Consider the following 271,625-nt stretch of genomic DNA (forward strand, 5'->3'; position numbering starts at 1 on the left):
CTCCAGCTCCAGCTCAGCTAGCTTCATTCCAAGACACACCCGGTGATACCGCCCAGCCAAGGGCCCAAGACAACAGCCAAAGCCAAAAGCCGCAAAGCAACACGGACTGTGGAGTTGGACATCCTCCCCAAGGCTCAAGGCTCAAGGCTCAAGCATCTCCAATACTCCACCCGCGCAGACTCAACCCTGCTTGCGCGCCCATCCATCGCATCGCAGTCTGCAAAGCCGAACCTGGGCCACCACCATAACCACCACTACCACATCCACCACCCGTCCTGCTGGTCTGGCCTCCTCTTCTCGTTTCTCTCTCTCGCTCTCTTGTCGTGTCAGAGGGACAGGTCATCCTCCGCCCCATCCTCATCTACGTTCCCCCGACCTTAGCTCCGACATTCGCACTCCATACCGCCAAAACTCTCGATCCGACACACAATTCCATCATCGCCACCCACTTCTCCCACCGTTCTTCAGGTTTCTCGGTCGACCGCTCATTTCAACCTTGCCGCGAGCACCGCGAATAGCATCACCGACGCCCGCCATCACCATTTCCCATCGAACCCCATACCACGGTACCACCAATTCTTGAACCACACACCCCTGCACCTCCCCACGACGCCAACTTCCGACTCCACGTCCTTTTTTCGCGATCCGCCTCACTTGCTTCACTCCTGTCCAAAACCCCCAACGCGTAACCCAATCACCTCCCCTCGATTGTCCACCACCCATTCTGCTTTGCACATGGGTCCGCGATCCTCGCTGTAGTCATCAATCCCCTCTCCCCCTTCCCTTTCCCCTTCTCTTCCCTCTCCTTTCTTTCCTCATCCAAACCCCCCTCCCCCACCCACTACTGCATCGTCCAGTTACGAGCGCCATCCGCGTACAAGTCGAGTAGGGTTCTGCGACAACGACGCCATCGCCGCATCCCGTCACGATGGACCACCCTAAAGACTTCCGCTCGACGGTCCTGCAGGCGCCCTCCCGTCACGATGATCGCGACGACGACCGTGATCGCGACCGCCGCCGCCATCGCGACATCATGAATCCCGCGCCCGGCAGCACGCGCCATTCGGGCTTCAACTTGCGATCGCCTACCCAGTCCGAGTACCATCACCCCCCGCACTCTTCCTACTCGTCGCCCAAAGCAGCCTCGTCGACGTCCCATACGCTCCCGCATCACTCACCGCGATCCCATCAGTCCGGCCTGTCGCATCCGAATCCTTACTCCTCCTCGACGGCTGCCGGCGGTCCGCTTGCGCCCTCGTTGCCCGCGCTCGGCGGTGCCAGCAGCAGCTCGGGAGCTGGACATCATCAAGCTCCGCCGTTGTCGCCGTTGCACCCCCCGAGCGGATACTACCCGCCACCCGAGTCGCATCAGACGCGCGAGAAGCCTGCTACGAGCAGCTACTACGATCCGTTGACTGACACTACAAGAGAAAGGAGGGTGTCTGACGCAGGTTGGAACAATAATGCGGCCAATGGCTCGCCCAAGGTAAGAGATAATTCCGTAATCTTGTCATTCATGATTCAACTACCACGGTGGCATCGCATTGGTGTATATACGATGCGATGCTGCCTGGTGTATTCCCGTGTTTGCTACTGCTTCTTGTCCTGGCTCTGTACCATCCTTACCCATCGTCATCTCCCAAGAAGCTCCTCCATGCCATCATTCCAACCTTGGCTTCCCCTGCTGCTCTTCCTCGTGTACCGTAGCATCCAGCACCAGCAGAGACAGCAATAGGAGCAATCCAGGTGGTTTGTTTCTGTTTGGCCCTGCTCGATTGCTGTCTGTGCTCTAGATCTTTTTAGTGGCCACACTGGTTGGTGCTGGTGTTGGTGTTGGAGGTTGTGCTTACGCCGTCTTTGTACCCTTTGCTCCCTTTCCCCCATCCGGATTTTCGGAGACGATGGTGTGGAGAGGATGCAGCGGAGCACCTCAGGCGTAAGGATACCTCACACACAGAGGTCAGACGAGAGGAGCGAGATATGGGGGGGGAAACAGGAGGGTGAGAGATTGCGAGAAGAGCAGCAACAGCAGCAGTGCCGCTGGATAAGAAACACCGCGGAATGCTTGGATCCCCTATTGTTCACGGCTTCAATGACACCGGCGTCCCCCAGTTTTTTCCCTGTAACTTTGGCAACTTTTTTTTTTTACACCCTTCCTCTCCTTCTCGTCATTTTCGTCCCTTGCCTTTCCTTCCCCGTCTCTCTTGTCGTCCGTCGCCTCGCTTCGTGCCCGTGTCGTGGCGCTACCTCATTCACGTTCCGTATCCATACACAGTACACCCGTCTGTCTATCTCGATCCATCAATTTCCCATCCCTTTCCCTCTTTTTTCCCTTTTTACTCTTCTGTATCCCCTTGCACATTCACACGATTTTTGTTCCCTTTCCAACCCCGACACGCGTTAGAGGAAGCACCACCAAGCACAAGCATCGGCACCTGCACACACAGCACCAGCAGCCACTTTCTCGTCCATCTCCAACTTTACCCGAGGGACAGAAAAATCCCAACCAACCCAAATTTTAATTCCATCACGGCCACCTCCATTCCTTCGCCCTGGCTAATTTTTTCCTTTCTTCATCATCAAACAGACCACACGCGGCGATCCCTACGGCAACTACTCCCAACCTGAGCCGGCATCTCTAGACTCGCACGCGTATTATAAGAACGGCAGCGCAGGATACACGTCGCCATCAGCAGCCAACTTCCCCCCGAGGAGTCCGCGATCCCACTCACATTCGCACTCCAACTCCCATTCCCACTCTCATCAACCACCTACCGGTTCCATCAGCCCATCGATCAGGGCAACGCCGCATATGACGTCCCCCAGTCTGCGGCATGCTGCGTCGCCCAGCGTGCATGCATCTTCCAATGGTGGCGCCGTCGCGTCTCTGCCTCCTCTAGGCAAGGCCGAGCCGTCTCCCTTGAAAGCTCCTGCTAGTGTCAGTAATACTGCAATTGACTACCTTGATAGACCGAGAACTGACTTTTCCGCCACAGACCCCCAGCCGCGCTGACCCTATGTCTTTCTCCAACATTCTCTCGAGTGCCGAACCCGTTTCAAAACCAAAGTCGAAATCACCGCCACCCGTCGAAGAGAAAGAAAAGGAAAGGGAAAATGAAAAGGAAAAGGAAAAAGAGAAGGCTGTTGAGCCCAAGACCGACCGTGAGAAGCCCCGCTCTGTCGACCCTCCAGTCAAGACCGAGCGCACCGAGCGCAGCGAGCGCGAAGCCGAGATTGAACTCCGACCGGAGCCCGTCAAGGAGAGATCCAGCACTCCCCTGGCCCGTAAGGAGAGAAAAGAGCGAGTACCTAGAAAGTCAAAGTCGAGAGCTTCCGATATCAGAGATGCCGAATCGACTCCCAAGAGCAGCCGCCGTGCTTCGTCCAAACTCGAGACACCAACGCCTCGCATCCCCTCCAAGCGCCAGGCCAATGGCCAGCCGAAGCAAAAAACCCTACCTGCCGATAAAGAAAAGAAGGTTACGGATCTGATTGCTCAGCTCGATGCCGATGCCGACGAACTTACCGACTCCGAACTCACAGCTGATCGTGCCGAGTACCAAGAAAGCGGCAACAAGCGACGTCGCCTCTTGCAAGATAAGGATAGCAAGCGCAATGTCGAGCGACGCGACGAGTTCTCGAGAGAGATGGGCCGCAGATTGGGCACTCACGCCGATCTCGGCAAACGCCGCTACGACGACATCTACTACGAGGAGGCCATGAACGAGGTCCGAGAACGTGAGCTCTTTGCCGAAAAGGAGCGCAAGAAGGACATGCAGCGCAAGCGTCGTCGTGAAAAGTCCATGGCTGTCACCATGGAACAACAGAAGCTTGCGCTGGAGCGCGCACGATTGGCCGAAGATGAGACCGAAAAGGCGAAGCACCTGCGGGATGCCGAGCGTGCTAACAAAAAGGCTCTGCAAACGAAGTTGATTCTCCAGAAGGGCATCAAGGGCCCCGCTCGCAACCTCGCCGAGCTCAACCTGGACGGAGGCACCATGGCCACCTACCAAGCGTCTGACATGGAACCCGGCACGAAGCCCAAGGGCAAGGGTCGCAGCGGTCCTCGGCCCAAGAAGTCGAAGGAGCAGAAGCAGGCCGAGAAGGACGCTGCAGAGGCTGCGCAAGCCGCCATCGACGCTGGCGAGGAGCTCCCGATCAAGGAAGAGGGCAAGATCCGCATCAAGTTCAACAAGAAGTCCAAAGACAAGGACAAAGAGAAGAACAAGGACAAGGATGTGGATCAGGACGAGCCCGACGTCGAGGTCGAAGGCGACGGCGACGTCGACATTGACGAGGATACCATCGTCGAGCCCGTCAAGGAGAAGAAGGAGCGCAAGAGCAAGAAAGAAAAGAAGGAGAAGAAGGAGGAGAAGCCCGAGGAGCCTCCCAACAAGGACGCCAAGTTCGAGACCAAGGGTTTCCTCCAAATTTACGACCAGATTTGGCGCGATCTCGCCCGCAAGGATGTCTCAAAGACCTACAAGATGGCGGCCGAGTCCTACCAGACCAAGGCGTCCAACCTTAAGAAGACAGCCATCCTCGCATCTAAAGAGGCCAAGAGGTGGCAGCTGCGGACGAACAAGGGCACCAAGGATCAGCAGGCCCGTGCCAAGCGTGTTATGCGTGACATGATGGGCTTCTGGAAGCGCAACGAGCGTGAGGAGCGTGATCTCAGAAAGGCTGCCGAGAAGCAGGAGATTGAGAACGCCCGCAAGGAAGAAGCCGAGCGCGAAGCTGCCCGCCAGAAGAGAAAGCTCAACTTCCTCATCTCGCAGACTGAGCTGTACTCCCATTTCATCGGCAAGAAGATCAAGACGGATGAGGTCGAACGCAGTACCGATAACCCCGAGATTGCAGCCGAGAACAAGGACGAGACTGCCCACAACAAGCATCTCGATATCGCTGAACCGACAGGACCTTTGGGCGCCAAGGTCACTGACTTTGAGAATCTCACCTTTGAGGAGGAAGACGAGGAGAACCTGCGCCAAGCCGCCATGGCCAATGCTCAGAATGCCATCGCCGAGGCACAGAGAAAGGCCAGAGCTTTCAACGAGCCCGAGGGCCCCGATATGGACGAGGAGGGCGAGATGAACTTCCAGAACCCTGCCGGCATGGGCGACGTTGCCATCGAGCAGCCCAAGCTCATCAACGCGCAGCTCAAGGAGTACCAGCTCAAGGGTCTCAATTGGCTCGCTAACCTGTACGAGCAAGGTATCAACGGCATTCTCGCCGACGAGATGGGTCTTGGAAAGACTGTTCAGTCGATTTCCGTCATGGCCTACCTCGCTGAGAAGTACGATATCTGGGGTCCGTTCCTCGTCGTCGCGCCCGCGTCTACGCTTCACAACTGGGAACAGGAAATCCGAAAGTTCGTCCCCGAGTTCAAGATCCTTCCCTACTGGGGTTCTGCCGGTGACCGAAAGGTCTTGCGAAAGTTCTGGGACCGCAAGCACACCACCTACAAGAAGGATGCATCGTTCCACGTCTGTGTCACGTCGTACCAGCTCGTCGTCTCTGATGTCGCCTACTTCCAGAAGATGAAGTGGCAGTACATGATTCTCGACGAGGCGCAGGCCATCAAGAGCTCGCAAAGTTCCAGATGGAAGAGCTTGCTCAACTTCCACTGCCGTAACCGTCTCTTGCTCACGGGTACCCCCATCCAGAACAACATGCAGGAACTGTGGGCCTTGCTCCATTTCATCATGCCGTCGCTCTTCGATTCTCACGACGAGTTCAGCGAGTGGTTCTCCAAGGATATTGAGTCACACGCACAAAGTAACACGAAGCTCAACGAAGATCAGCTCAAACGTCTGCACATGATTCTGAAGCCGTTCATGTTGCGTCGTGTCAAGAAGCATGTCCAGAAGGAGCTTGGAGACAAGATCGAGGAGGATGTCTACTGCGATCTCACCTACAGACAGCGCGCCATTTACAGCAACCTGCGGAACCAGATCAGTATCATGGATCTCATTGAGAAGGCTACGACGGGTGATAATGACGACTCTGGAACTCTCATGAACCTCGTCATGCAATTCCGAAAGGTTTGCAACCATCCCGACCTGTTCGAGAGAGCCGACACGACCTCTCCCTTCTCGTTCGGCTACTTCGCGGAGACGGCTTCCTTTGTCAGAGAGGGCAACAACGTCGCCGTCGGCTACTCTACTCGAAACTTGATTGAGTACGAGCTGCCTCGTCTCCTTTGGAGACAAGATGGCAGGCTCTACAAGGCCGACCGCGGCAACCTGAAGGCTGGGTGGCGCAACAAGAATCTGCAGCACATGATGAACATCTTCACTCCGGAGCACATCCGCGACAGTCTCGAGGGATCCGACGCGTTTTCCTTCCTGCGTTTCGCTGACACCAGCCCGACCGAGGTCTATAAGGCTAGCCACGAGGACGTCTTCTCTCGTGCCGTCGAATTGTCTCAGAAGAAGGATCGCTTGCCCCTCATGAAGATTGCCTACGACGACGCCGAAGACGCCAACTTCACCCCTGCTCATGCCTTGTTCAAGATCGCCGCCCGCAACAACAGACAACCCCTTGCAGACATCACTCAAGAGGGCATCATGGCTAACCTCATGAACGTGGCCCGAGAGGAGTATGTCGACAGCGGCTTGGGACGCTTGGAGCAGGCCGGTCGCCCGCGCGCCTCTGCTCCACCCATTGAGGTGAGCTGCTGTAGCAGTGGAACCGGTCTGGAGACGGAAAGTATCCTGTTCAACAGATCCATGCGCAAGAGTTTGTTTGGCCCCACGATCCAGGAAGAACGGGCCATGGTCACTGAGAAGCTTCCCTTTGACCGATTCCCGCCCCGCAAGTTGCTCCCTGCGCCGGATAACGACAAGAAGAAATTCAACAACATTGCGACTCCGTCAATGCGCCGTTTTGTTACTGACAGCGGCAAACTGGCCACTCTCGACAAGCTGTTGACCAAGCTCAAGGCCGAGGGTCATCGTGTGCTGCTCTACTTCCAGATGACACGCATGATCGATCTCATGGAGGAGTACCTTACGTACCGCAATTACAAGTATTGCCGTCTCGATGGTTCGACCAAGCTCGAAGACAGAAGAGATACTGTCGCCGACTTCCAGACTCGTCCCGAGATCTTCATCTTCCTTCTGTCGACCCGTGCTGGTGGACTTGGTATCAATCTTACCTCTGCTGACACCGTCATCTTCTACGACTCCGACTGGAACCCTACGATCGATTCGCAGGCCATGGACAGAGCTCACAGACTGGGTCAGACCCGACAGGTTACCGTGTACCGTCTCATCACTAAGGGAACGATTGAGGAGCGTATCCGGAAGCGTGCCATGCAAAAGGAAGAGGTGCAGCGCGTCGTCATCCAGGGAGGTGGTGCCAGTGTTGACTTCTCTGGTCGCCGCGCTCCCGAGAACCGCAACCGCGATATTGCTATGTGGCTTGCCGACGATGAGCAGGCGGAGATGATTGAGCAGCGTGAGAAGGAGATGCTTCAGGCCGGCGAATTCGACAAGCCCGAGAAGAAGAAGAAGACGACGAAGCGCAAGCGGGTGGTCAATGAGGACGTCAGCCTGGACGAGATGTACCACGAGGGTAAGTTGTTTGCTGTCCATGCTACCCACGGACATACTAACATGTTCACAGGCGAGGGCAACTTTGATGACAACCGCAATGGAGCCAACGGAACCTCGGGTACCGCCACGCCTGTAGCCGAGCCCGAAGTGAAGGGAACCAAGAAGCAACGCAGAGGCGGTGGCAAGAAGGCCAAGACACTGAAACAGAGACTTGCCCTTGCCGACGGACAAGTCTAGTTGTCGTCGACAGGCCGTCTGATTCGAATAGAAGACGACGATAGATAACGAGAGGTCACTCGTTGCGCACAGATGAGCGGAAAACGGAGGTTTCGATTGTAGCAATATGGTTTATGGGTAGGACACGCTGGGCGCGCGTGAGATATGCCTGGCGTCGGAGTGGACAACGCGATTTGCATCAAGATGACGGTCGTGGCTATTATTATGGACGAATGCCGCGATTCGTTTGTTAGACTTTACAAAAAAGCTTCAGTACGTTTGTATTCTTTCCATTTTCCGCGAGGTTAGGATGGGTTTTGGGGTCTGGTGGTCGACTCTAGACGATCTTGGTCTCACATGGGGGGTTCCTGATCACGGCAGTCAATCCCTGGAGACACAAGGTGGATGGCGGCATTCAGATTGAGTTGTACGAGGCCTAGGGGTCGTTGGAGCTCGATGGTGCGTGTATTAGTACTACCTTTAGACGAATGAAGTCGATTCCGAGATGAATCTCGTATAATGATGCTTGTGATGGTGATGTTTAGGCCTTGGTGATGGCCCACGGCTCTGCGGTTAGCATGTGTCACTCGACACACCTGATAGATGCGTCCATTTTATTTGAACGAATGTCACATTTCCTAACACAAGAACATTGAATGATGTAAAGTTCTCGTCCTCTAATTCAAATCACCGTCCCCGTCCCCGTCATAATCGGAATCCCCCTTGTAATGAAGCTCATCCTCCTCCTCCTCCTCCCCCTCACTATACTCAAAATCCTCGCCGTCGGGATTGGACGTCTCAAGAAGTTTGATCAACTTATAATCCCCCTCCGTCGCCTGAGCAGTGAGAGCAGCCAATGCTGCATCATCTGCTTCCGTGTCTCCTTTGCCAGCCATACTATCATGTAAGGACTCAACGGAATGGCCGATGGTCTTTGCGAAAGAGCTCAAGATGCCCTCAGTAACGTAAGGTCCCGGGCTACCCCAAAAGCGCGTTGCTTTGAGAATCTCCTTCTGCATAAGATCTCGATCTTCCTGGCCGAGCGCCTTCATCTTCCACGAAGCCTTGGTGATTGAAGAGTAAAACTGCCACCAAATATAGCGCGCGCGGGGGCGGAAACCGTTCAAAAACTCCAACTTGCGACCATGCAAGTCGTTCAGCGTGATGAAATCGCCGCCGAGATTCTGTAGCTCTTTCGCTCTCTCATGATCTTTGTCGACTACAATCACTTTGTAATCCTTAACGTTGCCGTTCTCCCAGTTCCTGAGGCGTTCTTCTCTCTCCTCTTGATCTTCAAGCGGGAAATCAGGATTTTTTGGGTCTAGATCGACGTCAGGAACTATGGCTATAACGCCATGATCCAGGGCCCATTCGATTTTAGTATGGAGTATGAGCCCGTTTTTAGGGGAGAAGATGTCCCTAGGTCCTTCAGAGCCAAAAATCAAGTCCATTGAGTGCAATTGGGACCATGGGTAAAGGTGCGCCGCCTTGCAAAGTGGAGTCTCAACCCATTTATGCAGAACTGGCTCCCAAACAGAGTCTCTAGAGGGTCGCAGCGATTTGGGGCAGTACGCGTTGAGCATTTTCTTCTTGAACTTCTGCTGATCTGTGCTTCTCCGGCTTCCTATGCCGGCTGAAGTTGCATCGAGTCCAAGCTTGGAAGAAACGAACAGCTCGACAAGTTTGTCTCTTATGCGAGTGTTCAATGAGTCTGCTCGCATACTCTCAGCTTGCTTGCTTAGGAGTCCTATCCGTTGCTGATGCGCAAGATGTCGGACTTCAAATGTCTGGCCGTTTTGGCTATCAATCCACTCCCCCCAGTCCTTCGTGCGACCTTTGGCTTTGGAGTCCAGAAATTCTAGGTGAGCCTCGACTCCAACACGATATGCTTTGAGGCCTTCGTGATTGGCACAATCTTTCCAGAACTGAGAGTCATGGGATGTCGATGGTTTCAATCTCTTTCGTTGTGCTTCTTCCTTGCTGATATTACTCTTGAGCTCCTTGAGGAGATCAACTTTGGACATTGAAGAAAGCGTTTCGACGTCCCAAGAAGCTTTTCTCTTGCTGCTGCTTCTTTCGGGAACGAGATTGGATCCGACCATGACGCCGAACACAGGCTTGCTGCTGGAATCTGTTCCCTTTACTGAGCCCGTTCTCTTTGGGATGTTGATGGCTGACTCGGCAGAAGATGTTGTCCGCGGGGGAATGCTGGGTCCACTCTGGGAAGAAGAATCCCTAGATGAGGCCTTGGCCTTGGATTTTCCCTTTCTATTCTTCGTCATGGTGAAGTTGTCTCAAGAAGAATCAGAGTAACAAAGAAATTAGAGTAGCAAGAGAAAGCAGAGTAACCTGGGGTAATTGGTGCGGGCGAGAAGTCTTAGATCCTGGGGTTTGCGAGTGAGAGGAAGACTTAGCTTATACGTCTCTCAAGGAGAGGCTTTCAAGAGGGAGTCATAATTAAACTTTTCGAGTATCGCGGTTGAAGCCATCAAAGTTCCAGCCACAGCGATGCGGACCTTAGTATAAACATGAGCAATCTGAGTACCTTGTTGTCGAAGAAACTTAATTCTGAGTCACAAACTTACAAAGCATCGCAAGTAACGATTGGGCTAGGAACATCTTTGCAGGAACATAGCAAGACATAAAGTATTGAATTTAGTTGACCGCTTGCACGGAAGCCTACATTTGGTCGATGACGACGACGCTAATCAGGCTGACGAAGTCAAGTTATCCGGATTGTACCGAAATTTTACACAGATTGAAAATTAATTGAACTGTATTCCGCGAAGGGTATCTAAGAATTGAACGATGACCAGCCGAACGGGGTCCCAAATGGGAGTTCCGTAGCACTACCTCCACCCAAGTCGCAAGGCCATCACTTACGACCATGATCCTGATCTGTGTAGTCATAACAACTTCAACTCAGGAGCACCGCTCCTAAGCTTCCCACCATCAAGCATTTAGCACTTGGCACCGGAGCCGGAAGGGATGCCAGAGCACTCAGAAGAGGACTTGCCACCGGTAACGGAGACGCCAGACCACTTCCAGTTGGAGCAGGCACCCTTGGCGCAAAGGATGTACACGTTGGTGCCCTTCGCGGCGACGGTACCCTTAACGTTCTTGACGGTGACGTCGGTGATGGGAATACCAGCGGTGGGCTTGCCGGTAGGGCTGCCGTTCTCGTAATCCTGCTGGATGACAATGCCCTTCTTGTTGATGTTCTTGAGGGTGATGTTCTCGAAGGTGATGCCGTTGACCTTGCCAGTCTTGTTGGCAATGGTCTTGATGCGGATACCGTTGTCGGCCTTCTCGATGGTGGAGTCACGGATGATGACGTTCTGGACGGTGTTGTCGCTACGTCCACCAACGGAACCGATGGACAGGCCGTGGGAGCCGTAGCAGTATCCGTTCTCGAAAGTGATACCGGTGCCAGAGTTGATAGCCAGGCAGTCGTCCTGGTTGTAGACCTTGGCGCCGGAGATGGTCACGTCAGAAGACGTACCGACATCGAAGGCATCGGTGTTGTGGCCACCCTTGGAGTCACCATCCTTGTTGTCGAAAAGGATGTTGGAGCTAGAGAATAGTCGGGTCAGTATCACTGTCCAAAAACCCAACATTGAGTTGTGACTTACACCTTGAGGCCAGAAACGCCGCTGATGGAGAATCCGTGGGCCGGGGTGTTCTTGACGTTCAGGCCAGAGATGGAACCGTCGTTGATCTTGACCTTGAAGAACTTGGGCTTCTTCTTGCCGCCGTTACCTCCCTTGCCGTCCCACCAGCGCTCACCCTGGCAGGAGATGGAGTTGCCGGAAGCACCGACAACGCTGACCTTCTTACCGCCGATGGCGATGAGAGGGCCCTCCCACTCCTTGTAGCCGAAGGTGGTGGTGCCTTTGAAGGTGACCTTGGTTCCGTCCTTGAGGCCAGTGAGGTCGAGGGTCTCACCGGCGGGGACCTTGATGCCGTTGAGGACGATGTCGGTGCAGGAAGTTTTCTTGGACATGGCCGTCTTGGCGTCGGTGAAGGTGCACGAGGCACGGGTATCGAGCTCGGCGGGGGCGGCGGCAGCCAGGGCGCTGAGGCCCGCGACAACGGAGAGGAACTTCATCGTTTCTTGATTGTTTTTGGTATGTGATCAACACGTAGAATACTTCGAGTATGTACAAAAATTGTCGAATGAGAGACTAGAGTTGGAAAAAAAGAATGTGGTTGAAAAGAGTGTGAGTGAAGAAGCACGATGGGGTATCAAGAACGGAAGCAAAAGAGATGGGCAGAAAAGATGATACTTATATCAAATTGTCGAACATGCAAGACTCTAGGCCTCCTCCTCCCCTTTCATTCGATGCTACTTGTTGGAAGCTCGTTGGATTTCCGCAACTGGGTATGGTGCGGCTCCCACGCCGGATAGTCGGCATCACCGTTGTCTATCTCCCCGGTCTCTGGAAGGAGCTAAGAGGAGCCCATGATTTCAAAACCACCTTTAATCTGACCCTGCAGCGCCGGAGTGTTGCCCCGAAGGACCGAAAAGAGGAGGCGACTCTCCACACTGGCTTAAATTATCTAAGCTTCAAATGCTGCAAGCCCGCGGCACGAAGCTAGCACGTGGGGAGCAGAATATTAGAAGAGGTGCTCGCCCACTATCCGATGACCCAGGTCTGACGATGGGATCATACCCGGTCGTTGTGGACTTGGGACGAACAGGGCTGACGGGAACCTACGCCCCAAGCCGGTGTCAGCCGCCCTACCAGCGGAATACCGAGACATAATCATAGATCACCTTCCAAGACTTCCAGACCATCTGGCTGAGTCGATTTCACCACTTCTGACGCGTGGCGGCAATGAAGAAGCTGCCTCTTTAGGTAGGATTTCCAATCTGAGTGGCATCTTGGCTTCATCTTGGCATAGGCTTGATTTGCCGATCGATCCGATCATGGAACTCTTGGGATCCAAGAAGACCCAGAAAATCACGGTATTTTACCCACCAGTCGCTGCGGCTGACCCAGTGTTTCCTTGTGTGCCTGTGTAAAAGTTGTTTGAAAGGGGAAGTTCCCACAGAAAAGAAATGCCAAGAACGGAGGTGAGGTAAGGATTCTGCAGGAATGTGACAAGGCGTTGTGCATCTTCCAACTTGCTCCAGAATGGCATGTTTATGCTCCGCCAACGACACTGGTCGTTGCAGGAACAATTCCTGTTGAAAGTGAACTCCTGCCTCTCATAACATGAGGCTGATCCCGCGGTCGTCTCGTTAAGAATTTGATGACGAACGAGCATCGGAGAGCCCGGGCTTTACCTAAAGGGGTGCGATTAACCTTAAAGCCCTGATTGCAATCCAAGCATCCGACGACCGACAAGCCGCTTGCCTTGTGGGGACAGAGCCTCTCCTTTCGGCGGATACGGACTTGCGCGTATACTTTCCCTGTCAGCCGGCGGGAAGCTGTAAGGGGCGAGCAGGCCTCCTATTCTCGGCTCCGAATTAAGCTCACTTGAAGACGGGCAAGTTATCAGTGACAGGTTTAGACGAATGAACTTGGGTGAACTTCGGGCTTGATCCGACGGTGGACATTTCCGTCATCTACTTGGACCAGGGGGCCCCTTGGGCCCTTTTCAATCGGGTTCCGAACTTTGCGACTCACCTGCTTTTAGCGTCGGATTCTGCTGATTCATAGTGGGCTAATGGATTGGATCTAACCGACTCGAGTAGTTTTTGCCAACTCACGGTGCAATTTCGAACGGCAGCAAAAACCGACTTGGTAGTGGTTCATGCAGCATCATTCAAACTTAGACACTTTAGCCACCGGATTCTGGCCATGGAGATTCAACATACATGAAACTGCCGGTCCTTGGAACACTTTATTTCTGTCTCCGCATTACGCTAGAAGGAAAAAGAAAATACGAAGTCTTGTTTGGTGAATGGTGGTGGATTTGGTCTTTTGTGAGCTGTCTCTTTTCTGCTCGGCCAGTTGCGGATATCCCCCTACAAATGACTCCGGAGTTCGTCTTCGGTCCATTTCCATAACTCCTCCCTTTTGTCTTTGTCCTTGCTCAATCTCGTACCTTTACCGGTGACACCAACTGGGAAGTAAAAGGTGCCGCTCTTGACGTCTGGACTGAAGGATGCCCAGAGCTGGTTCAGCGCGCCCTTCTGTGGACTGACGGCTACGATCTTAGTGCCGAGATACACAATCGTGCCTAAGACGAAGTTGGATTTGCTGATGATGGATTGTGCCAGATTTGTGTCGACGATACCCGGGTGCACGCTGACAATTTTGAGCTCCGGATGCCGCTCGGCGAGGGCAGCGGCGTAGTGAATGTTCGCCACCTTTGAAATGCCGTAACGAAAGCGGCTGGGGGTTTCGGGCATCTGGGTCTTGAGCTTGTCGAACTGGTAAATATCTTTGGGCGCCCAGCCTTCCGCGCCCGAGGAGAGGAACACGACCCTCACGTCGGGGTTCTCGGTCGCCGTCTTCTTCAAGGTAGGCATCAGGAGTTGAGTAAAGAGCGCATGACCCATGTGGTTTGTTCCGAATTGGATCTCGTAACCCTCCTTTGTGAGGCCCTCCGGCGTCGCCATGATTCCAGCATTATTGACGAGAAGGTCCAGCCGAGAAGAAGACTCATTGAACTGTTTAGCGGCAGCTTTGATGCTTTCAAATGAGGACAATTCAAGCGGCAGGTGAGAAATTGGCGCGACGCTGGAGCCTTCTTTCCTCAGTGCTTCGATTGCGGCCTCGCCCTTTTCCTTTGAGCGTCCTGCGAGATAGATATGCCTAGGGTTGTGCTTTGCAATCTGTCGGATCGTCTCCAGTCCGAGGCCGGCATTTCCACCGGTGACGAGAACGACCTTTCCTGTCAAGTCTGGGATATCAGAGTCCGGCTTGAAGTTGTAGCCGCCCATCAAAAACGCTGTCGCCATCTTTTACTCTGATTACTTTAATGCCTACGTCGTTTGATGTTTGAGTCTGTCTATTGTTGATCGTGATTGCACAAGCGACGAAAAGCCTCGCGGCGCGCAAGAGCGTAGCTTCTTATATACTATGGTTTAGAGTTTCACGTTTCAAACTTGGCGTCCGACCGTCCCGAGCTCGACACTGGCACCGACGATATTGGTCGCAAGGTGGTATTGGTGATTTCAGGGTTCAGGGTCCCCCGCTTTGACCGATAGTTCCAGAAGTCTTCAATGCTTGGGCGATCATAGTCCGATAGGTCTTATAGACGCCATCCGTGGACCTACCGAGGTGTGGCGGCATTTGAATGTGTTCTTCAGAGTCCTTGTCTTAAGCAGGATTATCCAACTGCCAGGCAATTTACGAGCGCAGCAAGCTGGGCTCAGGGCCGTCGGTGGAATCTTGACTCCGAAGCCTGGCAGCTGACACGATGTTACCTCAAGCTAGCAGACGATTGGAGCCTACAACCGATGATGGAATTGCTCCAATTCACATGTTGCGACTTGATGATGGGTTGCTTCGGAGAAATGGGTCTTAGGGGGGCTCCGGCTCCCACACAGACAGCTTGCGGGGCAGCTCTTGGCAAGACCCATGGTCAAGGAGAATTTTGAACATCGTCTCATAAAGTAGGATGACAGTGGTATTGCAAATGGTGGAAAGGCCTCGGCCATACCACCCTAAGCATTAGAGTTGTCAGCATCGTCGACATCCTTCTGGCTTTTGAGCTGTCGGATTCCCCTGTACCGCCAGTTGGAGATGTATGTCTCAAACGCCTGCTCTCCATGCTTCCCATTAGATGTTGCGTACACGCCAACCACGGAACCTAGAATCATAATTGTCAATATGGGTTCCAATTGTCCTCATGGTGGGTGAGCCTACCAGAGTAGTAAGGAACCAACTCGGTCCCCTTGCAATATCCGAAGACTCTCAGATCGAAGTCTTCCCTGAGACCCGCAAGGCCGGAAGAAAATGCGAAATGAGTGCTGTTAACAGCCTCAATCTGGAGCGAAATCTTCTGCCCAGCCCAACCACCAGGAAGTGGGTAAATCCCATTAGGCGGATGTTCGACTGCCCTATACGGTGTTTCCGAGATACCACGATACCGAAGATGCGGTCGAAGATCCTCACTTCCCTCTGGCTTCAACATGACAATACCAAGATCAAAGTGTTGTGCTTGATCTTGGACAATTGAGACGCCGACCTCCATCTCTTCCTTCGTCAATGACGTTGCCCAGTCGACATCAACACGGAATTTGAAGAGCGAATGAGCCATACGCCGTCCGACAAAAGTCTGACCACGACCCAAGGCAAAGTCAGCGTCGAAAGCCGTGAGATTGAGTACCGAAGACTTCAGCGCCAGTGTATTCCAGTGACCTGGTGGCGAGACCGCGTAGTTTCTAGCCTTTGGCAGGCGCCAATGGATAAAATGAATAGGCAGACTGCTTCCCGGCGGAAAGGTGATAACATCGTCTGCGTCGCTGAGTTGACCTTCTCCCTCATCTGGGATAGCTTTTGCGGGTAGCGACCAGCCAGAGACATTGCCAGTGACCGGCGTAAACACTGGGAACTCATCCCTCTCCCAGGTGACGGGCGTAAGTACCGTCTCTCTGCCCATCGGCAGGTTGCCAAAGTATGCTCCGGGGTCCTGGCCATAGGTGCCGCCAGCGCGAACTGCTAGGGCGACGGACCACCAATTTCCATCAGCATCTTGGAACAAATCTGCGTGCCCGACAGCTTGGAAGTAGGAGGTAGTATCGTTTGCAGAAGTCAACAGTGGGTTTGCCGGTGCTGGATCGTAAGGTCCCTCTAGGCTCTTTGATCGAGCCATTGTGACCATGTGATTTTCACGGGTGCCACCCTCAGCAAGGAGTAGATAGTACCACCCATCACGCTTCCAGATGTGAGGTGCCTCGGGAGACCGCCCGCCGGTACCATTCCAGGGCATGATGATGTCTCCGATCTCTCCAGTCTCCAGATCGAGCGGCGCGTGCATTATACCTGGGTAGTACGCGGCTGTGTGAGCACCCGAGACGTACGTCTTGCCGTCATCGTCCCAAAATGGTGAAGGGTCGAACCCGGGGAAGCTGAAATGAACGGGATCCGACCAAGAATCTGAGCTGTATGGGTCTGTTGATGTAAGGATAAAGTTGTCCCAACGACTGTCATTTGTTCTCGGGAGTTGCTGATTTACAAGAGTACATAAAAGGTAGAAGATGCCCTCATGGAATCGCAATGTGGGTGCGTAGATGCCACTGGTTGCCTTTGGCAGAAAAGCTAGACCTGGCAGCTGGTCTGCTCGACTGAATGCGTTGGAAACATGCTTCCAGTGCACCAGGTCTCGACTTGCGTGGATGGGTAGGCCAGGGAAAACCAGGAAACTGGACGTGACACAGAAGAAGGTATTGTTCAAATCTGGAACAAAGATGCAGCTGGGGTCAGGGTTGAAGCCGCTAATGATGGGGTTTTGAAAGGTTGAGTTCTCAGCTCGGACAACTCCGAAGAGGGCTATTGCTAAAGCTAGGAGTCCGGACTTCATGATGAAAAAGCTAGCAAACTACCAGGCTCTTTGGCAAGTAATTATGAGCTGGTCATCATGTTATTATGACTTTCAGGGGCCCGTAACTCAGGTAACCCCGCAGCGCTCATGGAAAACCTGCATCGTTCTGGAGTCGATTTCCACACCACGGAAGAAATCCTAGCAGCGGTGGAAAGTCGTTCACAAGATCGCGGGCAACGGTGCGGCGCTTTTCCGAGAGACCGGCGCCGTGGAAACCCCTACACGGAGAATTGTGGCTTTAGCCTAAAATCCCGAAGCACCGATCTTGTCATGTTGAGCTCCAAGTCAACTGCGGGGGAGATGCAGGATCACCAAGGCCAAGACCGGCGGAGTTGGAGCCATGACGCATTTCCGTCATCACCTTCGCTCTCAGTGGAAGCGAGCTATTTACTTGGTTCGAAATAGCACTTGCATATCCGATGCAGTTTTCAATCAGCATGGGTTGCGCCGGAAGCATTACTAACGTTATCATTTGTCTGCGTCTAATAACCTGGTCACCCTTTCTATGCTACCTTGCGCTTGACGGCTCCTCTCTTACCTCCTAACTAGAACTTCCGAAAACCAAGCTGCAAAGCTCCTCTTTATATCTTCACTGCTTCTCGGCACTGCTTCAGACCTTTGCGCTGTTTACCATTCTCGTCAAAGTTTTCTTCGCTCAACCACGTTTCCAGGCCGGTTTTGACCACTGGCCACTCATCATCTGTGATGCTGAACCAAGCTGTATCTCTACGTCTTCCCTTGGCGACCATGTGCTTTCTGCCGGTTGTCAGTCCTTGACCGAGAATAGTTTTCATAGAACTCTTACCTGAAAATGCCTTCATAAGTATATCCTAACCGCGCAGCAGCTGCGAGACTCGGCTTGTTCAAATGATTGGCCTTCCATTCGAGTCTGTAGTTGCCCAGGCCCTCGAAAGCATTCTTCATGAGAAGGTACTGGGCCTCAGTGGCGGCACGCGTTTGCTTCAGATGCTCACTGAAAATTATGCATCCAATCTCGATACGTCTATGAGCCGGAACGATGGAGAGATATGCCATTACACCCACTGGCTCGGATGATGGATCCGATGCTGGGCCGGATAATACAGTGAAGTACAACGGGTCTTGGGAGACGCTCCACTCCTCGAAAGCTGCCTCACATTCTTCGATCTCGAGGAAAGGCTCATTGAAGAGGTATGTCCAGCGCCAAGCGTTTTCTTCTCGGCCGAGGTGCTTGAAGATAGCCTGCGCATGCGATGGTTGCAACGGGACCACGGAGGTGTATCGGCCGTGAAGCGGGGTATGGGACGGAGCCGTTGCCGGGTCGGCGGAGGCTACGAGAGGTCCAACGGGAGGGTCCATGGTTCTGGTAGGTCTTGGTAATGAAGGCCTAATTTGCCAAGTTTTGGTCAATGTTTGCAACGTTTCCGATGTTCAGATCAAGATTCAAATATACATATGTGCTCTGAACGATGACTCAGGGAGTCACGGATGGAGATCCTTCACAGCACGACAACTTCGGCGCGAAGTGGGGCGACCGGCCCGGTCACAGGGAAGACACGCCAAATACGCCGGATACGCGCAACTTCAATGCAGGACTACTGATCTCGGTGATACTAGGACCAGTGCACTGACGAAAGTCGACTGTCAAACGGTACTTTGCCCTCAATTTGGCAACTACAGAGTTGTGAGGCGCCACAAGATTGTTGCGGGCTTTGAATAGGTAGTTGAGAAAGTGCAATTCGGCGACTTGACTGGCATGAGTTCATCAAGTTGACAGTTCAATAGGAGCAGACACGGCTCGACGATTGATCAATGGAACTACGGCAATACCTCGAAGTGTCTTTATGGATGTTGTCTGCTTGACTGCGTGTTTTGGAGTGCCCAATTGTTAGAAACCCCAGGTGTCATGTCAGCTTCCGCCGTGGTCTTCGCTCGATTTGTGGACTTTCATTCCTCCACCCTCCTCGTTCATATGGAGAGTGACTGCTAAGCATACAAGAGGTCGAAACCAGTTCAGATTAAAAGTTGATGGAACACCCAGAAACATCACATACGCCAGTAACGCTCTAGGACCCAAGGGACTAAGTCATTCGTCGCAGCAACAGGCGATATTGCCAAGTACTGCCACTCTTCATGCGCCAATTACATCTATGCAACGCCACTAAGCTCCCGCACATGCTGACTAGAGTTCTTGATATGCTTATTTGATATCACAAGTGGGTTCCAATTGATGGCGAGAAGCAAGGTTGAAGAGTCTTGGCCGGGTGGCTTTCACTTTCTGTTCTTCCTTGCTTAGGGGCAAGGGGGCCCTGTTTCCTCCACCTAAACCGATCAGACGAATTGAAACTCAGATAATATGACGAGTGCAAGACTAGAAAGACCTGATCCAACGTAATTGGTTCCATTGAAGGAACCAAGGCTCGATCAGGCTACTGAATTGCGTTGTTATGGCGGGTGCCAGAGTTCGGAACGGAAAGAATCACGGGCAAATTGTTTGAAGCTCAATTCTCGTATTCGGTCAGCGTCACAGCGGATGCTACCATTCTTGAAGCTCGCAGGATACTATCAAAACGTCGGTCGGCCGCCTGCTAGCTCAGACTAAGAGGTAAGCGAAGGGACTTTGGTTCAATGGTTCTTGGCGTCAACTTCTAAACTACTTCATGGATCGCTTTTTGTGGCCGATCGGCCACCTAAGTAGTGAAAATTTGACGCATAGTAAAGACGGCCGATCAAAAAGTCAGGTCAGTCTGACGACCTCGTTTACGCAAGGTCATGGCACAGTGAATCATGCAGAGACGTAAGCTTCCCATACTGAGCTCCAGTACCAGAGGAGGCACGGCCTATCCAGCGATGATACATTGAGTTATCGTGCCAATGCCAATGCCAACTCCATGTAGCAATCGAGAAGACCATGGCGAGAGACACGAGTATTCAGTATGGCAGGTTTTTCGTGTTGCCACATGTTTTGATTCCATACTGGAGCTAACGACTATATAAACCCTAGGCACCTACTGCCTGAAGTTGATCATAAACTACCCTTTTCACACAGATCTCTAAACACAGCTTCCAGACAATCCTTTCACAATGGTCCAAATCGCCCTTTCTTCAGTCACTTTGCTCTTCCTGGTGGCTCTCGCAGCTGCTTCTCCTGCTCCTCTTGTAGACTCTCGGGATGCAGTTGCTGTGGGTGACTGGTCCTGGGAACATTGGGTTGAGACAATCATTGCCGACCCTGAAAGCGCTTTATCCGTCGACGAAGCCCTTGAAGCTGCGGCCAAATCCGCAGCGGCTCACAAAGGTAGATCTTTTATCCCCATTAATTGTCTCTACCTGAATGTCAATGTTGGGTGTATGCATGCTAACATTATGTTTGTAGATGGCTCACTTGATAAGAGACAGGAGCAGTTTCTCGTATGCAACGATGGCAAGCCTTCCGCTTGGGTATGCGAAGCTCGGTGACCTTCATTGAATATGAAGTCAAGACTAACACTCCATAGGCACCTGATGCTGTGACGTGTATTAACTACCTTGCCGGTCTCAACGCAAATTGCGGGACTAGAACAGCGACGGCGATGTGTACCGCTGGTAATGCGCAAATTGTTGGAAGTGGCAGTGGAGCTGGAGAAGTGAGCACCAACTGGTATGTTGAATTCAGTCTCTTAGTTCAAAAGATTCGTATAGATGGGACTAACTCTGTTCGCCATCCAGTAACAACGTTGCCCGCACTGCTGGACGCATCATGGATCGCTGCTGGAGATCCGACAACACCGTTCAGGGAGGCATGCCGGCTTACGAACAAGGCGCCATGTGGGTTTACGTCTCAGCTCCTCTGATTTGATTCAGACATCGATGCGATGGCCACGGGAGTGCTTTCAATGGCATATGAATGTGGCAAAACCTTGGAATTCGGCTGCCCCCAATGGCTTTTCCCTCCCGGGTTTGATAGACATAATCTCACAACCTACTACGCCAGCACCTACTGTGCTCGTACAAGATATTCAATACAAATCTAGTGTGAAGCATGTTCCCTTTTATGTCGTCTGAGTGAACTTACTTCACAGGTCCTTTGGGTCATGAGATGATGGACGTAACTCGTTGCTTAATACGCGGCCCTCCACTCCATCTTCTGTTCCACCACGCCAGTTTTGCCAGAGACGTAATCCAGATACCCTTTGTAGTAAGCCAAGGGAGCGAAATCCTCCTTGAAACTTGCCCCATAGATCTCGCCAACAACATCAGTCATGGATCCATCAGACTTGCACTTCAGTAAACATCTTCATCGCGAGTCAAGTCAGCCAACTAAATCAAGATGGCCTACTATGGGAATGACTGAGTAAAAAGGTCCGAAACTCAAAAGATTTCACTCACGCTTGCCACCTTCCATTTCCCTTTAGGATATCTCTCATGTGATATGTGTTCCTTTCGCAGATCGCCATGCATAGAATTGATTTGGTCCAAGGGTATGTTCCTTGGGGGTTGAGACCCGCCCAGGGGAATGCTCCAGGCTTTGATCTGGCGCGGATGCTACTTGAAAAGGTTTGGCGTGTCCTGTCATCCATCAGTACCTCTTCTGTGTTATCTCGTATATTCAGAAAGGTGACTCACCTGAAGGCAATCCTTGGCTTGTTCCCATCCACTTTGTTGCCGACATGCGGCCTTACGGTGGAGTTTTTAGCAACAAAAGTTTCGACTCGTTCCTTGCGCAGTTCTTGTGTCTCAGGAGAAAACGACTTTCGAGCGTCAGTAACGAGAACAGGGTTTCCAAACTTCCCAGTAACTAGAGTCCGGTTGATTGGCATCGCGAATCTGTAGAAACTCAATTTGGAGCCCGGGTAGGACGTAAGGGTTCGTGATCCGGCTATGGCAGGTGCTGCCTCTACAAGGCCAATCGCTACGACGAGTAAAAGGAGTCCTGCTAGTTGAGAGAATATGGAATTCATCTTGAGATGTCTGGCGGTGGTGGTGCTAGGAGAGCTAGAGATGCATCACACAAGTACGCAAGCTTTCATATGAGTTTCGAGATGGGCTGACTCTGTTTCTCAGACTAATCAAAGATGCCTACGCAGGGTCCTTATGCAGACTTATATCGTCGAGGAACAAGCTAATGCAACTGGAGTGCACACTCCGCATCTGGAGTTTCCACTTCAGCCTCCAAACTTGAAAGAGCATACGTAGGTAGGAGGCAAGGGCCCGATCGTGCGAGTGGGAGAGTCAAGGGAGAAACACCTGAAAGAACACATGTGCCCTCATCTCCCATGTACGGCGCTCGGTGCCAAAGCCGTGTCATGCGGAGCAAAATCGCAGGGAAGCCTTTGTAGCACATAGGCGTGCCTGGGTACTCGGCGTCATCCGAGGATCTCGTCGCCGAGGTCCTAGGAAATGTACAAAAAGTCCCGACTCAGGAGGCGGAGAAGTGCCCCTGGGGTGGCCCCGACATCGTCGACTCGCCCAATCGAGGCAATGCTGAAGGAAGCCATATGAGGACTAAGCCGTTGTCAGGTGCTGTACTGTGTAAGTATGTCACACAACCTATTCCCTTGCTACCTATGGGTAAAGAGACTCATCCGCCCAGCGTTGATTGCTGTTGAACCATTCTGAGTTTGGGGCTCACCCAAGTTCCCTTGTAACTTGACACTAAAGCATCTGTGGCACCACGAAATGCTGACGTCTTTAAGCGGCAACTGCCTCTAACCCTTTGTACCTCACCTTGGGGGAGTCAAGTTCAATTCATCACTGATATAAAGAAGTTGCATGGCCTGCATTGCACGCAAATACTAAAGGGCGAACATCTTGCTCTCTCTTAGTAATTGATTCTCTTCCCCTTTCCCAAATTCCTAATTATTCACTCATCCAGTCGTTCCCTCGTTGCCCGTCATGAAAACCATCCAGTCTCTGCTTATCGCGACCATCTTCGCTTTTGATCCAACAGTACTTGCCGAATGTAACAAGAACGGCATGACAGGCGAATACGACGTTAACAACAACACCCCAGTCGACTTGAGAATCGTGTGCGCTCAGCTATCGGGCAGCTATGTAAAGAATGAATTCCGCCGAATCTGCATCATGGATACGAAGGGTAGAAAGTGGGATTTTGAGCTTTCGGTAAGACAGAGATCAAGTCGTGTTTCGTTCCTTCTGCATCTTCATCTCGTATGAATGATGGAGGGAATTCTTCCTGACTCTATTTTATCGCTGACGTAGCGCTAGTATATCGGGAATGGTGACCAACGCGACATCGATATAGAAGAATGCTATAGCGGCATGAAGGCAGAGGCCGGCTGCGAGCGCGGCGGCCGGAGGAAGTATTGGAATTGGGAATACTCGTGAGTTTTCCCAAACGGGCTCGCATCTTTGCTAGAAAGATTCAATAGATTTCTGACCATGGAGACTTTCCAGGGCGGATCCAAACGTCGGGCAATGTGTGAATATGCACCCGTACGACTTTGCAAGACCATTCGACGACCAGTAGGGAAGGGACGATGGCCGGGTGTAAGGCTATCTAGGGACCCCCAAGTCCAATCCCGTCACCAGCCAGGAGGCGCCCGTCTAGGTCGACGGGTCAGGTCAAACTGGCTGGGTGGTGGAGTGGTCTACGGTCAATAATCAAATTACGCCCAAAGCCTACTCGACGACAGGCTACGAGTTCGAGTTCGATTCCCAGTGTGAGCACCAAGAGATGTAGCCCCCAATTCGGCACCGGGGGGGTGAACTCTTTTTGTTATTATATAGTCAACGATCCCAGGCCTCACCGCTCGACACGTGACCTTATATATATGGGTGTCCCATAATACTCATCACGAATACCAACCGGTTCACGGGAAGCTGGCTTCGACTTTATTCCCATTCTTGATAGACAATCAACTTTCATTATGTATTTTGATGCCCTATATGTGACTGCACGACACGTACACGTCACTGACGAGACGTGTTACATGCCTAATCTCTTTCAAAAACATGAACACAGCACATTCTTGAGTTTGGAACAAGATGTGAATAGCACAATCGAAATGTGAGCTAGCTGTCTCTGCTGAGTCGGATAACCTCATCTCTAATCATCATGTACGACCCTTTTATCAATTGCACGCGTGCAACGGTCCAGCAAACTGAAATACACAATTCATAGACCACGCAACGTCGTCCACAGTCATCAACCCCGGCCCGGCCCCTGTCCGACTTCCCCGCCGCCGTCCAACGGAGCACCGGAACAACGACTCCGCAGTAGCAGTCTGCCTCTCCCGGTCCCCACTCATTAAGCGCGGGGAGAGAGATTGGAACATTTAATCAGGGGGGATGAACTGCAAAAAAGGGAGAGATAATTGATTGCAACGTTGCCATCACACCAACAGATCACAGTTGTTGTGAGCTTGAGCACACTACCAGAGTCGTTCCAATTGTTGGATTGACGGAACTGCAAGCAGTATCTGGCTAGCCTCGTAACTTCCGAGCGTGTGGCCCCAGGAACCGAGTTCCACCCACGTTGCGATGTTGGTTTCTATCACTATGGCTTTCATATCCCCAAATTGTTTGCAATGTTTCCATCACCTGAGGGGTAAGATCCCAACGACGCAGATCCGGCTACTACCTTCTACAATCGCACAGCTCTCATCACAAAGTTATGTCACCATGGTTCGCGCCGGGGGTGTCGCGCAAGCTGGGTTCCCCTCACCAAACATCCCATCCGGCTCCGAGCCCCCGCGCGCCGAGGTCACGTCCCGTCGCGTCATACCCACGATGCTCTGATGATAAGATTGAAATGTCCATTGAAGCCAAGATTCTGTCCTGCCGTACTTATAGAACGTCTTATCCTGCAATTGGGGAAGGGGAATAGCAACCCAACCCAAACATCGTGACCGAAAGCCATTGATCGACCCTCACGATGCGGTTCCTCGCCACCGTCCTCGTCTCTCTCGCGGCCACAGCGGGAGCAGACTTTCTCCCAGGCCTTCCAACAGCACCCTACACTACAACAGGCGGCACCATCTCCGCCTCTTCTCTCTCCAAGATCATAGTCTCGTCAGCCTACGCAGACTCCGTCGACGACAAAGGCCAAACACTCATCCCGCCAACTCTGCATGCCTTTGCTGCAACCTTCGGGGAAGACCTCGCCTCGTCGCTAAAACTCGATATTCCAATCGAGCTAGGCGATGCCCCGGAGCAAGGAGCCATTTTCCTGACGCTAGCCGACGATGCAAGCCTCTACAAAGATGCTGCTGGGCGCGAGACGTCCGAGGGATACTCTCTCAATGTCACGATCGACGGTGTGCTCATCACAGGTGCAAGCCCGCTGGGCGTGTGGTGGGGTACTCGGACGGTCCTACAGCAGCTCGTCCTCGGAAACGGGGAGCTGAAGCTGGGGTACGGGACAGATAGCCCCGGATGGGGAACCCGGGGAATGATGGTGAGAGAATCCTTCCGCCCGAGCCGGAGCGCGTATTGCGGGAAACGTGACCGACCCTCGGCCGGATGCCGAAGCGAAGAGAACCGCAAGCTGACTGCCTATGCACTATGTTAGCTCGATATCGCCAGACACTATTACCCAGCCGAATTCCTCATCGAAATGTGCGCTTACATGTCCTTCTTCAAACAAAACACTTTCCAGCTGCACCTCTCAGACAATCTGTACAACAATGTCGCCATCTACTCACGCGAGCGTATGCTTTCACTTTATGCTGCCTTCCGGTTGAATTCCGACGATCCAGCCCTCGAGGGCCTCAATAGGCGCGCAAATGAGAGCTACACGCGGGACGTCTTCGACGACATTCAAGCGAAGTGCGCAGCGCGCGGTGTGACGATTCTGCCGGAGATCGAGGCTCCCGGGCACGCGCTCGTGATTTCGCAGTGGAAGCCCGAGCTGGGATTGTTGAGCGACTTGAGCTTGCTGAATATCTCAAACCCGGAGACGATACCGATGGTGAAGAAGATCTGGGAGATTTTCCTGCCATGGTTCCATACCAAGACGGTCTCGATCGGTGCCGATGAGTATGTCGATCCGACGCTGAGTGAAGAGTAAGTCACGTCGCCCCCGGAAAGTGGCAGTTTCCAAGCATGTGCTCATCATTCAGCGCCCTGGTTGCCGAGTACACGCGATTTGTGGACGAGATGAACGACTACATCACAAGCACATCCGGTAAGAAGGTCAGAATCTGGGGAACTTTTGCGCCGTCAGTCGGCGGAACCGTCAACAAGTCCGTTTCGATTCAGCACTGGGCCAACTTTGAGGCGAACCCGCTCTACGACTTTGTCAACAACGGGTACGAGGTACTCAACTCGGGCGACTACATCTACACGGTTGGAAAGTGGAGCGAGTGGTATGGTGTAAGTAATCGAACGGAGCGGGTTTGTGTTGATGTGGTGACCGGACTGACCTGGCGAACAGCATGAACTCAGCTTAGAATTCATCTTTAATGGCTCGCCCGATGGATCACCATTTTCGCCAAATATATTTGATCGCACGAATGCATCTAACAATGCCGCAAGGGACAGTGCATCGCTCCTGGGCCATATTGCGCCGCAATGGAACGATTTTGGCCCGAATGCAACGACGGTGACGGAGGGATACTACCAATGGAGGGATGGCCTGCCTGCTCTCGCGGATAAGCAGTGGGGAGGCGAAGTTGCTGAGGCTGATTACCAAGGCCTTTTCTCTGCGTTGCAGCCTCTCGCGCCGGGGCAGAACCTTGATCGAAGAATCGCATCCACAGGATCGACGATCGTTGAATACGACTTCAAGCAGGGACGAGGTAGCAACGGCACAGCTGTTGAAGATTTGTCGGGCAACAACTACCATGCAACCTCGACGTGCGCGATGGGCGATGAAGGTGCCATTCTGGCGTCTGCGTGTAGCATCACGACTCCGCTGACGCAAAAGGGGAGGAATTACACTCTTTCTTTCTCGATCAAGCCCACGTCCGCCGCCAAGGGAGCCATCCTCAGCGGTGGAGACAGCGGATTATGGTTTGGCAATGGGACTGTGGACGCCGTCATGCTCTTTTCAGGGGAGAGCACTTACGCGCTCAATTACACGTTCCCCGTGGGGTCGTGGACAAACGCGAGCCTCATTGGCAGGGGGAGGCAGACGTTCTTGGACGTTGGGGACGGCGAGCCCAAGGAGTTTTTGACAATAATGGGCTGGAACGGAGCCCGGTTTGTCTGGCAGCCCATTGCGGTAGAGGCGCCGTTGGCAGCAGTCGGAGGCAGTGGATTTGAGGGAGTCATCAGCGGGATGAAGCTGGTTGATCATGCCTAGAATAGCCTTATTGTCGGGGAGGCTTATGCTGACATTTTCTTTAAGCCTCACCAGCTTCGGACTCTTGACCTGCTTTGGATGCTATGGTCCTTGGAGATGGAAATTCGATGTCATGCGGAACGGGGACGACTGAGTCGTACGTCGTGACGTGAATATTGCCCACACTTGCTGTCCACCATCTGTATCCGAACAAAGCTGAGACTCTGCACTCCGTGGTCGCAGGGCCCAGGGCGTGCTAGCAAATGTGGATGTGAAACTTGGCACCGTCGTCCGTACCATGTGCCAAAACATATTTAGCTAGTTTTAGCGTACGTTATGTCGGTCCGGATGGCGTGTAAACGGCGTCAAGGCAGCGATCCTGCGGGCATTTGACAGATTGTGCCAGAAGGTTCTTTTTTTGCAACGGTTTTTTGATTGTTTTGGCGTGCAGATCTCTGTCGTTGTTTGACCCCCGGCCAAAACACCATAGCGTCAGCGATCTAATATGGTCGATGTCACATTCGAGGCTCGATGTAAGACACCACCCCATACGACGGATTACCCCCCACGACGGATTACCTAATTTAGACGATTTTCTAGACTTCGACTTTTCGACCTTATAACTACGAATTCGATTATTAGTAACATAACGCTACTAAATCTAAAATTCTAAATATATATTAGTAAATTAAGCTTTTTTTATACCGTTTATAAGTATTAGGACCGTAATTAAGTACTATGGGCGAGCCTTAGCCTCCCTCTTTACCCTTATAATAGCCTTAATTCGTACGAATCGCTTATTTAGATCCTAACGTACTTGAACCCTTATAATTAGCTTATATAATTATACTTAAGCCTCTAGTAACTTAATAACTAATTAGGTATTAGCTAGGGCTACGTTCTAGGCGTTTAATTACTTATTTATTTTATTAAATATTAACTTATAAATAATAAAATCGAAGTTAACCTCGCCCTTACCTCGTACTTAGAGCTTCTAGTACTTCCTAAAGTCTCTTAACTTTTTAAGGATAATAATACTATAATCTTAGGGTATCTTAAGTATTTTTAAAAATAAGGGCTCTTATAGCAGTACTCGTAGAACGTCTATAGGCTATATTATAATAATAAATTTATTAAATAGGGGCTACTATATATTAATAAAATATAGCCCTATTACTTTTTAATTAGTATATATATTTTATTTTATAAGCGCTTATACTCGGGCTTAGAAATAATAATAGAAGAAGTTCTATTTTTTAATTAGCACTAAGTTAAGCTAAAGGCCATAATTTATAAGTTTATTATAATAGTATATTTTAAATAGTAAGAATATTAAAATATCTAGGGGCTACGTAATATAATTAGAATATAGTAATAAATAATATAAGTAAATACCCTTAAAATAATATTATTATATAAAATCGTTAAAAACGTAACTACTATGCCTATCGATAATAAGTAGACGCTTAAATAAAAGTCTCTTAGCCTCTACCTCTATTTACGAAATAAATATCTTAACTAACTATTCTAACCTAATTATATTCAAAGTCTACTTATTTATAAAAGACGTAAAGCTTTATAAAGTATAATTTAATATTTCTATAAAGAACTACTATTACTATACGGTCTACCCCTTAAAGATTATTAATAGCGGGAGGTATTAGCTATTCGTAGAGATATACTCGAGTATAAAGGTCTAAGTACGGTCTCTTAGTATCTAGATATAAATAGATTTCTTTCTAAACTTACTTAGTACTAAATAGTCTTTATTATTCCCTTTTATTAATCCTATTTTATTTATATTCTAATAGAGGGATATTAAGATTTTATAAATATTTAGAAGTATTAAGATTTTTTAAAAAACTTATATAACGTTAATAATAATAAACTTAATACGCTTAGAATCTATATAACGGGCCCGTAGTATTAAAAGCATAGGATTCTTATATAAGAACTTATTTAGTTACTTTTTTCTAAATAGGTATTAGTCGCTATTTTACTAAGAAATATACGTTATAAACTCTTTAACTTAAATATAAGTCGGAGCGAACTTTAACTAGCCCTATAGAATTACTTAGTAAGTAAGGGATTACTCTTAGTATTTATTAAGCCTCTAATAATCCTCTTTTAATTTCTTAATTATTATAATACCTCGTAACTAGTTCGAGAGGGTAGTATAAGGGATTCCTTAGTTTATAATAGCCTTCTAGATCGACTTATTAAAGCTAACGTCGTATTATACGTTTTTAACGTATTCTTCTATATATTTAGGTATAGTAAATCTATTAGTAATTTTAGTATAATTTTTGCGATTTTTTTCGATCATTTATTACTTATATATTATAGTAGTAGTGGTATTAAAGGAGGGAAAAAATCGTCCAAATTAGGTGATCTGTCGTAGGGGGTGATCCGTCGTGTGGGGTGGTGTCTTAGTGGCATGGCCGACCCGGGTGACCGATCGGGGTCCTTCGGGGTCTTGCGTCGTGCGTGACTGCCAGGGGCCAGAGGGTAGGACTGAGAGGTTTTGGGCGTTGAAAGCCCCGGCAACGGCAACGGGATGCTCGCCGCAGGGATGACCGACGGGCCAGGGGCTGAATCAGGGTCCAGGACGGGGTTTCCAGTTGCTGGTCGATGGAAAGCTGCCCAACCGTTCAACAGAGCTGCAGATGCAGGGCGTACGGTTTCGATCGATTCTTTCTCAATAACGAGGGCTTTTCGAAATCTCCAAGGACTGGACAATGCCCACTTCCCCCTGGTGCCTTGCACACTTGGCTCGCTGGCGATGCTGACATTGCTCTTTGTGGGACAGCCTGAAGCGGGCGATGGTTTAGTGGCTAGGACACAGGATGACGATGGTTTCGGCCGATGTACGATGGGATTTCATCGTCTCATTGTCTGCTGAAATGCGGAATGTGCATGATTTGGGGCGACGGAAAGGGAACGGATGAGTGCGGAGGTAGTCTGGAGCAACTGGTTCAGGTTGACTCAGATCATATGGTCTCGTATTGATGGGAGGATGTTGCTGCTGTGGGATAGGAGACGAAGCCAAGATCGATTACGTGTTGGGCCGTTGGTCTCGACTCTGACATCAAGGACTGATGGGCCATGGGAGATGGTCGTCGAACATGTGAGGCCATGATTTGTCGGTGATAAAATGAAGGGCGTGTCAGAGCTGCGATTGGAACTTGGAAGATGCATAGGAGGTCCGGAGACACTGGAGTGCTGGAGTACGTACCGAGTGTCCTTCAAGGTGCTTGCCTGACTGTGTGTGCGCCGTTCACGTGCACGGTACGGGATTACAGCATATAAGCGGGGCTAAGCGGGGCAGCTGCCGGTTGGAAACTTGGAATGGGAAAGCAGCAAGTTGAGAAGGAGCAGGGCGATTGACTCGGAGCCCCGCTCTTTCCCTTGTTTGGGTTCGAGTCCCTTGCAAACCATCTTTATGCCCCACTCTTCCGCCTCTTACTTTCCCCGGTCTCCGAGTACGTACCTAGCCACGGGCTTCGGGGCGGATCCGCATTTCGCACTGTACGTACTTGTCTGTCGTCCGCATCCAGGCGCACAATTTTGCTGTATCTTCACAGTGTCTTCTCCTTTCTGCCCATTGTTCAGAGAGTCCACCATCATTTTTGCCATGCAGATCTCGTCGCATGCTGTGCAGCAAAACGCCTATTGTTGGCTCTTCACCGCTCACCTGGTGGCCCTCTCGAAATCTTCCACGGCTATGGTTCATCGGTCTGCCCTCTCCGATTTTTGTCGATGATCGAGCTGCCCATTCCATTTGCTCCCCCCCATGGACCTTGGACAGGGGCAAGAGGTGGAATTGGCTTGAGTCTCGACTCTGAAAGTGGCCTGTACTTGTGGGGACCAGGATCAGCCCAAGTTCTCAAGGATCCCGGAGCCAGTCCCGTCATCGACTCTCCTCGCTGTGGTTGGCCTTCCCCCGCCTCGGTTTGCTGCTCACATGGAAGCAAGTGGGCGACGTTCAAGGTCCACGAGACTGCGAGAGTGATAGCGATATGGATGACAAGAGGCAGGAAGTCGAGTCGATCAAGAGAAGAAAGAGGGCAGTATTGAGCAATGACCGAGGGGCGCGTCCTGGCAGCAACAGCCAAGGCAACGTCCATCCATTCTCCGTTGGTCAATGACAGTCAAGACTCAGACATCAGTTCATCGGCCCGTCGTCAGTGTTGCATGGCACACGACACTGGAAATCCCGAATCCAACCAGTCAGCCAGTAGTCTACGCATACTCCAATCTTGCCCTGGCAGACCAGACGATTACACTTTGCCCATCATCGTTCCAGGCGCCCTCTGATCCCTCTGATCCCTCTGCTCAACTCTGTCTCTTCCGACTAGATTTTCCATACGGAGGTAGTCTTTCAGAAAAGGACAAAGGATCAAGGGTCGGTCTGGCCGCCGCCACCATCCCAAAACCATCTGCGCCGTCCCACCATCTCGCCTCGTTAGCCTCCGATCTCTCTTCAGGCGTCAACGTGCAAAACACTTTTCTCAACCTAACCACCACCACCATTAGAGTCCTGTACGGATGGTCTTAGAGCTTAGGGTAACGGACGGATGGGACACACACACACAAATACTGTCCAGAACACACGCGGAAATACACCACCGCCCTTGGATTTCCCTTCCACGTGCGGCGTGCCATCGCGCTAAGGCCGTCCAGACCCCTAAAACATGCAACCGAACAGCAGTCTAGATGGATTGCGACACGCACACCGGTTGGGCATGCATCTGAACTTGCCCTCTAACTACCTTAGCACCTTAGCTGATGCTGCGGAATCCGGCTCAAATGTCGCCAAATTATTGCCCCTCTGCTGCAGAGAGACAAACTACAAGTACACACTTTCCTCGCCGGCCGCTAAAGTCTAGCGCATCTCAGAATCTCCGAGGGTCCCCCATCAACGCAAAACGGAGCCAAACGAGGGACGCCCCTCCATTCCACATTCCACCGCCAAAACTGCCCACCAACACTCACACACACACGCACCGTGGCAGGCTCTAGGTCTCCAGTTGCCCTGTGGGAGCCAGTGGGAGGACCTCTGGGAGAACGCCTCGAGGAGGACGCAGAAGCCTGGAACCCCGGTTCCCGTGGGTTGCAATGGCCAATCTCCAAACCGCCCAAAGAACCGGTTTCCCATCCAGGGCAAGGATATGCGCCGCCTTGGCCTGGCCCTGGGGCCCTGCCTGCACTACCGTCACCCTCAAGTCTTCTCGCTACTGCGCCGCGGTCCCCCCAACCCTCTCGAACAATGCTCATCCCGGCTTCCGGGATCCCTGCTCCACCTCAGCGGGGAGGGGCGGCATTTCAGTCATGCCCGCCGCCTCACCTTTGAAAGCAAGCATGCTTCTTCTCCTTGCTTTGAGGACTTGGATCTGAACTTGATCTGACCTTGCCAACCTTGCCTTACCTCGACCTGAGTTGTTGACGACGACGGACTACGGCTGCGTTGTTGACAACGGCAAACAACATTTCCCATCGTTTGTCGTTGCCGTACACTGCATCAAAACTCCTTGTATCATGGGCAGGGCCAGCTTCATCATCCCACTCTCCAACAACTTGCATGAAGTATGAACAAGATATCAGAAGGTGCCCGTGAATGGGAGACATTCAAGTGCGCATACCTTTCATCTTCTCGAGCTTTAGCTAAAGGCTCGGGGCACGATGCTTTTCGCTATTCAACAACTGACAGACTCGACTCTCTAGATATGATTCTTTCCACATTCCCAACGCTGTGTTCAACAGTCCCGACCGACCGATCCCCTTCTCATCCATCTCGTCGTCTCCGGATACAGGCCTCACTTCCTTTGCGCAGCTAGGTGCCTTGCGACTAAACGCATCGCGTGCCTTGATCTCGCTATTCGATCGTCAGCATCAATACATCGTCGCCGAGGCTACTCAGTCAATGCCCCTGGCGTCGAATACTAAGTACACGAGGCAAAACCATCTTTGGCTCTGCGGGACAGCTATCCCTCGCGACTTTGGAATTTGCGAGCATGTTTTGATAGGAGCGACTCACGCGGCTTCCAGCAGCCTACACCCGACAGCGCACACCACTGACGAGGACGAACTTCCCGTGTCTGTAGTCCCGGATCTTGCTACTGACCGACGATTCTGTAATCGACCTTACATCGACGCAGCGCCGTACAACCGCTTTTATGCGGGCGTTCCCATCCGGTCTCCCAAAGGTATCAACATTGGCGTGTACTGCATCTTTTCCGACAAGCCCAGGAGTGGTCTCGACACCGAGGAGTTACAGTTCATGCGCGAGATTTCTCAGACAGTAATGGAATATCTCGACGCTAGAAGAGTAAATGAAAGCTACCGCCGAAGCGAGCGCATGGTGCAAGGATTGGGAAACTTCATCGAAGGTAGAGACGACCCAGTGCCGACTACAAGAACTACGCCTCGAGCATCTTTGAACGGATTTGAGCTTCCTAGGCTGGCGGTATCACTGCCCGATGCGGATCCGCCGTCACCTAGATCTTCCGAATCCCCTGAGCCCGTCCGCCCGGGCATCAACCCTATCAGAGCAGACTCAAGTGATTCATCTGCCAAAGTCGAATCGAGCGACTCCGTCGAGACGACGGCCACGACTGCGACGGTCGCCACCACTACCTCAAGCACGGCGCCGCCCGACCCGCATTTGACAGAGACCATCAAGATCTTTTCCAGGGCCGCAAATGTGATCAGGAAATCCCTCGAAGTGGACGGCGCCTTATTCCTGGATGCGAGCATCGGCTCTTTTGGAGGCCTTGTGACCGGTCCACGGAGGGCTAGTGAAGTAGCAGACCACACATTTTCTAGCAGCGAGGATAGTCTGTCCGAGAAGTCCGAAGACGTCAACGATAAATGGTGTAAGAGCTTTGGAAGGTCGTCGACGATGGACGACATTGTCAATGGCGTCAGTGCACCACAGCTCAGCCGTTTGACTTTGCGCGAAAAGTTCCTCAGGAAATTGCTCCGTCGATACCCCAACGGCAAGGTTTTCAGCTTCGATGAGATGGGCCAATGGTTGTCCGCCGACTACGAAAGCGATGATGCCGATATCACCCCTACGGAAGAACACGATCTCCCGGTTACGCGCCCTGAGCAAAAAGCAGCACATTCGTACTTTACGAGGCGGAACGAGGCCAAGACCATCATCGACATCTTCCCGGGTGCGAGGAGTGTAGCTGTAGTACCGCTATGGGATCCTTCAAAAGAACGATGCTTTGCCGGAGGTTTTGTGTGGAGCAAGAGCGCGGCTCGGATATTGACACCTGCGGCGGACCTGCCTTTCTTGCGAGCATTCGGTATGGTCACCATGTCTGAGGTCATTAGGCTGGATGCAGTTCTGGCAGAGAAGGCAAAGACAGACATTTTGGGCTCCCTCAGCCACGAGCTTCGGTCGCCGCTCCATGGTGTAGTCGCCGCTGCAGAACTTCTTCACGATACCCAGTTGGATGCTTTCCAGGTCGACGTAATCCACACCATTGAGATTTCGGGTAAAACTCTCCTCGACACAATTGACCATGTAGGTTTACAATGACGCTTCCTAAGCCTCACTTGACGTGCTAACTCGACACAGTTGCTTGACTATAGCAAAGTCAACACGTACCTCCGAGCTTCAAAGTCCCAGCGGAAGAATAATGGCCCAGGTCGTGGGCTGCGACAAGAAGCATCGGCATCGATCGAATCTGGTATGATGAGCTTGGTTTCTGACGTTCACCTCGACTTGCTCGTAGAGGAGGTCATTGAGAGTGTATTCATCGGCTACAGCTTTCATCACATGGTTGCCAACTCTCTGGCACGTCACGGTGCGTCTTCAGGCCCTCCAACACCGGCCCAAGAGAAGCTGGATGCCATTGCGACATCCGATGGGCTGGGCCACAGGCGGAAACCCTCAGACGCGCCGGCTGCCGCTATGAAGGATGTCAAGATTCTTGTCGACATCGACCCGAACTGCGCGTGGGTAGTCCACACGAATCCGGGCGCCATTCGTCGGATAGTCATGAATCTGTTCGGAAACGCCCTCAAGTACACATCCAAGGGATTCATCAAAGTCCACCTTAGGCAAGAGGAGGTCGTACATAAGACATCTCGGTCGGCATCGATGGTTGTGCTCACCGTCACCGACTCAGGCAAAGGGATTACCGAAGAGTTCTTGCACAACAAGCTCTTTACTCCGTTCTCCCAGGAAGACGCACTCGCACCGGGCACTGGTTTGGGTCTCAGCCTTGTCAGGCAGATTGTGGCAGGCCTCGGTGGCACAATCAGTGTGGAGAGTCAGGTCGGCCATGGAACGAGCATCACGGTATCGATGCCACTAGTGCTGTCTCGCAAAGCGAGCAGTAGGGGGCGCAAGTTTTCGGCCGACCTGAATGCCCTGGCCGGAACGCGACTCTCGGTGTGTGGGTTCAGCAGAGGACTTGAAGATTCGGAAGAGCTTCGCGCCGGGGGGCTAGATCTTCCTGTGGAAAGCTTGCCATTCAAGTGGATGGATCTTAAGCTCAACGAGGACAGCCGAACTGCATCCAAGACGGATTTGATGGTTTGCAGTGAGGAGGCTTTCAGACGTCTCGGCCTGTCTGAGTCTGGGGGTGTTGATACCCCGCTTGTCGTAGTCTGTGGCAATGCCGAATCTGCCCAGAAGCTGGCGACTTCCTACAGGCGCTCCCTTCGACACGACGCTGTCATGGAGTTCATCGCCCAGCCGTAAGTCATCTGGTCCTTTCCAAGAACCGCAAGCTGACCGTGATTCAGAACTGGCCCCAGAAAGGTTGCAAAGGCTTTGGCTTGTGCACTTGATCGCTGGAAGCAAAGACAGCCCACGAAGACGCTACCCGTCAGCCCACTGTCGGATGCCTTCCCAGGGCCTGCTCCATCACCACGGGCACTCAAGTCGGATGCTCTGTCGACGAGACCGCGAGCGCAATCCGAATCAGTCAAAATGGTACGGGTGGCCTCGCCAGCTACCGAGATCGTATCTCAGTCACCGGGAGACAGCTGGATTGCCAACACCAGTGATTCCAACTTTACTCTGACGCTCCCCTTCCGCCCAGCTGCGTCAGCAGCGGCGCCGGCTACCTCGACAGCTTCAGCTAGGGGCAACATGAACTCGAGCGTCAGCCCGTCTCCTGGAACCGTTAAGTCACCGCTAGAGTTTCTTTTGGTGGACGATAATCCGATCAATCTCAAGGTTTGTCTACCTATTGGGGACGATGCTAGTACGTTCAAAGGCTTATGGTAGCAGATTCTATCGGCATATATGAAGAGGCTGCAAAAACGACACGCCACTGCTTCAAACGGCCTTGAGGCCCTGCAGACTTACACGTCTAACCCGCAGAGGTTTTGCTGTATTCTCATAGGTATGAGTCAATACGGGGGACGATAGGAAGTAATGGTCACTAATAATGCACAGACATAACGATGCCTGTAATGGACGGGCTTGAAGCTACAAGGCGCATCAGGAAGTTTGAACGGGCACACAACCTCCCACCCGTGACGGTTATTGCCATCACGAGTCTGGGATCGGCGGGCGCCCGACAGGAGGGCTTCGCAAGCGGAATGGATTTATTCTTGACACGACCAGTGACCATGACAGAACTGGTCAAAATATTGAAACAGAGGAAATTAGTGGACGAGGCGGCGGAAAAAGAGGTCCTATCTTAAAATGGGGAAAGGGACCTCAGGCGTTGTAGACGGGCGTGACTGGTGCATTGGGGCGGTCGTATCGCTGTTGCATGGGATTTCTTTTTCTTGTTGTTTGGTCAAGATTTGCAAGGCGTTTAGGAGGTACACGATTTGATGGATTGGTCCTGCATAGGACCTAGAAGCGCTCAAAAAGGGGGGATATCTCTTTCACGGCCACTGGTACGAACAAGTTTGACGAGGTTTACGGCGCCGTTTGGAGGTATTACAGTTGACGATTGGTACCAAGATGGGACAGGAATGCTTGGTACGCAGGTAGTCGAAATCAACCGCCGGCTCAGCGCGCCGGCATGAATATTCTGAACGTTGTGTGACCTTGGGAGTCATGAGCACTTCAGTGTGTCTGGCGGCTCTGGGTGAACAATATTGCAGGATCGCATTCGTGCGCAATGGCGTCCTATCGACATTGTTGGTATTTGACAACCACTAATAAAGTATCATTCTGAATGGAGAGATGATCAGATAGCGCCAAATTGCCCTTGGTCTGAGAAGCGAAGGATTGCGTAGGATTGCGTCAAGATGTAAATTGTATTCTTCCAAGATTCCTTTTAGCCTGGTGTTTTTTTGGCATTTGCTAGGACCGTGTCAGTCATCGGGAGGTGCCGGTGGCTGTCTTTTTTCTGACAGCTTGCTGTCTAATTATGAAAATAATTACTCGAGCGAGCAGGAGAGATAAGAATAGGAACAGGGGGCTGAGCGTTGGTGATGTGAACGTGTGGGACATCGGCTTTTGCCCGGCATGTTTGGAACTTTGGGATTAACCAGCTTGGATGTGATTTATTTCATTGCGATGTGTTTGAAAAGGGGGGTTAAATGGTCCAAGGCACTTCATTGTAGGGAGTGGTTAGGGATGGAATGAAGATATCAATTATTGAATAGAGAGACACTCGAGAAAGGGCCTTCAATGCACGACAGAGCAATAGGTACTCTCTTCAAAGGGGATGAACAGTTTCAATCGGCGTTAAAGAATCGATTAACTCGAATCCGACACCAGAATCGGGCCGAACGAATTCAAGAGTGTTTTTTCCCAATCTTCCCATTTGCCATGCTCGTCGCAGTTCGCACTCCATCAAATTCAATGGCAAGGGGAAGAGCGAGTCCACTGATAAGGCTTCACTCGCCCGGGACACGGGTTGACCCCTACGCGTCCACGTTGGGTCTCTTTCGTTATCTTTGGTGGGTGTGGTCAGGGGCGCATAATGAACGGTCGTTCCGGGATGCAGAGATAGCTACCCGCGGGCTCTTCTGTGCAAGTCTGCATTCTGCAGTAGTCCGTTATTGCACGTATAGAGGCTGGCTGGTCAGCTCACCTCTGACGATTTGTTTCCTGCTCACCTCTTGCGATGTCAATTACCACCAAGTTTTCGTGATGTTTGCTGTATTCATTCGAGGCCACGCTCCCTTCCGAAACCCAGATTCTGCTTCCGAGAAGCTCACTTCCGAGAAGAGCCGTCTCTTATCATTGAGACGTGTGGATTCGGGACCCGTTTCTCCACTGCAATTGTATGTGTCAGCGGGGAGGGGGAAGGGGCCCTTGTGGGCTGTGGACGAGCCCAATCTTGCGGGGTTGGACTTCCACGTTGAGGAGCATTGCCGGTGTACTCCGTAGACATCGCGAGGAAGTCGAGGTGAGCTCCTTTGGATCAAATGGACAGCAGCTTGCGTTTCGGGACTGGTCTGGGAGTCTAGGAGTCTGGTAGGACGGCATTGGAACACTGGAGCCACGGCAATCTAAACCATGTGCCCGGGTTGCCCGACCTGCGTTGTCCAGAAGGGGCATCGTTCTATTGCCGGGGGAGGCGTCGATTCGAAGGCATGGTTCGACAAGCTGATAAGATTTTGGGGGTATTGAAGAGACGACGAGACGAAAGCCAACGCGGTAAGGGTCGTGATAGGACGAGATAGTCAGTGGCACGACACCATCTCCTCCATCTCCTCACTGCTGGCGTTCTTCTGCGGACGCGAAATGCATGAGCAACGCTGCACCACGTGAGCACGTCTATCTCCAGCGCGCTCCCTCAGCCCAAGCATCCATTGAGTGCCGCCAAGCTCGTTTCCCCAAAGTGATCGACCCTTTTGTTCTGTTGCAGCGAGTGTTCCATTGCAGCCAACGCTTTCAATGGGCTTACCCAGGAGAAGCCTAGAAGGAGGAGGGGGGGAAAGGTGCATGATAGGGTGGGCAATGACATCACGGGCTACACGAGCTGGAGAAACAAGCCTTTTTGGCGAGGTGACCATTCTCTCGCCTTGTGGTTTACCGCGCTGTAGGCTGTGGTTTCCCTGTAACCGATCAAATCCTGGGGAAAAGACGGACTGCTTGGAACGTGGACGATGGGGTTTCGACACTTTTGGAGGACGCCAACACCGCGGTCCCGATAGGAGGAGTGTTTAACCCCCCTCTATGCTTCTCCGAGTTACCCGAGATCTGGTCACGATGGTCCTTCGTGAGCAAACAGCATTCGGTTATCTTCATCCTCAAAATGAAGTCAACGAGAGAGAGAGTCTCGCTAGGAAAATAGAGATGACCAGGTCACTGATACACAGAGTCTACACACCGCGGTTAAACATGATTCAGCATCCCAGCCATCAGGCAAGGCGAGACTACCAGAAATGGGTGTGTCCTGGTGCTGTCTGGGTTAACGTCATGATACGCACGAACCAACGAACCAAGCGGCGCCCCGAAGTGGTGGTGCCCTTCTGGGTGGTTTGTGGTTGTGGTGGTGGTGGCTTGACACGCACACGCTTACCACGCCCCAGGGGCGCCTGAACTGGCCTGTCATCGTAATCAATCATCAAAGGCCGCCCCCGAAGCTGCCAGCCTGCCAAAGATAATCGCGGTCCCGGAGGTGGGTGGTCCTCTGATCCAGGTTCTCCCTCCTCGAGACTCGTTACCGGCTGGCTGCACCTAAAACCGCCCCCGTCTGTCAAGGCGCCACAATCGGGTTTCCCACTTTAGATGGTGGGTACGTAGATAAAGACGATCATTTGGAGTGAAGCATCATTTCATGCCATTGACGGATTGGGAACCAGCTGTTCAGGTGTTGTCGAAGACTCCAAGTGTTGCTTAACCATTGACCTGACGTATTCACGGATTTGAACATCACAAATAGCCCAGACAACTCGGCTTCAGCCCAAGAGGCTTGGGCAAGCTGAGAGATCCACTGATCGTGAGCTGTGCATCTCGGCCAGTTTCCACTTTCTCTCCTCACTTCCGTCAGGTCGTTGCGGGGCGTGGGGGAAGAAAAGAGGAGACCCGAGGAGGACAATTCGTTCGTCTCTCTTTCAGACTCTCTTTCTCTCGGCCTTCCTACTGACAGCCTGGCAATTGTCAAATAGAAGAGGAGCAAAAGATTAGCGCATCGTCTTGAACGAGAGAGCTCCATGCCCAAGGCCGGGGTCTCCCTCCCCCCTTCTATCCTACCAGTGCCACCCCCCGGCCGCAGCCAGGCCCTCCCGTCCGTTTCTTGTCGCATTGGACGTAGCCGCGCTTCTGTGTCATTTGAATGTGTGTGTGACTCGCCCCGTCCCCGTAGATGGTACTGGGCCGGGCCTGGCTTGCTTCAAGCTTGACTGCCGGATAGACTAGTCTAGTCTGTACCCTGGACCGAGACCACTCTTCTTGCGTGTGTTGAACGTGGTTTAGTTCTAGTCCCGTACGAACAAGCTGATGGAGACAATTGGGAGAGAGAAAGTCTGGGCTACTAAAGAATGGCTTAGTCCCCTTTTTCTTACCACACACCTCGGTTCCCATGTAACGCACGCGGTCTTTTTTCTTCACTGCCAAAAAGACGCGGTCCCCTACCATTTCTTCGTGGAGTGCGTGTGTGTCTGTGCCAGCATTTTCAACATTTCCATTACGTTCATTTAATACTCCTGCTCCTCAATTGCCGCATCTCCAGACTCCTCCCCCGCAAACTCGTCCGTCTACCCCGTTCCCCCCGGCGAGAAACGTCACCGAGCGAGGCTGTCCGAATCCGGGGTTCTACAACGACCAACAAAGCCATTAAGTCATCTACATACGCCAATCGACGTCCTACCGATTCGATTGAGTCGTCTACCACCCGTGGACTGACACCACACGATACCCTCAACCACCAACACTCAGAACCTCACAATCACCAACGACTAGAGACCGCAAACATGGAAGCACCTCCCCGCGTCTCCGCCGACCAGGCCCTCGCCAGGCTGGGCTACAAGGCCGAGCTCCCGCGCAACCTGTCCATGATGTCCATCCTCGGCCTCTCCTTCGCCATCATGGCCGTCCCCTTCGGCCTCAGCACCACAATGTACATCACCCTGACCAACGGCCAGGCCGTCACCGTCCTCTGGGGCTGGGTCCTCGTCTCCATCATCTCCCTCTGCATCGCCGCCTCCCTCGCCGAGATCTGCGCCGTCTACCCGACTGCCGGCGGCGTGTACTACTGGTCCGCCATGCTCGCCCCCGCCGGCTGGGCGCCGCTCGTCAGCTTCGTGGACGGATGGCTTACCCTCGTCGGCAACTGGACTGTTACCCTGAGTATCAACTTTAGCGGTGCGCAGTTGATTCTCAGTGCGATTAGTGTTTTCAACGAGGACTTTGTTGCCAATACGTGGCAAACTGTGCTCTGCTTCTGGGCTGTCATGTTGATTTGCGCTGGAGTGAATGCGTTTGGATCGCGGTACCTGGATCTGATCAACAAGGTGGGTTTGACATGCTATGAGAAATCAGCATCGGAACAAGAATGCTGACGAATGTTTTTACAGGTCTGCATCTACTGGACTGGTGCTTCCGTTCTCATCATCATGATCACTATCCTGGTCATGGCCCCCAGCAAGAGATCTGCCGAGTTTGTCTTCACCCACTACGACGCTTCCGCCAGTGGATGGGCTCCTGGCTGGTCATTCTTCGTCGGTTTGCTCCAAGGTATGTTCGCCATGACCCTATGCTCACGAATACACCCCAATTGACACTTCTACTAGCCGCCTACACCCTCACCGGCTACGGCATGGTCGCCTCCATGTGCGAGGAAGTCCAGAACCCCGAACGCGAAGTCCCCCGCGCCATCGTCCTCTCCGTCGCCGCCGCCGGCGTCACCGGTGTCATCTACCTCATCCCCATTCTCTTCGTCCTCCCCGACGTCACCATGCTCCTCGAGGTCGCAAACTCCCAGCCCATCGGTCTCCTCTTCAAGACCGTCACCGGCTCCGCCGCCGGTGGCTTCGGCCTCCTCTTCCTCATCCTCGGCATCCTCATGTTTGCCGGCATCGGCGCTCTGACCGCCGCCTCCCGCTGCACCTACGCCTTCGCCCGCGACGGCGCCATCCCCGGCTACAAGCTCTGGAGCCGCGTCAACCACAAGCTCGACATGCCCCTCTGGGCCCTCGGTCTGTCTACGGGTGTCGACATGATTCTTGGCTGCATCTACTTTGGCTCCAGCGCCGCCTTCAACTCCTTCACCGGTGTTGCTACCATCTGCCTGTCCACCAGCTACGGCGTGCCCGTCCTCGTCAACCTCATCCAGCGCCGCCGCGCCGTCGCTAACTCGCCCTACCCGCTCGGCAAGTTCGGCACCGCCATCAACTGCATCTGCATCGTCTGGATCTGCTTCGCCGTCATCATCTTCTGCATGCCCGTCAGCTTGCCCGTCGACGCCTCGACCATGAACTACGCCTCCGTCGTGTTTGCCGGTTTCGCCTTCATTGCCGTCACCTGGTACTTTGCCTACGCGAGAAAGAACTTCCACGGACCCCCGGTTGCCAAGGAGGAGTTCCAGCCTGGGCCGGAGGGCACGCTGGAGGGAAAGATCCCGGGAAACGTTGACTCGGAGACGACGGCGAGTACGGAAAAGAAATGATCCTTTTTGGCTTTCTTTGTTTTTGAGATTTGAGTAGAAGCTGATTGGTTTGTGGGATCAGTTGCGTGTACGTAGAAGTTGATTTGCTTTTTGTTATGATACCAATTTGGGGTGGCTCTCACACATCCTGACAATCATTCATCCATTGAAAATTCTTCATCCTGTGTTGTCCCCATTAAGTCGTCTCTCAAATTGTGAGCGTAGCACTTGGTTGAACTATGATTTATGAGTCTACGCGATTATGATCCTGATGTGACCACGGTGAACCCCTTCGAGCATGTAAACCGGACAGGGCTCTTCGTATCAGGAGACCTTTGACAGATTTTCGATCCAAATGGTTCGGCACATCGTGAATACCGCCCTCATGATCCAATATCATCACTAACTCATCCGTTGGGTAGCCTTCGTATTGCCGAGAGACTTGTTCGGGCTTTCCCTAAGAAAACCTGTTCTCACCCCGTGACTAAGGATTCGCGTGATTATGTCAGAGGGACCATTTCCATCAAGACGACTTTAGAACCCTGGTCATCTTTGTTATTTGACAGAGAGCCCTGAAAGCCACATGGTCCAATCATTCGGTGTTAGGTCCGCCACACCTGGGACATTTGAAAGCCCTCTATCAAAGACCCGAGCTTTCCATCGATAGCATAACCTTCGGCCTCTAGCCTCCTACATTCGACGTAAAGGCTGGTCAAGGCCAGTGAGAAACACTCGATGAACTCTCCTTCTTCCAAGCTCGGCTTGGGGTTGCGATTTTCCTCTGCTTGCATGTCTATATCAACATGGACCATAACAGAGCACGAACTAGGGAGAGTCAACTTTCGAAGGCCAGCCAAGACAGGGACTGAGCGTGACACACTTGGAGAAACCAGGGGCTTGAGAAGTATTAGCGTCGGAAGTCTCCAAAACATAGATTAATTTGCGAACTGGTCACTTACCGCCGAAAAGCTTTGGGCTGTTCACATACGAATCCGGCTTGATGGTACCGACGTAGCCTGTCTCTTCTGCGAGTTCGCGGATCGCGCACTGTTCGATGGTTTCGCCTATGTCCAGCAGTCCAGCGGGAAGTTCGACACAGATTTTGCCCACAGCCGGGCGGAACTGTCGCTGAAGCAGAAGCTCTGGGCCAGTTTCTTTCTTTAACACGGCAACGATATGCACCGCGTCGACTGAGCTGCCTGCTGCGCGTGTCTTTCTCTCAACTCCTTCCCAGAGGCGGTCTTTACCATCCACGTCTCTGTACTTGATCCTAAACGTCCGGTTAGGTCTATTAAACATTACAGTGTAGTTTCGTATGAGATCATTATCTGAGGGGGAACCGACTTGACCAACGTCATCCATTTAGCATCTCCAATCTCCTGCGTGTTCAATCACCAGACGCATTAGCCGTGCTTGTTGAATCAACGCGTCATTTTAACTTATTGCAACTCACCAGTGGCTCCGATGAAACTACATGAGGCTTCGTTGTGTCCTCCATACTGAGTACTTGATCGAATCTGACGTATACAAACCCAGATTGGTTGAAGGTTCCAATGTTGTCTCTTTTCCTATTCACGCTGTTCAAGTACTATGGAGGGGTAAAAACTGGCGGGGTAGAGGGGCAATCGAAAAGTGCGGGGTTGCATTTTCAGTCACAGCAATGAGACGCGTTTAGTTGATTCTGACTTAGGGATGCGATTTGCTATGGTTCGAGAGACTGGAGTCCAATAATTATGTCTCTATTTGGATTCATAAAAAGCTTCAATTGCTTGCAGCACTGTCCTCCCCAGATCTACCTCTAATCATGGCGGAACATCAGTCCTCTGGACGCCATCGGAAAGGATTATTCTCTTGAAGATGCCACACGTAGCTCTGAGCCGCAAGACTCAAGACGCGGTACTCATCTTCGCCCATCTCCTTGCACTCGGCCCCAGACAGACTTGTCAAAGCCATAATTCTAAGCGGCGCGAGACCCTGCTCTCCCCGCTGCTTCGCGTCGGCTTTGCGCCGCAACATATCCAATGTCTCCTCCCACGTACCTTGAACCATCTCAACAGAGCTCAGACTGAGTTCTATCTCTCTATCGCCAAGAAGCACGCCAAAGTCGTGAGAGTTGAGACGCACATTCGAAAGTGTGAGTCGTTGGAGATTGGGCCATGGTTGCGTTTGGACAAACCAGTTGAAATGCCACGGTTTTTGTGGTCCGATTTCGATTGTGTCTGCATCGTGGCTGAACTCCTCCAAGTCGATCGAGATGCGCTCTAGACTGTCCGTCGCGGTAAGAACACTGAGAAGCTTCCCACAACCTTCAAAGCCAGCCGCATCGTGAAACTTCGACCAGGTGACCTGGGGTCTTCTGGAAGGGCCTTCGCTGAGCAAGTATTTGCTCGTGAATTCGAAGCAACGGAGCTGTTCAGTAACCCAATTGTATTCATCTATTGTCGGCTCATCCCCGACCGTCTCAAATGCAGCCCAGAAGTGCATCGGGGTGACTCGCACAGCAAACCGTGTCAGGAAAACCCCGGTAGCTCCGAGAACGCCTGGGATGAATCCGAACGGCCGTCGAGCGCTCATGAGGTCATCTTCGAGTTGAGTAACCGCTGTGGCTGCGTGCTCCCATCGGTGAGGAGTTATCAGGTACTGGTAAAGTTCGTCTTCGTTGACGAGGGCGTCTCCTTCAGGCGGAGTCCACTGCGGTTCAAACGAATCGCTCATCTCCAGTCTCGTCGCACTCGGCATCCGCTTCATTGCAAATGACACAAGATCGGAGAAGCTGTGCCACCTATCGTCGTGAAGGTGCTTTTGCTCGGCCTCAAGGCGCGCGTATTTATCGTATGCTTTACCAATGAATCCTTCGTGAAATGCATTTGAAAGCTCCTCATCCCAAGGCTCGTCGTCGGTGAGCCGATCCAAAAGATCGAATATCGCCTGAAGATTCTCTTTTGCGCCGTCAGACAGCATGTCCTGACGCGTCATCCCATGCGAGAGTTCCCGACGGAACAAGTTCCGGAGCTCGTGCTTCGCCAAGAGAATGAAATTTTCTTGTGCGTATGCCGCGAGTCCATCGTAGAAGCCTAGGGGAATGCGGATGCAGCGCACGCCTCGTCCGATGGTCGCATGCCGGGAAATTGCATTCAGACGATCGAGGGATTTCCGTGTGACGTGGACCGTAATGGTAGGAACCAAGTAAGGGGATGCTGCTTCGCAGAGACGGCGGCAAGACAGACGAAGGGACTGGAGAGTTTCAATGTCTACTTTTCGCCTCTTGTGTGGCTGCGCCCAGGTGAAATCGTTTTCCGTTGCCGAGACGGCGTCGACGTGAGAACAGATCAGATCTAGGAGCTCGAAAGGCAAGTTGAGAAGCCTGCTGTCCGTCGGGTTGAGAATGCCGTGAACGTGTGCTCGAAGGGCAAATCCTTGCTCGATTAGGTCCGAGTAAGGGCCGAGCTCGTTTGGATTTGCCTTCTTGCGTGCTTTCCAGTCCTCCAGGCTAAGTTCTGGGTTGTGGTTGATGATTTTTTTGAAGGTCGGATCGACCTCTATCAACCGCCGGTAAATTGCAGTGAGCTCTTGGCTTGGGTTATCGCTCGTCTCTTCCATCTCGGTCCTATTGATGGCCCCGGAAACATTCCGCATATCAATCGTGAATGGCGCCATTCCCAGGCATTCTACGTTACCTACGTTGCCTGCGTTGCCTGCGGATGTATATTCTTTGCCTTTGAAAGAGCGTAACGCGGGATAGACTCACTCAGTACCCCGTGTCAAGGTCTCCGTATTTGGGGTATGGTCTCGACAACTTGAATGTCTATGGAGTTGTGAACAAGGAACGGCAATCTGAGGCTGGGCAAGGCGGGACCACATCGCGTCTTTGACGCGTGACGTCACGTGCAATTACTATTACTGTGCCATTTTATGAGCAAGGTTCTCGCCAAGAAGCGATGTAATGACCTCCAGAAGTCGGAAATCAAAACCGAGACTACCGAAGATGGTCAATTCACAGATGAATACTTGGTTAAAAGAAATCTACTCAAGCGACCTTAGCGAAGAGCAGGCTGCAAGGCGGACATTGAAATCTGCAAGATAAATGGGCGATGAGAGTCGCTTTCCTGTTCACGTTGAGCATAATCGGGAACAAGCTGCAAACTTGCAGGTTCAAATTCAAGCCCATCAAGATATACAATTGATATTACACGTAGACAGCCCATCCAATACTTTGTCGCACCCAGTGTTCCTTACCTAAACCGGCGCGGGTTGTATCGAATTTCCCACTCTTGTTCCTCTTTATTATAGAACGCGCCATCGAAGTCTGAATCAGAGTCGCACTCCATCCATATAAGCCTTTATGTCTCTCCAGGTTGGCCGTCCATAGACAACACGGTTCCGCCAAAATTTCATGACTCTGAGCTCTTCGCCAGGGACATACCCGCTGGGGTTCTCTTCAAACTCCCATTCCTTAAACCCTTCGATATCGGAATACTCCATGTCACTCCCTGAGTAGTCCTCTTCATCGTCTTCTTCGTCATCCTCTTCATCGTCTTCTTCGTCATCCTCTTCGTCGTCCCCTTCGTCATCCCCTTCGTCAAATTCCCCGCTGGTCCCGTTAGGCCAGTCCCTGCTCACAGGGTCGCTGCTTGTCGGTGCCTTGATAACAGAAGCTGCTGACGTCAAAGGCATAGGATTTTCTCCCAAAGTGCGCCTGACGTATTGCAGGGCTAAACTCGGGTCTAGAATTTCGGGGCTAGATGGCTGGCCAGGACCCGGTTGAAAGACGCGTAACAGCTCATCTACGCTCATCTTAGTCCCGATCAGGCCATCCGTCGGCTCGTCCAGTGTGTTGACAAAGACAGCACCTCCAGGGTTGGCGCCGTTTCCCCGGACAGACCGAACTGAGTTCTCGCGGAGAAATTCGAAGACAAGACTCAGCAGTCTTTGATTTTTATACACTGATTTGGTAAAAGTATTTACAGAGAAGGTAGTAGAAGAAGGCAAGCTCTTCTCGATATCCCGATCCTCAACCTCTCCATCCCTGAATCTCGTCAAGAGTGAGGACATACTCGCTCTCGTAGATCTTTGAGTTCAAATGTTAGTACCAGAGGCCCAGCACGGCGCAGACAGGGGTTGGCAATGCTACTCACTTTCTTCAAGTCATCGACACTGTTCCATTCGGTGTTGTTGATGAAGCCATCGCTCCAGACGCAGAAGTACAGCCAGTGGGCCTCGTACGCCTGGAGAAGATCGGGGAAGGGAGCGCTGCCGACCTCGGTAGCCGCGATGAGCTTCTTGTCCTGTCCGAGCGTGATGAGGTCGTTATACTGAGTCGTCATGGGCTGTGGTCATGTTAACAACGGATTCTGGGAAAGGAAAGAAAATGAAAATAAGCTTACGCCGTGGCCTTGAGCGTAGACATCCGCGCTGAGGACGTCGACGGTATCATCGCCGGGATACCAGTCGGCAGCAACCGAGTTCCAGATCCAGACGAGGTTGTTCAGCTCATGATGGTTGGTGAGACGGTCGTAGACCAGAGCCCAGAGCTTCTTGCATGCCTCGGGGCCCTTAGCTCCCCACCAGAACCACGCCCCCTCGGCCTCGTGAAGTGGGCGCCAAAGAACCGGGACTCCGGCATCCTGAAGCTTCTTGAGTTGGACGGCGATGGCGTCGATGTCGCGGATAATGAGAGTGTAGTTGGCGTTGGTGGTGTCAGCAAGGGCAGTTGAGACATCAAAGTCGGTGGCGCGAGTGTAGAAACCGCTCCACCACTTGTTCTCCTCCGTGTCATACAGACCAGTAGGCGCGTTCCAGTGCCAGAGCACGGAGACGATACCACCGCGCTCGTGGTGGGTGATGGCCTCCTCGACGGCAGTACCGACAGTTCCGCGCTCGACGCGGCTGGGAGAGTAGTCCATCAGGTCGACGCTGACGAGGGCGGGTGACTTGCCGATGGTCTCGTTGACCCAGTTCGCGTAGTTGAGTTCCTGCTGACCGGAGAGGATGTTCTTGCCATAGATAGAGCGGAGGTAGGTGTACAGGGCGTTGGCATCAGCGTTGGCCTTCGCGTTGACGAGAGCCGTGTTGACATTGTGAGGTCCGCGGGCTTCGGTGGGCGTGAGCGTGATGGAGTCGATGAGGTACCATCCCCAGTGCGTTACAATGTCAAGCGTGTTGTTGCCCTCGTTGAGCAGCACCTGACCGGCGGAGACGTTGGCCCAGGTCTCGGTCGCGGCCAAGAGCACCTCGCTAGCGGCACCGCCATTGAGAATGACATTCGTGCGCTTCTCGCCGTAGATACCAGCGTATCTGATATTGAGGTCGAAAAGCTTCTGTCCTTCGCCCTGGCAGTCCAGGTTGATGGTGACCTTGTCGGTGGCATCCTCGAAGCCAGTTACGTAGCCGGTGCCTGTGGACCACCAAAAGTCAACGAACGATGCGATCAGTATTAAATGATAACCGTGCCATACCTGTGAAGCCAGCTTGCTCCGTCGCGACGGTGGTTCCGTTGAGAACCCCATTTTCGGCCTCGTAGACCTTAGCTCCGGTGCTGCCGATGCAGTTCTGCGAATACACGCCAGCGGCAAACGCGAGGACAGCACGGAGAGAAAGCGCCGTGGATCTCGCCATGATTTCACCGAAGATCAACGCGGGGATGTTACAAGAAAAGGAAGAGAATCGAAAAGATTGGCTGAAACGGCATCGTCCCGAGAACCTAGAGGACTGGCTTCGCCGGTGGGATATCAATGCTTGTTATAAACGAAAGTCGGGCGACTCTCCCTTCGTCCCGAACTGTCCCCCTCGTTGTGTCAATCTCGCCGTGTGCCGTAGGGGGCTCACCGGGGAAGGGTATGGCGATCATTAAGATTCCAGGGGTGACGGAGGTTAATTTTGCGTCTCCACCATCCATCCCGTCTCTCTTGATTGAGCATGTTTGCCGGGGCCTCAAAGCATCGAACCGGGATGACGGAAGGGGGCTTGGCCTTCATGTATTTGAAGACGGAGTGTGACGCTCCGTGTGCTGCAAAAAGGGAGACCCCCCCGCGACTCGGCACTTGCTTGGCTCAGATGCCAGATGGCGTCAATCCACGCAGAGTGATCTCTATTTCCATCCTCTCGCATTCTCGCCGTCCGAAGAGTCTCTTGGGCACAATTGTTGGGCGGTTCATCCGAACTTGACGGTTCCTTATTCATGATGGGGCCTGTCGATCACGCAGCCGATGGTCCGCCGCCAAGGGTTTTACATTAACATGGTTTGGCCTGGTTCAACGATCCACTTCGGCCTCACTTAGATTCGAAAATTTTGGTGCCCTGAGTCTAGGGTCTCGATAGTATCGTGCCCCATCTACATGATCCCACCGACGAAGCCGCCGCTTCAACAACCAGCAGTTGTTCACAACTGCCCGGCTAGCTCAATCGGTAGAGCGTGAGACTCTTAATCTCAAGGTTGTGGGTTCGACCCGTAAGCTTCAATCTACGATCATCAGTATCAGCACAATAACTGACCATTACCAGCCACGTCGGGCTCAATTCCCGTCAGCGATTGACATTATCTTTTTGCACTTCGATCAGTGATCCAAGCAGTCAAAGACTCGTGCCCCGGGTACCCTTTTGGTTGCAAACTTTAGAATCTTGAATATCGCTCTGCTGCTAGTGAAATTGACTGCTCGTCTCGCCTAGATTATGAGTCTTATTTAAAACATCTCGGCCCCCTTTATGTTCAAAGCCAGTCCCCGAGTTCAAACCTTAGTACGCTTTCGCACCTCAACCTCGGCCCCGAAATTCGGTTGCACGATCATTTTGTTGATTTGGTTCGGTGGTCTCTCCGTCGTCTTACCGGCACTTCCCTTCAGATGGATGTCATAGTTCATTAACAACTCAATGAATATGCACTTGATCACATAGACAGCGAAGAAGCGTCCCGGACATGCGTGCGGGCCATGCCCAAAGTTGAACGCATCTGGTCCAGTTGTCGCAGCTTGGTGCTTCATCTCACGACCTGGTTGATCTCGTAGGCGTGCGAAACGGAAACCGTCGAACTCGCTTGGTGGTGCATTGCCAGTCTTGGCATTATACTCTGGGCTGAAGGTCTTTGTTGTGGTAGAATTACTAGGAGTTTGTGAGCCTCGCTCTGATTTTGAGTTTCACCTGGGCTCTGGCATCGAAGCCTCAAGGCGTGTACGACTTACTATACAGCCCATAATGGAAAGGAGATGGCGGTTCCAGCTGGCAACTTCATGCCATTGGAAAAGGTTTGATCTTTGCGAAGCCTTCTGGATGTGCCGGCTTTTCCCTTAAGTGAGTTTTGGACTCAAGTTGATACTAGAATAGGAGTAACTTACCAAAGCTCAATGGACTTGTGCGCTGACTTTCCTTGATGAAGCTATCGAGCTTCTTCAACTTGCCCATAGAAGACTTTGAAAGAAACACTTGCCCATTTTCGTCTTTCTCTACACCATCTTCTTTGATGACTTCTTCGATCTCCTCACGCAGAGGCTCGATGTACTCGGGGCGGCCAAGCAAGTCGTGAAGAGCCTGAGAAACGTTAACTCGAACTTTGGACCATTCAGCATGTAATCTAGATTCATACCAGTGTGGTTGTGCCGGAAGTTGTGTGAATGGCAGCAAACGAAAGCAACATCTGGTTGGTCCCCATTGTCTCTGGAGTCTTCTCCTCGGCAGTCAGATACTTCATCATCCACGATACGAAAGCCCCAGGAGCACCTGGTTTCGCCGGCTTTTCGTCAGGCAAGCTCTCACTTCGGAGAACTTCCTTGACCAAAGGTCGCATCTGCTCGTTTGCTTTTTGAAGCGCTCGGCGCGTATGGCGCACCTCAGGAAGAAACGGGAGGACAAAAGGCCTGATCCACGGGTTCCATCGGAGGGCAGCCATACGACTTTTGCCCACATCTGTAGCGAAGGTAATCGAAGCCCTAATCCAGTCCTCCTCGCGACTCAAGGGCATGCCAACGAAGACCCGGCCAGTCATCAACCCGATCATGCGGAGAACTAGATGGTAGCTATTGAGAGTCTTCCACTCTGCCGAATTTCCAATTAGCTGACTCAAGCCGAATTTAGCTTCCTCCTGAATTGGCCGGAGAACACCAGACATATTCCTTGTCAAGTCGATTCGTACGGCCTCGATTACTTCCCATCGACTCTCGCCGACGTGAGTGTAGCGGCCGAGGAAGATGTCGTAAATCTCAGCAGCGAAGGACATCTCAGAGTCTGGTGCTTGGATAACCTCTTGGTATAGGTTCATTGGAAGCATGACCCTTGGGGGGTCGCTTGGAACCACGAACGCCGTGTCTGGATACTGTCATTCGAGTCTCGGTTAGTTGACGATTCAGTAGGAAGTACAGGAAGCCCGGCAAAATCACCTTTTGATAGCCATCGATAATAGCGGAAGACAGGCTCCGTTCATTAGGAGATCCAACGAGTGGAAGCCCGTAATTCGGCTTTATCTTCTTACGCAGTCGATCCACTGCGATGATTACAGCCGCGAGAGCGACTGGCGCCCACAGTAGCCACAACATATTATCGATGCTTCAAAGAGAACACACTGATGATGGACTTCGACGAGATCGATAAACGTCTCAAGTTTGTCTTGCGGGGCAGTCGGATCTTTGTACGCTGTACGACCCCAGCTGAACCCTGAACGTCGCAATCTGTCACACAGTTCGAACGGACTACGGATTCCACGAACGCCTTCTCCGCGTTCCCCACGTGTCTCTGGGGCCCTTCAGTCCTATCGTTTTCGCAAACCTTAGCGGTGACGTGCAATCAGGGAGTAAAAATTCGCCGACGGAGGCGGAGGAAAGCTTACTGAGGGACCCTGCTACGCAGCCGCCTAGGATCCTTCGCGTACGAAATGCTGACCGTATTCGGTAGATCGTATCAGCGCTAGAACCACTAGGGTGTCGCGAGGGCGTTAGCAACCTCTTTCTCGCGTATAAGGAAAAAGGAACCATAGTGGCAGTGGAACCACTTCACTGTCAAATCATTTCTTAGATGAAGATAAGCTGCTGAAATACGCGTCTTATGTTTCATGGGATTTCCGCGTTAAGCTAGCGGTCAGATGGTTGGCTGCTGGGCTGCATATAACTCGTCGATTTGGCTGGTAGGATGCCCGCTAATATGCTGACACCTGCAAGGATCGTCTTCTACCTTAGCTCGTGTGACAATCAACCTGGAGAGAACGAATTGGTCGGCGCCGTTGGGAGGATTGAACGGATCATGGGACGCTTGCTGGCAAAACCTTGACATCAATTATCCCTCCGGAGCCATTGACATAAAACGACAATGGAGGCATTGAAACCATCGTGAGATACAGCTGGGATGACGACCCCCTGGTGACTGACATTCCTTCTACTCCTGATGTTTGATTAAGTGGGATGTCGTACACGTCGTTTCAAGTAGGTACTAGGACTCTATGGATTGTCAGACACTCTCCTGTAGGTAAGTACTCTTAGAAGTAAGATACTTATTGTCCCAACATAGGTAAGCGATTTGCAGTGATCCTGGTATACTAATCATCTTTTCATAGAACAAGAAGGGTGTGTATGATCAAGACTGTCGCTTACAGAGAGAAATCTCACCAGTAATGGGTCGTCTCACGGGTGATGACTACTTGTAGGCGAAGAAGGCATAACATGTCAAAAGCATAACATGTTGAGCTCTTATGCCTTCGCTCGTATAATTTCATGCCGCAACTGAAGCACCCGAATGAAACACAGAATGACGATTATGATAAGCAAAAAAGGGCGTATAAGGCCCGGTGTTGTTATGCTCTAGTTTCAAAGATTCTTGTTCGGTCTAAAGATCCTGGTTTTGCAAGATGGAGAGAGCCATTAGCAATAGAAACATCTGACAGAGTCCAAGATTCTATACATATAATCGACTCAATTCTGTTCAAATAGTCCCACGAATATGAGTGTTAGCCACTGGCAGAATATTTGCTAGATGGTGTGAGTGAGCCCTTCCATCAACGTTGGAGACCCTGGCGCACTGAGGTAGGTAAGATGCCATCTGATAAGCTGATTAAGACAATTACAAACGAACAGCAGTAACACAATCAGAAGAGCTTCGTGTATCTCAATAGGTAGACTACGGTATGTAACTGTCCTTGGGCCTTGTGGGTTGACGGTTCACCAGCCCGATATCCCGAATCAAGGAGTGTCAAAAATCACGTGCATAACTCTCCATAGCCAGTGAGTATGCTTCTGAAACAATCAATTTTAGTGCTGTTGAGTTACAGGCTCACAATAGAAAGTCCAAAAGGCCAGTTGTCCAGAGGTGAGTGACCAGGTAGGTGGCTCCGAATTGGGAGTTCGGAAGAGAAGCCGTCGGTTCCAATCAAGGATCTTGGCCTAGCTCGGCAATTCGAGCATCTTGTTATTTTCCGACAAATCAGATCTTAGCCACCTGCCAGGGACGGCAGCCGGAACCCAACGATTTTTCGGCCTGCAATCTATTTCTCACATTTCACCATCGCATAATGCATCGAGTCTGGCGCTTTGCCCTGGATTGTGCGTCGATCCTCTCTCAATTAGGCTTCTCGGATGGAGAACTGTGTTGACGGCCCTTTGGTAAATCATAACCGTCGCATTGTAGCGAGGCGCCTTTGGTTCCGTTCTTGACCTGGAGACATTCACTCCGGTATGGGAGAGACACTGCCGTAGCAAACGTGATCACTGGACCAGCTCTCGAGGTATAAGAAGCAGCGAGTTTGCTACACGGAGAAGATATTGCGAATGAGTTGACATCCACGCAAGCAAACCCGCCGGTCGAGTAGCTGCTCATTCAGACAATCGTCAAAATGCATTTCGCTTCACTTCTAACTCTTCTTTCTACCCTAGGAGCAGTATCGGCATCACCTCGCTTTGGTACGAGAGGACATCACTTCCGCCGTGCAGGCACCGGCAACGACACAACAAACCCCTTCGACGGGAAGAAGCTTTACGCCAACCCAGACTGGGCCGATAAGCTTGAACAGACTCATGATGCCTTCGTCGCCAAGGGTGACACTGTAAACGCAGGCAAGGTCCGAACCATCCAAGATATCGGTACATTTGTCTGGATTGCGGACGTTTCTGGTCTAGCAAATATCGACACGGCTATCGAACGAGCCCGTGCCGTTCAGTCTAAGACGGGCGAGCAGCAAATTGTCGGTCTGGTACTCTACGACCTCCCTGACAGAGATTGCAGTGCAGGAGAGAGTGCTGGCGAATTTAGCAGCGAGAACAACGGGCTTGAGTTGTACAAGGAGACCTTTGTCAAGCCATACGCAGAGAAGCTGGCTGCTGCCAGTGACTTGACCTTTGCCGTTGTTCTCGAGCCGGATTCCTTGGCGAACCTTGTAACGAACTTAGGAATCGAGTTCTGTGCCAAGGCGCAACCGGTGTACGAGGATGGTATTGCGTATGCTATTTCAAGCTTGCAGTATGATCACGTCAACCTCTACATTGATGCTGCTCATGGTGGATGGCTAGGCTGGAACGACAACCTAGAGCCTTGTAAGTCTCGTGATTGACAAAAACTCACTTTCCGACGACATGAGTTACTGACAATGATCATAGCCGCGAAGCTCTTCGCCAAGGTCGTCCAGAAGGCCGGCAATAACACCAAGATCCGCGGTTTCTCGACCAACGTCTCAAACTACAACCCCTTCCACGCCAACCCCCGCGCCAACTACACAGAATGGAGCAACTCGTATGACGAGAACAACTACGCGCTATCCCTTTCTCCCTACCTGGAGGCTGAAGGTCTGCCATCCCGGTTTATCATCGACCAAGGCCGTGTCTCCAACAGCAGAGCCGAGTGGGGTGAATGGTGCAATGTCCATCCGGCCGGGTTCGGTATGCAGCCCGGCACGCCGGTGAACAACACCCATATTGACTCCATCGTGTGGGTGAAGCCAGGTGGCGAGAGCGACGGACGCTGTGGTCTTGAGGGTGCACCTAGGGCTGGTGCTTGGTTCGATGAGTATGTACAGATGCTGGTCGAGAACGCTGACCCTTCTATCCTTCCGAGTGACGCTTAAGGAACAATGTCCGTCTCATTTCCGATGACAACTTCGCAGTTGTGAACCGTCACCGTGGGATTCCCTTCATGTTCATAGTTCGTCATTAGAAGTATATAAGGCACATATTAAACCAGAAATCATGGCTCACTAAAGAGCAAAGTTGCGAACATACACCCACAGTCGAAGTTAAGATTGGATTTTGGGGACTATTGAGGTCACTTATCACACATGACTTCACCTACCAACTCGTAAGAAGGCTTGGAATTGGAGAAGTCACCAGAGTTTCTTCCACCGTACCTTGACATCGCGATCCGGAGGTACAGCAGCTGTACCAAAGTACCGCTCATCATCCACAGGGGGTCGATCAGACTTGGACCCGTCCAAATTTGTCCACTCAACAAACTCCATGTCGAACTTTGTGACAAGGATGGCGATTGTGAGAAGAATCTCTTGTTTGGCAAAGAACCGCCCCGGACACATGGATGGTCCACCACCTATGCATGATGTTAGTTTACTCTGTCATTGTGGTGACATGCCCCTCGTCATTGAAACTCAGGAAAGTCCACTTACCAAACGGGATGAACTCATTGGTCTTTCCCTCCAATACAAACTGCTTTTCGGTGGTAAGTCGATCAGTACCTTCTTCTACTTTCTTCACATGCTTTAGATGTCTCTCTGCCCAAAACTCAGAAGCAGAATGTCCTTCTTGGCTCCATATCTGCTCGTCCAAGTGCACAAAATGTGTCGGGGCCTGAATTATTGAGCCTTTCTCCAAGCGGAAGCCGTGGAGCGTGGTTGCCTCGACGACTTCTCTGGAGAGCGCAATGGAGACATGAAGACGCATGCACTCCGTATAAATAGACTGCATCAGCGGCATTGAGATGAGCTTGGATACATTGAAGGACCGCTTCCCGGTAACGGGATCCACATTAAGGGTCTCAAGGGCCTCGCTGCGAACTGCTTGGAACAGCTTCTGATCTCGCAAGAGCTCAATCATCGCCCAGGTGGTGATTGGTATTGTGTTCGCGTTTATTCTGACAGATTAGCATCAGTGCACCTTGTCAACACGAAGCTTTCGGACGTACCCAAAGATCGCAATCATGTAGAAACCGGCTTGAGTCTCCGGAGCCATATCTGTGTCGTGAAGCCATTTGGTCATCTTGCGAACGTAGCTTGATCCGAACGTGGGCTCCCAGATGGAATCCACCGCAGAACCGTCCCAATCAAATTTTGCAAAGGCCTTTCTCAGATACTTCTGCGTCATGCCGTTCAACTTATCGCGTTCATTTACCGGACCGCTGTTGATCCACTTTGGTAGCCCATACACAACCTGAAAAGCGATGCTATCGAAACGCCAGAACTGCTCGACGTAGTCCGGAAACATCTCCAATAACTCGGTGCCGCAGAATGACCTGATGGCGCTCGCACACATTTCCCTCTTCAAGAATTCCAAAAGACGAACAGTCGCCCACTGGCCCACAGGCTGCTTTTCCAAAGCCTCGTTAAAGAAGTTTGTGTAAGTCTCTGCCAAATGAGCGGTGGGCTCTGCGCGTGATAGATGTTCAACGGTAATGTGATGCAAAGTGTACCAATATCGCTCCTCTTGCGGTGTGTTTTCGTAGCCGGGTGCAGGTACTCTTTGCCGCCCCGAGAGGTCGTTTGCGAACTTGTCGACATCTTTTTGGGCGGACCCTTGCAGGTTTCTCATGACCAGTAGGATGAACTTGTTCGAGCTGATGCTGGTAGACGATCGAAACATGGCTTGCACGCTTTCTCCTCCCTGAACAAAGTATACGCGCATTGGTCCTAGGTAGAATTTGACGATGTTGCTGTGATTCATGGAACGGCTTACAAGCAACAAGTCAGCGACGCCTCAACATACGGCACGACCTGCCATTTCATCTTGACGAACCTTGCACGCTCCATCAGTCTTCTGATATTCGTCATGTATTGATAGGTATTGCTGATGAAAGGCACGACCTCGGGAAGTGAGGGTGGCTCATCTTGACTTGGCCGGCGGAGGCAAACCAGCAGTATTACGGGTATCAACAGTGCGATGGCAGCCGTTATAGGATGATGAGATGTCCACTCAAATATACTCAATACTTTTGAAGGCATTACGAGCATGAAGAGCGTTGGTTTGACTAACGGGCAGGTGTTGAGGTCGTACGTTGTGGAACGCAAACATCACGCCTCTTCTTCACGCCACCGACAGGTGCGGGGTCTATGACCATGAGATGAACCTGAGGGATTCAGCCACCAACAAAGCACCCCGGCGCTTACGTGTAGTGTACCGCATCACATGATTGAGCTCGATTTTGTAATTGCGCTAATTAAACAGTAGGGAGATAACAATGCGAATCCCACTATAGGCATGCAGTTCGCCGGTGGGATCTCGTCTTCAGGCGTCAAGTATTGGTGAAAATCGTTCTGACATGAAAACTAAAATTCGCGACGGTGTCTTTCCAATTTGGTCAGGTCCCTCAAATTTGACTCCGCTCACTGAGTATCTCCATCGTTGTTCAATTGCAGACCCCCTATTGAGGCCATGACATCAGATATGTCGGAAGCATCGCTCCATTTCCCATGCAAAGTCATGCTGACGGATGACGTGATGGAATCGTGGTTTCTGAATGTCGGCCTCACCTTTTTCTCCACGAGATTGAAGGCATCTTTGCGAATCCTCAAAAGTAACCTATCGACCATAACTTGTCGCTTCTCTTCGCCTGCGTGACCTTCGGATTGGAGTACATCAGGAACGCGCCAGCTGATATAAAGGTTCTTGTGACTGCTTCGATGCCCGACGCCAGACCGGTGCTCCTCGAAGTAGTACTGGCAGAGCCGGCAGGTTGGCTTGCTGCTGCCAATGTACATCCAATTATTGAAGAACCTGTCAGGGGAAACGCCTCCCGCTGTTTTCTCGAGGTGATTGAGCAGCAAAATCTCCGAGTGGACAATTGGATGAAAGTTGTCTTTTTGATATTCTGTTTGAATTCTTTGGTCCAAGTGCATGATTTGCAGGTCTTGAACGAATTCCCTAAACTTTTCGATGATATCTTCTTTGCGGGTCATGCGACCGACAATGCCTTCGGCGGTCATACTTTTGTTCCGTCCTGGTCGCGAGAGCGGGTGACTGGATGGGTGAATCAAGATCTCGAAGTTTCGAAATATCTCAGGCCAGTTGTCTTTCGCAAGAAGGAAGAACTCGATGTCCTTACAATATGCCAGAAGACGATTAACCATATGCCGTATCTCAGGCCAGTAAGAAGAGGAGCTGCTTGTGACTCCATTCAAACGAACTCCTGTCGCTTGTTGGTCGATGTATACCCAGACCTCGGAGGCTTTCAAGTTTATCAGGTTGTGTAGAAGAACGTTGCATTTGTGAAGGTCTGTGGCATCATCTGATTAGGTCAATCACTCCTGGATAAGTGTAGTTTCGTTGATAATCAACGGCATCCAACTCACAATGAGATTGAGTGGCCATCCTGTCATCGTGAAATTCAAGCAGTCCGAGAGTGCTTGTTAGGGATTCAATGACTGATTCAACTATCAACGTGCTATAAGTCATTCATACTTTCAACTTAGTCGTCGAACGTTCAACAGCTTGGCCTACCATTTCGAGCATCATCGATGCAGCGTTGTATCTCTTTCTTAAGTCTGACGATGTAGGAGTTGATTCTGGGTCTGTTGAACCAGAGTACTGCGTTTAGCAAGTCCTTACGCAGCTCTGAGGTCCTTTCTGACGTTGATGCTCTGTTCAATCGCTCAAGTAGATATTGGATGTATGCCCTGACGTTCTTGAGATCATCTGCAATTCGCTGATTCGATGCAAGATGATACTCAACATTTGTTGCCTCGGAACCGTGAAGCAACATGATTGAGGTAACGGTACCGCCCCCGTTGCCCGGGGTACTGTCGCAAACATGAGCTAGCTTGTATATGAAGGCCTGGAAGATTCTCTTCACATCTCCGCGATAGTTGAGATCATCCGGGTCGACGAATTCGGCCAGGTTTGTCATCTCATCGTTCATTGCCTTCAGAAGAACCAGGGGCTCATAAAACTTGTTGATGACTCGAGACTTCATCGAGATAAGTCCAGCTGTAGCAGTAGTCAGCGGCGATGAGATAGACAGCTGTATGTAGCTTCAGGAAGCACATGATACGAACGTGGTGAGGTCGCAACTGGAACCATGTTGATGTGGTGATTTGAAAATTGCACCTTGAATGGCGACTGCTACATAGGGAAATCAAAGGCGCCGACGTCCTTCAGCATTGTGCTGTTGCTCCCACTAGATTCGCAAGATATACAGCTTCAAAAACGTCTGCGCAACATCACGGGACAAGTAAATGACCGTGACGACATGTAATTACGTTATCCCATCGACTGCTACAAGGCGACAGTACAATGGTCTCCAGCTTTTCTCTAAATTTTCTGAGATATGAATTTTTTAATTTGCGGATATCCCATCGACTGCTGCAAGGCGACAGTACATCCGAGTGCGGGGGAAGAACTAATTAGGCGTTATTCCGATTTATTTCCACTATATCCGCAAATTAAAAAATTCATATCTCGGAGAATTTGGAGAAAAGCTGGAGACCATTGTACTGTCGCCTTGCAGCAGTCGATGGGATAATTTGACCAAATTTATGGAAGTAGTCATCCTTAGTCGCTTTACTTCGTGCATCAGCTGCAGGAGGCCAGCCCACCATCCCGTGAAGGATTAGCTCGTCCCAACGGATTTAAGCTCAGACTTTGTACCAGGACTTACACCCTGGACCAGGAACAGGCTTATACACTTCTTCGTCTCATTGGAGAGTTTCTCCGCGAAGCCCGAAGTTGGGCTGACATCGATAAGGTCTGAAGCAGCGATAGGCCTGAACAGCTCGAGAGCAGTGAACGTCAATTTGGTTGGGGATTCGAAATCCAGCCTACCGAAACGACTACACCCGCCCGCCGCTTCCATCTTTTTGTGAACACATGATGTGAAGGTACATATAAGTTGTCGGTTCGGACTGTCGTCAGCTAGCTTTTGATTTGTTAATCGCATTTTCCCCGTCCGGATCGCAATCGGAACTGGCGATTCCTTCGCTCGCTCAGAAAGTAACCCTTGAAAGCCTCAGACCATGAGCTCTCCGACACCTTCCGAGCCGTTTGAGGAGTCGGAGAGCCCTTCTACTGTACTCACCGAGCTTTTAGGCAATGAGGACTTGTCCACGTGGGATCCGCTAGGCTGGCCTCCGGTCGATCTGCTGATTGAGACAGATCAGATTTCAGCCCTTGTTGATACAGCCCTTCAAGACATCAACCCCAATTTGCTCGATTGTTTTGAGATCAATCACTTGTTTCAACCTACGCACTACCCAAATTACGATGAGAATGAAGCCCATATCAACCATGCCGGGGATAGGGTCCAGATATCGGCTATGGAGACCGAGTCATCCTATAGCACTCAGCAACATTTCATGGTAGAGATTTCTGCTTCTACTGAAGACCCATCCGACATCTCCAATACCGACGCGAGTATCTGGGATGCTCTCCATGGACCTACTCCGATGGCTTAGTTGTCGGAATTTACACATGTTTCTGGCCTTCGCTCGTCAAGTCATGAGCCGGCTGAATTCTGTCAAGGTACCTTCGGGGAGCAATCAAGCCTGTTGTTTGTTGTTGATGGTACTGAACCCCTCCTGCTGTATTTGGGCGGGACTGAATTGACGGCTTCGTAGTATCCCACCCAGGACGTGTCTTCTGTCTCAAGCACCAAAAGTGGTATGAGGCGGGTGAAAAGTTTCGGTAGGTTTGACCCTCTGCATGCCTTGCCAAGCCCACAAGACATCTGAACTTCCGTCAGGCGACATGAAAAACGACACCGACGACGGGTCAAATGCGGTTACGAAAAGTGCTCCATGACATTTGCAACATCCAAGGAGCGGAACGAGCACTCTTATCGCTATCACAAGAAGTGGTCTAAAGAGAATAACATACCTGATCCGAGGCGACGTTGCCAAGTATGCCGAACAAAATTGTCAAAGGCGTCCTACATCAAGAGACATTTAAAACGATCTCCCGGCTGCAATGCAATCCTCGGAGGATTGCCCACCAAGGATCAAACTCTCATGCTGTCTGACTCCGAGAACGATTGATGGGTATTGATATGGAGTTTCCCTTATGGAGCTTGGACCTTCGACAAGCTGAAAAACGTATATCCATGTAGGGGTTTGTGTCATTCGCTTTGAAGACCACCTTGGGCCCTGGATAGGTCTGAAATTACTCAGTTCGGTTGGTCTGAGTTCCGTGCCGGATCCGAAGGCTCGGTCTCGCTAAGGTACGGACTTGAAGATTTGCATAAGTAGGTAACGCTGAAGGACCAGCAGCTCATCGTTCGCTGGGAACCAGGCAAAACAGGACAAGACTGAATAGAGGAATGATAAACACGATTGTTTCAAATAGCATGGGAGAATTCCGAGTCTTAAATCTCCAATCTGCGCGGTTGTCTTTTTGTCGAGTCAACTAAAGTAGGAAATGGCTCATTCCACAACGCCGTGACCTCGGTACCGTAGAGAGGAAAGACCACAAATGGGGACCCTCGGATCCCACGGCATGCAAGATTACTTAACAATCCTAGGGACAGTATCCGCACACCGGTATTTCGAGCCCACTATTCACCATTGCTCCTTGCCGGCGACGACTCAGATGCAGCGGCAACACGAAACCGAATGTAGTCAGGCTGGGACCTTGTTCTCTCATACACATTTGACCGCTACTACGTCCGGACACAAGACATAACTGATCACGAAAGTTCCAATGGTCAAGAAGAATGAGCGAAAGCTTTCGGACCCGTCCGCATCGTCACCCTATCAACCTAAATGAGTGGTAAGTTGGAAACTCTGTATCATCTGAGTTCTGGTATTGAGTGCATGTATTATCTGTAGCATCAACTATCAAACCATGACTCAATCTAGGCTTGAAGTTCATAGTCACGACCAGCTATCTCATCGCGGGAGGCATACGTCGACTGCTGAGCCTCAACGGATCTTCAACAACGAGCGGGATGCAGCATACTAGTACGCGTATTGAAGGTACTGTGCTTGAATTGGCAATTAAAGTGAAAAGACTCATTGCAGAAAATATCCACATGCAGAGCTATGAATGGCAACTTTTCAGAATAAGGTTTGTCGATCGTGGAACAGCTTCTAGAGGAAAACATGAGGACTGACTCGATCCATCACCTGATGCTATTTCAGGAATGGCGATCGCTTACTGCTCTTTCCTCAATTGAAGAAGCAATCATAGTTGGACTATAAATCTCCAAGCTGGCAAGACTTTCAATTTATAGTCACACGGCACGACATCACAACCTTCACGTCCTTTACTCCTTGATTGTCATTTCCGACGTCTGCTCTAAGGTAGGTTTCCAACTTGAAGCAAAGCTGACGGAGAACTTGACCCACTTATCCTTGTCATAGAAAAGGAAGACCCTGTCTATACACTTGTCGAAATATTGCCTCCGAACCGCAGCCATGAAGTTCGCCACCATCGTCGCCGCAATCACCTTGGTTACCTCGGGCGTCCTTGCCACCCCTTCTGAGAAGAACAACCTCATGCGTCGCGACTGCTACGACTGCCACTACAAGTCTTTCGACGCCGGCCGCTGTGATGGAAGTTGCAGCAGCTCGGAACCCGAGGGTAGCGGACAGGTCTGCCGGAAGTGCATCAGTGGATGCCCTGCTACGACCGACGCCGATCGCGGAGACACGCCCGCCGTGAGCTGCTAGAAATGGTCAAGATGATTATTTCATGGTCTTGAGCACGAAGCGACAGGAACATAAGGCTGAGGAGATCCGAAGAATCGTCTAAGAGTAAGACCAGCGGCAGGAAGTGTCGAAATTGTAGTATTCAATCAATCCACTGAGTACCAGTAATTAGTTGGATTCACAATGAACGAGGGATTATTTGATTACAACCCTATCTGGGACAAATCTGCGATGTTAATGCCGTGGGGCAAATCGTCTACCTACTTTAAGTGCAACGCTGGGCTGACATCTTCGTACGCCTTGACGATCAAAGCGACATCTGTTCCTGATACAGTTCCCAAATCCGATAGCAGACTGATTTTAAGCGATGCTCAGCTGTAACAAAACTTATTAGTACGAGACCTACGATACATTGAGACATGATAGATCAGCATGGTCGGCGGTCGTGAAGACATGACCCATTACTGAATCGAGGTTACAGTTCCTCATATTTACGGCTTGCTAGATGACAAAATTTCGATACTGGACAAATGCGTTTGCTTATGAGAGTACTTCAAAAGATTGAGGGAACGTAAAGCGACATGTTAGCGTCAAGACCCCCTCCTCGGCTCAGGATTCAAGCAGATGAAAATGAGCCTTGCGCAAACGATGTCATCCTGTGCTCGTTAAGTTCCAGCCCATCAGACAAGAAGCTTCCCGACAAGGAAATCTCCATGGCATCTGGAAACCACACGCGGAAATACTCGCTCCCGACTGGACTCGTCGCCATCACCTTGAATACAAGCCCGCTGTTGCGCGCATGTATGTCCTTCACTAGCATTCCTAGCCATTGCATGACCAGATACATTCCCCGGATGTGCAACTCACTCTGCAGAAAGTTCACACCATCAATCATACAAAAAATAACTCCGGATCCCAATTGGTTTACGACATTCTCGAATACGCCCCATAGGATTTCCAGATCATGACTTCGAATGGTTTGCAAGTCTGCCTCTGCTAGAAACCCCAACTCAATTTGATCCGATGAAGAAAGAACAATTTGTGAGATCAATGACCTTAACAAACCAGTGGGACCAGGAAGAGCACCGTCTGGGTCGCAGTGTAGACGGCAGAAGAATGCCAGAGGGCGAGCACAATTGATGCGGGAAAGTGTCCGAGCCAGTATGGAACACATGTAGCTCAAGGGCGAGACAACATCGGTATGTAATGCGTCAAAATCCATGCCACAAACGGTCAAGACTTGAGAGTTCATAGATTTGAACCAATCTTGAAATCTGAAGTCCTGCGTGATGGAGGTAATACGGCCTTGCTTTTGTGCGTTCAGCGATTTGCCCATGAAGGACACGAACTCCGAGTCTCGCTGTATAGCAAAGACAGCATGTGCCTCAGCAGTCGCCAATAACCCGAATCCAAGCGCCGAAAGTAATTGTGATATCGTGACTTTGGGGATCGATAGGTGGTAGTGGTGTGTGACCTGGTGAACCTGCTGCTGACGTTGGAAATTGAGTTCTGCCCGCAAGGATTCGATCTCTTTCATCCACCCTGTTGACGTACGTCAGTTCCTAGCAATCCGACGCTGTGAAATGCGGGCCATACACTTAGACTCCTGCGCCCTGTCATGAAGGAAATTCTCGATTGATTTCAATGCCTCAAAGGACTTTTGCGCCTCTGCTTCTTGTCGTTTAGCTTCTTCGGCCCTCCTCTTCGACTCATCTCCCTGCAATTGATGAAATTTGTCAAAGGAATTGCCAAGTGTAGTTATGTCCTCGGCAACACCGTCAAACTTAAGATGAAAGGATTCTCTGACTGCATCGTCAAATTGTGTCGAAGCTTCCTCAATGCTGGTGGTAATCTTTTCTCGGAGTTCAGAACCGTAGTCGTCACCGGCGAAGATCGACTTGAGCCCTGCCCTGAACCCGCCAAAGTCTAAGACAGTCCGTCAGAAGATGATCAGGATAGTAGTACAATAGAATATTATGGTCACTTCGTCAACGTACCCTTCATGAGATCTTCAAGCCATCTGATCATCTCTTCGATCGCCACTAGGACTGCAACATACAGTGTCTCAACTGCACTTTGAAGAAGGGGGGACTTTGCGTAAAGCCGAACGTAGATCTTCGTCGCATCAATTTCTTGTGACAAGGTACCCAAGGCATTCAAAACAATGTCGACAAGCTCGTGATGACGCTTCGCAGCCTTTGTTACATTAGAGGGCTGCGCGGAGATTCATAAGGCATATGACTTGCACTGCATATCAACTTGAGACCACCGCATAGTGTCCCTGAATAGTCTCCGCTTGGCAACAACTCTATCAAAAACTCAATGCGACGTGCAGAGGTCGTAAACAGTCGATTTCTGTAGCCGAATATGTTTCTCTGCTTCTTGTACTTATCGCAAACAGCCTTAGCTTCCACGAGGACATCCTCCCAAGAGGCTGTGTTTCGAAGTATACTTTTTGCAGCCGAGTCAGAGGATCTCAGGAGGTATCCTTCTATATATTGATCAAACTTTGCTTTCCTACCTTCAAGCCTACCCCAGATATACGTCAATTACGATAAGGTAATTCAGATTATAGCATTACTGAACCGTTGGTACTTAGAAACTGATTGACTTACTTTTTTGAAGCTGGAGTAACTTCTCGATCCTTCACAACATCCTCCCACGCCCATGCAGCGTCTACCGAAGATGCATGGTGTCTGATCCATAGTCCATACTCCTTAGCGTCCGTCGATGCCATATTAGTGGCGGCCATATGATGTACTCTGCTCCAGCGAGCTGGTTGACAAGCGGCGATATTCAAAAATCAATGAAGTCGATAGAATGTCACTGATCAATTCAGGAAGCGCCTGGCGCGTTGAGGTAATGTTATCTTTATTAACCTCTGGGCCTGCCAGCGTTCGTATAGGTTGTAGCCTGATTCTTCGTTTGTCGGGATGTCCTCATCCACGCATTAGGACCTAGGTGCTTACGCTTTTTCATCAAAGACTGGGCCGTACTGGTAGCAAGGCGGTCGGGTAAGTGCCTGGTTGGCTACATGATGGGGATTGCATTCGAGGAGGGTGCCAGTGGCGTCTCGGTACCACTTCTGATAGGGTTGTCCTATCAGGGTCATTATGCAGGCTTGCTTATCTACATGAAGAATGAGCTGACGCGAACGTATGCACCCAAGGCCAAGTTGGTTCTTCTGTGTAACCTCAAGCAGGCTGAGCTATGTCTATTTGTGGTTCTCACAATACGTACTTCTGTAGCTGCACCTACATTTGAGCTGGTTGAAAATCGAGGATACTTTGCTATCCCCACTTGTTTGTCGTTCATCCAGAGAACCAAGTGTCTCACAAGTTGAGCAAGAGGTCCGACACAAAGGCTGCGCAACAATGTCTGCTGTCGGAGAAGACCACGATGGGACTGGTGACACCATGGAGGTTTGTGCTTGCGAAATGTACGAATATTCACGCACTGACTCTTTCTTATGATTATTAGGGCATACGAGAAACAAGGCATATCGAGAGAGAGTCAAGAAGAAGCTCGATCCAAACAAACCAACAGTCGACAGTCGAAAATGTGACAGGCATCAATGTTAATGGCCCCGAACAAGTGGATGCGGAGCTGTTGAGGCCTCGAGTCAAGGAACGCATTGAATCGAGCTTAGGTTCTCTGAAGGCAATGGAAAACCGTCTTCGAAATCTCTCTCGAAAAGTTGAATCAATCGAATCAGGAGATGAGATAGCCTCGATCGAAATGACAATGCAGCAGCATCAAGAAGACTACAGTCGTCTCCAGGTGTCACTTGAAACCCTTCGCCCCGACATTCAGGACGAGAATGCCGACGGCAGAAGATTACAATCACCAGCAACGCGGGGCCGTTCAAGGAGAAGATCAGGGCATCCAGGCTCAGGTTCAATCCGGAGCAGCTCTTCTCAGAGTAGCCGGGGCTCAGTTTCTACGACAGACTCCTATTACCGGAGTGGAATTTGTACCCCAAAGCTCAATTATGGTCCCTGGCTGGAGATTGCAAGCGACTCCCGAGGACATGAGTATTTTGCAATCGACATTCCCTCTAATGAGCCAACAAGGGTTGAACTCCAAGCCACCAAAGATTTTCAGCGTCAACAGCATGATCTGCATCGACAAGCTATTTCTATCGTACCTGATCAGGCTCAGCTCCCTGAGAGGATTCGAGTGAACTCTAATCGTCTGATGAGATTCATTCTATCTGCAGCTGAAGAAGGCATCTCGCGGCCTATCAACTCAAAGCAATCGCTACATATTCTGCGGCCTTTCAAAGTCCTGCTTACACTCGGGGGCAGGCTTCAAAACCTTATCAATATTCTTGAGAGTGCACGCAAACTACAGCAAGACGCATCTGAAGAAGAATATCTTGCACAGCTCAATGATGATAGCCTCGAGACAGTCTTGGACGAACTTGTGGCAGCGGATCCGAGTCATGATCCTCCTACAGACATCCGGGAGTTGACAGCCTATATTCTAGATCTCCGATGTTTGCAAGATTTTATGCAAAAGACACTACAACCCCAGGTCGAACGCATTACCAACATGACTGAGCCTATCAGGTTCTCTGAACTTTGGTACATCTTCCCCGAAGGCTCTTTGATTATCTCAAGAGATCACAGAGTTCTACAGAAGGTCTGGAAGGTCATGGGACGCGGTGGCGGCCGCTGGTCGCGTTCGCGTCCCGGCTTTGAGATTCCCCTGACCAACGACTTTAATCATTTCTTCATCGAATGCTTCTGCCTTGATTTCAACGGAGACCGGTTTGTTCCAGTTTGGCAGTCTTTCACGATTCCTGACTTCGAGGGTGTCCAGGATATCATGAACTTGCTAGTTGTCCCAATCAAAGTGGCCGAGAGAGATCAGTCGCTTTTTGACCGGGGGGCAGTCCAGGCACGTGGCAAAAAGTTCATGGAACTTGCCTCTACTGGAGCCCGGCATCGTCACTTCTCCGGAAGAAGTCTCCATCTCACGCTCAGAGGCCAAAAGCTCGCTGCAATGGGAAGAGAAGCACCTAAAAGTGCGTTTGAACATGCAGAAAGGATCGACAGTGAAGTCATCGTCGACATGGCAAAAGCCCTCGAGGAAGTTCCGACATGGCTTACTGTCCCAGAACATCGAATGAAGGCGCCAAATACAGCTGGCGAGCTGGCGCCGGTTTTCAATAAACGGGGATCGGCTGCTCTCAGGGATACTGATACAGGCAGTCAGACATTCATCTTCTCGGAACGACGCAAATGGAGACAGTGGGAAACTGTTATATATACACCATCTGGTGATGATCAATTGCTCTTACCCAATAGAGTATTCGCTTTCATCTTACGAAACAGAAAGTGGGGTGAGTGTAAACATGCTCCCAGAGATCATAGGTACGCAATGCTAAACCTCAACATCAAGCATGTCTCCCAATTGTCCATGATATCCGTGGAAACGACCTCCTTCTACCGATTTCAAACCCTCCGGAACCATGGGACGATCTTGAGCTACCTACCGGTCACAAAGAGCTCGTACAATCTCTAATCAGTTCACACTTTTCCCAAGACACTTCACGCAGAATGCACTTGGACCTTGTGAAGGACAAAGGCTAGCTAAACCATGTTTGAGGGGCGAATCTTTCGCTAACATATTTCTTTTCTGTATCTAGGCCGGGGGGTTATCATATTGCTACATGGCGTGCCTGGTGTGGGAAAGACTTCGACAGCCGGTGAGTTGACAGCATGATAAATTGACTGGGCATTTGACCGGTACTGAGGTTGATATTTACATCTGGTTTACAGAATGCGTTGCTCAGGCCTACAACCGGCCCTTGCTACCTATTACATGCGGTAATCGCAAACTGTCCCTGAGTATTGAGGCCTTGAAAACTCACAAAACGTAATAGGTGATCTGGGCCTCGAGCCATATGAAGTTGAGTCAAAACTACAAGAGATATTTCGTCTGGCTCACGCTTGGGATTGCGTACTACTTCTCGATGAAGCAGATATATTCCTTGCCCAGAGAACTACCACCGACATGCAACGGAATGCTCTGGTATCCGGTAAGATTTTTGAGCCATTCAAAACATGAACGCAAGACGCGCAATTTCCAGGGAGTTTTACTCGGCTGACTAGGTCGAAGTGTTTCTTCGCGTTCTAGAGTACTATGAGGGTATTCTGTTTTTGACCACCAATCGGGTTGGGACATTTGACGAAGCCTTTAAATCTCGTATCCACATGTCGCTCTATTATCCGCCACTCTCAGAGCATCAAACGGCAAGAATTTGGATTAGCCACATCAGGAAGGTGAAGGCGAACGGTGTACAGATTGATGAACAAGAGGTCCGGAAATTTGCGAGGCAAATATGGATCATCCAAGGACTTCCAGAGCGAGGGCCTGTTTGGAACGGGCGTCAGATTCGCAACGCTTTCCAGAGTGCTATTGCACTTGCAGGCTACCACACCCAGACGGGGCAGCAAATTCATCTGACAGTGGAGAACTTCCGTCGCGTCGGAGAGGTTTCGGATCAGTTCAGTCGGTATATCTACAAGACGAAGCTTAGTCAGACGGATGCAGACCTCAACCGCTCTTTTGGAATTCGTCGTGACGAGTTTGGGCGTGACCCGGGCACACGGCCAGCGGCTCCCTGGGTAGACAGTCAAGTTGTTGATCCGTTCTTACCAGCCAACTCTGCTCCCCAGCCGCAGAGACCGAATGTGCAGTTTGGAGGATCGACGCAAGCGGCAGGAATTCAGGCCGTCGCGCAAGACCCTTTTCATCAATCGGCGTACTCGGCCTCTCCTTGGCAAACAACAACGCAGCCCCATCAGCAACAGCATCAGCAACAGTCGCATCAAGGATTCCTACAACAGCAGCCTTCGTCTGCGCAGATACAGGTCCCAAGCCAGCAGATGTTCCCTCCGCAGCAAGGGGTTCAGCCTCAAATACATCAACAGTCACAGCCGACGTATCCTCAAACTGGCCTTGTGGCGGGTTCCGTCCCCAACAACTATGAACAGCAAACGCCTCGGTCATTGCCTCACCTGGCGGAGTATGGCACCACCCATCAACCAGCCTCTCATACACAGATGCCCGGCAACCCCAATTTCGAGGGCCCCACAGGTTCATCGCCATGGGAAATGTCTTAATCGCGCCCGATAGACTGGAAGGTGGTGGGCTGAACGTTAGACTCCGTTTGAGGGGGGACGTGTCAGAAATGCATAGTCAGAGGATCCCGAGTGATTTCATTCGTTCGCGGAAAATTCAATGCCTCAACAGCAAAAGTTTCTTTAGCATTCACAAGTATCTTTCACCTATGCTATACGTATTGAATCATTACACCTTGGCGTCATCCTAGCGCGTGTACCGAGTATTTTGCGGGTAACTTTGCACCATACATACCTCACATACAAGATGATGAAAACACATTCCCGCATCAAATCAAACACATAGGGGCAATCGAAACATATGATTAATCCCAGCCCGCGATCATTATCTGTTGACTAAGGCTAAATAAGATAAGTAATATATACCCAAGGTCAGCAAGTAGTCCGTGGGCGGCAGCGCGAGACTTGCGTACGAAGGTTTTTCCCAGCTGGGAACGCGGTCATCTGCTCAATATTGTTAATGTAGCCAGGCCTTCCATAATATTATTTATCTAATGGAATTCTACATGAAAGCATACTTGATCAATGGCCTGAAAAGGGCGACTGTGCGAACACTCTTGAAATATGTTCGCGTATGACTGCGCGGCCTGTCGACATAGTATTTCACTAAAGAAACTTGAACCCTTTGGGAATGTCAAATTCCTCTGGATGATTTGTCACCTAATCTTGCCTTTCACCTCATGCCAAAGCGTTACGGGATATCTCATCTTGGTCCTTGACCTTACCCTGCATGAGTAGCGAGATGGAGGCTGAAGTAAGATACGCGTAAAAAAAGAAAACAGGAAGCAGACTTAAATCAATAGCTCGCAAAGCGCACTTCACTGCGCCTTGTCAACCTAGAAGAGGCGAGTCGACATGCAGGGGGATAGGGCTCGGGCAAAGTATGCGCTTCAGCCGTATAGATGTGCGAATTATAGCACTAGGTATTGTCGTATTACGTTTGGTTGCTACTACTTGGAATCCATAACCTCAGATGGTTTTCCTTTGCTTCCTATCACTGTCTCTTTAGTATCTCCCCATCCTAGGCCCCTGCGGGTCAGGTGTTGCTCTCGAGATGGTATATTCCGTTGTGACGACAATCTTGTTGGGGTCAACATCAGGTTGATGGCGCCTAGCTCTCATGGATTGCCGATTGCTGTTGACGGGCTCTGCTGCAACTTCCGCAATGTTCGATCCTTGAGGCAAGTAAGGGCTCTGAGGCTTATCGGTAGAGCCGATTGAGGCTTCCTCGCCACCAGCAGTGTTCTTCTCCACACTGCTAGAGACTATGTGCTCGTCTGAGCCCCATGTAGTCTCATTTGGGATGGAGAGAGGGTGGCTTCGGGGTCCCTGCTTGCCTGGGTAGCTGCCCAAGCGGTACCCCTGGCTATCGCCCATAGCGCCGCTCTTGTTGGTACTAGCATTACGGCTCTTGTCGATAACGCTTTTGAAGAGGGGATAGACCATGGGCATGTTGGTAAGGACCACGGAAACGAAAGATTCTCGGACAGACCAGTAGCCTGATTGAGCGGGATCGGTGTCGCCAACCTGGGAAAGCAATTTGGTTAGTGACTCTCGGAACCAGCGTGGACCGGGTTCATTTACTGTAAGGATCGAGACGCAACGAAGGATACCGAACGTCATCTCAAGGAAGCCACCACTGAACATGATCATGAGAGTGACCTTCTTCCTCCAGGGAAGATGGGACTTCCACACCATCTGTGAAATGTCGAGTCAGCTCATACTTCGATAATCCAATCAACTACGTCTCAGTTGGGAACATACCGGAAGAGGAATAGCCATGAGGTAGAAGTCTGTTACCGTGTTCTGCTGCAGTATTAGCGACCTCATGTAGAGAAAATATGGCGTGATGGCACCTTAAGTGTAGTGAACTTACCATGGCCATGACAAAGGTAGTTTGCAATATAGAAACGGCAGGCATACACGAGTCTTTCTTTGGTTAGTTCAGTTAATCTACGATATGATGCTTGATACTTACTCCCAGGTGAAGGGTTGATCTGCCATTGATTCTGAAACGGAATGCATTTCATGAATGCGACCAACAGACATGCAACGTAGGTTATGGGCATGATAATCATAGCCCAGAATATGACTCGCTTCATCTTGTGAACCCCATCACTGGCAGATGTCAGCACCAAAGCGAACGATCTAGAAAAGGGTTTGCAGGTTCGCTCACGTAAGACGAGAGTAGTAAACTACCCAACAAGCCTTCAGTAACCATAGCAGAGTTGTGTATAGTAGAAGGCCAATGACATGTGTCTTGGAGCCGTTGACACGCAAGAGCCACTCTGGCGATGTTGGATCTAGAGCAGCTCGTTGGTCGTCGGTCATGCCATTGTTGGCAAACCCTTTCCAGTACGCAACGACAAAATATGCCGCCACTGATTCCGCAGTATATACCAGCTAGCAGATGCCTTAGTCAAATGTTAGTTAACTTGGAGACGATTATGCTTACGATTGCCAGAAGCATCAGAGCATCATCCCAAGCAAACTTCCGCCACCCCAATGTAGAGGCTCGGCTGTAATATCGTAATCCGACCACGAGATAGGCAGCACCCTGCAAGCCCCAGACCTCCTGAATGAACGCATTTGCTTCGGCGGCGGACATTTTGTCAACGAACAATAACCTTAATGAAAAGAACCGCCTGAGGTAGAAACAGAAGAAGCATAGCCGGACCCAGCAGCTAAGTCGATGAAAGGAGATCAAGCGGGAAACACAAAGTGTAAATAACTACCCGAAGAAGACTTTGAACAGAAACCGAATCGATGGAACTGGACCTGTAGCCCCGTGCGTCTGGCAGCTTGAATCGCTCATGTGCCCTTGCTCTTCTTTCTCCCTGAGGACCTTGTGCTTGTTCCCTGCCCGGTGCTCCTGGTTCAGTGCTCCCAATATCCAGCAAGGACCATGCCGATCGTGAGGCCATGGCAGGGGAAGGTCTGAATTAGGTGCTTATGATGGACATTTCACCTCTCCTATAGGACTGAAGGTGGTCAAGGCACGAACGGTGTCAATGTACGGACTGCTCCGTCAACCGTTTACTCTCACCCCCAAAGGATCAGGGGGTTTTCGTCACGGAGCCAGCTCCGCTTTCGATAACGACAGTGGCATAAGAGAAGTACCCCAGTTGATTCCCACTCTGAGTACCACACGATGAGAATCAAACCGTCCGATCGAAGGTTTGCTCGGGGAACCGGAGAGCTAGCCGGGAACATTGGTTCTCCTTAGGGCAACAAGTTCAAACGTTAATCGCTCCATGCTGTTGGTCGAAAATATGACCTGTGGCGCTACGCCACCACGATTTCTGAACCAATCCATACTGGAGCTAAGTTTTAGAGAGTTCACTAATCGAGTCCCGTCAATGGAAATTCTCCATCAAAACTGGCGGACTGTGACGGAAGAATGTCATTCATCATTAGTGATGTCTTGAACCCTGGTGGCTGGACTAGCATAGTCTTCAACATCCAATGTGGCTCCCCTGCAGTTGTCCTTGGTATATTGCATGAAACGATATACTACAAGTTCCCATGAACCTGGAGCCGTCTTCCCGCGTTGCGCGCTTCCAGTGTCTGCAGCCGACTTCGCTTGCGGTGTAAGAAGGATATACCGCACTTCTGTTCTGTCATATTCTGAATTCCTTCGCGGGCCAATGGAACTGTAGGAATGTCAACCTCAACTTCTTGGCCGCATCGAAACCCTGTCAGGAACCCAGTCGCTCGGATGCCTGAGGTGCAGCATATCAATCCATCTTCTTTCGGAGCCCCGGTCGTAGGAGCACTGATCAACGCCTCGTAATGTCGGGAGCTATTCACCCCTTTTGTAACGCTGGGTTACCATTTGGAGTGTTTTCGCCAGAGTGTCTCCATTGTGATAATACAATGCGACGAGTCATTTTTAGTTCCAACGACGGCAATGAGTGGTAATCAAGCTGTAAAAAGGTGGTAGTTGTGTGGATACAGACGTGGCATAGCACGAATCAAGATACTGTTTATGCGAGAATCTGCAGATAATTCTGCTCAGGGTTTGTCCTCCATTGTGGAAACGACTGCCCAAGGGTTCCGGGGTTCGATGATCCATTTAATGGAGAGACAACATCGTCTGCCCCCGAATAAGCGTTACAATGGACTCTTAACTCGCGCAACAGTACGCCCGTCAATCTGGGCCTTGTAGCGGCAATAGTCCGACCGTTATCGAATCGCTAGAAGAGTAATCACTGACATCCTTCGATGTGCCTGTCCCATAATCTCGTTTCTGCGATGCAGAGATATCGCCTCAAAGGCTCAACCAGCCATTCAACGTAACTGCCGGTGGGATCGCCGATACGCCGCGGGCCCAGGATGCATCACCGTCCACAATTTATGGTTACCATTTGCTTTTCTTGGCCCAACAAAGGACTCACCACTAACGGGCGGGCTAGTGGGGGAGCCGTTCCGTGGTCTCCACGGGTTGCGAATCCGTCTCGCCAACCTCGGCGAGAAGCGCACATTCCTCCAGTCGCATCTAGGCTGGCCGTTGGGGACGATATCACCTGAAGCACATCGCTTAGCCATTTCCTCGACCATGGTGTTGGCAAAAAGAAATACTGCCTGGCGCAGACATGTTACCAGCCAGCTGGTGGCGAGATGAAATGTCAGATATCAATTATCCGGGGAATCCGGCATGAGCCGGGCCCCAAGACCTTTGCAGCAATGTTAGTGCAGTCAAGTTTGTCTCCCATCCAACGGTTCGGTTTGCCGTTGGAACTCGAATGAACTCATTTATCATGTTTGCTTGCTGAGCGCTGCGTAATTTCCCCACCTAGGTAATTTGCAAAGAGACAATCTCCTTGCTCTGTTGGATTCAGGCCATGTATCATCCAGCCGGTCCTCGTCGTCGTAGTCTTGATGGATCATCAACGAGCCCCCACGTTTAACGGCGCGCCATTCCAACCGTTGGAAGAGGGCCGGCCCCATTGTCCATATGAATGGCGCACGGACAAGCATCATGCTTTTCCATTTCGGTCCTGACTCGAGCCAGAAAGGGGAACAGATCGTCCCCTCCCATGACCCCAGGGCCCTTTCAACACCGAGCCCTTGTCGGCGGGACGTTCCCGGGCGCTGGAGTGACGAGCCCGCTGCCCAAGGTCCCACCAGCGCGCCGTTGAAGACCCCCGCAGTCTTTTTGGAGGTGGTGGTGGTAGCATCCTACTCCTCTGTCGCATCAAATCCATCGTTCGACCAACCATTGCACCCATTGGGCTGATCTGGCAGAGAGGAAGAGCTCATTAGATGGGAGTGTGGAGGTCCAGCCAAGACTGCTCATCAAGGGGTCTCTCGAAGACGAGTCAAGATGCTGACGGACCCCGCGACTTGAGCATATGCGAACCATCCCGCTTCGTCTTGTCTTCAACGCACAGCTCACACTCTCTTGTCTTGATTCCCTCGCATTCCTACACTCCCTAAACGCCAAACTTTAATACTCAAGTTTGTAAACGCCGTGCCGGATCAAGCCAAGCAAACATGGCCACTCCAGAATCGAACATAGATGTGTAAGCGTCCTCACCAAAAGTATCATCCATAGGCATGAACAACATTTCACTAACGTTACTTCTCATAGGCTCATCATCGGTGCCGGCCCTGCGGGGTAAGTTCAAACAGCGTGACATGACGCTTTCTTTTCTCTAAACCCTTGATGCCTAGCGGACTGACGAGGGTGAATGCCGGCACAGGTTGATGGCAGCCGCCTGGATGGCGCATTGCGGCGTCAACGCTCGCATTGTTGACAAGAGAAACACAAAGATCTTTTGCGGCCAGGCCGATGGACTCCAATGTCGCAGTCTGGAGATCTTTGACTCGCTTGGCTTCGCGGATCGGGCCTGGAAGGAAGCCAATCACATGATTGAGGTATGGATGCTAAGTACCACTCTGTTACTGAATGTCTCACGCTGACTTGGTCTATCAGATTTGCATGTGGGTATGTGACCATCATCATCACCATCATCCCAAGGCAGTTGGCAAAAACAAATACTCACAATTCCAAGAACCCGGGCAATGATGGTGTAATTCGCCGCAGCGACAGAATCCCAGACACCATTGTTGGCCTCTCGCGCTTCCAGCAGATTGTCCTCCAGCAAGGCCGCATCGAGCGATTTTTCCTGGAGAACATCAAGAAGCACTCCAAGGATGCGATCAAGGTCGAGCGGGGGGTCCTCCCCGAGTCTCTGGAGATTGACCTGTCCAAAGTGGACGATGACGCCGCTTACCCGGTGACTGTCAAGCTTCGGACCCTTAACGAGGAAGAGTCTACCCCTCCTCAAGCTGCCAACGCGAGCAAGATCCCTGACGGCCTGTTCCGGAGCAACTTGATCCGGGACGATGACGAGGCGGACTTGATCAAGAAGGCCCAGGATAGAGCCGGCGCGAGTGAGATTGTCCACGCCAAGTATGTCATTGGGTGTGATGGGGCCCGCAGTTGGACTCGGAGAGCTCTTGGGTTTGAGCTGGATGGAGAGGCTACTGATTTCATCTGGGGTGTCATGGACATCATTCCCATCACTGACTTCCGTGTGTTATTCCCCTAGACATTTTGACGTGGATATGAGGCTGATACCTGAAGCTACGCAGCTGATATCCGCATGCGCTGTGCCATTCACTCCGCCGAGAACGGCAGTTTGATGGTCATTCCCAGAGAGAATAAGCTTGTCCGCCTCTACATCCAGTTGAAGGAGGTCGCCCCCGACGCGTCTGGAAGAGCAGACCGCTCCAAAATCACACCCGAGCTCATCTTCGGCGCAGCGCAGAAGATTCTGAGCCCGTACAAGATTGAGTATGAGTACTGCGACTGGTGGACCGCATACCAGGTGAGTTGCCTACCGGGCGCATTTTACTATCATCATGGCCTTTGCTGATAAGTTGCAATAGATCGGCCAGAGAGTCGGTACCGAGTACGATGCCCACGGCCGTGTCTTCCTCGCCGGAGACGCTGTACACACCCACTCCCCCAAGGCCGGCCAGGGCATGAACGTCTCTATGCAAGACACATACAACCTCGGCTGGAAAGTTGCGCTGGCCGCCAAGGGTATCGCGAAGCGCGACATTCTGAATACCTACCAGAGCGAGCGACGCCGCGTTGCTCAAGACCTCATCGAGTTCGACCACCGCTTTAGCCGTCTCTTCTCCGGCCGCCCCGCCAAGGACGTTTTGGACGAGGAGGGCGTCAGCATGGAGGTCTTCAAGGATGCATTCCTCAAGGGCAACTTATTTGCGTCTGGTCTCTCTGTTGATTACGGTGCCAGTAACCTGGTCGTCAAGGCAGGCGATTCGCTGAAGCAGGGTGATGGCAGCAAGGTGCTCAAGTCTGTGGCCTCCATTTCTGAGGAGGACTTCAAGAAGAAGCAGGCGCTGGCCACTGGTCTGCCCGTCGGTATGCGCTTCAACAGCTTCAAGGTCTTGAACCAAGCCTGCGCTCGCCCTTGGCACTTCCAGGAGATTCTCAAGGCCGACGGTCGTTTCCGCGTCGTGCTCTTTGCGGGCAACATTCTTGATGCGTCGCAAAAAGCCCGCGTAGACAACTTCTGCGTGGCTCTCGACGCCCCCGACAACTTCCTCCGCAAGGTTACGCCTGCAAAGGCTCCTATCGATAGCGTCATTGAGGTTCTGACCATTCACTCTGCGAAGCGCACCGATACGGAACTGCTGAGAGACTTCCCCGATATCTTGCATCCTTTTGATTCGCATACTGGCTGGGACTACAATAAAGTGTACGTCGATGACGAGAGCTACCATGAGGGCTTTGGAGATGCCTACAAGAACTATGGCGTCGACAAGCAGAGGGGTTGCGTTGTGGTTGTACGACCTGACCAGTATGTTGCGTGGATTGGTGAGCTCGAAGACTTTGATGATTTGCAAAAGTACTTTGAGGGCTGTCTGGTTCTGGGCCAGCCCGCTCCCAATGGGGTGAATGGCACGAACGGAACTTCATTGCCAGTGCGTTAAGTTGGCTCAGAGTCGTCGACAGTTGTATTCAAGTGGCTGTTAGTAGGTCGTTTAGATAATGTATCACCAATACCTACAAATGCCTACATCGGAGACAATAATAAGTCGTTGGTGAACAGACTACATAAACCTTTTGCTCCTGAAATTTGACCGAGAAGACCGCATTGCTCCCGTGCCCAAACAATATCATCAAATGTCAGGTTGGCTTCTGGACAGAATTTCAAACTTAGTTCGCCGTCGAAAGAATACAGGCCTCATGCTACGTCTGGGTACAAGCCATCGCATAGTGGTACCTTGCAAATTGACATGCAACTTTTAATCGGCAACAAAGCCTTTCTATGCCTACTTACAGATACCTCATGATTACCAAATTCAATCTTATTCTTTCCATAACTGGGAACCATCTTGAACAAATGCTACAAGAGTGACAAAAGTAAGCAGTGCCAAATTCAACAATGCCCAACATTCGGAATGTTCCGGGCCTGCTACCCGTGCGTTGGCTGATCAGCTTCAGGGGCTCTAGCTCTGTTAGCTTTGTCTCACTACAAGGCGCCGCTCCCCTCACTCTAACATTGAACCTTATAAGCTCCCCGCTGTGGGGATTATTGGGCTAATAGTGAAGAATGAAGATGTCAAACGGTACTCCAGAAAGCGTTGAACTGGGATCAATCCTTCGTGTGTGGGCAGTGGTTTAGTTGAGCTGTTGTACAAGTCACCTGAGTTGAAAACCATGTCAGTCTACCTACCATAGGTACTCCGTAGCGAGTATCGCTCAATAACGCGCTTCGGTGATGGTCACCCAAGGAATGCTAACAGCATAGCAAGTCTCCCTGGAAAGCGGTTCTTTCACAATGTTCGTCGCAACTATGCTCCGGATTAGTACTCAAATGCTAATCCATATTGAGACTCAGACCTCTTCATGTCCCTGGTGTCATTCAAGCGCGACGCCTGCCATCCGATGGCCAAGACGGCACTCCCCCTGTTGCAGAACGCCGCTAAAGTATCACAGACCCTTAGCCTTAATCAAAAGGACTATGCTTCGCGGGAGATGTGCGCTGCTTCCCACTCGCCCTAGAGTATCATATTGAAACAGCCTCGGTCAATTGCCTCATTTCTCATTTAAAAGAAACGCCTCGATATTGTTCGGAGAATTAGACGCCGCTTTCGACTCGAAACAGTGGGCGATTTTCTATTTAGTCGACCTTCATCACAAAGCTTACTCTTAAGATCGGGGGAAACTTGGAACTGGCCACAGCGCATGGATGATTCAAGCCACCCGCACTGACCGAAATCATCACACCCTCAACTCCCAGGGGAATTCCCGTGCCTGGCCCTGGTGTAGAACTCATCCAGAGCACTTGAGGGAGCTAGGATCTAGAGCAGTCTTGCCTCTCCCGCCGCCAGCATCACCACACGAGGCGCTTCCCGTTCAACATCCCAGCCTGGTGCCGCTTCCCGCTCCACCCCCAGGATTATTAGCTGAGTTTACTAGAATTGATCAACATCCATCAAACAACCATGCCCCCCACTAATAGCGCAAGTATGTGCAAATGAGGAAAACGCTGCGACCTCGGTTTGTCTGAGCGCTCATTCCATGTCGACTTGGACGTTGAGTCTCTCTGAACTGCCCAAGGTCAACTTCCACATGACGCTATTTTCAGTGTTCAACCATGTCGCGTTACTCTTAGCTCAGTAAGCTTACCTTTCCATCGGTGATTTGCAGCCTTCCTTGAGTGTTGACAAATGTTTATCCCACCTGGGAGTGGCAAGACAGTGGCCAGCCAGATCTGTTGATACATGTATATAAGTCGAGAACTTCTTCCGCAAAGTTATTGCCATTCTTCTTCTCATCATCGCATCACAGCCTCAAACATTCCTTCATTCTTCTAAATTCCGAAGCAAGTCTTCCATTCTATTCTTGGCACGAAGCTAAACATTCATTTACACTCTCATTCCTTTCAACTATCTCCATCATTTAGATCAGCATTTCAGCGACACCAAGTCATATCCACAATCTTTCAAAATGAAGGGCACAGTTCTCGCAACCTTTCTCGCCGCCTTCTCGGCTGGCGCCTTAGCCCACAAAGGCGGCTATGATAGCCCTACTGAAACCACTGGTGGCCAATCCGGAGGAAAGACCGGCGGCAAATCTGGTGGCGGCGGTGGATTCGGACTCCCTGGCTCCGGCAGCGGCAGCGGCAGCGGCGGTCTCAGCGGCATTCTTCCCACTGGGCTACCCATCGGAGGCGGCAGTGGAGGTGGAATTGGCGGCCTCCCAGGCGGCATTGGTGGTGGTAGCGGTGGTAGCGGTGGTCTCACTGGCCTTCTCCCCACTGGACTGCCCATCGGAGGAAGTAGCGGAGGAGGTAGCGCAGGTGGCATTGGTGACATCCTTGGCGGTGGCAAAGGAAATGTCCTCCCTACCGGGCTTCCGATCGGCGGTGGTAGCGATGGAGAATACGGAGGTGGTGGCAGCGGCAGTGGCAGTGGCGCCGGCGGTATTGGTGGTATCCTGCCTACTGGCCTTCTCGGTGGCGGTGGAGGAGGCCTCGGTGGTCTTCCTGGCGGCGGCGGCAGCGGCAGCGGCGGCATTGGAGGTATTCTTCCTACCGGTCTTCCCCTTGGCGGCGGAAGCGGCCTTGGAGGTCTCCCAGGTGGAACCGGCAGTGGCAGTGGTAGCGGCGGCATTGGAGACATTCTCCCCACCGGCCTCCCTAGTGGTGGTGAGGGCGGTATTGGCGGTCTCCTGGGAGGTGGCGGTGACAAGGGCCTCGTTCTTCCTACTGGCGGAGGCGAGGGAGGCATCGGCGGCCTTCTTGGTGGTGGTGGAAATGGCGGCATTGGCGGTGCCCTTCCTACCGGCCTTCCTATCCCGGGTATTGGCGGCAGTGGTAGCGAAAGCGGAAGCGGAAGCGGCGGCCTCCCCATTCCCGGCATCGGAGGCAGCGGTAACGGAGGAAGTGGGGGCATCGGCGGCATCATCCCCACTGGCCTCCCCATTCCCGGAATCGGCGGCAGCGGAAGCGGCAGCTCTCCCTCCGGCTTCGAAACCCGGATCCGCACCACCACTGACAGCGGTGATGGTTATAACGCTCCTGCTGCTACCCCGGCCCCTGAGGATTGGTAATTGTTTGAGCACTTACACTAGTGGATCTAGGTAGTTATAGATGCTTCTCAATTTGGGTTACAGCCTTTTCTGAAATACACAAGAACAGATCAACAATCTCCATGAGCTTCCGCTCCAGCCGAGGCAGTTCTCTCAAGCCGAAATCTGAGTACGCATGACCTCCAATGGTGCACCTCCACTTGTGTTACCGACGACATCTTCATCCGCTTCTCCAGCCAGGCTGGATCCATCATCGCCATAGTCAGCCACCTGATCCTTCTCGCTTTCGGCACGAGCGTTCAGTTGCATGCCGTCTATCTGAGCGGCAGCTTCGCTCACGCTCGTGGTGTCACTGTATGGGTAACCTGCTAAGCCCTCCGGCAGTGTGGTGAGAGTGTTCGAATCATGGTTTCTTCCCTTGGGCCGCTTCTCTTCCAGTGTCCTCTTCACATCATCATGCACGCTCTCCATAATCTTTTCAAGCAATCGCTGAGTCTTGGCGTCGAGGACGCCAGAGTCGGCACCCTCAAAGACTCCCGGGATACGCCAGTTGGGATACAGGTTGTAGTGGGTCTTCCTCACTTGCATTCGATCGGGGTGCGCGTCAAAATAGTAGTCGCAGAGCCTGCAAGTAGGTTTGCTGCTGCCAATGTACTTCCAACTGTTGAAGTAGTCCCTAGGATGCTGTAGATCTCGGCTCAACAGATAGCTGTGAACGAGTACTTCAGCATGAACACGCGGCTTGAAGCTGCGCTTGCCGATCTGCCTCTGGATGATGCTGTCAAGACCGAACTTTTGCATCTCGACGGCGTGCTGAAGGAACTCGTGTTGCTCCTCATCATCATCTGGAATCATGTTCTTGATTATGGATGCCGCGGTGATGGACATGGATTTCGTCAATGGTCTTGGGGCATCTTCGCTTGACGGAACAGCTGTGAACTTGAAGTCTTGAAAAAGCTTCGGTAGGCGCTCATGAGTGCCAATGATGGCATCTGTCGCATGGCGGAAGGAGAGCAGTCGTCCGAGATAGTGGCGCAACTCGGACCAGTATTTCGACTCAGAAATTTCTCCATCCTTGGCGTTTCTCATGATGGCCTGATCGATCTGAGTGTTCTTGATAGCCACAACTCCTTTGATCAGCTTTTCACAATCACTCAGAACTGTACTCGGCTTAGCTATGCTATTCATTCCACTGAATCATTTTACCGCACTCTCTTGGTTGACCTACACTTGTCTTGAACGTTCCCAGATGTAAGATCCCGTGGAAAGTCTGTTTTGTTCTTCAGGACCAGGAGTTCCGACTTGAGGACTATAACGCACTAAACGTCAGTTTCATATAACAAGATCGATTAGAGACAGGTCTTTTACCTTCCGGGGCCCCCCGTCTTTCGCAGTCGTCAATGCAAGCGTCCAGATGTTTGCCAACATTGTTCAGGTAGATGTCTAGACGTGGCAGATTGAACAATAGTATCTTCCAAAGGACCTGCTTGGCGAGAGGCTTGGGCTTGAGACCAGTAGGGTTCTTTCCCACCAAAGTAAGTAGGTCTTCGGCGAATTGCTGAGTCTCAGACAGCTCATCGGCGTCTCTGTGGTTAGAACCGAAGACGTACTCTGGGCCGTCTTCTCCCTCGAGGACGGTGAATGAAGTGACTGTCTGACCGCCACGTTCATTGTCGCATACCTGGGCCAGCTTTTCCACAAACGAGCGGAAGACCTGGAACTGACTGGCAAGGGAATCGTTCTCTACCTTCGGAGTACCATTGAAGACGTCTTGGCCGGCACGACAAGCTACTTGTAAACCCTGCTCAAGAACGATGGGTTCGTAGAAGAGTTGGCACCGGGCTACGCCAGCGGGTTGTACCTCGGGAGTGGCTTGTTGGTTCATTGTTGCGGCGGTCTTCAAGTAAGACGAGTAGCTTGGGGAGCTAGGACTGGAAAGATGTAATCGATTTGTCCAGAAGAGATCAGTGTGCTGATGGATGAAAGATAGTTTCGAGATATACAACTGAAGTGGTCGAGGATCCGGGCCTTTTATATCTGGAAGACGCTTCTCCTCCACAATTTCATCATCACGGGCATGTCCAATCATTGACTAATTAGTACACACCAACGACAAAGGGATATACTCCCGACATGTCAACGTTTTTCCATTTTCACTGACGCAGCACCAACATCGATTCCATGAACATCTACATGCTTCGTGATATCGCATGATGCTGTTGGAAGGACACTCAGGTTATCCAATCGCGTGTAAGCCCCAAAATCAGGTCAGTGGCTACTAGTCCTGAGAGCCTGCCTGAGCCCCCTGCTACAGCGGAGCCACGCCCATTTCACGACCCGAGGTAATGAGGCGGTCGAACTTGGGTCGCCAAGCAGGAGTATCCGCAGTGACAGGCTCAACATCATTACCACTGACCAGAGAAACCATTCGCTCATTCCTGCATTAGCGTGAAGTTCAAATGTGAGGTTTGGCTATCCACACCTGGCTTAGGGACAGATATGGGCATATACGACATGCAGAGAGATTCAGATGTCTATCTCCAACATCTGGCAAGGCTTTGAAACACCGGCATTGTACTGTGTACATGGTATTGGCATGGCCCTACAAATAAAATAAAAAGAAAAGTTCACTACCGGTGTGGCTACATCTCTCGGTGCTCATGCTGGAAGTCGAACTCGGAGCCTGTCGTCGAGCAGGCTGTGCTGATTGAGTGTTGATCTTCTCTCCCCTCTCCAGCCAGAGTTTGATCGGAGGAACCAACCTAGGAATGCGCCTGATGACAGGAACTCAGTTGATATGGCCTATATGGGGTCATTTTCACGGTAAATCCAGTTAACCTTGAACCAAATACACATACATGGCGTCACGGGATGATTCACCGAATCTGGCGCGACTCAAATGCAGATTGGCAGGCAGCCGGCAGGCAGCCGATGTCAACTGTCGTCATTGACAGTTCGCCGCATATGTCGGCAGATCTTGGGCCATCCAACATGAGATATGACACCGAGAAATGCTAGCAAGTCTCCCCTGCTTCCTAACCTGCATCTGCACGAATTACAGTATGTCCCACTCACATAAGCTGAGAAACGATGAAACCCTCGTCGGTCGGCCTCCCGCATCGTGGAGGGGTCGAGTTCCGACCTATTCTGTTTTACTCGTTCTTTTTCAAGTCACTGAAGCTGGGTAAAAGGAAGTAATTACTTCTCTGCAAGGAAAGGTGCATCATCAAATGAGATGGAAAACTTGTTTATCGAGCTGATGTCATGTGATTGTTCCTCTCTTTTGGGCATTGAATCCACTGATCTGAAATAGTATACAGAAGTACAGTTTGTGCTTGAAGAGGAAGCATGTTACTAGCTGTAAATGCACTTTTCCATGTATCACCCATAGGCAATTACATGTACGTAGCTAACTATGAGATTGTCCCACAAAATGGCTTTAGCTCGTGTGCAATAAGTACTAATGAGTTCAAGGTAGTGGAGGTATTGAACCAATGGCCGTGATCAATGACAGCTACGCTGTGGTTTGGGATTGGACTCAGCTACGAGTGTCCTGAGATATTCCGCCATTTCCAGACCATCAGCCAGCCACGAGATTGCCCCTCAAATTGACCGTGGACTCTACTAACGTTAGGAGATCACATTTGCCATTCCGCGCGTCGCGCTCATGACCTGATCCAGACATGCAAACACTATCACATACATATGTGGACTGAATACTTCTGTTCATTTCAGCTTCATCAGGCCAGAACTTGGACATTGGCTCATTGTTTGCAGTGACAAGATTCTATGCTCATAGTGTCATCTTACTGCGGCCGAAAATATTGGCGCTAGCTTTTGGTGTTTAAATCAGCTTGCCTGGAACATTTCCCTCAATCAAGCAGGGCCTGTAATAGTTATAAACGCTTGCGGTCTAGCAGTAAGATTTGGCAAGGGGTCTAGTCGTGGGTCAAAAGTAAAAGCTTGCGACTCAGCTGAAGATCAAGTAAAGTATCGTTTGATAGACTGATAAGCGAGAAGCTATAGAAACCGTTAAGATCTACATCTTAATCTTAGTCTTGTTCATTGATACCATACCTTTTAGTTTGTGAACGTACAAAGCCAAGCTAAGTCCCATACAAACTATCAAGTCGAATCCATCGTTACGGTCATAAATGTCGATTCAGGCATCACATCAAAATGGAACAAGAAAATGAAGTCAAGCCTTTCACAGATATTCGAGACGTCCTCTACCATTGAATTCAAAATGATGGCGCAACAAAGAATAATGGGCTAGTAAGAGGCGACCCTGTACTGAACACAATCCAAATTGCTTCTCGAGAGAAGGGTGGCTGGGAGGGTTGGCGCAAGTCGGAATCGCCGACTTCATCAAGTCAAGCTACACAAATCTGAGGGTTACTCGTGAGGACGGCGTCTATGATGGCAATACCCAGCGATCAGATCTCGTCCTGGAGGGCTCCGGTATCCGCACCATCATCGAGCTCAAGTGCGAGCGCGGCGACGTGCCCAGTCCAAAGTGGATTGTGGACGAGATTATCAAAGACGCTGGAAAGCTTCAGCAGACGTTGAAGGACAAGTTTCGGCCAGTCATATGTTACGCAGTCGGCATCGCAGCCACGAAGGATGCAGACAAAGAGATCCAGAATGCTTTCAATGCTAGCAGGATTCCGCGCACAGGCTTTTATTGTAAGGAATCCAAAATCTATGTGTTCTAAGTAGAAGAGGCATGTCGCCTGACGGGAAACGTCGTTGCCAGAGAATTAGCGCTAAGTTGCCCCGGAGTTGCATCAACCTCGAGTTTGTCCCCTGATGCAATAACACACAAATAATGACACACGTCAATGACGCGACCATTTTCTGGAAAGACCTTAAATGATAGGCCGGGTAATGAATTTTCGAATGACTACATGTTTGGTTAGGGCAGTGAGTAATATTAACGCACCCCGATCTTACAAGCCGCGAAGTAGGTATGTGGAAAGCCCGAATCATGGCGTCAGAGTTGCGAAGAGCCCAGGACGTGTCAACATATCCTAAGACTATGTCTCGTGTTTGTGGCGAAGGACGCGAATCCGTAGTGTGAGAGCAGGCGCTGCGAACGTACTGCCAGTCAGAGACGCCTCCAAAGCCACCTCCGCCAGTCACCATGAATCGTGACAATATTGTACCTTGCATCATGTTCCGAAAGCAAGTCTCGAACGCTCAAGATAAACGATAGAACGTCTGTGTAATAATATCTGAGTGAAGTTTTGTGTTGAGGATTCCATTCAGATTGGGGCATAGGAAGATTTTCGAAATATTCTACAATAATATAGCTTACTATTCAATTAGGATCAATGAAGATTTCGAGAGAGGTACTGCTGAATGTGCCAAGCCGTATGTTACAATGAGTAGGATGGGACGGATTGGAATAATGTCTTAAATGGTATGGACATGACCAGTACAGTAGGTCGCTAACATTTTAATTAGTACTTATGAGGGTGATCATGTGTATTCCAAGATTATATAAACCACAGGGTATTCCAATGTAAGTCACACTTGCAGTTGTCGAAGGTGCGTAACAAGTACATAGGGTAACGTTCATAAGTCATTTTCCTAAGTCTCCCAACTGTAAGTATTGGAAGCACATTCATCTAGCTAATTACAATGATTCAACCACAACACCCAATGCCGCACTGGCTTCCTTGATCTTCTCCTCCTGCCAAGCAGCACTCTCCTCCGGTAAGACAAAACTTGAGAAGGCCTCGCCAGCATTTTGAATGAGAGTCTCGATACCCGGGCCGTTCGTGAAGACGGTGGATCTCACAAACCGAGAGCCGTACTCCAATGTGAACGCTTGTCCTGCAGAGACCAGGAGGGTCTGGCCCTCCCGGACCTCTGTCCATGAGCCAGACTCCTTGAGCTTGACTCTCAGGAGACCCTCCTGGACACAGAAGCAGTGGTCCACCTCCGGGAACGTCAACCACCGAGCAAGCGGGGACTTCTCATATAGCTTGGAAGACTCGAGGCTGGTGATGGCGAACTTGCCGCTGCACTGGGAGGCGTTGATGAAGGGTCTGGAAAGCACACCACCCAGGATGTATCTGGGGCCGGTGTTGGCGCGGAGGAAGTACGGCTCCAAGGGGCCGGGGAGAACATTTTCTGACTCTTGCCAGTCTGCGACTTCAGGAGGGGTGTAGTTGCGCTCAAAGTTTACGTCGAACCGATCCTTTGCGGCCATGACCTTGGGAATCAACAGGCTCTTCAGGTCACGGTTGTCATTTTCTGGCACAATGATACCCTCATACTGCTCCGCGACGTAGCGGAAGAAGTCAACCCAGTCACCCGGTGCAACCAGCCCGAGGGTTTCTGTGTGAGGCCCGAGAAGCTCAGGGTTGTGTACAACTTTCTGTCATCGAATTAGCTGCGAACGCCACAAGTACGCAGTGTTGGAGAGACTTACAGGGGGAACATAGGCGAAGTCGCCAGGACCCATGATTCTGCACTTGTCGCCGTTCCATAGCTTCAGGTATCCCTTGGTCACTAGGAAGACGTCGTGCGCCTCGGCGTGCCAGTGGAAGCCAGGCGCATCAGAGAGAACGGCACCGCTTGAGAAGACGGCGATGCCACCGTTGGTCTGTTTTGACGAGGCCAAAATTCTGAAGACACCCTTGCTACCGGGGATCGTGACGCGCTCACCCTCGAGCTGGTCGATAATGTAGCTCGTCCTGGCATCAGGAGGGGTGGAGAGAACGGGAATGCTCATGTTGGGCAAAGTGATTGTGGAATTGTCCAATCAACGAAGAGAGAATGAAAGATGCTGGGTAAGAAAATGTGAGTGGGGGCGTTTGTCAAGGGTCTAGATCTCTGGATCGTGGACACACAAGTTGGAGACTTTGGAGTTGTTGAGGGGGTTTGCTGAAGATGGGCTCTCTTCACGTTCCGGGGATGCAAGCGGCGCCAGTCCAGCCTTTTACAGAGCTTCGCTTCCCCGCATTCTAACTCTACTTCGAGTTCGACGGGAAACTATTTGACGCCGCCCACCGGGACCACATGTTTTGCTGCCCCTCGTAAAGGCCCCCCAGTTCGGCTCGTCAGTGCGGGAGTTCGGATATCCCGGGGACAGATCCGGAACAGCCCCGATACAGTAGCGGAAATTCCGCTGTTTCGAACAATCGTCAATGGGCGTAGCCAACGTTCACGTCGCCACGCGGTCTCCGCCGCCCGGAAGCCCGGCTCGGTGGGAGATTCTAGCGAGCCTCGTGGGCCGCGTCTCCAGTTTGCTTCCCATTGTTAAGCTATCTAGGTTGTCCCCCGCCACATCATTACCCCGGACTTTCTTTGATTGCACTTTCTGCGTCTCTCAAATTATCACTGCCGCTGTCACTGCTGCTGTCATTCCTGAGGTCACGGCCACTGAGACAAAGCCACCTTACCAGCCAAGAACACGACAAACCAACAACTTTTTCGTCATGGCAAGCCCAGCCTCTTTCCGTGCAGTCTACAAGACCATAGGGTCACAAGAGATCGATGTGGATGTCTATGCCCCGCCGCTTGGGGAAACCAACAAGGCAAAATGTCCGGTTGGTATGTATACTCACAACCCTTGCATGGCGGGCCACACCAAAAGTCCAATGGAGTCACTTCGGATTAACAGTCGTGTGTCTAGTCATCAATATCCACGGAGGCGCATTCCATCTCGGCTCCTCCAAGATGGTCAACAAGGACCAAGTAGCTGACTGCCTTAGCAGAGGCTGGATTGTCATAGCCCCTAATCACCGTCTGTGCCCTCAAGTCACGCTTCTGGATGGGCCGATGAGAGACTGTCGTGACCTCCTGGGATGGGTGTATGATGGTGGCCTTCAGAAGGCCCTTGACGCTAATGCTGATGGATCATATGCCGTTGACACTGACCATGTCTTTGCATTTGGCACGTCGTCTGGCGGCACTCTATCCCTTGCCTTGGTAAGTTCATGCATCTTAGTGTCTGCAAGTCATTACAGTTACCAGATTCGTCCATGCTAACCCATGGTCACTTTACAGGGCTTTGGAGTTGAACGCCCCGTTGCTGGTATTTATGACATGTACGGGCCTAGCAACTTCACCCACGCGTTCTGGGAGAAGCCATTGCCGCACGTAGCAGCAAAATTGCCCAAAGGTCTCACAAAGGAATTCTTGAACAAAGTCTTTGACGAAGACCCAGTGCCAATTCTTGGAGGAGTGTCACTGGAAGGTCAGGCGCCAGGGCCGCCCAACTTTGATGACCCGAGACAGGCGTTTGCGATGACACAAATAGCCACCGGCAATGTCATGAACACCATTGTTCCTGACAAGAACTGGGATGCGGTCGACCCCATCAGAAACATCACTCCGTCTTTCCCGCCGACTTTCATCGTGCATGGACAGGCGGATACTATGGTGCCCCTTGAGCTTAGCCAAGATTTGATCAAGGTGCTGAAGGAAAAGGGGGTCAAATCTGAATTGAGGGAAATTCCGGGCGAGGAACATACGTTTGCCGCCAAGATGAAGGTGGGATCCCAGACTTGGAATCTTCAGAGAGAAGGCTTTGACTTCTTGGAGAGCTTGGTCAAAAAGTGAGCCAGGGGCAAAAAGGAGTTAGTTGAGCGGAAGCTAAGGTGGTCAATTTGAAATGGACTCATCTGGCTCAAAAACCAACTACATGAAAATTGCAAATTCGATTGAGAAATGTGGTTGGCTGCGCCAAGTGAGACTTTCAGCTTCCTTTGAGCCGTAAATCATCCAAACTGTCAGTCATCGAGTTGATGCATGAAGTTCAGACTACACGAAACTCAATCGTGAATTCGGATGATCCGTACGTGTGTCTGTAGTTGTAGTGTGTCTCGGTCGAATTGACAGCGGGTAGTAAACAACGCAAAACCTGACACGCAAATCCAATACTCGACCAAGAAGAGAAATACTATGGATAACATAGTGCATCAGCTGCACACTTACGTGTCAAGCGTGACAGAAACCTAAGCCACCCACTCTTTCATGTGCCGGTCAAAACGAGTTAGCACCATCCGGGGTCCCCGCCACCCTAAAGTGTTGAAGAAAGTCTGGGGTGCAGCCGGGAACTCCGACCCTTGCCCGGATCGATCCCGGTTCCAGCGTTCGCCAGGAGTCCTCAGTGCAACTGTAAAGTCGGTCAAAGTTTGATATAACCCTCCGAGCCTACTTTATCCATCAGCCCATCTGAGTTCTAGCATCGACCAACAGACATCCCATCCCATCAACATCCTCAAATCGGCAATCCGAGTCACCGACATCCCGTCTTTGACAACTTCAGACCTCTTTGCCACCCCTGCCGCTGTGCATTACGCTGGAACGTAGGCACATCTCCGAACCAGACTCCGGGTCGGCGTAACTCCATCGCCGACAGAAGCAACCCAGCAACGATCAACCGGTCGTAGAGTTCTAATTCACAATGGACTCATCACCTACTTCGCCTCGCGATGACATTCGCAAAAGCGATGTTATAATCGACAAGGTCGACGTTCAGCACAATGAGGAGGCTTTGCGTGAGGCTGATCGCCACATGAGCCCCATGAAATGTCTTTGGGACAACCCAAGGGTGTTGCTGTGGACTATCTACGCCAACTGTAAGTAATTGTTCTTGATGGAAAACTTGTCAACTTAACTAACTCTGGGAATTCAGTTGGCTCAACTTTGATTGGTTTCGAAAACTTGGCACTCTCAGTATGCTTGGCCATGCCGGCATTCCAGTAAGCCTCTCAAACCCCTGAAGACTACAACGAGTAATCACAAACTAACTACTGTGTTTTTTTAGGATGACCTTTGCATCTGAAGTCAATGGAACACTCATCATTCCCGCCTACTGGCAGTCTGCTTGGAGTGCGATGTACAATGTCATGATGTTGTTTGGTTCTCTCTTCGCCGGTTACATGCAAGATTGGTTCGGTCGTCGCTCCGTCTTCGCTTTGGCATCAGTCATCGCCTCTGCCGGCATTGCCATCAGCTACGTCTCCGTGACACCACCGGAATTCCTGGGCGGCAAGATTGTTACTGGATTTGCTGTCGGTCTATTGACTTCTACCACGCAAACCTATGTTTCCGAGATTGCACCCCTGCCCGTTAGAGGCATTTGCTTGTCTATCAACACCATCATGCTCGTAAGTCTTATCAACATCCTGCAATAAGTATAACCTGAGGAACATAACTCTAACCAAAACGCAAACAGAACCTTGGCATGCTCAGTGCCATCGCTGCCAGCTTCTCCCGCGTTGCTATTATGGACAAGGCCGCCTTCCGTGTCGTCTTCGCTGCCGCATGGACATTCCCCGGCCTTATCCTCCTCGGTCTCCCCTTCGTTCCCGAATCGCCCACCTGGTTGGTCTTCAAGAACAAGCACGACGCTGCCCGCAAGGCCCTCGAGAGGCTTTCCGGCCCGAACGAAGATATCGATGCGCGCCTTGGCCAGATCATCGACAACGTCGAGACCGAACGTCGCCTGCAGATGGAGGCCGCTTCCTACCTAGACTGCTTCAAGGGCACCAACTGGAGACGCACGCGCATCATCCTCATCTGCTTCTACATCCCCCAGGTTGCCGGTGCCGTGCTGTCCTCCAACGCCCCTTACTTCCTTAACCAGACTGGCCTCTCTAGCAAGACTGTCCTCCTGCTCGTCCAGGTCGGTATCGCGGCTGGTGTCGTCTCTGCCATCGTCAACTCCATCATGATGGGCAGACTCCGCCACCGCCCACTTCTGTTCTTTGGCGTCTCTATCTGCGTGGCCATGTATTTTACCATGGGTGTCGCTGCCGCATTCCCCAAGACAAACGCCTCGCTCTTGACGATTGGAGTCTCGCTTGTATTCACCTCCATCTCCTACGGACCCGCAGTGGGTGCCTCCATGGCCGTGGCCGGTGAGGTCTCCGCTTCAAAGCTCCGTGCCAAGTCGCTTGGTATCGGCTTCGCCTTCTCCTCCATCGTGTCCACCATTTGGACCATCATCCTGCCGTACCTCTTCAACCAGGACGAACTCAACATGGGCGGTCACATTGGGTGGATCTTCTTTGTCATGGGCATTCTCATGTTGGTGGTTCTCTACTTTGATGTTCCGGGCACCAAGGGACGCACGTTTGAGGAGTTGGATATCATGTTTGAGCAGGGCATCTCGGCGCGCAAGTTTGAAAGCCACAAGCTCAACCTGGGTCCTGTGGACACCAAGTGAGTTGTATGTGTGGCCGCGGCCCGCGGGATGTTACCAACAGACGCGTGTGTGTGCGTTTAGTTATGGGCCCTATCTCCTGTTTTGGGACGACTTTTGTTTTGAGTTTCGAAAACTGTTTTGGTAGAGAACTGGAAATGAGGAAAAAAAAAAAAAACTCTTTAAGCGGGTCTCGCCGCAGTTGCTTCAAAAAAGTGTCCTGCAATCGCTGAACATGAATCCACAATCGCTTGTTGATCAACCTTCTTTTGTGACAGTAAGTTCTGGACATCTGCACGTTTTCGGCCCTTCTCGATCGATGCAACACTGGCGGCAAAGCCGACGTAAACAAACCGGAATTCCCGGCTACAAGTGGAGATTCTGTAACCCCGCACAGAGGGGAACTCGACGTTAGTAAGCAGTAAAGAGTTAGAATGGCAGAAAGAGTTGACTCGAATTGACCGGATAGAAGGCATGGATGGGTCAGTCTAGGGAGCAGAGAAGCAGTGAATACTGATACTCAATGTTCGTCTGATACAACCCAGGAGAAGGAGAGAGATCAAATCGAATGGAAATGGTTCATTGATAGTACGCCGATTATGACTTTGTCTCCCTGGACCATCGGTTCCCCTTTTTTTTGGTGCGCGACTCAGTCGCATTGCCGTCATCACAGCCCAATCCCACGTGAGGTTGCTCCTGAGTCAACTCCATACTATCACAAAGTGACAAAGCTCTTGGTTTAATCTGTTCCAAGCTGAGAATGCTTGATTCAACAGGACATCCCCGAAGATCGGGAGACTAGGGTGTCGGCTGACCAAGCTTACCAATAGAGACACATGTAATTTGCTTGAAGAACCTCTCCCCCAGTCTCCCTCGATCCGTCTCCCTCACCCCCAAGCCCCCTCCTCCTAGTCTCTATCCGTAGTCTCTTTGCTGCCCTCTCTCTCTGAACCTTCTCCCCGGCGTTACTACTCTACCCCACAGAACATTCCCCGCATCTGCTTGCCGTCCGTCGTAGCACTTTGTGCGGGGGTGGAGGTCGATCGTTTGGAGCGCGCGTTCCCACGTTCCTGCGGCACCGGCAGCGTTTCGGATGCGCGCGGCGAGCACAGCAGGCGGGCTGTTTTCACACCTTTTTCCTGCATAACGCATACCCAGCTTTCCCATCCACCAAAAAGATCTCCATCGACAAACGAAAGACGGCGGGTGTTCCGGTTCTGAAGTCATCGATCATCTGATTCTGGCCTGATACCTTTTTTTCTACCTCAGTCTTGTTTTCTTATTTGTTCTTGGTTCAATGGACGCTGCTGCTGCTGCAGAGACCCAGCGGACGACGCAGAACTCGGGGATCAAGGTCCGTCGCCCCCGGGCCGCCCGCGCATGCGATCTCTGCAGGGCGAAGAAGAACAAGTGCGATGAGTTGTATCCTTGCACCTACTGCAAGAGTAGGTTTGTCCACGACGATGATGAAATCTCTGCCGGCAAAAATGCCTCAATAGGAAGGGTTCCTAGGGCTAACCGCGGGAAACTAGATCGGAATGCGACATGTGTCTACAAAGGCCAGGATATGTCAAGGAGGCTCTACACTCCAGAGTAAGCGCTCCCTTGGCAACTTAACTTTGATCTCTTTAGCTTACCTCATCGGCACCTCTCAGATATGTGAGACAACTAGAAGAGCAGGTCAAGAGCCTTTCCGCAGTCGCCGAGTCCGTCAAGGCTCAGTCGGTCGATGACAATGCCTCAGTCATCGCCAACGTCCCCGAGATATCAGAGGGATTCTCCCCGGACTGCAGCCTCCAGAGACGGCCATCGCGGAGCACCGCCGCCGGCTCACCATCGAACGCCCGGTCACGGAACGCGGCCGGCCAAGAGATCTCCGGCGTCAACCGGCACACGCGGAACGTTGAGTTCTACGGCAGCTCATCCTCCGTCGCTCTCCTATCACACGTCCAACGGACAGGAGATGAACCAGTCATCTCCCCGGATCTTGACTCCGACGCCGGGACTCTTCTCTCAAGCCTGCACAACCCGGCCTTCTCTTCGCCTTCGGCAGACCAAACACAGACGCCCGCAGCCGCCACCGAGCCGAGGTCGGCCGCGAGACCGGTGACGCATTACCCGCAGTGCCGGCACTTTCTCCAGAGCTTCTTCTCCAGCATACACTTTGTCCATCCGATTCTCGACAAGAAGATCTTCTTCGACCGGTGCGAGGAGCTGTGGTCGAAGCCGGACGTTGCGCGGGAGCCTTCCAGCTTTATTGCACTCTATTACAGCATATTGTCGCTGGGCGCACTCATTGGCGTCCGGGAAGATGAACCGATTGATGGGATTGAGAACCTGCAGTGGAGCCGGAAGTTCTTTGACGAGGCGAAGAGGCGGTGCGATCAGCTAGGGATGGTTACGGACCTGGAAATGGTTCAATGCTATGTCTTCTTGGTGAGTCTAGGGCTCCACGACTGAGGATGCTCGACGCTGACGTTGTTGAAAGGCCAAAGTGTGCCAGAACGAGCTGAATGCTCACTGTGAGTGCTTGAAGCTGTTGGAGACTTGTTCTGCTGTACTAACTTCTGAACAGGGGCATACATGTACGTCGGTCTTGCCGTGAGAACGGCGCTTGCGATGGGCATAAATCGAGAACCCGGACCCGACGTCAAGAAGGAACCCGCTGAGCTCAGAGCCGAGTCAAGAACGTGGTGGTAAGGATGCCGAGCAATGAGAGTCTAGAGAATTGCAGATGACTGACAAATCTGAACAGGGGTCTCTATTCATTAGAAACGTAAGAATACTAGCCGGAGTAAAAGTTCGGCTCGTGCCGAGAAGGCAGAAAGACATGCTAACTTCCCTCTCAGAGAAATGTCCTTCTCGATGGGTAGACCAGATACACTCGGCGCAGATTTATACCACAACCGACTATTCCCTGTCATTGGCGAAGCAGACACAGAATATTCCGGCAGTCTAGAGCTGGTAGACCCACCCTCATGCGCCATCATCAAAAGTATGGTAGACTACTCCAAAATCATCCGAAGCATCTGTTTGGGGATCTATCTCCCGGAGACGACGGTACCACGAACCGTCCACCTGGCGCACCAAATCGACCAGGATCTGCAGCGATGGGCGGAAAGTCTGCCTGAGCCTATCCGCCCTACCACATCCGTCGAGCCGCGCTCGCTAAAGAGCGTCAAGGAGGCTCAGTGGATGAAGAGGCAGAGGCTTGTCTTGACTATGCGTGAGTTTTACCCTCCGGTTTCGCTTGCGGTTGAGGTTTGGGCCGTATCTGACAATGCCATGCAGGGTTTCTCAACATAAGGATACTCCTCTTTGGGTCGATTATTCTCACATCAACCTCGGCGGAGCGGGCCTCCATTCCGGGCTCGCAGGAAGGCATTCACCTCTGCCTTGAGTCTGCGAAGCAGACCATTGAAATCATTTATCAGACGTATCAGCATCATGACTTTTTCCGCACATGGTCAGTACTTTCCATACTGTTTGTGATCGGTAAATGAGCCACCCTGCTAATTCCACGGTCTCACAGGTTTTACAACACAACATACACTGTCTTCGCAGCATCCATGATCCTAGTTTACGTGACACAAGAAGCGACAGAGCCCGAGGTGCAGCCTCTCTTGAAGTTAGTTGGCATGGCCATTGAAATACTCGAGACCATGGACGAGTGCGTTGTCGCGCTGAGGTCAGCCAAGTTATTACACAAGGCCATCCAGAAGGCGGAGAAAAAGTTTTCCGCGTCGACCCCCGCAGATCTACAGATTCCCGCGATGCCACCGGCTGATGCCATGCTCCAACTCAATCACTACTGGGGCCCGTTGAACATTCTCGACAACGAGATGGACTTTGGGTTCGCGATGCAGTTTGCGGACTTTGAGGGGACGAATTCGCTATTTATGGCGCTCGATGATCCGAGATCAATGCAGTAGATGCCGATGAAATGAAATAATAGAACAATGATGACACATCTTCACAGCCAGAAACTCCGAACATCTTGAAGGCTCGCATGAGCGTACTCATAATTACTTGAGCCAATATGGTGCCTTTGTTGACATTTGACCCTGTTCGGCCGATTGACCGGTCGTGTTTACTGGATGATCATACTCTTAATGACCAAGCCATAACTATTATCAGCGAGACTGGGCCAACGTGACAACCCGGCGATGTTGTTTTGGAGAACTGCCGGTCTTTATTGCCACAAACGCGTCTTTTGGACTTTAAATAGCGTGCATATGACCCCGGAGATTCCCACAACGCTGAAAAGCCGACAATAATTGGGGGGTCCCTTTGACTCTCCGGAAAAGCCGAAGGTGACACGGAGCCTCATCGAGGGGCAAGCCGCCGCACACCACACTAATGCTGACAACTGAGGGGCGGTATGTGGGGGGTTTTGGAGAAACCGATCTGATCTCGCGGGGAGCCTTGCACTCTTGGAGGAGGGGAGATTCCGGGGTCGGCGAGATCGGTCGCCTTTGGCCGACATTTTTACATCATCACATGGGGAAGTGTGGTAAGCTAGACGTCGGAATCCGGGGTTCACGATCTTTTGTAGCATGGGACAATAACAATTGCGATCCTTGAGAGTTCTGATCTAAAAAGCCAGAGCTGCCATTGAGTTTTGGCTCGATATTCTTCAGCAACTGCAACACATTCTCTAGCGACCTCAAGATCGAACGAGTAATCTTCTCTAACCTGTCACCTTCAGGGTCCCGAAACCACCTTGTCAGATCTTCAAATTACCATTCACATTCACATTCGCCACCATGGGTTCTCAGGTTGACGACAGAGATTTCACGACTTTGCTGTCTGAGCTCACGCTTGAGGAGAAGATCACTCTCCTCTCTGGCCGTGACTTTTCCACGGCAGCAGGCGTCGCTCGCTTGAACATTCCTCCCATCAGAGTGAGTTTGTCCCAAGACCCTATGGCGCAAACCGGGCGCAGAAACGAAGAAGCGAGCTGACATTTCCACCCATAGGTAGCAGATTCAATCGCCGGCGTGCGCCCCTCAGGGATCACAGCCGACCTCACGACAGCGTGCTTCCCCAACACAGCCTGCCTTGGATCGACATGGGACGCCGAGCTCCTCGGCCGCCTGGGCGAGCGCCTCGCTCACCAGGGCCGTGAGAAGAGCGCTCAAGTCGTCCTAGGCCCGACGATCAACATCCACCGAGACCCCCGCGCGGGACGCAACTTTGAGTGCTTCAGCGAGGACCCGTTGCTGTCTGGACAGCTGGCGGGTGCCATCGTCAACGGTATTCAGAGCCAGGGTCTCGGGGCCTGCCCCAAGCACTTTGTTTGCAATGATTCGGAGACGCTGAGACACTTTTACGATGTTGACGCGTCGCCCGATAGCCGACCGCTGAGGGAGATTTACATTGCTGCTTGGCAGCACTTGTTGCGGACTTCAAACCCTACTGGTGTCATGACTGCGTAAGGCTCTTTCTGCTCTTTCTCCGGATGCATATCTGCGCCATCTATGGAGCTTGAAAGTCTGTACTAACAACGATTTGACACAGGTACAACAAAGTCGACGGCACATTCTGCAGCGAACACGGTCCCCTCATCGAAGGCGTCTTGAGAAAGGAGTGGGGTTTCGAGGGCATTGTCATGTCCGACTGGTTCGCCGTCCACAACGTGGTCGAGCCTGTCAAGGCCGGTCTCGATCTTGAGATGCCCTTCCCCGTATTCCGAGGCAAGAGACTCGCCGAGGCCGTACGATCGGGCCAAATAACCGAGGCGGAGATCGATGCCAGGGCGCTCAAGATGCTGGAGCTGCGAAACCGCACGCGGACCAGCTTCAGCGACGAGCCTGAAAGATCCGAGATTAACGAGGAGACGAACAAGATCTCCAGGGAGCTCGCGGCGAGTGGCATCATCCTGCTCAAAAACGATAACCAGGCCCTGCCCATCAACCCCGCAGACAAGCCCAAGGTTGCCCTCATTGGCGAGTTTGCTGGATCTCCCGTCGTGACTGGCGGTGGAAGCGCGTCTTGCACGCCCCAGTACCGCCACTCGCCGTTCAAGGTCTTGAAGGAGGCCTTCTCTGGGGAAGAGAGCGTTCGCTACCACGCCGGTGTTCGCACACGCAGAGTCATTCCCGTTGCTCCCACTGCGCAGCTCACAGCACAAGATGGACGCAACGGCGTCGACGTGAAGTACTACAACGACGACACCCCGGAGCCGATCCTCACCGAGTTCCAGGAGAAGGCCAACGTCTGGATGCTGGGCGAGTTCAAGGCCGGACTCAAGGTCCCTGGCTCTCGCTTCGAGCTTCTTACCAGGCTGACGCCCCAGACGACTGGCGAACACACCCTCGCGGTGCAGGCCACCGGGGATTTCTCCCTTGTCGTTGACGGCAAGGAGATTCTGTCTGGTCCTCAAAAGAAAATTGCCACGGAGCAGTTCATTTTCAACCACGTCAAGCTCGAGACGCGCGTGCAGCTGCAGATGAACGCTGGTCAGGCTTACGACGTCAAGCTCGTCAACAAGTCCTGGGATCACCTGGTCAAGGGCGAGCCCACTCCCTACGCGGCATCAATCGGTTTCGAGGAGCACCGCTCCGACGAGGCCGCCATTGCCGAGGCTGTGGAACTCGCCAAGGCCTCAGATGTGAGCATCATCTACGCCGGCCGCAACGAGCAATACGAGTCGGAAGGTTACGATCTGGAAGACATCCGCATTCCGGAAAACCAAGCGGCGTTGATCAAGGCCGTCGCTGCCGTAGCAAAGAAGACCGTCCTGGTGCTGCACTGCGGCAACCCCATCGACATCAGCGCTGTCGTGGACGACGTCGACGCGGTGCTCAACGCCCACTTCCCCGGCCAGGAGGGCGCGCAGGCGACAGCGGATATCCTCACCGGCGCAACAAACCCCAGCGGACGCCTCGCGACGACGTGGTTCAAGTCGCTCGAGGATGCCCCCACCTATGGTGATTTCCCCGCTACCAAGCAGGAGGACGGCACCCACAAGTTCCGCTACGCTGAGGGTATGGGCATGGGATATCGTCACGCCGAGGCGGCGAAGCGCTCCCGCTTCCCCTTTGGATACGGCCTTTCATACACCACCTTCAAGTACTCTGATCTCACGACTAGTGTGACTGGGGCAGACAACAACGCGAAGCTCAAGGTTTCTGTCAAGGTGACCAACTCGGGAGACCGCGCCGGAAAGGAGGTCGTACAGCTCTACGTTAACCCGGCAAAGGAGACGCCGACCGCCGTCTGGCGACCGGAGCGCGAGCTCAAGGCCTTCAAGAAGGTTCTGGTACAACCTGGCGAGTCGGTCGCGGTAGAGCTTGAGGTCGACGCCAAGATCGCGTGCAGCTACTGGGATGAGGCGGAGAAGGCTTGGAGGCTGGAACGGGGGACATATGGCGTCCGGGTCGGAGATCTCCAGGGTGAGTTCTCGATCAGCGAGGGAACGACTTGGGGTGGGCTGTAAAGAGTGAAGAAGAGTTCGGTTGGTGTGTGGCGTGTGACACGTAGGAGACGGACTTTGTTCTGGACCCTGTCCAAAGAGCCATTGATATTTGTAGTTTGCGTGCTGCGACATTGTATGTTAACCGGATACCAGTAATCTGTCATCACGTCTTCAAAGTATCTAGCGCTCAATGGTCCGTCTTTCATCGTCGCTCCCGGTAGGATATCGTCCCGACGCGGACCAACGTGAACCACCAAAGCTCAAGTGAGACATTGGGTGGTGCTGCGTACGCGCCGTGCCGGCTCCCCTCGATAGCTAATGACCGCCCCCTAGACCTTGTGTCCCCGATCGAAGTGATGATTCTCAACATTCTCACTCAGCCATCCCAACCTGATTAGGTGGGATTGGAGCTTGAATACATGACCAGAGATACTGGTGATCAAGATACCAGTCAGCAGATCATCCAATTTGATCAACGTTTACGGAGTACTCATCGAGAGATTTTGTCCACTCGCACTCACACACAAAAGAAAGCTCGGCCGACGTCTTGGGACCGGTACCCGAACAACTCGGTATCGGTCCCCCCATTACCGAGTAATGAACGACATCATCAATCACCGCAGAGTAAGGTATTTGATCCCATCTTCAGAGCTATGCGGCCATGGGAAACCCTACACCACACCACTTCATCGCCAGAGTCCACGCGCGCCAAGGGGTCAGTGCTTGCTTTGATATGTGCACTCAGTGAACGGGACAGAGCAAGAGATGATCCTCAAGACCATCCGGCCCGGATTTGGGACCTGTATGCTCGGAGCGGGCGCCAGATCTACCTGCTCTATGATAGCACAGCCCGCTCGCGATCATGGAGGCTCTGGTCCGGTCTCATTCACACATCATCACAGCGAAGAAACACGTTTTTGGCAAAGACGAACCTAACGAACCGCGGGCGACTCAGGCGAAATCCGCACCTAAACATGACCTAATCTTAAAGCATCGACGCCGACCTCGAGAATAGACACCAGCAATGATCCTAGTTCCACAAGCTCCCACTAAATATCCGAGACCTCTTCGTCCCATTTCGGCTGATTATTCCAACTAATCATTAAACAGCTTAGCCTGTTTCCCTCCATCGTAGCCTGTGCGTTGACGCCCCATCCCACCGCTTTGGGGCCAGTGCCCTGTTTGATTCTTGAATCTTAGGCATGACGGGAGTTTAAATCTCCTTCAATCTGCGATCCAATTGCTATCAATTCTACCGCGCCAGACAACCTCTTGCGGTAACACGGTAGATAAAGTAGGTACAATACTGGGAGGGGCAAGACGGAGGGGGATGGTTGGGGGGAGACAGACTTCAGATGATTCGCACGTCCTCGACCACAGAGAAGCTTGAATGTTGGCGGAGAGTTCGCGCCTGGTATATGCCCGTTAATCTTGTCCTGCAGTTGGTGGCATCACCTTGGAAGAGGCACGGATGTTTCCTGGCTTTGGCTGCAGGTGAGTGACTCTTGTCTCCCACTCTGCCCCTCCACCATAGACTTCCTATCCTAGAGACTCGCGTTCTTAAGCAAATCAAGCAATCCACGATTGGCAAATCTTATTCCATCCCATCAACTTGGATTTTCGGCTTTACACTATCGAACCGGAGTTTAGTTGCCTCTCACTTCATACCAACAGGAAAGCCCACCACCCTCATCGTCACTTTGGTTTCGTCTCGTCCCGCTCAAGCCTGTCTTAGTCCACCTTTTCTTGGAGTAGCCGGTAAATTCGTACTAACTTGGAAGACGGATGGGGACGCCTTCTTTCTGTGGCGTATTACACTGCCCTTGCAGTTCTCTCAGGGCTGGACGGGACGCCTTCTCCGGGACCTGTTCGCTTTGACTTGAACTAACCCAAAGAGACTCCCAACATCGGATTAGCCTGACCATCTTGCGACTTTGATTGATATGCCGTGCCATCTGCCCCCTTTTCCCCTACTGTTCCTGGGTTTCATTCATTCACCCAAACACAAGAGACAGAAACGAGTCCCACAATAGTTCACGGCCAGGACCCACGATCATAACGCAGCCCTACGGGACTACGGGACTACAGGAACTGGATCGCAACGCGAACATCAGTCCGGCTCGCGAGCGGCCACCCCTGTCGGACGAGCGTGGCGGACCCGCGCGGCGATGATCGCACGGCCCCACGGCGACGGCCACGGCTCGGTCGCATCACGAAGTAGACATGGATATGGAAGTGGAATCGGACATCATTGAGGACGGAGGCGCGCCGGGGTTCGCTCCCCATGGGAAGGCCGTCATAGCTTGCGCGACCATTTCGGTCGGACTCGCTGGTCTCATCGTCGGCCTGCGGTTTTTCGCACGATTATATCCCGCGCGACTGCTAGGAAAGGAGGACTGGTGCATATTCATCGCATGGGTATGTCAAGTCTCGAGATCACGGCCCGACGCCGAGGTGAAGGGCAGGTGCCAAGGCAACCAAGATACCAGGCATCTGGGGTCCCTGGGCATCGATATCTTGAACTGGGCTAATACTCTGGTTAACCAGCTTTTCTCAGCGGCGACTTCTATTGGCATGTGCCTTCGTAAGTCAATACCCACTCTCCAACAGCATGGTAATGGTATGACTGACATAACGCAGAGGTCAAGACGGGCATGGCCGAGGAGTTCTCGACTCTCAGCGTTTATCAGCAACAAACCTTTTTCAAGGTATGATAACTCTAAAATCAGTTTGCACGCAAGAACCCAGCTAATCACCCCGAAACATAGTGGGCATACCTCACTATAATATTCTACAACACTGGCCTCGCCTGCGTCAAAGTCTCGATCCTCCTTCTCTACCTGAGAATCCTTAGAGACCTCAATTACCGTAAGGCATGCTACGTGGTCCTATTTCTCGTGGTCTGCGTGTCGCTATGGACGGTCTTATCCTCGATATTCTTCTGCGTGCCCATTACCAAGAACTGGGACCGTGCCGTCACTGGCGTCTGCTTCAGCCAGGGCATTGCCTGGTTCGTCAATGCCGCTCTGAATATCCTTACCGACTTTGCGATTCTTATCCTGCCATTACCGATTCTGCCCAAGATCAAGCAGTCTCGCCGGCAGAAGATTGGGCTATATTTCATCTTTGCGCTCGGCTTTTTGTAAGTGGTTCCGAGTACTCGTGCGGTCAACGTATCCATCTGACCAACATCCATCTCAGCATCTGCGTTGTCTCCATCCTCCGTATACCATCCCTCATCGTCGCGAAATACTCTCGCGACCCAACATTAGACAGCCCAGGCATAGCAAAATGGTCCGTCGTAGAATTGAACACAGCCATCGTCTGCGCTAGCCTCATCACTCTCAAACCACTCGCCATGCGCTTCTTCCCCCGCATGCTGGGCTCCAACCGCGGCGACGTCGGCCGACAGCGTGGCCCCGGATCCGAAGAGATACCCGCGACCGTAGGTTCTAAGGAAGCGCGAAACGGGGGCGTGAAGCATGGCCATGCGCGGGCGGTGTCTGACGGTAGTACCATCCAGCTAAACCACGATACCTTTGGAGGGGATTCGGCGATGCATACGCAGCATACGGAAATCTCACGACATAGTTCTGCGGGGACGTCGGATCTGGAGCAGGGGATGAAGGCGTCGGCTGTCGAACTCGAAGGAGATTTGGCGATACGAACGGATAAAGCATGATTGAACATACCATTGTAACCAGATACCACTTTATTTTACGCTTTTGTATTTTAAGAAACGGTAATAACCATATTTGTCCGACGCTAGCTGGCCGTGGAGAAGTTCGCGATGATCTTTTCGTACCTGTGCATGTTGGCCGTTGGAGATTGCAATTGAGAGCTGTGATGTTTCTTGGCTTGCAGGGATCCGCGTCCGTTGATCGCGAAATCAGCAAGTCTGCCATCCCTCCTCGGACAAGCCCCTCAACTGCCCGCACCTTATTCGTACCACATCGAGACGGATTGGTCCGCTTAACATCGTGAGAGAATGCCATTCTGGACAAGATGGTGTTTAATCAACACCAGAGCGATGACATAGGCTAAGACTTTCACCATCCGGCATTCCGCGTTAAGGTCAGAAGCTGCCCCTGGTCACGACCATGATTTAACGTTAAAAGCTCGTATTCACTCATCTCGCTATCCCGCTAGACCCGAAATTCCAGCAATATCCCCTGCTTCTCGATATTGCTTGCCTTAAAAAAACACCGAATCGCCCTATGGGTGCGTCGTTCAATGTCACCTCAGTGGATCACTCCCGCTGCAATGTGACAAGAATCACCACGGGATTAAAGATGCGCGACGGACCTTATTGGGCAGGTGGGATGAACGACATGCCGTGCTCCTTGGCAAATAAGGTCTATGGATACTTCAAAGAGATGCGGAAAGACTTAATCATTCCACGATGGCCGTCCCAAGGTAGTCGTGCACTCTCTGTTGTAGCATCTGCACGACTTTTACACTCGTTTCTGGATCGTGTTTCCCATCGCAGCCATGCGCGCAGCAGGGACAGCCATCGCAGCTTTGCTCTTCGGAGCCGCAGATGCTCTTCATCAATTCACACCCAGGTCTCTAAATGACACCACCAGTCCCAGCGATCCTGCGCCGAAGCGGTACATCGTCGAGTACAAGTCGCGCGCCCACGGTTCTCGCGTCGCCGCGAAAGTTGCTGCTGGGTTTCCGGGTCTCCGTGTCGTGAAGCAGTTCGACTCGGACATTTTCCCTGCCGTCACAGTCGAGTGCGATGGAGGATGCAGCCCCGAGTCCGTGAGAAGTGCGCTTGACGACGGCGACGAGCCTGTTGTTGCAACGGTCTACAAGTCTCAGGTCATGCAAATTCTTCCGACCGTCGAGGGCGAATCGTACAGCGATGATGCGGCGGCGCTGAATTACTCCGTCCACGGACTCACTGGAGTTGAGAAGCTTCACGAGGATGGAGTCTTGGGCGAAGGGGCAATTGTTGCTATTGTCGACAGTGGTGTTCAGTACACTCATCCTGCAGTAAGTACTTCGACTCTGACCAGACTTGGTTGCAGATGATTAATCGAATGTAGTTGGGAGGAGGCATTGGTCCCAACTTTACCGTTGCTGGAGGCTACGACCTTGTTGGCGATGCTTGGCCTGATGCGCCAGCTCAGCCGGATGACGACCCCATGGATAGATATGGCCACGGAACACATGTTGCTGGTATCATTGCTGGGAAAAGCGATCAGTAAGCAGCTTCAAGTTCCTCCTTGCTCAAGAAGCACAACTAATTCTGATCAGGTTCGTTGGCGTAGCTCCCAGAGCCAAGTTGTTGTCATTCAAGGTATTTGGTAGCAGTGGCTACTCAAACGAGGAGACAGTTATCGAAGGTTTCCTCAAGGCGTACGACTCTGGTGTAAGATGATGGGACATACTTTTTACAATGGGAGATCGACTAACACTGCGCCTAGGCCGATATCATCAGTGCCAGTGTCGGAGAAACCAGCGGTTTCACAACCAATGCTCTCGCTGTGGTCGCGTCCAGAATTGTCGACAACGGCGTCGTTGTCGTCTTTGCTGCTGGTAACTCTGGACAGGATGGCCCCTTCGACATGGCAAACGGTGCATCTGGCGAGCACGTCTTGACCGTGGCATCTTCTGACCCGGGAGTGTTCCCTGCCCAAGCCTTCTCCGCAAAGTTCAACTTGAAGGGCAACTCCAACAAGACCGAGATCGCCTACATACCCGGATCCGGTTTCTTCCCAGACACCATCGTCGACTGGCCCATCAAACCCATAAGTCTCAACTCTTCAATCACTAATGACGCATGCCTGCCTCTCCCAGCGAACACAACCTCACTCAACAATACTGTAGTTCTCGTCAGAACCGGCGGCTGCACCAACACCGTCAAGCACACTAACGTCGCGGCCTTCGGTGCTCGCTACGTTCTCTTCTACAATGACGCCGGCCCATACAAGAATGCCGTAAGCTCTAACCTTACAGGTCTCACCGGAGCCATCGAAGCAAACGCTGGTGAGGCCATCATTGCTGCTATCCTTGACGGCGGCAACGTGACCGCCTCCTTCGACATCTCCACTGCCCACTACGTTGGTCTCCGCAACGCAGGAGGCGGGCGGCCATCCTTATTCTCCTCGTGGGGTAGCACCTACGACCTCGCCCTCAAGCCCGACGTCGCTGGCCCGGGCACAAAGATCCTCAGCACCTATCCTACGAACGAATACCGCGTGTTGAGCGGCACGAGCATGGCGACTCCCTATATCAGCGGTGTTGCCGCGCTGTGGGTAGGCAAGTTCGGCGGTCGGGCCGCGCACAAGGATGATCCGGAATGGGCGCGCCGCCTTATCGCGCGCATTACGTCGACTGCGCACGCCGTACCGTGGGCTGACTGGGCGACTACCTCGACTGACTATGGTTTCTGGGCGCCAACGACACAAGTGGGTGGAGGATTTGTTGATGCGCAAAAGGTTCTTGGGTACACTACCGAGCTCAGCTTTGACGGCCGCAAGTTCGAGCTCAATGATACTGCCCACTTCAAGGGCACGCACACGGTGGAGATCACGAATCGTGGCACAGAGACTGTTACGTACAAGTTCTCGGTGCAGGATGCTGGTGGATACACGGCATACACCCCCTCTGTACCAGGGCAAACTCAGTTTGCGGTTCCTGGGATTCCTCTTTACGCGGACCTTGATCCGTTCAAGCTTACACCCGAGGTTTCTCTGCCCCAGGAGGTTGTTATCGCAGCTGGAGAGACTAAGTCAACAGAGTATGATCTCATCCTCACAATATGCCACCATGAGACGACAGCTGACGAGGAATAACAGGTTCACATTTAGCGTCCCTGAGGGAGCAGATGCCAAGAAGTTGCCAGTGTACAGTGGCAAGATTCTTGTCAGCGGTAGTAACGGAGAGGAACTTGGTATTCCTTACTTCGGTCAGTTTATTTCTCCACAGGTGCCTGATCTTCTTAAACTAATGAAACTGTAGGCGTTGCCTCCGACTTGAAGGAGACGATTGAAAACGTCTGGGACTACGGATGGAACAATCCTTATCTCACCTCTGGCGTGAATGCAATCAAGCTCGAACAAAAGTCAAAGTAAGTTGCCAAACAGCAACGGACGTCTACATCTGGTACGGGAGCTGACATACATCTGCTAGCTTCACCTTCAACCTCACCCGAGAAGCACAAGACTTCCCTAAATTATTCACTCAATTTGTTTGGGGAACCAAGGAGTTCCGCTGGGACGTAAGTCAAGATCATGTCCGGAGCTGGTATGGGAATGTCGAGCTAATGATTTGCACAGATTTTCTCAGGTAATTACAGCGAAGCCCAATGGTCATACCCTCCTGTTGTTGGTCAGAAGGGTTTCGTCGGCTCAGCAACCGCTTGGAACGGAACTGCCAACTCAGCTTGGTTTATTCCAGGTGAAGATAACGAGGACGACATTTTCTCCCTTCCTCTCTACTCGCAACCTCGTGCAAGGGGAGGTATTTACTACTGGCTCGGCCGATTCGCCGACGGTTCACACATCCAGCCTGGATCATACAAGTAAGAGCCTATTCTTAGTCGATGGCATACCTATTCCTTTGTTATCACATAATCCTAATTCTTGTCACACAGGTTCCGTATTGCTGCCTTGAGGCCCTTTGGAGAGCCCGAGGTTGCAGAAGACTGGGACGTTTGGCAGACGCCAGCCATTACTGTGCTGCCTCTTTAGGCCATATGTGCCTCTGTCGAACATCTAGAGCTTCATGCTCTAACAGTGATTGCGATTGTACGGGTTCTGGGACCTTTAACATCAAAGAAATCAATTCTATAAACTTCAAACCTAATGTCATCAAACGAAATTCCTTCAACTCTGCTGCCGAGGAAGGATCTGCTCCCCGACCATCAGCATCGATTCCATTAATCTTGAGTCTCCATCCTGATTTTCCGCTTCTTTTAGACGTGACGTGCGATGATGAAGTTGTGCTTCAAAAGTCTTCGAGTTTGTGCACCTCATATGGCGGCACCTCGTATGGGTGCGTTCTGCAGCCTTTGTCAGCATCTAGTGCGCCCTTGAATCGCCCGTGGCTGGGCTCAAGTACCTTTTCAAGGCAGAAACTGCCTCTCTCGTAACATCGCGCCCGACGCACAGGATCTCGACCTTGTATTCGGGTACCTGCGCGAGTTGATCGATGTTACCGGTGTGAGGGGTAGCTCCCGCAGCAGAGACAGGTATGAACTGGCATGTGCCTGGGCTCTCAAAAGCGACATGAATGTATTTGCCGTTATCGTAGGTACCGCCACCAGCTTCAAAGATGGCTGCCTTAGTGGCATCTAAATGAGAACCTGAGCATACGTGGCGATGTCAGCAACAGTCATATTCTTGAAGTATTTTAGGCCTTAAGGCTCTACTCACGTGGCACGGAGTATGCAAGCTTGTAGCGATCCGCCATTATTGAGAAAATTTCGTATATCGGTATACTGGCGGGTGGAAAGCGTGGTAACTTTTCAAGCTGGAGATGGAATTGGAACGATGATGGAGCTGGGTATCAGGATGATATTCGTGACAACCCCTCCCTTTTCTGTTGAGAACTGACTAATTTTCGGTCGTAACCACCTTGTGTGAAATTTTCATTATCCGGGAGCCACCGGAACATCCTTATCTCAACAAATTTGTTGAAAATTCTGAAGCATGTCCCCGAACCCCTATGGGAAAGTGAAGCCATATTCTGACCCCTATGGGAAAGTTCAGGCGATGTAGTCGACGGATAGCGGGGCAAAGCTGTGTGGGGTAGTTTTCAACCTGCGTGCTATGCCGAATTAGTTGACGACGCCCCAGTAAGAGGATGCTTGACTCGGCTGTGCCGACCTCGGCGACGCTGAAGACTACATAAAGCGCTCCTTCCATTGGATCAAATGCTGCTCTAAGTGGGACAATTGCCGGAAACACAGTTACCCTTATCTACTGGCTCCTTGCGAGTGGAAGCTGGGTGCTCAAGACAAGAACCTTCTGAGCGTGTACTTCTGCGCGTGTGGCGGGCTTATCTGTAGCGGTGGGCCTCCATTCATTGGAGAATGCTACTGAAATGGCTGTGCACTCGCGGACCATCGAAGGTACTTAAGTACGAGGTAGTATGCTCACCTCAGTCTTGAAACGGATCTCGTAAATCGCCTATAATTGATTTTCTCTCCTCGGCTCGTTTCTCTTATACGCAACACACACTCCTTGACAATAGATCATTAACTTTTGCTTCTAGCCTCTTGCAGCAACTCAGAAGAGAAGGCCATCAGGAGACTTAATAGCAAGAGGCAGAATGGAAACTTTGCCGCATAACCTCCCATGCCCGTCCGGCGCCGCAGTTAAGGTGTCCGTCCTCAACAACTGTTTCCTTCGTGGAGTGCCTACAGCGCCTTATGTTGAGCCTATCATACCTGGGCATGAAACATTCAACGACCTTCCATGTCTCGTCTTCCTGATCGAGAGTTCTACCGGCAGGAAAGTCCTCTTCGATCTCGGTCTACGAAAGGACTGGCACAAACTTAGCCCGGTTTCGCTATCAGAGATTCAGAATGACGAGATTGAAATCAAACTGGAAGAGGACATCGTTGACATTCTGGAACGCGAGAGAATCGCTCCAGGCGACATAGAGGCTGTGGTATTGAGGTGTGTACCCCTAATAACTTCCCATGTGCCTGATTAGGTACTTTTCTGTTCCCGCCAAGGACACCCTAATATGAGCTGAATATAGTCACCATCACTGGGATCATATCGGAGATCTCAGTTTGTTTCCCGATACTACACGAGTTGTCGTTGGCCCGGGGTTCGCAGATGCTTTCCGTTTAGGTTATCCCGACGATGGTCTGGCGCCACTGCTAGCTAGCGATCTGAGGTGAGTTAATGTATAACATGTCCAAAAGCTACTTGAAACGTATCGAGAGCTGAGAATGGTCAATATAGTGGGAAATTAGTGGATGAGGTCAACTTTGAAAAGGCCAGCTGTGTCCCTCTTGGTCCGTTCACAGCTTTCGATTACTTCGGTGACGGCTCGTTCTACATCGTTGATGCTCCTGGACACAGTATCGGCCATGTTGGAGCGCTAGCCCGGACAACAAGCAACCCGGACACATTCGTCTTCATGGGTGCCGACTCGTGCCATCACTGTGGAGAGTTCCGACCTTCTGCACGCCGCACAACCCCGAGCGACTTTCGTCTTGGCTCGCTGACTTCAGGACCATCTTCTCCTTGTCGCGGGCTGACGTCTGATGATCACAAAGGTCCTCAGGGCGGGCTTTGTGGAGCTCCATTCTATACAATTACGCGAGACCCTCGATATGCCGAGTACACTCATGATCACGGAGCTGCGGATGCAACGATTGCCAAGGTGCAAGAGATGGACGGGTACGACAATGTGTTTGTTACCATGGCACACGATGATTCTATCCCCGAGATAGTCGACATGTTTCCAAAGACAATCAACGAATGGAAGTCAAAGAAGTGGCATGAGAAGGGTCGATGGGCGTTCTTGAAGGACTTCAAAGGCTTGGCTGACGCGACGCTAGGAAGTTAGGCTAGCACAGATCGTCTGGATTTTCCTCCAGGGAAGGGCACAAGTCAACCTAAGCAGAGTCTTATGTATCGTCAGTCGGCGAGAATGGCTTGATTATGATACAGAAACCGCGTTTAATGCGCAATGTAGTCGATGAAGGTAGCCGTATTACCATCCCTTTTGAAATCATCCACTACAACTCTTTCCAATCACTGTGCCTCACACATCTTGTGGTACATACCCTTAGCTGCGATTATCTCCTAGTGTGTTCCCATCTCCTAAAGAGCGCCCCTGTGGAACACGTAGCTCAAATCGGCGACCTTAAAAGTACTAAGACGATTAGCCATAGAAGTCGTGGTCCTATCAATCTGCTTTACAGCATGAGCCAGCCGAGCGTGGGCCTCTCTATATCAAGAGCACCAGTCGCTTAGTCGAGAAGCAGAAATCTGGTGTCGCTAATCAGAGGCGCGTGCGGTTGCAATTTATTGATTGGCCGCCAGAGAGCTGTGCACCTTGGATCCATCAGGCGTTTCGAGTCCCCACGGGAGGGAGCAGACAAAGTCCCTTCCCTGACCCATTCAGACTGATAAGTGTTGAGCCTATGATGAGTGGTTGGAAAGCAAAATCGATGAAGTAAGTTGTCACGTAACAGGGATAGTAACCGCATCTCACGAAGTGCCCGTCACGTGCTGAATCACGTGTCTATCTCAGACATCGTGTATATAGACCTTTTCCTTTTGTCTATTTCCACTTTGATAGTTAAGCCACTTTTACCACACTCCGTATGCCCATTGCTGCGTGCCATAACTCGTGACATAAGTTTACCGGCGGGAAAGTCGGCAATCAGTTGAAGAGAAGTCGACTAAAACGAGCGTGTTGATACTTGCATCATATCGAAATATGACGGGGAGAAGGAAATGACAATTTTGATGACACCAACAGTGCAACATGACAACAAGATTCGGTTTCTTAACAGCAAACAGTCGTGCTCCTGAAAGGTGGCCCCCGGGCTGCGAAATGCCTAGATTCCCGGGGAAGAGTCATCGCCGACAGAGTTTTCACCGATAACGGATACCAAACGACCAGATGTCCACGCGGCTTCAAAATTGGTACGAACATGGATTGCTAGTGGCAGCTTACCTTAACTACGGAGTACTTGTGGATTAAGTTTAATCTCCCCGGAGTAAGATGTTTCTCTTCGGAATGCAGCATCTCGGACGCCGGAATCTGCGGAGCCCCGAGGCATCGCGGCCGGCATGTGGCCGGGTGTTCGTCCCGAAATTTGAAGGCAGTCCGTGCCCCTGAGTCCAGAAGCTTTAACTCTTTAATACTCGCCATATCGGGTCCGGCCAAGAACCCCCTTTCCACACGGCCCCATTCAATAAGCTTACACCACATGGAGTGAATAGATCGGTGGCAGAAAACGCGTCGTAGGCCCCAAAGATCTGGCGACCAGAATTGCCAAGACCCAATTTCGAAATTGGCCGGATGAGTCATTAGTTGGTTTTAGGGAACATGGTGACGATGTTGCGGTAAGGATTCCACAAAGCCCATCATCAGTTGACAGGCCCGATTGTTTGAGCGGAGCTCCAGGCCATGATCCGGGGCCCGGGCATCGTGGGATCCCGGAACAGGCACTTCTTGAGCTCAACAATTGTTGGATCTAATAAGTTGAGCGATGCCTGAGTATGAAATGTTCACAAGTCGGGATCCTTTCCCAAGATTCAGATGAATAGAACACAAGCGATTCGACACCTTCGTTCAGCACCCGCCAATACCTCTTTCTCCAGTCAAGATGATGGTCACCCAAGAACAAATCACGAGCTTCATTCTAGCGCTAGGCCTAACCCAAGACAAGGCCTCGCAGATACATCAGCGCAGTGTGACCGGTTGTAACTACACTGAAGAGGTCTTGAGCAGCCTGTATCCTCAGAATGTCTTTTTACCCGAGAGTCCTGAATACTCTACTTGGATCAACAAATACTTGTAAGCCCTCTCGACGCACCCAGCTTCCCTTTACAATTCTAAGTTCCAAAGCGGCTCGCGGCCTCGCCTGAACGCCTCTGCAGTTTTCACCCCAGAGAACACGGAACAAGTTGCCTCTGGTGTCAAGATCTTCGAGTTCTTCCAGAGACAGTTCGCCATCCGAGGCTTGGGCTTTACATCCAACCCTGGAGCGGCCGGTATTGAAGATGGTGTGCTTCTTGCCCTGGAGAAGATGAACAACATCTCACTTACTCCGTCCAAGGATGTCGCTAGTCTTGGCCCAGGTAATAACTGGGGCCGAGTGTATAGCACGCTCGAAAGCCAGGGGGTCACAGTCACTGGAGGCGAGCTTGCAGTTGTTGGCATCTCTGGCCTCTTGACTGGTAGTAAGTCAAGTTCCAAACCTCGAAAACGAGCACGATCTCCTACTGGTGAAAAATGATGCATCCTGACAGCGCTATCTAGATGGCTTTGGTAGTTTCCTCGGAAGCCGCGGATTTTCCAGCGCTGATATTGCCAACTTTGAAGTCGTTCTCAGCGGCGGGAAGGTCGTCACTGCTAACGCGAGTGAAAACTCCGATCTCTGGTGGGCTCTCAAAGGCGGCTCCAACAACTTCGGCATTGTTACTCGTTTTGATATGAACACCTTCCCCATTCCGAACGGAATCTTCTCTGGCACCATCTCGTACGACCTGAGCCAAGCCAACGCTGCCCTCGATGCGTTCTATGAGATCCAAAATGGAGCGCTGCTCGACGACCCACAGCTCGTGGTCACCTGCATGGAGATGATCATCCCCGCAATCAACCTCACTACCATTGACCTCACCTCTTTCACTGGCAAGGTCAACTTCACAGGTTCTTATCCCACGGCGCTTCAGCCTCTGATTGATGTCGGTGCCATTGCAACAAACTTTTCTCGCAACACCCTCACCGTCGAGGCATCCAAGGCTGTGACACCCGAGTTCTCGGCTGTTTATACCCAACGGTTAGTAGTAGATCTGATCTCTGTGTTAGAAAGATGTTGACGTGTACACCTTTTTGCAGTATTGGTCGCGGGAATATCAACATCAAAGCGGACCAGGAGCTCTACAAGGAGATCTCTGAACTGTTCTTCTCCCACTACGCATCTTCGACTCTTGCTGACCACACCATCGGCCTTTCCTGGAACCCCGTCACTCCCTACGCCGTACAAGAGTCCAACAGAAAGGGCGGCAACGCAGGTGGCTGGTTGGAGGTCAACCAGAACTGTAAGTGCAACCACACTTTTGACATTGGCGGACCTTGTCCATTACACAAACAGTGAACTGATCAACCATTTGCAGCGCTCAACTTGAGAACGAGCTGGGGCAATGCCGACAACGACGCGGCAGCCCTTCAGATGGACGCTGACTTCTTGGCCAAGGCCACAGAGCTGGCTCGTAAGCGCGATGCTCGGATGCCGAATCAGTGGATGAACAACGCTGCGGAGACCGCCGATGTCATCAGCACTTACGGAGAGGGGAACGTCAAGAGGATGAAGTCTATCTCACAGAAGTACGACAAGGAGGGAACCTTTCAACATCTTGTCCCTGGCGGTTACAAGCTGGGCGCCTAGATCATACCTGAATCCTGCCTTGTAGTCGATATGTAACAGAACAGTGCATTCAGTCTACTTCACTGATGAGAAGTCGCCAGCAGTGGACCTGCTTCTCTGGCTTAGCTTAAAATCGGCCGGAAGTTAAATAACGGGGGCTTGGTATCTCATGCCTTATGCTTAGCTAACTACAGTAATCAACATTATAGACCTCTTAATCTATTTTGAAATCGTAACAAAAAACGGTTGATACGCCTAGCTCTGCCATCGACTCTTGTTATCGTGCAGATTCTTTCTTGCATCATCATCACCTTGATATTTGGGACAGCCGCGGGATCCACGATCGACAGTATCAGGAAGAGAGACTTTTAGATCGTACAAGGCTCCTTCGTCTCCATCTCGACGACCGCCTCCAACCTGGACGTAGCAGTCAGCTTGGGTCCCACTTCGAAAAACTCTAGAGACATCGCATAGGCTCGAGTACTGACTGCATGAAAGGTCTTTACTTCGAATCCCAAAAGCACAGCGGTCCCTGCCACCTAGAGTGTCGAGAACGCGCTGGCGTAGGCCCGTGTTGCCGTCGACCCAACACAGCCAATATCCATATCCGACGACATCAAGCTCCGGTACTCTGCCGAAATCGTCGTCAAAAGGGTCAAGATTTTGGTCGTGTCCATGATGCTGCAAGGGTAGTCTCTCGACCAGCTCGGCGTGACACTCAGGCTTGTGCACAACCTCAACAACCAGAAGAACATAGGCCTCGCCGGATCCATCATCATGGAAATCGCCTGGCTTAGTGGCCCAGCTATGACGCCCAAGGGCCCCTTCCTAGGTATTTAAAGAGACCGAATCGCACGGTACCCGGTCTACAATGCCATTTCTTCCAAACGTTACTCTTTCCCTTTCACATATGGAGTCGTTTTGCTTGGTGACGGATATTATCACGCCCTCTTTACTAAAGCTAATGTTGTGTATTGGTTGAAAAAACTATGGAAAACCCTTGATAACGATCCTGATGCCTCTGTCTAAAGCTATTCTATGTGGAAAGACCTTAGGACGTCAGGAGGGAGGATTTCTGTCACAATCCTGCGCAAAGCGTTCCTCTTGTCGTCTCGAGAATCCTTGAAATCCTGCCCAAAGACAATATACGGTTGCACAAAAGCACCTCGGTCCGACCGGTATTCAGAGTTCTTCTGACTAAGACGGTTGAAAATAATTTTCATCCCTTTCACCCTCTTGGCCATATCCCAAGCCTTATGCATCTCGTCGTCTTCTGTGACCTCCTCCAACTCTTGGTGTGCTTTCACGCAGTAGAGCACAATAGCAGCAAGACCAGAAGCATAGGCTGTGGCGTATGAGCTACCCCGGACAATCTCCCCAGTAGGGCTGAATAGGCTCTCACCAGGGAGAAGGAAATCGGGGTTGGAATGTATATTTTCAGCCGAACTTTGCCCGTGGAGGGTGGCGGCGCCGATCTTGAGGACGCCGTCCATCCCTATGGGAAGGAATTCTGATGTCTGTGCCCCTGGGCCCTTGTCTGGAAGGGAGCCGAAGAGAATCACCTTTCCGCTGGCAATGGCTTGCTTGGCAAGCTTAACAAACGCCTCTTCAGCTTCATCGTTGGTTATACCTTTTCTCTCGAACGTCCAGCTCATAGAGACGATGTCCACCTCCATGTCCAAAGCCCATTGTAAAGCCTACTTGGTCTTAGCAATTCCTCAGCCCTCACATAGCTTTGATGCAGGTGGGCTCTTACTTGGTGGCAGGAGGTGATCGTGAACTTCTGGTTCTCCACATGTCTTGAATCGTCCAGGCGGGCGATGTACAGCTCAGCCATTGGACAGACCTCCCGTATGCAGCGTGCCATGGCCGTACCATGCTCACATGGCCCAACAAAGAATTCCTCCTTGTCTGCGCGGAACGATCGACCATTTTGTTGGCCATGAAGGTCAGTCAACTTGGCACCGTCGTCTAGGAGTGCAACTTTGATAGAGGGCTTGTTACTGAGTTCAAGATTATGCATGAACTGCTTGAAGTTTAAGAGATACCCTATCCATGCATTTGTGTCGGGCCTGTGCTGATACTTAATATCCAAGAGGTACTGAAGACCATCAATCGAGAGACTTACGTGCTTTGTTCGTGCCGTGACTGGCCTTTGTTCCTGACACTCATCCCTTCGTTGCCAGCTTCATTTGCTCCAAGGTCCCTCCGGTAACCGTGATTCTTCACCGAAATGTTCTCAATCTTGAGTTGTGCACAGTTTTGTGCGAGGGTTTCCTTAAAGTTTGGCTCGTATACCCTACAATCTTCTTCATCGTTCACGTTCTTGGTACATGTCAGCAGCAATTCGCTTGCGGGGACAGCATCTTGGTGTCATGGGAATGACTGACCTCTGGAAATATCTCAATGTTCAACTTTTCAAGCTGTCTAACTGTTAGTGTAAAGCTTCCCAGATCCACGCAGCACTACTTGCCTGTTGTAACTTGGCTAACCCTGGGCTACTGGCCCAGCCCCGTAGAACAGCTGTATTCCCGCGGGAATAGAAATAGATATGTCGGGCCTTCGGAGCCGCCGTGGCCACAGTCTCAGCGCAGATGTCGAACTTCTTCCATTTCCAAACTTCGACCTCGAAATCTCGCGTCGGGTTGGTACTGTCATTCTCGCCTCTGAAGGCTTTACGAATAGACGCATTGGTGTGTGGCTCCGGACCGTCGTCATCGACGTCGATCGTGAAAATTTTGCGTACGTTGCAACCCCATAGCCAATCAAACATGGCCCCGTAGGGATCGAGGGTTGGCAATTCAGGCTCGCCAACATCTTTCCCTTCGCTAGGACTGTGATTCTGATGTTGCCCATATCGCGCATTCGCGGAGCTCAGTCGTGAATTCCGGTCTTGTGGCTTCCAGTAAGGCAACTTGACAAAATCTAACACAGTTTCGAGACGCAGGCCGGACTGATTTTTTATTGTATTAATGTAGGCCTTGTCGAGCATGACGGACTCCCCTGTTAGGTTGAGGTAGAATCGCTGCTCTACCCGCGAGTTAGGGTCGCCCTCCAGAATCTTTTGTAAGGCCAAGAGCAGCTCTCTCAGAGTTGTGGCTGACGTACCTAATTTTGCATCCCAGTAGAGGAAGTCCATCTTCTTCGCCCAGGAATCATTTCTCTCACCCCCTAAGACCGATCTTGCATCTCCCAAACCTTCTGGAAAGCCAATGCAGCTTCTCTTCAGCAACTCTTCGGCCAGCGCTCGCGAACTGGCATTCTTCGTAGACTTCGCCTCATCCAAGGACTTTAACAATTTATACGCATTCTTTTCGCCCTTATGCTTCAAAAAGATGGAAGCCGGGCATCGGTCGATCAAAGCCTGAATGACAAAGAAGAGAAGATCATAGTCGATGTCTTCGGTGCCGTAGAGCTTGACAGCCATTTGCAGAGGAGTGTACCCGTTGCTCGGTTGGTTGCTGAACAAATCATCAGGGCAGAGTTGAAGAAGGGTCTTGAATCCGGGCAACGGGACGACTTGGTCGCTTTTCTTCTGACCCTTGTCGAATTTGGTGTCCACTAGGAGCGACTGGAGACATAACTGAGCCTGCTCGTGAGGCTTCAGAGCAGCTACAAGCTTCTTTCTCAGTTGATGGTCTTTTTCCAAGAGCCTTTTCACGTCGACCTGGCCGTGAAGACATTCGGTTCTCTCTGCAATGCCACTGATTTCCGTTCTTGTAGAATCAAGACCTTGCTCAGGATCAGCAGTCTGTATGGTGTCAGTCTTACTGGCCTTACTGGCCTTTCCTGGATTGATGCTGCACTGTTTTCGGCGTGCCAGGACCACCTTTTGTAAGGGGCAGTTGGATTTCTCGTCCTGGCACTCGGTCTTGATAGCATCGCGAATCTCGCTCGGTATTAGGAGGTTGATTATCCGAAACAGGATGGCTACCTGGGAATTGGCGGCTTCAAGCATTGGGACCTTTTGGTCTGAGTCTTTAGCGACGAATAGGTCGGGAGAATCGACTACCAAGGACTCGATGAAAGTTAGGGCGTGCGGTGGAAGGTCTTTCTGTTTCCTAGACAGTTCTCTGATTGTTCGATGGATAAGGTTCCGCTCTTCGTTATCCTTCTGGGAATGAAATTCGCCATATTTTGGGTGGTCGGCATCTGCCGGATATTGAATCCATTTCTTGACAATCCTGCCATGGTATTGGCCGACACGCGCACCTTCTTCGTCACTCGATTCTTGATCCGAGTCACGGATGCGTCGTGTCTTCACTTTGTCGCCTGCGAGCCTGCCACGCCTTTCCGAAGATTTGATGTCATTCGGTCCTCTGGTCGCATCGCCCGTTGCAACATCCGTCGTTGTCATAGTGTAGGTGGCCAAAGGGAATATGGAGAACCTCGGGTTTAGGGTCAGCTTTGTCTTGGTGAACGAGAAGGGATCGTGGAGTCTGCGAACGGCGCGGAGAAAGGTTTCGGCTCACTCAGCGAGGTGCCGGCTGTGAAAGAAATACTGCAAACAGCCGCCGGTCTTTGACAATACATGAGCCAGTTGCCTGTGTAATAGATTGCTCAGCGGTTCATGCTCGGCCGGAATGGGGTGGCAGGCGGCCATATTTCATGGGTATGGTGACGAGACAGGCCTCATGGTGGGTGACATGTTACTGCAATTGGCTCTGCAATGTCTGCAGGCTGCAACATCCTGCGGAGTGACCGCCTCCAAGTCAAGGACTGATTATGGTCTTATCATAACGAATTGGTCACCGTAAGCAGAGGGCGGGCCGATCAAGAAGATATTGGTCGGGGGGCGGATATCAAGGCTCGTTTACGGATGGCTCCCCCACGTTCAGCCGCTCCTCGTGCTATTCTATGTAGGACAGATGACCCTGGTACAAATGTCAGGGGAAGCATACTTGACGGCGATATAACTCCAAGCTTGTTTGGAAGTTTTCTGTATTGTTCGAGTCAACAGGTGATCTGCGGTCCCCAGCAAAATGGCAACTCAGGACGAAAAGGACCCGTTCGCATTCGATATACAGCTCAACACAGAGGAAGAAGGCCGCGATTTCCACAGGAAAAATGACGGGCACCAGATCCAGCGCCCTGATGTGGTCGATGATTGTTGCCGTGGCTTGCTTCTCCAGACTCGCGTGGATCGTATAGTCCATGGGCACGAGATCAATGGTTCAAGCCCGGCTACCTTGATCGTTTTCGGATTCCGCTTCCACGGCATTGACGAATACCGGCGCTTCAAACAGGCCACGGTCACCATCAACTTTCAAGATGAGAAGAAGCGGTCCGGGAACGACCCAGAGGTTGTCGCGCTCTGGCCCAACGGCGATTTCACTCTTGGCGAGCCAACAGAGGTCGAGGTTGAGGAGACTAGCGGAGGCGAGGCTGGCGCCAGCGTGACGGCGGGGAGCGGTATTCAAGGGGGCGGCCACCTCACACGGAAATGGGAGCGAAAGCTCAACCACAAGAGGACGGACCGATCGACCTTGACGGGATCTATTATCCTTGACATGAGCGTTCGCGATTATGGGCCAAACAACGCAGTTCGCCTGACTATCCGCGAGAACAAAACTGCGGCGTCGGGCATTGTCACCGATTTCCGGGCCGCATTACTGCTGCGACGCCAAAATAACGACAGTTTCCTGGGTACGGTCAAGCTGGAGGCCAAGGCACACTTTTCCTACAATGCCTTGAAGGGATTGCGGGACATCCTTGGTCTTTCGCCTACCAACGACCCCGTAATCTTCAAACCAGGTGTGCAGTATTTGCGGCCACCAACGCAGGCCGCTTTCATGGAGACCAAGCTAGCCAAGGAAATTGACGACGCAAATCTAAATGCTGACGCCCTCGAGGGCTTGGCTGGGGTATTGGGAACGACGGTTCTCGCGATTTCCAACTAGGACTATAGATTAGCCAGGTTATTGTTTCCCGTAGTCTAGGCGCGTTATTAAATGAGAACAGATAAAAGCAGAGAGAGAGGAACAAAAAGTGGAATAAAACAATGGGGGTCAGCCGCTGTAGGTGACTCTTCCAAAGACCTGCGGTCCAACTGTAGAAGCACAATTATTTTGATACGAGATACCAAAAGATAATACTCGATTGATTGGCGTGGACTGTTTCTGGGCATACCTTCCGATGTTCCGGAGTGTGTGTGCCAGAAGCAGGCTATATTGACAGCCTGCCGCAGACCCTAGGATATCGATGCAGGATTCAGCAGGCATTGATTAAGGTCGCTTGACCCTGGCCGAATCTGGCCACTTTTTTGGCGCCTGACACAGTCACAAGGCAAGTCCGTAAATGACGGGGTTTGTTAATTACTTGAAGCAGGCTGGGAAAGACTCGCCTTCTTTTTCTGCAAACGACCATCATAGTGCTCTCCTCCAGCGCTACGCACAGTCAAGCATCAAATAGCTCAATATGGCAGAAGGGTCCGATACGAATTCCCATCAGAGTTTTGATGACGACGTTGAAGGGGTCGCTGATGAGAATCAGGAGCCATGGAAGTTCAGGTGAGTCGCTGGCAGGGCAAAAAGAAGGCGGCCGTTGACTTGCTAACCTGGATCAATCAGAATCTACTTTGTGGGATTTCCAAGCGAGATCGCTGACTCTGAAACCATGTCCGTGGTTGAAATGATCCCGAACCTCGTACCTGAGGCGAGGGTTTATCAACACAATATCTTTCGCCATGACGTCGTTTCAGAGCTGCAAGATTTGAGCTCGGAGGACGAAGATGACAGAGAGTCATTGGCAGTTGATGAGCAGCAAGCACCTGACGGGCCCGAGGAGCGTGAAAGAGACAGAGATGGCATCCCTGCCTCCTTAGTTGGCCCAAGGTTGATCAGCCCAAAGTTAATCAGCGACATCAGAAATCCCGACACAGGGAATTCTGTGAAAGAGGCGAGGATGGCTTCGATCGAGAAAGAGTATGATGAGCATATTGCCACCACTGACGATGCAGCATCCGTTGAGAGTCAAGTGGCCCATCCATTTTACTCGCCGGCCTGGATTGAAAGCGAGGCATTGGAACTTCTTATTCGGATCCAGAAGCATGCGCCACAGGAGGCGATTAAAGATCGCAATAGGGTGTTGTTGGCCGGTTATGGCTTTGGTGGGATTGTGGTCAAACAGGTATTGTGTGCCAGTTATGAACTCTTGCAGAGTTGCTAGATACTCATTTTAAGAACTCTAGGCTATAATTATTGCCAACAGGACGCCTCGATTCTACGACGTTGCTCTGAACGTCGCCAGCCTGCTCTTCTTTGCCACTCCCCATGGCCCAACGAAGCGTGAGGCGCCAGATCACTCGACCGGTCGACTCGGGTGGGAAAATGTTCTTTTTGAGATGCTCAAAGCCACAAACATAGGCTACACCGGTCGACTTTCCCAGCTGCTCTCCGGCCTCGTAGATGCCGTGGCACAACTTTCTCATGTCTTTCGAAAGTTTGCCGTCAAGTATCCGACAACGGATTTCATTCAGGTTGACGGTGAATACACGCCAAAAATGAGCCAATCTAGCAACCCCGAGTTTGGAGTCCTATGGCCGATGCGGGGGCCTAAAGGTGCTGCAATGTGCGCCGTGAACAACTTGGATGAACTCGGGCTGCTTCGAAGGCTCTTCACACCCGACCATATACTCTTTGATCACGAGGGTACGTGTAAAAACTTTCCTGTTCTCATAAACCCTGCTGACCTTCCATCAGGATCAATTAAGGGCCCCCATGTAGCACCGCAGTTTGACATCAGCGATACTTATTTCAAGACCCTCCAATCATTGTCTTTCTCCCGATGGATCCTGCATGAAGCCCGAACCCTAGACAAGTCTGACGACTTCGACGACATGCAGGGTATTTACCGCCCGATATTGCAGCAGATTCCTTGGAAACAGTCTCGCGGAGGTTCGGTCCAGATTCATGGTCCAACGGGGTACGGGAAGTCGGATCTTGTGAGGCTCATCACCCAGGAATTCCGCGAAAGATCTTCTGTGGTCATCATTGATAACCTCATTAGCTCATTGGAAAGTCATCTCGGGAGCTTCTGCGGTGTCTTGGTTTCTACCGTCCACCAAATCATCTCACAACGGCCATATCTGTTTTGGCCTGTTAAGAACTTGATGGCCGAGATTCTCAGCCAGAATGCCTGGACGCAAGAAACCCTCACTGCCTTGCTATCATCAATCATCTTTTACGCCAAGAATGTCGACTTTCTGGTCGTCATCGCCGATTTCGAAAAATGGACGAGCCAGGCGCAGTCATGGTGGTTGCAGATGCCGGGTTTGGCCGCAGAATCTTCCGCCGTGACGTTTACTTTCCTTACCAGCAGCCGCGCACCAATAGATGGCTTCAAATCAGGGAAAGTCTATGCCTTTGACCTGGCAGCGAAATCCAAGCACTACCAAAACGCCTTGATCAGGACGAAGACAACGCAACTACTTGATCATGCCTACGGATCCAGTTTCCTCAGAGAGAGGCTTGCGGTGAATGTCAAGAAACAGATCATTGACTCGGCCACGAGTTTTGAGGGTTCCTTCTCTGCAATCAGCGCATACCTGGTCCACCTATTCCAAAGCTTTACCATCAGCTCTCCAGAGGCGATCGAAGCAGACATTGCAAAGAGTCCGAAGAACGAAAGATTACTTTACGAGAAACACATAGAGATTCTTAGCACCCAACCCTCTTCCACAGTTTCTTGGGCGAATTCTGTACTTTCCTGTCTGGTTCTTGCAATGCGAGATTTTCGCATTGAGGAACTTGCCGTGGCGGTAGCCATCAATCTGCGCCGTTCAACCATCTCCCAGATTCAGGGAATGGTGTCCATGGACATGGAACGAGATCTTCGCAGTCATCTAGGAGGACTTGTAACCGTCGAAAATTCCTATGCACGCATTACCAGTCCATTAGCCAGAGAAGTCTTATCCGAAGGAAGTTTGCGGAAAGGTCTCGAGAGAACAACCCACGAAGGATTCGTCAGACTTTGTCTACACTACCTGAAGGTAGTTCTTAGTGGCGACGAACAACATATTTGGGACAAATGTCTCAGCCTGGCATTGCACAGAAACAACTTTCCAAAGCTTGCAGACATGGAGCCCGTCTTGGAGTTTCTGGATTATGCCTGTCGGTTCTGGCCCTCCCACCTTCTTGCTGTCGAAGATCCCGATAACGGGGTCATAGAAGAAGTCATCGCTTTCTTCAGAACAACCAATCTCTCTCGGAAGTGGTTCCAGCTATACTTGCTATTCACTGCCCGCCATTCCCGGTCCGACATAGCAAGCGATCACCAGTCATTTGGAGAAAATCCTGTACCACAGTCTCTGGCACAATCTCTTGAAACAAGGGGTTTAGCTAAAGGGGAATTTCTGCCTGCTCATATGGCTGGCTTTGTTGGTCTAAAATTGATCGTTCCCGCCCTCCTTGAAGGTAATGGAAGTCACACGGACTTAGAGACGGTTCATGTCCGGCACGGCTGCACGGAGCATGCTATAGTTGTGTGGGGAAATGAAGCTTGTTTCCGACTTCAGTGTGCTATTTTGAGCAATGACACGAAGGCTGCGGAAAAGCTATTACACAATGACCCAGAAGGAATGCCTCGGTGCTTTCCTCTTCATGTAGCAGCATTGGCCGGCAGTACCCATATGTTTCAACTTCTTTTCAGTGCCTTAAAGGACGCCACGCAAGCCGATCACGAAGGGAGAACGCCGCTTCACATGGCAGCTATATGCGGTCGGACAGATGTTATCCGACAACTCTTGGGCATGGGCGTTTCCGGTGAGGCACCGATCAATGCCAGCGCCGCTGAATTGCTCGATGTCAAGGATATGGGTTTCCACACAGCCTTGACAGCCGCAGCCAAGATGGGAAGTGTTGATTCAGCGAAGTATCTGGTAGCGGTTGGGGCAGATCTGACGGTTCAGGATCGAATTGGTCAGACGACCTTGCATTACGCAATCCCGAACTGCCCGCAAGTTGTTAACAACATTGTCGTTCGTGATAAGTCTACGCTATACATCAAAGATGTACATGGCTGCACGCCTCTGCATGTTGCTGCCCGTTGTGGGAGCGTGGAATCTACGACCTTCATTGTTGACGCTGCACGAACATACGATCGTCTGCTCGAAGTAGTCGAAGCTGCGGACAACATGGGCTTGGCGCCGCTCCATTACGCCGCTGAGAGGGGATTCACAAATGTGACTAAGATCCTCATCGACGCGCAAGTCAATAGTATTGCTTCAGCCGCTTATGCTAGGCGAGCTGCGAAATTAGCTGCAGCACACGGTTATCTAGAGACAATGAAGTCTATAGATGGAGGCACCCTGGAATACGGTGGCGAATTGCTTTTGGCCGCATCACGCGCAGGCCAGCTACTGATAGTCCAGTATCTTCTACAACAAAGCGTTTCTCCCGATGGACAGGAAGATGCGAAGCAAAGACCAATCTCAGTGGCCACAGCACGAGGCTACAACGAGGTGGTACGCACCCTGTTACGGCACAAGGCAGATATCAACTTGGGAGATTCAGAAAGGCGAACACCTTTGCACCACGCCGCAAGTTACGGAGTATACGATGTCCTAAAGACGCTCCTAAACCACGCTAGGGACACCACCGAGGCAGCGAACGTCCAAGCTCGCGATTACTCCCGGTTCACGCCGCTTCACTTTGCAGCTCAAAGAGGCCATACCAGCAGTGTAGAGCTGCTCTTGGAACACAACGCTAACGCCAATGACCGCTCCGTCTCGGGGGACACGCCACTTCATCTCGCCACTGGGAGTCCGAGAATAGTCGAAGCCCTTTTAAAGGTCGATGCAGATGCGAACGCCATCAATCAACTGGGCCAGACACCACTTCATATGGCGACGCGCAGGAAATGCCTCGAATCCGCACAACTTCTTATTCGAAAGGGCGTCGAAGTTGGCATTGCCGATGAAGACGGAAGACGGGCGGTGTATCATGCCATAGAGCAGAACGATATCCACATGGTGGAAGAGCTCGTAACGAATGATGTCAAAGCAAACGATATCAATGAAAACGTGAAAGGATCATGGGACAACCTGGAGCTGGCAGTGAGATCTTCTGCCCTGGAAGTCCTTGAGTTTTTAATGGGCGATGATGAAGATGCAGTACAGAAGACGGACGACGACCGTCATTCACTCTTGCACTATGCTGCCGAAAGGAAATCAGTTGAAGTTCTGACTTTCCTCATCGACCGTGGAACTGAAATTGACAGCCCTAGTCGCTGGGGGAGAACGCCACTGCATTGCGCAGCCTATCATGGCCAAGTTGACAACATGAGAGAGCTTCTCAAACGCGGCGCTGACCCTGAAAGGGCGGATGAGTCCGGTGATATACCCTTGCACCTGGCTGCCGATCAAGGGTATGATGCAGCCGTTCGCATCTTGCTCCACGCAGGTTCACCTATCGATGTACGAGGGGTTGGGGAACAAACACCACTTTTCTGCGCCACCAGCGCGAATCATTTCAACGTCGCCGAAACACTTCTCAAGGCCGGCGCCGAAGTCAATTCACAAGACGAAGACGGCTGGTCTTCACTACATGCGGCGGCAGGTGACCTGGGCACTTCCAAGCTGCTTTTGGAGTCCGGGGCCGACATCAATTGTCAAAAGGCAGACCTTTGGGCCCCCCTTCACTTAGCCGTATTCTGGGGTAGCGTCGAGGTAGCTGAATTTCTCCTCAAGAGTGGTGCCAACCCCAACCTCACCAATGCCGACGGAGACACACCCCTGCATGTGGCCCTCAAAAAGGGTCAAGCTGAGGTTGTGAAGATCTTTTTGAACCACCGTGGAAGCAACTCTGTAGATGTGCACAAACCGAACGCCGATGGGTTCCATCCCATCCACCTGGCATCCAGAGAATGCAATAGCGACATCGTACAACTTCTCTTAGATAAGAGAGTGAATTTCAGAACTAAGATAGGTGGCAACCTATCTTGTCTAACTCTTGCTATTCAAGCAAACCGACCTGAGAATCTAAAACCGCTGCTTGGCAAAGACAATCCACTGGCTCCTGGTCAGGGTTGGGATTCACAGGATTGGACAAATGCCTACTGGGAAGCTATATTCAGAAACCGGGTCGAAAGTGTTTCTATCTTGCTGAGCAAGAGCCCTGGTCTGAAAAATGAGATGAATGAAGAGGGCCTCAATGGTCTCGAGGTGTACTTCGACAGCTGCCAGAGCCTCGAAGACCAGGGCAACCCACTGGCCGTCCTCTTGGTCAAAAGCGGCTGCAATCCCTGGACCAGACGGCAGAATGACCAGAAGTCCATTTTTGAACTTGGTTTCTCGACCCAGTGGAGTCGCCAGCACATGGACTTTGTGGATGCTTGTCTCCAGTGTCTTCCAGGTGACCCCCAAGAGGCCGGGCTGGGATTCAAAGAACTTCGAATCGCTACCGAGATGGATAGGCCTGACCTATGGACGAAGCTAAAGTCGATGCTAACACAATTCGAGAGGGAGACAGATTCCGATGGGTGGACTCTGCACCACTTCTTGTATCAATGTGCTCCCAGGATCGCCCTTGGAGAGTACCAGTCGAGAGCCCCGCAAAGCCAGACCAAGACGCCAACAGCGCTCATTATACCTCCTATGTGGAAGAGAGGTGTAGAAGTTAGTGAGTCGCGCGCGCAGATCCTCCAAGGGGGTTTGGAGGTTTTCTTTGCAGGTGAGTGATCCGTCCTGATTTATCTGCTATTTCTATATGCCGTGACTTTGATATTTCCATTGTGATGCTAATCCAAAACAGCATCTCACGACGAGGAAAACGACCCGTACAACATTTGTATCAGGGCAAACCATCCTCTATCGCCTAGGAAACTGGGATTGGCATATTTTGAGCTATCAATAGAGGAGGCCTTGGAGGTGTCCACGTCCGAGTCCAAGCCAGACGATCTCGAACAGCGGAACAGAAAGTCAAGTAATCCAAGCGAACCAGAAGAGCCGGAGACAGGCTCTAACGGCTCTGCGAAATCTGACGCGACATCAGACACTTCCCCGTCATCGGAAGCTACGCCTGCCGACCCAAGCGTGGTCATCGGCTTGACTGGCGAGTTCTGCGACATGAGGAAGGCACACCCCGGATGGTATTTGTGGTCGGTGGGTTACCATGGAGTCGAGGGCAATGTGTATGACGAGGACTTTTCTTCCGCAAGTCATATATTGGGACGAATCTATGGGTTAGGCAGCACCGTGGGCTGCGGGGTCGATTACGAGAACCGCGAATATATATTCACTCTCAATGGTAAAGTCGTTGGTACGTTCGACTCACCATTCTTTCAAGATGCGGCGATGACAGCAAAGCTGATGAGAATATCACATAGACCGGTATCCGAGTAAGTCCATATTTCGAAAGTTGTATCCCTCGATTAGCCACTGTGACGGAGCCGCAAAAGTGAGGGTGAACTTTGGAGAGACAGACTTCATGTGGGCCGGTGCGAAGGAACTCCATGCAAAGGACCAAACCATCGTGCCCCCAAAATTAGAGAGGACACAGACGAGTCGAACTATGTCGGTTGCTGGCGCACGAAAGTAGCGCAGGTGTTGGTTCGGCATCGTAACTAGTTACGGAGTCTAGGACTCTGCGGGAAACGCGGCAAACAAAGCGTGAATATTGGAATACCCAAATGATAATATCATGAGGCCGATCTATCATCCTGGAGTTCCCACGTGCTCCGTGTAGCCGGTGCCATAGGCCGTGGTTGTAGATTATGCTTGGTAGTGAAAAAGCTGGCCCAACATGAACGTCACCCGTGCCTCAATTCCGGTTGAGGCAGGACCTTCTTAAGACCGGAGAACTGTGAACAATACGGTCACAAGAGTTGCACTTTTCGGTCGCACAGCTAGTGATGCCGTTCAAACAGGTTATCGAGTTGTTTACGTTGTATATGTCAGTTGTCATCATCCAGTTGGATGGCAACATCAGAAAATGCGCTGAATTGATTTGGCTGTTTAGGGTTCGCCCGACTGCGTGTTCTTGTTTCAGTTGCTCTCAATTCATCCGCTGAGGTTGCAATCTTGGCGTGCCCGGTCAGGGTTAAGGGATGAGGTTAAGGATATGGATGATACTCAGGGATCGGGATGCTTCACACAAGGTAGTCATACTGGGCCTCACTTTGAGATAACCTTACCTTGACTCTCTAGCTCGGCCGGGATCATCAACGATTCGCCGCAGCCTCCTTCCCTTGAAGCCACCAACCACACAAATTCGCTTACGACGTCATCCCTTAGTACTCACGGGAACTGGGGAAACCAATAGTCCCAACGACTTCCAACAAAACCACATGGTCTCATTTCCCGTTCAGGCAACGACTACCATTTCAATCTCCTGATTCCAACTACAACACCATTGATTAAGCTTTGCCCGACTCACAACCCCATCCAGCACACACAAATCAGTCACAGTCACATACATACATAACATGGCCATCTCCAAACTACTCGCAATACTTAAAAGTAATTTTCGCCCCCCGGCGGGCACCTCGTGGACCGCCGGAGACGACGTGAGCGAATTCTACCGCAGCTGGGGCTTCACCACCTACCGCACCGCCTACGGCCCGGCCACCGACGTGCAGTGGCGTATCCTCCTGGACAAGATCCGGGCCCAGGTTGTTTCCGAGATAGACTGCTACGTTGAGGCCGGCGAGGAAGACGTCGCCGCGCAGCTCAAGTCCCTCTTCGTCCTCGACGCCCGCTCCGATGCCGCCCTGCTCGCAGATAAGTCCATGGACGAGGTGCGCATGATTTACAAGCAGGCGGCGGTGGCCAGTCGCAGCTCCGGCGACCCTATTGACAAGGATAATAACCAGTCACTGCCCCTCATGCACGACAGCCCTAACCAGCGTGCGTTCCTCCTTGCTGACGCCGAGGTGCTTGAGGGCGTCGACCGGGACCCCTACTTCTGGGTCAAGTGCGTCGAGGCTGATTTCGCCGAGGGAGATTTGGCCGAGGCGGACAGCGCCCCGGCCGCGCCCTGGGGGAGACATAGAGCAGTCAGGCCGTGGTCTGGCTGGATGAAGATGACGACCCGCAGCGTGGTCGATTTGTGTGCCGAGATGCCGGTGCGCGATCTGGCTAACATCGCGCCTGATGCGAGGGCCGCGGACGAGATGCCTGTGTACAACGGCGAGCTGACGGGGTCGTCGCTGACGAGCAAGATGTCGAGCGGCAAATGAGGCGATGGAAGGGGGTCCACGAGGATCCTGGACGGTGGGAGGTTTGGGAATGATAGATATGGATCATGGGATGGACTTAGATGACTGCTGAGCGTTGTCGGCATTCTCCTATGGCACTTGACGGCTTGTATCAACTCGCTATCCGCGACCATCGACTGCCACGAGTCCATGCGGACAATGACAAGCCTCAGCTACAAGTTTTCTTTGGGCAGCGTCTCCATGACCAACGAGATCTGCACCGCCGATTCCTCTTCATCGCTATTAAGTCGATATAACTCTGTGGCGAGAGACTGTGCCGGCAAGGAACTCGACGGATCCGTCCCTCAAATGATTGGATGATATAGTGGGTGGGATACAACGAGGTCTGCATCAAGGATCCCAAGGCCAAGAGCTACTGCAAAGGCGGGTTCTGATCCGGGGGAAAGAAAGCTAAAGTAATAGCATCTCGTTGTTCGTCTTGCGTCCTTTAGATCCCGTCAGTAAGGTGTTGTCAGCAATTTGGAAAGCTCTTGTTGTGCGTGATAATGAGCTTGACTAAAGTCTGCTATCGTGTCTTTAATCGGTCAACAGTGTGAGCTTGGTTTACCCAAGATCGAGAAACTCTGAACGTTGAACTCCCTGACTTGTTCTCGAAAGTTTCAGACCTGACCTGGGACAGACGAGCGAGGTGTTACGAGTACCCATGCTATTGTTGTGTGATGGCAACTGTGAATTTCCTACGTTCCAGAGATCCTGTAAACCCGTGCATTACGTAGTGACGCAAGCTGGTAAGATTGTAAAGCAGCGAGTTCAGCTTGCCCTGTATTAAACTATCCTACTTGAGAGCGCAACTGGCTAGTTTTGAGATGCTTCATCTACATGTGATGCGGTCTACGATGACAAGCTTTCACTCGAGGTTAAGTCCACAAGCTACAATCCTAACGCTTGGAGCTTTACCATCGACGCACACCATGCTGTACGGCTTTAGACGAGGACGGGAGCCACCGCGACATCCGGCGCTTCGTGAGACCTGCCTTACATTTTCACATTTACTCGCCGTGGATCTGCCCCTTCACTCGTTCGGCGTCTTTCGACGGAAGCTGAGCAAGTAAATCTTTGAGTTTCTCACACGCCGCTTGGATCTGCGGAGCCATATCCCAGGTCGGGGCCTGCTCTTTCATCGAGGAGTCGGAGTCATCGTCGTCGCCGGTGCGGGGAAATGCCAGTAAGGCGCCGATCCAGTCCAGACGAGCCTGAGAAAGCCACTTTGTGGTTTTGGGCTGGGCAAGCCATAGCATGGAGTTCTGAAAATCGAGGTATGTGGTAAGAAGCCAGTCAAAATCCTGATCCGGATGCGGAATGGGGCGGCAAAGCTTGTTCTTGGTTTCATCGTCGCTGTAAGCTGTCTCGACATGGGCGATGAAGGCTGCGCTAAAGACTTGCTGGCATTTACGGACAGCCTGTAACGTGATCAGATTTCCGTTGAAGACAGGGACTGCCTCGCGCTTCTCCAGTCCGTCCGCCGTGCAGTCGACAAAGAGGGTGTTTGGCTGCGGCTGGTAGCTGAACCCATTGTCGAACTTCACCTCGTTAAGCCCGATGCTGACAACTCGGCCCTGGCGGATAATGTTCGTGATCTTCTTCAGCTGCTCGAGCTCAGCCACCGACACGGAGGCACAGCGGAACATAGTTGGCCAGACGTCGTCGCTGATACGCATGAGATGTCCTCTTCCTTCCAGCCTAATCAACAGATCGCTCACAGATGTCGCCGCCATGATGGCCTCCATCTGGTCAGGGAAACAACTGAGGCTCCTCGTGGCAAACTCGGCGCCTGGCTGACTCTCGCTGCGGTCAAAAAGCCACGAGTCCCGTGGCATGATCCACGTCAACTTCGAGACGTCGACTCCTCGCGAAAGCAGCCATAGGCAAGTGTCGATGCCCGTCTTGCCGGCGCCGACGATGGTAAAGTTGGCGAAGGGTTGCGATATCCTCGATAGTGAGTTCGGCGTCACAAAAGAGACGTCAGAGGCCACTTGGTACGACGGAGGGCCCATGGATGGCACCTTGACGCGCATGTACGTGGAGTCCACAATCCGGGTGGAATTGCCAGCTAATTGGAAACTCTTGCCTGAGATCATGGAGATGAACTTGCCGCCGCCTTCATAATTGCAGTTGGGGAAGTACTGGACTCGTCCAGACGGTAGGAAGTGCTGGTTCAAGACCTGGTCGTAGTATGCCAGGACCTCATCGCTGGTAGCCAGCTCATGTAGGCCTTTATTCCAGCCGACTTGGTCAATGAAGCCGCTGCCCAACTTCTTAGAGTTGACTCCATAGAAGGCGGAGGGCTGGTGCAGCCTCACAAAAGAGTAGGCCGTAGTCCAATGACCTCCGGGGCGGCTATAGCGATCGACGAGGGCCACAGTAGCTTTGGTATCCGAGAGCAAGGTATCGACGAAGGCCATTCCCATTCCGCCTGCGCCGACGACGAGGTAGTCTGCTTCGATAGATTCCGCCATTATGTTGGAATGAGATCCAACGCTGGAGAAGTAAAGTCGTCCTGTTAAAGGAGTTGCACTGAGGCTGCTGATGATGTGCTTTGCTGAGTTGCACCCTTTCGTTCTCGCCATCCACAAGTGTCGATTGATTACTATGTATATAGGTAGAATCCCGTGTGGAGTTGTGGGTGAGTTCCATCACTTATCATTCGCGTTCGGAATTTACCCACATTCTGGAATTAACTTAGAAGGTCGCATCGCTGATGTGTAGCATGAGAAAAATGAGATAGGTCTTGACGTGTCATTTACCCGCCGTCCGAAACCCCCGCGACGGAGATGGTACATGTAGTATCTCGGACATGGAACACAGGTCTCGGTCCCGTCAATATGGACAATATATCCCCCGGGGTTCCATACCTAAGTTGAGGTAGACATTACCTCGCAAGTCACTCTTGTTCTTCCTCGTGACAGCTGGTACTTGTAAACTATTTGACATGATTGCTCTGATCCTTCTTTCCAATTTGTAGGTAGCATGACTGACGAAAGTAGAATTGGGCGAAAGTCTTGCCTGGGACATCTGCAACATGTAAGTCAGCTCCGGATCCCGAACCCGAATACCGGTCGGCCGCACTACTTCGGCCGAGCGCGCCCGGCCGTACCCGGACTCTCGAAGCTAGATTGACCAAGCCACTCCCCGTGAGTTCCAATGTCGCCGCAGCTAGATGCCTGATGCTGCCCGCCCACAACTGTCGCTACCTGGGTCTTCTTCATACGATGCAGACCCGATGCAGCCCGAGTAATCGCCTTGTTCTGATCTTCGTGGGGTCACAGTTGTCGAACAATCGCGGATTGCCCTGCGTCTACTACCCCACTGGCCAATTCGTCCACTCGGAACCAGGCCGGCTCCCTTGCAGATTGCAACTGCGGGCAAACCCGAGTAACCTTCAGACGGTAAGTGGGCTTTGAGTCATTTTGATGAGAAGACAGTGAAATAAAGCGGTATAGTGCCCACCCAGCAGTGAATCTGCAGATGTTTCTACGAATGTCTCTGCAAATGTCTACTAGGGCTTGTCGTACAGATGTGATGATTATTCATCCCATCGAGGGTCATAACAGCTTTTTTGAACGCCTGTGAATCCTTTTCGTTTGATCCTGGAATAGGTCCCCTAGTGCTCCGCGGGCCCCTCTAGCCCGTCTGCCGATTCCTTCTCTACATTCCAACATCTTTATGCCTTCCTAGTTCCTTAAGCCGTGGGCCATTTCGAGCCATGAAATCGCATGATCTTCCTGCTCCAAGTGTCGTGGTCCAGAGGGCAGAGCTTGACAATGAAAAGGGCAACAGTCTTCGTGCCGAATGCATCCCGGCCTCCAACAAATGCCGCGTCTGCAACAAGACGTTTACCCGCTTAGCACACCTTCAGCGGCATCTCGCCTCACACGGGGGCGCCAAGCAATGGGTGTGCGAATTTTGCGGTACCTCGTTTGGACGTCGGTAAGCCAAGTCATCGTGACAAAATATTTCTCTCCCTCACCCTCTCGCTCTCAAGCTGTTCAATCAAGCCACAAACTAAAGCGAACTTCAAGGGACGTCCTGAACCGGCACCTCAGCACCTGCAGCCGGGCCGTTCCAGGGGCCCGTTCCGCAGTTCGCCCCCTGAACCGAGCCTGCAATCCATGTCGGGATCGCAAGACTAGATGCGATGGACAACAGCCTTGCAGCCGGTGTTCTCAAACCCCCTCAAGGTGCGTCTTTGCGCATTGTCGGATGCTTCGGCATGCTACGGAGGACGCTGCTCAGCCGGGGGCCCAGGATAACGGCTCTCGATCAGCATGCTTGAGCAGCAAGGCATCAGCAACGTCCCCAGCTTCTGATCAGCTGTTGACCTCCAGAGAGACATCAGCATCTGTGGGGCAGACGAGCGCGCGTTCTGCCTCTTCCTCTGCCTCTGTCTCTGAGCCGTTTCCAGCGCAAAGCCCGGGCCCGGCAAGCAATGTCCAAGGCACCCTCTTTTCTCTCAACTTGTCTATGGATGACATGTCTGAACAACATTGGATACCCACCATTGACCCATTTGCTGCAACGGACGAGCCGTTCGACGTACTTTCTACCTTTTCATGGACAACGGGTGGGCCGGAAACGCTTTGGAAGGCACCCGGCGAGGTCACACTCGGCCCAAATGCAACGGCGAGTGAACCTCCTGTCGAAAGCGTCGGCGTAACGAGCCCCCATGATGAGCTGGCATCCATCTACCCGCGACGGACGTCTGTCGAGCCGGGTCTCGCCCCTCTTGGATTAAGTCTCCTTCAGCTGGATCCGTTAGAACACCGCCGCACGGTGATCGTTGACTTCCTCTCTACAGCCTGCAAGGACGTGCCGGGGATCCACAGTCTCTTCAAGACGCAGAGCATGGGCATGATCTTGAACACCTACTTTGTTCGCCACCACCACAAGACCCCGGTGGCACACCTGCCATCCTTCAGTATCGGATCCGCCTCGACGTCGATCGTGCTAGCAATGTCTCTTTTTACGGCGGCATATACGCCTTTCCTAGGCTTGCAGTCGCGACAATTCCAAAGCTTGCTGGTGGCGGCGTACCGGTTTGTAATCAAGAATGACAAGGTATGTCAAGACTCGTCAAAATTGCTCCTCATGCATTCTCATACTTGAGACCAACTGCCGAGTTGAAGCATGATCAGGCCCTCGAAAATGCAGAAGAGCCGTCGGTATCTACGCTACAGGCCTGTTGGCTTCTGGTCATGCTCGAGAATCCAATGAACGCTACCCATTGCGCAGGCAGTGTCATTCCCTTTGAGGACATTGTTTCTCTAGCTCGCCGCGCGCGCATCTTTAACGGCTCCCGGTTGAAAAAACTTGATCCCGACCCACAGTGGGTAGACTGGGTAGATGTAGAGAACTTCCGAAGGCTGGCTTTCGCCTTGTACGCCCTGAATTGTCTCCGAAGCGTCTTAAAAGGGGGAGTACCTCATATCCTGACATGCGAGATGCAGCTGCACTTACCCGAGCCCGAGGTGCTGTTCCAAGCGCCCAACGAAGCGGAATGGCGCCGCCTCAGGAACGCCGGCGGGCACCAGCAGCGGCGCACACCCGTCTTCTCCGTAGTCATGGAACTTGTCCTCCGCGGCCTGGCCGATCAAGAGCATATGCCGCAGACGCTCATGGGAAAGTTCGCTGTTACGCACGGGATTCTCCTCCACGCGTGGCAGGCAAAAACGCAGTACGAACTCGGACGACGCCAAACGGCCAATTCTACTGCGCTAGAACTTTTCTTCCATGGGCGGGCGCAGGAGATTCGTAGTGCGCTTGCGGTCCTCTACTCTGGGTGGCGCGCGACGCTAAGTGATACTATTCATGATCCGCAGAAAGGCGACATGGCCCTACTCTACAGAGATCGCGCGCTGGCATGGTATTACTTGGCTGGTGTTCTCACGCTTCCGCAAAGCTGCTTCTCGTCTGTGGAGGGACTTGAAGCAGAAGAAGGCAGGAAGACGCCTCAAGGTACCTCGATGGTCTTGTTCATGAAACGACTGGTAAGAGCGCTTGACCGGGGACTTCTCCGAGATCTTGATGGCGACTATGGCGGTATATATCAACTCGTGAGTTCCCTCAGCCTCGAAGGGGAGGAGACCACGACCGAGTTGGGGACCTTGATATACCTCACGACGTAGACCGTAGTTGTGACTTGTCGTTAAATACGCGAGTCGGCCTCGTTGTTGATGCGTCAATACATGGATAGTATCATTTTTCCACTTACATCACCAAAGTTGAACAGCTTGTTTAGGTACTCGATGATGATGCGCCAGATCTGTGGCTCCCAGACCAGCTATACGCCTCAGTGAGGTCCTCGGTTGATGGTCAATTTGTCACTGGGGACGACCTCGTTCGACAAACTCTGGACAACACGACCGCCAGGTCGAACTTGCCCGGGGGTATCAGGCATCTCACAACACCTGCTTTTATCTTTGGGCCCATTCCTCGATGTCCAGTTCTCAAGCTGCCGCCATCTGCCAGTGCATGGAACTTTCACAGACTCGGCTCAAATTGGCTGCGTCATAAAGTCAGTGGATGTATACCAATTGGTGCAAACTCTAAGATAGCCGCATTTTTGCAGACTTCCCATCACATGAAGTCGCGGTAGTCGGGATAGCTGGCACATTTCCTGGCGTAGAAACGGTGAACCAGTTATGGGAACTTACTTTCAAAGGACAATCAACATTTATCCCTAATTCTGAACGATCTGGCCTCGACTAACTTGCCGAAGATGTATCGCAGACGAAACGGTGGGGAACTAGCTGGAGGATCACGACGCATTCTATCATAGGTTCCTCAACAAGTCGACGCCGGAAGCCACTGCTTGTGATTCACAACAGAGAAAGCTACTGGAGGTCTTCTGTCTCGTCATCACGGCGACTCAGCCCTCGAACAAAACCTGATGTACAAGCCTGCGGATGCTACATTAGTGCCGTGATGAATAACTGCGCCGGGAACCCTAGCTCCTACCCTGCAACAGCGTATGCAACTACTGTTACTGGAAGACCCTATCTCAGTGATGCTACCAGTCACCACTTTGGCTGGGGTGGACTGTCGATGACGATCTATACAGCTTGTCGATATTCAATTGCGGCCAAACACACTGCCGTTCGAGCCATTTCAACTGTGGAACGTAGTTAGCGCTTAGACTTTCTGGTCAAGTGTCGCGTAATATGCGACTCTGCCAACATGCCCGCCACGGCGTATCTCGAAGCCGTCACTCGAGCTGCCCTGAAGTTACAACAGTGACGCCTTTCCATTTAGACTCCTGCGGTTGAAGATCTCATCATGAAAGAATAGTTAATCATTACAATCATCAAGTAAAGAATCCAACGCTCGTTTGTCTAGTTACCGTAGTGGCTATCTCCAAGACGCTTCGGATATTTGGAAGGAGAAATACCCACGAAGTCTCATCAAATTGTGTATATCCAGCTCATGAAGACGCTAATGCAACAGCTGAAGCACCACTCCCCGTTTGCAGAGCACGCAATTCTTCGTCAGATCGGCGCAGTGCCGACTTGGGTGGCATGTCCACCCAGGCCTCCTCATACCCAGTCGACCGCGCATAAAGTGCACCAGGAGCCTCAAGGGCGTCCACAACCATATGCTGAATCTTTCTCCACACATCATCACCTTTCAGTTGGTTCCAGGCCTTGTCCTCGTAAGACTTGAGTAGCTCGTGGCAAAGCGCTGTTGCCCTCGCCTGCTTGATGCCATGCCCGTCGTCACCAAAGTCTTGCAATCGGTTACCGATCGCTGGATATGTGTCAGTGTTCAATCCAAATTAAAAGATTCATGAACTTGCCTCTGATTGAGGTTTCACCTGGAACCTTAGGTTCACACGATGTGATAAGTCCTACATCTATCGGGGTTCGTCCTCGGGCTGTGTATTCAATCAGGTCCATGCGGATCTTCCACTCAAGAAGGCGCCTCTTGTCCTCGCGTGATAGCCATGGTTGAGACAGCGTCGTCAGGTAAAACACTGCAGAGTTTACATGGTGCCTAGGAAACGTCAGGTCTTGTCGACCCACTGCTACTGGGGGAGAAACTTACATGAGGAAGAAGTCGTATTTGACGTGCTTAGTCGGGTGAATAGCCGCACTAGAAGCGACAAGAATGATGGCGTGGAACATCTCTGCCGTCCTTTCCTCTAGCTCGTCATCCAAGACACGCACTTTGCGCAGAATCTCAAGCATTGGCTCCTTAGCTCTCTGTAGAATTCCATCCCTGATCTTGCTATCATCTTGGAATCGCGCAGCACCCTTCAAAGCAGACGACGTCCGCACTTCCTCGAACAAATCAAGGATGGTTGGCATCCGCGTGTGTTGCGCGCTCTGCTCAATGGCGGCTTCGCTCGGCAGCAGAAGGTCGTCAAGCGAACTAGTCCCGTGAACCGCAGTCTGTGCAAGACCCTCTGCGACAATCGTAGGCTGCTTCCATTCAAGACCATGCATGAGCTGTATCAGAGAGTGTAGAACACCGCCGTGCAGGCGAAGAAGCATGTTGTTGGAGGCAGCGTCGCGCTTGAGCAGTGTTTCACGAACGACCTGTTCGTAACCGTCGGCTTCAATCTTACGCTGGAAGTATGCGAGGAAATCCGGGTAATATTCATCCTTCCCAAGATACTTGTGTGCGGAGCTCCAGTCAGCCAGGAGTTCGGAGACAACCTCATCATGGCGAGGCTCGACGGGGCGTTGAAGGTCGTGGCGCAGGTCGAATGCCTTCTGGATTTGAACCTCGTTGGCTCCGGTGCCGTAGAGCGCGAGAATATGGTGAAGCATCTGGTTGAGCTGTTAGAATCTTCGCCTCCCTTCTTTCTGTCCGGGCCCGACTAACGTGGTCATGGAAACCGGATCGGTTGAGAAAGACATGATGCAGCTGGTGAAGATGAGTTAGCAGTTGATCGAACTCTTCTTTCGGGTCTGGATAGTTCCCCCTCTTACATTCAAGTCTTTCTCTAGTAGCTCGCTAGTTCGCTTTGCTGCCTCATCGCTCTGCCGGACTGCCCAAAGACCTGTGTTCTCGGGAGTTATGACGATGCGGGTAGAAGTTGGGCTGGTAGACATTGTCAAGTGATGTTATCGTAATACAATCAAGTTCAACGCAGGGTTAGGTTGAATCACGCGTGCGCTCTAAATAGAGTCTAGAAATGAGCGAGTTTAGCAATGAGTGACGACCTGACTGCTTACAAATGTATTCAAGACTAAGATCAGGGCATCTATCGGCACCCACTCGGTGAATGCAATGAGTCACCAGCGATCTCGAACGGGGTCTCGGAGGCTTAATTCAGTTTTCTAAATCGAATTATCTCGCATTTCCTGTCTCTCCGTTTGTTTGATCGATGATCTTCTCGAGCAGATTCAATTGAAGCCAAACAATATTGTAGTTTCCAACTCTCGCGCTTTGTTCGTCTCGCAAGATGCCCCGCCTTGATCCCCGGGTGTGGGACCCAATAAGCACGTTGATTATGTGATCAGTAATTCGAAACAGCCAACTGGTCCAGGCTACCTAAGTATTGCCTCTGAGTTGGAAAGCTGTTCGCGAATAGCCGACGGCTTCAGTTGGGACCTTCGCCTTTGCCCCGATCCTGTCGGCGACATACTGTCAACACAAGGATGGCATAGATTCTACCCTTCACTGAGTTGATCTTTCGGTCGCTTGCCCCAAGTTCGACCCTCGATCGTTGTCATCGCCCTCGGTGAAACCGCTCTCGTACTTGTACGTCTTCCTGTTAATATGACTGCATAATATCAGGCAAAATCAGTAGTCAGCATTTGTTTGAATGCGATAAGTGAATAGCCAATACGGCATTCAGTGATTTCTTGGTTAAGTAGATTTTTATACAGAAGACAAGAGCATGCCTGTCACCGGCCTCGGGTAGCTAGGAAAGTCTAATTGTACACATATTTGGTAGATGTCTCAATAATTTACATAACGCAAGTCAGTATGTAAGACTGAGCCATTGAAATGGTTCCTAAGATCCCTAAGACTCAACCTTGGCACCTCCAGGCACCAGCTTTGTGAAGACAAGGTTCGGGTCATACTTCGCCCTGATTTCCTTCATCTTCTGCCAGTTTCCCTCACCATAGCCAGGAAAGACATCATTGCTCTGGGTCTTCTGCGCGGCGCTGAGGAAAACAAAAGGAAGAAGATCGGAACCGGCAGCGCGAATATTCTTTTTGATGTCCTCGTTCGCTTTCTGGTGAGCATCGAAGACCGTCTTATCGTCCTCGGCGTCGGGCCATGAAGCGCTCTCGACCAACCACATCTGAGGCTGGTATTCCTGGCCTGGAGTCACGAGAGGGTTCCCGCCGTTGTCCTCACTCTTCTCTAGAAGACTCTTGGTGATAGGCATGATGGCCAGGGCTGTGAAGAAGCCCGGAATGTTGTCAAGCTCGGCGATACCGTTGAAGTACGAGTCGACGAAAATATTAAAGAGATCAGCATCTGCGGGTATAGAGACTGAGTGCCACAGCTGCCTCCTGCCGGCATCAGAGGCATAATCGACGGCGTTGGACCATGTTCCCATTGTCTGGCGGACTACTTCTCCTCCAGTGACCGGGAGAACTGGTGCCGTCAAATTAATCAGGCCGGAAGCAGTGAAGTTCTGAGGGCCGGCTTGAAGGTCTTCTCCACTGTGGAAGATGAAGGCGTCAAAAGTCTTCTGCGGGTTGGTCGAAGGGCTCCAGCGAATCTGGCCCTCCACGGCAGTCTTGGGGTCAAAGTCTGCGTAATGCGCAAAGTCCACCATACTTTTCAAGTACTCTGTCTGACTTTCTGTTCCATAGGACACGGAGCCGATGTCAATAGCAGAAACATTGAGGGTACGGAGGTCGGCCCGTGTCACGATGCAGAAGTTATTTCCACCACCTCGCAGCGCCCAGAAGAGATCCGAGTTCTCCGTAAGACTGGCCTCGACAATATTTCCATTTGCAAGTACACACTTGGAGAAGTCAGCTTCCAGATTCTTATCAGATTTCAAGGCAGGGGTGGTACCTGGAAAGCCTGAACCTCGGTAGACACAGAGCCATGCTCGTAAGAGAAGAATCCGATTCCGCCACCGAGTAGCAGGCCAACGACACCAACATTCCCAAGACGAATGCCGTCGACGGTCCGATTAAAGTTGTCGAGGTAAGCATAGAACTGTGGCCAGCGGATACCAGGTCCCACCGACACCAGGCTATGGTCATCATTGATATCCATCATAATCATGTTCGTGCTGGATATCAGGATGCCTTCTGGACCAATGTTTGCCGCATTATCGACAGTCATGCCGCCACCGGCTCTGACTGCAAACGGTACGTTTGCTTTGGTGAACAGCTTGACCGCAATCGAGACGTCTTCCGCAGAGGACGGGGCAAATACGCAAGCGGGCCCAAGCCATGCGGTGGATGTCCACGAGTCTAGAGTCGAGTGTAAGCATAATACTACCAGTTTCTGAGTTGAAGTGGTTCATATAGGTGTTTTCAAAGTCATATCGACTTGTGCCCGGAAGAATAGTGGAATCAGAGTACAGCTTGCTCAAGGTATTGCAGACGTCTTGGGTCGAAGCTGATTGAGCAGTTACTGTCCCGACATCTGCTAGAAACGGCAAAAACAAAGAGAGAAGCATCGTGTTATCAGGAGCGAGATTTTCTGTAGGGATTGAAAGTTTCAGTCGAGGCTATTGTCCTTCCAAACCAACTTCTGGCATCGCGAGTTGCCTTCCATATTTATACAGTTCACCGGCCCTGGTGATGCCTATAATGGGGTTACTATCTTGAAATTGACGAAAGTATAATAAACATGCATACACCAGCCTCAATATCCAAAAGTCTTGGTATGTCTATCTCTGCAGTGGTTAGTATGAAGCTAGCATTGTACTCTATAGTCATGTAGAAACGTTACGAACCCGATCGCTACCAGCGGTTCATCGGATTTGAGAGCGTGCGTTGAGATCCCGGATCTCAGCTCCACAGATCTCCATTTCAACCATACAAAGCTGCGCCGATGTGCGCATATGAAGTGACTTGTTCTGGTGTAGTTCTCCCGCACGGTCGCAATGTCGGTTGCGCATTCGCATTGCGGACTCCGTTGCGAACAACAAAGGTGAGATTCCGCGGACTTGGCATCGGGTTGAACCCGAGCAAGGTCTGCGGAGTTATACGTCGAAATTGTATTTGATTCCGAACCCGCTATGACTTCCGATTTCGCATTAATTCTTTATGACATATGCGCGGAGGTCCATTATCATGGTGCAGGTAATCGTGGACCTAGGATTTCCGGTTTTGACAGGTATGGCCCCATGCGAACCACTTATACTTATCCAACAGCACGAACTATCGACTTATTTATCCAGGGGAAATGAGTCAATTACCCAAGTCCCGGTTGCATATTCTCCCTGTACTGCTAACGAATAACCTATGTTAGGGAGGTGTTGGATTAGAAGTCCAATTCGACCGCGGCATATAGCCGACTACATAGGGGCTAATTAGGGGCCCTATTTCCGATTATTATAGCTAGCCTAACTTATAGTTAGAACCTCCTTTTTATACTTACTACGTAAATATTTATATAATTTAATTAATTTTTTTATTAACTACGGTTCGAACTAATTACTTTATAATAAGGATATTAATACTAATTAATAATTAAATTCTATTATTATAAATTAATAAAATATTTTATTACGTAAAAAAGACGACTTTTTAATATTATATAAAATAAGAAATTCGTATTAATTAATTTTATAAAAATAAATAAAAAAAGAAGTAATTTTTAAATATTATATAGAATTAAGTAATTATAGCCCTTTATTATTTATAAGAGGTCGATATTTATTATATTAAACTACGTTAATTAATAAAACTATTTAAATAATTAGACTTTTACTATTACTTTAAGTAGCTTTTTTACTAAATAACTTTTCTATAACTAGCCCGTAATTAAAAATTAACTAGTTAAATTAGTAAAAAAAAATACTTACGTAGTAATTACTTACTTAATTAATTAGCATAACGGGTAAGCTTAATAATATAATATAAAAAAGTATTATATAATTAAAAAAAAGGATTTCTAAACGTAAATATTTTTAATTAGTGTAATAAGAAGTATATAAGAGTTATTAAGCTAAGAGATTTATAATATATAAAAAAGTTTATTATTACGAAGATTTTATAAATACGACTTTAAGTTTATAATTTAAATAACCTCTTTATAGCTCCCTTAATTACCCCCTAAGTATTACTTAAGAATATAGTATAAGGGACGGTTTAATAAAAGAAAAAAGAGTTTAAAAGTTTTAATAATATTAAGTTAAAAATATTATAAATCTTAAAAATTAATTTAAAAAAAAAGTAACTACCCTAAAGTAGTTTTATAACCTCTTATTATAGTTACTATTAGCTTAAAAAAAGGCTAAAAAAATATAGTTTTTAAAAAAAAAAAAAAGAATTTTCTAAAAGGCCGCTAAAGAGCTCTTTTTTATACTAATTCCTAATACGAGATTATTAATTTTAAAAAATTAACTAAATAATAAAAAGGATCGTTAATAAGCGATAATTACCTAACTATAATTAAACTATAAAAAAGACTATTTAAAAAATATAAAATAGAGTACTAAGAAGCTATAAAAAAAAAGACCTTTAAAATATTTAACTTTACCAAATATAAATAATAAGTAGTACTTTTAATAAGTTTTTAAAACTTACGATTTTATAAAAAAAAGGGCTTAACCTTACTAACCGTACTTAATAACCTATCTAGCTCTTTTACGAGCTACTTAGTATTTATTTTTAACTATTTTTATAAAATATTACTTTAAAAAAGGTTAATTAAAAAAAGAGGCTATTTAAAAATTATAAAGAGCACGAGGCTTAAGAAGCTAAAAATATATAGAATAGCGGAAATTAATAATTAATAAAAATCCTAAAACTAATTATTATATTTTTTTATAATAATATAAACGTTTATTACTATTATTAAAAAAAAGAACTACTAAAACCTACCCTTTTATATTAAATAAAAAAAAGGATCTTAATAAGTATAATAGTTAGTAATTTAAAAGGGTAGTAATAATTATTAAAAATCATAAAAACGAGAGTAATAGCGAGATAGTAAAAAAAAATAGAAATTTCTTAAACCCTAATAAATTCGTTAAGTAATAAAAGTACGGATTTATTATAATTAGCGCGCGGATTAAATATATCCTTATTAAAATTAAATATATTAATAATTATTAATACGGGTATAAGCTAGAGTACGACTTTTAGTAAATTAAAATAAAAAAAAAGAAAATAAAACCTAATCCTAAATAGAATCCTAATCCTTTATAAGTAAATAAATATTAACTTAGATTATTAAGAAACGTAAATATATAGAATTATAAATTAGCTTAATAATAAGTAAATTAATATAGTATTAATCTATTTAACTAAGGTTTATAAAAAAAAGGGGCTATAGGGGTAACTCCTATTTTATAAAATTATAAATAACTTTAGTTATTAACTAAATAAATAGTTTATAAGCGTAAGCCTAGGAATTATAAAAGTAGTTAATAAATTCCTTTATAAATAAGGGGTATTATTAGTATAGTTATAATTATAAAAACTATATAAAATCTTAATAATAACGATTATAAAAAAAACATTCGTATTATAAAACTAAGTATAAATTAATAGGGCGTATAATCGCTTTAACGAATTTAAAAAAAAAGTAAATAATATAGATTTCCTTTTTATAATTATTAATAATAATTTATTATTATAAGGGAATTAATATACGGGCGTCGTAAATTAATATACGGGCGTTACTCTTATACGGGCGTCGCTATTTTACTTTTTAATTAGTTTAAAAAAATAGTACCTCCTTATAAAAGTAGTAAGGGTAATTATATTAATATAGCTATTCTTACTATCCTCTCTAACCTAAGCTCTAGTTTAAAATTTCTAAAAATAAGAATATTATTATAACCTACGTACTCATTTAGAACCGCTATATTACCTATTTAAGATTTATAAATTTTAAATAAGCTAATAATTTAAGCTTTTATAAATCTTAAATAAGTAAGGCTTCTTTTTATTATATATTTAAGATATATAAAGAGTAAATTATAATAATATCTACTTAACTACCTTTTTTAACGTAGTTATAATAATTTATTGTTATTATAAACTACTTTTTATTAACTCCGTTTTTTTTAAATACTAAGCTATATTAGCCGTTTATTTATATAATTCCTTATTATCCTCCTTTTATTAAAAATACTAAACTAGCTCTTTATTTATCGTTAGGATAAGCTCGATATTTAGTTTTAACTTAGCTAACTTATCTTTTTTATAAACTTAGTTAATATTAACTTATTTTTATTTTTAAATAGGCGGCCTCGCTTTTTATTATTAGTGCCTTAGTTATTATAAGTAGTGCGGGCTTAACTAGCTAACTAGCCTTTTTTAAATAAGGCTAGTTATAATAAAATAGGCTATATTATATTCTTTAGCTTATTATAGAGAGATATAATAATTTTAGGGTTAAGAATTTAGTAATATAGATTTAAAGAAGACGTCTCTCGAAAATATTACTAAAAGTATACTTCTTATTTACTAAAAATAACTAAATCTAATATTTTAGAGTAGATCTTATAATAGTATAAGATACTTAGTTTAATTAAAATAGTATAGTCTAAACTATAAGATCCGAGGGGTTCTAGAAATAGCCTCTTATTAAATAGTATTACCTTTTTTATAAGCCGGCCTTGCGTCCTAATTAAAGTAAGATATTTTAAAAAAAGTATTATTCGAAGTTTACTTAAGTACTTAAAGCGAGTACTTATATACTCCCGGTTTATAAATACTTCGTCCTCTATATAAACTTAGTAAAAGCATAGCTCTTAATCGCTAATTATATCCTATATAACGTTAATAAGCTAATATAAATAACTAAGATTATTTAAAAAATAACTTTTAATATTATTATTACTTAACTTAGTACTAAAAGTAACGTAAGTACTAAAGTTTTAATATTTTTAGATAAAATAACGGGCTTATTATACTCTTAAAAGTAAATATATTATATAGAGGTACTAGAGGATTAGGCATTAGTTATTAAACTTTTTATAAAGCTTAGTCTAGGTTTTTTTAAAAATATGCTTAATCTTAGTAAAAATAATAAGCTTTTATATTATAAGGACCCTATAATATATATAAGGGGGGGGCTTATTAATAAGTATATTAATATAGGCCTTATTCTTATTACTTAGCGTAGCTATTACTTATATTAATAGCTAATATCCCTCGTTATTAAACCTATTATTATTATTATTATAGCTACGGTCCTTAACCTATTTTTACTTAGCCCTAAGTATAACGTTAAAATTAATATAATAAATATAAAGTTATTACTAAACGTCTAGGAATTACTCGTTTAGTATAGCTTTTATTTACTTATCGTAGTTTATAATAATAATAATAGGGTAATAGACTAAGTATTAGTTTATAAGTTAGCGGATACTTATTAAAAAAAATCAGAAACCCTCTAGTTTCTTATTATTAATAAGGCTAAACGTAGTATTATAAATAGATTTAAAGTAGGTTTATTTAGTAACTTAGAAAAGAGGGAGCTTAAAGCGATTAGTATTATAAGTATTATCGAAGCTAATTACTTTAGGGAATCGTTTTTATATTTAGAAATAATAAAGAAAGGTCTAAATAAGGCTAATAAAGCGGTTTAGTTCGTCGTTTACTTATTTTATTACGTATAGGATATTTTACTTATTAAATAGCTTAATTAACGCTATAGTTAGTAAGTATTTAGTTAGTTTTTTTTGGTTTATACGAGCCCTAGCGTTATAAATATCTCGCTAAGTAAATAAGGACTTTAAGAACTACTCTTAGATAATAATACGTATATCCTAAGCCTAAATCCTAACTTATTAGCTTATAATTTTAATAATATCCTTAATTACTTTAGTAAGCTTATAATATAAAGAGTATATAAAAGTTTTAAAACTAGGGCTATAATTATACTATTTATATTAAAGGTCTAAATAATAACGTAATAATTACTTATTCTCCTCTTAAACCTCGGTAATCACTTATTATTTATAACCGCATTTTTAAAACTTATATTATTAAATACTAATACGTTTTATAAACCTAGGCTCGCTAAACTAATTATATTAAAAAGTATATTAAATAATTCGGCCTCGAGCTTTATACTTATTTTATTTTATAATACTAAATCTATTAGCTCTTATAAAGTTATTAACTCGGTTAAAAAGGGTATTATAAGTTTATTTTAAATTACTAAAAATCGATAGGTTTAGGATTTAGGTTATAAAAAAAGAGGAGAATTAGTTATTTAAAATATAATAAGAGGTTATAATTCGAAAAAATACTTCGCTTTAAATAGAGGATAGCTATAGAAGTAAATAGGGTAATAAGTTAACTTAAGGACCCTATATTTATTATTATTAACGGATATATTCTTATTATTAAAGTAGTACCGTTATTAGTTATTAATTAGTCCTAATAACCTATTTAATAAGCTAAAAAGCACTACTAAACTATTTTATTATAGGATAAGAAGGTTACTAGGACTATTTATTAGGGGAAGAGAGGTTATACTTTAAAAAAAGTTATAAAAAGGTAGTCCGCTAGGTTTTTATTATTCCCTTAAGGAAATAGTAAATAAAGTATAATATAAGCTCTATACTAAAATAATCGTTTATAAAAAGTCGCATATTTTATAATATATTAGCTAAGAGCTTAGTAATAAAGTCGTACTACTTTTTAAAATTACTAATTTTATAAAATTAGCTAATACTAAGGCGGCTATTTTTTAAAAAGGGAGATAATAATAGTTAGCTAGATAATAATAAGAAGCCGTAATTAATTAATAGTCGTTCTTATAAAAAGGGAAGTCTTTTAGTAGGGGTATTATTTTAAAATTAGTCTTAGGGAACGTCTCTAACTCTAATTATAAAAGCTATTATAAGTAAATACTATAAGTTAAACTTCGAGGCTTAATAATATAACTTAAGTATAAAAAGAGTAAAAGAATAAAAGCTTAGGATATTTTATAAGTATCTAGTAAAATTTAACTATATTAATAATTTTTTTTTAAACTAATTAAAAAGTAAAATAGTAACGCCTATATAAGAGCGACGCCCGTATATTAATTCCTTATTATAAAAGAATATATAAAAATAAAATATAATATTAAAAATATAATAATTAACGATTCTACTTATTTTAATTTATAGCTCGTTATTATTATTAATATAAAATTCGGTACTAATTAATTAATATAAAAAAAAATAAACGACCCGAAGTTATTAATAATACGTAACAATATAAGGATCGTATATAAATATTAAAAATATAATAATAAATATAAAATAATTTATAAACTTTAAAAAGATTCTTTTTAAAAAAGAATTATATTTTAAAAAGAAGTCTAAGGTCTTATAAAAAACCCTAACGATATTTTATAATTATTATAAAAAAATCGGAATTAGAGAATATTAATACTATTTAGTAATTAATAGTATACTTATAAATAAAGCTTTTAATTATTATTATAAAGTAGTATGTAATCTTAATTAAAACGACTTTTTTAGTATAATTAACATAATACGAAGCTACTTCGAAACTTATAATAAGAACTTAAAACTCTTATTTAAGTTACGAGCGATTTGTTTTATATTTATAATTAAGATAATAGAAGGTAAATTATAAATAAAAATCCTTAAAGAGCTTATTAATTAAATTAATAAACTAATAAAAACCTAGCTAAATAAAAAAATAAATAAATAAAAAGTTAGATATCTTTATATTATAACTTAGCGTATATTAAAAATAAAAATAACCCTATACTAAATACTTAAAAACTACGAGATACTCTATTTAAAATTAAAATCTAGTTTTAATATTAAAATAAAAATACTATACTAAACCTATTTCTAAGTATATAATAGCCCTTATTAATAATATTAAGTTAATTAAATATATAATAAAAAAAAAAGAGGCTAGATATAGTAATTATTAATAGAGAGGCCTAGATTTATTAAATAAGCTAAGATTTAACTCGTAAGTAGGGTAATAAAAAAAGTAATATTATATTTATAAAAAGAATAAATATTAGTTAAATAACTACTTTAAAAAAGAGCGTACTAAATTATATAAATAATATAAAAAGTTGAGGATAATAAATAATAAAACTAGCCCTTATTAATTTAATTAATTCTTTATTATATATAAAAATAAATCCGAGGGTACGGAACTTAGTAATAGTAGCTAAAGTAGCGGCTTAAAATATCTACCTATTATATAAAATTCGGAAAATAAAAAAGATCTTACCCTCTATATTAATAAATTAAATTATAATAAAATCGACGATATTAATTACTTTTTTTTTACCCCATTAGACTTTAGAAAATATACGAGGCTAAATAAATAAAAGGTAATAAAAGCCCTTAATAAGTAGGCTTTTATTTATAAATAGTAAGAAAAGGTCCTTTAAATAATAAATACGGAGGGGACTAAAAGAGTAAATTTAATAAGGCCGAAGTTTATTCTCTTAATACTTAAAAAAAAGATATTACCTTTTTTAATACTTAAAAAACAAATACTAAATAAATCTAGGGGTAATTAGAGGGGTCCTTTTTATATTATTTAGATTACTTAAATACTAAGCTTATATAAGTATTTTACGTAAATAAAAAGTACGGCTTAGATAATTTTTATAAGATTATTTTAAATACTAGGGTATTATAATAATTAATAAAAAAAAAAGAGTAATTCTAAGTATTATAAAAAATCGTATTAATAACGCTTAATACTTTAATAATAATAATTATAAAAATTAGCTTCGGCTTAGGTAAAGAAGTTATCGCCCTAAGTATAATAAAAATAAAAACGTACTTCGGAATAATAACTTTTTATATTTTACTTATTAATACCTTATTTCTTTTATATTTAAAAAATATAAATCAACTAAGTATTATATTTAATAATATAAGGAATAGAACTTTTAGTAATAAGTATTTTAAAAAAGTCGAACGATAATAGGGGTATACGTTTATAAAGCTTATTAATAATACGAAGTTAATTAATTATTTAATAAAAAATAAGCTTAGATAATTATACTAGAGATTTAGGTACCCGTTAGTTATAAAGCTATATAACTTTTTAAAATAATTAAATAATAATAATATTAAAATAGGGGCGCTAAAATAGTTAACGAAAGTATATTATTAATACTAAATAAATACGCAGAGCTTATATAAATTTAAATTTAAATTACATAATAAGCTTAATTTTAATTAGGAAATTATTATTAATATTTTCTATTTAAATAGTTAACTAGTCCTATATATAATTAACGTAGCTATATTTTTTTAAATAAGGTAATTCCTTTAGGATTTATAAATAAAAATAATATAAGTAGCCCTATAAAAGAAGGGAATTAATATACGGGCATTATAAATTAATATACGGGCGTCGCTTTTATACGAGCGTCGCTATTTTACTTTTTAATTAGTTTAAAAAAATAATACCTCTTTATAAAAATAATAAAAGTAATTATATTAATATAGCTATTCTTACTATCCTCTCTAACTTAAGTTCTAGTTTAAGATTTTTAAAAATAAAAATATTATTATAACTTACGTACTTATTTAAAACCGCTATATTACTTATTTAAAATTTATAAATTTTAAATAAGTTAATAATCTAAGCTTTTATAAATCTTAAATAAGTAAGGCTTTTTTTTATTATATATTTAAAATATATAAAAAATAAATTATAATAATATTTACTTAACTACTTTTTTTAATATAGTTATAATAATTTATTATTATTATAAACTACTTTTTATTAGCTCCGTTTTTTTTTAAATACTAAGCTATATTAATTATTTATTTATATAATTCCTTATTATTCTCTCCTTATTAAAAGTACTAAACTAGCTCTTTATTTATTATTAAAATAAGCTTAATATTTAGTTTTAACTTAGTTAACTTATTTTTTTTATAAGCTTAGTTAGTATTAACTTATTCTTATTTTTAAATAAATAGCTTCGCTTTTTATTATTAACGCCTTAATTATTATAAATAATACGGGCTTAATTAACTAACCGGCCTTTTTTAAATAAAACTAATTATAATAAAATAAGCTATATTATATTCTTTAGCTTATTATAAAAGGATATAATAATCTTAGGGTTAAAGATTTCGTAATATAAATTTAAAAAAGACGTTTTTTTAAAATATTACTAAGAATATACTTTTTATTTATTAAAAATAGCTAAATTTAATATTTTAAAATAGATTTTATAGTAATATAAAATACTTAGCTTAATTAAAATAATATAGTTTAAATTATAAAATCCGAGGGGTTCTAAAAATAGTTTCTTATTAAATAATATTACTTTTTTTATAAGCTAGCCTTATGTCCTAATTAAAATAAGATATTTTAAAAAAAGTATTATTTAAAGTTTATTTAAATACTTAAAGTAAGTACTTATATACTCCCGGCCTATAAGTACTTCGTTTTTTATATAAGCTTAGTAAAAGCGTAGCTCTTAATTACTAATTATATTTTATATAACGTTAATAAGCTAATATAAATAATTAAAACTATTTAAAAAATAACCTTTAATATTATTATTACTTAACTTAGTATTAGAGGTAATATAAGTATTAAAGTTTTAATATTTTTAAATAAAATAACGGACTTATTATGCTCTTAAAAATAAGGATATTACGTAGAAGTATTAAAAGATTAAGTATTAGTTATTAAACTTTTTATAAAGCTTAGTTTAAGCTTTTTTAAAAGTATACTTAGTCTTAGTAAAAATAATAAGCTTTTATATTATAAAAACCCTATAATATATATAAAAGGGGGGCTTATTAATAAGCGTATTAATATAAGCCTTATTTTTATTATTTAGTATAGCTATTATTTATATTAGTAATTAATATTCTTTATTATTAAACTTATTATTATTATTACTATAACTACGGTCCTTAATTTACTTTTACTTAGCCCTAAGTATAACGTTAAAGTTAATATAATAAATATAAAGTTATTATTAAATATTTAAAAACTACTTATTTAGTATAGTTTTTATTTATTTATCGTAGTTTATAATAATAATAATAAAATAATAAACTAAATATTAGTTTATAAATTAGTAGATATTTATTAAGAGAAATTAAAAACTTTTTAATTTTTTATTATTAATAAGGCCGAACGCGGCGTTATAAATAGACTTAAAATAGGTTTACTTAGTAATTTAGAAAAGAGGGAGCTTAAAATAATTAGTATTATAAGTATTATTAAAGCTAATTACCTTAGGGAATTATTTTTATATTTAAAGATAATAAAAAAAGGTCTAAATAAGGTTAATAAAGTAGTTTAGCTTATTATTTATTTATTTTATTATATATAGGATACTTCGCTTATTAAATAGCTTAATTAATATTATAGTTAATAAGTATTTAACTAGTTTTTTTTAGTTTATATAAGCTTTAATATTATAAATATCTTACTAAGTAAATAAGGACTTTAAGAACTATTTTTAAATAATAATACGCATATCCTAAGCCCGAATTTTAACTCGTCGGTTTATAATTTTAATAATATCTTTAACTATTTTAATAAGCTTATAATATAAAGGGTATATAAAAGTTTTAAAACTAAAGCTATAATTATACTATTTATACTAAGGGTTTAGATAATAATATAATAACTACTTATCCTTTTTTTAAGCCTTAGTAATAACTTATTATTTATAATTATATTTTTAAAACTTATATTATTAAATATTAGTACTTTTTATAAGCTTAGGCTTATTAAACTAATTATATTAAAAAGTATATTAAATAATTTAGCCTCGAGTTTTATACTTATTTTACTTTATAATACTAAATTTATTAGCTCTTATAAAATTATTAATTTAGTTAAAGAGGGTATTATAAGTTTATTTTAAATTATTAAAAATTAATAAGTTTAGGATTTAAATTATAAAAAAAGAGGAGGATCGGTTATTTAGAATATAATAAGAGGTTATAATTTAAAAAGATATTTTATTTTAAATAAAAAATAGTTATAAGAGTAAATAGGGTAATAAGTTAACTTAGGGACCCTATATTTATTATTATTAACGGATATATTCTTATTATTAAAATAGTACTATTATTAGTTATTAATTAGTTTTAATAACTTATTTAATAAACTAAAAAGTATTATTAAACTATTTTATTATAAAATAAAAAGGTTATTAAGATTATTTATTAAGGGGAAAGGGGTTATATTTTAAAAAAAGTCGTAAAAAGGTAGTTTACTAAGTTTTCGTTATTTTTTTAGGGAAATAGTAAACAAAATATAATATAAGCTCTATATTAAAGTAATTATTTATAAAAAGTTACGTATTTTATAATATACTAATTAAGAGCTTAATAATAAGGTTACGCTACTTTTTAAAATTATTAACTTTATAGAATTAGTTAATATTAAAGTAGTTACTTTTTAAAAAAGGAGATAATAGTAATTAGTTAAATAATAATAAGAGGCCGTAATTAATTAATAGTCGTTTTTATAAAAAAGGAAGTCTTTTAATAGGGGTATTATTTTAAGATTAGTTTTAGGGAACGTTTTTAATTTTAATTATAAAAGCTATTATAAATAAATATTATAAGTTAGACTTTAAAGTTTAATAATATAATTTAAGTATTAAAAGAGTAAAAAAATAAAGGCTTAGGATACTTTATAAGTATTTAGTAGAATTTAACTATATTAATAATTTTTTTTTAGACTAATTAAAAAGTAAAATAGTAATACCCGTATAAGAGCGACGCCCGTATATTAATTTATAATACCCGTATATTAATTCTTTAAAAACAATAGATCGATATATACTAAAGATTACTAAACGGTATTAAAACTAACGCTAGTATTAGTTTTAAATTAATAAAATTTTAAAAAAATATAACGGCTTACGGTATATAGCTAAAAGTCGTATTTATTAAAGCGTATTATAATATTAAAAAAGTAAAAAGGGTATATTAATAACTAAAAAGGGCGTTTAGAATTATTAAAAAAAAATCCTAATTTTATTAATAATAAATACTTTTAAATAGTACTTAAATATTATAACGATATTATAGGGCCTAACGGGCTTATACTAACGCTATTAGTATTTAGAATATATTTAAAAACGACCTTAGCCTCGCTATTATTATTAAATATAAACTAACGAGCCTAAGTAATTAAAAAAGTAATATAAGTACTATACGAAATAAATATAAAAAAATAAATTAATAAAGTAATTATTATATATAATAAGCTTAATATAGGAAGTAATTTAAATATATTACTAAATTCGGATATACGGGTATAGCGTAAAATTATTTAATAATAAGCTAGGTTATATAAGTTAATTTCTATTAACGAGCGCTCTTATATAGTTATAAAAGATCGTAATTAGCTACTTAAAATATTAATTATAATAATTAGACTATACTATATAAATCCTAATAAAGTAATTTCTAACTTATAAAAAAAAAAGCTAGGGGAAACTATATAACCTATAGTAGAGGTATAAGAAATTATCCTTAACGAAATCGTCGTAATAGTACTAATAAATAATAAAAAAAAGAATTACTAAAAAGATACTAATATTACTAATAAAACGTTATAAAAGACTATAATAATAAGCCCTAATATAGTAATTTATTATTAATAACGAGGTAATTAATACTTTTTATATAATAAAAAAAAAGCTAATTTCGAGCTAGTAATTAAACTACGTAAAAAAGGCATAATTATAACTATTAAAAAGCTATATAAGGAATTAGATCTTATTAAAATAAATACTCTTTATAATTAAAGGGTTTATTAATTTATCCTTTATAATTTAAAAAAATATATAAACCTCTATATATTTAAATTATAAATAGTTTATAAAATTAAAAAAAAAAAATACTTTAGCCGTACGAGAAGTTTAAATACGTAATTTAAGAGTATAGCGACGTTAAAAAAATAACGCTATTTATATAATTACTTACTATATAGCGCTATAGCTAATAATTAATAATAATATTAATAATATTATTATAAAAAAAGGGATACGAGATTTAGAGCTATAATATTACCTAGGCCTATACTTAATCGGCTATAGGGCTTATAAAAAAAATCCTAGCTTATTTATTAAAAAGAAATAGCTAATAAGTACTTAAAAAGTACGATTATTAAAATACTTAAGCTACTATATAAGCTCGTAAAATCGAGTACTTATTAATAAGCTACTTACTACGATTTTTATATTAATTAATTATTAATAATTATTTTTACGTACGACTTGTACTTATTAATTTTTAAGTATAAAAGTAATTAATTTAGAATCGTTAGAATATAGATTAATAATATATTAGGCCTATTTAATATTAATTTTATAAAAAAAAAGAATAAGGAGCTTTAAAAAGCGGGCTTTATAATAAAACTAAAAGAGGTCCTTATAATAAACACCCCCTTAGTATTTAATAATAAGATTTTTATAATTAAAAAGAAAACTGTCGTTTTTTAATAAAAAGGGTAAAATAAAAAAATTAACCTCGTTAATCTAAACGTAATTAATATTAAAAAGCGGTATAAAACTAAGCTTATATAAAAAGTATATATTATAAGTATTTATTAACCCGAGGCGACTTTTAATTATATTAAAATAATATAAGTTATAAATCTAACTAAATAAAACGTCGAAGTACTTAATAAGTAGCTTAAATAGTAATAAATAAATCTTAATTAAGGCCTTATTTATTACTTAATTAACTTTATAATTAATAAGCTTTACGTTTTTATTAATAAGTTATTTATAAATAATAATAACCTTATTTTATAATTAGAGTATATTATTATCTTAGTTAATAAGAGTATAAATAAAAGCGAATTTATTATATATAATAATATAATCTACTACTCGTTAATTAAAAATAAGCGGATAATAAGAAGTATATTAGTATTAGAAATTTATAATATAGTTAACGGTATTAACCTCTCTTACGTAATTTTAATAATACTAAAAAAGATTACTAATTAACTTAGCTTTTTACTTATTTTAATAATTATTTATACTAATTCTTACTTACTATATAAATACCTTATTAAATTAAAAATAATAAAAAAAAAAGGCTTATAATTAATATTATAACCCTTAAGTAATTATATAAAAAACGTAAAATACTTAAAATCCGTTAGATTAATAATAAAAATAACTTCGTAAACACTTTTATAAAAATAGTATTAAATAAGGGATTAAAATAATTCGTAAGTAATAAAAAAGTTATTATATAAATAGAGGGATAGGTTATATAAAAAAAGTAAAAAAAAAGAGAAAAAAAAAATAATTTAATAAACGGGCCCGAGGTTAAATTATATTTTTAATTATAATAGTTAAATTAATAAAAAAAAAAGTTAGTATTAAATTAAAAGTTTAATTTAATTACGGTATATAACTAACTATATAGGGGCTAATTAGGGGCCCTATTTTTAATTATTATAACTAGCCTAACTTATAGTTAGAACCTCCTTTTTATACTTACTATGTAAATATTTATATAGTTTAATTAATCTCTTCGTTAACTATAGTTTAAACTAACTACTCTATAATAGGGATACTAATAGGAGGAAACCCCCCACTCAACGCCTTGATGCCTCCACCTCTTCCTCAGACATATCACAGAGCTCGTAGTATTTACTAACTAACTCGCTCAACTTTGGCTCCGAGGCTACGAATATCTTCACCTGCTTGCGCATGGCCATCGCTTCTTCTCCAACTTCAATTCCACTGGGAATACTGTCAGCTAAGAACCATGATTTCTCTTCGTTACCCTCGAAACAGATCTGTAGTGTGTATTAGTTGTTAGCCCAGTCGCTCATCCTCTACAATATGTCTGACCTGGCGGAGTTGTAAAGTATAGAGCAAATTCATTCAACATACTTCTGCCTCCCGCATGATGTCGTTCGAGGCGCACCATACTTCACACGGCTTTCTCCCGTTCGTTTCAATGAGTCGTGCAATGCCAAAAACTTCACAGAGAGTATCTGCAGCTTCGGTCTTTTGATCCGGTAATTCCGTGGGCGCAGTGAGAAACTTGGCAAAGATACTCCGGATTCTATCTTCATCGGCAGTCTGCACAAGCTGTCTAAGGCAGCACTGCGTCTCTTCAATGGGTACTTGGCGCCACATGAAGTCGGTCATAGTATGGCGGTACCTCCACTCTAGGGCATCAGCATGCGAAGGGACTTTCGTTCGTAGTGCGGTCTACTTCGGCATTTTAGGTCAGCGCTGGGAAATAACTTTTCATTATTGTCGTATCATTAATGATTTGTGGATAAATTTTCCGCAGTCGGCAACAAGCTCTTACGATGATAAAATTTTGGAGCTCCTCGAGATGTTCGCACTGTTGTTCGGTGATACTTCCGTTTGTTGACGACATGGCCAACCTTGGAGCTCCGATCGGGACTTCGGACTTGAAATCAAGCTAAACTATGGTGGTAGAGTGTGTGACAAGAATCTGGGGGTGTGGTGTGTGCCATTTCAAGCATACATCAAGCATTCTATTTATGCACGCACATGATGATTAAGCCTTAGTAGTGGCTGCTGACACGACAAAGATGCACGATGTTGAGCTGACGACCTTGACTTCTTGTAATCAAACCCCGCAGATCCTTCGCTCTCGTTGGGTCTTGACACCACTTGATTGGCGGCAGTGATCAAAGAAGGCAACTCAGCAAGGATGAAACCCACATGATTCGAAACACACAATCATGTGCCATGCATACATAAGTTCTTTTGTCAATCTCTTATTACTTCCTGGAATTACGAGCCTCGTTCTCAAAACCTACAATATCCCATGAAAACTATTCCCTCAAGTAATCAAACATCTTCGCCATGACTTAACCCAATGTAAACCAACATAAGTAAGACATGAACGTAGAATGCTCTTCAGTCAAAGAAAGTCTTCTCGAGTTTCATCTCGACTGCCCTTAGTCTGGACGTGACTTTCCAATAGCAACCTTTTCATGCGACAACAGGAACAGAATGAGCCTATAAACAAGATAGGCCACTAGAGACGACTGGAAACACCTGAACGGCGGTTGGGAATAGGTGTATCCCGATAGGCTGGTGGCAGAATACCTGCGAGTTCAGCTTTGATCTGCAATGCCAAAGTCCGTGAATGCCATCGCTGAAGCCTCGTATCACCACCCATAACCCAGTAGTTGTCAAGCCGGGACTGCCGTTTCCACACTCCCCGAACCTCTCCTTCCGAATCGACACCCCAAGTTGCATCAAGTCGAGCGGCGATCTCTCGAGGTCCAAGGGTTCCGCTGTTTCCGTCTTGGTCTCCTCTTGACGGATTGTTAATGTCATTCGTTGTCGAGGCCCCCAGTATGTTTGCCGCTGTCGTACGCGCGTCTCGGTCAGCAAATCCCGTACACCACACCACGGCATCCGCATCAAGTGTGCTACCGTCAGAGAATTTGAGTCCAGTGGTAGTGAAGGCAACGGGCTCGACATTGGCTTTGACACCTGCTTTACCCTCGGCTATCAGCGCCGTGCCGCCCACATCGAGGTAGTGTCCTCCAGCCTTTTCAAACAAATTGACCATCAAGCAGCATTCCGGTGAGCGGCTGTCTAAGACGGGGAATCCGGCTTTGGCAAGGGCGACATAGCGATCCGGCTCTTGAGAGGCAAGCTGGGAGAAGTGTCCCCGCACCATGTGAGCGTCGATGTTAGTGGGCATCGCCATAGAATCCTTATCTGCTTCCACGCCAAGCTTCTCGTAATTTCCATGCGCTGCAGGATCGCACACGTACGCGACTGGGAAGATGTAAGTCGGGGAGCGAACAACCATTGTGGTCGCCAGACCGGCAGCGTAGCAATCCTCGAGAATGTCAAACGCGGTGTTTGCTGAGCCTATGACCAGAGCAGACTAGGTGGGAGAATAGGGGTCAATCAAGTAATCTATCGCCGTCCGATTCGAAGCATTTGACTGACCTTGACACCAAGCATCTTCAAGTCTTTGGCGTTACGATAGGCAGTAGAGTGAACACTGACACCCCGATAAAGATCAGCATCAGCCATAGGCGGCATATGAGGCTTCTGCGATCCTATCCCTGTTGCTTGAACTATGTGCCTGGCCACCGCAACACGCTGACCGGTGGGTGAAAAAAATGTCACTGTGTAGAGTTTTGAAGCCTGGCTGTATGTTGTCGAAATAATCTTGGTCGAGTTGAGAATGTTCAGATTGAATATTTCCACGTATCGCTTCACCTGATTTGCAAGTTCCTCTCTGGTGAGGAAGTGTGGAAATTGCTGCTCTTTTGCGTATTCTGACCAAATTGCTTAACGTTAGTATGATTGGAATACTCCGCGGCTCAAACTCAACACTTACCCAGGTACGCCATGGTGCATATTGCTGTTGGAATATGGAACTTCATTGCGTGGTAGCGAAGAGCCCAGTTGTCTCCCGGGGCGGGGTTCCGATCGAGCATGACGCTCTCGACGCCCAAAGCCTTCAGCCGAGCAGCGACTGTCACTGCGCTACATCATTTCAAGTACACGTACTCGTTAGCTAATGTGGATTCGTTGAAGGTATCGATATTCCGTTCGAGCTTACCTGTTGCCGCCACCGATGATAACCACATCGGTTTCGAACTGTTCGAGAATGCCCAGCTGCTTTGCAGGACGCCGCAACAAACTCAACTTTTCGGGATAGTGGACAAAGTCCTCAAGTCTGGTGCTCAATACCCAAATTTTCCAGCTCACTATCTTCTTATTCCCAGTTTGGCGCTTGTGGGGTAGAAGAATAATTTTGCCATGACAGTGGGCAGCTGGGGACGCTGTGCTGAATGTGAAATTACAGTCGATGAATTGCTTCGCGTCATGGACCAGTCAGTCTGTTCCCCAACGAATTGGCACGAATGAAGACTCACGAGGGTAGGAGTGACCGGCGCGAAACTCGCGACTCCATCAATTCCAATATCTGCTACTCCTCGGAGATTCTTTGTCTCCAAGAGACTGCTTGCAATGACGCCCGCCCGTTGGAATGTTCGAAGGTGATACGTTAGTGCTAGCTGATCCTTCCAGTATGCCTGCTCCGCGAAGAAGCAGTCTTCCAGAGCAGTCGCATCATTGGCCTTCAGTGCTGATGTGAGTTTTTCGAAGAGATCGAGGGCGATGCTGGTACTCGTGCTTCCGGTCATGTTGGCAGGGTCTATCATCCCCTCGGGGATGATCGGAAGAGGTGTCTCGGCCATCATTGTACGTATATCCGCCTTGAGCGGGTATTCTTCATACACTTCAGCCATGATTTCTCTGCAGACTTTGTCAGCTTGACACAAACTTCACCTGGTCAAAAGAGAGGAGTGCTGAGACGCAGGATCTTGCCCCTAAGATTCTGTCCTGGTTAATGAAGCTTGGGACTGCCGCTAGCGAGTAGATGACCGGGTGGCATGAATGAGGGGAAGTGTCTCATTCTTAGCTTCGTGACTACCATCTCAAAATGGGCAGAGATTCGTCCGATCCTTCTTATTCCAACACGCCAACGGCCGTAGCCAATCGTGGCCGGCGAGCTTCCTGGCGGAATCGATGTCTCTCCGTGGCTGTCACACTAAGATATCACAGTGAGTAATAAAAAGAAGCAGCGACTGGAAGCGACCGGTGTTCGGTGTTCTTTGAAATCCTTCTTCTCCATGGCTTTCAGTGCTGTCTGTGCGGAGAAGAAGCCGCTCTTCGGCTAGACGTAGACTCCGAGACTTGTCCTTCCTCACCTTTCACAAGGCGTTGTGTACATACTCTTTTCATCCCTATTCTTGAATCAGACGCATCAGTCATCTGCAGCCGTTCACGCCTGAACTCTAGCTCCCCCGTAAACTCTCGTCTTCTGAACTGCGGAGGTAGTGTGTGGGGGTCTTGCGGTCACCGCGGTGTCCGTTCATCACGTTCATCCTACCATGGACATCTTCTGGATCATAGGAATCGCGCATCTTTGTTTTCAACATGCTTTGACTAAATGGTCCTGTACTTGATTTAAGCTACACACAACACTTTTGCAATCTTCAATGTCCTCAGTCTTGACGCACTATTTTATCATGGCTCAGCCTACATGTTGGACTGACGTCTGACAAGTACACTGAGGCAGATCCTTCTGTGATGGTTTAGACTCTGCAAATACGTTTTCAATATGACTCGAGATCACTTGACAATAAAGCCCCACCGACCTTAGTTACAGGGCGTCAAAAGATTCTCATTTACCTACACAGTGTACAGACCCCGTGATTCCACGTGTTTGCCCTCGCTACGTTTCCAGCCCCGGGACAACAAGTCAGGATCGCGTCTTTCCTGGTTTGAAGGCCACGAGTCCTCTCCTCGTAGCCCCCAAGATGAACTCCCGTCACTACCAATCTCTCCAGACTCCTGTCTTCTGAAGTTCCGTATGAGGCTTGGTTCTCGTTGCAACGGGGGATATTGAAGCTCAAGAATCGTACCATCATGGCCCGATCTTGATATTTGTTCAGAACTGGGAAGACTCCGCTTTGGAATAGCTGACTTTGAACTTTCACTATCACTCGTATTTCCGATAGCCTTCCGGAAAGCCGCGGACAAATGTTGGACAACTTGATCGGAGTAGATAGCATAGCCTGCCAGGGGAATGAAGAAGGCAATCGAGACGGAGACTAGGTTCTCACCCTATTAGAAAAATCTAGCAGACATTCATTGACATAGATTTTCTTACAAATAACGACGAAAATCCAGCCTGGTGCCTCCATGAAAGAGTTCGCATCGATCGCGAACAGGGAAGTCAGAAATGAGAGCGGGAGCTGGAATGGAACACGTTAGTACATGTAATTAGAAAAGCTCGACTCTGGTGGTGTGTCGTACAAAAAGGATTGTAACTACGGTAAAAACCATCAACGTTTTTCCTTGCTTCATTGACAATTTTGACTGGTCATTAGCTGCCATACTCATCTCGAGCGATACAGTCGTCTGCTGAAGTGATAGAGTGTTGTTGACCTGCAAGTTTGGACATTAGAATAGAGTCAAGTGATTTGCAAACATGCTTACCGAAGTCTGAATTCGGTCTGCCACCTTGTCCATTTCCTTTATGTCATTAACAACGTGGGAGGCACTAAGACCAGCTTCTTGAGAGCCTGGAAGCTTTTGCATCTCCCGCTGAACATCTCGTTGGTATTGTGCGACCGCTTTGAGTATGTTCAGTTCGTCCCGAATGTCTTTGATACGGCTGGATAGATCCTCTGCCTTTCTTATGGCAACTAAATTGTTCTTTATGCGTGCTTGCCTCTTTCTTTCCAGCTCATTGTCGGTATCTGTTCGAGTTGATTTGTCGTCAATGACCGCCTGACAGCTCTCCACGCCAGGTTTCTTTATTCCGAGAGCAACCTGAAATTCTTTGATTTCATTTTCGTCGTTCATTGTGGCTAGTATTTCGCCGGCTTCTGAGCTAAACTTTGCGAACAGATTTGCTTCGTCGATACCCTAATTAACCTTTAGCCAATTCAATTGATCCCAACGTGATTCTTCACGTACGATTTTGTTGATGGAGTTCGAAAACATTTGACGCATGGACAAGAGCTCTGGCGGGTACTCCACAGAGGACTGAGGGTTAGGCGCGAACTGCCAAGTCGGGGATTGAAGCGCAGGCTCCTCGGCGGTACCATTGACTCCAAGGGTAGTGGATGAACTCTTACGTGAGGCCTTTGGCAGAGTCTCATAGGATGATATGCAGAAGTCGATGATGAGCCGACTCATTTCAGCCGTTGATCCCGGCAGGGAGCGACTACCACCGGATTCCGTTTGCTTTGTAAGATGGTCAACCACGCCCTCCAAGAGCACATTTTTCTTCCCATCAATTGGATGAGAAGAGGCTGTAATCAGCCACTCTGAGAACGTGTCAGCTGAGGTAGTGAGAAATGAGGAGAGCGCCTCCGGACATACTATCTGCGATTGTCCAAATCCATAGCTGGTTAACTCGGATTAGTGGCCAAAAGTCTTTGTCCTCAATCTTGCCTGGTAAGCCCTTAGTGACAACCTGGGATTCGTTGCGTGCCTTTCGGTCTTTGGAAGCTTCCTGATCAGATGCAAAATGGTAATACCATTCGTCAAGGGTGGAAGAGCCGTGGATAACTCCTGGTTTGTATGTGCTCAGCAGTTGTTCATACTTGTATTTCTCCGCACGCAGAGCCTGCAAAACGTTCTTTGGATCATCTTCGACATCCGGAGTCGGACTAAAAGGTTCCTCTCCTTCTTCTTCGCGACATTGAGTGGCGTAGGAGAGATACGGCATCTTCAAGAATGGGTCAGAACACAGCCGTTTCAACACAGGCAAAGTTCTGGCTTACATAAACCGCCGATGCAGGTGTTTCGTTCTCTTGGACTGTTTCCACAAAGCGAGGCCTCATCATACGCGAGGCAGATATCTTGTCCGGCACTTCAACCCAGCTGTCTCTGAAAAACGACTTCACCTGATAGAATTGACTTGCATCGCTTTCCATATCATACATGATTCGTTGGAGCAGGTCCTAGCAGATCGTTAGTCAGGACTTTACGGGCAGTAATTGAAGAGGGACAATATGATGGCTTTACATTCATCCATCGAACCTATTGTCAAGCCTATCAGCCATATTCTCAAACGTACAATAATTCGACCTTTTTGCATGTCTGAGTACTGACGTTGGTAGATGGTAAGTGAATCCAAGTAAACTTGGGCTCGTTGTCGACGTAGATTGGTCGTGGAACATCATACAATGGTCCTGTCTCCCTGCCAAAGGAGTGCACACCGAGAATCCCTTTTACTTCTTGTATCATCTCGAGCATGATACGTTGCGGACCATGGCTGTAAATGGCTTTTGTCAACGGCCGATACCTCCGAATTATCCCAGATTGGTTCACATTCTTGTAAACCTGAACGATGGCAACGTCAAGCTCCTTCGCATACGGAGGGAGTTTGTGCCAGAGAGTCGGACGAGTGAAAGTAGGATCGTCTGTACACATCAGCCCGATGGGTGGGTCAAGAAAGATGTCATTGAAGGTATTTCTTATACCTTGCTGACAGTGAGCTGGGTGGTCTGTTGAAGCGTCTCTATCTTCTTCTCGGTCGATCTGAGCCTGTATCTTGTCGATGATAAATTTCGAGGTTTCCAGTGCCCGGTGCGTTGATTCCTCTCGCGGTGAGGCTGCACATTCAAGCCAGAAGACAGAGGGCAGTCCAGCATAAGCTGCCCATTCGAGCGTAGTCCACTGAGCTGTGTTCCAGTTTCCGACCGGGTGATGGAAAAGCTTTAGTCTTTCCATGATGAGTTTCCGGCCAACATCGTATACGCCTGATCTGCCAGCTGTCCACATTAAAGCTTCGAAAAGCTGACCTTTTGGATCAAAGCGGGCAATTTCCGCCTTAGACACCGAGGTTGCGTTCATGCCTTCAGAGGCGTAATAGTGAATGATTGATTTCACCATATGCCGGGTGCCCCATTCAATTATTAATTTCAGCGCTGCGAATGCGGCCTTTCTTGAGACTCTGAATCGATATTCTTCGGCTAGAATTAGCTCCACGATGTTGTCCTGGAGGTGTAAGATGGCATAATCCAAGGCAGTGCGCATATTGCTTTCATGGGAGTCCCAGCTCTTTATGCATATTGCTCCCAAGTCAGCACCGGAGTCCAACAAGACTCGAACTCCTACCTCATATCCCAAACTAGCAGCAAGCATGAGTGGCGTCAATCCGTATTGGTCGGGAACATCAAGCTGCAAATCTTCATCTTCTGTTCGTGGGCAAAGCAGCATTCGCATGATGGACTCCACCTTCCTATCCGTTGCTACCATCAAAGGAGTGTTCTCAAACTCGTCAACAATATTGAGTTTAGCGCCATTGGCTAGCAGGATTTCTGCAATCTCAGGGTTGCGGTGGTAAGCTGCGAGATGAAGTGGATTCAGATGCGAGTGTTCCTCGGAGAACTGGAGTATCGATCTGTCGTTTTCCAAGAGAAGCTCCACGATATCCTCCGCGCCGCTCAAAACTGCGAGCGAAAGAGTCGAGTTCTCTGCCTCGGTTAAGATCTTAATTGAGACTCCATTCTCGAGTAAAGCTTTGACAACGCCGGGCTGATTTCTCAAGCATGCTGTGTGGAGGGGAGTGTGACCCGATTCGTCTCGGACCTCTTGCTCTGCGCCGGCGCTGATGAGCACTCGAGCTGCTTCCGTAAGTCCATTTCGGGCAACAATATGTAGGGCTGTCATATCAGAGTCTCCTTTGGCGTTGATGTGGTCCCTCCAAGGCCCGCGCAACATTTCATCGAGTTTCTTCGTGCCGACATGCTCCATATCACCATCCCACATGTCTCGGTCATCGAGAAATTGATGCATATCCTTTGTTATCAAGTCGTGATCGCCTTGCTCTGGACTTTCATCAGGTTTGACCGCAGCTGCATACGCACTGGGACTTGTGGTCTTCTCTTCCCCGCCATCATCGAGGAACACCTGAATCTCTTCACTGATAATTGGTGCTACTGGGGTCGCAACTCCAGGATTCGTAGTGTTATCGCTAGAGGACGAGCTTCTGTTCTGCTCTTGGTTGTCTTTAGGGCTGTCGTTGCCGTTGTGCTTAGAGTGGTGGTTGATAAACGTGTCCTCTGGGACGGGGCTTTTCCTGTCACTAGTCGTCATTTCGTTGTCAGATGCTGACAGGTTTCCTGGAGCACAGGTGCGGGAGCGCAACCGTCGAAATGACGCGGGACATCGCCATCAAATATGATATCTGCTACGCTCCAGGAGACCGTGACCCATAAGACCCCCCGTCATTTACCTGCGGATAAATGAAATGTCACTGCAGTCCTTTACGGCGTTGTTGGTTGCACAGTTGCACTTGACCAGATTTCTATGAATCCCTGCCAAGGTGCAGCATGCCATGAGCTGAAAAGCCGTCCCACCGGCGAGACCGGAAAACAGCCTGTAGAATGAGGATCCATTTCCTGCGAGCATGCAGGAAGCCGTTGGACGTGCTTGCGCTCTGGGGGTGAGGTATTCACTGGTACCCCCAAGCTAGGCTATCACTTCTTGACCTGCATAACTCGTGATCAATACGGCCGATGCGATCTCATTCTCACCAAAAAAGAGTTTGAAACGACCAATCAAAGGCCATTACTACCCGCTGTAGTGATTGAATCATGCGCAAGGACGGAGTTCGGCTCCGAATGGCAAAATTCCCGAAAGTTATGAATACAGGATGACGTGCCGTTGGGTGTCATCGCTGTTGGTTCTGTTGTTCTTGGCACAGCCACCATGGCTTTTGCGGCGGCTGGACCTCCCAAGCAGTGTTCCATACAGAAATAGAGGGTTATCATAAGTTCCGAGATGAATCTTGCACAACGAAGGGAACTAATGTGTAGAATGTGAGGTCGTTGTGTTTTTCAACAAGTCGGGGTGAAACTCATGGAACTACAGGTCGCTAACATCGGACTCGCCATGGAAGTCGTAAAACACAAGTGAGCCATCCCTCCCTATCTCGCTAATCTCCATCCCGCATCCTCTTTCTATTCCACTAGCCTGCCGTCATCTGCCGATGACTCAAGACAGAGTCCGACGAGAGGAAGCCAACTCCCATCTCTCCATCACTCAGACATGTCTCTTTTCTCAGTTGCGCAGTTATGAGAGATATTCGGTAGCAATAAGCTCAGGGTCGGATGGCCTTACAGTGTGAGCAGACTTGAGGGCGCTTGAAAGGGTGGCACAATCTCATATACAGGCGATTCTTCTTGAGAGTAAGCTCCATCACATAGCCACTGCGCTCAATCATCTTGCCGAAGAAGCGCACACCTCTCTTCTGAAAAGGCAACCACAAGGTCTGAAGATCGTCGGCGTGTTCCTCCTCCCACTCAGCTAGTTCAGGAAAAGCGGCATGATTGATGCGTCTGAGGGCTTTCTTGTGACTTGGGTCAGGGGTGGTCTTCGTATGAATGTCATGCCACTGGCCAACCACAATGGCAAGTTCAGTGAGACTCGGAAGGGCTGCGAGGACAGTAAGGGCCGCACCGAATTCGTGGCGAAGGGGAAGATGAATCCGACGGATGCAGTCAATGAGCGGTGGTGCCTGGGGCGTAGGTAGATGAAGAGACTGTCGAAGCGAGAGTGCAGCCAGTTGCATGTTTGCCTCGTCCTTGTCTGCCACGAGCGGAATGAAGCGATCGATAGCAGGGAGAACCCAAGCGTCAATTGGAAGTCGTTCAGAGACGTAAGTACGATAGATCTTCCCCATCGGATGACGAAGGAATTCTCGATGGACCAGCGACCGACTCATGCGATTGATTTGTGAGGGAAGCTGAAGTCTGCGAAAGCGGCCTCGGAGGTTGACCTTCTCGCGTCCGTTCTCGACGAAATCCTCAAGGAAGACGACTTTTGAAGGTGTCTCGTGAACGTAGGCGAGCCACCAGACGATGCCTTTGTCGGCTTCTTTGGCGTCGGCAATTAGGTGGTCGACGATGAGCAATATGATGTCCATAGACAGCACCATTGATCCCTCCTTTCCATCCCTGGTTGGTTGGTACGCCATGATGCGGAAGTCCCGAATGTATGGTTGCGAAACTTGCTGCCGAAGGTGTGTTCGTAGAGGTTCAATCGGTCAGGTTGCTGTCCAAGGTCGTCGTATGTGAGCAAGTCAAGCGATTAAACGCTCATCGATTGATTTTCAACTGGAGATCTCAGAGTCAGTAAATCTCATGAGGTACAGGGGCAAAGAATGAGCGCACTTTGTTCCAGCCCTCCGGTGATAAGGACCGCGAACCTTCTGGCGAAGGATCGAAATAGCTGAGATTGGCTATGCTTGGAAGAGAGGAAGACGAGAGAGAACAGAGAACGTAGACAAGGAATGCAACTATTCTTTCTTGCTCTTTCCTCATTTTTCACTGGCTAGGTAGCTCCTACCTGAAAACACAAGCTCTTTGAAACGGGAAGGCACAATTGCCTGAATACTGCTGCGTTTGCACAAGAGCGATGATATCACGTCACATTATTGAAGTGGATAACAAAGAATCCAGCGGAATACCCAAGGACAGGAATGGTTTTGTTCGAACATCCACTCGTATTCTTGCCTTACTCAAGATAGGATATTTGTGCCTGTAGATACTCACCCTAAAGATACTTAGGTACACTGTAGATACACGGATAGCTTTGATCAACACATCATACTTATCTTAAGATATAACTGGCCAGGAAAATAAGTGCCTACTGTTCGAACAATATTCTTCATACGTCTCTAGCAATGTTCAATGGACGTCCGGTGCCCAAGGTGATTTTGATTAGCTAAATAATTCCACTGAGTTGAAATTAGAACCCTTGAACATTGGCCGCCTGGCGCTGATAATTTATCATAGGTGTAGTATACTCACAGTCTGTATCTGCAGCACATACCTAAGCTCAAGTGCTGTCCTGAAGACGATCAAGTTTTACCCCATCAATATGGCAAAGGCAGATTATCTCCGAATTTGGCCCAAATTTCCTCTACCACTCGTTTTTTTAACTTAGGGATGTAGTCGGAGTAAAGGTAAGCTTAACCCCTGTTCATTTTGATCTTCAACATTTGCTTCTGTCTTTACACTGTCGATGTCCCGTAGTTGATGGAATACCTGGCCATGCTCAAGACTCCAACAAAAACACGGTTGACGTTAACCTGTCAAAAGGGGAAGGACCCCCAGTTCCACGCTGAAAGAAATATGGAACATTCGATTGATAAGTCGACCCACCCCCTTTTAGCCACCCCCCCCCCCCTTTTAGCTACCCTATTAAAACATAGTATTAAAACATCGTTACTAACTATACTTAATTAATTAACTATTTTCTATTATTATAATAATATAGTTATTATTCTCTTTAAGTAATTCGACCCCTATAAGTTAACTAGAACTAATTAAATAATTATTAAAGTCTTCTTAAGCTCTTTATATATACTAAATATTCGTAAACTTAGTATTTAAGTTTATTAATATACTTTTTTTATAGCTTTAATTAGTTAACTTTAATTTTTAAAACTCGAATATAATACTAAGATATTATTAAATAGTAGGCTTATTTATTAAATACTTTTCTTATTTTTTTAAATAGTAGTCGTTAAGTATTATAGTTTAAACTAAGCTTTATAAATAGCTTTAATTAATTATAAAGCTCGCTAGCTTTTTTAAAAGTTAACTAGTTAATAATAAACGCTATTAATATTTAATTAATAGCTTTTTTAATAAGAATTAATATACTAGCGTCGGAAATTAATATACTAGCGTTACTCTTATATTAGCATTACTATTTTACTTTTTAATTAATTTAAAAAAATAGTACTTCTTTATAAAAGTAATAAGAGTAACTATATTAATATAACTATTCTTATTATCCTCTTTAACCTAAGCTCTAGTTTAAGATTTTTAAAAATAAAAATATTATTATAACCTACGTACTTATTTAAAATTATTATATTACCTATTTAAAATTTATAAATCTTAAATTAGTTAATAATATAAGCTTTTATAAATCTTAAATAAGTAAAGCTTTTTTTTATTATATACTTAAAATATATAAAAAATAAATTATAATAATATTTACTTAACTACCTCTTTTAATATAATTATAATAATTTATTATTATTATAAACTATTTTTTATTAGCTCTATGTTTTTTAAATACTAAGTTATATTAGCTATTTATTTATATAATTCCTTATTATCCTCTGTTTATTAAAAATACTAAACTAGCTCTTTATTTATTATTAAAATAAGCTTAATATTTAGTTTTAACTTAGCTAACTTATTTTTTTTATAAACTTAGCTAGCGTTAACTTATTTTTATTTTTAAATAAATAGCCTTATTTTTTATTATTTATATCTTAGTTATTATAAATAATATAAGCTTAATTAATTAATTAGCTTTTTTTAAATAAAGCTAATTATAATAAAATAAGCTATACTATATTCTTTAGCTTATTATAAAAAAATATAATAATTTTAAAGTTAAAGATTTAGTAATATAAATTAAAAAAAAACGTTTTTTAAAAACGTTACTAAGGGTATATTTCTTATTTATTAAAAATAAGTAAATTTAATATTTTAAAATAGATTTTATAATAGTATAAGATACTTAGTTTAATTAAAATAATATAATCTAAATTATAAAATCCGAGAGGGTCTAAGAATAGCCTCTTATTAAATAATATTACTTTTTTTATAAACTAGCTTTATATTTTAATTAAAATAAGATATTTTAAAAAAAGTATTATTTAAAGTGTATTTAAGTACTTAAAGCAAGTACTTATATACTCCTAGTTTATAAATATCTCGTTTTTTATATAAGCTTAGTAAAAATATAGTTCTTAATTACTAATTATATCTTATATAACGTTAATAAGCTAATATAAATAACTAAAACTATTTAAAAAATAACTCTTAATATTATTATTACTTAATTTAATATTAAAAATAATATAAGTACTAAAGTTTTAGTATTTTTAAATAAAATAACGGGCTTATTATACTTTTAAAAATAAGTATATTATATAAAAATACTAGAGGATTAGGCGTTAGTTATTAAACTCTTTATAGAGCTTAGTCTAGGTTTTTTTAAAAAATATACTTAGTTTTAATAAAAATAATAAGCTTTTATATTATAAAAACCTTATAATATATATAAGAGGGGGGCTTATAAATAAATATATTAATATAAGCCTTATTTTTATTACTTAGTATAGTTATTACTTATATTAATAACTAATATCCCTCGTTATTAAACTTATTATTATTATTATTATAACTACGGTCCTTAACTTACTTTTATTTAGCCCTAAGTATAATATTAAAATTAATATAATAAATATAAAGTTATTACTAAACGTTTAAAAACTACTCGTTTAGTATAGTTTTTATTTATTTATTATAGTTTATAATAATAATAATAGGGTAACGGACTAAGTATTAGTTTATAAATTAGTAAATACTTACTAAGAGAAATTAAAAACCTTTTAGTTTTTTATTATTAATAAGGCCGAACGCGGTATTATAAATAAATTTAAAATAGGTCTACTTAGTAACTTAAAAAAGAGAGAGCTTAAAATAATTAATATTATAAATATTATTAAAACTAATTACTTTAAAGAATCGCTTTTATATTTAAAAATAATAAGAAAAGGTTTAGATAAGGCTAATAAAGTAGTTTAGCTTATTATCTATTTATTTTATTATATATAGGATATTTTACTTATTAAATAGCTTAATTAACGCTATAGTTAGTAAATATTTAGCTAGTTTTTCTTAATTTATACGAGCCCTAGCGTTATAAATATTTTACTAAGTAAATAAGGACTCTAAGAACTATTTTTAAATAATAATACGTATATTACGAGCCCGAATCTTAACTTATTAGCTTATAATTTTAATAATATCTTTAACTATTTTAATAAGTTTATAATATAAAAAGTACGTAAAAGCTTTAAAACTAAGGCTATAATTATATTAATTATACTAGGGGTTTGGATAATAATATAATAACTACTTATCCTTTTTTTAAGCCTCGGTAATAACTTATTATTTATAATTATATTTACGAGATTTATATTATTAAATATTAGTACTTTATATAAACCTAAGCTTATTAAAATAATTATATTAAAAAGTATATTAAATAATTTAACTTCGAGCTTTATACCTATTTTATTTTATAATACTAAATTTATTAACTTTTATAAAGTTATTAACTTAGTTAAAGAGGGTATTATAAGTTTATTCTAAATTATTAAGAATTAATAAGTTTAGGATTTTAGTTATAAAAAGAGAGGAGGATTAGTTATTTAGAGTATAATAAGAGGTTATAGTTTAAAAAAATACTTTATTTTAAGTAAAAAATAGCTATAGAAGTAAATAAGATAATAAATTAACTTAGGGACCCTATATTTATTATTATTAATAAATATATTTTTAATATTAAAGTAGTATTATTATTAATTATTAATTAGTTTTAATAACTTATTTAATAAGCTAAAGAGTATTACTAAATTATTTTATTATAAAATAAAAAGGTTATTAAGATTATTCGCTAGGGAGAAAGGGGTTATATTTTAAAAAAAGTTATAAAAAAGTAATTCGCTAGGTTTTTATTATTTTTTTAAAAAAATAGTAAGTAAAATATAATATAAGCTCTATATTAAGGTAATTATTTATAAAAAATTACGTATTTTATAGTATACTTACTAAGAGCTTAGTAATAAAGTCGTATTACTTTTTAAAATTACTAATTTTAAAAAATTAGCTAATACTAGGGTAGCTATTTTTAAAGAGGGAAATAATAATAATTAGTTAGATAATAATAAAAAGTCATAATTAATTAATAATTATTTTTATAAAGAGGGAAGTCTTTTAATAAGGGTATTACTTTAAAATTAGCCCTAAGGAACGTCTTTAACTTTAATTATAGAAACTATTATAAATAAATATTATAAATTAGATTTCGAGGCTTAATAATATAACCTAAGTATAAAGGGAGTAAAGGAATAAAAGCTTAGGATACTTTATAAGTATTTAGTAAAATTTAATTATACTAATAATTCTTTTTAAATTAATTAAAAAGTAAAATAGCGACGCTAGTATAAGAGCGACGCCGGTATATTAATTTATAATATAAGTATATTAATTCTCTTTTTAATATTATTAATTATTTACTTAATATTTATAGTCTTTTTAATTAGTATAATTAAGTTAAGTAGGACTATTAAATTAATAAGTAGTCTAGTTATATTAAGAGGATATAGTTTAATTACTTTCTATTTACTTTATATATTTAATAATATTAAACTAGCTAAACGAGCTTTTTAATAATACTTTAAGAAGTACTACTTTTTAATAATAGTAAAATTATTTATTATATCCTCCTTATTAAGCTCCTTTTTATATTTAGACTTAATAAGTTTAAAAATAGCTATATTTAATAGTTAGAGGATATAAAAAGTATATAATAATAAGAATAGTAAATAGACGTTATTTTTATAATATTCTTATATAAATTCTATTATTATATACCTCTTATAACTATTTAAAACTAATAATTAAGGCTTATTAAATATACTAAGCCCCCTAAGGGGGGGGTTTTAGTTTATAATAAGAATACTATTTTTAACTACTTAAAAGTAGTTTTATTAATTATCTAGCTATTATCTATTACTATAAACTCCTAACTAATATAAAAGTTAAGTTTAAATAAAAACCACTATTATTATACCGACTTTTCTTTATATATAATTAGTAATTTAATAACTTAATTATTAATAAAAATATACTTAATTATAAATACCTAAATATACGAACTAAGCTTTTTTTTTATATTATTATAATCTTTATTTTATTTAAAACTAGGCTATGAAATCCCTTACTTTTTAAAATACTAGTCTTATTTATATTATATTTATTAACCTATTTAATATTACTAATTTTTAGTATATTAAATAATCTAAATTATAACTTAATTATATTAATAATAGCTCTATTTAAATACCTCGAATTAATAATATAACTTTTTTAAACCTTAATTAATAAGTTCTTTTTTAAGAAAATATTTTTTTTAAAAGAATTTATATCCCCCTAGGATCTTAGAACTCTCTTAGCGAATTTTTTAAACTATTTATAAGTTAGTATAATATTTAAATTATATTAAATATAAACTTATTAAGCTAATTAGTTTTTTTATTATAAAAAAAGCCTCTAGAGGTCTATAAATATTATTATTCTTATTTAGTAGTTTTTTTTATAATTATAAAAAGTTAATTTTAGAACTCTAAACTTAAGTAAGGCTTAATTAATTAAAAAACCTCTTTTAATAGCCTTAAGAGCTTAAATAATTTTATTTTTCGTATACGAAATTATTATATATTAATAAATAAGTATATAAAAAAGAATTATATTTAGACGATTTTTATAATTATTATAGTAGTTTAAAAATCGTGGGTAGGGTTTTAATACGGTAGCTAGGATAGAGAAATGGGGTGGCCAAAAGGGGGTGGGTCGACTTATAGAAAGAAGAAATAATCTTGAAAGAACGGGATTTTAGTGATTGAGTAATACTATGAATTCAATACTGTCGGAAATCGACTAAGGCTAACCGGAGGTCATGAACGGAGCCCCGGGACTACCGAGGTTTGAGGAGTAGGAGCAGGAGAGATCGTGGTTTCGGAGTTACAATTTGCGCAATCGGGGCCGAAGACAATAAACAATCCGCCGTCAACTAGACGATATTTACTCCACATTGAGTGAGCATCTAGTTCTACAAGTCTCCGAAGATATTGTCCAGTCATAAAAGCGCATGTCACATTGTGAGCATACGGCAATTAAAGTTATGGCAAGCGAATCGTGATGTGGGTAACAATTACACTCATTTAAGTGGGCGGCCAGACTTATCCCTGCCAACATTTACTTGCGCCGCCGCTGTATCAAGTCACTTGAAGCCTGTGCTGGGATAAGGTAGTTAAATGCTCTTCACAGGCAGATAGTCTTGGTTTCTTCATGGCGAGGGACTTGACCGTGCTGCATTTACCTTCACCCAGGTGCTCAGGCACCTGCTCAAGGTGAGATCTGTATTGAAAGATGTAGGCAACATCACGTTAGGCAGCAAGTGTAACATCGAGGCAGTGCTTATTTTTAAGTCGCCCTTGTAAGACAATAATTCTCACGCTAACACAACTTCGCCTAGGCACATCGACGTAATTGGCATTCCCAGCAGGTTTCTCATTCGTTCAATGCTTCCAGGTAAGATTAACGGCCGACGGCGCAGCTCCGGCTCTCACTCAGGTGTCTCAAAAACATGAGAATTTCTCAACCAGGCGGTCCAGCCCTGCGAGCCCTGCGAACTCTTGCGCCGACTGCGCCCGGAATCCTCCCGCTATCATGGGATAAATGCAGCGAGTCGCCGCGGTCCCTTCGCCGCGAAGCTACGGGAAAACCAGTCTATAAGCTGACTGCATCCAAGATAAATCGCCAGTTTTTTTCTGGTTCCTAATAACATCCGAATTCGATTTGCCTTGCCTCGTCAAATATTTGCGTACACCCAAAACAATAACTCACGTCTTTCCACCAAACAAGATCACCCTTCCACCAAGATAAACTCCAATCTCCACAAAAATGCCTGCTGTCCAGCTCTCAGAAACAGCCAACAGCGCCATGCACCATTTCCTTTCGGCGCGCGACTTCGACGACGACTACAACGACGCGCGGAACAAGGCCAGAGCAATCGGGGGTGGCGTAATCGCAGCCATTGTTGTCGTCATCGTCCTTACCATTGCCGGCGTTATTTTCGCCATTATTAAATGCAGCCGCAGCAGGAAGAGACGGGCGCAAAACGAGTTGGAGATGAAGAAGTACGTGGGCGGAGTTCCGGTGACCGATGCGGCAACGGCGGGCAACACGAACGTCCCGGCGCCCAGCGGGGGGGACATGAACGGATACGGGTTTAGCGGAGGATATGTTGCCAACGACGGAATTGCAGGCACCGGCAAGGATGCCCACAACGCGTCGGATGCGATGCCCCCGGCGTACACTGCAAACAACGGCCCGACGGCGAACTAAATTCTTAACGAACGACAACGAAGACAACAGATAACAATAGAGGCTGGGATCGGAGATTATGACTACCTATAGACATAGCGTTTCGGAAGAGAGCGAACAATCGTTAGGGCATTTCTTTTGTGATTCGAGAGGAAAAATCGACCCCGGGTGTTCGATAGCATTAGCTCAAAGCGGGCTAGGAAGAAGTGGAGAGGGTAGTCGGAGGGGCGCGTTTATCATGCTGGATCATGAATTTCAGAGGAAATATTACACATCGCATCAGTCGTTTGTGCAAAGCCAAGATCAGAAGCATTGATTTTACTCAAGATGAAAATACAGGTGTGAAGACAAATCTGGCAAATATGCACAAAGAAGTAAGAAGCCAAGTCGACGGATGCAAGCGTCTTCCTCATCCGCCAAGCTTGAACCTGGTGAGTGCTTCTCCAATGACCGTTGCATCGTCAAAGACTTAGTCGTAGTCTTAATGTCCAAGCTTGAAACCACCCCAGTTGAGCTTGCTGAACACCATGTTGGGGTCGTACTGAGCTCTGATATCCTTCATCTTCTGCAGGTTACCCTGTCCGTAAGCAGGGAAAGGCTTCTGCCACTCGCCCGCGTCGCCCATGTAGACGAACTCGGTCGCCAGTCCCAACTCTTGGTTGATCTCGTGGTGGTGGGCGAGGAAGTTCTGGGACCAGGCGGTCATGCGGAGGTCGTCCTCGGGGCGGGCCCAAGAGGTAGTGATTTGCCACCCTGAGATTCTCAGTCAGCCACTGTCGGTGATGAATTAATGTGGACGTGGGTGAGCAAACTTACAGACATAGGACTGGTCAGCATCCAGACCGAACGTGTTACCGATGCCGTTGTTCTTTCCAACCGCTAAAGCAGTTCTCGGGACCGTGTTCAAGATGAACGTAGGACGAACGCCTTCGATGTCGGCAATATCGGCGATAGCTTCAACCCAGGCCTGGTAGATTTCGTACAGGCGGTCAGCATCGGGAATGATCGTTTGGTGGCCGAACTGAATGCTAAACAGAAACCATTAGCTTGTTTGCGATAGAGAAGGATTATGGTGAGGACCTTTCTTACCGGAACATCTGGTTGGGGGACAACATCTGGGAGTGCCAGTCAATGGGACGGGTAACATTGTGGCTGCGGGAAACGGCAGGAATAGCAGTGAAGTTGGCAAAGTGAGACGGCGGCGAGACAGTGGTCTCCTGCAGGCCAAAGACTTGCGGGACGACCTCCATCGTCGTCACATTGTAGTTGATGTTGATGACGGCACCGGCACCCTCAGAGTTGTCGTCGCTGAGAGCGAAATCGGCAGCAGCCTTGATGAAGGCCTGTGTGGCAGACTCATTAAAGATCTGGTAAGTGCTAGTCGCCAATGGTAGGTCCAAAGTCTTGAGAGAGAACTTGGTGACGATGCCGAAGTTGCTACCACCGCCCTTGAGAGCCCAGAAGAGGTCCGGGTTCGAAGTGTCGGTTGCGGAGACTTGGGTACCGTTGCCGAGGACGACGTCGTACTTGACCACGTTGTCCATGGAGAAGCCATATTTGTTGAGGAAGTAGCTTACACCGCCGATCAGGGTCAGGCCGGGAACGCCGATGGTCTTCAGACGGCCGCCGATAGCGTACTTGCCGTACGGCGCCAGGACGGAGTAGACGTCGACCCATTTATTGCCGGGGCCGACGTCGACGGTGTTCTCGTCATTGTTGACTGTGACTGTATTCAGGCCGTTGAGGGCAAGAAGGACTCCATCGTCAATGGTGTTGGCTCCGGGGTACTGCAGGATATGTATGATTAGTGGGCTGCCTTATGGTGCAGGGGGCAAGAGGTTAGGGGGCTTGGGTGTAAGATTGTGCGTACGTTCATATGGCCACCACCCTTGACAGCGAACTGGGCCTTGCAGGTGGAGAGGATCTCCACGCCCTTAGCGACATCGTCGGCAGTTGAAGGGAGATAGATACAGGCCGGATGAAGGCTGGCTCTCTTGTCCCAGACGTTGATGCGCTGGGTCTCGTACGCCGTCGAATTGGAGAAGAGCGTAGAGTTAGGAGAATGGCTGCTCAAACCAGTACAAGCGCACTTGACATTGTCGGAGACCAGGAGGTCTCGGCGGCCGAAGACGGACTTGGTAGCCGAGGCAGAGTTAACCAGCAGAAGAGCTGGGAGAGCAAGAGAATACAACATGGCTGTGACTGACTGTCGATCGAAGTGCGGAAGGATAGGCTTGTTGGAGCGAGTGATTGGGGGTGAATGGTCAAGCATTTCGAGAACGATATGAGAAAGAATTCACCAAGTATTTATCTGTCTCGAAGGAGGTTCTCCTGAATAGCCTTGCCACTCTTGTTCCTCGGTGCAACCCCCTTTACAACAAAATGACACCCTCTCCGCTGCTGTCTCTACGATCTTCCTCAGTGACTACAACATGGTGCTCCATCATGATGATCCGCTATGAAAGTCTCAATCGCAATCGGTCTCGCTCTGTGGCTTGCAGCTTTTGAAGATGCTCAGCCTTGTAGGTGGAATCCATCAAAAAGATCCATTGCGGATTTCGTCACTCAAAGTCCACTCAAGGCTTCGACCAAGATAGTCTGGTCGAGTTTACGCTACTTGTTAGTCGACGATACGTAACACGCCAGTCCGCCATAGCCGTCTTCGTCAGCGAACCACTAAACCCTGGCCACTTACCTTAGCTACCTTGCCCTACTATCAGTTGAACCGGCCCGAAGAGACACGGCATTGCGGTTCCACAGATGGGTTCGCCTGATGGACCCAGATGAGGCGGTTCCCGCGAGGCCATGCTGTATGCTCCAGCCCTAGTGTGCCATCTTAAGTTCCTACCCCGGATCACTAGTCCGAGGAGATTTATGTCACGAGTTATGGTACGTAGCAATGGGTATACGGAGTGTAGTAAAAGTAGCTTAACTATTAAAATAGAAATAGATAAAAAGAAAAGGTCTATATATATAATATCTAAAATAGATACGTAATTTAGTACGTAATAAGTACTTTATAAAGTATAATTACTATTCTTATTACGTAATATACCCCTTAATTATTATTATTAAAAAGCTATTATACTTAAAATAAAATCTCTAAATACCCTTATAAAGGCCTAATTTAGTTAAATATAAATAAAAAAAAATAAGTATAAGGAATATGCGTTTTTTAAACTACGTTTATTATAAATATATCTTTTTATTTAAAATAAATAAAATCCTAACCCGGAATAGTACGTATTTTATTATTTTTAATATATAAATTACTAAGGGCGAGGCTACTTAGCCATTTTACATATATTTAAATTCTTATAGTATTACTTAGCTATTATTTTTCTTTTTTTTTTTAACTTTTTATAATTATTATAAATACCCCTATTTATTATACGCACGTATTTATATTATCGAATCGTTTACTAATTTTATTTTAAATATAAATATTTAATATATTTAAAAATAATAATAAGTTTTACGTAATTTTTATAATACTTCTTATATACGTATTATATAGTTTATTAAAAGTTTAAATAAGTAATAATATTAACAAGCCCCTTTAAATCGTTTCTCTCTTTTATAACTTCTTATTTATTTACTAAGGCCTAATTATTAAGCTCTTTTTTCTTAACTAAAAAAATATTAAAGTTATTAATTAAAATATTAAAGATTTTATTAAGTTCGAGGCTCTTTTTAATAACTATAATAAGGGTAATAATAAAATAAATAATAATAATAAGAGCTCTAATAAGCTTTTACTTATTCCCCTCTCGGAGTTTAAAAATAAAAATAAAACTAATTTAAATAATAAGCTTTTTAAAAAAAGTATATTATATACTTATTATTTTAAGAGTTTATATTTAATATTATTTTAGGGTTTAAAAAATATAAAGCTAGCTTTTTTTAAAAGGGTAGTAAGAAGTAAAAAGAAATACTAAAAAATAAAAGTACCCCCTATAATAAGTATAGTTCTTTTTACTATTCTAAGCCTATTTAATATATATTTAGTTTTTAAAAAGCTTAAAAAAGAGGCTCTTAAGGAATAGGAAATTTAATACCTACCCTATTTTAAAATAACCCTCTAATATACTAACTTTAAAAATAATAATTATTATTTTATAGAAAATAATAACTAATATATATACTATTTTAATAACTATTTAGCTAAGGAATATATTAATATATTAGTCGTTTTATAATTAGTAACCTAGGCCTTTATTAAAGTTATTATAAATAGCGCTCCCTTTTTTATAAATATATTATCCTTTTTTATTATTAAGAAACGTATTTCTAATTATAGTTTTAATAAAATATTACTAAGCTCTATAATATTATTTACTAAATAGTTAATAATTAAAAAATATATAAGAACTATATTAGTTTTTATATAAAGGACTTTTTTAACTTATGCCCCTAGTCCTTTTTTATACTTATTATAATCGTTTATAACTAACTTTTTATTATACTACTCGCTTTTATATTTTAAATTATTAACTTAATAGTTATTTTAACTTTTATACTCCCTATTACTCTTACTATTCTTAGTTTTATAAACTTCGAAATATATAAAACGTATTTCTTAGTGCGCATATTAATCTTTTTTTTAATAATATTATATTTTTAATAATTACGTGCTTTATAAACTAAGAGTTTAAATAGTAAATATAAACCTAGGTCTTATTTTTATATATATATACCCTATAAAATAAGGTTATTTTAGGAGTTTAAGCCTTTAGGTTATAAGAGGTTTTTATTTTATTTATTTTAAACCTCTAGGCCGTACTCTAAGTTCTATTTATTATTTACTTTTAAATATTAAGTTTTTCTAAATATAGCCTAAATTAATTATTTTTAACTATTTTAGCTATTTATAATAGCTTTTTACGTATTATAAAAGTTAAGAAGTATATAAAAATATTTAAACTTAGTTTATAAAAAGGTTTTAGTAAGTTTATTTACTAATATATCTTTTATTAATATATAAGTAATTTCGAAGTTATTTTTAGTATACTCTTATCTTAGCTATATAGTAGTTTTTTTTCCGGCTTTATAAGTATAAAAGATCGACCTTAACGGGATTACGCTTTTACTTATCTTAGCTATATATTTTATATATTAATATAATAAAATTAAGTAGCTATTCTTTTTCCTTCCCCTATAACGAGTTAAATTATTTACTAATTATTATAGTTAACTAACTATACTTCTCTTAAGTTAAGGGTAATGTTCTTAAAAAAGCGCTTTAGAGCTATAGTCTTTTTTATAATTTCTTTAAAATAAAAAAACTTAGCTTTAATAATTAACGTCGTAACCGTTACTTAGCATATTAACTTTTATTAAATTAGGCTACTAAAAAAGAATATTATATATCCTTAAGATAATCGTTATATTACTTTATTATTTATAAAGTTAGTATCTCTAATTAGAAATAATAATTACGTACTTAGTATATTATTATAATAAAGTATAAAATATTTTATTATATAAAAATATTAGATATAGTAATTAATTATTTTAATATAAGTTATACTTAAGTTAATTAAGAACTATAATAATTATAAGTAAGTAAAAGTAATATTTAGTTTAATTATAATAGCTATATAAAGTATATTCCTAACTTTTTCTTAGTAGCTCTTTATTTCTTCTTTTATTACTTACCCCTCGTTTAGTTTAAACTCTTTTTAAAAAAAAGGGGTAGCTAAATATAATAAATTTATAAAATTAAAGCGCTTAGTAACTTATTTAATATATACGTTATAAATAAAATAAACTTTATAAATAGTACGGTTTTATAAAATCCGTACTCTAAAAAAGTAATTAATTAGTTTATTTTCCTTAAGGTTAATATATTCTTTTATATTATTAACGATCCCTTAAGCTATTTTTTACTTATTTTAATAATATAAAATAATAAAATTATCGACGTAAAATATTAATATTACCTTCTTATTTATAGTTTAGTAAATATAAATCTTTTTATAACTATATATTATATTTATATTACGAAGTATAGAGGTAAAAGTTTAGAACTAGAGAATTAATAAGTCTCGGAGGCTATATAAAGCGCGTTAAAGCTTATTTACTTTATTAATAACCTTATATTCCTTTAAAAGTTTAATAATTACTAACTTTTCGCTTTTAAAAAGTATATTAAAAAATACGTTAATAGTATTATACTAATTTATTTTAAGGTCGAATTAAGTAGCTATTATTATTATAAGTTTAAAAACCTTTATAGCGAGCGTTAAAGCGTACGTATTTTATAAGGGGTTAAGTAATTATATATCCCCCCTTATATATATACGTACTTTTACTTTACTAATCTCGTTATTAACGTCGTACTTATAAATATATACTTATTTTAATAAAAATAAGATCCCTTATTTAGGATTATAATTAACCTCTTTTTATATACTAATATCCTTTAGTTTTTTTATTTTTATATTTATAATATTCTTAAGTAGCTTTTATAATTATAATAAAAGATATTTAATATTACTAAACTTTTTTAATAAGCTTTAAAAATTAACTTTAATAAATCGTAATTTTTAAACTCCTCCGGAGCGCTCTAAATAAGTTTTATAAACTACTCTTTTTACTACTTAATAAAATATTATATATTTTATACTACTATTTTTTATAGTTTTTTACTAATTAAGTATAAAAATAAAAAAAAAGTAATCCTAAAAACGGTTATAATAATTACTATCTCTTATATTTAAATATAAAAGTATTATAAAAATATTATTATTAAAGCGTTATAAAGGTCTACGGGCCTAGTTTAAACGTTTAAGACCTAATAAAGCTTTATTTAGTACTTAATAAAGCAGTTCTTATAAGCTCTATTTTTATATAATAATAAAAGTTTATTATAAGGGTTCCTTACTAACGTCGACTTTAATATTAAGAATTACTTTTTTATAATTAGTACTTTATTTATTACGTATTTTAGTATTTTATTAAGAGTTATTAAAAATTAAAAGCTTAAAAACCTCCGTAATATATATAAGCGCTTATAAAGAGGATTATAAACTATATAAAGCTATTTATAACTTAGTTATTATATCCTCTTTTTTATCCCTATTCCTAAGCTTATATAAGGGGGTTATTTTAGGAGTTAATAATAATAATAAAATTATATTAACCTCTTTAGCCTTATTAACCGCACCTTAAAATATATTTATTAGTTACTTAGCGTCTTAAATAATTAAAAATTTAATAATAATACTATTCTTAATTATAAAGTTATTTTAAGTATTAGTATTTCTAAAGTCTAAATTTACTTTCCTAAGTACTTAAACTAGTTTATTATTAGTATTAAAGAGTTCTTATATTTTTTAAATTATTAAATTTATTTACTTATTTATAATAGCTTACTCCTCGTATATAGAATTATAAAAAACTTTTTTATTAAACTTAATATTCTTTATAATAAATACCTACTTAAGCATAAGTACTTAAACTTTATATAAGTTATATATTTTTAATATATATCTAACTAAGTATTTTATATACTTATAAAAAAGTATTTTAAACTCTTTTTAATATATACCCCTCTTATAATCCCTATAAAAAGGGTATATTTAGTAATTATATATATAAAAGCTATTAAAATACGAAGTAATTAGTTAAAAATCCTATACTTAGTAACCCGTTTATTATTAGTATTAATACCGTTTTTATTAATTAATTTTTATTATAATAAGCAAATCTCTTTTATTAGCCTCCCGTAAGGTAATATTATAAATAAAAATTATTATTAATACTATTTTATTTTATAAATTCGTAAAGAGGTTTATAAAAAGGCGTATTTTACGAGCTTTAGTAATTACGAGTTAACTTACTTTTTTAATATTACTTATAAGTTTTTTTATATATAAAAATAGAAGTTCTATTCCGATTCTTAGCTTATTATAATATATTTTATATATATATTTAACGTTTATAATTAAGAGGGCGGTCTTATTATTATTTTTAAAAAAAATAGATTAGAGTCCCTTTTTAATAACGAATCGCTACTTTAAGGCTCTATAATATATAAAGCACTTTTTTTTTTTATTTTAATCCTTAAAAAGAACCCCCTAAGCTACTTATTATATTTATTAAAAGTTATAAATATATATTATTATTTATTAAAAAATAGTTCGAAGTAAAAAAGATCTTAATATATATAGTATTATAGCTATAAAGCTCTTCTCGAGGGTAGTCCTCTTAAAATTATTATCTTAGTTTTAGATAATATATATATTTTATACTTAACTTATAATAAAAGTTTAATACGTATACCTCGAGTTTTATATAGTAATTAATAAAGAGTATTAAATCCGAAATAACCTATTTTAAAATACTAAAAAAGTATACTATTAGACCTTTTATAAGTACGTTAATATAAGTAATAGAATTTTTTATAATTAACTAGTAATATAATACTAACTAGGCTTTATAAAATATACTTAAGGTTTATAAAAAAAGGATAGGATTAGAGGAGCTTATATTTAAAAAAAAACTAAATTATTCTTTTAAATAAGCTACTTTTTAATAATACTCTTATAAAACGTTCCTTATTATAAAATATAATTTAAATTATAATACTAAAATACGCTTTTATTTAGTAAAGTCTCTAAGACTATATTAATATAAAATCCCTTAATATAAGTAACGTTTTAGAGCTTTAGATTATAAGTTTCCTTTTTTTTAAGTTTATTTAAAACGCCCTTTATAATATAAATACTACGTATAGTAATAAGTAATATAATAATTCCTAATTTAATATAATTTTTATTACTTAATAATATATAACTCTTAGGTTTAAATAAGCTTTTATTATTAACTAAATATATTATTCTATAACTATTTATTACTATATTTTAAAAAAAAAGCTAAGTACTATTTATAGGGGTATTAAAAATTATATTTATTTCTAAGTCCTAACTCTTTATAAATATAATAATTACGTAGCCCTTATTTTAGTTTATTAATAAGCTTATTATAAATTAGTTAGAGGATCTTTTTAAAAATTTAGGTTTTTTAGGGGTTCTATTATTCTTTAACTAACTAGCTTTTTTAAGCTTATTATAAAATAATTTTTATTTATTTAATTTAATAATAGCGAGGACTTCTTTTATATAGCTCTTTAATATTTATATTAATAACTTACTAATATTTTAACTTATAAGTACTTATTTTAATTTTTAATATATTATAAAGTACTATAAGTATATATAATTATAAAAATATATAATATTACTCTTATTATTTACGTTATTAACTAAGTTAGAGCGTTTAGTAAAAGTAAAATAAGCCCCTTTTTAACTTAAAAATCGTTTAGTATATATATCCTAAGTTACTAAGCTAAATATATATATAATCTCTTTAAGGGTCCTTATATACGTTTTAAAAGCTATTAATTTACTAAAAGTTTTATATATATATTAGCCTTATATAAAGTTAAGTCTAGACTTAACCGTAATTAAGAAGTTAAGTATAATAATTTCTTTACTAATTTTTAAAATATCGTATGTTTTAATTTAAAAATAAGTAAACTACTACTCTTTATACTAACGTTAAGGGTTAATTTTAGTCCTCGTTTTATTAAAAGCTTATTAATATTCCTCTCGAACTATATTTTTTATTACTAATTTAGGGAGCGTAAATTCCTATTTTAAATATTTAATAATTCGCTATATACTAAACTTAGTACCGTTCTTAGTAATTTTTTAAAATACGTATTTATATAGTATAGTATTAATTAATTTTATTAATTACTAAGTAAGGATTTTAATATATATATTTATAATATTACGTTTATAAGCTATAAATTACTTATATTTAGTATTAAGCTCCTATTATTTTTAAATATTCTTAAGTATATAGATCCTTTTTATAAATACGTTATAAAAATAAATTTATTTATATAAAATAAGTAGTATAATTAGTTTTATAAAAAGAAACTTAGTTTAGTTTTATAAGTTATTCGTACTTAAAAAAGTTAAAAAGTTCGTATTAAAAGTTATATTTAGAAATTATTAATAAAGGATTTCTTAATTTCTTTAGTCGTTCTTAAACGCCTTATAATAAGCTTAATAAGCTCGTAGTTCTTTTTTATTATAAGTTATAACTAATTATTTAAATTTAAAAAGTAAAATAAGTATTATAGAGGGGTTAAAGAATATATTAAAGTTTAGAGTATTTAAATTAATATATTTTTAAACCCTAACGCTCTTATTTATAATATAAAGTATATTAAACTATTTAATTTAACTATTATAACTAATTAATTTAGCTTAAGTTAAAATAAATATAAATAAGTTAATTATTTTAAAAAGATCGTAAGAATTATATTAATAAGTACGTCATTATAATATAAGGTCTTAATTAAGAACTAGGCTTATAATTATTATAAGTTATAATACGTAATAATAAGTATATAGAGTATAGTAAAAGTAATTTAATTATTAAAATAAAAATAAATAAAAAGAAAAGGTCTATATATATAATATCTAAAATAAATACGTAATTTAGTACGTAACGGGCACTTTGTAAGGTGCGATTACTATCCCTATTACGTAATAATTTAATAGTGCCACCTTATTATTCCGCCGTTAAAGCGATGGGACGAAAGTGTTTTTTCTCATTAACGGAAATAAAGTGTGGTACTTGCTTCTTTCCCACCTTACATAGTAAACATGTGCTCTATTTCCATGACGATTTACCTAACGGAGTAGAATGTGTTCCAGACCTTGGCCTTGCGCTGAAAACCACCCCTGACGTTTCTAGCCACACCTGCGTCAGAGCGTGGTGTTCCGCTCGCTCTCGCTTTCGGCGATGGGGCCCCCTTCGAACGCTTGCGCATGAAGACGAGCGGAGATCTGTGCGAGTCTTTTGGAGTTGGGTGGAATTGGTGTAGATCTGCTTCCGCATACCCACTCTTTTGTTCTACGTGTATTCCTTTACGTGGATCCGTATCCAAGTTTCCCACGTGAAGAGAGTACGTGTATCCGTATTTGTTATTTCAATCATTCCATTGTGGCTTACCGAAATACCCACCTAAAGCAAACGCATCGTCAACTGCGGATTCTACGATTGCAACTTGAGTACATTATCCCAGGTTCTCCCCTCACGTTACTGTTCGGCACGTCTGTCTCTGCCAACTTCAGCCCGAGAATCTCGGCAAATCAAAGCATTGCCTCACTCGGCAATGGCTACCTTGGCTCGTATGCGCGAACAGCATATCAAACATTTCCTTCGGTTGTTTTCGTGCTTGGTCAAGTACGGTCCATGACTGGAGACATTTCTTCAAGCGTTGACCGTTCTTTAGAACGCCTGTCTCTTAGATAAATCATTTCAGATGAAAGGCACTACGCGAAATCCTACTAGGTGACATTGAAGTTCTACGGCAAGGTTTCATCGGTTTAAAGTTTGCTCCTACAGCAGTCAAACGCATCGACACATTGTACCGCGCGATATGGGTGCTGTGGCTTGACGTTCGGACATTTTTTAGACTTTCTAGACCCCGGTGATTCCGCAATAACTGTAAATTAACCACAACCACCTATGTGATGCAGGAGACCTCACCTCCTTCAACCTGTCCCGGATTTACTCGAGATCTTATCCCGAGTCCTTCTTTCCATTGACGGCAGCTATGAACGCCACTCTCAACCAAACTTGGACTGAGGCAATGTCTGAGCTAAGACTACGGCCCACAGTCACACCGAGCAGCACTCTTCTACCTCACTCACTGACCGCGAAAGGGTGGTTAGCATGTCTTGTTTTGTCGCTTATGGACGGGCTTCTCGACAGGGTTCTTCGATATCAGCAAAAGGATCCTGCGCGTCGGGCGCGGGATGAGAGGCGAAGACGACGGCTGGGAGTCTGGGAGGAGAGGCATCACAGCGGGCTTGAAAAGCTTCACGAAACGCTGTGTGACCTGGATATCCCGGAGGTAGACCTCAATACGGTCGACATGCATGAATGGTTGGATTACGCATTTCAAAAATCATCGTGAGACTCAGCGTTCTCGTCTGAGACATATTGATCCCGAACCGAGGCGAAAGGTCCTTCTTTGAGCCCGGAAAGACTACTTCTCAAGTATGTAACCTAGGGAAGAGGAACGGACTGCAAAGCTCCTGTGGGTTATTTCGCTGCGAATGTGAGTCTCCCTGACTGGGAGCACATTTGTGAGCTTGAAGACTACAAGGTAGCTATGGTACCTCATGTTCCATGCCCACGAATTTCCAACCGCCTGCTAATCATTGGGATGTCATTACGAGCAGGGGTCGATACGGAACACATCAATTTGTTGCTCGCGGAGGAAACAGTGAGATGTTTCAGTGTCCGCCCGCTGGGCATTCGCCAAAGAATTTCGGCGATCTCAAAGGACAGCGTCTGGTATCGGCGCGAGGTTCAGGCTAGCTGGAATGGAGAAGTAAAGAGACTATTTAGGGTTGCTTGACAGCATGTCTCTATCACTATCAATAGGCACTCACTACCCTATGCGTTAATTGTGAGGGAAATGAAACATTTATGGAACTACGGCATCATCTTCGGGATTCACTTTATATGTAGAAGAAGACGCTCCGGTATTGTCCGGCGTGGCGTACAATAACAAGATGGAACAAAGAAGAACGAAATCCAATTTACCTTCAGATACTGAGATACTTGGCACAGAAGATGTCCTGTTGAGAGCCCAGGTCCCGCTCGTTGATATTTACTCGCTCATTCTTCATCTCCTCGAATCTTCAACGTGGTCTAGGGATATGTCAGGCTGCCGCTTGTTATCTCCCGCATCTTGCTCTAGCTGATCCAGCTCCGGACCTTTCTTTCCTAGACTGCTAATCCTGGGCTGATAATCTCGTCACCGGACTTAGCAGCCACCTCCTCAAGTAATAAGAAGCGAGTCTCGGGCAGGAAAAAAAAATAGATGATCCCCGCAAAAGCGGTGCACGAAGTAAAACTTCCTCTCGATGGCATCGAACGCGGCTGGTGCCGCCTAAGATAACTAAATTGCCGTAACAGCTTGTGTAAAGATTGAGAAGCCAACACCGACGCCACGGAGGTCGAGTGAAAAAGTCTTTGCTACCAAAACGCAATTGACATTGTTGAAGAAGAAGTAGTACGCAAACGCGAACAAGAAGATGAACGCAACACCGGCATGGGATTCAGCTGGATTCGAGTCATCTTGGAAAAGTTTCGAGAAGGCCGTCAAAACCGCGAGGAGGACAGCGAGCGTGAAATTCCCGGAAATGATAGTGTACGTCGCGTCCAGTGGTCGGCGACAAAGAAAACGTTCATTATCTGCCCGATAACTGCCATGAAGCCATATAAACCGCCTATCAGGAGCACAGTCTGGCCCTCCTACCCAAAAGAGTTATACATGACTGACTGGTAACTTTGGATGGTGTTTGACCCAGAAAGCTTCATCATATAGCCAGCATAACCCATCCATCTAGCAACGAAGAACCCGAGAGTGTGCACCAATCCTTTCGAGCCAACAAGCAATCCGTGGTTCTCTGGAGGGCTGACCTCCGCAAGATACACAGGGGCTGGCGGATAGACCTTACCCGTCGGGAGTCCTGAGAAAGCACGACCCACAATCATCATGGCTGGGTTCACGGCGGCAGTCTGCAGCACTGCTCCTGCGACACCAATACACGCTCCAAAGAGCAATGTCCAGCGATGGGACATCTTGTCCATGCAGTAGGCAGAGCCACCACTGCCAAAGGCGTATCCTGCGTAATGTCCAGGTTCAATGCCTGCTCGCACAGAAACGTTGTCCATAGATGGGCCGTACATGTATAATTTGAAGGTGGTCTGAGCGATGGTTGAAGCAATGATACCCGTATCGATGCCGTACACGAATCTAGGCCGCACTTAGCATCAGCCTCAACACAGAGCTAGATTTCTTTAGAGTAGACCTACCTAGCAAGACTGATCGCTAATCCAATTAGAATCGACTTAGCCGAGTTTCCACGATGGCCAGCCCTCTATTTCACCATCTTGCTGACAATGCAATGCCCAGAGGGTGCGAGATTGATGAGATCAGAGATGTCGTTCACAATGGCGTACCTACAGAGCAGTCTAAGGTTCTCTTTTCTAAGGCAGGCTCTCAGACTGGAGTTAAAATAACAGAGAGAACCTGGCCAAACATCTGTTTACAGACAGACGCAGACGCGGTCTCAGCTGGGGTGATAAAAGAGACTGCAAGTTGATGGTTGTACTACTAGGTAGGTATTTCAGACATCTATAAGACCTTGCCAAAACAAGAAAGTCCTTCTAACATCTGGCATGTTCGTGCAGTTCTATTGTTAGCGAGAGGAGTAAGATGTTGAGTCTCCCCGCATATCCGCTTCCCCACGATGGAGCTGTAGGATCTTTTCTCCCCCTGCAATCATACACGATGTCTTGCTCATCTCAGCTTGTTAGCACATCTCGGACTGTTATCGAATTCTGCAAAGTCCTGGTCAAGGCAGGGGATCCAGAAATGCCGGAGACAATACCATTTGGTTTAGAAAATGCGCGGATGAGGCGGAAAACCTCCTCTCCTCGACATGTAGGGACAGTTCGCTCGAGGATCGAGAGCTCTTGTCTTTCTAAGGCAAAAGATTATGACAAGTGTTAACTGAGCTTTGATATTTCCTTTGATTAGTCCCACTTCACGTCCGGTGTTTTTTTGTAAACTTGACCTTAACTTCAAACCACCGTAGAGCACGCTGTAGGCTTATGTATATTTCAATATGCTATCCAAGGACCGATTCTGCTCCCGAGGAACTCTCATTCTATTTACCTTAATAAGAGGCGTTTCACTATAAAAGACTCGAAGACACCCCTTGCAAGTTGCGTATTTACAATTTTCGCAGGGAGGTAAGCTCCAAAAGAATGAGCACTGAAGTTGTGTCATCATTCATTGTATCAGAGGCTTTTGGATTCCTAGGTCTAATCGAGAAGGTGCATGCAGTCATGAGGTAATAATGAATCTACCATTTTGGAACGTTTGGAGAAAATTCAGGGTGGAATTTTCTCATATACGTTGTGTCATCGCGTTTCCGCAGCCCACAATCCAGGTAGAGTTGATGAAGATGCGCCAACTTCTTCCTGTCTAGCTCAACTCCCAAGCCAGGCGCGGTCGGAACGTTCAAACCACCATCAGACCACTTGAGTACCCCATCAACGACGACATCCTCATCCCGTGGTTTCCATGGCCAATGAGTATCGCAAGCATAGTCCAAATTTGGAGTAGCCGACGCAAGATGAGTCATGGCCGCAAGTGATATGCCCAGATGGCTATTCGAGTGCATCGAAAGACGCATTCCCCAAGTCGCGCAGATGGCGGCCAGAGTCTGAGACTTGCGCAGGCCACCCCAGAAGTGATGATCAGAGAGCACCACTTGGACTGCGTTCTGCAGAATTGATGTGGGCAAGTGAGAAAATGCGACTACGGCCATGTTTGTCGCCAACGGCATCGACGCTGCTTTCGCAACAGCAGCCATGCCTTCGATTTCTGGGGCCGGGTCTTCCAGGTATTCGACGATCCCTTCGAGTTCCTTCGCAACCCATTTTGAGGTCTCGACAGTCCAGGCGGCATTGGGGTCGAGTCTAAGAGGCACACCCGGAAAAGCCGCATGCAATGTTTTGATTGCTTCCACCTCTTGTGCGGGTGGGTAGACGCCGCCTTTCAACTTGATCGCTTTGAAACCGTACTCGTCAATGATTTTTTTCGCCTGCTTTACCACACCAGCAGGGTCAAGAGCCGCGCCGTATTCGTCGTCTGGCTGTCCAGGGTGTCCCGACCACTTGTAAAAGAGGTAGGCCGAATACTGGACGTTGTCTCTAACGCGGCCGCCGAGAAGGTCGCTCACAGGTACTCCTGCAAGCTTACCCTGGATGTCGAGACACGCAACTTCAAATGGGGAGAAAACCTTGTCCGCAACGGAGGCAGTAGTCACCATGCCTGCCATTCCGTCGCCGCCTGTGCTGGTGTCGCCTGTCAAGGACTCGACGCATAGCTGGTATATGGAGTTTGTTTCGTACACAGTGAGGCCCTTAATTTTGTCGGCCGCAAGTTGGAGACGGCCCAGGTGTGTTGAGTCTCCGTACGATTCCCCCAATCCGTAACCGTCATCTGTGATAACTTCGATGATGCTGCGTAGTGCAAATGGCTCATGTACACCAACGCTATTTAGCAGTGGCATGTCATGAAATGCCACTGGTGTAATGACGATATCCCGAATAGTCCCACGTCGAGACATGATGGCTGCATGTGGTTTTAGGTTCACCTTCCTTTGTCTGTTTTTGGCTGCTTCGTTGCTGTAATTGAACGCAAATCGTGAGATTAGGGATGTTTTTAACGTCACCAACTGAATCGAACTGTAGCGCTTGAAGATTCGGCCATCTAATAGGTGACTAAGCGGGGTACGATTTGTAGGATAAGTGTGCCATTCGAAGGACAATAATCCGTATGCGGGGTGGAACGCCGCCTTTTCCGCGGATGTTGGAGTACGACTAGGATCGGCAGACGTCCGACATCCGAGGGAGCGGGCATCCTTGGGCCCAAAGACGGAAAAGTGCATCCGAGTTGAATCATCGATAACAACTATTCAGGGTTTGACAGAAGTGATTCCGAACCTCTTGTGTATCTAGTCTATCCGAGGAAGCAATAGATGAATCGCCGATCGCATCATTGTCCCGGACTCGACTGGCAACTGATGCCGCAGAATCGAACAGGCCGCAAAAGGGTCCGAGGAGATCCTGCGCCTCCATGAGTAAACAGAGCCTGCGATAAGTGCAAATCGCTAGCCTACAACGGAATGGTGTGTCGAGTCTTGTTGTACAATGGCTAACGTCTAATATGCTGGCTTCAGTCGCAAGACACGATGCTCTGGGACATGGCCGTGCGTCTTTTGCGCAGAGTTCAATCTAGATTGTCAATTCACCGCAGCCTATAGACGAGGTCAACTTCTTTCAGTTATTGATAACGATGCCGTGAATCTCGAAAGGCAGAATTTTATAGAGGGTGCGAACTCAACCCTTGCTGAGAAGACCGCGGGCGGAGAATGCTCCAGTGCCTGTGTTCATCAGAGTTCATTTGTCGCAACAATTCCTAGTAGTTCAACTGTAATCTCAAGAACTGCTATTGAATCGCCAATTACATTCCAATCCCCGCCTCTCTTCAAAGATGGGGAGATCACAAATGTCCCTCGCGGTACTATGGATATTGACCACCTCCCGCGCATCCCCGATACGAACTCGTTGAGCAACTCGCCAGAACCACCACAAACGAATGAACAAGGCCATTATATAGGCCCTGCATCAGGTGTTTCTTTTCTCTCTCGGATACACGAAAGACTGAAGGTGCAATCTTCTGGATAGTTGAACTCGTCGGTCTTCAACTTCGGGGATCGTCCATTGCCTGGACAAGGCTCTTCGTTTGCGATTCTGCCGCCAAAGACTGTTGCAGAATCGATGGTTAATATCTCAGCGCTGCTTTGGGGCGTCCAATGACTTTCCATGATGAAGACATTGATCAGCAATTGCCGCTTTCCGTTGACGATGATCAGCTGCGCCCAGGCTGTGGGATGGACTCAACAAAAAGTGGTCCTCCGATTACATCAGCCCCAGTTGCGCAAATCAAGTAGGTATTCAAAATCCCATGGTTTTGCTTGAACTAGGTTTCCGCCAAAATCAAGGAAGCTACGGTCAATCACCAAGAGTACTAGGCCCTCGAGGATAGTAGCCAGGGTTCTACGAAGCCTTTATGGCATCAAATCTGTTTCAACTGAGGAGCACCTCACACCTGCTGCAAGGTTCAATGAAGACTTGTCCGAATGGCGAGAGCCAATTTCCTACCTTCTTGACACGGTCGGATCTTCAGCCTTGTATGTCAAGCTGGTCCTTTAGCCGAAGCGACCTGCTCCAGCTCGCCTTTTCGCACGCCCAGATACTTGTTCACAGACCATTCCTCATTAATTCCCTTAATAGCCTCTCTGGGCAGGTTCAAGAAAATGGCAGTGGGCGGTTGAGGCATGAGGAGATTCGGAAAAATGTTCAGCTTTGCGTGGACGCCGCCACAGAGATCACGAAGCACGTCAACTACATCAACGATGCCGGCGAGCTCTACAGTACGTTGTTTGTAAGTTGCTGTTTTCTGTTTGGGAATCAAACTTAGTACTTCACACTCTCACACACATGAGCTCGTTTCGTATTACGGATTCAGTGCAGTGGTTATACTCTACGTTTTCGCAATCCAGCGACGTACCGAGACACCAGAGACCTGCCTGGATTGCTTCCGTCTTGCTTCTCAATGCCATGCTCAAATTGAAAGTATTGCAACCAATGGATCACTTATGCAGCGCTACGGTGTTGTCCTCCAAGAATTGCGCCTCGAGGTCCTGCGGAACAATACGTATCTCGCGCCTGTCTCAAATCCCCGCGCTGGAAATTGTTTGACATCAAATGAGAACAACGAGATCCTTCCTGTGCCATACCGGCGGTCTCAATTACGCCCCGAGGGTGGTACCAGCGGGTCGAGACTTGCTGTTGAACAAGCTGCCGAGGGCGCGCCTTTCTGCCGATCCTTTCCGTGCTTTTCACGTCGGACTCTTCAACATGATAAACTGGGCACAATTCGATTCACTAGTAAGTAACATTTCCAACATAATACTGCTAGACTAAACACGCCTGACATGATTCTTTACCTGCCCCATAGGTCACAGGTGGGACTGGAAATTTTGATGCGTTGGTTCACGACGACTCCGCCGATCTTTGGGGCCACGGCAGCGACGTAAGGCTCAATCCCCGAAGCGTATACTCGTCCCCAAGCCGCCAGGTTTTCGAGAGATTCCTTACTCAACTTCGGAGGCAGTATCAATCGAGAGAACGGTGGTGTCCGGGGAAGGGAGATACCTGGTGCTTGGTGGCGGGAATACCGTGCTCAGATCATCTGTGTTGAGGGAAAGCGTTGCAAAAGTCGTGTCGACATGAGGCCACTGTCAAGCCCCGTTGACTAGAGTGTAAGAGGCCCGCATTCTCCGCTTTTTGACTAAATGAGGCCGGGTGCCTGGCATCTGTTCATGCGGGGTGATGGTCCCACGGAGACCGGCCGGAGTCGATTGTCACGGGTAAAGACTTCCTGGGAATGCCTTTTTGTATCTACACCTTTTCGTCAAGTCGCAATTGAACAGGAACATGCTTGCCATGTTCAGAGAACGACAAAGCACATTACTTCGGGCCCCGGCTTTCCCGAATGCAAGAACATCTACCTCCAATATGTGCCAAGAGGGCTACTGGAGGCAGATAGTTCGACGCGCTAGGAATCCTTCCAACTCATCACGTCTGAACAGGGGAATATGAAGTCCAAGACCCCCACAAGTTGAAGTTGGCAAGCTCATCATTCTCAAGTCGGAAGTGACTACTTTCATATACTAACCTACAAAAGTAAGTACGTAACGTAGGTACTAAGTCGGTGCGAGGAATCAAGGTTTTGAGTCCTGGCTTACATCTATTCGCGATTCGTCACGCTGTTCGAGCCTTTTCTGCCTTAGCCAATTATTTGAGCACTGATCGAATGTGCATTATATATGTTGCAAGTGCTGCACGGCAGCTTTTGACTGATCTCAGAATTTGAACGTATACGTGATACCCAGCATTCACGGTGTTCACAGCTGCCTGGACCAGTTCATTGACCGGCGCCGTGTTCTGTGGAACCCCGAATTTCGCTTCTCAGGAGGAGAAGGTTTTCCACATGGCCTCGAGTCGCATACCTCAACTATGCAGGCCTGCACCCGGTGTGGATACGCCTCATCGACACTATGACCTCGCTCCCATGTTGGATCTGACTCTCCCAGCTGGATGGCTCGCCATAGCGCGACGGACAGTTTCGTCCCAATGAACTGGGTCACCGCTCATAAGAGCCATCAGACAGTCAACGGGATTTCCTAAGTCACTCGCAGGGGTTGTTACGCGGCACGCCAAGGTACGCCATGCCGCTATCGACCAGCTTCATCGTTCAGTTGTTCAAGAAGCCGGGGCACTCGGAGCCGATTAGCCAGCCACCCCCATACTGTGTACTGGATCGCCAGGCGGGAGCTAAACGGCTTTCGCCATGCCTGCCATACCCCCTCCAATCATGAAGCGCCTCGGGAATCCGGTTTAATTTCCTAGCGAGAACGCTACCCGCAAACTGCCGGACTGAACCCGGATTTCGCAGCGGACCGGCGCCTCTCATGTGATCGACCTGGGGAATCGCGCGGTCTGGGGTAAGCCAACTTCGGGGAAGAAAGGAAATGCGGGGATAGCTCAGGTGTTCTTCCGTGCTAAAGTGAACCCACGGATGTGGATACGCGACGGGCGTGATGCCAGAGTCAGTCTGACAGGCCACTTGCGCCGGCTTGGCTGCTGCGCTGCTGGTCTTGGGTGACGGAGTGGTTTGGTTGCAGCCGAGGAATTGAGAAGTTTGGAACCGAACCATTGAGCTGCGCAAACATAGACGTATATAAGCGCGATATCGCGTCTGCATCGATCGCGGGAAGTGACTGGATTCCCCATGTCCCCCAGACTCCAGAGATCTGATATTCGAATCGGACTGGCCCTCAAGTACCCAGACACCGAGATCCTTGCCGAAAATTGACTGCCAGAATGGCTGAGCCAACGAAACGGACCTATTCCGGCGGCGACGAGAAGCGGGACCTCGCCAGCAGCGATGTCATGGAAGACGCGCCTCCCACTGTAGTGGCAGCCGTTGCTGCACACGAGATCGCGCACGAGGTGGAAGATGGCAAATACTCCCCTTGGACGAAATCCATGTTCAACCTCTATGGGGTGCTGTTTGTGGCGTATTGCTGCGGTGCCCTCAACGGATATGTAAGCTTGCCTTGACTTTGCGGAACAATATCGACCTGCATCATTGACAGAATGCAACAGGATGGATCACTCATGGGATCGCTCAACGGAATGACATCCTACCAACGAACTTTTGATATGTGAGCACTCCGTAGTAGCAACGCTTGGTGGAGAGAAGTAGGCTGATACAGGAGCAGGAAAACCTCGGGCTCTTCGACCGGCATCGTGTTCATGATGTACAATGTCGGATCGGTCTGTGCCATCCTCTTCACGGGACCCGTCAATGACCTTCTTGGCCGACGCTGGGGCATGTTTACCGGCGCTTTGCTCATCATTGTAAGTCAATGAGATATGGGCATCCCCACCCTTTACCTAAGGCGGACTTTGCTGACAGGTATCCTAGATCGGCACTTGCATCCAGTAAGGCGAACCAACTATTCGAGCTTTGAATTGGAGCACTGAATTCAATCTAGGGCTACTGCAAACCACATCCCTCAGTTCTTAGGTGGACGTTTCGTTTTGGGCTTTGGCGTGTCATTTTGTTGTGTCTCTGCTCCAACCTACGTGAGCGAGCTTGCTCACCCTAAGGTAAGTCGAATATTGAGAATTGCCGATGAAGTTACACTGACGATTTGTGAAACAGTGGAGAGGTACCCTGACTGGATTGTATAACTGCATGTGGTGAGAACCCTTGAAGACTTTAGTGAATCAACATCTTCCATTGAGCTAACAACATGATAGGCCTGTTGGAGCTTTCATTGCAGGCTGGGTAAGCAATTACAATGTCGGAAGAGCTTGATTCCTTTCGACAGTATACTGATTTCGGTCAAACAGGTCGCCTACGGCGCTTCTTTCATCCCCGGAGACGGCGGCTGGCGTCTTCCCGTCTGGTGTCAACTGGTCACATCCGGAATCGTTGTCGCTTTTGTGTTCTTCTTGCCAGAAAGTGTAAGCAGCCAACTTCATCTCAAGGTCAACGCTTCAACTAACCTTAAACTCAATAGCCCAGATGGCTTGTAGCCAACGACCGACATGAAGAGGCAGCAAAGATTCTGACTCAGCTCCACGGTGAAAAAGATCCCAACCATCCGATTGTGCAATTGCAGATGAAGGAAATGATGGCCCAAATCTCGAACGAGGCTAGTGATAAGAAGTGGTGGGATTACCACGAGTTGTGGAACACCCACTCCGCTCGGAGAAGACTGATTTGCGTCTTGGGTATGGCCATCATGGGACAGGTAAGACCTTCTAAGCCGCTGAAACACCGACATTGCGATTGGATCTGATGTTTATCTTCACCAGGCTTCCGGAAATTCTCTGTCCAGCTACTATCTCGTGACAATGATGAACACAGCCGGAATCACCGACGAAAAGAAGGTCCTAGCCCTCAACGCAGTTAACAGCATTCTCGGCCTTCTTGGTAGTGTTATCGGCGCCCGCCTAACCGACCGCGTAGGCCGACGACCTTTGCTCATCTACAGCATTCTTTTCTGCTCCGTCACTTTCGCCGTTATCACCGGTACATCCAAGATGGCCGTCGATGACCCGAGCAACACCAACGCTGCCAATACCACCATCGCCTTCGTCTTCCTGTTTGGTGTCGTATTTTCTCTGGGCTGGACAGCTCAGCAGAGCATGTACATTGCCGAGACTCTCAGCACCTCCACTCGTGCCAAAGGAACTGCGGTCGGCAATTTCGCCTCCTCGGCTATCTCGCTGGTGCTTGCTTACAGTTCTGGCCCTGCATTTGAGAAGATTGGCTACTACTTTTACCTTGTCTTCGTCTTTTGGTGCGTTACTCATCAGTCAAAGATATTCGAGTTCCATTTGTCAATTCTAATCTTTATTTTAGGGATATCTTGGAGGCAATCTTCATCTACTTCTTCTTCCCGGAGACTAACCACAGAACGCTGGAAGAGCTTGAGGAGGTGTTTTCCGCGCCTAACCCCGTCAAGAAGAGTTTGGAGCCTCGTTCCGCATCAACCGTGTTGGAGACTATGAAGGTTCCTAATGAGAAGTTTGTAGAGGCCTAAATTAACGAATGTCTGATGACGAAACTGGTGGTTCCTCGGGGACTCAGAGGCAAAAAGAAGTGTAGTTCGAGTCCCAATACAGCTTTTGCAGTAAATTTATGAGTTCTTGACTTGAACAACTCTCTTCTGCGCATAATTAAATAGTTATCCCAAGTATCCTTGCTCAAAAAGAGGCAGATTGGTTTTTAATAAGTTACCCTCGGTGTTTGTCACTGGGCGTCGGTTTGGGATGTGGGTTGGCGGATATGCATCGGCTTTCTCACCGATATCGTCATCCTGCTGGGAATAACGTGCGGGGGTTAACATCGCACCAGAATACTTCTGTTTATCTGAATACTTCATGCTGTTAATCCGCATGAGCACATAATGGGCGCTTGCAAATTACCAGTCATCAATGACTGTCTCGGAGCTTCTCTCATCGATATAGGTCGGCATTTTAAAACTTTGGTCTCACCAAGGATTCATCACCAACCAATTATTATTTCGGCAAACAACGTCCGGAGATATCTCTTCCACGGCTGTTCACGGATTTTGAATTCCCAGGAGCATCCTCAGACAATGGCTGAAAATAGGCCCATCGTCCTCCGCCTTGGCGAGGATGTCAAATACAACCACGATTACTACAAGAATGTATTCACAGACCGATTCACCGTTGTCCCCAACGAGGAACCGGACCGAGCATCTTTCATCAAAGCTCTCAAAGAGAAGAAATTTGGCGACTTTTCCGCAATATTCCGCCCTCATTTCCAGACCGGCGGCGAGATGGGCCAGTGGGATGACGAACTCATCGACCTCCTACCCTCATCAGTCCGCATCTTTGCCTCCGCAGGAGCAGGTTTTAACTGGGCTGATGTCGATGCCCTCGGTCGACGCAAGATCTGGTACGCTAATGGCGCAGGTGCCAGCGACGAAGCCGTCTCGGACACGGGACTTTTCATGATCCTTTCAGTCTTTCGCAACTTTTGGAGGGCACAGAGAGCGGCAAGAACGTGCGATCCTGAGCAATTTCTTGCCATGCATCGTCTGGTGGGAGGTATATCGTGGAGCCCACGCGATCATGTACTTGGGATCGTGGGACTTGGGAACATCAGCAAAAAACTCGCGTACAAAGCCAGGACTGCGCTGGGTATGAAGATCCACTACTACGATGTGGTGCGATCACCCTTAGAGGTCGAGGAAGCCTTGCAAGCGACCTTCCATCCGACTCTACACGAACTCCTGGCTGTGTCAGACTGCGTGACGCTTCATACTCCGCTCAATGCTCATACGCATGACTTGATCAATAAGGCAGCTTTCACGGCCATGAAGGATGGAGCTCGACTCATCAACACGGCGCGAGGCGAAGTGGTCAACGAAGAAGCCTTGATTGAGGCTTTACAAAGCGGGAAGTTATCAGCTGCTGGCTTGGATGTGCATTATCACGAACCACAAGTTTCAAAGACACTCGCGGATATGGAGAACGTAACTCTGACGTGTCATAACGGCGGAGCGGCTATCACCACACGAGTCAACTTTGAGCTGAATGCGATGAAAAACATCGTTGAAGTGGTCGGGAGTGATGGCACTACAGTTGGCAAGCCGTTGACGCCGGTAAATCAGAAGGCGTTCGAGTCATCTCCGTAGATCACGATTATCTCTTGAGCTCTTCCCGAAGATATTTCTCCTCGCCTATCTTTTCCAATCTTGTCCAATGTTTGCATTCAAATCGACTCTAGCTGGTGTTGCCATGATCGCCGATCAGTATTCCATCCAAGCAAACCACTCCTCCGGCATTCTTCCCGATGTTCGGAAAAGTCGGGGCAGACGTCGTATCCCGGTGTTGAAAGACAACCCTGGAGCTATCCGTCCCCTCCCCCGCAAGCCAAGAATCCGGGGCCCCAGATCAGAGGCAGCGTCACAGGGGCATCCCGCCGGCTTTCTCCCCGGAGCTTCAATCCCTACAACGTTCCCGGCTTTCGTTTTGTTTAAATAGTACGGCTGAATACTTTGAGCATAACGTTGCCACTTTGGAAGAAACCCACGGCTACCAACTGCTCCGTCAGGGCTTGGAGCTTTTACGATGTCTGAAGCAATCCAAGCACAGAAGCAAGATGCCGAGCATACAGAGAAACGGCAGACTCTACTGCCAGAAGAGTTGCCTCTGCCTCAGGAGCTAGAGCACATGGGAGCCGGTGAGCTAAGGCTCCTTGAAAGAGGTCTAACACGGCGTCTTGATCTCACCTTGATGCCATCGGTGTTTATTCTGTTCCTCCTGAACATTCTGTACGTTTAGAAACACTGGCCAAGTACTTCACTCATGCTTTCCCTGCTAACGACCCTCAAGCGATAGGAACAACATAGCAAGTGCGAAGATCACAGGTCTCACAGAGACACTTAACATAACAAATGCCGAATACAACACTTGCCTTCTGATGTTCTATGTCGGTTGTAAGTCGCGATCATGTCGACCTCACAAACCCATCTTGAACCTTCACGCTGACCTAGTCACAAGACTGCATCACACAGGTTCCTTCAAATCTCATCATCGGAAAAGTGAGGCCTTCTTACTACATCTGCCTCATCACCTCTTTATGGGGAATTATATCCATGTGCCAGGGCTTCACAACCAACTTCGCTCAGCTGGCAGCAGTTCGTTTCATCCTTGGCCTAGTGGAGGCCCCCTTCCTACCCGCCGTCTTTGTTTTGATGTCATGCTGGTACAATAGAAAGGAGTTGCCTCCGAGAATCGCGATTCTATATGGAGGAAATATGCTCGCCACGGCATTCTCAGGACTGATCGCCGCGGGAATTACCTCTGGGATGGAAGGCAAGGCAGGCAGACCCTCATGGGTAAGTTTAGAAAGCCAGAACCTGCATCGTCAATGAAAGCCTGACTGATAACTCATAGGAATGGCTCTTTATCATTGAAGGCGCCATGACTGTAGTCATTGCCCTTCTCCTCCTGCCGTTGCTCACAGATTATCCACTACAAAACAAGCATCTCTTCATATCACGAGAGCATCAGCTCTACGCTGTAAGTCCTACATGATCCTAATATGGACACTTTTACCCACTTCCCTTTACTAAACCTTGAACAGGAGTGGAGAATCCGCAAGGAGAATGCAGGAATTGTTGACGAAGACCCAGAGTCGATCTTCTGGGGGCTCAAACAAGCCTTGATCGATCCCAAACTCTACCTTTTCATTGTGCAGCAAATGGCGTTGATCACGGCGCAAAGTTTCAATAACTTCTTCCCCTCAATTGTGGGAACTCTTGGCTACGGCCAAACAACAACGCTTCTCTTGACCTCGCCGCCATACTTCTTCGCATTCATCGTTTCACTGTGTGTATCTTTCCACGCGTCACATAAGGACGAACGTGGCTATCACATCGCTGTCCCAATGGTCTTTGCTCTGCTTGGAAACCTCTTGGTAAGTATAGCAAAACCAGCTTTAACCCTTATCTCATAAACTCACATCGATTAGGCCATGTTTGTGCCATCTCTCGGTGGAAGATACTTCTCCATGTTTCTCATGACCTCCGGCTCCTACGCGCCCTACAACCTATGCGTTAGCTGGCTCAGCTCTTCTCTTCCACGGCCTAGAGCTAAACGTGCTGCTGCTTTAGCCATTGTCAACTTTATGGCTGCTGGGGTGGCGCACTTTTACACAAGTTACATGTTCCCTGACAGCCAGAAGCCGCGGTACTACGCCGGTGGGGCGGTCATGTCTGGAGCGTGTTTGGTGTGTGCAGGTGTAGCGTTGTCGATCAAGTATTACCTCAAGAAACAGAATGAGAATTTTGAGGAAGAGGAGCGCTTGGGTGTCACAAGCCATACCCATATCAAAGGGTCAAAAGCTGGGCATGGTGGTGAAGGGGTTGTCTCGTTCAGATACGTGCATTAGCTTCAAAGGTTGCCAGCTAGCATTACCATCGACAACTTCTTCTTAATAACTGCTCAAATCCTCAAATTACACGAGTTGATCCATACTTATCAACGCAGTGCCGGGAGCACCTGATGCCCATTGGATCGTAATTTTCCCTCATCAAGTGATTAAAACTAGAAGAAATTGTGTCGTCAACAAGAGGTCAAAGGGCCGAAATGACGGTGAGAGTTTCTTGGCAGACTCAGTTGAGTATTGGAATCTTGATGACAACAGGTCTATTACATGACGTGATATCGTAACCACTGTCAGCACCCACAACTGATAGTCAGTGGAACAAATCAGCAGAGAACGCTACCATTCCTTGGCAATGATTGCGAAGATAGCCGTCGGCAAAAGTTTTTGACGATCGGCTATATTTAAGCTTACTTGCCAAGCGTGGATCCGACCCCACCACTTCCCCTCGATGCCGTTTGGTGACAACGCGGAGGCAGACAGGAGCAGGGTGGACCGACTTTTCCACGGCAAAGACGTACGCGGGGCCCCAAGTTCTTGCAAAGCCGATCGGACATGGAAACTCTCCCGGAGAGCCGGACCAAGCCCCTCGGATGACATATCGGCGTGATGAACATGTGGTAGAAAATGCCTATCCCTTCTGCCAAGACCGGTATCTCTAGAAGGAAGTGGAGATTGCATTGGGTCCAAGTTGTCAACATTCTGCTGATGAAAAGCCCCTCTCCTCTTTCGCAAAGCTGGGCATATGTCCGCAGACCCCTCGTCTTCTTTAGACAACGAATGGCATATCTCGGCGTGCAGCCGATGAGCGCTTTATTCGTGTAATTGCCAAGATGTCAAGTTTTTGGCGGGGGGTAGCTGTCTCCATCTACGGGACCATGTGCAGAGGGAGAAAAGTCTGTCAACAGCGGAGGAGCATTTCCTGGGTAGCGACATACATATAAACACATCAACCTATTACTCATGTAGCCACGAATTCCGAACGCAAGTTCTCCCACTTCGTCATCTCTATCTGCTCACTTATTTGGGAACATTATGGGTGTCCAAGGACCTCTCACGGTGCTGGTGGCAGCGCTTGGTATTAGCTCAGCTGTGGCATTCAATGTGATTCCTCGCCAAAGCAACGGCACCGGCGAAACGAGCCCTTACTTTTCGGACGTATCTGATTACATCGATTCCATCGTTGATGAGTTATGGCCAATCAATAAGGAAATCCACGACAATCCCGAGTTGGGATATGAAGAGATCAAGGCCCATGAACTCCTCACTTCCTTCATGGAATCCCATGAAGGGTGGAATGTCACCAGATCCATCTACAATATCAGCACCGCATTCGTCGCAGTGTTTGAAGGATCGAGTGAGGGACCTGTGGTTTCCTTCAACGCTGAATACGGTGAGTCTATCACGAACGCGGATCTTTCGCTTCGAGGCTGACTGGTTTTGGCAGATGCCCTACCTGGACTAGGGCACGCGTGCGGGCACAACCTCATTGCGATAGCCTCTGTCGGAGGAGCGCTCGCTACCGCTGAGATCATGCGTGCCGAAAGCCTTCCTGGTAAGGTGATTTTGTTTGGCACTCCTGCTGAAGAAAGTAAGTCACATCCAGTGCATCATGCCCTTGACGCAAAGGCTCACCCATACTTAAGGTCTTGGTGGCAAGGTCAAGCTCCTTGAAGCTGGCGCTTTCAGAGACCACAACATTGATATCTCACTCATTTCTCACCCCACGAACAGCGGCGATTCCCCATACATGATCACAACTTCAACCGACCGTTTTGAAGTAGAATACTACGGAAAGGAGGCTCACGCCGCCGCTTCCCCTTGGGAGGGAATCAACGCTCAAGACGCCCTGGTTTTGGCTAACAACGCTATTGCTCTCCTCCGCCAGCAGACGCGGTCGACCGACAAGATTCATGGCATCATCAGTTCGGCCGGAACACGCATCAACGTCATCCCCGCACTTGCGCAGGCTTCCTTCCAGATTCGTTCCGCCGAGGACGAGGCCCTGGAGGAGTGGACCGAGCGAATCATTAAATGCTGGGAAGCCGGTGCTTTGGCCACCGGTGCTGAGCTCAACGTCACCAAGCGCCCCTACGGCTACTCCAACATGGTGTCCAATGACATTCTGGCTAGTTCCTGGTCAAAGTACTTCACCGAGCTTGGTGGTGAGGTTCCCAACGCCGAGGTCGATAAGCTGCGCGAACCGAGTGGTAGCACCGATCAAGGAAACGTCAGCAAGGACTTCCCCACGATTAGCCCTTTCTTTGGAATCATGAACGAGAATGGCAGTGCCCCAGCTGGCGGCCCTCATACTGCTGCCTTTGAGGTAGCTGCCGGCAGTCGGGCTGCATTCGATAAGACCATTATGGTCGCGAAGAGCATGGCTGGCGTTGCCATTGATATCTTGACTGTTGATGGCATGCTTGAATTGGTCAAGGAGGAGTTCGAGGCTACTCAGACGAAGCGCAGAAGACGCAGGTCAATTCATTAAGCCTATAATGCCGGTGTTCTTATTGATGTACCCACTGGTCCTCAATGGTTGCAGAGTAGCCAAATCTATTTTTGCTGCACACAATCTTCAATGTTGTAGTGACTTGTCAATCCGTCTTCTGGACGATTTCTGTGCGAACAAAAATTTTATCCGTCGACTCATCATCTCTCATAGCACGCCCGCCCTGCATTTCGCCAAACTCGGAACGCTTATGGCTCGCTTTCCTTCCCCCGATGACCTTACTGTCCGTCTCTTTATGCATATCATCCATCTCAAGGTTCTCTTCCGAGTCGGTCATGACCATGAACCCACCAGCCCCTCGGGAGTGAGGCTTTGAGGCTGAGATGAACGTACGAGGTCCCGTCGCTCCAGACTTGCCACCATTGTAGTATTTCGCATGGGGATTGGTTCGGTCTGCACTCGATCGAAGGGTACTGATGAATCGGCCAAAGATGCGGTCGAAGACGGGCCGGAGGATCGGTGACGACGATACCATGAGTGCGACGCCCATTTCAGCTGAGCTCCACACCATAGCGTTCGGCGATGTAAAGGAGAAGTCAAGGAAGTCGACGCTGAATACCGAAGCAAGCCGCAGGGCTCCGAAAATGATTGTCCTGTGAGCAAGCTCATCTATTAGAATTTTTTCAAATATGATTGGTTCGACCTTGAATAGAACGCACTATGGCCAAGCAGCTTTGGGCTTCACTTACAGGATACCGGCTCCGAAGATGCCTATGAGTGCGATTCGGTGCGCACTGGAAACTTGGAGCTTCAGCACCATAGGGATAGGCAGAATGAAGATGATCAGATCGACGATAACATCGACCACGCCCACAGCAGCAAAAGCTGTAATCTGATCACCGCAAACTCCCCCTGGAATCGTTGGATTCCATTGCATTGCGATGGGTCTGCAGATAAGTAACCCAATGAGAATCGTCATCAAAGTCCAAGCAATGCATAAGCCCATGGTTGCCCAAGCCGCAATCTGTTGACCAGGCAGTCGCTGGTTAATGAACTGAGTCTACATCGATATGAGGGAATTTCGATCGCTCTGACGCGGGTCTCAATTGCTTACCTTGAACGGGCGGACAAAGAAGATGCGTTGAAGCATCCAGCAGATGCTGATCTTAAGTGACCCAAGAGACACAGCGTAGACCACTTGACTAGCATACCCAAACTTCATCAACTTCTCAATATGCCACGGCTGGAGCTCGGAGACGTGATGGCCTGCACCACCGAGGAAAAGCACTGAGATTTGTTGGTCAGTCATGCATCGACACAAATGTGATACATTTCTACTGGTGAGACTGAAAGACAACAGGTAGTCAATGCCATACGTACTCATGAAATGCAGGACTACAAAGGCGTAGAACAGTATCTGACGAATTCATGATCAGTCTATTAATTACCCCAGTGTTCACGGATTTGTCCTCGTTTCATACCAGCGCTACCATGTACAAGCTGTCGTCAACTCCAAATGGAACCCGGCGCATCTTTCGCGAGTACAAACGCAGCCCCGTCCATACTGTGACGAGTGTCACCAACACAATGTTGGTATAAATCACCTGTGTAGCATTTGGGTTTGCTGCTAGTGTCACGACGGTTGTCGTGATCCGAGAGAGGTCCGAATCGACAGCCATTGTCGTCACGCTCTCAAAGCTGTTGTGTTTGTAACAATTGTGTGGTTGGCGGGGGAAATCAAGTCGGTACTTTCAACAAGACTTCGAATTCAATCCCAGACAGACTTGACAGAGTACGACTGGTGTGGGTATCGGGATTACGTCTTATCCTGTGAGTTCCTGCGGCACAGCTATCTTCGTCAAAACTTGCATGACTCCATCTCGGCGGATGACGAATGGGGACCATGCAGGGAGTCAGGGACGCATCTGCATTGAGACGTTGACCCTGGCGATTCTAGCCAAGTCTTCAGATCCTTCTTGTCATGCCTGTGCCTGGCAGCCTTCACCCTCCTTGAACACATTGAGCCGACGAAATTGTGACAGGGCTTCAGTATTGGATCATTTGCTTGTTGCGCTCACTCTATCCCATATTGGGCAGGTCGTCATAGTTATGCAAGTTGAGGTCTGCGCAAGCAGCATTTCAGAGCGCTCTTCACAGCACATTGCACAGATTTTTATTCACCAAGGCTGACAAAACACATACAGTGGTTTGCCAGATTTCTGAATCTATATTACCTACTCAATTGAATTCACCTCGCTCGCGACACAAACGAATATACTTACACCAAGAAGGGGGTTCTAAAAGTCGTCCATTCTGCAAACCACGCGTGACATGCAACGCTCCTACAACTTTGTTCCTTTTCGCAAGCAATTACCGGAAACCTGGGTTCTTTGACGATAAGCAAGCCACGTACCCGGTAATACGGCCAGCTGCACTCGGGAGGCGCGCGTGGCGGCGCAGCCAGTTCGCGCGACCTTTTCGCGAAACCAACCATCTTCCGACTTCCATCGTAAAGCAAGGGGCATGCCACATCGAATACCTTCGTTAGACACAATGATGATGCACTAGCTCCTTCTATTGATCCCTCCAGTCTTCAATGTTTCAGTTATCTACTATTGTGATTGTTGATTTGCTCCTGGGATTTGTACCTCCCGCCATGTAGTAGGGAGACAAACTCGTTACAGGATGGCGGAGCCCAGCGTGCACATTCCGGTGTTGCTCATATCTCTTGAGGTAACCTGAATAAGTGGCTGAATCAGAGGACGACAACGTTGCAGATTGTTAGTTACCTCATGTCTGCAAGACAGAATTCCTCTGCATTGCGTCATGAATCATAATAAAGGAGCAGGTTCTTGAGGGGTATAGGTTAGTAATTGAACCCGATACTTCGGCAAATTTCCCTATCATTCGCGGCTTCAAAAAATCGATATTCCAGCCCTGTAAGTCAAACCATAGGCTATCTCGGCAGAATGCCTATGATATTCGTCACATTGCTCGCCTGAGTATTGCTTTTCATCCTAGATAGATCGTACGACCAACGAAATCTTGGAGGGCTCTTGAGCCAATAAGAACTGTTGTCACCTCAAGATACTCTGTTGCTTTGGTGTTGCGCAGTTTTTGAGGTCCCTGGTTGCCAAGCGGGCCTTGTGGGCTGGGCCATGTTGGACCTTGGACTGGGGACAAATTCTTGAGCGCGGAACATCCTGGATGCTCCCGGAGGCCAAGGGCCTCAAACGATCCTGGTAAAGACGGGCGGTTGAACATGATTGAATTTGCTCCTGCGAGTCGCAACGAAAGTCCAATATCTCTTGCGACTTTCTGCTTTCCATCGATTTTGAGGACAGAAATGCTGGTAGGCATCACTTGGGCTGTCAGTAGACTTCAGGTGCGTCGCTCACGTTCAGATGATACTAAATCCTATTCCTACCTGTACGTAAAAGTGTAGAGTGAACTTCAATATGATTCATACTCTGGCAATAAAAATAAGATGGCTGGCTTTTCGTGAGAAGTAACGTTGGTCTTGTCAACCAACAAACTTCTTCACCCGCTCATATAAATATCCCTGTCTCCAAACAGCCAAGCCGGCTAGCAGGGATGACGTTCCACATTATATGCGGTTGGAGAGAACCTGCACTTGAGCCTTGAAGACATCGAGGGTTACGTTCGGACATGATTCCCGACCGGTCGTGTGCCCATTGATTTCGGTCCAATTCCAACATGTCAAAATATTGTTAGGATTTTGCAACGTAACCTTATTTCGGTCCTCCGGCCCTTTGAAGGGAGTCACTTCAGAAGCCTCACACATTATTCAGGATGCACAAGCATGGCTCTGCGTGTACAACACACCACCGAGAATGAACGAGATTGCGCATGCAATAGAAGCGGATACATGCAGTCTTCAGACCTAAACCAAACCACGCGCCCGGTTGTGGGTATTTCCCGGGAATCAATATTGGGGAACTATGGCCGAAATATTTCGCAGGGCCTGAGCAAGCGTATTCCTCCTGGCGTTGGGATATAAACCCGAAGCTACATCGCTGTACTTGCAGCCTTTTGGTGATGCTCGAGGCCCTTTCGCTTGGTCCAGACCACCCCCCCGAGTCATTCTTGGCCCCCTTCTCCTCTCCTACATAATTCCGATTCATCATACATCTAGCACTCAAAAACTACAGGTCAAGATGCTTTCAACAGTTTGGGACTACGTCATAGTTGGCGGTGGCCTCGCGGGTTCTGTCATCTCAAGCCGCATGTTGGAGTACAATAGTTCCCTGAACATTCTCCTCATCGAGGCTGGCGAAGACACCCGGTCGCGTACCGACATTCTTTACACCAACGCTACGAACCTCATGGGTGGCGAGCTCGACTGGCAGTATCCGACTAAACCTGTCTCCGCGCTCAATGACCGCAGTCTTGTCTACAACCAGGGCAAAGGCTTGGGAGGTGGCGCCGCGATCAACTCTTGTAAGCAGCCATTGAACTTTCTCGAGACTGACTCGAAATACTAATAGTACCCAGGTGGTTATACTCGTGGCCCCAAGGTGGATTATGATGAGTGGGCTGAAATCGTAGGCGACTCGCGATGGAGCTATGATAGCCAACTACCCTGGATGAAGAAGGCCGAGGATTGGTTCAGCACCAACAGTACCGCTCAGCACGGCAATGGGGGTCCTCTCCACGTTGCTTCCGTCACATCCACAGGCCGATCATACCCCCTCCGCGACGATGTTGCGGGGGCTTGGCAAGAACTCGGAGTTACGGGTTTGCCCAACCTCGACAGCAACGCCGGCGATAACCTTGGTCGCGCCGAGCTCACCGAGACCAGACGTAACGGTCTTCGTGAACTCACACCAGTTATCTACCCCCTCGATGGTATCACCGTATTAACCGACACTCTGGTTGAGAAGATTATCCTTGCCAAGAATTGCAGCAACGGGGAGCTGAGGGCAACCGGCGTTCAGCTCGCCAATGGTACCCAGATCTCCTCCAAGAACGTAATCTCGGCGGCCGGAGCATACCGATCTCCCCAGCTGCTCATGCTCTCTGGTATCGGCGACGCTGAAGAGCTGCAGAAGCACAACATCTCAGTCAGGCTCGACCTACCCGAAGTTGGAAAGAATCTCATGGATCACATGTCATTCTATCAGTTCTGGAAGCTCAAGAACCCCGAGAAAGGTCTCGCGCTTGGCTCCAACAACCCACTGTTCTCACAGCCCGAGTTCGCTACCGGCTACCCGATTGACTGGGTTGTGTCCACTGATGTCGACAAGACAGGCCTTGCCGCTGCCATCGCCGAAGACGAGGGTGCTGCACCAGACGCCGCGACTCACTCGCTTCTTAAGACAGGCCGAAGTTTCCTTGAGAACTTTATCATTTACCAGGCCTACAGTGCCTCGAACCCTACCGTTCCTTTGGATGGATCGCACATCTACACCAATGTAGTCTCTTTCCTACCCACCTCCCACGGCACCGTCGGTCTCGAATCCTCCAACCCCGCAACCGGACCAATCATCAACCTCAACTACCTTGAAACCGAGGTCGACCGCTACGTCTACCGCGAGGGCATACGTCAAATGACCAAGCTGATGCTGAACACCACTTTTGGCAAGGACTTCATCGCCGGTGAGACTGCGCCAGATGCTTTTGAGCCTGTGTCGCTTGATGACACTGACGATTATCTCAACTCTCGTCTGGCAGCGGGAGGTGTCACGACGTGGCATCCTCATGGCACGTGCTCCATGGGCAAGGTCGTTGACTCCGAGTTCAAGGTGAGAGGTGTGAAGGGCCTACGTGTGGTGGATGCCTCAGTTTTGCCTGTCCCCATGGCTGCCCATCTCATGGCTCCGTTATATGCCATGTCGGAGCAGGCGGCTGCTATCATCACTGGAAATGCCTAGAGGCTCTGATATGAATATCTAATACACACTTGAGTTCATGATAACAATAGACTTCATCATCGCACTTGCGAGGCTTTACATGATCGATCAGAGAGTACTTCGAGGATCTTTAAAAAAACACAGCTCGTCTAGACTTTTCACGAGGAATGCATTCTTATGATCGAAGTCTTCTTCAGGCTTTCATCATTACTACATAGACTTCGGAGCATCGCTTCTCTCCAGCCTATCTCTCTGCTTCGCTGGAAACAATCCCAAAATGGAGAAACTTATTTCGATTGGTCATCTTGAAAGCAAGTGGTACGCTAATATGCCCTCGTTTCCTATATATTCTCCGCTTCGAAATTCCAGGCGGAACTGTCGTCATCGGCAACGAGGCTGGAGGTGAGACTCTCTATGTTTTCTGGCATTTCATGGGCGAAATTTCGTTCGACCACGGCACTTCAGTCGATGTGAGACATTTAAGAGGTTTTATTGATGAATCTAGCTGGATACAAAACTAGCATATCATGACTTCATTGTAATGAAAGTGACCTCGTGAGTCCCAACGTTTTTCACGTGCACTTTTCGGATGGTTGGCAGGCAGCTGACTCTTTTTTCTTCTTCTCTTCTTTTTACTTCTCTTCTTTTCTCTTCTCATCAATCTTATTGTGTATCGAAGTAGATATACCGGTGAAAAGCTGTCTCTCGATGGAATCTTGCTCTAGGTCAGCCTCTTTTTCTTTGTCGGTGGGAATTTGATATGTCGAGATATCATTTGTACTCGACGAGTGATGCCCAGAGGCACCACTTACGTGATGGCCACCCCTTGTGGCCGCAACAGCCCCCTGGGAGGGGTGACCGCCCTGTGTGCCAGTCCCAGTCTCGGGAGGACCATTTCGATATTGGTCATTGCGGCCACCGAAGTATTTCTCGCCCCATCCTTCTTTAGGAGTATGATCGGTGGGCCCTTCGTCGATGTCTTTTTTGGGTGAGGATGATGGCGTCTCGGATGACTTTGATGGCGATGACATTTTTGCTTAAGGCCTTTGAGGTCTTGGTTCGTCGCGCGGAAGGAAACGGCAGTGGTCACAGTGAGTTGTGAATTTTGAAATCTTGGTTTTCTGTTTTGTTTTGTTTTGTTTTTTTTTTACTTTTCTTTCTTTCCCTTCTAGATGTATGCTGGATTGTTTTTTCGTTTTTAGACAGTGGAGTGCTGAAATTGTTTCTGGGTCGTCATGCTCTGCAAATTATCGTCCAGAGTCAAGCATGCACATCGCGGTTTATATAGCAACGACCTGGCATGCACTACAAGGGTTGTTCAGTTGATCTTTATTGAATGTCCCATATACCTACACTTTGTTTGCAGTCAGCAGATGACCCTCGTCGACTTGGTGCATCCTAGCTTGCTTTTCTTGAACAGTCGTGTATCTTTGTCATCTAGAACAGTGTTTTGGTGACACAGCATCTCCAATAGGATGTGAATATGGTGCCTAGACTACTCTCGATTGTGGCGGTCGAGAGAAATGAGCAGCTCTTTTTCATTATGACCACCAATTCAGTCTATGTTTGAATGATCCGGCGGTAAACGTACATCAAGTCTCGCAGAGGCTGTTCAGGGGCAGGTGCGCAGCAGGATAAAGTGATCTCTGCGAAAGTACGTACATGTGACACAAGGTCCTTTGTGACAGGCTTGGTCAATCTTCAGCAAACAAAACATCATCCATCCTCTGCGCCCGCTCCTCCGCATGTATGTAAGGTGGGTCAGCACATATTGCCAATAGATAAAAGTCACTGTTCACGTCTCGGATCATTTGCGCAATGGCTTGTTCCTGGCAGGTGAGAGCATATACATCTGATAAGAGAATAAGCTGGGCGGAAGTGGACAAAAAACACATTCTTATTCAGTTCAATGTTCTGAATTCCCCACCTCCCACGACAAAGGACTGATTTAAGTCATGCCCTGCGTTTCAGTCTGAAGTGACAATCCCAGTTAGGTTTTGCCAATGATACTTCTTCGTTTCGTGATGCACAGTTTTGATTCAAGAAGCAACCATTGAGTGAATATGAATGACAGGCCGCACACAGAATACTAGTACCCCAAAACTCAGCAAAAGTTGAAATATCTCAGTACACATCAATAAAGCACGAGATGTGTGTACATGTACCATCCGCCTTCCCAAATTGTACGGCATATGCCCCTAGAAGGCTCTGCACTCAATCAAGCCCTTCTCGTAGCTGTTGTAAACGGCTCCATCACAAGCCAAAAACCCCATGGCAGCAAGTGCAGCAGTGGTACCTCCACCAATCGCACCGACGCCAAGAGCCGCAATACCGCACTCCATGACCTCAAAGATAGCTGATCCGACCAAAGTATCCATGCACTTGTTACACTCCGTGGCGGGCTGCTTCACGCACTGCCTCTCTTGGGCCTCACGAAGGCGGCGCCTGCGGATGTTGCCGACCGACCCGGAGCGTGCCGAGTTGAGAATGCTCTCGGCGCGAACCAGGTTCTGGGTCTCCATGGCGCCGGCGACTTGTCTTGCCTGCAGACTGTTGGCGTAGACGGCGGGGTCGATAGCTGCAGCGGTAGTGAAGAGACCGCTAAGGAAGACGGTGGTGATGGTGGTGAACTTCATGTTGACAGGATATGAAAGTTGTAGACTTGGTAAAGAGAGTGGTTTGTAAAAAGGAAAGTGGTCTTTTGATTGAAGGACTGAGAAAAGAGTGTAGAAGGATAAAGAAGTGGTTGGTTTGGATGATGATATAACTGAACGAAGGGCGGATGATGGAGTGGTATTTATACAAACATTACAGACTCTCATTTCTGGTAGCTCTCTCTCATACTGAAAGAGCCGACTCCTCAGTGTTCTCTTGTGGCTAAAGTCCAAGATGTGCTTTGCAAAAGCATTACATAGTACACAGCTGTATCACGATCTCTTCAAACCCCGAGCTATGCGGATACTCAGGAGTTACCCGAAACCGAAAACTCACAATCCAGAATTGCACTCTTGGCATATTCATGGCTTAGAGACGGGTTGAAGCTATCACGAGTGCATCGTGTAGTCTTGGAAGCCCGCCTCCATATGAGCTGCCTCTATTATAGTTTCAGACCAGATTGTTTATTCAGTATCGACACCCAGCCAGGTGCTTTACGAAAACGAACTTGGGCGGGGAAAATTGCATGTTGTCTTTACGGCTTTCGACCACAGTGAGGGGAGCTTCATGTAGATGGGCTTGGCACGAGGCTCATCGCGCCTTACAGCGCCCGTTTGTGCCCTAACAGCAGTGCGAGCGGAAAAAAGCAGCATCTGGCCGTTCCCGACGGACGCCAGCTCTTGGTCCGTGACCGGTGATCCGGCCCAGATCCGAAGACGTCCAGGCCTGCTTTTCCGACCCAGCGGTTTGGAATGTCAGGTTGAGCCTTGGACAAATAACGTTAATCTGGTTTAGCGTGGGCAGACGAGTCATCACCGGGCAGTTTTATCCCAACTCAGCGTCCTTGCCAACGTTAACCTTGCCCGAAAGAACAGGAACCATCTATAATTGACACAACTATGATTTGGTCCGAACTTGCTGCATTCCGTGCATTACGTGATTTAGCCCTCCTCCATCTGGGCTCGATGCATAATCGCCAAGATCCTAAACTCAGCCTCGAAGGTCTGCAAAGGCATCTTGACGAGACTCTTGGCAATTATCTCTACAATTTCTAATGTTCGAATCTCTCAATTAGAAACCTGGGCTCTGAGATCACGAACTCGTTCTCGCGGAATCATGTCGTTGACGGTCCACTTGCGCTGGGCTTCTCCGGCGGAGAACTTCCCTTGTAAGATTTCAGAGACACAGCAGCAACTTCAGATTTCAGAGGCATCTTGAGATGCTTCACAGGTCTATAAAAGATAATTGAATCCCGCGTTAAATGTCTTCTTTTTCTTCTCTCATCATCACACATTCACACTTCATTCAGTCTCTTCAACAATCATCATCACAATCCTTCAGCTTCAAGCTTATCAATCTTTACAACTTTCTCTCTTTACCAACTCAACAAGTTTCTTCAACTTACCAACTTTTTGAAATCTCCAAAAATGTTCTCCAAGACCATCGTCGCTGTTCTCTTCGCCTCCGTCGCTGTCTTCGCGGCCCCTGTCGAGACTTCCAACAAGGAAGTCGAGGGAAGACAGATCAACCAGAGTGTCACTCTCTGCAGTGACAAGGGCATGGCTGACTGCGATACTGTCAACTTCAACTTTGGCTTCTGCGGTTAGTTCCGGTTGTACATTTTAATCTTGGTTCTTAGCTGACAGTCTCTAGTCTCTCCCATCGGAAGACTGAACGACAAGGTCAGCTCTCTCAACGCCAACGGCTACAACTGCATCTTCTACAAGTAAGTTCAAAGATTTATACATCCTCAAATCAGCTCAGATTTCTAATCCACTTGCCACAGTGACACTGGATGCCGCAACGGTGGCGGTCAGATCGCCACTACTGGAGAGGTCACCGACATCCGCAGCCACCCCTCGTTCAGCACCATGAACGACGATGTCTCTTCCTTCTTGTGCAACATTTAAGGTCTCCATTCGCTGCCAAGGCTGTTCTTTCGATCTGCATAACATGAACTGGTCACCAGCGCAACTTGTCTGGTCGCTTGCCAGCATCGTAGCAATCTACACTCACCTGGAACGATGGTGAGGATGCCTGGGATGGACTATGGCTTCTAGGGGTCAGTATGATTTGTATAGGTCTCTCTTGTCTCTCGGTAGCTCTTTAGCAATTGATATGTCACTCTACTTCCTTGCCCACTTCAATTGAATTAACTTACGCGCTCGATGTAATGCATTCGTTGAGCCATTCCCCACCTAAACGTTGGTAGGATTTGGATATGTCTCAAAGGGAAGAGGATAACTCTCCGCGGAAGTGGCTTCGGGTCTTAGCCAGATGTGATCAATAAAAACAATTGCACCTCCTAGTCAATAGCCCTGTATAGATTGTGAGTCCGATAGTAAAGAGATTAAGAAAGACAAAACACGTATAATTTCTGCCACACTCTGACGCACAGGCCATTGGCAAAGGGGCTTGCTTCATGAGGAGGTCACGGAAATGCAGGCGACTTGGAGAGACACATGCCACACAAATCACCAAGGAATAAGACGGCATGCGGAAGCCGCACACAATCCCAATTTTTATGTACTAGCTCATTTGATAATGCAGTGAGATCTGATAAAAGATAACAGCTTAAACCCAAGATCAAGAGATTAAACCGTTTACGGAGTAGTTGGTTGGTGTTTGCTGCTTACTAAGCCCGAAACCGGCTCCCATCGGAAATCGGAACACCAAAAACACGAGGATGCGCTTTTCGGTCTGACGACACGTTCTACGAGCAGCTGCACGATTCTGTCGCCGAATTCATTATAATAACGAGCCAAATGGAAATGGCAAGCATGGCAAACAAGTAGTTTGTGGCGGTACTTACCGAAAGAGACGCGTCGTCCGCGGTCCGCCAAGTGCAACCAAAGCTGTTCAACCTTGGCCGTGCTGAAGATGCAGTGTCGAAGGCTTCAATCCCTCACGGTGAGATTTCGAGATCATCAGATACCAGTCGAGAATCAGACGCCCACATACGGCTGAAAACCACGCCATCCTTGCCCCCATGTGGCAGAGCCCACCCGAAAGCCGAGACTTTCAAGTAGCTTGATGGGACTTCCCCCGGATGGAATCACAAGTCGTCGTCGTCTGCATCCGGCCAAAACTGCCACCAACGGCTTTCTCACTGGCCAACAGAGCTGGCGGTATGGAGAATCTCGAATGCACAAACTTCTCACTGTGAGAATTCTGTTTCTCGCTTCAGGCTCCACTTCGCAACAACCCCGCTGTGGATTGAAAACAGAGCGCTGACAGGTCGTTGGGTTCGAGGGGGCGGTTCGGACTAGCATATCCCTGACTCGTAAAGGGGTTTGCTAGCCTGTTTAATCTTATCAGATGCATCTCCGAGAGCCATCATGGAGCTTGGCGCACTAGTCTAGAGCAAAGAAAACCTTGAATGTGAGAGAAAAAAGTCCTCTGATGGAATTCTCCATCGTCCGAGTTGCTTTCTCTCAAGCCAAGTCTTACGTTTCTCGCCGTGCCGTCTCGATCCGACCTCGGGTTTGCGAACCAACAGAGTTCGGTTACCGTCCGACATAGGTTGGATAAATAGCAAGACGAGCGCTGCTTCGATGGTTGCATTCACCTCGCTCCCTTGTCCTTCTCATCCATCATTCGTGCATTAGACTGCTACCGAGAGACCGGTACTATCAAACAACAATGGCGGCCCGCGCAGATCTCGAGTCCCACCGGGAGAAACACCCCGAAGACCTCGTCAACGAGGTCCCCGAGTCATCATCCTCGGATTCGGAGGACGACCTCAAGCCACATCCCCCAATGTACTGGAAGATCATTGCCGTCATTCTGATCTCCTGCATCAGCTTCGGTTCTTCGTGGAGTTCGGGTATCACCGGCGCCCTGAAGTCGACGCTCAAGAAGGAGCTCGATATCAACAACAAGCAGTTTTCCCTGCTTGAAGCTAGTGAAGATTTCATGGTTACTCTGCTCATTCTCACGAGCGGTATCGTGACGGACAGAATTGGTGGTGCCGGTGCCATGTTGTATGGTGAGTTTTACACTTGCAGCCTCTTCTGAGACAATGAAACTGACGCAGCAAAAGGTAACATCATCTACTCCATCGGTTCCATTATCGTCGCCGCCGCAGCTCAGACCCGCGACTTCAAGCTCATGATCGGCGGCCGAGTCATCCTTGCCCTCGGCGACATCGCAACCCAGGTTGCCCAGTACAAGGTCTTCAGCTCCTGGTTCTCGCCCAACAACGGTTTCGCGTCCACCCTCGGCCTGGAGCTCGGCATCAAGAAGATCGGCGGTTTCGTCGGCAAGTCCTCAGCCAACATCATTGCAAAGAACACTGGTAACTTCGCATGGGTGTTCTGGATCGCCGTCTTCATGAACGTCTTCACCAATATTCTCACTCTCGTATTTTACCGCTTCAATACCATCGCCCACAAGAAGTTTGGCAACGTTACGGACCCAGCCACCGGTGAAAAGCTTACTGAGAAGTCCAAAAAGTTTGAAGTCAGAAAGGTGCTTGAGCTTCCGTGGGTTTTCTGGGCCATCTTGTCATTCTCTCTTTTCCAGACCAGCACTGCAATTGTGTTCTCGCAGAACGCCACCGAATTGGCTGAGAAGAGATTCAAGACCGACTCCATCACTGCTGGTTGGTACTCAGCAACTCTGCAGTACGCCGGCTTCTTTTTGGTTCCCTGCATTGGTGCCTTCATTGATCTCCTGGGCAACCGCATCACCTTGTGTAAGTCAATCATGTCCTTTTGAGGATTCTGCCGGTATCTGACCCTTCTTAGTGGCTATCTGCGGTACCGGAGTCTTCCTGGCTATGGCCCTTATCAACTGGGCTACGGATACCAAAGGAACTGCTGCAGCGTTTGGCATTTACGCCGTTGCGTTCACTCTGGGCCCTACCACCATTATCGACAGTATCCGTACCTCGATGTGGCATTCATCTGTCTTTGGCTCCGCTTACGCCGTCAAAATCGCTACGAACAACGCGTAAGTTCTCGATCCATCTCAACCCAGTCATCTTTTTCTAACAAGCAGCAGGATGAACATTATCGTCCGTGTCATCACCGGAGCCATCCAAGATGCCGATAACGACAGCTATGACCACGTTGTCATCGTCTACGCCGTTCTCGCCGCCGCTTCCGTCTTGGTCTCAATCATGTTGGGTGTCCTGTCGTGGTGGTCCATCGATTTGGGCAACCTCCAATGGACTAGGAAGCAACGTAGGGCTAATGGCGAGTTGTGGAATGAGAGAAAGAGGGCTTTTTACGAGGACAATGGGCCACGCAACAAGCGGATCTCCATGATTTGCTTCGGTTCTTTGGTCATGTTGATTCTGGGTGCTTGGTCGGCGTACTTTTGGGGTGTCGCAACTGGCAACAACTCTTGAAATGTACACGTATGAAGATGGTGACTTTGAGACAAGAGCACATAAGGCGCTTGTCAACGTCCGAGATACCCATGCACCGATGCAACCTAACGAGGTATCCAGCCCGTAATGTAGGAACTTAATGAATAAATGGTACGATTCCAAGTCCATCAACCGCTGTGATGCGTTGAAAATGCCTTTGTCTGCAATGATTGGTCAGGAACATGAGGTAACACGGGAGCTTCACAAAACTTTGAAGCTCAGAAGGTTTGCTTCTGCCGATTGATGTTTGTGAACCGGACTTTGGATCCTAAGTTTCGAGGATATTTCGCCGACTTATCTCACGTGTTGCTTCATCGATGTCTAACTAAACAAGTTGAAATCATAGATACGAGATGATCCTCGAAATTCAGCAAGTGCTGAACCCAATGTGCTGAATTCGGCTTGATAACCGAGTCGGCTCCGATCAACACTGCAGATGCATCGCCTCATTCGGATCCACTCTGTCATCTCCCCTCACTAGGTCCCTTATCTCCAACTCAACTTCCTAAAGCTCCATTATCTTCAACATAGCCGTGAGCACGAAGGATTCAAATTAAGTTAGACCACGATAAAGTTGATGCAACAAATCTCAAGTCCCACCACTTGATTCAACAATTACCTTCTTTCGCTTTTTCCGCTAAACATCATGCCGGGTTTGGCAATCTCGCCGGAGAACCTCCCGGTCCCTGGCCGGGACACGTACTATTGGCTCGGTGAAATCAACAAGGCCAGCGCCGTCATCAACTCTTCAGAAGGTCTCCTGGAACAAGATGTAGCCCGTCGCATTAGCTGTGGACTCCAGAAACTTTTAGACTCGGGCGACGAACCCGGCGCGCCGCGTCCTAGCCTTGTCATCACCTTCGAACCTCTCCTTATCGAAGCAGCGGGTGTTGAGGCAACTCTTCTGCACGCCGGCCGTTCAAGTCAGGACATGCTTGCTACGGTCTGCACGGCAATTCTTCGCGATGCAGTCTTGAAGTTGGCTGCACAGCTTCACACGACAACAACTCGCCTCCTTGAGATGGCGGAAACCCATGCCTCGACTCTAGTACCGAACTACACCAACGGTGTCGCAGCCCAACCCAACTCATACGGCCACTACTTGCTGGGTCACATTGCAGGCCTTCATCGCGACGCGGAGAGACTACGGCAATTTTACGCCAGATTGGACCGATGTCCGATGGGCACGACCGTGCTGAACGGCACAAGTTGGCCTCTCAATCGGGAACGCATGGCCAAGTATCTCGGCTTTACGCAAGTAGTCGACAACGCCTACGATGCAGCGCAAATCACCATGGCTGAGATGCCAGTTGAGCTTGGAGGCATTGCCTCTCAAATTGCTCTTCACACTGGCGCCTACATCCAGGACGTCATGAATCAATACGCTCAGCCGAAGCCATGGATTCTTCTTCAAGAGGGGGGTGAGAACACGTATGTCTCAAGTGCTATGCCACAGAAGAGAAACCCAGGCCTACTTAACAACACCCGATCCGATGCATCTCATATTATCACTTTGGGAGTTGGTCGTGCCATACAGGGACATAATCTTCCTCCTGGCTACGGTGACGCAAAAGACCTAGGCCACAATCTGGATGTCATCAACGGTACCACAAAGCTTCTCGCACAATGGCAAAGGATTCTCAACGCACTTGTCATTGACGGTAAACGATCTCTGAAAGAGCTAGATCTTGACTGGACCGCCTCTCAAGAGTTGGCCGATTTTCTAATGCGGAAGCACAAAGTACCGTTTCGTGTCGGGCACCACTTTGCTTCAGAGACTGTCAGATACGCCAAGGCGGAAAATCTGTCCCCGAGCAAATTCCCTTATGCGGAGGCGTCCAGGATATTCAAAGAAACCTTGAAGCACACTGGCCTTGAAGAGGGATCATATCAGTTTCTGAGTGAGGCAGAGTTCCAAGAAGCGCTTGACCCGGCTGGAATCATCAAGCATAGAGCCACCTCGGGGGGTCCGCAGCCCAAGGAGATGGAACGCATGATTAATAACTCGAAGCAGACACTACAAAAGCTTGAAAGCTGGATCATAGAGCGGCAATCTCATATCGTGAGCTCTCTGCAGGAGTTGGATGGAGCATTTCAAGAGTTGCTTGCGTAAGGCTCCCGGGCCCGGCTCTAGTAGGTCAGGCGTTTACGAAGATCAAGAATATAGGATTGCGATAGACTCAACAGTTTTAAATCCCTACTTACTTGAATATGAAAATCTATGTGTCAATATCGGTCCATGAAGAAGTGCACTGGGCGTAAAGGATGTTAAGACGAGTGACTTCTACATGCCTCCCATAGTAAGGACCACGTGTTTAGCTTCAATTCATTATTTTGGGAGCTGACAAGTTGCTACTTGAGGTCGAATGAGAGACATCGCCCGCTCTATTTTCGCAAAGTCAAGTAACTACATTTTTCCATAGATTCTCAACTTCGCGTTGTGTTTTCGCTTAGAATTAGTCTCAAGTCGTCATTGAAGAATCTTGCAACTCCATGTCACTGTCAGCACTAGTGATCCGGGATTATCGACCCACGCGGAGCGGATGCCCGATATGTCAAATCTAATGCGCGATAAGTGAGGTCTCATCCGCTAAGATTCCCGAGGTAGTCTTCTCGGCCGCTGATAGGCAAATGATACAATCCTTGGCATCAAAGATGGTGGAACTGCGTCACCGACAATCTGTTGACATTTGGGCTAGGCTGGTCTTTATACTCGTTATTCACCCTAGGAGCTAGGCGAACGAATCCCACCCCTTGAGTCTAGTTACCCTAGTTGGGGAAAACGGAATGCAACGTGCCCCTCGCGCTGTGATTGCGAGAATCAATGACATATATACCTAGCTCGGGCTCCCTCAACATCAGTAGGGGTTTTAGAAAAAGCAACCACGGTGATCAGAATGCGTTTCTCAACTGCCTCCGCTGCTTCAATGCTAGTCGGCGCCGCCATGGCCACCGCAAAGACGACCACTTACTCATACGGGCCCAATGTCCGCCAAGTCTACGACGTCTACATCCCCTCAGCCGCGACCAACGAGACCGTAGCGACCGACAAGTACTGGTTGGTGTACATTCACGGAGGCTTCTATCGTAACTTCGCCCAGAACGCAACAGACATTCTTCCCGCAATTGCTTCCCTCGAAGCAAACAGCTCCGACGTGCTCGCAACTCAAATCGTAGGAATCGCATCCCTAGACTACCGACTTTCCGCACTTCCTGGTGTTCAACCCAATAACACGCCCACGAACGAGCTTCAGAGAGCTAGATGGCCTGATCACCTCAACGACGCCGTTGCCGCACTGAAGGATCTCAACAAGCATTATCCGATCGACGGCAACTACATTGTCTCTGGCCACTCCGTCGGAGCACAAATCGCCTTCTTCACGGCTTTGGAGACTTTAAAGGACCCCGCCGTGCCCAAGCCCGCGGCCGTCTTGGGAATCAGCGGCATTTACGACCTGCCTCTGCTCCATATCACCAACCCCGATTATGACTATCTCGTACTCAACGCCATGAGGGAAGACCAACTAGTAGAGGCCAGTCCATACAAGGTCGATACTAAGCAGTACGCAGCACTTGACTTGGAGGCATTTGTTTTGGCGCACAGCAGGAATGATGGGCTTGTGCCTTGGGATCAGGTCGAGTCGATAGAAGCCACTCTGGACTCCCTACCTGAAGTAGAGAGCAAGACACACCTAGTCGAACTTGATGGTGCGCACAACGATATCTGGCGTGGGGGTGTGCAACTGGCCAAGGCTTTCACAGAGACTCTAGCTATATTGAGGGCGGGTGCATGAGGTACTCCGCTTATAGCTTCCAATGAAAGAAGACCGTTTGAACAGATGTGTTTCATACTTGGTGCTATAGTTAGTTCCATGGAAACTTACATGTACCATTTCTGTCTTGATCTCGGACTTTCTCCCACGGCGCTTCTTCGCACACGACCGTACGACGTCGGCTTCCTATCGGACGAACGCTCTGTTTTCAGCACGCAAGGCGTCTACGGGTAGATACATGCAGGCAAAACCTAGCAGGAGCTTTTACAATGCATTTTCTCCCAATCGATTTTGACTTGCAGCTTTGTGAAACATCTTACTCGCAGATCGGGTGCTGAAGACATGCAGTAGCACAAGGCACGCCGGTTTCCGTGCCTTGAAATCGCCCGACGGCATGGGATCGGCGGCGGTCCTCCGGCTGTTGGTGCAAGTCAACTCGGAAATAGGCTCAGTGCCGAGCAACTTGAAGAAGATAATTGGCCGTAGTTCCGACGGAGAAGCGAACGCTACCTTCGACGGACATCACGGCGGTTACGTGAGGCAGCGGTTACGGGTACACACTCCGGTTGGTCGTTCCACCAATTGCCAACTTTACCATTACTACCTTACCATAGTTATGTGCTGCGTGCCTAAGGGCTGGGCTGCAGTGTCTCCACGTCGCATTGAGAATTGGAACTCAGAAAGGCTTTGCAACTAATCGAAATGTCGGCGATAGGCTTCAAGCCTCATTCCACTCTCTCAACTCATCTCTGAGTACTTAACCATCAATCGTTTCGTTTCCGTTATCTCGTCTGTATCATCTCGCACGTAAACTCATCACACTATCACTATCACATCGTTTTCATCTTATTTTTGCTCTTCTTATTCGTATCATTCGACCGGTCCCAAGAGCCACACTATCATACCACACGTGGGCGTGATCTAATGGCTCAGCTTGATTACAACAACTACAAGGTGGCATGGATCGCCCCGCTAGAGATCGAGGCTCAGGCAGCAATGTACATGCTCGACGATGTCCACACGGGCAGATTCCCAGTACGAGAGGGTCAAGACTACCCCTTCATCGCAGGTTGCATGTGCGGGCACAATGTTGTCATCGCCAGCTTTGCCTCTGGGCAAGAATATGGTACAGAGCAAGCCGCCAGTCTCGCCGGCCAGTTGAAGATTCTATTCCCTAGGCTCTGGTTTACGCTACTGGTTGGTGTCGCAGCAGGGCTTCCAAGCCCCCAACGAGACATCCGTCTTGGAGATGTCCTTGTTGCACACTCTGACGGTGAAGTCCCTGCTATTGTGGCTTACCATCTCGGCAAAGAAACATCCGAGGGACTCAAGCTACTTCATGATGGACGAAGCCAGCTTCCTACGAACCCCGTTGTGGCATCCGCTTTCTCAAAAATCAAGATCCCGGACCCCATGTGTTATTTCAACAGATTCCTGGACCACTTTAACGCCATGCAATACAAAGAGCACACGAAGGGAAACTTCAAAGATCCTGGTCAATCTCAAGACAAGCTGAACGAAACGACTTCGAGTGGAGAGAAAACCGCCGCTCTCCGGGAATTACGGCCAGACAACAGGCGTACGAGAGTGTGGTATGGGCCGATTGGCTCGGGTGACAAGTTAATGAAGAATGCTAAGGAGAGAGATATGTTGAGAGACAAATACAGTATAATTGGTCTAGAGATGGAGGCAGCAGGAGTCATGAACCGTCTTAATGTCGGTGTCATCAGAGGAGTATGCGACTACGGGGACGAGCAGAAGAACAAGGAGTGGCAGCCTTACGCGGCTGCAATGGCTGCCGCATACGCCAAACAAGTATTGCTTGAGATCAGCGTTGTCCCGTCCGACGCTGGTCTTCATATTCGTAAGGACATTCCAGCACTATCAACACATAGAATTGCGACTCATTGACTGGAATAGGAACGCCTGAGGAAGCCAGGTACAACGAGCAGCCGGGATCTTTGAGCTCCAAAACTCATGCCCGGATGCGAGAGCCAGCTGTTAGAAAGCCCGGCTTACCGCCCAGTCCTGCTTCATCAGATATCGAGATGGACTCAGATCATCAAACTGATGGTGAGTGATACACCTCTCATCCTACATCCTATTCCTTCATGACAGATCCTCTCAATATTGATGCCAAAGCGATGACTGACATATGGAAATACTCCTAGTAGGTAGTCGCCTGCGAGCTCGGGCAACAGACATTGTGTGGCCAGAAATGCGCAATGAGAGACCGGCTCTAGCATCAAAATTCGTGAAACGCAAGAGGTTTCCAGAATGCCTCCAAGCAACCAGTTCGTTGTGGAACGCTGAAGAGAGACAGTCTCCGATGAAGCTTCTTGTACACGGCGTGACTGGCGTTGGGAAGAGCCAAATCTGTCTGCAAGCAATTGCTGAAAATGAAGCCAGGTACACTCTTTCGTTCCGTGGAACATATGAGCTCATCTAACATTCACTGGTCTCAGATTCAGGGCGGTCTTCTATGTTGACGCCAGCAGTAGAAAGTCGGCAAATAGTAGCTACCTTGCCATAGCTGGAGTCAGCGGAACTTTGATAGACACGTCGGGCATTAGCTCCGACGAGAACATCTCTCAACAAATCTCACGCACGAGATTCTGGATGAGCAATCTCGAAGAACCTTGGATTCTCTTCATCGACAATGCCGAACCCTCAGTGGCCGCTGATCTGGATGATTATCTTCCTCGCCAAGGCTGTGGCGTCATCATTATTACGACTATCGACGGACAGGTCGCTTCATCCTGCGATATTCACGAAAATATCCGTCCGATGGACTCATGGGATGCCAACGAACTAATTCACAACTTTGTGGATGCCACAAAGGACTTCAGTGAAGATGAGTGGGAGGCGATCGAAACCTTGGCCTCTGAAACGCTTGGAGGGCTGCCGCTCGCTATTGTGCAGGCTGGTTCTTACATTGCCAACAACCCAAACAGCCTGGTGGACTACTGCTACGACTTCCGGCAAGCATTCCAAACAAACCTCGGAGAACTTCCCAACTTATCATCGGGGAGTGGTCAGAGCAAGTCCGCTTCACACGCATTAGGCGTCACCATGGCCCTTGTCGAGAACTCGCCCGAGACCATCGAGCTTCTTCGTACACTTTGCTTTTTCCACAATGAGAGTATTTCGGAACAGATTTTCGAAGAAGCTTGGAACAACTTGACGATAGCTTCTCCAGGAGAGTCTTCACAGTGGGCACACTGGGCGCCTCTTGTGCCGCTCTTGGATCCCACAAGTTCTCAGTGGCGCACACCCGGTCTCCGCAAAGCGTTCAATACCCTATGTCGGTATAGTTTGCTCGTCTGCGATGCATCGTACTCCAGCAAGTACTCGATGAACAAGCTCGTACAGACGAATTGCAGGGAGTCGCTCTCAATAGAGGATCGAAACAAGTATGCCTATCAAGCAGCTTGTCTATCAGCACTCGCCTTGGCCAATGAGCCGGTTTCTACGACTGCATCACGGATGGATAACCCTTCAGGTGTAGATCTTCAAAAAGCCATGATACCACATATCGAATCGTTTACTTCAAATGGTTTGATGGGCAATTGGGTGGAACTCGCTGAGATCGAGAGACGACTAGAGATCATGCTCATACTGGCAAACACATATTCATCAACAGGTCATTTCAGAGACGCGGGGGATATTCTGAAGGAAGCCATCGAAATCTGCAAGGATACCTCGGTCCCTGATTCATTGACTCTGCAAGTTAATGAGCAGGTAGCCGACTGCTACTTTCACACCGGCCATCACGTAGAAGCACTGAGGTATCAGCCCGGCGTTGTTCAAGCCTATCAGCAGTGGGGAGCAGGCTTCGATTATCTCTGGTCTGCTCAAATCAACCATGCGGACTCTTTATGGTCCACTGGGCAGCGGAGTGAGGCATTGGCAATGGCGGAAGCGGCCCTTGCTACGTGTGGCTCACACGACTTGCCCGTCGATGATCCCAAGATGGTACGAACACGGCTTTTGGTGGCAGACTTCCTCCACGGATCTGGAGGCCAACGTCGGGCTCTTGAACTACGACAAGAAACCGTACGGGATCTGCAGAGAAGAGTTTCTGTAATCTCAGGAGAACGTCTGCGCATCCTTGAAGCAAAAAGTGCGCTGGGTGACAGTTATGATTGGGACGGCCGGCTTCTCAAGTCGATGTCATTGCGAAAGAAGGTCCACAAAGCGATGCTTGAGCTCCTCGGCGTCGATCACCCCGACACCTTGCATGCATTCGACCGACTTGCCGACACCAGAAGCCTGGTCGCCCACACTCAAGAAGAAAAGGAGGAGGTGTGCAGGCTCAGAGAAGAGGCCGTGACCTCATGGAGGCGAGTTCGGGGAGAAGGTCATCCTCAAACTAACGAAGCAAGAGTCAACTTGGGTCACAGCTACACTGCTGCTTCTAGATTTGAGGAGGCTCTCGCTGAGCAGGAAGATGTCCTGGCCATGCGCAACGAAAAGGTGTTCAACGACGCTGTTGCGACTGACGTCTATCTTGTATCCGTCGCTAACGTCGCGGATGCATTGTGGAGAGTAGGCGATATCCAAGAAGCTTACAGTCGTCTGGAAGATGGACTGGAAGAGGCAAAAGTCATGGAAGACTTGGATGCCATATTCTCGATCAGAAGTTACGCTTCGACTTTCCTCTCACGACAAGGCAGAGAAGATTCTATACTGAAGGCTATCAACCTTCGGCAGGACCTTCTCAAGGATCAGGAAGGCGCATTTGGTGAGGGAGATGTCAGAACCCACCAGACGCAGCTCCTGTTGGCCATGGATCTCGCCAAACTAGGGATGTTCCCTCAGGCAATCCAAGTCCATGAGAAACTACTACAAAGACAAATCGAGGACCCGGGCGAAGAGAGCCAAGGAACCCTGGAAAACAAGAAGGAGCTCGCTTCAGTGTTAAGCGCTGTTAACGCCGCACCTCAAGCGGCTGTATTGATGAATGAGGTCATGCAGGTTGAGACCAAACACCTCGGTCGAGACCACCCCCGTACACGGGAGACGGGAGCCCTTCTTCATCGCTATTATCAAGAGGCCGGGGATGCCCAGGCGGCTTTTCAAGTGGTAACTTGGCTGAACACGCAGCCAATCGGCAACGGAGAGCACCATGAAGACTCGGATTCTAATGACGAGGAAGAGGACAATGTGTCTCGAGTCGGGAGCGCCCATAGGGTAAGTCCTCATTGTGATCCAACAGACAATTCAGACAGATCTCTAACGTTCAATGTTTAGGACTTGACACCCGTGACGAGCCCTGCGAGACCACTGCCACGCCAGATACAGCGCTGATCACGCGGAAGGTAGTTTAGTGAATCGGGTCCGAGACTTCGCGCACTCCATGCTAGACCCAGGACCCGAGCGACACTCTACAAGACGCCCGGTGACTGCGTTTCAAAGAGCTTGGCAAGGCAAGGGTGGGTTTGTCGAGGGGGAGGTTCAGGTGGTGAAAATTGCGCAGTCACTTGTGTTCCAATTCGGCTATCATTCCAATTCCATTTGTGACCAATGTCTTGACAGCGGTCTTCGTTGATAAGCACAGTAATGAGCAAATGTCCGTGACAGAGATGAATGCAACATCGTTCTGCCCTTCATGTGGCGGGGATTACCCTCTGGCTGTGCTGCGGCTTACTAGAAAGTAGCATAAAGTGATGGATCCGACATAGAAGTTGATGGGAAACAGTCTAAGAAACACCGAATACCAACCTAGGATCAACACCACGGTGCCAAGTATCCTACCATGCATCCTTCACAACAACGGTGTCCAGAGATGCTCGTGAGATACTACCACCTTCGCCCTCACACATCAAACTCACTGCCCTCCCCCAGCCGCCTCCCTCTTCTCCTTCTCAAGCCACCACTCAACAGCCCTCCGTATCCCCTCCTCCTGACTAACCTCCGGCTTCCACCCCAGCCTCTCTTTAGCCTTATCAATGACATACCACCTACTCATCCCCGAGAACCGAACAACCTGCCTCGTCAAGGGCGGCACCTCGCCCCTGAACCAATAAACCCACTCCAGCGCCCACACATACGCTAGCGCAAACGTCATATTGATAACCCTCACATCCTCAACCTTCGTCTCGTCCCCGGCAGCCCGCCACACAGCCCTGCTGAAGTCCCAAAAGGGCACGGGCTCGCCGTTGGTGATGAAGAAGGCTTCGCCCGCGACGCCCTCTGGCGCGTCAAGAAGCTTCGAGGCTGCCGCGAGGTGCGCGTCCGCGGCGTTCCCTGCGTAGGTTGTGCTGAAGAGGTTCTTGTTGGTGCCGATTTGCATCTTGTTCCGGCCGAGGCGGAGGTTGCGGAGGATGGCCGGGGTGATGTCGTTGTCGCGTTCGCCGTGGACGGCGGCGGGGCGGAGGGTGCAGGTTCGCATGCCGGTTGGGTCGTCGTATTCCAGAGTCATCTTGTCCGAGGCGGCCTATCAAGCTTGTCATTAAAGAAGTCCGCCCAGAAAAACACACACTACGTTGGCACACCTTCGTCTTGGGATAAGCCAGCGTGTCATCCCCCTCCTCAGCAATAGGCAAACTCTCATCGCCCCCCTCAATATCCCTAAACATCTCCTTCTGCACGACACTAGCACTACTCGTCGTCACAAACGCCTTCACGCCCGCCCTCTTAGCCTCATCCAGCACATGCCTCGTCCCGTCAACGTTGATCGCCCTCACAAACGCGTCCGTCATGACTTTTCGCCCGACCGTCATCATCCCCGCGCAGTGGAACACCACCGTCGGCTTCACCTCCCGAAAGACCCTGGCGACGTCGTCGAGGGAGGCAATGTCGCCGGCGTGGTACGTGACGCCGGGAAAGGTGTTTGTCGTCGGGTTGCGCGAGAAGACGGCGATGCGGGCGGTCGGGTAGGCGGCTAGGAGCTTCTCGACGATGTGGCTGCCCAGGAAGCCGCAGCCGCCTGTTACGAGGTAGGTTTCTGAGGCCATTTGGGTCGTATCTTGCGTCTGATACGTGAGATTTCAATGACGGGATGGTCGATGATGATGAAATTTTCGAAGAGGCTGATGAAAGAATTCACAGAAACGGGATTTTGGGCGCCGTCCTGACTTTATCTTTATCAACACGCGTCCCGATAGATCGTCGTCGAGAATAAGCCGGCTGAAACGGTCTAGAGAAATGACTGTCGTCAGCGAAATCCCATCAGATCTGATATAAGCACTTGGGGCTTCTCATTTCCTGCCAGGGTGGGAACCTCGAACCCGGGAAACCAACGTGTCTCCTGCATCGCGCATTCGGATCTTACCCAGTTGAACCTCAATAGTCGATTCGACCTTAAAAGGCCAATGAGTCAAAGTTCCCCGTATAATGGCGTAGCCGTGTCGATTGGAAAGACAAAAAAGGGCAATTACTGATCTCACTGAGAGGTGCTGCCGAACTCCTTTGTACCTTTGACAGCTAGCCAAACTCTAGCAAGCCGTCAGCACTAGATCCAAGGTCCCCTTGACAGCGATCCCAGACTTGCCAGAAAGGTGGGGAGGTGAGGGGGAGCAGCACAAGCTTCGATACTTCACTCACTCACTCACTTGCCTGGAACCTAGGTACTTCAAGCTTGCACTTATCTTTACGACACCTTGTAAGCTTTCCGTCTCCCGATGTCAGTAGCTGATATGGGTCGACGGCCCGAAGATGCGAGAACGAGCAAGTATTGGCATGAGCTTAAGGCGTGTGAGAAAGGCGCAAGTCCGTGAGGTGTAGATGACTTTAAGTAAGAAAATAGAGGCCACCACAGCTGAGAAGATGGGATGAAATCGAGACATCACACATGAACAGTCTGAAAAGCAGGTGACACCGACAAGTGAGTGAGAGAGTGAGTGAGTACTTTGTTCGGTGATAAGCATCAATGCCGTTCGTCTTGTGGCCTTGAGGCCTTGATAAACAGAGAAAAGGGTCGAGATGCAGCGAGAAAGAATCTACAGTCGATATGACAGACGCCGCAAGACATACCTAGCCATTCGGCCAGATCCGATCGGAGAGACGTGCAACATGAGCCCTTGCCAAGATCCCACCCACCCGGTAGTCTCATCTCACCCTCTCTTGAAGGTTCATCAGCAGCGCCAGAATCGCACCAGGGGCGAGGGCACAGTTCACCACTTCACGTTGGACACCACAAAGGCACAAATGTTTGAACGCAAGAGAAAACGCAGCTGGTTGGTGATATGTGCCACAACCCGCCCATCTACAAAAGCCTCACCCCTTCCACCCCGCCGTATTCACAGCCCCTGACGATGCATTTCCGACGATGAAGAACCGCCCCAAAGCCCCCCTGCCACCATGTTTCCTTCCGTTTCTCTGAGGTTGTTTTGTGTTTGCTGTCATCTCATGAACTTTCGCCTCCCTCGCCAAAAGACCATCCCCCCGCCAGTTCCTCCGATTCGCGAAAAGCATCGCAATCCTAAACTCCGGCAAAAGAATTTCCCTGAACGTAAACGCGCGACTGCCTTTCAAGACTAAACTACTGGAAACAAGTCGTCAGACGCCCCCGTCTACCGGCCTTGCCCGCTTCCTGATCCAAAATCCGGTTCCGGGTGCGGCGATTTCTTATCCTTTCTAGCTTTGATGACAAACTCGGCCATAATCTGAATGTGGTCGGCCGGGAAGTGGTAGTTGGGGAACGCCGGCATCCGCTTGAGGTATTCGGGATCGGGCGGGCCAAGCAGATCCACCACTTCCAATGTGTTGGTGGAATACCACAGATAATCAATGACATCTGAGAAGCCAGGCGTGTAGTTGGTGAAGGGCATCTCGTCGGGGGTGTTCTTGATGTGGGCATAGGCATCCCGCAAGCTGAAAGGGTGCTCAATACCGTCCCTCGTGAAGCTACCATACTGGAAGGATGACAGCTCTTGGTGATTGGGAGGAACGCGTCCCATAGACAATAGCTCGTAGACCGAGCTGTCTCCGGTTGAGTTGAAGTCACCGCACACGAGGAGGGGAATGTCGGTATTGTTGCGATACTCTTGGCTGGGCCCCGGTTCCTTAGCCGGCGGCGGCGCTGGCTCATCGCCGTCTTTGCCAGTAGCAGAGAAGACGATGGGCTTCTTGTCCTTGAGTGCTGGCCAGCGAACGTACTTCTCGGCGAACTTTGTGACTTGCTCCATCAAGATACCCGTTTGGATCAACTTGACGTCCGCCAACACAGACTCCCAGGCCAAATGTCCGTTGACTAGGATGATGCGTGCGCCGGTAGCTCGGCTTTCGAGGAATACCACAACGGCGATGTTGTCCTTTGGCATAACACGGTTGAAGACGTCGTGTTGATTCTTCATGTCCGGCCGGTTGATGGCGATGGCGGCGAATTCGATGACCTGCTTGTCGAGCAAGATCCACTTGCTGGCCTTGTAGAAAGTGGCGCAACCATCCACACCCTGTGCATCCTTCTCCGCCATGGTCTTCGCGCGAGTCTTGGGCCAGTGCACACCCTTGTAATCCATCTGTGCCAGTTCCGGGCTGAACTCTTCCTTGAACGCCTCCGTCGAAATCTCCTGCAGGCACAGCAGATCCGCGTCCTTCTCTCTCATTTCGCTGAAAATGCAGTCCTTCCGGTATTCCCAGTTCAATGCGCCCGTGGGCGTGTATCCGTACGTTTGCGGTGTCGCGTACTTGTCGCACAAGACGTTCCAAGAAAAGACTCTGACCTTTTCCAAAGTAGGCGAAACATCTTCTTGTACAGTAATGAGCTTTCTCGGGTTGGGCGGCATCGGAACTAAAACGAAGATTAGTGATTGTTGGCAGCATGAGACATGACTGATTGTACATACTAGGGGCTTGCTCCTTGAGGAGGTTGATCAGGCTCTTGGTGCCCTTCTCCATGATTTCCTGTTTCATGTCCGGGTCGATGGGGTTGCCCTCGATGCCGAGAACGTCGAGCAAGTGTAGAGAGCCGAGCTCGAAGGGGAGTGTCTGGATTTGATTGTCGAAGAGGAGTAGCTGGTTGAGGTAGGTGCACATGCCGAGTTCTGGGGGGAGAATCTTGATCTGGTTGAACGACATGTTGAGGTAACGGAGCTGGCGCAACTGGCCGATCGCGGGAGGGAGACTCTGAAGCCTGTTGGAGGCGATGAAGAGGTCGTGGAGGAACTGGTAGCGGAAAAGAGCGGGTGCGAGATTACGCAGTCCCTGGCCGCTGAGGTCCATGTTGTGCCAGTTCTGCCGTTCCTTATTCTTCTCTACGCTATATGGTCGTCTCCTATCGTCCGCATCGTCGTCGCCGTTCTTGCCCGAAGATGGCGGAGGCCCGGCAATGCCACGGTTCTCTGAAGCCTTTAGTCTGGCGTAGTAGTGCGGCTGGTTCTGTTCGGTCATGGCACGGTGGGCTTGCTTGGACTCCTCGTAGAGTCGGAGCTGCTCCGCCCAATGTTCAGTGATTTGTTGTGCTTGTCCTCCTCGCGTGGCTCCTCCTTGCCCGTTTTGCATAGCATTGCTGCTGTACGGGCTAGAATTCCCCATGACGCCGGAGGAGAAGGCCGAGTGGTGGCCCATTACGCCTCCATTGCCATTGTGCGCAGCATGTTCGGCCTGGGCAGCTTGGTGGTGCTGGAGGTGAGTCTGGTGGTGTTGCTGTTGCTGCTGTTGGTAGTTGTACAGCATTGGGATGCCCCGGCCGCCGTGGCCCCCATTGATGCGGGAGTTGGGGCCCTGCTGGTGATTCTGAGAGAACATCCCTAGCAGATTGGCCCGTGGGATCGGATTGGACGGTGTAGGTGTATTCGAGTCTTTGGCGGAGAATTGGCGCAGGAGCGTGTTCAAGAGTATGGCGTCGGCGGCGGTTTCTTTCGGTATGAGAGAGTTGAGGTAGAGATCTCCGACAGGGTGGTCCAGATAGCGAGTACCATCGGCCATCTACCTGAGATTCGCGGGTGGGGTTGGTTTTGGGGGTGCCTCGATTACGATGCAGCCGTGGTGAACGAGGCAATGGGTTCGCAGCAACAGCTTATGTGAGATTGGAAACGAGGGAAAGCCAGGGCAGCTCGCGTTTGCGCATGGGAGTCGAGGTACGGGTCCAGCTGCATCGAGTATCGGCTCAGGCAATGGAGCTTCCGATTACCGCAATGTATTATGCTGTCCTCGGCCGCCCATGAACCACGTCGATGATGTGAGGGTGGGTGGAAGCTTGCGTGTGTGTGTGTGTGTCGTTTGCGTGCGTGGAGAGTTTAAGGGTGGTGTTGATTTTTAGTCGGTCTGGTGATGTTGTCTGTCAGGAAGGGAGGGGTTTGAGATTAAGCTAGACGGCGAGTCGAGTCGAGCGAGCTCGCCCGATGGGGAGAGCGTACGTGGGAGGCAAAAAGCTGGTCAATGGTGTCGAGACGCGCTGGATGCGGCACAAGAGGGTCTAGATGAGAACGTGTCTCGTCAGCAGAGCGAGCTTGGAAGAGTAAGACACGGGACTGAAGCAAGGCCCAGGAGCAGGAGTCGGATAACGGAGTAGGGGCTGGGCCGCGTCGTTGCGACAAAGGCTCGGCTCGAGCAGTGCCCCCCCTGGTAACCTTCAAGGGCGGGGAATGGGTTGATGACATACCGTAGTGAGCGGGCGCGATGTGTTTCTGGCAATATCTCTAGAGCAACCAATGGATACTGGGACTGAAGAATGCGGTCGGAGATGCAGAGGGTCCAAAGATAGAGCCAGGTGGTGGTGGAATTGACTCGATCTTGACGATAGAGCAGACACTGGGCACCAGGCCCGCGAGGTTGCGAGCTCTGGTGTCGTCACGTGATGAGGAGAGCTGCACAGACCAGCAGCTAGACGGAAGAGCTCCACCCAAGTCAAACGTGACCGCACTCGTGACGCTGAGTCATCAGTACGTACACTTCCTTAGCTAAGCGTCAGAAGTAACTGAGGTAAGGTGGAGGAGGGAGGGTGGTGAGATAGGTCAGGTACTACCTTATACCGTTGAGTTCAGGTGGTGTGACTTGTGGCGTGTTGTGACGAATGCGGTGGAGGAGATACAAGACTTACTGACCTGTAGTCGCCAAATCAAAAATAATACCGATTGGGGCCATTTGACTGTGGGCGTGTCTAATGGCTCTGGGGAATACTCCGTCACTGGTTCATCAAATGGGTTATTGAGGCTCATATGTCACGTTGGGAACCAGAACGAGTGCAAAGCGACTCTTGATATGGCATGATGGAAGGTTTCATAGTATGATGTTGCCAAAGGAAATTTTTCACCAACTCTATTAACTTCTTTTTGGAGAAATTGACATTCAAAGCCCCGATACTTTTCAGGAGTCAAATATCTAGGAGAGCTCTCACGTAAGATCAAAATCCTTACCCGCAAAAAGTTTGACACAATTCGATTATATTGAGATTCTGTGAATCTTTTTATGATTAGACTCAAGGAGGATGTATGAGCTGTCGTAGAGTGTACATCGCTCGCCTTGTCGGCACAAACAGTAAACTTTGGGGATCTAAGCAAGTTTGTCAACATGGACCATGAAGAGCTCATGAAGGGAGTGATGACGCCAGCTTGTATTGTACAACTGTTTGGGGGAACTTAAATCAGTAATTAGAATGCGGGTAATATCGGCTGGAGTTAGGTGTGTTTTGGCACATCAGATTTCCAAACGAGAACGTGTTTCACGAAGGGTTTTATTGCCTTTGCAATAGGATTTCATCGGCCATTGACGTCCTCTTACAAACATTAAGGACGTTGTGCTGATTCCTTCGGCTCTTCGTCTTCCCAGTGCAACATTCGCCTCGATGCTTGAGTTGAGACCACGAGAGGTGCGATTGGAACCCATGAAAATCACGAGGGGATCAAGCAATCTGGGCACATCAAAACTTCCTGAACTATATTCACGGACCAGAGTACAGGATCAGACTTTTCTTTCACCAAGACTAGCCACAAATTAAGCACTGGCGCAGTATAGGCTTCATGTTCTACGGCAACATCATATATAAGGGATCAGGATTAGGGTCTTGTGAGAGGTTGAGCGACGTCAGCTTGGCGTAGCGTCAACACTCTTCATCTCTTACTTAGTTCTTCCTTACATCTCCCTCAAATGTTGTAATACACTACTTCCGGTCGTTGGGTTTCTTTTGTCTGTCTGGTGCTGATCTTGTCCAACGCTCCTTGCCCTAGTGAGTCTTCGATCCCGCAGCCGATGAACGATACAATGCCCTGATCTAGCACAAGCAGACATTCGTCGGTGTTTGGGTATAGTTTTTTTTTGGTAAAGTCCAAAGAGCCGAGATCGGAAAGAACAAAGTAATATCAAGGTCTCGCGACAATTTGCCCTTGAGAAATGGGTGGAAAAAAAAGAGAGTGGCAGGCCAGCAGGGTCTCTATAACTTTATGAGACCTCGACCCCGGGCGACCAACATGCCATCCCGAGCCGCTTTCCCCGCGGGCACCTTGCCAGACCCCGATTCCGTCTTCAACCTTGATGTCAGCCTGTCATCTGTGCCGCAGGGCCAAGCCGGAGCAATAAACGATTCCCCCATTGGGTGCCCTCGAAAATCAAGTTCCAGGGAACTGGTATCTTTGGTTCAGAGCGCCATCACATATCATACAACGTGCTGCGATAATCCGGGGTAAACCATAGGATCAACAGGGCGTTGAAAAGCGGCCGCGGAGGCAAACCGGAAAGTCGGGACAACTGCCCGGGGAAAGCGGCCAGATACCGGATATAACAAGCTAGATGCTCATCTCAATGGTGGTAAGTCCTGGACCTTGATCGCCTGTCCATGTTCGACGGCGGCCAGTCGACCTTGTCATTATCAAAATGCGACAGACGGAGACTGAAAGCGCGAAGATAGTGGCGAGAGAGCTGGTTCCCATGAGCCTCGGCTCAGACCAGCTGGCGACTCATGGACACGCCTAGACTCGACAACCAGGATGGGATGCCTTCTGCCTTCAGCGCCTTGCCCTCGTCAGCCGTCTCGAACATGGCCACTGAGGGCTTACTAGTCCATGCTGGGTGTTGTCGAATATCTTAGCCAGCCACTCAGTGACCAGGGTCGGTGGGATGCGGGGGAAGTGCGGTCCGGGTCGGTTTCGTTATCTTGGTCTTGTTCTCTTCTGACGCCATTCTAGACTCCACAACGTCTTATCTGAGTTATCGCGACATTCTCAAATTCGAAGGAGTGCACAGATACGGGGCAAGACCGCTGAAAGACCAAAGTCAGCATGGGTTGAAGTTGATAGACCAAGGGTGGGAGTTCTTGTAGCCCCTCGTTGGTGTTCATCCCAACATCTCATAGACCGAAACGGCAACGAAGCACATGCCATGGTGCCAGACATGCAGTACAGTCGGTATCCCACTTGTCACTTCCGCCCATACGCGTCCTCAACGGCACGCAATACTCAGATGGTGGGCAAAGCTCCGGGTCGAGGCCAACGGCTGCCTATCCAAGACTTTGAAAGATTGGCTGCTGCAAGGCCTGCACACGAACGATGGGAATGAGAGAGCTGCTATAAGACCAGGCTGGCAGTGCCGAACGGCGGCCAAGGCCCGAATTGGGAATTGGTGGCGGGCGCGTACGGAGCTGGGAGCAGAGAAAAGGGCCCTTGCAATATGCGACATGCAACATGCAGCTGCAAGTGCAAATATGTGCGGGCAAGTTCGCAACTTCTGAGCCCCTCCCCCCTCTACTGCGTATGTCATGTAGGCATCGGACATGGCCACGGGACCACGGCGGAGAAACGAATCATCGAGGTCCCCGATTGATAGGCTTGCTCCGGGCTTTTGACTTGGAGCTTCCTTTTTTCGGACATCGGGGGAATTTGATGTGCTGGGTCTGCTAGGTACTCTGCTTGAGGAATTGGATGGATCGTGTGCCGTTTGTCCGGTTTAGGTTGTATTATATAGATAACCTGTCAGCTCTTCTCTCCACGAGTGCACCATACAAACGCCAGACTTGCATCTGTCGGCCAGCGACTGCTGCTGGATCATCAGACGACAAGACTTGGTGTCTTGAGAAAGAAGAAGAAGAAGAAGAAGAAGAAGTCAATCCAACCAGGAGGAACAGAACCTTAGGTTGAGAGCATATTGCCTGTCTTAGGTAATCTGGTGAGTCGCAACTTCCGTCCGACAGGTGCTTCCTGCCCATTTGAACACGGCAACTAACACGGCGATTCTTGGCAGGAGCCCCCGAGTTGACGGAGGAAAGACCTGCTGGACCTGCACTTTCCACGCTTCAGGCATTGTGTACCTGCGCCCCTGACACTTTGGACGGCAAAGCTTCGATGTGTTTCCAAGCTGCAACTTCGTCATTTCAACCTCACATCATCCAAAGGCTGTCTGTTGAACATTTCGCGGGAGAGAAACGGCACATTCACCAACCCCTCTCTCGGCTTCGCAACCAAGCTAAAAGTCGAAAGTCGCGGTGTGCGCAATTCCCTCACCTCGACCGGCCATCCAGCGGATCAGGCACACCTGCCGGTACCTAGACTCCGATTCCTGGGGTTCTGGCTTCTGCACTGCGGCTGCATGCTGTCTCGGGCGCCGAAATCGCTCACCCGCCGCTGAAGATACCATCCTCCGACTTTGGCAACCCATCCCGTTTGGAGCAACAGACGCGGCATTTGATTTACTTGCTTGGCTCTTTTCGTACAGCCTCCGAATACACGGGCAAACTTCCGTCCTCAGTCTTCGTCACCCACCGCCTTGGGAGTCTGGCAGTCGGGATAGTGTCTTCATCATTCATGTGATAATTGAGACACGGCGACGATCTGACTCTACCGCTCGACCGGGTATCCATAATTCGTTTGATCTTCTTTTGCGGATGAACGACAGCGATCCCAATTACACCAGGCATCAAGCTGCGGATTAGCGCTACGGCCCAACGGCTGCGACTCTATACGGATACTCAATTGAGTCAATCATTCTGCCTCGACGCTGGCAACCTACCCCTCCGTACGGAGTAGTACTTGCCATCTGTGCGAGTATTCGCCCATCGAATTTGACTCTGCACTCTCGGAGAAGCCCCGATCGACCTGAACTAGCTTGGCCCTGCCTTCATACCAAACCCCCAGTACATGTTCGGGAGGCTTGTGAGCCCAAAGGGGAGAATCTGCCTGGAAACCCAGCGGAAACATTCGTCACAATTCATTCACGTTGCTTCGTTTCTCCCTCTGAACCGCCGATCTTCTCGCCAGACACCTATTCTGCAAAACAAGGTTCAGAGGATTCTGTTGCCGGTGCTGGGCGGAATCCACCGACCGGGACGGGGACAAGTTGCAACGAGGCCGCACCCACTACCACGTTACGCTATCGGCACTGCACCCCAACAGGCAGGACGCAACACACGCGACAGACAGCCTGCACCGCACCATTGACAGCTGCTGCGGAATCTAGCAATCTGCTGCAGACAAGTCGCCCAGCTGGCTACGAAGGGAAGGTCCCCCCACGCTCTAGAACTCTCCCCCAGAAGACATATCGAGGGGAACGTCATTATCTCCGACAAGCACGAGATTCTGCTTTTGATCCCTTGGCCAGACTCAGACTCCCAGCTAGTCATCACCAATCGCCCGTCGTCTTATAATAGCACCGTTCCGTCGTTGTGGCACGCGACGAAAAAGCGCACACCACTGACCAGTTCGGATCAGCAACGGGCCACGGGGTGGCACTGCCAGCTGGAAACAACACCAGTCAGTGGCTACGCAAATCACAAGTGACAGAGTCAGCTTGCACGCACGGAACGGGACGAAACAAGACAGGCGGCACGGCAAAATAGACCTTGCAGCCATTCGACAGGATTCGATATACGTACGTAACCAACACAGGCCATCGCCGACAAGACGCCGCGGTGAAATTTGATCCATCTATCCCCTCGGTGACATTTGTCTGCGGGAACCGAGACGAGGCGAGACGGGGCGAAGCGACGGAACACCAAACAAGGGATCCGGCTCATTACAGTCGCTCAGACAAGGGCCCGGACCTTGACCGTACGGGCACCCTCTGCTGGATTTACCGCGAGGAAAGACCGGCCGGAAGCTTGACAACAAACGGACGGAAACGAGGCGACACAACATCTAATTCCACCAGCATTGTCCTATCGCGTCCTTCAGCGGTCATTGGCCCTCTCTTTCAATAACGGCCACTGCGTTGGTCCTTGGGGCAAGGCGACAACGAGGCAAACACGACTCTTGTTCAGCTCGGTCGATTTCCCATCCAACTCAAGCGCATTTCCAAGCCAGCCAACCAGGGCCCGTCAGTTATCCGTCATTCCAGCGACCCCAGTCCCGTCCCCACCGGGGAACAAGCGGCCGGTATCCCGCCGTCTCAAGATTTCAGAAAGAACCTGGTCCAGGTTCTAGAAGGACGGGGCAAGCTCCGGCGTACTTGACTCTTGCGTGCCTTCTGAGCTCCTCCAACAGGACGAGGTATCCTCTATCCGGCCGGGACACTGTCGAGATATTTGGGCCAAATCGCCGAATCCTCGGCGAAGCGGGCAGCAACAGCCATATTCTAGTGACGCAAACTGTGGCCACCACGATTTTGATACCTACCAAGTACCGTTTTTGCGTACTCTACTCGTAAGGAGTACGGATACGTGATTACCAGACATAGCCTGACTAAGGGCACACACTCGAGCAAAGAGGAGCGATTATCCAGCAAGTCTCCATTACCTACCCGAAATCAGCGCGGCCCGGTCCACTCCATTACCAAGAGGATCAACACTCGACACAAAGCACCCATACGTCAAAAAACAGGGGCTAGCGTCTTGTTTTTTTCGTCTTGCTGGTCACCGAGGGCCCGCACGTCCTCGCCGGTCAGAAATCACCTTGGCTTGAAAATTCAAGGTTCACGCCTTCATTCAGCTTTCAGTCTTCTGCCAACCGTACGGATACGATAGATTGACTGCACTCTACCGGGGGCCTGGTTACCGGTGCCCTCTCTTGAGCCCCTTCACCGTTCTGCTCCTCGTAGTAAGGGGTTTTTGCACTTGCAGGCGTCTCTCAGATCCTTGGCTTACCGCAGCAAGGGTCAACGGCAAAGGACAAGCAACAAATCAACCAGGGCCACTGACTTCACAGACCGGCCGACTCTGTTATTGTCGGACCTGCTTTCCCATCTGTCTGTCAAGCCTTGGACTAGTCCGTCATCGAGTCTCAAGTGCGAAAGAGGCAGACCCGGCGGCACAGAGCCGAAGTTTGAGACAGAGACATTGGAACAAAAGAACGGCAGGGCCAGAGTTGGGCCAAGTGCACCAAGTGCCCCACGAACAAAGAAGCTCTGGGAAAAGAAACACAATTGAGTGGGCTTGGGTTGGAGAATTACAGCACCGGGCGTCCCGACGAGCTGGATCGGGGGCTGAGCGAGGCGTTTGCTGGCCTCGTCCCCTTGGAAGTTGGTGGGTGGGAAAAGCCCACTTGAGCAGCCACACTCGTTCTTCAACAGCTGCTGGATTGCCGCCGAGTGGTCGGCGTGAGAGAAAAGAGCAGGGAAACCATCCATTGCGTCCTTGACATTGACGCCATCGTGGGCGACAGTCGACCAACAAACCAAGTTTCGAGCTGCTCAAGTGCTGGCTTGGTGTTAGTTATTGCTCTCACCGAACCCCAGTCTTGCCGCCCTAGTGGCTCCTGTCACGCCGGAGCTAGCAAGCTGAAGAGGAAATTCGTGGAGTAATAGTGACGAGTCCGCTTGGGAAACAAGTGGGAAGCTTTGACGACACAGGCACAAACACCACCACAACAAACCAAGCAAATCCAACGAACGCCAGGCACAGACAGATACGTGCAAAGTGCCGTCATCCATCGGGGTTATTGAGGAATCGGACACTGGCAGAATAAGGCTAGTCTTGGTTGGCACTGCGATTGGCAAGACGGACGGCGCACCGACACAGGCTACGCGGCGCAGAGGTGAAGCCTCCGACGTGGATCACCTTGTCGGGGGGTCACAAACAACAATCCCACACAACAGTAGACGAACGACACTGGCCAATTAGAGACCAGAGAAAGGCATTGCCCTTGCTATTACCTCGATTGCCCTGGCCGGGGAACGTTGGTACCGTCCAAACGGGTTTCCCCTGCCGTTGCGGATACCCAACAGGCCTGTCGACGGCGTCTGCCCTGCGCTGCCTCGCCTTGCTTACTCGCTTGCTGGCTGGCCACATTCCCGAGTCTGGGTTGTTTGCCGCGCAAAGACCTCTCCCAAACTCCGAGTTGTTCCTGCGCGATAATCAAAAGGCACACGGAATAGTAAAGCGACAGTGCCGGCATACCTACACGAGCTCCCGTTCTCGCGTACTTTTGCTTATCAGATAGCCCGAGGTCTAGCTCTGCGAAGCTACCCCATCTTGGTGTCTAGTCTTGTCAAGCTGGGCCGACTTGAGACGCGGCGCCGGGCGGGAGTACAAACCTTCGTGGGCTTGTGTGTGCTAGCTCATCAGCATTGGTTAGCACGTTATTAGCTAGCAGCGCACCACTCTACAAGTGGCAGACAACCAACGAGAGCGCGCCGACGACAAGGCAAGCAGGCCAAGAAGCATTCAGCAACTAACAACCGCCAGTAAGCAGCATCCAACTAGCGTCCAGTGCTTCCCTTCCCTTCCCGTCACCGAAGCCGGGAGCGCCAGGACCGCCGCCCAGTCAGAACAGGATAGGTTCTGTACACTGACTGCTCTGTGTCCTTTCTTTGGTTCCATTGGCAACGGACCAAGGACGGGAGACACTTGGGCGCCCTGCTATTGCGACGGCAGCGACTGCGACGTGGTACCTGCAGACAACCAAAGTACCTCGCCCACTCCTCCGTACGGCGAGCGAGCGACGCAAGGTGCTGCTGCAAGGTACAAGGCGGCCAAACGAACCTGTGGTGGACCCCGTTCGGTTCCCCAGCAAGCTCCAGCAGCCAGTTACGTCTGGTCAGCGTGGGTGTTTGTGTGGTGCGTGTGGTGAGTTTGTCCCCTCATCTTGTTTTTTTTTCCATTTCTTTCTGTTCTCTAGATGGTTCCCGCCCGGTATGTGTGTGTGTGTGTGTGTGTGTGTGAAGCGGGCAGACGAAGACGAAGAAGACGGCCAAGGAAAAGAAGCAGACGCGACGCAAGCGCTAGTGCAACGTCCGAGTTTGGTTCTCTTTGTCTCTCACATCGTCATTGCTCTCTGTATTTCGCTTTGTAGTCGCGCCAGAGAGAGTGTGAGATGAAGAGAGAGTGTATGAGAGAGAGCACTGAGAGAGACTGAGAAATAATGTCCAAGGACCAAGGAACGCGGCAAGTCGCTCGTCTATTTGGTCCGTCTGCGTCTGGTTCCTGGATGCTGAATCGGTACGGATACATTGCATCCTGACGGACTCTTTTTTCTTTATTTTCTTCCTGTTTAACTGGAGTTGGAACCGCGGAAGAGAATCCGACTTGCTCTTTGGTCCCCCTCTCTTCCTCTTCCTCTTCCTCATCCATCTCCGTTATCCATTCCCACGTTCCATTTTCCCATTTTCCCTCATTTTCCAATTTCTCTTCCCCCCACCCCCCACTACCCCTGGGCCTCGCCGCGGCCGGGTGTCAGTGTGTACCTTGCCCAACTCAACTTTACCTGCCTGTTCCTACATACAGTACTTGACCCCATCCCCGGGGCTCCCTGCTGGTGTTGCTGCAAGGTACGTACAGACCAGTACGCTAAGTCATGCACCCTTGTTCTTTTGGTTTTGTCTGTCACTCTGCATCTGCTATGTATGTCGAGAGTATCTTTACGGTGTATCGTTACGGAGCATCTGAAGTGTACAGACAGACAGGCAGACAGAGCAAAGAGAGAAAAACAAGACTGAGCGAGAGTCATGGGAGAGAGAGAGAGAGAGAGAAAGAGAGTACGGGTAGTGTATCCGTAACGGAATAGTCCATGGATAGTGTGTTGCTTGTGCCACCACCAGAGCCACGAGGACTATCCGTCTTGGTTTCTTTGCTCTCGAAAATACCGACCGTTCTGTAAGTACATGGCGGTTCTATTGACTCTTTGAGGCGATGCCAAATTAAAGAAAAACATATCCTTCCTGGTTTCTCCCTCCTCCCCCTCCCCCCCCCCCCCCCCCCCCCCCCCCCCCCCCCCCCCCCCCCCCCCCCCCCCCCCCCCCCCCCCCCCCCCCCCCCCCCCCCCCCCCACCCCCCCCCCCCCCCCCCCCACACCCCCCCCCCCCCCCCCCCCTCCCCCGTTCCCTTCCGCTTCCTTTCCCACCCGGGTGCTTCTCTTCCCCTCCACCGGACAGATACACTCATAGTGTACAGACAGACACATACACACGCTCACACACCCCTCCCCCTCCCCTCCAATCCATGATCTTCCCCCCTTTCCACCAGGTACATCACATCCACCATCATCTCCCCCCCAGCTGCTGCAAGGTCGCAACAGAAACTGGAATGGAACCGAACTGAATTCAACACACCCCCAAAGACCCAAACCCAGGAAAGCAAGCAAGCTGCTGCTGCTTGCTGCTGCTGCAAGGCAAACGAGCAAGCAAGCACAATCAGCCGCCAATCCCCTCCTCCTACGTCCTACGGAGTACCCCGACTCTCTCACTCTCAGTCTCTGTGCCTCCTTTCCACTGCTCCCACTCCCAAAAAGTCTCGTCTCTCTATCTCTCTCCCACAATCCACACACAGTTTGCGGATCCCCAAACAACCCCCCTCCACCCCTCTGCCCCCTCCCCCCCGTCCATTGGAGCTGGAGCTCCCACCTGCGAGTTGGGTCTCATTGTCGTCCTCCCGGCCCCAGAGAGGGCAGGGCAGACATGAGGATCCAAGACACGAAGAGAGGACCCGACTGACCCAACTGACCAGAGCCACAACCACACGCACAACCGGGTCCCAAGCCCAAGGGCCCCAGAAATCCGCCGCTCCTCCTGACGAAGCACTCGTGGATGCGGAAGATTCTGCAAACATGTCCCAATACATGTACACCAGCTTCGCCCCCGTCCCTCCCATTCTTTCTCGCATCGAGTCGACCAGGCCAAAGACTGCGACTGCAACCTTGACAAACAAGAGCAAACAACAACAACAACCACACACGGCGGTTGGTGCTAGTGCTGCAACTACAGATACTACTACCACCACTACCACCACTACTACTCCTGCATCTGCCTCTACAACTCTGTCAACAACATCAACAAAACCCCCCGCTGCCGCCCACGCCGCCGCCGCACCACCTACCCCGTCTTCCTCTTCTTCGTCCTTCTTCTCAAAGGCCAACCCGGCGGATTCTTCGCGCATACCGTCGCGCCAACCATCATCAAACAGTTCTTACTTTGGACAGCAGCAGCAGCAGCAGCACCACCACCACCACCACCCCGCAACCCGTCTCAAGCACATCCGCACATCGTCATCGTCCTCGGCGTCACGCTCCTCGCACGAGACCTCACTCACACCCACGTCAACGACCCTCTCGACTGCGTCGCCCATCGACCCGCGCGATCTTACCTCGCCAGCGTCTCCAAAGAAGCACAAGCATCACCACTCGCTACAAGAGACACGCGCTGGTGCCGACCGCACTCGCATCCGGGTGCCGGCGCGCCTTCGCAAGGAAAGCGGCACCTTAAGCTCCTACGCGAGACACCCGCTTGTACCGCCTACACCATCTCACATCGGTCTCACTCCGAATGAGCTAAAACATGTCGCCATGCTCGTCGACACGGACACATCGGGCCGTCATCTCACTGCCGGCAAGGCCGGTGCAATTCCTTTTTCCCGTACCGACAGTCTTTCGTCGGCGGCTCCTTCAACCGCCTCCATGTCGACCCGCACAATGACGTCCTCCGACCCCACGACAAACTCGTTCGATGCCTCTCGCCCTTACTGCTTGCGCAATGGCCGCACATATCTGTCAGATCCGTCATTAGCATACCCCTTGCCTGTTGACCTGAGCGAGATCCATCGCCAGTCATTGCGCACACTGCTGCTCATCCAGTTGTTTGGCTCGCCAATCTGCTCCACAGCATTTGCTAGCAAGCCGCCTGGTCGTGTCCTCGAAGTCGCCTGCGGTTCCGGATTCTGGAGTCAGTCGTGTCACCGGTATTTCGCGCAACGAGGCCACCCAGATATCCACTTCACTGGCATGGACATTGGCCCAATGGGGCAGCATGCGGGGGACGTATCTCGCGACATGAAATGGCGATTCATGCAGCACGACATTCGCAACTTTCCGTGGCCCTTTGCCGATGGCGAATTCGACTTGGTCATGGTCAAGGATCTGAGTCTGGTTGTGACGTCGCCGCACGCACTGCAGAACGCCATTGAAGAATATCATCGCATTCTTCGCCCCGGTGGCACTGTGGAATTCTGGGATAGCGACCACCAGATCCGCATGTTGCGGCCCCACGCCGCGCCACAGTCTGGCAACACCGAAGACACAGCCACCGTCGCCTCGCTCGGCGCGTATCCCATTTCGGCAAAGACCCCTTTGAGCGCGCCGCTGAACAACTTCCTCGTCGAGTACAACAGTTGGGTTCACCGTGCACTCGAGTCCCGCAATCTGAGTCCCGTGCCTTGCACTCTCATCGGTCCTATGCTCATCCAGGAATCCGAGGAGCTGACTGACATACAAAGCAAGCGCCTGGCGATCCCACTTTCTGAAGTTCGCTGGGAGCGCGAGGGCGTCGGCGGTGTCGTGACCAAGGACGGCAAGTCGTTCATCAACTCTGGCAAGGGCAAGGGCAAAGACAAACCGGACGAGCAGAAGAAGACGTTGACCGAGGCCCAGGCGGCGCTCCGCCGCACGGCCTTGATGACCGTCGTACAGCAGATCCAGAGCCTGGAGCCGATCTTGCGCGAGGTCAGCGGCAAGAGCCAGGACGAATGGGACGGCTGGCTAGGCAAGATGATGAACGACCTCATGAGGGAGAACGGTACGAGTTGGGGAGAGTGTCTGGAGGTCGGTGCATGGTGGGCACGCAAGAGGGAGCGATGAAGGACCGCATGACGAAGTTATGGAGGACGGAAAAAAGAAGGGAGTTTTTTTTTTTTTTGCATTCGTGTTTTTGCGGCGACAGTTTATTGGACTCTATGGGAATGATTGGCCCTCAACATTGACCTATGCCTACACCCATCCCAAGACGCTCGCCGCATCACGCATCTGGGACGTAACGCTTCCTCAACGCCCGATACCGCTTGAGATAATACCTGTTGCGCGATTAGCATCATGGCGACTCTGAGGGCGAAGAAGCGCCAGTGTCAACAACAGAGCAGAATACAGTTTACCAGAAACAAGAGAAACAAAAAGGGACGGCGAAAAAAGGGACAAGGCAGGAAAGGATGGAAAGGGGGAAGGGAGGAAGGAAGGAAGGAATAGGGGGGAAAGGTCAGAGATCCAGTTCATCGAGATACCCCATCGTCAACATCATCATCATCGTCATCTACTACCACATCATCTACATATACACCTACATATCCTATCACATCGTTTACCATTACTATACAATACCTATGTCTCCCCCCCAATATGCTTTCTCATGCTGTGTTGTGTGCCTTGAAGTGACGATGCTGAGAATGGAGAGTAATGAGGGGGATTATGGCGCCCTGGAGAAGTCTATACTGCAACCTTTCGGAAGAGAGTGATGGGTTTTACATGAAAGCCATGCGGGCACTCGACGGTGGCGACTTGCCTCGCCGTGAAGGGGAATCGCCAGTCGATTAACATCTCGAATTGACTTGTACGACCATTGGTAAGGGAAGTGGGAGGTGAGTTGGATGTGAGGATGGAGGGGGGACAAGGATCGACTTGGTAAGAGTGGTTTGGATGGTATGTCATTGTAGAGTGTGATCGAATCAGGGGCTTAGACAAGGTCTCGAGTAAGGTTGAGGATGTGAAGAGGCAGGGCAAATTTTCTCTTCTTCTTTTTGGGCGTTCTGTTTTTGCCAACTGTGGCATCGTCACCCGTTGCATGCTGCGGTAGCGAATCATGCCCTCTGTTTTTTTATTTTTATTTTCTGGGGAGAGGGGGGGTGAGGAAGGAGGATAGAGGATGTATGGAAGACTGACTTTGACCGTGTGAATCGCGCCTGGCAAAACGCACTTGCTTTGTAAGGAAATACGCCTGAGGAAGGGCTCGGTTTGGGTGTTGGAGGGAGAGGGGGAGGGGGAGGTACGGCGGGATGGCTTGAAAGGGGGACGCGTTGAACGGCGTACGTGCCGTTGAAGAGCATTAAACTCTCAAGGACTAGTGACATGGGTTCTCCCCTAGCCTTAGTTACACTTGTTTTCCGAGGCCCGGGTCGAGGTAAGGTATATCGTTTTGGGGCGTGTTTGATAGGATAAAGAGGGACTTGTCATGGAAGTGATGATGTGTACTTGGGGAGACGAGGTTGCGAAGTTGGATGGACGTGGACGCAGACGGGGGCCTTTTTTTGGAAAGCGCAGGTGAGAGGCACTGGGCTGACTTACAGTGCTTCGATTTCTGTGAGGTATTCAAGTCAGCTGTTTGGTTCTATTCGTTGGTATTAAGTCTGATGTTATTGCTTCCCATTCGGTTATTGAGAGAATAGAATGGGGAGGAAAGAGGGATGAGATACAAAGGGTGAGTGCGTGACGGGAATGATGGAAGGTTATGACTCTGATAGAGTTGGGGGAGTAAAGCGATGTTGTCCACTTTGGAAAGTCTAGCATGGAACAAACGCAGTTGGGCAAACGAGGAAAGTTGCCCAGAACTAGATGTAGTCGCACTAGACGGTAAGTACTTCATGGAGAGCACTTCCCACGCCCGGAAGAGAGCGGCATCCGGTTTAGATGGCTGAGATTGGGGACTTTGAGGCGCATATAGTATATCGAGACTCATGCTGGTGCACCACGAGACACACTCGCCTCCAACTTGGAGACAGAACTTGGGAAACGACCAACACCGAGATGCAGCGGAGTCAGTTGAGGAGGGGGGAGGCGTGCTCCAAAGCAAAGACGAAATGTCCACGAAACCAACTCCAACTTTGGAATCGATCACGCGCGGTCATAGAGCCTGATGTCAACCGAGCATCCATAGATCTCACCTTGCCCTGTCCACGGACGAAGGACACGCCACCCAACTGGTGAAAGGGAACCCCAAACCCAGAGAAAGACATAAAGAAAGAAAGACAGGAAGACAACGTACCCTTCTTCACAAACTCAGCCCTCTCGATCCCCCTTCGAATAGCCTCCTCATCCCGCAGCGCAGCATTCGCGGAAAACGCCTTGTGCAGGCGGGGGCGGAAGTAATCGTAGCCGAGGGGGTATTCTCGGCCCAAGTAGAGGAGTTCTGTTTTTTCATGGTCAGCTATTGTCAGTTCGAATCTTGAGAGTGTCGCCGTAGTATGAGTCTAGTCTTGGTTGTTGACGGGTGGGAGGTGAGCGGATATTGTAGAGGGAGGCAGTGAATAGAATAGAGAGAGGGCGAGGGGCAAAAAGATGTGTTAGAAAAGAGAGAGCTCTAGGTTTAGTCGTGCTGTGGTCAGTCGACTTGACGAAATTCAACCGGATCATCAGTCTCAGGACGACAAGTATCTGGCGTCGAGTAAGGATGCGCCAGCGACAGACGTTTAGAAAAGCGCAGGTTTTGTCTTCACAACAAGTTATGTTGACAAGAGCAGTCAAACATCTCAGCAACTTGTCTCATCGGGCAACCTCGAGGCTACGTGATACAGCTCGATTGAACAAGTGCGATGCTCCCTTCCAGAGTAAGACGAACAACAATAATGAAAAGACTCTCAACTTACCCTTGTAAATGGCAATGACCCGCCTCCGCAACTCGGTATTCACGACGCTCATCCTCTTCTTTGAACTACTGTCGGAGCAGCTTGCGAAATCTCAGAGAGTGGCAGTCTTTAAATGTCGTCGTTGCAAGTGATGGTATAAAGAGATGGCGCAGTCCCGTCAATTATCGCATCTCCCGCTCATGGCTCGCAAGGTCGTCGTCGATGAGGTCGACAGCTCGCTCCCATGCCCTCAGACCTCGGCGAGATGATGTAAGACACCCCCCCAAGGTGCCATCCCCACCACCAAGCTCAGCTCTCATGATTGGTTGGAACTTTCAACCTCATCCCACCTGTTCGTTCCCCCAGCTCAACCCACGAGGCCGAACTGCGCCGCGCCGCATCTTCAACCTCGCCATTCGAAACCCGCGGGACATTGGGAGTTCGAGGCCGGCCATCTCTCAACCCTCTTTTATCCCTCACGTCGCCATCTAACTGGTGGAGGACACGGCACCTACAGAAAAGCGACACCGAAACCTAACCTTGATACCATCACCCTCGCACGTCGCACCTCGACTCCCGATTCCCGATTCCCGACCCCGACCTCGATCCCAACACACCTCACGCATCCCGCTCGTCAGAGCAAGCCTCTCCCAAAAATGAGGTCCACAACAACGCGGCTCCAACAGTCAATGCTATCCCGCGTAGTCTCAGAATACTCCCGCGAAGCAAAGCCCGCCGCCGCCGCCGTCTCCAAAGCCGCCAAAGCTCCCCCAAAGGCCGGCCGCAAATGGCCCCTATACTCTAACAACACGCAACTCGCAAACACAATCTCGCTCAGCCCGCGAGAACTCTACAAGCGCATCGGGAAATGCCTCGCCTTTGGCTGCGACCCAGACCAGACCCAACGCGCGGCCAGTCTCCTGAGAACCATCAACGACGAATGGCGTAATCTCCACGCAGTCTCGCAGGGCTTCTACGACCCCAAGAACTCGGCGTACACTGTCCGACTGCGAGATGGCGAGCCGAGTCATCGTCCATGGCTGGTGAGTCTTTGATCCGCCGTCTGCGCTAAGCAGTGCCAGCGCCAGTGCCAGTGCCAGTCCTGGTCCCGATCTTGGTCTTGTGTGACCAACTTGTATCAACAGCGCCACTGACTGTTGTTCCCGTTTGCTCTCGTAGGGTATATCTCAAGCGTCTACCTTGACCCAAGTCGCTGAGCAGTCAATCGCCCGTTTTCTGGACCGCGTTCTCGAGACGGCAGATCCTCAAGATAGATTAGAGTGGGAGCGTCTTCGCGACAGCCACGCCTGCAACGAGACACTGACAACCATGCACTGCCAAAACAAACCGCCACCGCAAACCCGCGCCTCTCCGGTATGCCCACAACATCACAGTCTCTTTTGCGCCCCCAGCCCCTCGTCCCTCAAGCATGCATGTGCTGATGAGCCTTCCCTACTAGACACTCTCGCACGAGCCGCAAGTTATCAGCGCCTACACAAGGTTGCTGTCAAACGATTACGAAGAAAAGTCCACCTTCCGTTTAAAGGTTGTAATCTATTCACACAAGCACTTCACCAAAATAGCCGACTTGAACATGCATCTGAAGATCTGCACTCATGACAGAAAAGGGCTGCCCTGGCTCAGCCGTGAACTGAAGCGGGTGGCTGAGTTGACCAGCACCGACGCGGAGCGAAACGCCGCAGATGGACATGCAAGACATATCGCGAAAATGGTTAACAACCTGGAACTGGGTACATGGAGAAGACCAGACGCCAAGGAGGACTTTGGCAGCGCCGCGCCCTAACGAAATATGAGTATGACATGTGCACAAATACTTCTCACGGCAATGGGTACTATCGCCATCGGACCAAAGACGCGAGCAAAATCCGTGGTCGAGCCGGAAACCCGAGACGGAAAGAGCGAGAGTCGCTCGTGTAAGTCGAGCGAGGCGAGAAGACGCATGGACTTTGGTTCAATTTGATCAGTCATAGGCGAGTCGAGGCGAAAGCGGTCCTCTTGTAGAGGAAATTGACCCCGCCATTTGAGCGTGCCCCTCCGCTAGACAAGATAACGGGCGACAGCTTGATGGCTGAAGAGAGCTTGAGGCCATTCGACCCTACGGGCGACGCAAGAGATACTCAAGTGTCTGCCGAATAGACGATACAAAGCACGCCGCCGGAAGATATCCCTAGCATTGGCCCCTGGTAAATACCAGTCATTGAGATAGAGACTCAGAAAGGTACAGCGCGCAACTACTCGACGCCGTGATCCTAAAAACCCCTGATCATGTGCCAAATCTCATCTTGGTGTATGCATTGCAGAAATGCTGGCACGGGTTGAGCGCGTAAAAATGAATCGATGCGGTCGGGTTGACATGTGACCTGGAGACCAGTGATTGGAACGGCTGAAAAGGACTCTTCACTGTCAAAGACAATGGTGCCACTGGGCTCCATGTCATGGCATCAATAACCGCTGTCCGTCCTGCTCCATACGCATGTAGCGTCACGGAGTCTTCTCGGCGGCACAGGCTCTGGAAAAGAGCATCAGAGGCTCCGTGGAAATTCGCTCCGTGAAAAATTTCTCAAAATTATCTTTCCACACGTATACGGCGCACCGGCTGGCCTCGCGTCCAGTGTCCGCCGCTGGAAAATTCAAATTCGCTCCGAGAGGGGCGGCGCAGAGAGCCCACCGGGAGATCCGCATCGCACGGAGCCGCCCTTGCGCTATTACGTTGTGTCGCCTCACGCATCCGTACATGGGTATTCTCGTTGTGTATATCCGTACCCATACGACCAGATGGCAGAGCGGTGCCACAGCCTGCAGACCGCCTTCAGAGTCAGCACCACAGTGCGAAAGGACATGGGCGAGAGGGAAGTCGACCCCGCTAAGCAGCCGCAGAAATATAACGGTCTGCAGGGCACCAATCAGCTCGCGACCGGATCATGGGCCGCCAAGTCTTTTTCCCTCGTCGAGATGGAGGGGGAGGAGCCGCGATTTTGCAAGTGTAAGCTCTGGAGGCTGCGGTGGTGAATGAGGTGAGCTGCTGTGGTGCTGCAGTGCTGCGTGTTGAGGTGATTTGGGGCCTGGGGCTGCATGAGAGGCGTGCCGTAGCTTGTGCTGCAGGAAGGCTGGCGTCTTGAAGCTTATTCCCGGGGCTTTTAAGTCTCGATGCTAGATCAGTTGACGGGGTGCTAGTCGTATCTCCTCGCTATCCATGATTGGAGAGGTCATTGTCCCATCAAGTCTCTCGCTGCAGTCGAGATCCAATGGTGAAGTATGGCTGCTGCAGCGGCAGAGAATGAGTGAGACTGTGGGAAAAGTGCCGTAACATCGCTTCTTCTTCTTCTTCCTCCAACTCTCCCCTCGTCCTCAAAGTCCTACCATCGTCAGGCACTAATAGTGATACAAAGTCCTGGTGAGGACACCCGCAACCCACGCTTGGTCACTGACTCTTTGAAGAATTTCTGTACGGCACCACGAATCAGGTGATTCGACTGCAAATTGCTCTCCACGGCATCCCGAGTCAGCAGTCCACTTGAAGTGCACCGGCTGTGACATGGGAGGCAATCTGGCAGCAAGGCGCGCCGCTGGTAGCAGCCAAATGCCGACAGGCCGATCGACTTGCTTTACCTCTCTGCGCCTAGCTCCCTCTTGTTCCTCGCCGTTTATGCTCAAGACCTGGGGGGGCCAAGTGGGGGTTCACAACCATCACAGGTAGTATTTTCCAATCATCTCTGTCGTGACTTGTCGAGCAGGTTGAATACGCCTGACGACGGTCCAGGATGTGGTTGCATTGCCGCACTGTCTTGCTCCTTTCGATTTTGTCCCTCCTCCTTTTCCAGGTGGGATACCTGTCATCTCGATCGGAGGATAATTAGCTAAACAGGTGGAGATGGCGGCAAGAAAAGCTTGACCCTGCAAGCTGATTATCGATAAAGGTGGAAGCGCCGTAAGATTTGCCAAATTCTCTCTCCTGTCCATAATAGTACGGATATGCCCCGTTGACACTTTTGCAACCCCGTCGTCCACCCCGTCTCGTCCACCCCGCGGGTTCATTTGAGGCCGGATGTAGATTTGATGTTGGCTCAATGGAGGGGCTCAACTAAGTCATCGGAAGCGGTCAGCGGTCAGCGGTCGGCGGCCGTTCACTACTTCGCCGGCTCTTTCGGAGAGACCATAGGGTGATTGGCAGCGGAGAGGAGGGATGGCCGACGCGCACTGTCTAGGTTATTTCCAGAAATGGCTTTGTTATGTTTCGAATCAAAAGGAGATCGTCGACAGCCGGGCAAAGGCGACAAAGACATGGGCGCCTGCGAGGACAGGACCACTTTGTCTAGGGCCTGCGACGGGGTCGAAAACAGCGATGCGGATCTCCGGACCACAGCCGTGTCCAGCCATCAGCAGTATTCGTAGTCATTGCCAGTCGCTGTTGAGACTCGTCAGTCGCGTGCAAAGCGTTGTGCCTGTACCGGTACGTGCCCGTACAGTACTCTGTAGGCTGTCCGCGTGTCAAGCTGGCCCCGTCATGTCACATCATGCTGGATCTGAGGAGGAATTGGCTCGAGCGAATGCCGCCTTAACGATGCTGTGGTTGGTGCAGTGCCCAGAAAGCTACGCATGCGACATTCCTCGACTAGTTGATGATCGACATGGGAAATCTGCCCTCCCAAAAGTCTGTTGCCATTCGTGCCAGGATGAAGGCAATGAGATGCTGCACGTCCCGCAGAAATCATTGCACTACTGAATGTGAGCCAAAGTGAGAGTGCAGTGCGAGTGTAATGTGATGGTGCGTTGTCAACCACGAGACATAACGAGACGAATATGCATTGCTGCATACGAGTCTCAGTCTTCCGCCGTCGAGTCGCGGCCGAGCACAAGCTCCACCCACGATGCTCCTGTCCCGTCGACTTGTCCTCTGGCTTGGTGGTATCGTTGCCCTGATCCATGGCTGCCCTGAAATTGGATGCTGGCCCGTGAGGTGATGGTGGTGTTTGGTGATTTTGGTTACGCTCGCTCTGGAGGGCTAGCGCTGGATTTGTCGTCCGCCCGTGATGCTTTTCACTGTGCGAGGGGTCCAAGGGGTCAAGGCACTCTCGTCTTGCCAGGTTCTTTGGTTTCGTCCCCACGTTTTCGTGCCTCGTGCTTGGTGCCTCACCGAAGAGCGTTTCGACTTGTGAAGTTGTGCCCCGATTGTCGGCGTCAAGATGGTGATCGTGGGACGTCAGGCCACCGAGCGTCGGAGGAGACTTATACAGGTACATTTAACACACAGTGAGCACCAGAGAACGGGAAGCACGTTGTGCGGCTGGCGGTTGGTGGTGGACGGAACCGTGGATGTGTGGGTGGCATCGTGCCCCTTCAAGGGGGAGGCCGAAATGGTAGCCCTTGAGGCGAATATATTTCCGTCGGAATAGCGTAGCGTGATGTGGAGCATACTTTGACGATCGTCGGTGTGCGCCTGGGGAACGGGCTCTGGCAAGCGAGGATTGGTGAATGATGTCGAGCTTCGGCCGGGGCGGACAGGCGATGGTTGTCTTTGAGATGTCCTCGTGGCTCGCTGGGAAAGCGATAAGAAATTTTGAGTGCGCGGGGGTGGTCTGCAAGAGCGGGGAGAGCCTAGTCTCGAGGTGACAAGGAAGGCGGGAGGTAGTACACGCACTGGTGGTCCATCCTATCGTGTCGTGTTCCAAGGTGCTAAGTACTGCGTGATGGCCAAGTTGCGTCGACGTGTGGGATGACGAGCACGAAGAGATCGTCCACCGCCCAGACAGCCTGCAGACAATAAGGCCCGGCCTGACAATGACTGTGTGTCGGTACTAGTGGATAGTGCTGTGTACGGAGCACCAGCATAGCTTGCTTTGGAGGAAAGAAACCAGGCACATGTGGTAGAGAGTGCGGGATGGGCGTTCAGCGCAGCTCAACCGGGCCATTGGCAGTAGCCCCGATGCTGGCTCTGAATATCGCTTTGGCGGCATGCCTATCCGACGTAAGTGCCATTACTTATTACTTGATTTATGCGTCGATGCGTGAGTGCCTTCAAGGGCATGTATTGTGGTACCTCAAGGTCGGTGAACGGGAGCGATGAACGGCCTGGGAGGGACAGAGTCAGGTGTAATGATCAGGCACAGGCGGTACGGATATCATACAGTCTCTTCTTTCATTACGTCCCTAGGTATGTTCCCAAAGATTCCAGCTGAGCCGGGTCGTCATGCGAACAGCGATGATGGGTGTTGCGGAGGATTGACAGCATGGACAACGGTCGATGACAGAAGCCGCGGACAGGACGAAGAAAAGACGACGAGTGACCGAACTAGGGACGAAAGAAGAAGGACGTTCCAGTGAGTCCAGCGACGGCGCTGTCGTACCTAGGCTCGTAGTGGCGGGTGGTGGTCAGGGGCGCTGAATATGACGGGGATGTCGAAGAAGAGAGAAATGTATCGTTCACTGGTATCCGTACGAATACTGTGTAAGGGATGGTTGATGTTTGGAATGATTGGGGAGAAGACCTGGCGACTTGGGAAGAGTAAAATGAAGAAGGGAATTTAGAGTTGGGATATGAGGATTGTTCTATGGGAAGGAGGCGCGCAGCACGGAGGGGAGCACCACCTTCCCAACCTCACACCGCACATGAGGTATGGAAGGAAGCAATTGACATTGGTAAGGTAGTCTCCTGAGGTAGGTACTTGCACGAAGTTGAGAAGGCACACGACCACGATACCTTCCTTTTCTCTGCCTGCCCAGGTACCTTGCCTTTGGTACCTACTCAATGTCTATCCCTTACCTAGGTTCTCAACTTCTCTATGTATTCAGTGGAAGGAACCTACCCTCCTGCCTGTGTCTAAGGTACCTACGTCAGGTTCCTCGACTTATACGATACTTGGTCTGAACAGTGAGCAGTGAAGCACGGAAGGGGCGGAAGGCATAATGGAACAAGACTACGGATAGAAATACCTTACATTGATATCCCAGCACGATGCCGCCATGTCAGGTAATGCAGGACACGATTTCTTGCCTTGCTTGCGTGTTTTCCGTTCCGTCTGGGGATCCATCCTGTGCCAGGCCCTGGGAGCTGGAGGCTGGAGCAGCAGCTATGCAATGCGCTGCATCTCCCGTGCTTGGCCAGCCCTGTTTACGACTACCTACCTACCTGCATACCGTTCTTATGGTAGGTAGGTAAAGTAACCTCAGTATGCGAATGCGTTTCCATACGAATGCCCCGTTCCATAGTCAATCCACATCACGAACAACAAATCATGAACAACAAAGCTTCTGCACCCTGTCCGAACAACGCCTTTATCAAGCCAGGCCGAGGGTGCATCACTGCATGCTGCATGTCGTGAACTCGTCATCCAGCACTCAGTCAGCGCTCGTTTAGCAGCTTCAGCGCCGGTGGCCCCCTGTAATCTTACTTTTTTGGCGGCGGCCCCAGAATCCAAAGGGCTGCAGAACTGCGTGACCGCCAACGGCATCTCATCCCATCAGCAACCTTGAATCGGCCTCCATGATCCATCCCGGCGCTGGCAACTGCGGCTTGCCTCGGTCGGGGGTACCCCAATGTACAAGAGCATGAAAGGAAATTGCCCGTTGAGCTAGACATAATTTGACCGAGTCACAAGTACTGCCCAGGTCCAGATCCGAGATCCTGATTCTGATTCTGATCGGGGGGTCGAGGAGAGGGTGGAGAAGCGTCGTGAGTGGGTCAGGGAAGAAGGGACCCTATCTCCACACTGGAGGTCGTAAACCAATGGGACAGCTCCTGAGGACGGATTGATCTAGTCAGGACCCCACTTGAAGGGGACTTGAGCCAAAGTACCTCCCCACACCTCATCAGACCGGGAGGAACAGCGAGAAAAGTGAAAGGAACACAAGAAAAAAATACCAAGTGAAAAATGTAAAGCAGTCCTCGGATACGTATCGACAAGGAGATACGTACCCGTCCACCCACCCAAGTCGAAACAGTGCGACTGGATCCTTTCCCGCACCATCCGTCATCCCTGCTCTCGTGCTGTTCCCGCGCAGTCTTTTTTAAAATAAACTCGAAGCGAGGCGCTCTGCCCCTAACACCACTGCTCGATGTCCCGGGACTGGCTGCTGCAGAGGGGAAGGGGAGTGCTCAAAACCTAGGAATAAAAAATAAAGTAAAAGAGACCAACACACCACAAATTCCTCTTCACGGACAACAAATTGGATGTGTTGCTGCTGTAATTGTACGGGCGGGCATACTATCTTACTCGGAAATACAGTCACCTTACAAATACGGAGTACACGGAGATGAATGGGGGAGGAAAGAGAGGGCTTTCTTCCACTGACTTTTAATTCTTTGACGCCTCAGTTCATCCCCATTTCTCGGCTCTTACCCGAACTCGTGCCGCCCTTGCCAACTCAGGTCAGGTCAGGTCCTTCTTTGTCTGTCTGTCCCCCGGTACCTTACCTAAGTGACCAAGGTACCGAAGTGTCTTGTGGGCTTACCCAAGGCTACGAATAAACTTGGAAGGTACCCGAGCACCACAGCGCCTTCCACACTATATTGCGGCTTTGCCTTGGTTTTTTCCTCTTCCCAAGTAGCCCCCTGTTTCCTTCCATCGGTACCTTTCCTTCCCTACGCAGTACGTGCCTACCTACACAGTACAGGACGTGAGCACCACCTAGGTACTTTGCATCGCTGCTCTTTCAACCCACCTACCGAACCTTTCCCGACGCGAGTAATCTGGGCAACACTTTACTTTACCACCACCACACAAACCTCCCCCCCGTTCCAAGGTTCGGAAAAAACAACAACTCAACCATCATTATCACCGTCCCGCCTCTCTGGAACCTCAACCACCCACCTACCCACCCTCCTTCGGTTCCCCTCCTCTTCCGACCTGCTGCCGTGAGCCACGACGCATGAGGCCCCACGGCAATCCTCCGAATATCTACGTCTTTGCGCTCTCCTTTGCGTCGAGTGCATAGTCGCCTTTCTCTCTTTCTCTCTCTCTCCCTCCGTCATCTTCGACCTCGCCCACGCCACATTTGTCCCGATCGCTCTCGAGGGCGGGATATCGCTCCCTCGCCTCTCCCCCTCCTCCAGCATCCAGACCAGTTCAAGTCGTGCTGCTGGCGCCCCCCGACCTGCCTCTGAAAGGGCTCCCGGGTCGGCGGACAGCAGATATCCTCCTAGCGCATGCCTCGTGCTTCCAGCTCTGCGAAGCGACAGCAAGGCGCCGCCAACCAACGCGACACCAGGCACGAAAATGGTCTTGTAGGCCCCGCCAAGCGAGTTGCCAACAAGAAGAGCCAGTCGAACCTCGACGCTTCAGCTGGGACATCCTCTGACCAGAATGCTGCTGCCCCGGCTCTCCCCTCGCCTTTGCCCAACGGCACTTCCAACGGACACCTCAAGACCCCGAACCTCGCTGCGCCCGCTTCCGACCACAACGGCAACATCATGGCCCCTGAACACCGGAATGGCCATGCCGCTACCAGGCGGCCCTCGTTAGGCGGTTGCTCCGAGACTTCCTCGTCCGACTCGCTCTCCTCCGCCATGGGCAATGGTGCTGCTGACGCGAGCCACCGCCAGATTGATGTCAACGCCACCAAGAACGCCGACGTCCATCGCGACCCTGGTGGCCCTATCGAGTTCGCCGCTACCGTCCTGAGGGCACTGCCTCTCTACGACACCCTTGCCATCCTCATCCTGCTCATGCAGGTCCCTCCCGTCGCCCTCTCCGGTATCTACATGGTCTTCACCTTCCTCACCTTTGTGCCCCCTGTTACTACGAGCTCTGGAATGAACATCAATCTCGCCGAGATCTTTGACTACAACTCCACCATGCCCTCCCTCGTTACGGTGCTCTGCATGGATGTCTTTATACTGCTCGTGTGGCTCTTTCTGTGGCCGCCCATGCAGCTCGCCATCCTTGACTTTGCAAAGCCCGTCATCGCCGCCACTTTGGGTGGCGGATCCAACACGAGGGAGGGAGCGTCAAGGAGCGTCACTACCTGCTTCTTCCTGGTCATAGGCTCGCATCTTCTGCGCGGTTCAAGATTTCACTGGACCCGGGCAACAAAGTTCCTCCCAGCCAATTGGCGGTTCTCCCCCGACTCCGACGATCCGTTAGAAACATTTACGCGCGGTTTCGATAAGAGAGGACCGCACGGGTGGATCAAGAGCGTGCTTGCCATACATATTCTAACGCAGGGCATAGTGAGGTACATAAGAGAGTGGTATTTGAGAAGAGAAAAGGGAAGTCCGTCGACACACAGCATAACGGACCCGGAGGCCGGTAAGTCGTACTCGAACGAGACGACCGCCGACACGGGGTTTGCTACGCCAGACAGCGACACGACTTTCCAACAAAATGCGACAGTATCATCTACGAAAAAGAAGAGAAAACAAAGCACACAGGTGCGTCTTCAGCAGCCGTTGTGGGCCGCCCTAGCGAGCACCAAAATTGTCATGGTTAAGGAGTACGAATTATCGCACGCTACTTCCGAGTCAGCCGGTTCCAATGCCACCGACATTCACAACTTGGGGAATGCCCCCTTTGACAGTCAGGCCGAACAGATTTGGATATCGTATATTGGCCACGATGAGGTTTGCTTCAACACCAGCTACTTTCCTGACATCCCGAGCGTTGCTCCGAACGGGCACGTTTCGCGGCCGGCGGGAGTCGACACTTCAAAACCTTTCTACGTCCGAGTAAACAACGCCTTCTGGCAGCCGACACGTATCTTCCGCATCCAGGACGACGACCAAGACGAGCAATCCAGCCAACACCGTTGGTGTGGTGATATTTATGGACTGCGGCCGCTATCCAAGTACGTCTGCGAGTTTGTCGATACACGCACGAACCGAGTCGTCTTTTCCACCAGCATCCGAACCTCTTTTGCGCCCAACAAGGACCAAGAGGGCTCCGTCAACCCACCCGTCAGCACGCCACAGTCTCTCCGCCCCGACTCGCCCGCGACGACGCTGAAGAGCACAATCAACGCGAACAACGAGCGGCTGGCGGAGGAGAAGTCTAGGCTGAAGACGCTGCGCAAGGAGTGGAAGAACAAGATTGCCGCGCTAAGGAAAGAGAACGAGAGACTCGACAATGTGATCCAGACCGCAGGTGGCAACGACGACAAGCACAGGCAGAAGATTATCCAGCAAGAGACCAACAAAGCCCAATCCGAAAAGGAGATTGCCCAGCTCGAAGCAGAGCTCAAGGAGTTTGAGAAAGCACCTGAGGGATTCTACGAGCGTAAGAAACAGACGGAAAAGGAGTGGGCTGCCGAAAAGGCCATCTTCGATACCGCCTCCAAAGAATACAAAGACTACAAGGCCGCCATCGCCAAGGCTGTGAAGGCCAAGGAGGACGAGCAGGCTGCCGCGCAGACCAAGAGGAACAAGATTGCAGCACGCATCGCCAAAGTGGACACCGAGCTGGGCAGAATCACGGATGCTAACAATCGTGGGCTGGACGAGGCCGAGCGTAGGCGCCAGGCCCGCATCGCCTGGCAAGCGGAGACATCGACGATTGAGAACAACTTCCGGGGCAGCATTGCGGATATTAAGGCAGCCAACGCGAACAAGCAGGAGCAAGTCAACGCTTTGCTACAGCAGCTCCAGGCATACCATGAGCATATGAACTACGCCACGACTGCCGCGATGCCCTATGATCTTCCCGAACGTCATTCCGCCCAGCCTCAGACCACGTCATCCGCCTACAATCCCGCCGCGCCAGCCTGGACACCACCGTCCGCCGCCGCATCGCAGTATGTGATGCCTGCCGGGTCTATGTGGCCCACATCCACCATGACCGCGTCTGGTTCTGTGTTGCCGCTGCCAGCGTCCTCTATGCAGCCTGTGTGGGGTTATCCGCCTACGCACCAGAGCACTGTCTCTCTCAAGGCTAGGGGCCGCTCCTCCTCGATGCTTAGCGATGTGTCTGGGTTCACGCAGTCTAGCAACGGCGACGACGAGTTCTTGTCGCTCCATAACACGCCTGCGCAGCAGCCCATGGCTCAGCGCACGCCCGTCACGTTTGCTTTCACGCGACGTCAACGGAGCGACGGCGCTGGGTCAGGCTCTGGCGGCAGCAGCGTTCATAGTGGAAGCGCTAGCGGCAGCGGAAGCATGCGGGATCCTCAAAGTCCGGTCTGAGATGTGTCTGTTTTCATCGGGAATTGTGTCTTGTTTTTTGGTGGTCAACTTTCGAAGGGTCTTTCGAGTCGAGACAAGTTTCTTGCTGGGCTGTCTAGTCAACCACTTGTTGGTGGACCTTGTCCTCATGCCATTAGTCTTCCCTCCTCTGAGTTGGAGGGCTGTGCTTATGTCGAGGTTTAGTCTGTGGATAGGTGGACTACATATTCGTAGCGATTTCGTCTGGCGACATGAAGACTAAAGAAAAAAGTTGTGCCTTTGTTTAGATTATCTGTCTTTTGACATGGTCCTTGTGATGTCTATGGTGAGGATGACATGACTACCTGACTTTATGATGAGATGCCTATTAAAGTTACCTTAAGTACCTTACCTGCCTTGCGCTATCCGTAGTCGACGATAAGATATGATAACCACATGTATTGGGAAAAACAAGGTTTATGGATTGCTGCAGGCACGTCGGGTTGCCGCGTGCCTAGAAACTATGGCCGGGAATGGCGTCGGCGGCGCGGCGCCGGTGCCGGTGCTCGGTTCTGGGATACTTGGGGTTTTCTGGATTGCTCGTCTGCCCGCACCCGTTCGTCCCAATCTCTTGGCTTGGGGGGGTTATCGATTCCCTGCCCCCCTCTCTCGGCAGTTGGGAAGCAGTTGAGGCAGCGTGTTTGGCCTGACCCTTTGGCTGGGTTTGTAAAGGCGCACAGGTCTCCAGAGCAGAGAGATGCTTTATATGGGCTAGAATGGTGGGTTCACGAACTCCAAAGCTTGTTGTACGTTGAGCCATTCCTTCTTGAGGGATGTTTTATACGTGTTTGCACATGTCTAAGATGAGTTTGTTTTGTGTTGGTAAATGATTGATGAGGTGTTGGAGCGTTACTCATGTTTCGGTAGATTCACCATAGCTATTTGCTTCACCGTATGCCAGGTACCTGGTTCGAGGAAAACGCATGGATCGTTCATTCACCTGCGCAGTGTAGGTAGAACAGCAAAGTTTTGATCGGGAGCACCCCCTAGGTAGGTGACTTGGGGAAAAGAACCCCCCCCCCCCCCCCTCCTCCAAACATCCGGCCATTGTTCCCTACCACTTCTCTGACTACGAATAGTGACCAATTAATGTTTTAAAAATTACGGCTTCAATATCCTAATTTCATAACATACAAATGCAGAATAAATGTCGATGGATGTGATGGTTGTGGTGGTGGGTGTAAAAGGAAGTGCGCATCTGGATGAGTCTTGACGCTCACTGCCCCCCCGTCTCCCACCAAGGCTATTGTCATCAATTGTTCGGTTCACGGCAACATGATCAATATGCATGATGGGAGAGAAAGTTGTCACGGTGGCTCACCGTCAAACTTACAGTCAACGAGTCACGACGATCCACGGCTTCAAAGTTCAATCCCTCTCCCCCTGTTGATACACTATCACATGCTCTACAGACTTTTCCGGGCATTTATCTCGCGATCCACGATGGACAAGAAAAAACATCCCATGTGCGCGTTTGGTGGTACTCTACGGACCCGTACGACCAACGGAAACAGAGAACGCATACAAGGGTGTTTGTGAGCAGTGAGGGGTTGAGAGGCGGTAGCGTCGTTTCTGGGCGGCTACGCGCATGTACGCAGTGGAAAAGAAAATAAATAAGAAAATACCTCGGAACTGATTTGCGACTTGTCGAGTATTGGTCGGTTCATGGACCTGTCTGTAAAGCTGGGTGGTTGGGAGTGAACTCTAGACAGCACCCATGTATCTATCTGTATGTGCTAGTCCTGAACGCAGGCTCTCGTCTCGGTCGGTGGCTCTCTATGCTTTTCTTCCTTTCGACGTATGAAAAGCTTAAGCATGATTGTTCAAAACGCCAGAGGCTCATGATTTGTCCAGTGTTGCATGTGCATCTCCAATACCGCCGCTCCCTACAGAGACATCCGAGAGGGCTGTGTTTGAAATGCATAGGGGAGCTTTGGCCCTCTCCCAATCAAGGTGTAACGGGCGAGTCCCACAGGCGTGTAGAGGAGGCGCCTGTAGGCTGTAATCGCCTATGCGAGGACGGAGTCAGGGCTGTTAGTTTACTCGCCATAGTGCCCATAGTTCCATAATGTAGTATTGGACCCTGGGCTGGGCTCGAACTTGCATCGCACCCATTGGCGATGGGGTGGGAGGGCATGGAGGGGTTGCTGCGCTTGGTGTGCAGGTCCCCTTGTACGGGAGAGCGCGGACTGGTTGAGTGGTGACGAATCAGGTTGGATAGACGGGGGTTGAACTCATGGCTATCCAAGCTATACAAGGGAGGGAGACGCCGTTTGGGACAGTTTGGGAGGGGGGATATGGGTAGTGCCCGTGTTGATGATGGTGGTTCACTGTTTAGTCTGTATTCTTTGGGTGTGGTTTGTATGGTTGGAGTGGTTGAAGTAGATGATGATTAAAGACGATAGAATGGTTAAGGGTGCCATTTAGAGCCACCCTCTTCGACATGGGATTCTCGGACCTGGCGCGATCTAGGGGCGGGAAAGGTGAGCGGTGGTCGGTGAGGAGGGCGAAGAGGAGGGCTCTAAGAGGAGACACATGACTTTTTTTACGATTTGATTTGCTCAACTGGCGCCCATTGATGGTGTGTCACATGAATAGAAGAAGCGGAGGATATCCGCGTTTCTCTCTTTCACTTGGTCTTCCATTTCTTTGCATTTGTCTGTGCTTATCGTGTGCGGCCGACGATTCTTCGTCCGGAGTTTGCTATATACTCCAGGAGGATTGATATCATCTTCTTCCTCAGCTGTACTGTTCGCGAAGGGTTATCCCTTCCACCTCTCATCCCGTTTCTGCCGGCCCCCTCCCCGCGGCCGTCTAAGCCACCGTCTCGGCCACGGCCAGATCGCCACCGAAATCGCACCGACGGATTGCATTCCAGTGCCCGCCCCCGACCACAGCGATAGCCACACGCAGTAGTAAACGCCGGGACAGTTCGTGTCACTCTGCTTTACCAAAGAGCAGGCGCAGGCGTTTCTAATTCAGTAGCGACTAAAGGAGGACTGGAGATATCGCGTCATACTTTATCGCCTGTTCGTCTAGGTACCCAGGTTGGAAGACAAGGTTTCTCACTTTGTCCGCAACTTACCGGCTCTCTCTGGAGACGGGGTTCAGCTGCGCAAGGTCACTCGACTCCAGCTTTGACTTGTGATTATCCCCATTTGCTCAAACACACCGAGGCAAAACGAGCATCGAAAAGGCGGAGAGGGAAAAAGCAGGATCCCGCTCGACACCGAACGCTTGGGTACACAGGATAACCGGGACGCCTTACTTCTTGTTCCTGTGTTCCCCGCCTGTCATACACGAACCTGTTCTCCAGCCAGACCGCTTCATTGTTTCTTGGCGACGAGTTTCCTTGTGCCTGGGAGAACTCAATCCTATTAAGCCAGCCAAGCAATACAGAAGAACAATTCCCTTCCTGTTTCCTGGTTCCTGCCAATCCACTCTTGTGCAGAGCGCTAGACTTGGCTCCCGCACTATTCGAAGACTGGCTGCCGGTAGAAAGTTTAACAACGCCTACGCCAAGGATCGCGAATCTGGGCAGACGGGAAGATCCCATTCGCGGATTTCAGTCCAGCAGCACCCAAAAGGCAGAACGACAAACGAGGATATCAGAGACTACTTTGAAGTATCCTGAATGCTCCTTTCACAATGGGCTGGTTTGACCGCAAAAAGGCCGTCAAGCATGGCCCCGAGCCAGTCAAACCGATGCCGGTGAATAACCACCACCAAAACATAAACCCTTCCCAATATCACGCACCGCCACATCCACCTACGCAACAATCTTCAACATATGCTACCTCCACGACGCAGACGCCGCCGTACTGGCAGCCTCAGCCGAGTAGCCAGGGACAATACCAACATCCCCCGCCTCCGTATCGTCATCCACAACCACGGCATCCTCATCAACAGCAGCAGCCTCATCGCCCTCAAGGCTGGTCACAGCAATACCCTCAGCAACAACAACCCATCGTGGTGAACCAGCACTACTACCTACACCCACCACCGTCACACCTCGCCCTCCCTGCGCCGCCAGGCGCAACCGGACCACCGACGACGACAACTGCGACCGGACACCCCATCGGCCTGGACAAGTTCACCGGCTCCGTGGTGACCATCGCCAAGGACTTCACGTCCCCCAACTTCCTCGAGGAGCCAAACTTCCACCCGCACGCCACACAACTCATCAACTCCACCGCTGCGTGCGTCGACCAGATTGCGGGGTGTTTCAACGATGTTATGACCCTAATTGATCGGGACCGGATGGTGGGTAACGAGAAGGCCTTGTTCACGTACCAGAATGGCGGTGGTGGGAGCGGCGCGGTGCAGCAGACCACTCCGTCGGGAGATGGGAAGAGGAGCGGCGGAAGCGGAGGGAGAGGCGAGAAGAGCGGGCAGCGGAAGAAGAGTAAAGAAACTTCTTCCTCCGGTTCAAAGGGCCAGTCTGCGGCTGTGGCGACGTGTGTGGTGTCGGGGGGTTACTTTGCCAAAGTCGAGTTATACGCCAACTCGAAGCTGCCCATGAACCTCCCGCCCCTGAGACTGTGAGTGCACAAAAGTCCTTAAAATCACTCAAGATTCACGAGAGGAGACGAACTGACACATCCTAGATACATGCCCACCTGGCCCCTCCTCTGCATGGCCGCCCAATACGCAGAACGCGTCTACGACCACCCCAAAGGCGCCGAGCGCGACGCCCACGTCTCGGCAGACTGGAAAACCGGCACGAAAGCAATGGTCATCAAGTCCGTCCCCATGGACCACATGAACACCATCGTCTTCGCGATCCGCGGCTCCGCCACCTTCATGGACTGGGCCGTCAACCTCAACACCGCCCCGGCATCCCCCGATGGCTTCCTCGACGACGCGGGGAACTCGTGCCACGCCGGGTTTTTGGCGGTGGCGCGCAAGATGGTGAAGCCCGTCGCGGCGCGGCTGCGGCAGTTGCTCGAGGAGGACCCGGGGCGGGCGGCGTACAGTCTGTTGATTACGGGGCATTCTGCGGGCGGCGCGGTGGCGAGTTTGTTGTATGCGCATATGTTGTCTACGTCGCCCCGGGCCGGGAGCGAGTTGAATGCGTTGACGGGGTGTTTTAAGAGGGTGCATTGCGTTACCTTTGGGACGCCGCCTGTGAGTTTGTTGCCGTTGAGGAGGCCTGAGAGGGCGGAGCTGCGGAAGAGTTTGTTCTTGACGTTTGTGAATGAGGGGGATCCGATTGCGAGGGCGGATAAGGCGTATGTGAAGAGTTTGTTGGAGTTGTATGCCAGCTCGGCGCCGTCTACTTCGGGTTCGTGTTCTTCGGGGGGCGGTGGTGGTGAGTCTGGAGGAGAGAAGAAGGGGAGGTCGTTGGCTGCCAAGGCAAGTAAGATGTCGCTGAGGAATAAGGAGAGTAAGATGTCGCTGGTTCCGCATGCGGCTGGTAGGGAGTTGGAGAGGGACCGGGAGAAGAGGAAGAGGGAGGGGAGCGGCAAGCCGGTGTGGCGTCTCCCGCCGGGAACGCTGAGCTCGCCGGGCAGGATTGTGGTGCTGCGGAGCGGAGACCCGAAGGCGAGGCCGCGGGACCGGAAGACAGTGGCGGAAAGGTTGGACGAGGGTGTTGTTGCGCAGACTGTGACTGATGAGGAGCTGAGGGGTGTGGTTTGGGGGGATCCGGTCTGCCATGTCATGAAGTTGTATTCCGGGCGGATTGAGACGTTGGCTGTTGGAGCTGTTACGGGGAGGCAGAAGTAGATGAGAGGGCTGGTACCAGTGAGAGATGGATGATGAGAGTAGTCCGATGGTTTGATGAGGCGTTTGGGTTTGGTGATACCACTGCTTACTTTTAGTTTGGATACCTCTTATGAGTTATGAGATATGAATACATTCCAGTACAACAATGATGCCTTGATTATAAGAGTTGGATCGAAGCTCATTCTGGCGGTGCTATAAGATCCGTCATTAAAGAGGAGGTCAAATTCTTCGTACAAAACGATGTTTCCGAATATTGATTAGAGGCGAGCCCAGTTGATCGAATTCGAACCCGAGCACTACTCTCGTCGTGACGGTGCTGGTTGTGTATTGCTTCATCATTCGTGTCTCGTCTCTTGTGACGCCCTTCTCGGGTGATAAGTAAAAGAGATTTTGTAAATGCCGAGAGGAAAACGGAGATTCATAAAAAATGAAGAGTAGGGGAACTCTATTTCTTACGGTTTTTCTACAAGTTCAATTCCATATAATAGTGACTGACAACGGCATGTATATCACGCGTGGGTGAGGCTGAACAAATTGGCGTGTCTGTGACCTCGGTTCGCTAGACGCCAATGCCTGTTCGCCCCAGAATAACAATGCTGCTTGTCCTTCACGAGGCTGTAGTGGGCCGCGGGAAGCTGTTGATAACAGGCCCAGTAGCGGCTGGGGAGTGAAACAAGCTCACGAATGGGACGGAACAATACTGTGCAAATCATGGGCAAGATCTCGTTGTTCACTCGAGTTGAAAACTTCAACCCATTGTGTCAGATTCCAATGCTGTCCTGGCCACCTGACCATATTCCTAAATGGACGGCGAGTACGTATGAGATCCTCTAAGCCCCAATTCCATCCCCCGAGACCGAGGGAGAAAAATCGTAATGTTATACACCGTAACCGTGGACCTCCCACTGAGGTCCAACCCTAGTATTCATCCTCGTCCCCTTCCTCATCCCCAGATTCGCCCTCATCCGCCAGGTTCATAAACATGCCATTCTCGTCGTCTTCATCATCCTCATCCTCCTCATCTTCGAGGTCATCATCTTCGCTGCCGACGATACTGCCCTCGGGTTCGTCCTCTGACTCGGAGGCAATCGGATTCCGTCTGCGATGCGTCATGAGCTTCTGCGCGAGAGACATCGTCTTGGGCTGTGCTTCCTCCTCCTCCTCGGAGCTCTCCTCTCCAGACTCTTCCTCGTCTTCGGATACCGGATTGTCGCGGCGGTTGCGAGCGAGCTTTTCAGCTAGAGATAGAGGTTTCTTCGCGCTCTCTTCTTCGTTCTCCGCGTCTGATGCTTCCCGTGCCTCCTTGTTGGCAATATCAGCCCCACCTTCATCGTCGTCTTCGTCATCGTCGTCTGAGGGAAGGACTCGTGCACGACGACCGGTAGGCTTTGCAGGTTTCTCCACCGCTTCCTCTTCATCATCGTCCTCGTCATCTGATAGAACAACGCGGCCCCGGCGACTCGTAGGCTGAGAAGGCTGCTCCTCATCCCCTTCATCTTCATCGTCGGAAATAACCACTGGACCACGTCGACTTGTGCTGCGGCCTGAGTCCTCTGCTTCTTCCTCCTCCCCTGATTCTTCGTCCTCGTCAAACGATGCAATTTGTCGTCTCCTCCTTCCTCCGTGGGGCTGGTTGTCTTCTCCTGATTCCGGCTCGGGGCTGGACCAGTGAGCTGTGGGGTTTCTAGGGCCGTTGCCATCGAAGAGCGTGCTGTCCTCATCTGCAAGAGGAGAGAAACCGCCGTAGTCTGACACACCTCCGCCACCTTCTTCATCATCGCTTGCTTGTTGCGTGTCGATAAGCAAATCGTCCTCGTCTTCATCGACGGACTCCTCGTGAATGCTTCCGTCGTCGATTCCCTCGCTTTCATACTCGTTCTGGTCCGAGGAGTCGTCCGAATCTTCTTCTGAGTCGTCCCCTGATTCCTCTTCCTTGTCGTCTTCCGAACCGTCGGCAGCGGGTTTGTCTCCATCAGCAACCCCGTGTTTTGCCCGAAAAGCGTCGAATCGGTCTGCTGCATCCCAGCCAAAGCACTGCATAGGCCAATAACTGACTTCTTCTAGCCGCTCAGCTTCACCCGATTTCAGGTGAAGGGAGCCCTCCTCCACCATGTCGAACAATTCTGTGAAGAGATCAATCCATATCTCATCCTTGGATAGATTCTTCTTCAATGCGAATTCGCGATTCTGCGGCTGCGTGAGATCTGGCCAGCAGTACACGAAATGAAGATCCTCGCCAATGTCCACATTTCTTCGTAATTGCTGGATCTCGTAGTTGTGAATCAGATCCGATGCACACCACCTCAACCTGTGCGGTATGCGCCTGTCGTTATGCCACTGGAAATCGAATAGGTTCTTGAGGTTAGGAAAGGCCAGAAGAAGCCGTAGTTCATTGGCGTCCAGGTTAGATCCATCCATGGCCATGTTCATGATGTTCTCAGAGAAGCCAGGGACCTTGAGGTTGTGGTCCCAAACGCGCTTGACGCCATTGAGGTGAACGACGTCTCGTTCTTTGTTAAACCGAACGATGCGCCGACCCTCCCTAATCGCCAGGGTGTCTGGAAATGCCTTGAGTGCAATGTCTCGAGACTCGTGATGAACGCGCAACATGGCATCTACCGCTGCAATCTGGTTCTCCAAGGTCGTGCTTTCCCAAATAGTGTCTTGCCGTGGATTCGGCAGCACCTGGAAGGAGAAGACGCGTGGCGATGGGTCGAGATCTGGACAAAAGTACTGCCAAATGCGATGACGAAGCTCGATGGGAAGTCTGCGAAATTCGGGAAAGAACACCCGTGGAGCCTTGCGGCGGTATTCACCGAGGATAGATGCATCTTCTGAGTCCGACTCTGATGAGTCGTCAGAGTCGCTATTCCCCTCTTCTGAGGCTTCGACGTCGAGAAAGCCCTGGCCGGGGGCGTCGCCGGCTTCTGTCCCTGATTCGCTGTCTGAGGACTCCCGGTCGGATGCATCATTTTGCATGAGGCCGACGCCATCAGGGCCCGACTCGTCGGATGAGTCTGGCATGTTGATTGATGGAGATCCTCCGTTGGCGGGCGACAAAGTTGCTGCCCTTGTTGAAAGACAAACGGCTGAGAAAGTGACAGCAGTGGTGAAATGAGGGTGAGACGCGACTGCCCAAGTGCAGGGGTCGAAAATTGATGCGCGCTAGGGAGCTATGGCACGTGAATTGGTACGTACTGAAGCTTATTTTGCCCCACCTTCTTCACCGAGAGCCCCGCAAGGTGAAGGGAATCGGGATGCCTGCCGAGACTGCACACCGGAAGCCTCAATCCCTCACCGAAAGCTACTCCTGGCTCAACTTTCCCCGACAAAATGGTGATTACAACTTTCAGGAGGCACAATCCGACAGATGGACATCCGGCAAGAAGTCTGCGACAACTATATCACTTCTCAATGGGTTCATATCCGTTGGCCTCAAATGACCGAGGCCATCGTCCTAATCCCTATCGCCACCCAACGCGCCGATTCCTTAATAAACTCTCGACTTACTTTCCTCCTCTCCACCATCCTCTGGCATCAAAGCCTTGACTATGATACTCTATCAGCTCGAGCGACACCTAGTAGGTCGTCTACCTCTTCACCTCTCTCCACAGTCTGTCTTAATACTGACTCGTTCCACTCCATCACATCTCGCTCTGACGCTTCTCCACACCAAATCGGTCCACCCCACGACACGAGCTCCATATTCCCAAAAATCGCGCAGCGCATCAATTCACAGAGACACAGCATCTCAACATCCCCGATGGCACAATTGGCTAGCGCGTCAGACTGTTAATCTGGAGGTTGGTGGTTCGAGCCCACCTCGGGGAGATTTAGTGGTTAGATCCCACCGCACGGTTGAAGATTCTCTTTTTGCACTTTTTGGATGTTATGGGACTTGATTGACTCCGGGCCTACCAGCTTGAGCTGTTGTGGGACCTGTACGAATATTTTCCATGAGAAACCTGAGAGCTCGACGAGACTACAATACAAGGAAAAATTCGCTTGGATAGGATGACACGGGTCCGGATCTCCTGCCAGTACGTCTATGTTGAATGAATCGTGCTGTCCTCTCGACCGGCAATGGCAGCCGGGCCGCTTCTTTGTTGTAGCTCGATGTGGCGGCATGGCCTATTTATGACAGGTACAGGATGGCGTCTCGTTCGGGACGGAGGTAGACTGGTGGCCTACCGCCACCGAGGGAGCCATTGCCTCCCATCGTGCCCACGCAATTTGTTCGCACACGCTGGCCTGTAAAATCGAGGGAGTAGTAGGTATCGCGGTTGTCGAGAGCATTGCTGACGAAATAGGCGCCGAGATAACACACACGGATTCTCTAGGGTCCATCGCTCTATTGCGACCTTTCGAGCTTTACTTCCTCGTAATCTTCCCTAGTTCTCGCGCTGATCTCCAAACGAGACGTGCCATATCATTTGATCGAGGGTGTATTCTGAATCCATTGCGTACTGCAATGGCACACGATACGGTCGGATGCGTAGCCGATGTCGAGCGGGCAGGATATGGGATAAATGTGGGAGGTATCGGAGCGTTAGAGACGATAAATAAAAGTATACTCTAAGTAGGTAGCGCTCGTGGAATCGAGTATATTTCTATTGATTGGTAAACTAGAATAGTATCAACGTGTGACAGAATTGAATACCTGTATCTACTCTTTAGAGCCTAGGTGCTGGAGGAAAGGTGCGGTTCGAGACTATTATCCAAAACCTCGATGACGCGAAGCTGACGGTTTGGCTCGACTGGTCTTTCGTGACACTTGACACCCCGACAGAAGCTGGCATCAAA

At 48.4% G+C, this 271,625-nt stretch overlaps 81 protein-coding genes across 81 annotated transcripts, besides 1 other annotated feature; 45 read left to right on the forward strand and 36 right to left on the reverse strand.

The window, feature by feature from the left end:
• Nucleotides 1–928: 928 nt before the first annotated feature.
• CABS01_00935 (SNF2 family domain-containing protein) lies at nucleotides 929–7,796 on the forward strand (the record flags this gene model as incomplete). The annotated part of the gene is made up of 4 exons (XM_060534316.1): nucleotides 929–1,486; nucleotides 2,588–2,938; nucleotides 2,997–7,578; nucleotides 7,630–7,796. The coding sequence occupies 4 exons, from the start codon at nucleotides 929–931 to the stop codon at nucleotides 7,794–7,796; spliced, it is 5,658 nt and encodes a 1,885-aa protein (XP_060401394.1).
• Nucleotides 7,797–8,452: 656 nt separating this feature from the next.
• On the reverse strand, nucleotides 8,453–10,057 carry CABS01_00936 (uncharacterized protein; the record flags this gene model as incomplete). The annotated part of the gene is made up of 1 exon (XM_060534317.1): nucleotides 8,453–10,057. One exon carries the CDS (start codon nucleotides 10,055–10,057, stop codon nucleotides 8,453–8,455), a length of 1,605 nt encoding a protein of 534 aa, XP_060401395.1.
• A 678-nt stretch (nucleotides 10,058–10,735) lies between these two features.
• CABS01_00937 (endopolygalacturonase) lies at nucleotides 10,736–11,883 on the reverse strand (the record flags this gene model as incomplete). The annotated part of the gene is made up of 2 exons (XM_060534318.1): nucleotides 10,736–11,348; nucleotides 11,408–11,883. 2 exons carry the CDS (start codon nucleotides 11,881–11,883, stop codon nucleotides 10,736–10,738), a joined length of 1,089 nt encoding a protein of 362 aa, XP_060401396.1.
• Nucleotides 11,884–13,749: 1,866 nt separating this feature from the next.
• Nucleotides 13,750–14,688, reverse strand: CABS01_00938 (short chain dehydrogenase; the record flags this gene model as incomplete). Its single annotated transcript, XM_060534319.1, has 1 exon — nucleotides 13,750–14,688. One exon carries the CDS (start codon nucleotides 14,686–14,688, stop codon nucleotides 13,750–13,752), a length of 939 nt encoding a protein of 312 aa, XP_060401397.1.
• Nucleotides 14,689–15,396: 708 nt separating this feature from the next.
• CABS01_00939 (beta-xylosidase) lies at nucleotides 15,397–17,255 on the reverse strand (the record flags this gene model as incomplete). Its single annotated transcript, XM_060534320.1, has 2 exons — nucleotides 15,397–15,542; nucleotides 15,599–17,255. The coding sequence occupies 2 exons, from the start codon at nucleotides 17,253–17,255 to the stop codon at nucleotides 15,397–15,399; spliced, it is 1,803 nt and encodes a 600-aa protein (XP_060401398.1).
• A 602-nt stretch (nucleotides 17,256–17,857) lies between these two features.
• CABS01_00940 (acetyltransferase) lies at nucleotides 17,858–18,614 on the reverse strand (the record flags this gene model as incomplete). Its single annotated transcript, XM_060534321.1, has 2 exons — nucleotides 17,858–18,032; nucleotides 18,082–18,614. 2 exons carry the CDS (start codon nucleotides 18,612–18,614, stop codon nucleotides 17,858–17,860), a joined length of 708 nt encoding a protein of 235 aa, XP_060401399.1.
• A 1,725-nt stretch (nucleotides 18,615–20,339) lies between these two features.
• CABS01_00941 (uncharacterized protein) lies at nucleotides 20,340–21,093 on the forward strand (the record flags this gene model as incomplete). Its single annotated transcript, XM_060534322.1, has 4 exons — nucleotides 20,340–20,553; nucleotides 20,632–20,696; nucleotides 20,753–20,895; nucleotides 20,964–21,093. The coding sequence occupies 4 exons, from the start codon at nucleotides 20,340–20,342 to the stop codon at nucleotides 21,091–21,093; spliced, it is 552 nt and encodes a 183-aa protein (XP_060401400.1).
• Nucleotides 21,094–21,354: 261 nt separating this feature from the next.
• Nucleotides 21,355–21,661, reverse strand: CABS01_00942 (uncharacterized protein; the record flags this gene model as incomplete). The annotated part of the gene is made up of 2 exons (XM_060534323.1): nucleotides 21,355–21,529; nucleotides 21,624–21,661. The coding sequence occupies 2 exons, from the start codon at nucleotides 21,659–21,661 to the stop codon at nucleotides 21,355–21,357; spliced, it is 213 nt and encodes a 70-aa protein (XP_060401401.1).
• Nucleotides 21,662–22,582: 921 nt separating this feature from the next.
• On the forward strand, nucleotides 22,583–23,937 carry CABS01_00943 (uncharacterized protein; the record flags this gene model as incomplete). The annotated part of the gene is made up of 6 exons (XM_060534324.1): nucleotides 22,583–22,766; nucleotides 22,896–22,970; nucleotides 23,110–23,357; nucleotides 23,463–23,578; nucleotides 23,627–23,690; nucleotides 23,806–23,937. Coding segments are annotated over 6 exons (819 nt in total), but the record flags the coding sequence as incomplete, so codon positions are not given.
• Nucleotides 23,938–25,131: 1,194 nt separating this feature from the next.
• CABS01_00944 (glycosyl hydrolase family 20) lies at nucleotides 25,132–27,501 on the forward strand (the record flags this gene model as incomplete). Its single annotated transcript, XM_060534325.1, has 4 exons — nucleotides 25,132–25,653; nucleotides 25,768–26,261; nucleotides 26,318–26,570; nucleotides 26,632–27,501. 4 exons carry the CDS (start codon nucleotides 25,132–25,134, stop codon nucleotides 27,499–27,501), a joined length of 2,139 nt encoding a protein of 712 aa, XP_060401403.1.
• Nucleotides 27,502–29,820: 2,319 nt separating this feature from the next.
• On the reverse strand, nucleotides 29,821–30,272 carry CABS01_00945 (uncharacterized protein; the record flags this gene model as incomplete). The annotated part of the gene is made up of 2 exons (XM_060534326.1): nucleotides 29,821–30,094; nucleotides 30,160–30,272. 2 exons carry the CDS (start codon nucleotides 30,270–30,272, stop codon nucleotides 29,821–29,823), a joined length of 387 nt encoding a protein of 128 aa, XP_060401404.1.
• A 2,796-nt stretch (nucleotides 30,273–33,068) lies between these two features.
• On the forward strand, nucleotides 33,069–37,152 carry CABS01_00946 (hsp90-like protein; the record flags this gene model as incomplete). The annotated part of the gene is made up of 6 exons (XM_060534327.1): nucleotides 33,069–33,112; nucleotides 33,205–35,014; nucleotides 35,069–36,195; nucleotides 36,244–36,679; nucleotides 36,734–36,848; nucleotides 36,902–37,152. 6 exons carry the CDS (start codon nucleotides 33,069–33,071, stop codon nucleotides 37,150–37,152), a joined length of 3,783 nt encoding a protein of 1,260 aa, XP_060401405.1.
• Nucleotides 37,153–41,331: 4,179 nt separating this feature from the next.
• Nucleotides 41,332–43,025, forward strand: CABS01_00947 (amino acid permease; the record flags this gene model as incomplete). The annotated part of the gene is made up of 3 exons (XM_060534328.1): nucleotides 41,332–41,871; nucleotides 41,935–42,094; nucleotides 42,151–43,025. The coding sequence occupies 3 exons, from the start codon at nucleotides 41,332–41,334 to the stop codon at nucleotides 43,023–43,025; spliced, it is 1,575 nt and encodes a 524-aa protein (XP_060401406.1).
• Nucleotides 43,026–43,606: 581 nt separating this feature from the next.
• CABS01_00948 (ADP-ribose pyrophosphatase) lies at nucleotides 43,607–44,502 on the reverse strand (the record flags this gene model as incomplete). Its single annotated transcript, XM_060534329.1, has 4 exons — nucleotides 43,607–43,797; nucleotides 43,964–44,274; nucleotides 44,358–44,383; nucleotides 44,458–44,502. 4 exons carry the CDS (start codon nucleotides 44,500–44,502, stop codon nucleotides 43,607–43,609), a joined length of 573 nt encoding a protein of 190 aa, XP_060401407.1.
• Nucleotides 44,503–44,819: 317 nt separating this feature from the next.
• CABS01_00949 (uncharacterized protein) lies at nucleotides 44,820–46,604 on the reverse strand (the record flags this gene model as incomplete). Its single annotated transcript, XM_060534330.1, has 1 exon — nucleotides 44,820–46,604. One exon carries the CDS (start codon nucleotides 46,602–46,604, stop codon nucleotides 44,820–44,822), a length of 1,785 nt encoding a protein of 594 aa, XP_060401408.1.
• Nucleotides 46,605–47,315: 711 nt separating this feature from the next.
• On the reverse strand, nucleotides 47,316–49,619 carry CABS01_00950 (glycosyl hydrolase family 26; the record flags this gene model as incomplete). The annotated part of the gene is made up of 5 exons (XM_060534331.1): nucleotides 47,316–47,947; nucleotides 48,021–48,072; nucleotides 48,140–48,331; nucleotides 48,389–49,398; nucleotides 49,460–49,619. The coding sequence occupies 5 exons, from the start codon at nucleotides 49,617–49,619 to the stop codon at nucleotides 47,316–47,318; spliced, it is 2,046 nt and encodes a 681-aa protein (XP_060401409.1).
• Nucleotides 49,620–50,728: 1,109 nt separating this feature from the next.
• Nucleotides 50,729–52,251, reverse strand: CABS01_00951 (uncharacterized protein; the record flags this gene model as incomplete). The annotated part of the gene is made up of 4 exons (XM_060534332.1): nucleotides 50,729–51,098; nucleotides 51,179–51,275; nucleotides 51,332–51,524; nucleotides 51,580–52,251. The coding sequence occupies 4 exons, from the start codon at nucleotides 52,249–52,251 to the stop codon at nucleotides 50,729–50,731; spliced, it is 1,332 nt and encodes a 443-aa protein (XP_060401410.1).
• A 2,556-nt stretch (nucleotides 52,252–54,807) lies between these two features.
• CABS01_00952 (endoglucanase-6B) lies at nucleotides 54,808–56,031 on the forward strand (the record flags this gene model as incomplete). Its single annotated transcript, XM_060534333.1, has 2 exons — nucleotides 54,808–55,504; nucleotides 55,568–56,031. 2 exons carry the CDS (start codon nucleotides 54,808–54,810, stop codon nucleotides 56,029–56,031), a joined length of 1,161 nt encoding a protein of 386 aa, XP_060401411.1.
• Nucleotides 56,032–56,286: 255 nt separating this feature from the next.
• Nucleotides 56,287–60,205, reverse strand: CABS01_00953 (uncharacterized protein; the record flags this gene model as incomplete). Its single annotated transcript, XM_060534334.1, has 7 exons — nucleotides 56,287–56,507; nucleotides 56,584–57,047; nucleotides 57,099–57,842; nucleotides 58,517–59,354; nucleotides 59,479–59,559; nucleotides 59,627–60,112; nucleotides 60,181–60,205. 7 exons carry the CDS (start codon nucleotides 60,203–60,205, stop codon nucleotides 56,287–56,289), a joined length of 2,859 nt encoding a protein of 952 aa, XP_060401412.1.
• A 932-nt stretch (nucleotides 60,206–61,137) lies between these two features.
• CABS01_00954 (uncharacterized protein) lies at nucleotides 61,138–61,575 on the forward strand (the record flags this gene model as incomplete). Its single annotated transcript, XM_060534335.1, has 1 exon — nucleotides 61,138–61,575. The coding sequence occupies one exon, from the start codon at nucleotides 61,138–61,140 to the stop codon at nucleotides 61,573–61,575; it is 438 nt and encodes a 145-aa protein (XP_060401413.1).
• A 62-nt stretch (nucleotides 61,576–61,637) lies between these two features.
• CABS01_00955 (uncharacterized protein) lies at nucleotides 61,638–61,847 on the reverse strand (the record flags this gene model as incomplete). The annotated part of the gene is made up of 1 exon (XM_060534336.1): nucleotides 61,638–61,847. One exon carries the CDS (start codon nucleotides 61,845–61,847, stop codon nucleotides 61,638–61,640), a length of 210 nt encoding a protein of 69 aa, XP_060401414.1.
• Nucleotides 61,848–61,917: 70 nt separating this feature from the next.
• CABS01_00956 (uncharacterized protein) lies at nucleotides 61,918–62,154 on the forward strand (the record flags this gene model as incomplete). The annotated part of the gene is made up of 1 exon (XM_060534337.1): nucleotides 61,918–62,154. The coding sequence occupies one exon, from the start codon at nucleotides 61,918–61,920 to the stop codon at nucleotides 62,152–62,154; it is 237 nt and encodes a 78-aa protein (XP_060401415.1).
• Nucleotides 62,155–63,531: 1,377 nt separating this feature from the next.
• CABS01_00957 (uncharacterized protein) lies at nucleotides 63,532–63,868 on the forward strand (the record flags this gene model as incomplete). The annotated part of the gene is made up of 2 exons (XM_060534338.1): nucleotides 63,532–63,774; nucleotides 63,833–63,868. 2 exons carry the CDS (start codon nucleotides 63,532–63,534, stop codon nucleotides 63,866–63,868), a joined length of 279 nt encoding a protein of 92 aa, XP_060401416.1.
• Nucleotides 63,869–64,381: 513 nt separating this feature from the next.
• On the reverse strand, nucleotides 64,382–66,517 carry CABS01_00958 (uncharacterized protein; the record flags this gene model as incomplete). Its single annotated transcript, XM_060534339.1, has 5 exons — nucleotides 64,382–65,307; nucleotides 65,362–65,691; nucleotides 65,763–65,979; nucleotides 66,180–66,216; nucleotides 66,381–66,517. 5 exons carry the CDS (start codon nucleotides 66,515–66,517, stop codon nucleotides 64,382–64,384), a joined length of 1,647 nt encoding a protein of 548 aa, XP_060401417.1.
• Nucleotides 66,518–67,139: 622 nt separating this feature from the next.
• CABS01_00959 (uncharacterized protein) lies at nucleotides 67,140–70,898 on the forward strand (the record flags this gene model as incomplete). Its single annotated transcript, XM_060534340.1, has 5 exons — nucleotides 67,140–67,187; nucleotides 67,246–69,143; nucleotides 69,419–69,478; nucleotides 69,772–69,811; nucleotides 69,885–70,898. The coding sequence occupies 5 exons, from the start codon at nucleotides 67,140–67,142 to the stop codon at nucleotides 70,896–70,898; spliced, it is 3,060 nt and encodes a 1,019-aa protein (XP_060401418.1).
• A 1,023-nt stretch (nucleotides 70,899–71,921) lies between these two features.
• Nucleotides 71,922–73,524, reverse strand: CABS01_00960 (uncharacterized protein; the record flags this gene model as incomplete). The annotated part of the gene is made up of 6 exons (XM_060534341.1): nucleotides 71,922–72,614; nucleotides 72,681–72,722; nucleotides 72,793–72,845; nucleotides 72,895–73,034; nucleotides 73,093–73,319; nucleotides 73,372–73,524. 6 exons carry the CDS (start codon nucleotides 73,522–73,524, stop codon nucleotides 71,922–71,924), a joined length of 1,308 nt encoding a protein of 435 aa, XP_060401419.1.
• A 2,888-nt stretch (nucleotides 73,525–76,412) lies between these two features.
• Nucleotides 76,413–78,887, forward strand: CABS01_00961 (phenol hydroxylase; the record flags this gene model as incomplete). Its single annotated transcript, XM_060534342.1, has 7 exons — nucleotides 76,413–76,441; nucleotides 76,510–76,536; nucleotides 76,622–76,796; nucleotides 76,855–76,866; nucleotides 76,934–77,456; nucleotides 77,517–77,752; nucleotides 77,814–78,887. 7 exons carry the CDS (start codon nucleotides 76,413–76,415, stop codon nucleotides 78,885–78,887), a joined length of 2,076 nt encoding a protein of 691 aa, XP_060401420.1.
• A 919-nt stretch (nucleotides 78,888–79,806) lies between these two features.
• On the forward strand, nucleotides 79,807–82,014 carry CABS01_00962 (uncharacterized protein; the record flags this gene model as incomplete). The annotated part of the gene is made up of 2 exons (XM_060534343.1): nucleotides 79,807–79,937; nucleotides 81,258–82,014. The coding sequence occupies 2 exons, from the start codon at nucleotides 79,807–79,809 to the stop codon at nucleotides 82,012–82,014; spliced, it is 888 nt and encodes a 295-aa protein (XP_060401421.1).
• Nucleotides 82,015–82,146: 132 nt separating this feature from the next.
• On the reverse strand, nucleotides 82,147–83,878 carry CABS01_00963 (uncharacterized protein; the record flags this gene model as incomplete). Its single annotated transcript, XM_060534344.1, has 3 exons — nucleotides 82,147–83,153; nucleotides 83,222–83,302; nucleotides 83,362–83,878. 3 exons carry the CDS (start codon nucleotides 83,876–83,878, stop codon nucleotides 82,147–82,149), a joined length of 1,605 nt encoding a protein of 534 aa, XP_060401422.1.
• Nucleotides 83,879–85,083: 1,205 nt separating this feature from the next.
• CABS01_00964 (uncharacterized protein) lies at nucleotides 85,084–86,708 on the forward strand (the record flags this gene model as incomplete). The annotated part of the gene is made up of 2 exons (XM_060534345.1): nucleotides 85,084–85,177; nucleotides 86,320–86,708. 2 exons carry the CDS (start codon nucleotides 85,084–85,086, stop codon nucleotides 86,706–86,708), a joined length of 483 nt encoding a protein of 160 aa, XP_060401423.1.
• A 923-nt stretch (nucleotides 86,709–87,631) lies between these two features.
• CABS01_00965 (cupin domain-containing protein) lies at nucleotides 87,632–88,735 on the reverse strand (the record flags this gene model as incomplete). The annotated part of the gene is made up of 2 exons (XM_060534346.1): nucleotides 87,632–88,378; nucleotides 88,433–88,735. The coding sequence occupies 2 exons, from the start codon at nucleotides 88,733–88,735 to the stop codon at nucleotides 87,632–87,634; spliced, it is 1,050 nt and encodes a 349-aa protein (XP_060401424.1).
• Nucleotides 88,736–89,150: 415 nt separating this feature from the next.
• CABS01_00966 (uncharacterized protein) lies at nucleotides 89,151–90,567 on the forward strand (the record flags this gene model as incomplete). The annotated part of the gene is made up of 3 exons (XM_060534347.1): nucleotides 89,151–89,556; nucleotides 89,639–89,934; nucleotides 90,013–90,567. The coding sequence occupies 3 exons, from the start codon at nucleotides 89,151–89,153 to the stop codon at nucleotides 90,565–90,567; spliced, it is 1,257 nt and encodes a 418-aa protein (XP_060401425.1).
• Nucleotides 90,568–91,414: 847 nt separating this feature from the next.
• On the forward strand, nucleotides 91,415–93,181 carry CABS01_00967 (uncharacterized protein; the record flags this gene model as incomplete). Its single annotated transcript, XM_060534348.1, has 4 exons — nucleotides 91,415–91,589; nucleotides 91,646–91,712; nucleotides 91,778–92,120; nucleotides 92,189–93,181. The coding sequence occupies 4 exons, from the start codon at nucleotides 91,415–91,417 to the stop codon at nucleotides 93,179–93,181; spliced, it is 1,578 nt and encodes a 525-aa protein (XP_060401426.1).
• A 1,273-nt stretch (nucleotides 93,182–94,454) lies between these two features.
• Nucleotides 94,455–97,089, forward strand: CABS01_00968 (uncharacterized protein; the record flags this gene model as incomplete). Its single annotated transcript, XM_060534349.1, has 9 exons — nucleotides 94,455–94,602; nucleotides 94,690–94,750; nucleotides 94,813–95,593; nucleotides 95,646–95,679; nucleotides 95,733–95,853; nucleotides 95,913–95,933; nucleotides 96,007–96,383; nucleotides 96,449–96,623; nucleotides 96,690–97,089. The coding sequence occupies 9 exons, from the start codon at nucleotides 94,455–94,457 to the stop codon at nucleotides 97,087–97,089; spliced, it is 2,118 nt and encodes a 705-aa protein (XP_060401427.1).
• An 834-nt stretch (nucleotides 97,090–97,923) lies between these two features.
• On the forward strand, nucleotides 97,924–100,598 carry CABS01_00969 (thermostable beta-glucosidase B; the record flags this gene model as incomplete). Its single annotated transcript, XM_060534350.1, has 3 exons — nucleotides 97,924–98,061; nucleotides 98,137–98,591; nucleotides 98,678–100,598. 3 exons carry the CDS (start codon nucleotides 97,924–97,926, stop codon nucleotides 100,596–100,598), a joined length of 2,514 nt encoding a protein of 837 aa, XP_060401428.1.
• Nucleotides 100,599–100,996: 398 nt separating this feature from the next.
• Nucleotides 100,997–101,560, forward strand: CABS01_00970 (uncharacterized protein; the record flags this gene model as incomplete). The annotated part of the gene is made up of 1 exon (XM_060534351.1): nucleotides 100,997–101,560. One exon carries the CDS (start codon nucleotides 100,997–100,999, stop codon nucleotides 101,558–101,560), a length of 564 nt encoding a protein of 187 aa, XP_060401429.1.
• A 1,240-nt stretch (nucleotides 101,561–102,800) lies between these two features.
• CABS01_00971 (uncharacterized protein) lies at nucleotides 102,801–104,259 on the forward strand (the record flags this gene model as incomplete). Its single annotated transcript, XM_060534352.1, has 4 exons — nucleotides 102,801–103,161; nucleotides 103,218–103,285; nucleotides 103,346–103,719; nucleotides 103,779–104,259. 4 exons carry the CDS (start codon nucleotides 102,801–102,803, stop codon nucleotides 104,257–104,259), a joined length of 1,284 nt encoding a protein of 427 aa, XP_060401430.1.
• Nucleotides 104,260–105,068: 809 nt separating this feature from the next.
• On the forward strand, nucleotides 105,069–108,277 carry CABS01_00972 (subtilase; the record flags this gene model as incomplete). Its single annotated transcript, XM_060534353.1, has 9 exons — nucleotides 105,069–105,575; nucleotides 105,629–105,786; nucleotides 105,840–105,954; nucleotides 106,010–107,325; nucleotides 107,384–107,493; nucleotides 107,547–107,655; nucleotides 107,718–107,805; nucleotides 107,864–108,108; nucleotides 108,181–108,277. 9 exons carry the CDS (start codon nucleotides 105,069–105,071, stop codon nucleotides 108,275–108,277), a joined length of 2,745 nt encoding a protein of 914 aa, XP_060401431.1.
• Nucleotides 108,278–108,533: 256 nt separating this feature from the next.
• Nucleotides 108,534–108,998, reverse strand: CABS01_00973 (uncharacterized protein; the record flags this gene model as incomplete). Its single annotated transcript, XM_060534354.1, has 3 exons — nucleotides 108,534–108,588; nucleotides 108,648–108,891; nucleotides 108,962–108,998. The coding sequence occupies 3 exons, from the start codon at nucleotides 108,996–108,998 to the stop codon at nucleotides 108,534–108,536; spliced, it is 336 nt and encodes a 111-aa protein (XP_060401432.1).
• Nucleotides 108,999–109,859: 861 nt separating this feature from the next.
• CABS01_00974 (uncharacterized protein) lies at nucleotides 109,860–111,113 on the forward strand (the record flags this gene model as incomplete). The annotated part of the gene is made up of 3 exons (XM_060534355.1): nucleotides 109,860–110,209; nucleotides 110,295–110,435; nucleotides 110,504–111,113. 3 exons carry the CDS (start codon nucleotides 109,860–109,862, stop codon nucleotides 111,111–111,113), a joined length of 1,101 nt encoding a protein of 366 aa, XP_060401433.1.
• Nucleotides 111,114–112,887: 1,774 nt separating this feature from the next.
• Nucleotides 112,888–114,672, forward strand: CABS01_00975 (mitomycin radical oxidase; the record flags this gene model as incomplete). The annotated part of the gene is made up of 5 exons (XM_060534356.1): nucleotides 112,888–113,078; nucleotides 113,130–113,464; nucleotides 113,544–114,063; nucleotides 114,123–114,325; nucleotides 114,401–114,672. The coding sequence occupies 5 exons, from the start codon at nucleotides 112,888–112,890 to the stop codon at nucleotides 114,670–114,672; spliced, it is 1,521 nt and encodes a 506-aa protein (XP_060401434.1).
• Nucleotides 114,673–115,019: 347 nt separating this feature from the next.
• On the reverse strand, nucleotides 115,020–119,008 carry CABS01_00976 (uncharacterized protein; the record flags this gene model as incomplete). Its single annotated transcript, XM_060534357.1, has 7 exons — nucleotides 115,020–115,068; nucleotides 115,136–115,456; nucleotides 115,702–116,348; nucleotides 116,408–116,654; nucleotides 116,780–116,976; nucleotides 117,042–117,078; nucleotides 117,144–119,008. 7 exons carry the CDS (start codon nucleotides 119,006–119,008, stop codon nucleotides 115,020–115,022), a joined length of 3,363 nt encoding a protein of 1,120 aa, XP_060401435.1.
• A 625-nt stretch (nucleotides 119,009–119,633) lies between these two features.
• CABS01_00977 (uncharacterized protein) lies at nucleotides 119,634–120,551 on the forward strand (the record flags this gene model as incomplete). The annotated part of the gene is made up of 1 exon (XM_060534358.1): nucleotides 119,634–120,551. The coding sequence occupies one exon, from the start codon at nucleotides 119,634–119,636 to the stop codon at nucleotides 120,549–120,551; it is 918 nt and encodes a 305-aa protein (XP_060401436.1).
• A 517-nt stretch (nucleotides 120,552–121,068) lies between these two features.
• Nucleotides 121,069–128,186, forward strand: CABS01_00978 (ankyrin-1; the record flags this gene model as incomplete). The annotated part of the gene is made up of 9 exons (XM_060534359.1): nucleotides 121,069–121,160; nucleotides 121,221–121,779; nucleotides 121,841–122,300; nucleotides 122,352–123,505; nucleotides 124,310–126,529; nucleotides 126,626–127,319; nucleotides 127,401–127,907; nucleotides 127,975–127,986; nucleotides 128,137–128,186. 9 exons carry the CDS (start codon nucleotides 121,069–121,071, stop codon nucleotides 128,184–128,186), a joined length of 5,748 nt encoding a protein of 1,915 aa, XP_060401437.1.
• An 886-nt stretch (nucleotides 128,187–129,072) lies between these two features.
• CABS01_00979 (uncharacterized protein) lies at nucleotides 129,073–129,825 on the forward strand (the record flags this gene model as incomplete). Its single annotated transcript, XM_060534360.1, has 1 exon — nucleotides 129,073–129,825. The coding sequence occupies one exon, from the start codon at nucleotides 129,073–129,075 to the stop codon at nucleotides 129,823–129,825; it is 753 nt and encodes a 250-aa protein (XP_060401438.1).
• A 1,028-nt stretch (nucleotides 129,826–130,853) lies between these two features.
• On the reverse strand, nucleotides 130,854–132,320 carry CABS01_00980 (uncharacterized protein; the record flags this gene model as incomplete). Its single annotated transcript, XM_060534361.1, has 1 exon — nucleotides 130,854–132,320. One exon carries the CDS (start codon nucleotides 132,318–132,320, stop codon nucleotides 130,854–130,856), a length of 1,467 nt encoding a protein of 488 aa, XP_060401439.1.
• Nucleotides 132,321–133,567: 1,247 nt separating this feature from the next.
• Nucleotides 133,568–135,986, forward strand: CABS01_00981 (uncharacterized protein; the record flags this gene model as incomplete). Its single annotated transcript, XM_060534362.1, has 3 exons — nucleotides 133,568–133,791; nucleotides 134,043–134,919; nucleotides 134,997–135,986. The coding sequence occupies 3 exons, from the start codon at nucleotides 133,568–133,570 to the stop codon at nucleotides 135,984–135,986; spliced, it is 2,091 nt and encodes a 696-aa protein (XP_060401440.1).
• A 1,295-nt stretch (nucleotides 135,987–137,281) lies between these two features.
• CABS01_00982 (uncharacterized protein) lies at nucleotides 137,282–138,914 on the reverse strand (the record flags this gene model as incomplete). The annotated part of the gene is made up of 5 exons (XM_060534363.1): nucleotides 137,282–137,604; nucleotides 137,672–137,850; nucleotides 137,902–138,629; nucleotides 138,685–138,726; nucleotides 138,792–138,914. The coding sequence occupies 5 exons, from the start codon at nucleotides 138,912–138,914 to the stop codon at nucleotides 137,282–137,284; spliced, it is 1,395 nt and encodes a 464-aa protein (XP_060401441.1).
• Nucleotides 138,915–139,831: 917 nt separating this feature from the next.
• On the reverse strand, nucleotides 139,832–141,460 carry CABS01_00983 (FAD binding domain-containing protein; the record flags this gene model as incomplete). The annotated part of the gene is made up of 3 exons (XM_060534364.1): nucleotides 139,832–140,791; nucleotides 140,845–141,251; nucleotides 141,280–141,460. The coding sequence occupies 3 exons, from the start codon at nucleotides 141,458–141,460 to the stop codon at nucleotides 139,832–139,834; spliced, it is 1,548 nt and encodes a 515-aa protein (XP_060401442.1).
• Nucleotides 141,461–146,428: 4,968 nt separating this feature from the next.
• Nucleotides 146,429–146,500: a sequence feature (Short protein (CABS01_00984, KAK1505516.1) was converted to a misc_feature.).
• A 10,024-nt stretch (nucleotides 146,501–156,524) lies between these two features.
• CABS01_00985 (uncharacterized protein) lies at nucleotides 156,525–157,086 on the reverse strand (the record flags this gene model as incomplete). The annotated part of the gene is made up of 2 exons (XM_060534365.1): nucleotides 156,525–156,728; nucleotides 156,826–157,086. The coding sequence occupies 2 exons, from the start codon at nucleotides 157,084–157,086 to the stop codon at nucleotides 156,525–156,527; spliced, it is 465 nt and encodes a 154-aa protein (XP_060401443.1).
• An 868-nt stretch (nucleotides 157,087–157,954) lies between these two features.
• On the reverse strand, nucleotides 157,955–160,199 carry CABS01_00986 (uncharacterized protein; the record flags this gene model as incomplete). The annotated part of the gene is made up of 5 exons (XM_060534366.1): nucleotides 157,955–158,821; nucleotides 158,887–159,221; nucleotides 159,284–159,432; nucleotides 159,509–159,765; nucleotides 159,825–160,199. The coding sequence occupies 5 exons, from the start codon at nucleotides 160,197–160,199 to the stop codon at nucleotides 157,955–157,957; spliced, it is 1,983 nt and encodes a 660-aa protein (XP_060401444.1).
• A 1,540-nt stretch (nucleotides 160,200–161,739) lies between these two features.
• On the reverse strand, nucleotides 161,740–165,570 carry CABS01_00987 (uncharacterized protein; the record flags this gene model as incomplete). The annotated part of the gene is made up of 6 exons (XM_060534367.1): nucleotides 161,740–161,904; nucleotides 161,956–162,387; nucleotides 162,439–162,791; nucleotides 162,847–163,195; nucleotides 163,251–163,430; nucleotides 163,582–165,570. 6 exons carry the CDS (start codon nucleotides 165,568–165,570, stop codon nucleotides 161,740–161,742), a joined length of 3,468 nt encoding a protein of 1,155 aa, XP_060401445.1.
• Nucleotides 165,571–166,576: 1,006 nt separating this feature from the next.
• On the reverse strand, nucleotides 166,577–167,452 carry CABS01_00988 (uncharacterized protein; the record flags this gene model as incomplete). The annotated part of the gene is made up of 1 exon (XM_060534368.1): nucleotides 166,577–167,452. The coding sequence occupies one exon, from the start codon at nucleotides 167,450–167,452 to the stop codon at nucleotides 166,577–166,579; it is 876 nt and encodes a 291-aa protein (XP_060401446.1).
• A 7,585-nt stretch (nucleotides 167,453–175,037) lies between these two features.
• Nucleotides 175,038–175,481, forward strand: CABS01_00989 (uncharacterized protein; the record flags this gene model as incomplete). The annotated part of the gene is made up of 1 exon (XM_060534369.1): nucleotides 175,038–175,481. One exon carries the CDS (start codon nucleotides 175,038–175,040, stop codon nucleotides 175,479–175,481), a length of 444 nt encoding a protein of 147 aa, XP_060401447.1.
• A 460-nt stretch (nucleotides 175,482–175,941) lies between these two features.
• Nucleotides 175,942–177,654, reverse strand: CABS01_00990 (FAD binding domain-containing protein; the record flags this gene model as incomplete). The annotated part of the gene is made up of 4 exons (XM_060534370.1): nucleotides 175,942–176,213; nucleotides 176,277–176,488; nucleotides 176,550–177,247; nucleotides 177,331–177,654. 4 exons carry the CDS (start codon nucleotides 177,652–177,654, stop codon nucleotides 175,942–175,944), a joined length of 1,506 nt encoding a protein of 501 aa, XP_060401448.1.
• A 12,778-nt stretch (nucleotides 177,655–190,432) lies between these two features.
• Nucleotides 190,433–191,704, reverse strand: CABS01_00991 (mandelate racemase/muconate lactonizing enzyme domain-containing protein; the record flags this gene model as incomplete). The annotated part of the gene is made up of 1 exon (XM_060534371.1): nucleotides 190,433–191,704. One exon carries the CDS (start codon nucleotides 191,702–191,704, stop codon nucleotides 190,433–190,435), a length of 1,272 nt encoding a protein of 423 aa, XP_060401449.1.
• A 1,505-nt stretch (nucleotides 191,705–193,209) lies between these two features.
• CABS01_00992 (finger protein) lies at nucleotides 193,210–194,239 on the forward strand (the record flags this gene model as incomplete). The annotated part of the gene is made up of 3 exons (XM_060534372.1): nucleotides 193,210–193,584; nucleotides 193,646–194,090; nucleotides 194,133–194,239. The coding sequence occupies 3 exons, from the start codon at nucleotides 193,210–193,212 to the stop codon at nucleotides 194,237–194,239; spliced, it is 927 nt and encodes a 308-aa protein (XP_060401450.1).
• A 1,849-nt stretch (nucleotides 194,240–196,088) lies between these two features.
• On the forward strand, nucleotides 196,089–198,325 carry CABS01_00993 (uncharacterized protein; the record flags this gene model as incomplete). The annotated part of the gene is made up of 11 exons (XM_060534373.1): nucleotides 196,089–196,313; nucleotides 196,374–196,432; nucleotides 196,490–196,628; nucleotides 196,696–196,712; nucleotides 196,766–196,880; nucleotides 196,936–196,973; nucleotides 197,034–197,061; nucleotides 197,127–197,240; nucleotides 197,297–197,530; nucleotides 197,595–198,082; nucleotides 198,145–198,325. The coding sequence occupies 11 exons, from the start codon at nucleotides 196,089–196,091 to the stop codon at nucleotides 198,323–198,325; spliced, it is 1,638 nt and encodes a 545-aa protein (XP_060401451.1).
• Nucleotides 198,326–198,883: 558 nt separating this feature from the next.
• CABS01_00994 (2-ketogluconate reductase) lies at nucleotides 198,884–199,948 on the forward strand (the record flags this gene model as incomplete). The annotated part of the gene is made up of 1 exon (XM_060534374.1): nucleotides 198,884–199,948. The coding sequence occupies one exon, from the start codon at nucleotides 198,884–198,886 to the stop codon at nucleotides 199,946–199,948; it is 1,065 nt and encodes a 354-aa protein (XP_060401452.1).
• Nucleotides 199,949–200,384: 436 nt separating this feature from the next.
• Nucleotides 200,385–202,209, forward strand: CABS01_00995 (uncharacterized protein; the record flags this gene model as incomplete). The annotated part of the gene is made up of 6 exons (XM_060534375.1): nucleotides 200,385–200,587; nucleotides 200,649–200,752; nucleotides 200,817–201,154; nucleotides 201,213–201,338; nucleotides 201,403–201,735; nucleotides 201,790–202,209. The coding sequence occupies 6 exons, from the start codon at nucleotides 200,385–200,387 to the stop codon at nucleotides 202,207–202,209; spliced, it is 1,524 nt and encodes a 507-aa protein (XP_060401453.1).
• A 1,029-nt stretch (nucleotides 202,210–203,238) lies between these two features.
• Nucleotides 203,239–204,694, forward strand: CABS01_00996 (aminobenzoyl-glutamate utilization protein B; the record flags this gene model as incomplete). The annotated part of the gene is made up of 3 exons (XM_060534376.1): nucleotides 203,239–203,596; nucleotides 203,651–203,794; nucleotides 203,850–204,694. 3 exons carry the CDS (start codon nucleotides 203,239–203,241, stop codon nucleotides 204,692–204,694), a joined length of 1,347 nt encoding a protein of 448 aa, XP_060401454.1.
• Nucleotides 204,695–204,800: 106 nt separating this feature from the next.
• CABS01_00997 (uncharacterized protein) lies at nucleotides 204,801–206,334 on the reverse strand (the record flags this gene model as incomplete). The annotated part of the gene is made up of 5 exons (XM_060534377.1): nucleotides 204,801–205,308; nucleotides 205,405–205,715; nucleotides 205,770–205,942; nucleotides 206,036–206,072; nucleotides 206,137–206,334. 5 exons carry the CDS (start codon nucleotides 206,332–206,334, stop codon nucleotides 204,801–204,803), a joined length of 1,227 nt encoding a protein of 408 aa, XP_060401455.1.
• A 2,499-nt stretch (nucleotides 206,335–208,833) lies between these two features.
• CABS01_00998 (uncharacterized protein) lies at nucleotides 208,834–210,549 on the forward strand (the record flags this gene model as incomplete). The annotated part of the gene is made up of 2 exons (XM_060534378.1): nucleotides 208,834–209,116; nucleotides 209,171–210,549. 2 exons carry the CDS (start codon nucleotides 208,834–208,836, stop codon nucleotides 210,547–210,549), a joined length of 1,662 nt encoding a protein of 553 aa, XP_060401456.1.
• Nucleotides 210,550–212,726: 2,177 nt separating this feature from the next.
• On the reverse strand, nucleotides 212,727–213,164 carry CABS01_00999 (uncharacterized protein; the record flags this gene model as incomplete). The annotated part of the gene is made up of 1 exon (XM_060534379.1): nucleotides 212,727–213,164. One exon carries the CDS (start codon nucleotides 213,162–213,164, stop codon nucleotides 212,727–212,729), a length of 438 nt encoding a protein of 145 aa, XP_060401457.1.
• Nucleotides 213,165–214,610: 1,446 nt separating this feature from the next.
• CABS01_01000 (uncharacterized protein) lies at nucleotides 214,611–215,093 on the forward strand (the record flags this gene model as incomplete). Its single annotated transcript, XM_060534380.1, has 3 exons — nucleotides 214,611–214,785; nucleotides 214,837–214,909; nucleotides 214,970–215,093. The coding sequence occupies 3 exons, from the start codon at nucleotides 214,611–214,613 to the stop codon at nucleotides 215,091–215,093; spliced, it is 372 nt and encodes a 123-aa protein (XP_060401458.1).
• A 1,732-nt stretch (nucleotides 215,094–216,825) lies between these two features.
• CABS01_01001 (major facilitator superfamily transporter) lies at nucleotides 216,826–218,536 on the forward strand (the record flags this gene model as incomplete). Its single annotated transcript, XM_060534381.1, has 4 exons — nucleotides 216,826–217,171; nucleotides 217,226–217,879; nucleotides 217,932–218,136; nucleotides 218,188–218,536. The coding sequence occupies 4 exons, from the start codon at nucleotides 216,826–216,828 to the stop codon at nucleotides 218,534–218,536; spliced, it is 1,554 nt and encodes a 517-aa protein (XP_060401459.1).
• A 667-nt stretch (nucleotides 218,537–219,203) lies between these two features.
• CABS01_01002 (argininosuccinate lyase) lies at nucleotides 219,204–220,670 on the forward strand (the record flags this gene model as incomplete). The annotated part of the gene is made up of 1 exon (XM_060534382.1): nucleotides 219,204–220,670. The coding sequence occupies one exon, from the start codon at nucleotides 219,204–219,206 to the stop codon at nucleotides 220,668–220,670; it is 1,467 nt and encodes a 488-aa protein (XP_060401460.1).
• A 784-nt stretch (nucleotides 220,671–221,454) lies between these two features.
• CABS01_01003 (uncharacterized protein) lies at nucleotides 221,455–222,351 on the forward strand (the record flags this gene model as incomplete). The annotated part of the gene is made up of 1 exon (XM_060534383.1): nucleotides 221,455–222,351. One exon carries the CDS (start codon nucleotides 221,455–221,457, stop codon nucleotides 222,349–222,351), a length of 897 nt encoding a protein of 298 aa, XP_060401461.1.
• A 903-nt stretch (nucleotides 222,352–223,254) lies between these two features.
• On the forward strand, nucleotides 223,255–227,640 carry CABS01_01004 (uncharacterized protein; the record flags this gene model as incomplete). The annotated part of the gene is made up of 5 exons (XM_060534384.1): nucleotides 223,255–224,194; nucleotides 224,251–224,403; nucleotides 224,502–224,739; nucleotides 224,796–227,523; nucleotides 227,584–227,640. The coding sequence occupies 5 exons, from the start codon at nucleotides 223,255–223,257 to the stop codon at nucleotides 227,638–227,640; spliced, it is 4,116 nt and encodes a 1,371-aa protein (XP_060401462.1).
• A 520-nt stretch (nucleotides 227,641–228,160) lies between these two features.
• CABS01_01005 (sterol-4-alpha-carboxylate 3-dehydrogenase) lies at nucleotides 228,161–229,289 on the reverse strand (the record flags this gene model as incomplete). The annotated part of the gene is made up of 2 exons (XM_060534385.1): nucleotides 228,161–228,769; nucleotides 228,828–229,289. 2 exons carry the CDS (start codon nucleotides 229,287–229,289, stop codon nucleotides 228,161–228,163), a joined length of 1,071 nt encoding a protein of 356 aa, XP_060401463.1.
• A 1,557-nt stretch (nucleotides 229,290–230,846) lies between these two features.
• On the reverse strand, nucleotides 230,847–233,202 carry CABS01_01006 (endonuclease/Exonuclease/phosphatase; the record flags this gene model as incomplete). The annotated part of the gene is made up of 2 exons (XM_060534386.1): nucleotides 230,847–232,066; nucleotides 232,122–233,202. 2 exons carry the CDS (start codon nucleotides 233,200–233,202, stop codon nucleotides 230,847–230,849), a joined length of 2,301 nt encoding a protein of 766 aa, XP_060401464.1.
• A 7,641-nt stretch (nucleotides 233,203–240,843) lies between these two features.
• Nucleotides 240,844–241,065, reverse strand: CABS01_01007 (uncharacterized protein; the record flags this gene model as incomplete). The annotated part of the gene is made up of 1 exon (XM_060534387.1): nucleotides 240,844–241,065. The coding sequence occupies one exon, from the start codon at nucleotides 241,063–241,065 to the stop codon at nucleotides 240,844–240,846; it is 222 nt and encodes a 73-aa protein (XP_060401465.1).
• Nucleotides 241,066–242,495: 1,430 nt separating this feature from the next.
• Nucleotides 242,496–246,197, forward strand: CABS01_01008 (methyltransferase domain-containing protein; the record flags this gene model as incomplete). Its single annotated transcript, XM_060534388.1, has 2 exons — nucleotides 242,496–242,572; nucleotides 244,076–246,197. The coding sequence occupies 2 exons, from the start codon at nucleotides 242,496–242,498 to the stop codon at nucleotides 246,195–246,197; spliced, it is 2,199 nt and encodes a 732-aa protein (XP_060401466.1).
• Nucleotides 246,198–248,216: 2,019 nt separating this feature from the next.
• On the reverse strand, nucleotides 248,217–249,020 carry CABS01_01009 (complex 1 protein; the record flags this gene model as incomplete). Its single annotated transcript, XM_060534389.1, has 3 exons — nucleotides 248,217–248,272; nucleotides 248,368–248,511; nucleotides 248,969–249,020. The coding sequence occupies 3 exons, from the start codon at nucleotides 249,018–249,020 to the stop codon at nucleotides 248,217–248,219; spliced, it is 252 nt and encodes an 83-aa protein (XP_060401467.1).
• A 295-nt stretch (nucleotides 249,021–249,315) lies between these two features.
• On the forward strand, nucleotides 249,316–250,751 carry CABS01_01010 (uncharacterized protein; the record flags this gene model as incomplete). The annotated part of the gene is made up of 3 exons (XM_060534390.1): nucleotides 249,316–249,990; nucleotides 250,127–250,321; nucleotides 250,407–250,751. Coding segments are annotated over 3 exons (1,215 nt in total), but the record flags the coding sequence as incomplete, so codon positions are not given.
• A 42-nt stretch (nucleotides 250,752–250,793) lies between these two features.
• Nucleotides 250,794–251,977, forward strand: CABS01_01011 (uncharacterized protein; the record flags this gene model as incomplete). The annotated part of the gene is made up of 2 exons (XM_060534391.1): nucleotides 250,794–250,881; nucleotides 251,448–251,977. The coding sequence occupies 2 exons, from the start codon at nucleotides 250,794–250,796 to the stop codon at nucleotides 251,975–251,977; spliced, it is 618 nt and encodes a 205-aa protein (XP_060401469.1).
• Nucleotides 251,978–253,470: 1,493 nt separating this feature from the next.
• Nucleotides 253,471–254,208, reverse strand: CABS01_01012 (uncharacterized protein; the record flags this gene model as incomplete). Its single annotated transcript, XM_060534392.1, has 1 exon — nucleotides 253,471–254,208. One exon carries the CDS (start codon nucleotides 254,206–254,208, stop codon nucleotides 253,471–253,473), a length of 738 nt encoding a protein of 245 aa, XP_060401470.1.
• Nucleotides 254,209–258,110: 3,902 nt separating this feature from the next.
• On the forward strand, nucleotides 258,111–261,077 carry CABS01_01013 (ubiquitination network signaling protein; the record flags this gene model as incomplete). The annotated part of the gene is made up of 1 exon (XM_060534393.1): nucleotides 258,111–261,077. The coding sequence occupies one exon, from the start codon at nucleotides 258,111–258,113 to the stop codon at nucleotides 261,075–261,077; it is 2,967 nt and encodes a 988-aa protein (XP_060401471.1).
• A 491-nt stretch (nucleotides 261,078–261,568) lies between these two features.
• On the forward strand, nucleotides 261,569–261,745 carry CABS01_01014 (uncharacterized protein; the record flags this gene model as incomplete). The annotated part of the gene is made up of 1 exon (XM_060534394.1): nucleotides 261,569–261,745. One exon carries the CDS (start codon nucleotides 261,569–261,571, stop codon nucleotides 261,743–261,745), a length of 177 nt encoding a protein of 58 aa, XP_060401472.1.
• A 2,998-nt stretch (nucleotides 261,746–264,743) lies between these two features.
• On the forward strand, nucleotides 264,744–266,822 carry CABS01_01015 (vegetative cell wall protein gp1; the record flags this gene model as incomplete). Its single annotated transcript, XM_060534395.1, has 2 exons — nucleotides 264,744–265,636; nucleotides 265,703–266,822. The coding sequence occupies 2 exons, from the start codon at nucleotides 264,744–264,746 to the stop codon at nucleotides 266,820–266,822; spliced, it is 2,013 nt and encodes a 670-aa protein (XP_060401473.1).
• A 918-nt stretch (nucleotides 266,823–267,740) lies between these two features.
• CABS01_01016 (uncharacterized protein) lies at nucleotides 267,741–269,846 on the reverse strand (the record flags this gene model as incomplete). The annotated part of the gene is made up of 1 exon (XM_060534396.1): nucleotides 267,741–269,846. The coding sequence occupies one exon, from the start codon at nucleotides 269,844–269,846 to the stop codon at nucleotides 267,741–267,743; it is 2,106 nt and encodes a 701-aa protein (XP_060401474.1).
• Nucleotides 269,847–271,625: the final 1,779 nt, after the last annotated feature.

Source organism: Colletotrichum abscissum (genome assembly GCF_030869225.1).
Source record: "Colletotrichum abscissum strain IMI 504890 chromosome Unknown Scaffold_2.1, whole genome shotgun sequence".
Lineage (NCBI taxonomy): Eukaryota > Fungi > Ascomycota > Sordariomycetes > Glomerellales > Glomerellaceae > Colletotrichum > Colletotrichum abscissum.